The sequence below is a fragment of the Callionymus lyra genome, chromosome 6 (genome assembly GCF_982586985.1).
Source record: "Callionymus lyra chromosome 6, fCalLyr1.hap1.1, whole genome shotgun sequence".
Taxonomy (NCBI): domain Eukaryota; kingdom Metazoa; phylum Chordata; class Actinopteri; order Syngnathiformes; family Callionymidae; genus Callionymus; species Callionymus lyra.
Window position 1 is genome coordinate 10,586,257 of NC_141823.1, and position 260,000 is coordinate 10,846,256.

At 37.4% G+C, this 260,000-nt stretch overlaps 10 protein-coding genes and 1 non-coding gene across 12 annotated transcripts; 5 read left to right on the top strand and 6 right to left on the bottom strand.

The window, feature by feature from the left end:
* Positions 1-64,872: 64,872 nt before the first annotated feature.
* On the top strand, positions 64,873-74,457 carry brd7 (bromodomain containing 7). The gene is made up of 17 exons (XM_087793549.1): positions 64,873-64,967; positions 65,955-66,148; positions 66,224-66,314; positions 66,485-66,545; positions 66,630-66,774; positions 67,967-68,077; positions 68,274-68,422; positions 68,802-68,916; positions 69,076-69,151; positions 70,247-70,354; positions 70,415-70,550; positions 71,606-71,717; positions 71,910-71,969; positions 72,328-72,397; positions 72,505-72,648; positions 72,713-72,844; positions 74,320-74,457. Exons 1-17 carry the CDS (start codon positions 64,919-64,921, stop codon positions 74,385-74,387), a joined length of 1,821 nt encoding a protein of 606 aa, XP_087649675.1. The 5' UTR covers positions 64,873-64,918; the 3' UTR covers positions 74,388-74,457.
* On the bottom strand, positions 74,190-146,869 carry adcy7 (adenylate cyclase 7). The gene is made up of 26 exons (XM_087793548.1): positions 146,723-146,869; positions 116,042-116,672; positions 106,406-106,603; positions 106,176-106,340; positions 103,996-104,145; positions 95,127-95,287; positions 94,261-94,372; positions 94,047-94,174; positions 93,154-93,312; positions 92,179-92,311; positions 91,953-92,123; positions 90,675-90,718; positions 88,122-88,199; positions 86,745-86,814; positions 86,576-86,673; positions 85,680-85,764; positions 84,080-84,217; positions 83,926-84,021; positions 82,184-82,380; positions 82,014-82,125; positions 80,719-80,877; positions 79,041-79,187; positions 77,891-77,998; positions 77,708-77,822; positions 75,721-75,845; positions 74,190-74,940 (listed from the first exon to the last, which is right to left on the bottom strand). The coding sequence occupies exons 2-26, from the start codon at positions 116,204-116,206 to the stop codon at positions 74,794-74,796; spliced, it is 3,261 nt and encodes a 1,086-aa protein (XP_087649674.1). The 5' UTR covers positions 116,207-116,672; positions 146,723-146,869; the 3' UTR covers positions 74,190-74,793.
* A 184-nt stretch (positions 146,870-147,053) lies between these two features.
* On the top strand, positions 147,054-147,127 carry trnai-aau (transfer RNA isoleucine (anticodon AAU)). The gene has a single exon. It is a non-coding gene; the product is annotated as a tRNA-Ile (tRNA).
* Positions 147,128-149,508: 2,381 nt separating this feature from the next.
* Positions 149,509-180,521, bottom strand: tent4b (terminal nucleotidyltransferase 4B). The gene is made up of 12 exons (XM_087793555.1): positions 179,993-180,521; positions 162,483-162,606; positions 156,670-156,716; positions 156,237-156,357; positions 155,442-155,549; positions 154,717-154,845; positions 154,433-154,646; positions 153,304-153,430; positions 153,130-153,233; positions 152,840-153,063; positions 152,627-152,773; positions 149,509-151,253 (listed from the first exon to the last, which is right to left on the bottom strand). The coding sequence occupies exons 1-12, from the start codon at positions 180,487-180,489 to the stop codon at positions 151,095-151,097; spliced, it is 2,001 nt and encodes a 666-aa protein (XP_087649681.1). The 5' UTR covers positions 180,490-180,521; the 3' UTR covers positions 149,509-151,094.
* A 1,491-nt stretch (positions 180,522-182,012) lies between these two features.
* heatr3 (HEAT repeat containing 3) lies at positions 182,013-196,559 on the bottom strand. The gene is made up of 15 exons (XM_087793552.1): positions 196,317-196,559; positions 194,503-194,675; positions 194,015-194,102; positions 192,853-192,947; positions 191,511-191,620; positions 191,304-191,444; positions 189,755-190,041; positions 187,731-187,821; positions 187,426-187,580; positions 186,418-186,500; positions 185,604-185,740; positions 185,440-185,528; positions 184,122-184,265; positions 183,880-184,056; positions 182,013-182,623 (listed from the first exon to the last, which is right to left on the bottom strand). Exons 1-15 carry the CDS (start codon positions 196,455-196,457, stop codon positions 182,510-182,512), a joined length of 2,025 nt encoding a protein of 674 aa, XP_087649678.1. The 5' UTR covers positions 196,458-196,559; the 3' UTR covers positions 182,013-182,509.
* Positions 196,560-196,660: 101 nt separating this feature from the next.
* Positions 196,661-199,647, bottom strand: cnep1r1 (CTD nuclear envelope phosphatase 1 regulatory subunit 1). The gene is made up of 6 exons (XM_087793553.1): positions 199,583-199,647; positions 199,067-199,138; positions 198,108-198,181; positions 197,930-198,039; positions 197,040-197,094; positions 196,661-196,958 (listed from the first exon to the last, which is right to left on the bottom strand). Exons 1-6 carry the CDS (start codon positions 199,605-199,607, stop codon positions 196,917-196,919), a joined length of 378 nt encoding a protein of 125 aa, XP_087649679.1. The 5' UTR covers positions 199,608-199,647; the 3' UTR covers positions 196,661-196,916.
* Positions 199,648-202,386: 2,739 nt separating this feature from the next.
* On the bottom strand, positions 202,387-206,070 carry LOC148076345 (arylamine N-acetyltransferase, pineal gland isozyme NAT-3-like). The gene is made up of 2 exons (XM_087793128.1): positions 205,946-206,070; positions 202,387-204,075 (listed from the first exon to the last, which is right to left on the bottom strand). The coding sequence occupies exon 2, from the start codon at positions 204,068-204,070 to the stop codon at positions 203,183-203,185; it is 888 nt and encodes a 295-aa protein (XP_087649254.1). The 5' UTR covers positions 204,071-204,075; positions 205,946-206,070; the 3' UTR covers positions 202,387-203,182.
* Positions 206,071-208,580: 2,510 nt separating this feature from the next.
* LOC148076346 (arylamine N-acetyltransferase, pineal gland isozyme NAT-3-like) lies at positions 208,581-209,469 on the bottom strand. Its single transcript, XM_087793167.1, has one exon. The coding sequence runs from the start codon at positions 209,454-209,456 to the stop codon at positions 208,581-208,583; it is 876 nt and encodes a 291-aa protein (XP_087649293.1). The 5' UTR covers positions 209,457-209,469.
* Positions 209,470-212,137: 2,668 nt separating this feature from the next.
* Positions 212,138-215,620, top strand: LOC148076347 (uncharacterized). The gene is made up of 9 exons (XM_087793557.1): positions 212,138-212,213; positions 213,303-213,370; positions 213,434-213,481; positions 213,553-213,617; positions 213,722-213,759; positions 213,857-213,924; positions 214,870-214,932; positions 215,026-215,076; positions 215,199-215,620. Exons 1-9 carry the CDS (start codon positions 212,138-212,140, stop codon positions 215,250-215,252), a joined length of 531 nt encoding a protein of 176 aa, XP_087649683.1. The 3' UTR covers positions 215,253-215,620.
* Positions 215,621-216,429: 809 nt separating this feature from the next.
* Positions 216,430-220,148, top strand: sdr42e1 (short chain dehydrogenase/reductase family 42E, member 1). The gene is made up of 3 exons (XM_087793296.1): positions 216,430-216,535; positions 216,754-216,828; positions 218,947-220,148. Exons 2-3 carry the CDS (start codon positions 216,770-216,772, stop codon positions 220,046-220,048), a joined length of 1,161 nt encoding a protein of 386 aa, XP_087649422.1. The 5' UTR covers positions 216,430-216,535; positions 216,754-216,769; the 3' UTR covers positions 220,049-220,148.
* Positions 220,149-221,908: 1,760 nt separating this feature from the next.
* wtip (WT1 interacting protein) lies at positions 221,909-258,604 on the top strand. Of its 2 annotated transcripts, XM_087793559.1 has the most exons (8): positions 221,909-223,796; positions 230,189-230,290; positions 248,765-248,832; positions 249,962-250,024; positions 250,429-250,559; positions 250,633-250,684; positions 251,623-251,691; positions 255,095-258,604. In XM_087793559.1, exons 1-8 carry the CDS (start codon positions 222,470-222,472, stop codon positions 255,251-255,253), a joined length of 1,971 nt encoding a protein of 656 aa, XP_087649685.1. In that variant the 5' UTR covers positions 221,909-222,469; the 3' UTR covers positions 255,254-258,604. The 2 variants fall into 2 exon arrangements, with proteins under 2 accessions (XP_087649685.1, XP_087649686.1); XM_087793560.1 differs by lacking the exon at positions 230,189-230,290.
* The last annotated feature ends 1,396 nt before the right edge of the window (positions 258,605-260,000 follow it).

Genomic DNA, 260,000 nt, shown 5'->3' on the forward strand with positions numbered 1-260,000 from the left:
AGCTTTCAAACCCATGACCTGTTCCCGCTTACTCTGTAATGTCTTAAGTGTTTTTTTTCGGTCACATGCACATATATATAAATATTCATATATTTAAGCACATTTTGTTGTTATTGTGTTCCTGTCAACGCCACATACAAGGTTGGCATGTGTATTACATGTGACAAAAAAAATTGAAGACAATACAGAGTTAGCGGGGACGGGTCATGGGTTCGAAGCTCTTTGAGCAGATCTGGGGTGACATGCTACATGCTACATGCTACATGCTACATGCTACATGCTACATGCTACATGCTACATCAACGCTCTAACAGTCTGAATAATTTTTAAATTATTGTAGGTTTAGATATAAAGAAGAATCCTGCGTTAGATTTTCAAAAACAGCATCAGTTTAACAGTTTAGATCAACCTTGACTCGCACTGACACATAAGAATTTAAAGAATTTGATTTTACAAAAATTGCTCATATCTATCACCTTTAACTGTAAGTATTGGCAGAGTGACATATTTTAAACTGTGCATCTCGTTCAAAAACATATTTTAACATGTCGTCAAACATGTTTTTACATATTTCAAAGATGCTTAAATGTATTTCTAAACACATTTTTAACATGTCGTCAAACATGTTTTTACGTTTTTCAAAGATGTTCAATCGTTTTTCCAGCACTTTTTAATATATTGTAAAACACGTTTTTACGTATTACAAAAACATTTTTACACATTAACGTATTTCCAAACACTTTTGAATATGATCTAAAACAAGTTTTTACGTATTTCAAAGACGTTCAATTGTTTTTCCAAACACTTTTTAATATATTGTAAAACACGTTTTTACATAATACAAACATGTTCTTACGTATTTCAAACATGATTAAAAGTTTTTCAAAACACATTTTTAACATATTGTCAGACCTTTTTTTCATATTTCAAAGATGTTCAATCGTTTGTTTTAACCGTTTTTTTGTGCTATATTTTACTTTTGTGTACAGCACTTCATGCAAACTGCTGTTGTTTTAAACTTCTAAATAAATAAAGAGTTAAATGGAAGAAGTATACTTTTATCATCATCACCTCGGTCATCACCGTGTGGTATTCTGCTGCAACTTGGATTGATGCAGAAGGAACTTTTTTTTAACATCCACGACAAAGTTGGTCATGTCCAAAAAAAGAGTTAGTTTTCTTATGATCCTGTTTAAAGTTGATTGAAGTCTTTAAACAATAACATTTGTCTTTTAACTGTTCAAATTCTCCTAAATTCATGAACTGTGGAGAAAGTTGTAACTCAAAATATTCGGCTTCTCTTTCATTATAATGAGCCGCAAATGTGCGTCGCTAACAACAACAAACATATTTGGGTGTAGCTCAGTTTTATTCAAATCCGACAATTATTTAAAAAATATTCAAACTGTTAGAGCGTTGATGTAGCATGTAGAATGTAGCATGTAGCATGTAGCATGTAGCATGTCTCTTCAGATCTGCTCAAAGAGCTTCAAACCCATGACCTGTTCCCGCTTACTCTGTAATGTCTTAAGTGTTTTTTTTTCGGTCACATGCACATATATATAAATATTCATATATTTAAACACATTTGGTTGTTATTGTGTTCCTGTCAACGCCACATACAAGGTTGGCATGTGTACTTTGTGATTAAGCAGCACTTTTCTTTTCAAAATAACTCTGAAAAAAAAGATGAGATTGTGTTGAAAAGGACTTGAACTATTCTCGGAAACCGGTTTGAAAACACTTTTAACCAAAACCTTCTGTTTCAGAAATAGTTTCCTTTACTCTGCTGTGGAAATCATGAACCCAGAGTTCCGACTACGACTCTCAAACATTCTTTCATTTTGTTTCCTTGGTATTTGTTAATACAATACATTTTTGCATCTTATATATTATGTTTGTATTTGGACCCACATATATTCATTAATGGACATATAAGTGTTTATAGAAATTCTTATGTACATAACCTGCATAAAGACAGTTGATAGTTCATTGTATTTTACACCAGCTTTGCACATACTTCATGTAAATTCCTAAATAAAAAGCTTTGAGAAGATTTACTGTCATAATGAAAGTATTACGTTGTTCTCATGTTTTCTCTCTTCATGATACATGGTTCAAAGACTTGGTAAATAATTAAGTGTCAAACCTAATCATACAATCTTCTCTTTACTTAATCTTTTAGTAATTCTATACATTTTTTAAGTAAAATTGTACTGTTAAAGTCATGCCCCCTTTTTTTTGTTTACATCAATCAGGTACAACTTTTCTAATTGTTATTTAACTATTTTCAACAATAATTTGACTTTTTTCAACTGTAATAAAACAATTTTCAACTATAATCAAACATTTTTCAACTATAATCAAACATTTTTCAACTAAAATCAAACATTGTTCAACTATAATCAAACAATTTTAAACTGTAATCAAACAATTTTCAACTTTAATCAAACGATTTTCAACTATAATCAAACAATTTTCAACTATAATCAAACAATTTTCCACTATAATCAAACAATTTTAAACTTGTTTAAAATTGAGAGGCGGGATTAACTTTACATGCAAATGAAGGGAAATGATCCCACTGTGCTGGCGGTTATGAGCATTTATACACTGTAATGTAGCTGAAAAGACCTGCTAAAAATTGATGGGAAACACAAAGAGAAAAGCAAGAAGTGTTCTCTGTACGTTTAGGGCTTATCTTTGGCGGCACTACTAGACTATCATTGAGTTAATATTCAATTAAGTAAGATATGTAGTTTTAATTGTGTTGTTTGTTACTGCTTTGCAACTTGTTTGGTCTATTGCAACAGTTTATTTTCGTGTCTAAACAAGAAGGATCTGATCGCCTGCAGTTAATAGAAAACTCTGCAGCAAGAATTCTGTCCTGCTCTAGTAGAAGAACTCACATTTCTCCTATCCTTAAAACTCTGCATTGGCTGCCAGTTTCTTTCAGGATAAATTTAAAATAGTAAGTTTCAATCAAACAATTTTCAACAATAATAAAACAAGATATTTTGAAGAGAAAACCAGTGCTTATTATTTCTGTTTCTTATTCAAAGTTTTCTTTCCTTCATTACATACAATGCTCACGTGATCTATCATGTGATCATTTTGTTCATCATGTGAACACGAACGCATCACGACAACATAACTCGACCATCATCACGTGACGTCGAGCGTCTGGTACGTCGGGCTCGAGTCAAAAAGTTGTTATTATTCATACGCGTCACTTACAAATTCCCTTTCATGTCGTCATCGGCTCGTGTTGCTCTCAGAGCCTCACGGATTTGCCGGAAAACATGCCTTTCGATAAACGTGATGCGCGGCGAGTAAACACGTACCGGCCGAACCCGGCGGTAATTGTTCCGATGTCAAAATCTCAGTCGAATATAATCAATACTTTCTGCTTCCGTACTCCTCTTTGCTATCTGCGCTCGGCACCGGCTGCCTTTTTGGAAGCAGCGGGGGTGGAAGGCCCATCCAGAACGAGGACACAATTAGTGTATTCAGCCGAAAACAGTGGGGTGCCCCCTTTGATGTGGGGATCAAATGAAGGAGCTGTGTGTTTTTGTCCAAAATGACAGGCTTGCCAGGTCTGCTAATGGGTAGCTAATAGAAAGAGAGGTTTATGATGCTCATTAATTACACAGTCTGTCATGTGTCGGGTGAAGGAGAAGAGAGGGAAGAGGGGGAAGGAACACAGAATAGAGGAAGGAAAAAAAATAAATTTGGGGGAGTTGTGGGGGGGAAGAAGTGAAAGAGTCGGGAGCAGGGATAAGATCTACAAATAGATCCACCCCGAAAACCTGGTTCGTCGGAAAGAGTTGTGAAAGAAAAGATAAAATAATCCCGAGATAAGAGCCGCCACCATGACAGGAGCTTCAAAGAGCAGGAGGAACTCTCGCGGGAGCGCAGCCGTAAACCTTCTTCCTCATCTTCACAGCACATTTTCTCCGAGTCACCCCCCCCCCCACCAGACCCCCCGAATCCAAGACACGCCCAAGCTCTCGGCGTCAACCCCCCGGCAGGTGTCCGAAGGGGCCCCGGGGCCACTCACTACACCTGGGGGTCCGGTCCTTCGTTTGAACCGGGCTCGTGTCAAGTGTGATCTTCACGTCAGGTTCACATATGAATCGCGGATGAAGAGAGAAGAAGAAGCCACGGCGAGGAGGAGGAGGAGAAGAAGGAGTGATCTCCGGCGAGGGTTGGAGGTGTGACTGGTGGTTGTCACGTTGGGGAGGTTTGAGGCCCCCGAGCACGTCCGGTGACCTGTGAGGGATCTGGATCCCCTCGTCACCAGCGGGGCCGGCAGAACCAGACAAGGTTTACTTAAGCTAAGCCCCCCCAGAGTCTCCCATACATAGACCCTGGAATTCATTACCCCGAGCTGGACACGGGCCAGTGGAGTTTTGAATAGTCCAGTCCGGTCAGTGTCATGTGTCGACTCGTCTTCTACTTTAACAGTGTTTTTAAATGATAGATAATTAATAATGTTTCTCAAGGAGGTTTTATTGTTATCATCTGTTTATTATTATTATTGTTATTTATTATTGTCATCTGCCTTAATATTGGAACGAAGAAAACAACCCAATCATGTGAGTATTTATTTTAGTACTTATTTATTATTTAGACTTAGAACATCTCATTTATATGATAGGATGGATGGATGGATGGATGGATGGATGGATGGATGGATGGATGGATGGATGGATGGATGGATGGATGGATGGATGGATGGATGGATGGATGGATGGATGGATGGATGGATGGATGGATGGATGGATGGATGGATGGATGGATGGATGGATGGATGGATGGATGGATGGATGGATGGATGGATGGATGGATGGATGGATGGATGATTTTTTTTTTTTTTGTAAAAACATTTAAACCCTTGTGTTATCTCTGGGCCAGGGTGAATGACCTTAACACAAGGGATACCTCAAACACATTTGTTTTCCGGCCACCCAGAGATAACAATTGGGTAAAAAGGTAACCTCACAAGCTAGTTGCCAGTCAACGGATGGATGGATGGATGGATGGATGGATGGATGGATGGATGGATGGATGGATGGATGGATGGATGGATGGATGGATGGATGGATGGATGGATGGATGGATGGATGGATGGATGGATGGATGGATGGATGGATGGATGGATACATAGGTACATATATGTTGTTTTCAATAAACATTGTATTTTTGTATAAAATATATAGTAGTATTAGAAAATACAACAATTGAATATGCAAAAAATAAAATAAAAATAGAGCTGTATACAGAACAGAAGTACAGACGGAGTAAAAACACGCTTATTATTTTATTTCACTTCAAGAAAGAGATGTTAGTATTTTTCAATGATTTTTGTGCAGCCTTACAGAGGTCAATGTAAACTAAAATAAATAAATAAAATACAATAAGATGGGTTAGACATAATCGATTGATAGATGGATAAACTGTATTAATCCCTCTGGAGACTTTGGAAAGATGGGTTAAGAGATCTTTAATAAAAAAGGAACCATAAAAGATGGGAAAGTACCTCAAAATCAGAACAAAGAATACAGATACGAGGGTACTTTTGAAATCGAGACTAAAGTAAGATAAGATAAGATAAGATAGTGGGGAAAATTGTGTTGTGGCACCTGAGCAATAAACTCAAAACTAGTAAGTTACAAATTTCAAATGAATTTCGTTGTTGTTCAAATCACAAAACACAGAACATCTTTTTTTCTTAAAGAAAAAAATGTTTTTCTTTCTTTTAACAGAAAAAAAGAAAGATGATTAGATTTTAAATTTATTTTGAGGATTTCCTTGAAAATTGGTTAGAAATATCCAAACTAGAAGTATCTGGTAGTATGGTTGTCTTCTATTGTTCCATCTGGATCCAGGAGGTTTTTGAAGGTTTTCCTCATTCACCCGCTTCCTGTTTCCTGTCATCAAACCAGGATTTGAGGCAGATGTGAATAGAAAGATGAAAATAAAATTGATAAACATAATAGTGTAGCAAGTAAAGCAAAAGTTTGGAGAGAGTTGATATGAAAATTAGAAAATGAAAGATTTCTTCCTTAACTTTTTTCCTCTTTTCTCTCTTTCACATTCGTTGATCTCGAGCCGTTTGAAAAGGTTGAGCCAAAGGATTTTAAGGTATTTTCCACTTTGCTGATTGTCAGCGCCGTCATGACAGAATCCCTGGAAAGAGTTTGAATCGAACGGAAATAACCTGAAATGATCCGAGCGTCTGTTATGTCTTCATTTACGCGACGACGCTCACCGTCTTCATCGAGAGCTCCACGATCTGAGAAGGAAAGCATGAAGTGATGCGAGCAGAACAAACTCCACGACCGCGTTCTGACATCCTTGCCGTGCTTTTACTTTAAATAAAAGAGAAGTCGGCGCTCAAGACAAAAAGGCAGCGAGTGCTGTCATGAGATCCAGATCCGAGAGCTTCTGTGTACAACAAGCAGAACTGGCTCGCAGCCCTGTTGCTGTTTGGCAAGTGATGCATTGTGGGAAGTTTAATCATCCAAACAGTACTTTGTGTTCGACATGTTAGAATCTGTAAACAAAAGCACTTTGAAGCCTTTAGTTACCGTCGATGCTGTTTGAAACAAAATAAAAATGTGTTTTTAAGACTCTACTCGAGTGTTAACCAGGTTAGTCTTAACCAAATACCGATTATTAGTTTTTTCGTTTTAATGGTTGACTAGTGTGAAACTCTCTTGACTCACTTGCATGTTTCAAATGTTGAAGTCTTCCTCGCCAAGTCCAAGACCAATGTTTTGAACTTATTACTTTATAAAGTTTTCCCCCGTCTGAAATCTGAGCGAACGAGAGGTTACGAGAGTCTTTGGGCGGGTTTTTCAAATTTAAAGCAGACATTTAATTATCCCTGTGTTGATGTAAGTCATTTTCATTTGTTCCAAGTTCCAAAAGTCATTCAAAAGGGTCACAAAAAATAAAGGCCAGTTGTCTGTCTTCGTGTCCTACAGTGGACTGTCCAGGGTGTCCCTTCCTCCCGTCCCAACTGTAATAGACTGTATATTGCCCACATTAATAAACACTACCTTAGTAGGTGATACAATTCGTATCCCGATACAAAATATGTCCAAACATCAGTTTTTAAAAGCTGTTGGTGTCGACTGTATCCTCTCGTCCTCAGATTTAACAGGAATGGTTGCGGAGACTGCTGCCATCTAGCGGCTAGAAGTTTAATTGCAACACAGAAATGAACAAATGCAGTGAATGGAGTGAAGTTAATACTTGGTTCTTGGTTGATTCAGGGTCAAAGTGACCCAAAAGGCCTTAAAACAAATAATAACAAACACAATTTGAAAGCCCAAAATAATAAAAAAAATTATAAAAATGTTCTTGAAAAACCCCAAACAAAAACAATACAGAACATATACAGTATTGAGAGTAAAAAAAATTCAACACCAAACAAATTCTTCCAACATCTTCGGACAGAAACCAGTCCCTACATGTACTTCAGCGGCAGCAGCTCTACTCCGAGTCTCTCCCGGATGACTCGCCCTGTCTCCAAGAAAGAGCTCCGCCCTCATAGCTTCTATCTTAGAAGATCATAAAGATAATGGTAATAATAAGTCGACGCGTCATCCTTTTGTGGATCTGTGTTCAGTGAGACACGAAGACGAACCGTCTGAGCACGAGAGATGTTTTATCCTCATGCAGCGAGCGCTCATTACGCTTGTATAGGAGGTGAGTATCCAGGCCACTGTGTATGTGTGTGTGTGTGGGGGGGGGGTTACGTGAGATGCTTCTCAAACACTGGGTGAAGTGACCCCTGAAGCCGGGTCACTGCATGATGCCCCGATGTCCAGCGCCGGCTCCACCCTCTCCTGAGAGTTAAGGAAGAGGAGGAGGGGTCCGTCCAGCTTTGACAAAACCACAATTCTTCCACATAATGAAGTGGTGTTCCCAGAGAGAGGAAGGCTGGACCCCAGGGTCCGGGGACAGGGGGTCTGACGGTGGGGGGCAGGGGTGACAGTGGGCGGGGCAGGAAGAGCAGGGGGCGGGTCAGTCTCAGGACCAGAGGAGGTTTTTATTGTGGTGTTGTTGGGAAAACACAATGTAAAATGAATAAAATGAGAATATATTATTTTACTAACTATACTTAAGGTATAAACTCATTTTAAAACCCTAAAACTATTTGTTTTATTTAATGAAACTGTTATTTCTAAATCTATTTCAAGAAATGGTCATTATTTTCACAGTTTGAAAATGTGTTTCATTAAATAAAAGAAAAGTTTCAGTATTTTATAATTTGTTACAGGAAATAATAATTTTGTTTCTGGGTTTGCACATTCTTTCAGGAAATTATAATTTCTTTCTCTGTTTGTACATTTTTACACCCCCCCGCCCCCCAAAAAAAACGTTTTTAAATTTCCTGGAACACATTTACAAACTCTGAAACAAAACAACAATTTCCTGAAAAGAATGTACCATCAGAGAAACAAATGTGCCATCAGAGAAACAAAATTAATTTCAATTTTCGATTCTATTTCGATTCTATTTAAAGTGTCTTATCTGACAAAGTTATCTCAAGACACTTTACAGTTGAAGTAAGACTATAGTTGATTAAGGAAAAACAGATTCCAGCAATTCAACAACGAGCAATAAGCAAAACACTGTGCAGTGAGCTACGACGAGGAAAAACGTCCTTTTAGAAGGCAGAAACTACGAGCAGAACCAGACTCATTGTTGACGGCCTCCTGCTTTGACCGGCTGGGAGGAAGGATGGGCATTCTGAGCCTATAGCAGCTAAAATAAACAGTTAGGCTAATTATAGGATTTATGGAAAAGTAAGGTTTTAAGATTGTTTTTAAACATAGAGAGGGTGTCTGCCCTCCGGACTTAAGCCGGTAGTTGGTTCAACAGCAGAGGGGCTTGAAAACTGAAGGCCCTGGCTCCAAATCTACATTTAGAGATTTGTGGTATAACTAATAGATCTGAGATTAAGGATCGTAAGGTCCTAGAGGGTTGGTAGGTTTGGATTAGATCTTTAATGTATGTTGGTGCTAGACCATGTAAGGCTTTATAGGTTAGGAGAACGATTTTGTATTCTAAATTCTACAGGAAGCCAATGTAAGGAAGACAGCAAAGGGGAAATGTGTTTGCGCCTCTTAGTCTTAGTCAGGACACGAGCTGCAGAGTTCTGAGAGAAAATGTTACGATAAAAAATGTTACGTTATTTAAATGTTACGAAGGTGGAATTACAATTTACAGAAAAACATTTCAAACCGTGAAAAAAGTACAATTTCTTGAAATAAATTTACAAACTGTGTGGACAAAATTACAATTTCCTGAAACATTTTTACACCCCCTGAAATAAAATAACATTTTTTGAAGCACATTTACAAACTCTGAAACAAAACAACAATTTTCTGAAACAAATATTATCATTTCAACAAATTTACAAACTCTTAAACAAGTTTACAAACTCTGATATTCACTTGTTAATTCCTGCAAGAAATGATACAAACTGTGAAACAAAATCACAATTTCCTGAAACACATTTACAAAATCTGAAATAAAATCACTATTGCATTCAAACACATTTATGAACTCAAAGTACAGTTTACTAAAACAAATGTCCAACAATGAAAAAATAACAAACTCTAAAACGAAGCAACAATTTCCTCAAAAAAAAACGTATTCATTCCTGAAACACATTTTCAAACTCTGGAACAAAATGGTAATATCGTGAAATAAATGTACATTTTTGTATCTGCCTGCAAGTCCTGATATCCTGGTGACGTACAGATGATGCAGTGAAGTAAGAAGGCAGCAGATCACCTTCTTAGCAGCACTAATTATCTGCTGCAGTCTAAACTGTTGCAGCGGAGAACCACACGTTGATGAAAGAAGTGATTATAGACTCACAATGGCAGTATAGACACTAGAGAAGAAGAAAAAAAGGCAGTACTTTGATACTTCTGCAGTACAAGTTAAATTCCGACTTGAGAATCGTGGTGATATAATCCTAAATAAAACAAGCTTTTCCGAGCGCGACTCTGTCGACGTAAATCAAAGCAGACGTGCTTTTAAAAAATTCAAAATATCTCCGGCTAGAAAAAATGTTGACGTCAAACCCGAGAGAGAAAGTGTACGACGAGACCATATATGTAATTTCATCTGGATTCTGTGATTTATCACCTTGTGAAGTCCAAAAGCAGAGTTCAAGTCTAAGTCATGCAGACGGTCCTGTTTTCTCTCAGAGACTTCTGGGAGGAGAAGCTACTCTTGACTTCTCCAGTTGATGTTTATTCAAACCTATTCAGAGAGTCGCGCACCAAAATAAAATCTACCAACTGGCCTAGATAAGAAGAATCACAGACATTTATTCTCGCAACTTCATATTCTAGCAACTTTGATATCCATCATTAGATACATCGGTTTTAAAGTTTAACACCTGCTTATTAGTACGACTGCCTCATAGAACCTCAACCTTTCTGTGCACACAGTGTGTATGTCCTCTTTGCTAGTGTGGGTTTACTCCGGTTTCCTCCCACAGAAACACACAGAGGTGGATTGAGAACCTGGTGTGTGAGTCTGTGCGTGCGAATGGTTGTGTATCTCAAGACAAATTACGACATTTACAAACTGAATTTTCTTTTTACAAATATGAAACAAAACAACAAACTCTGAAACAAATTTATAAACTCTTAAATAAAATGATAATTTCCTGAAAGAAATGTACAAAATCTAAGAAAGAAAAATAACAAAATTTGAAAAGATTCATAAAGAAACAGAGGTACAAATTCCTGAAACAAAATTTACAAACTCTAACAAAATTACGAACTCTTAATCATATGTACACCTTTAAAAACATTTTTCAAATGCTAAAACAAAGTTTCTGAGAAGAATTAAAAATTTCCTCAAATACATTTTTTCTCTAAAACAGATTTACAAACATTGAAACGAAAAACTATTTGAAACAAATGAACTAATGAATAAAACAAAAAACTAAAAATTTCACAAAACAAATTTACAGACTACGAATACAAGTTACAAAATTCAAAATTTCCTGAAATACATTTATGCTCTGAAACAGATTTACGAACATTGAATCGGAAAAACGATTTGAAACAAATGAACAAAATCCAAAACAAAAACAAAAATGTCTTAAAACAAAATTATGAATACAATTTACAAAATTCAAAACAAAATGAAAAATTTCCTGAAAAAATGATAAACTCTGAAACAAATATACCCGTTTCCTGCAAAAATCCAATAACAGGTTGATTGACAAATAGTTGCCGAAGGTCAACAGCAACTACCGTCACACTTTCCACATAACAACTGGATTGTCATGCTAATGACTACATTAAAAACCTTTGCAAAATCCTAACATTTTTACGAATTATTCACAAGTTCATCACAGAAATGATTCCAACACTAGTTCGTCTCAAACACCCTTCAAATCCACTGCTGGTGCGGCGCTGATGTCATCGCTTGGACTGGGTCCGACTCTCACGTTTTTCCTCTCAGTTTCATAACAGTTTGACGTTTTTCAGCTTACGGGGCCGTAATATGGAGCAGATGAGGAGGCCCCTGCATGCCTACAGGGTGATGTCAGCGGGGTAGGAGGTTAGGGGGGGGTGGAGGCTTTGGTGAGCCACAAGGTCTTGGGGGTGAGTCATTACCACAGGAAGATGTTGTTTAGCTGACGGATCACAACAAACCCGACTGTGTGGTTCAGTGGTTCAAGTCATTTAAAGATCGATCAATCACAGGTTAACCCTTGTGTTATCTCAGGGTCAACGTGACCCGAAAAGAAAAATGTGTTTGTTGTATCCCTTTTTGTTGTCTCTGGGTCAAGGTGAACAACCTAGTATATATTTCTGGAAGACAGGCAGGTCGTTTACCTTGTTTTTGGGCTTTTGGGTCACACTGACCCAGATATATCACATGGATTAAGAACATGAAGCATCACAACATACCTTTTTTAATTTAATTCAATTATATATTTTAATATTTTCTGTGATTATTTGTTTATTTTTAATGACTCATGTACTAAAATAATCAAGCTATCATTGTAACAGTTCTCTTCACTACACAACAAATACTTACTGGGTATTATTGCTAACCATGTGATCAAACTGCTTAATGTAAGTGAGTCAGAGACGGCGGTTGCATTCATTTCCATCATTGGCTTCTTCGAAGCTTTCAGGGGTAGACAACGAGATGTTGACTCACACTTTTTGTAAACAAATGCAGATTGTTGTGGCGGTTTTAACAAGATTTTGCACTGTTGCAGTTACACTGGTCTAACATCAGGGGGAGCCAGAAATATTTTCAATCTTTTTTTTATTCTTTAAGAAGCTTTAAATGTGGATTTTGTCGATTCTTATCCCTCCAACATGAAGACAAGTTCAACCTGGACATGTTTTCAGCCCATTACCCTGGTGGTCCCCAACCATCGATCCTGAGGACTAGTACTGGTCCACGAGGCATTTTTTTACCGGGCTACGCAGTAAGAAAAAAGTAAATTGTATGATTTCTCTTCTTTTATTTAATACATACAGGTGTTGTGTTTAGAGAAAATGTTTGAAGTAACATTATCACGTGACTCTTGACGTCAAAATGTTCATTTCAGTCAAGTTTACTAAAAAACAACAACCTTTAAACTAGTATAAATGGATGAAACACCAATTTAATGAGTGATTTTACCATTTTCATTTGAAGTCTGAATATAATGTTGACATTAACCTGATCCAAAAAAGGTTTGTGACCCCAGCATTACAGGACACATGTAGATGGACTGAACTGAAAATAAATAGAACAGTTGTTTAATCTTATGGGTGAGAAAGTTAAATAAAATGATTTAAAATAATTAAGAAATCCCAGTTATAAATTGAAAGAAACATTTCGTTAACCTTTCAGTCAAACTAGTTACTTAATCCAACCTTTAAAAAAGTGTTTTATCAGTAAAACTTTATGTTGAATTAAGCCGATAACAAAAAGATGATTTAATTTGTTGTTTTTGGTCATTTACTAAAAGCATATTATGTTTAAATTGCTTTAATTTCCATCTTTCTAGTTGAAGTTTTCTTAAGTTGCACATTTTAATCTCTTCTATACAAATCATTTTTGATTTAATAAAACATTTCTTCTTGATGTTTTCACCTCAAATACTTTTACTAGCATTTGCTCGACCTAGTGAGTGGCTCAAAATATTGAATCTTTGTGTTTTTTTTCTGTCAACATCAAAAATGAATATCCATCTACTCTGGTTCGGAGCCAAACATCCAACGAAAGCTCGATTTAAGAGACTGTCGTTCGTTCCGTTGTGATCTTCTCATTGAAATGACGGTTACAAAGCAAACGTGTTAAGCACTTTGCTCTCAGCCTGGCACACACTGACGGTGCCCACCTAGTGTCGTCCTGACCCATTTCACTGCATGCGAGACATTTGCATGAAAGGAAACGAAACCCGATGCCAAAATAAACATCAATTAAAGCTGTCAAACAGCACCAAAAACAGCTGCAGCTTTGAACAGCTCGACCAGCAGGCTTCAAACGCCTCCGTCTTTAAAGGGCTGCCGCTCAAATACCAAAGGCCAGGATGGAATTAGCTCGGCCGAGGCTACAACGAAAATTACCAGTCGCTAATGAACTGTAGGACGATGATGGGAGTCATCCTTGAAAATCAAAAGTGCTTCCTTCTGCCACTTTCATCAGCGATGAAGAGGGAAAATACAGAAGTTTAATGGCATGATAGATAGCTGGATGGATGGATGGATGGATGGATGGATGGATGGATGGATGGATGGATGGATGGATGGATGGATGGATGGATGGATGGATGGATGGATGGATGGATGGATGGATGGATGGATGGATGGATGGATGGATGGATGGATGGATGGATGGATGGATGGATGGATGGATGGATGGATGGATGGATGGATGGATGGATGGATGGATGGACGGATGGATGGATGGATGGATGGATGGATGGATGGATGGATGGATGGATGGATGGATGGATGGATGATGGATAGATGGCATGATGGATAGATGGATAGATGGATGGATGGATGGATGGATGGATGGATGGATGGATGGATGGATGGATGGATGGATGGATGGATGGATGGATGGATGGATGGATGGATGGATGGATGGATGGATGGATGGGTACATATATGTTGTTTTCAATCAACATTGTATTTAACATTGTTTTATACAAAGAGATATGAGAAAAATATTCACTTAAAAAGTACAATATAAAATATATAGTAGTTTTAGAAAATACAATCATTAAATATGCTAAAATGTAAACATTTAAATAGAGCTGTACACAGTACAGAAGTACAGAGGGAGTAAAAACACACTTATTATTTTACTTTAAGAAAGAGAGTGAGTACTGGTAAATGTTTTCTGTGCAGCCTTAAAGAGGTAAATGTAAACTAAAATAAATACATAAAATAAATTACAATAACTAGAGTTAGCCATAAACTAAGGTGAGCTAAAGTGTTAAGGTACTAAAGTGGAACATTGAGAAGGAGAACACAAGTATGTTTATAGTTCTATAGAGTAAAAAGGGAAGCGAACAGGTATCTCTTCCCTCCCGGTGTTCTCTCGGAAAGAGCTCCAGCGATTTGTCAATACAAGTTTTTGTCTGATTCTAATCTATTATGGCTGCTCTGCGCTCGTCCATTTGCTCGCACAGAGAGCTCATTGAGTAACTGCCACGGCTCATTACCGACTCAATACCAAACATTTTTCCCCTGGACAGGCTGAATTAGATTTTGCCCGTTTCCTCCTCCACAAAAGCTCCGGACGGACTCGCTAGTCGACGGTTGGAGAGCGAGAGTGAACAGAGCTTTTGATTTGACTTTAAAATGGTGTTTTTTTGTGAACCAAGAGGCTTTATTTCTCCTATTCTTTCTACTCTTGTCTCAGCTGCTGCTTTTATATTTGGAAATGTCATAATATAGACAGTTTTTATAAGGAGGTCAAATATTAAACGTAGAACAAAACGTGTTATAAAAATAAATAAATAAGAGGAATCAAGTACTAAACCATTATTCAGCATTTAAAGTGATAGTTCACCCAAAATTCCAATTTCACTTATTTTCTACTCACCCTCATGTCGACTAAAGTTTGGGATTATTTTCAGAGTAATCTGTTCTTTTTTAAGAGTTATAGGCAAGAAAGTAATCCATTTTAACGTAGCGATTAGTGCTCATATTGCCGTCCAAAAAGACACTTAAAAATATTCAAATACTTCCATACTGCTCGTCTGTAACGTCCTTGTTGTCACACCTCAACTAGAGGAATTGTTCCGGAAAAAAAATTGAGAATATCTATATATTTAGGCTTGTTTGAAACAGAAACATATAGGCTAGCATGCTACAGAAGCTTATAGGCTAACACGCTACAGAAGCTTTCAGGCTAACATGCTACAGAAACTTATAGGCTAACATGCTACAGAAGCTTATAGGCTAACACGCTACAGAAGCTTTCAGGCTAAAATGCTACAGAAACTTATAGGCTAACATGCTACAGAAGCTTATAGGCTAACACGCTACAGAAGCTTATAGGTTAGCATGCTACAGAAGCTTATAGGCTAACATGCTACAGAAGCTTATAGGCTAACATGCTACAGAAGCTTATAGGCTAACATGCTACAGAAGCTTATAGGCTAACATGCTATAGAAGCTTATAGGCTTACATGCTACAATAGCTTATGGGCTAACATGCTATAGAAGCTAATAGGCTAACATGCTATAGAAGCTTATAGGATAACATGCTACAGAAGCATATAGGCTAAATTGCTACAGAAACGTATAAGCTAAAATGCTACAGAATCTTATAGGCTAACATGCTACAGAAGCTTTTAGGCTAACATGCTATACAAGCATATAGGCTAACATGCTACAAACAGGAAGTACTCAATACAATAGTAATAAATATTGCAAGCATTTCCCGTCTACTTACTTTTGTTCAGTTTCAAAATACTAATTTTAACGTGACACACTACAGTAAAAACACAAACGATTTTATGATAAATACCATTGATAAACGCACAGCCATAAATCCAATGGTTATAAACATTTGAGTATGCCAGCGCTTCAGGATGGTTTGAGGATTTAGTTTTAAAATGTTCATTTGACTCTGGATACAATATAAACGATACGTACAACTGTAAGACTTTTGAAAAATTTGTTTTAACACTGACAACTTCGCAGTTGTGTTGTTGACCAGAGGTCTCATATTAGGTTCCAGTGGCAATTTTCGAAGATATTAACCATAAAATTAATGACTTATTTCAAAAAGGCAAATAAATAAACAAGCAAATGTTCCTGGAGAAAACGTAGAGAAAACTAACATGCTACAGAAGCTTATAGGCTAACATGCTACAGAAGCGTGTAGGCTAACATGCTAAAGAAGCTTTTAGGCTAACATGCTATATAAGCATAAAGGCTAACATGCTACAAACCGGAAGTACTCCGGGTAAATATTGCAAGCATTTCCCGTCTACTGACTTTTGTTCAATTTCAAAATAAATCACTTGCCATTTACCAAAAAATAATCTGTCTCTTGTTGAACAAAATAAATTTTGTATTCTGAAAATGGTCCAAACAACATTTTTCATCGTTCTACCAAAACAATATAAAAAAACAACATGGCAAAGTAAGATGTTATGATGGATAGTCTTGCTGCGTAAATGCAAGTCATGTGTCCCCATGTGTACCCCCGAGCTCCTCATAAAGTGACCTGCGGACCTTTATTGAAGACGTAGAAACCGAACCACCCTTTTCTGCTCGTTGAGATGATTTTATTCGCCAACATTCCTGGAGAAAACGTAGAGAAAACATAGAGTAAACGTAGAGAAAACGTAGAGAAAAAGTAGAGAAAACATAGAGAAAACGTAGAGAAAATGTAGAGAAAACATAGAGAAAACGTAGAGCAAACGTAGAGAAAACGTAGAGAAAAAGTAGAGAAAACATAGAGAAAACGTAGAGAAAATGTAGAGAAAACGTAGAGAAAACGTAGAGAAAACGTAGAGAAAACGTAGAGAAAATGTAGAGAAAACGTAGAGAAAACGTAGAGAAAAAGTAGAGAAAACGTAGAGAAAATGTAGAGAAAACGTAGAGAAAACGTAGAGAAAACGTAGAGAAAACGTAGAGAAAATGTAGAGAAAATGTAGAGAAAACGTAGAGAAAACATAGAGAAAAAGTAGAGAAAACATAGAGAAAACGTAGAGAAAATGTAGAGAAAACGTAGAGAAAACGTAGAGAAAATGTAGAGAAAACGTAGAGCAAACGTAGAGAAAACGTAGAGCAAACGTAGAGAAAACGTAGAGCAAACGTAGAGAAAACGTAGAGAAAACGTAGAGAAAACGTAGAGAAAACGTAGAGAAAACGTAGAGAAAACTTAGAGAAAACGTAGAGAAAACGTAGAGAAGCCGGAGCTGGAAAACACATGCACTGAAACAGCAGACGAATTAGCAAATTAACACTAAATCTGTGGAACGTCAATGGAGAGAGAGAGAGAGAGAGAGAGAGAGAGAGAGAGAGAGAGAGAGAGGGAGGAGAAAAATAAAAGCCTCGCTGCTCTTTGATCTGACGACTTTGGGAGGAATCTTCTTGGCAAAATGTTAATCTACCCTCCACACTGCAGATTACCCCCCCCTCCCCCCATGAGCCCCTTTTTAGAAATGTGACTGTTCTCAGATGGTCAAGGTAATTTCGACCCACTTAGGCCGCTTTGATCCGTAACCTCTTTTAACAGATCTTCAAACCGATGCCGTCGCAGGCGAACCACGACCTCTTCGTGGAGTCGACGCCGTCGGAGTTGAAAGGAAGCGTTCGAACGCTGACGATCAGTGACTCGCCGCTAATGGTCGGCGCCGACGCTTCCACGTTCAGCCCCGACCCTCTTGTTTCCTGCCAGGTGAAGTCGGCGCCGTCGCTTCAGTCCTTGTCGCCGCAGACGTGTGATTAAAGAAGCGTGTAACGCGCCAGAGTGTTGAGCGACGGCGTTGCTCGTGGGCTCCTCAGAAGGGGAATCTTCACGGAGCTGTTTCGCTGTCAGCGCGACTCGCTTCTCTAATCCGGGTTTTTTTTAAGAATGTGTGAACATTCCCGAGTTTACAGGAAACAGATTTTGTGTCGGTGAGAAGGTTTTGGCAACACTGGTGACCCCGTGACCCTTCCAGGGCGTCCAAGATGTTACTCGTCCAGAGAGTGATGAGACTCACACGTCGTCGGTTCACTTTATTCTTGTTAAATATAACGTTTTTGTCTGTTGACCTTTGACTTTATTAGTCTGTTAATATAAGTAGATTTACATCTTTATTGAAACCACACAACAACACAACTGTCATGTACCACACAATAAAATGACTAAAATGTACTACACAACAACACACCTGTCATATACTATACACCTGTCATGTACTACACATCAACACAACTATCATGTTCCATAAAACAGCACACCTGCCATTTACTACACAACAACAGGACAACACAACTGTCATGTACTACACAACAACAGAACAGCACAACTGTCATGTACTACACAACAACACAACTATCATGTACTACACAACAACAGAACAACACAACTGTCATATACTGCACAACAACACAACTGTCATGTACTACACAACAACAGAACAGCACAACTGTCATGTACTGCACAACAACACAACTGTCATGTACTGCACAACAACACAACTGTCATGTACTACACAACAACAGAACAGCACAACTGTCATGTACTACACAACAACACAACTATCATGTACTACACAACAACAGAACAACACAACTGTCATATACTGCACAACAACACAACTGTCATGTACTACACAACAACAGAACAGCACAACTGTCATGTACTGCACAACAACACAACTGTCATGTACTGCACAACAACACAACTGTCATGTACTACACAACAACAGAACAGCACAACTGTCATGTACTGCACAACAACACAACTGTCATGTACTACACAACAACACAACAGCACAACTGTCATGTACTGCACAACTGTCATGTACTACACAACAACAGAACAACACAACTGTCATGTACTGCACAACAACACAACTGTCATATACTAAACAACAACTGAACAGCACAACTGTCATGTACTGCACAACAACACAACTGTCATGTACTACACAACAACAGAACAGCACAACTATCATGTACTACATGACAACAGAACAACACAACTGTCATGTACTACACAACAACAGAACAACACAACTGTCATGTACTACACAACTGACATGTACCACACAACAACACAAATGTCACGTACTACACAACTGTCATGTAATATACAAGAACAGAACAGTACAACTGTCATATACCACACAACTACACAAATGTCATGTACTGCACAACAACACAACTGTCATGTACTGCACAACAACACAACTGTCATGTACTACACAACAACAGAACAGCACAACTGTCATGTACTACACAACAACACAACTATCATGTACTACACAACAACAGAACAACACAACTGTCATATACTGCACAACAACACAACTGTCATGTACTACACAACAACAGAACAGCACAACTGTCATGTACTGCACAACAACACAACTGTCATGTACTGCACAACAACACAACTGTCATGTACTACACAACAACAGAACAGCACAACTGTCATGTACTGCACAACAACACAACTGTCATGTACTACACAACAACACAACAGCACAACTGTCATGTACTGCACAACTGTCATGTACTACACAACAACAGAACAACACAACTGTCATGTACTGCACAACAACACAACTGTCATATACTAAACAACAACTGAACAGCACAACTGTCATGTACTGCACAACAACACAACTGTCATGTACTACACAACAACAGAACAGCACAACTATCATGTACTACATGACAACAGAACAACACAACTGTCATGTACTACACAACAACAGAACAACACAACTGTCATGTACTACACAACTGACATGTACCACACAACAACACAAATGTCACGTACTACACAACTGTCATGTAATATACAAGAACAGAACAGTACAACTGTCATATACCACACAACTACACAAATGTCATGTACTGCACAACAACACAACTGTCATGTACTGCACAACAACACAACTGTCATGTACTACACAACAACAGAACAGCACAACTGTCATGTACTACACAACAACACAACTATCATGTACTACACAACAACAGAACAACACAACTGTCATATACTGCACAACAACACAACTGTCATGTACTACACAACAACAGAACAGCACAACTGTCATGTACTGCACAACAACACAACTGTCATGTACTGCACAACAACACAACTGTCATGTACTACACAACAACAGAACAGCACAACTGTCATGTACTGCACAACAACACAACTGTCATGTACTACACAACAACACAACAGCACAACTGTCATGTACTGCACAACTGTCATGTACTACACAACAACAGAACAACACAACTGTCATGTACTGCACAACAACACAACTGTCATATACTAAACAACAACTGAACAGCACAACTGTCATGTACTGCACAACAACACAACTGTCATGTACTACACAACAACAGAACAGCACAACTATCATGTACTACATGACAACAGAACAACACAACTGTCATGTACTACACAACAACAGAACAACACAACTGTCATGTACTACACAACTGACATGTACCACACAACAACACAAATGTCACGTACTACACAACTGTCATGTAATATACAAGAACAGAACAGTACAACTGTCATATACCACACAACTACACAAATGTCATGTACTGAACAACAACACAACATCACAACAACAACTTCATAACGATGCAAACGTTACGAAACACTCGAGTGTTTAACGCGACCGTGTTGTTGAATTGCAGGTAAAGAAAATGCTTCATTTCGAACAATCTGTTAAAAATGATCTTCCAAGACTTTCACCGTCAGTTCCTCGCTGTAAACACGCTGTTCTCGGGTCTTTCACTCAGTTCTAGTGCAGCACGAGATGTGTTTTGATGCCAGTTTGTCAATACTTGCTGGTCAAACTGTCGGCTCGGCTTCAGACGCGAGTCGACTACACACCAGGAGGACGGAACCCTGATGTCGACAAACACAATCGTCTGTAAACACTTTTGACCGAACATTCCTTTAGATGGATGGGGTTTTTTTTATGAAGCAACTGGATCCCATGTTTCTTGAGTGTTGTTACGAACGCTAAACCTTCTCCCAGGTGTGTTCGTCATCTGCCTTAAAAACATGGGGCGCAGTGTTTCCTAACAGCAGCTTTAGCTGCATTACAAGTGTAAGTCGAGAGCAGGGAGTCGACGCCGAGCTCCAGGCGTAATCTCAGTTCTGCTGTGCTGGCTCTGACACACATTAAGCTACATCATCTTCATTTTTACACTTTTCTGTCCACTCACGTGTTCGCAGATTAAAGACTTGTGCGACTTCAAAAAGGTCCTAAATACATCACAAATTAAACTTTTTTATTCCAGTTTTTCTTCATCCAAACCAATAAAATGAATGTTTTAGCCTCAATAAGTCATTTAGTTTCCTTATCGGGTCTGGATCCCAGCTTCCTAGGGCGAGAGGCGGGGGACGCCCTGAAAAGGTGGGCAGAGTTCTCAATCAACCTCTGTTTGTTTTTAGACAGTGGGAGGAAACCGGAGTACCCGGAGTGAACCCACACTAACACGGGGACAACAGACAAACCTCACACACGTTGGAGGTTCTTCCAGTGAGGCGCCACCTAGTGCCCTATTAATAACCGTTACTGTTGTAACCAGAGAAGCACTGACATGGCGCATACCCCTGCCAAGGAGCTTGTTTCACATGACTTGACTATAGAACAATAAAATAGCAGCATACGATTAAACCACTAAGAGGACTTCCATGGCTCAAGAACTTTGTTTGCGTTTCGCAAAAAAAACAACAACAAGCACTTAAGGTCTCAAATTAGGGGCCCCCAAGAGGTGGCCCAGTCCCCCAACTTTTTATGCCATGCCATTATAGATTTGGACCATATTTTTCCATATATTTGAGTTTGTTTTTCCCCCGTTTTGTTTTATTTTTAAAAAAAAGACATATACTGGAGCAGAACTGGGCGACCTGCGGCTCAGGGGCCACATTTGGCCCTTTGACTGTCGTGCTGCACTCATGAGGTCAAAGTCAAATGAAAAAAATGCTTCTGCAAGCTAAAACTTTTATTTTGTATCTATAATTGTTTAACTCTGAATATAACTTCCAAGTTATATATATTATTATAAGTTATAAGTAATATATTATAATAGTAATAGTAATAATATTTGTAAGTTATATAAGTTACTTGGAACTGTTCCCTTTTTTTTTCTTTGTTCTTATTTATGAAGATCGTTTAGGTTTGGGTTGTTTTGTATCATTTAAAAAATATTTTATTGCCATTTTTGGCTTTATTTTAAGTTTACCTTTTTCGCCTTTTTCTGACGGCCCCTTACCCGTCCCGGCATGTAATTTGGCCCCTGAGGAAATTGAACTGGAGGGTTGAAGGGGCCACAAATAGCCAGTGGGCGGCAAGTTTAAGATCATCTTTTCCAGGTCACGTGACCCTTTTTTCCGTTTAGTTTGTCCCTAGTTCTTAGCGCTTGTGTTAGCTCAGGGTCAAAGTGACCCGGAGGCCCCTGGGAAACAAATGTGTTTGTGGTATCCCTTGTGTTGTCTCTGGGTCAAGGTGATAGACCTCCCTGGCTTCAGAAAATACATATGCAGCAGTGGAGGTCGTTTTACGAGATCAAGGTTCGGGTCACCTTGACCCAGAGATTACACACGCATTAACCAAGTAAGTGAAACACTAGTACCCGAAGGAAGGATGAGTGGATCAGAGTGCAGTAGTACATGAGTATCTATAGTAATAGTTGTAGGATAGTGTTGGTATATTATAATAATGTTGTTGTCTTTGTTCCGGTGGTTGATGTTGTCGTGATGTTAGTTGTGATCGTTTCCTTTTGCTGATGTCGTCAAAATAATGAACCGTATCTATAAATGTAACAAATGGAAAACACGAAGTACATGTTGGTATAACTCTCTAAATTCAATCCTCCGTGGTCCAAAAATGTTCCTGTACCATCTCCACAAATACAGTGCGTGAGAGACGAGTGTGAGTCTCGGAGATGAAACTTGTTGTTGGAGTGCAGTGGAAAACAGGAACTGAAATAGGACGCAGCTGAGAATGGAGAGTCTCCCTCAGAGTCCCATTAGCTGCTCCAGCCTCGTCCTGCTTTTCACACGACAACCACTACTTTTAGACCTCCAGACACGGATCCTGAGCCTGGTACACACTCCTCGGATGACACCCCGGCTCCTTCGCTTCTTAACCTACTTGAGCAGTTCATCGAGACTAGAATCACTTTCATGAGCCACACGTGGAATCTTTCTTCAAAAAGACACAAACTGACGCGTCGACAAGTCAATGATGGCGTCGTTTTCATTGAACTTCAAGGTGTTGAAGAAACAATAAATAAAATGGAAAATAAATGGAAATGAGGAATATATAAAGTTAGAAAATAAACCAATGTTTGTTGTATACTGATCAGATCAGCCAGCTGTCAATCAAGACAGTTGGCGTTTGAAAGATGGATTAATAAGAAGAGAAGTGAGAATTCATTCAATCTACATTTTGCATCATTTATAGTTTCCAGCCAATCCCAGACTGCTATTGGTGTGAGTCAGAGGTAATGTTGATCTAGTAGAGTTGTAGTTTTCATATTTTTCCCCCAAATTAAACATCTTTCAGTCAGTAATCATACATTATTATTGCATCTTTCTTTACGTTCCAGTGACTCGTTTGTTCAAAATAAAAACTAGCCAAAATAATCCGAGCCACTGAGGAGCTAATTCCTCAATGAGTCTCAAAACTTCTATAAAAGTATATATTAAAGTCCAAGACGTAATAAATAAACAACACAAAACATTGACCTATTTCGATGTAAATCAACTGTTCAACACAAATCTTTAACACTTTATACTGATGTCACGGACCAGTACGGGGAGCCTGGACCATAGATATAGCAAATGTTCCTCAACTAAAAATAATAAACAAATGTAACACAATTTAACCTAAAGAGAAACTCACATGAAAACTCAACCCTCCTGATTCACTCACATGTTTCAAATGTTTAAGTCTTCCTCTCCAAGATGCAACATGACCATGTTTCGAACTTATAACCTTATAAAGTTCGTCCGAAATCTGGGCGAACGAGAAATTACGAGAGTGGAATCCATTATGACGTAATAATGGCTTCACTCCTCCTCCAGCCAGCTGTAATCACACCCTGCTTTGTTTATACAATGAGTACCTTGGAGGTGGAGACTTCCTGGATTGATGACACGCAGTGACAAACCTTGATGTTTGACCAATCACAGTAGAGTGGTTGTGGTTATTGTAAACAAGATTTAATCTCCTGAAAAACAAGCAGTTTCAGTGGGCGGGGCTTAAGCACATTTTCTAATGTCAATATTTCAATGAAAAGAGAGTTTTGTACAAATAGACGATGAGTCCGACGTCTATTTAAGACACACTTAAATCAACACATTAGTTGAACTTTTAATAGAATTATAGTTAATTTAGTCTTCGTTATCGATGATAAAATAATATAAATAGATACAATTAATTTAGAGAAATAATGTTGGGTTTAAAAAAAAATGGTGACATGAAGAGAAACCACCAAGTGAAATAAAAAATACTATATTTCATTTCATATTAATGAAAGTTTCATATCATTTCAAGCAACAAGAGAAGAAAAAAAAAGGTACAATCACAATGAGCTTGGCAACAGTGGCAACCGGCAGAAACCTCAAGCAGAACCAGACTCAGTTAAAAAGCCCTTCTACTTCTGGGAGTTAGGAGGGAGAAACATGGAGTTGAGGGGGAACAAGGGATTGATTAAACTAAACATGTTCTTAAATGTTAAAACTACTAATTTAACAGAAGAAAAACTGCAGGCACGACTCACAGTTTTAACAATCAACACCATTAAACTGGAGTAATAGCTACACTTGTTTCTGCGAGACTGTAATTGGGGGAAATCAAGGATTCTAAAAAGACATTTTGTTAAGTTCCCCTCGGAGCTTTAAATATGGGACTATTAGGTTTCCCCTGGAAGTGTTCCCTGTCCCGGCTCTGAAGCAGAACAAGGCTTTTTCACTTCTACTCAAAAATGCAAGAACTCTCTGCTAAGAATCTCTTCCTCCTCTGGGTCGAATTTGCACATTTGTGGCTAATGAAAAACAATTTGCTGTATGTTTCTCTGCCTTGGAAAGAAGCCCTAATGGTAATTAATTGATTTCCAGACCTCAGTGGCAATTACTGCAGTTCTTCAGAGAAGCCGGAGCCGCTGCCAGCACGCTGTGCATTAATAGCATAACCTTCATTTGGACACAAAGTTGAATTTCTAATGTGTGCGCTAGAGGGACCGCTAATTTAGAAAAAGGGAGAAAGAAAAAGTAAAAGGTTCTTATTAAGGGATCGGGGTTGCCCTTGCTTTTCCCCCCAGTTGAAAAATATTGAGACAAATGGAACAAAGACTTTCTTTTCTTCTGAAGTTCCTCAATGGCCCAAAACTCTTGGAGTGTAAATAAGTGACCATTGGAAGTCGCTCTTTCTTTCAGAAGACAATCCGACTTTGAAAACAGTTTTTATTCCGATGTAAAGCTTAATTGGCATTGGAAAAATTGCACTGGCATACTGGGGGACTCTTAAGATTAGCCAGAAGAGAAAGAACAAGATAAAGCCTTCAAAGGCCCATTTCAGAGGAATTATAGCATCCTTTGAACGGCATCCAAGTTTTAAATACATTAAAAGCCTGTTGGCATACATGTAAATTAAGCAGTACCAAAGTGTTCCAAAGAATTAATGGTGAATCAAACAAGGGTGTGAAGACGAAATGCAGGAGAGACGTGTCCCACAGGGGGGCGGCCAGGATTCCTGCCATCTCCCACAAACCCCTCTGCTCGTCCTTTCTTTCCCGCGTCCATTCGGTTGCGGGCCAAGTGGCTTAACCCAGATGAAAAGAACAACAGCTTGGAGCTTGCTTGGCAGCAGAATCTGTTCGCCGTCCAAAGTGCCAGCAATGAAGCATTGTGTACCGCCAATACAAAAGCCTGTTTAGCAGCACTAAGTAAGGGGCACCAGGGATTCCTCCTCCTCCCGGTCAGGACCGGCCTCGGGTACTGGAATTTTACCCTCGGTGCCATCTTGTCCATTGATGGATTTGGAGCAACTGAAAGGTTAAGATTCTCCCCAAATATCTGGATGTTTCTTTTACCCATTTATTTCATGAGACTCTACGCTGTACGTAGACTGACCCGTCTTTAAAATCTGAAATGGAACTTGACTTTTCTTTACTTTATTTCCACCCTCTTTGTTACACCAAAGGTGTTACAGAAGTATCTTGGCAGGTCCACGTTCCTGTCCCACCAGGAGCATTTCCAAATGAATTTTCGCAGATACTTTTGGGGGAATCCAAGGGTTAAGGTAGAAGTTGCGAGTATGGATTCTAGCAATGACAACACCCTCCGCCCTAAAGTTTGTTTTCTTGTTCCTGGACACACGTTCCCTCATTTGTTAAGTTACCTGATCACAGAGGATATTGACTATCTCAACCGCAGTGCACAGGAACACCGCCTTGTTTATACAACAAGTCCCTTGGAGGTGGATGAGATTGATGAGACGCAAACCTTGATTTTTGACCAATCACAGCAGAGTGAGCTGGTTATAGTAGACAGGAAATCATCTCCAGAATAGTGTTTTCAGTGGGCGGGGCTTGAGGACATTTTCTAATGTGAATATTTCAATGAACTTGTTTAAACATCTGTAAGGTAACTTTACTTTTTTACTGTCTTTCCTCCACCTCTGTTACATTAAAGGTGTTACAGAAGTATTTTGGTTGCTCCACATTCCTGTCCCACCAGGAGCATTTCCAAATGAATTCTCACAGATACTTCTGCGGGAATCCAAGGGTTGAGGTAAAAGTTGCAAGTATGGATTCTAGCAAAGACAATATCCTCTGCCTTAAAGTTTGTTTTTCCTGTTCCTGGTCACTCGTTACCCAATTTTTTAAGTTACCCAATCACATAGGATATCTCAACTGCAGAAACACAAACTTCACGGAGAAAATACCCAAAATCAGAGATTATTGAGGCTGAATTCTAAGTTACAATTCTTCAAAATGGGGACATGTTTGCTCTCAAACTAGTTTTACTGTACCTGTACTGTTACCTATAAGTACATGTATTTGTCTTTGCACCTGGCAAAAACCTGGTACAATGTAAACAATGGATAACCGAGTGATGGCCCAAAGTACAATCAAGGTCACAAAGATGTTTGGAGAGTCAAAATCTGCTGTAGTCTCGCCAATCTTTAGGCCAAAAATAAAATAAAATGGGTGTCCCCAATTTCCTGGCTTGCGAGACACTTTTTTAAAGTATATGTTATGCAATTGTAATTTGATTCCAAAAACATTGTATGACTATGTTTTTAATCAGTTAAAATACTTCAGTCTTGCAGTGACACAAAGATATGGTAAATAACGTAACTCACCATCATCTTCATTATGAACAAATTCACCAGAAAATGTTTTTCAGTTGTTTTTCTTTGGATTAGCCATTTCATCATCTTTACCGGGCCATTTTTATTTCAGATGAGATATCTTGGACTGATTCACAGCCAGGTTGACCATCATAATTTCTATCTTTCTGTCTCTCCCTTGAGCAACTCAATCATTAGTAAGAACTTTACTGTGATCACATTTAACCGAAGTGACCCCAAGGTTGCCGGCTTTAGCTCCATCAGCTACTCCAGCTTCATGAGCATTTACGTTGCTACTAGCGCTAGCATCAGAGGGTTGAGATGGTACATTTCTGTACAGGGTTGACTCTTTTCTTTACCCCCTGCCTTGCATGGGCTTCAAACGCTTTCCACATCGTCAGCACTTCCCTCTTCAGAATGTCTAGAAAACAGCGAGAATAAGCGATTCTCTTATCAGGAGCTACTGCTCGTCGCGACTTGTCCGTGACTTCCTGTTTGGTTGTGGTTTTATAGTGTCTCGTGACATTTTATCGGAACAATATCTAGTGTAGGCTTCAATACAAGATGGACGTTACAGACTAGAAGTATGGAAGTTTTAAGTGTGTCTTTTTTGGCGAACACTTAGATGAAGACAGATAAGCGATCGCTACTAAAGATTCTACTTCAAAGTCCTGTCTTCAGACGGTTCATGTTTGGTCAGAACTCGCCGTTATATGACGTCTTACTGTATCAAAGCCCTTGCCATGGTCTCACTTTAGAAACGTAGCTAAAAAAAAAAAAACAGTTTTCTTTGTCTTCTGCCCTCTTTCAAGTTTATTTTTAAAACAGCAGAACAAAGACAGCGAACGTCCATACTTAATCTCTGACAGCATTTGATCACTGTGGTCAAATCACCGAGTCATGATGTCCCTTGAGGTTTTTACATCTTCAGATGAAGAGTGACATGAAAGCGGAGAATCTCCAAGAGGCTGAAGCACTTCATTTAAAGTTAAGAAGATTTAGATCAAAAGGTTAGAAAGGGAAAGAAATACACTCAAAGGACGACCCATGAAAAAAAAAAAAAAAAACCCCTGCCCTTCACAGTACTAAGCTGTGCAAGTTCACAGCCATGGCAGGACGCGGTCCGTTCCTTCAGAGCCTCGGAGAGATGAAAGAGAAGACTGTCCGCGTGCTTTGATTCAGACTTGGCCAAACAAAGTCTAAAGAATGCCAGGCCGCAAGTTTGTTTTTTCGAAAGAAAAACCTCAAAGTTCTTCCAATCTCCTCCTTCCTTCTCTGTCTGATAAGTTTCTAATCCTAATCGCTCATTATTTTTGGCTCTTATGTATCTCAGGCGTCGGTTCCTCGCAGCAGACCTTGTCCTCGGATGATTGTGGACTTGGACGTTAGATCCAGTTCAAAGGAACTTCTAATGTGCCTTGAAAGAGCTCTATCAAGGTCGAAGCATTTCATATCTTTAGAAGGAACTTTCATTCATGTTCTACCACCGATTCCATTATTTGGTTTACGGACTGTTTGGACCGAGTTGTCGAACTAAATCAGAGAAAGGGGAGCCATCTTTAGGCACAATTATAGTTTCTGATCTACCTCTGAAACTGGAGTAACTGGAGTAACTGGAGTAAACCTTCGCAAACACAGGAAGAAAATTCCAACTTCCTGCTCAAACCTCTGTTTAAGTGATGGTTCACCCAGAATTCTAATTTTATTTTCTACTCGTGTTGACTAAGAGTTGGGTTTTTTTCCAGAGTAATCTGTTCCGACATTTAGTATTACCGTAAATATAGATGATAACGTCACTTCCTTTGTGGAATAATGCCTCGCATTTCCGTTTTGGCTAAATGTCGAATATATTACGCTTAAATTTGAAGTGTTCTCGCTTCAGTATTTTCAATAGTTGTGAGCTTTGTCTGCCACCGTACTTAGTTGACTTCTTCTTCATCTTCCTCCAAAAAGACAAACTTAAAAACATCGCAAATACCTCCATACTGCTCGTCTGTAACGTCCCTTTTGTATTGAAGTTGACTTTCCTCATTTAAACATACTGAACTGCAAGGTTTAGACTGATAGCTTAGCAGCTAGCCTAGCTGCTACCGCTAAAAACAAGCTTAAAAATATGACTCGTTTGTCGAAGTTTCAACACAAGAAGGACGTTTAAGACGAGCAGTATGGAGGTAGTGAGGATGTGTTTGGACGAAGATGACAACTGAGCTCCAGTTGCTACGTTAGCACGGGCTAATGTAGCTTTATGAAGCAGTATCCGTGACCATTTTCCTTTGTTTTGAACAACTGTTCTAATGAAACATCACATTATTTTCCAACTAATTGCGCCACCTACTGACCTCTAAACAACATGACACTGCTTCATGAAGCTTCATCAGCACATCACTAGCATGAACATACATTTTTTGCATTTTGAATACAGTTGTTGGCCAAATTTTTTTTTTAAACTAAACTGACCTTTTCATGAACCTATCGTGAATTCGAACGATCAAGATGTAGGTCGACGGGAAATCGATCCAGCAGGAGTTCGGAGCCACATTTAAGAATTAATGATGCAAAGTGAAAGATCAGACCGACGTCACACGTCTGGAAGAGGAACTCGGAGCCGTCGACATGTGTTCCACTGAAAAAGTTTGGTCTGGTTTGATGATGGCTCTGGAGGGAATCACACATTTCTGAAATTCCAAGGCTTTAGATCTGGCTGACAAGAGTAAGTGTTTGAAATAAATCTCAAATAACTTTCCATGAGAAAGCCAAAAAAAGAAAGAAAAAAAATGCATTTAATTTCGAGTCTTCTTCCCTCTGATGCACAGCTCAAAGTGCTGCGATGCGAAAGACTTTTTGAATTAACTTCAGAGAGATTTCCAAGAAAACAATAATAGGGAACAATATCTAATCACATGCGTTTGCTTTGTGTCCATGCCTGTACATCAGAGACGCTGCTCCCTCTGTGGCGCCACGCAGACTTCAAATGCAAATCTCTTTAATTGACATCGCTCTTCATCTTCAAACTGATGTTGACAATCTGCAATTTATGAGCATAATAATTACGTAAATAATACATATGAAAGAGCCGACGCGAGCCGGGCCGACCGCCTGCAACAGAATCAGAGTGTACACAGCTCGCTGTGATCAGAGATTCTTCCCCATTTGGAGCGTTTGATGAAGATGCAGGGATGAGATTAAAACACAAATGTTTTCAGATGCTTGAGGCTTTCATATTTTCACAGCCCTCATTAGCTGGCTGGTCACTCTCAGCCCGGCAGCCTGGAGGTATTAGCACTTAACCACACCCAGAGGACCAATGGACCAGACACTGTTCGCGACACACTTCTTTTTAAGAAAGAAATCAGTTTAAATTCCTCTTGAGTTCTTGAAAATATGAATGATGGCAGCTCAGATTTCCTCCCCTAACCTTGAAATCTGCTTTACAAGAGGACTCTTCTTCACGTCAGATGGTCAAACAATATTGAATTATGTATTATACATAACTTAAACAACTTTTGCACTGTATTCACTCATTTTAGTTTTTGAATTAAGAGTTAATTTGTACCATGAAAACTACTTTTTGTTTAGAAAAAAAATGGATTTGAATCTTTAAAAAGAACAAATTTCATGTTACGGTGGACCATATGAACACAAAGATATTGGTATCGTTGGTATTTTCTTTAAATACATTTTATAAAAACCGGACGATGCTGGTCATGTGACTATTCTGGACTAGTTACTACATTGATGAAATTATGTTGACCAAAGAAAGACATTCATGAATCGTGTTAAATAACAAACAACGAATAAAACCATTTCAAAGCATCTCATTATCCAGCTGGTGCATTTAATTCTGTTGGATAAGTTGAAAAAGTTTTACTAGAAGCTACAAACGAACAATAGAAAAACCCTGAGGGCTTTAAAAGAAAACATCAATTCAATAACAGCTTCTATAAGATATTTTCTGTTTATGTATTTGATGTCTAGGAGAACATAAGAACTACACACGAAAGAAGGGCACAGGTTGAAGCAAACCAGTACCTGAGATGTAAATAATCTTATTTAGAAGTGAGTGTAAGGAAGTGCACAATAGATACTACGACCCAAAAGATTAAAGATGTTATTAATGTTCCTTATTTAAAACTCAGGCTTCAACGGAAAGGTGAGTTCAAAACATAAACAAAAACAGCATAGTAGTGTGTGGGACAATATCTAATATCTTAAGGTCACCGGTGCTGTATCTCAAATCGCATACTAGCGTACTAAAAGTTAGTATTTTTAGTGCGTTAGTACGTCTCAATTCTTAGTATGCGAAATTTAGTGCGCCATGCACACTAAATTGGCGTACTAACACGCCCACAAAACTGAGCATGGTTCGATGGACACTAACCACCCTAAACGGCCGCCATCTTAATGACGTTGTAAATGGAAGTTACGTCATATATAAATGCATATATATTCATATACTTACAGGTGCATTTTCCGCAGCAGTAGGAGGATAAACACGTCTTCGCTGCTGATACCAGCTTAAATATCTCGCGATTATTTAGATTCTCATATTTTTTCTTTATTTCTTTTTCCAAAGTTGCAATACGTGCTGCCAGCAGGTGTCGGCGATAGCGTTCAAACAGCTGGTTGAAACATCGTTAAATAAAAGTAGAAGAAGAAGCTGTCATGTGATCTCCGGTTAGTGTGTAGCAGCAGTCTTTGACATACTATCTGTGGAGAATTTGCGTACTAGTTAGTATGTACACTAAACTGATGCATACTAACTTCTAGCATACTAAGAGTAGTATGCGATTTCAGACACAGCACTGTGCTACAGGGGTCCTACAGATCTCTTCTCAAAATGGCCGCCATGAACTGTGTTTACTTTTGGCCTAATTCGTCTACAAAGGCCAACGAGGCTGAAAACAGTTGTGCACTAATTACGCTCTAATTCTTGGCATGTGTGTCTTGGTCTCATTCCAAGGAAGGATTTGAACGAAATCAGAGCTCTGTAGCTCAAATATAAATCAAGTTACAGCCTTTAAAAAGTCGCAAATCCTCCAACAAGTATTGCCTTTTTTGTCGTTGTTGCTCTGAGCAGCTTCAAGCTAACTTTTCAAAATCTGTCACGATATGCCGAAAAATTAGCAGCCTTTTAAGATTAACACATTTAAATGGCCTTTGCGTTTTTAATAAAAAATATTTCTTTGTGTTGTATCTTATTGAAATCCCTGTACAACGCCTGGTACCTCAACTACTAAAGTATAAATGAATTAATTCATTTCCATTCATTTTGTTGTAATTACTTTGTTTCGAGACATGAATGCTTTTAACACACAATTTACACCGTTTTTATCATGAACACAACTTTGTTTCTCTCACATATGCTATTACAAAGTTTCTCCAAACCCTACTTTGATTCCTTCATGCATCCGTGACATTGAAACATGATGTTTGTGCTCACTTGAGCTCTCTTGCCAGAGAAGGTTTATATGACTGAACATCATTTACTAGAAGAAGTGCGATATGTTGTATTTATGATGGCAGAACACACCCCTTAAGACCCGCTGAGGATAAAATCTTGGCAAATGTCAGCTGCTTCTCACACCAAACCAAAAAAGGCAATGAGAGCAAACGTTGGGCTTGAACGACGATCTCACTACGAGTCGTACATCAATTCTCCTCGACGTCTCTCAAACAAAGAACTATTAAAAGTGACTCGTCGAGATGTTTGAGCAGATAAACGTCCAGTTGAAGGAAAACATGAAGGAATTCTCGTCCGTTCCTAAACAGGGAATGTGTTAAACTTTCAACCGAACAAATGGAATTATCCAATAAAAGGCTGTTTCAGGTCCAAGATGAGATTCTTTTTTTTTCTCCAATTTTCACTACAGTTAAAGACTTAAATCATGTAAATGACAGTTTAACACACTTATCACAGGTGGATCGTCAAAAGTCATGAATCAGTCGAACAAAATCGAAATAAAATTGATCCTGAAAGAAACTGGCAGCCAGTGAAGAGTTTTAAGGATAGGGGAAATGTGAGTTCTTCTACTATAGTGGGTCAGAATTCTCGATGGAGACTTTTGTATCAACTGCAGGCGAAACAGATCCTTCTTGTTTAGACACCAAAATAAACTGTTAGAATAGTCCAAAAAGAAACAACAGCTGAGTTTAGAGATTTTTGTCAGTTTTCTGTCATTCGTTTGTAGTGTTGAGACATGTCTTTGTCAAAATACAACACCCAGGTTTCTGAGAGCGTAAAGCTGATGACAGAGTTCACATCACAAATAAAATCCAGCTCGAAGTAAAGTTTAATGTAGATAGGGTGAAAAATCCAACCAAAGAAATAGTACACATTTAAAAAATGACTTTCGAAGCTATAAGAGTGACGACATATGATAAGGTCGCTTAGTTCTCCACATAACGTCAAAATGTGTATTTAAAGACAATATCACCTTTTCCATTGTCTTTTCAAACATTAAGATGACGAGATGAGGAAGAATTTTCATTGACTTACGGATTGATTACAAGTATTTATCCATATCAGTTAGCAGTTAGCAGCCATACAAGTCAGTCAAGAATCCGTAAAACCTTCCTGAATCCGTGATCTAGATCATCGCTTCCAACCAGTCTTAAGAATTCCATGAAAATCCATTGCTGATTATAGATAAACAAACAACAGTAATGCCTCTGCTTGGTGGTGGACTTGACCGGAAACATCTTGCCAGGAAGATTCCTGAGACACTTCATCATTAGTGGCTCGGCTCACCGAGAACATTGGCCAGATTTACTGGGGTTAAACCCACAACTCTCTCCTTCAAAGTCGATGGTTTCACAGGAAAAACCCGAGTACAAACCAGGCCTAAGATCTGGTTCTTTCGTTAGACAATGTTGGAGCACAGGTCGCCTGTTCTTGCTTTATGATCAAGTCCCAGAGTTATCTTGCTCCCGATCACCCTAGCACCAAATGCGGTACATTCCGACTGGGAAATAGCTCAAGTTTTGAGCTGCTAGTCATGACCTTGGCCACTTCACACAAGGTCGTATCTTTATGTAAACGCCTTTATGTATCAGCAGCTGAGAACCCTCAACCTCTGGTGGATTCCATTAAGATCATTGCCTCCAACTATCTTGTTTATTTCATGTACACAGAAGTATCGACTCACCAAACGTACTCCAGGTGCAGGTTAACCTACATGCCAACGAAATCCCTCTGTTGCAGGAAGAGAAAAGAGAGTTTAAAAAGCTAAACTCAAACAGTCGTTCAGCTTTCAACTTTGAGCTGTAATTTATTTATGGGATCATTTATTCAGTTTTATTCCACGCTCCATTTTCACGTCTTCTTATGTTGAACTGTAAAGCTCTCCGTGACTCCTTCTCCACGAGAGGTGCTTTATAAATATACTTTAGTAACTTCTTTAATTTAGCCTCCCTCCAGGGCTTCCTCTCCAGACAAGCAGCGCCGAGTCACTTTTTCATGTTTCATAAGCACAGATGCTTTGTGCTCAAAAGTTGTGTGAAACATTCAAGTCGAGCGAACGTTTACGCAGCTGCACTATTAAACACCTAATTGTTGAAAAGTCGTCCTCAGAGCAGCTGAAATCAGGACACGGAGAAACCCTGGAAGACTCGGGATTCAAACGTGTTCACCACTTGTGTGAAAAGGCTCCACGTTGCATATTCCAGTGTTGTATAATGAATCAAATGTCTCCTCGCCGGTCCCAGTGGGGAGCGTTCGTGTCATATGGCTTTTCATTCCTCACACGACCGACTCCATGTTGAACACATCTGCGGGGAGACGAGCAGCCAAGGCCGAGCATATGGATCATTTATCAGTCTTAACATCTCCGAGTCGCAGCAACAGATATGTATTCAGTCCGCGATGAGAAGACTTGTCAAATAAGAGATGGTATTTCTTGCTATGTTTGGTTTGGCAGAACATTTGTGTCTGAGCTGTGATGGACACGAGGAATGTAAACCATTATGAAGTTGGACCTGATTAATATACATTGAGAGATGAACGCTTGAATGGAATCGGTGGGTTTATGAGAGTATATTATGTGCAGTTTAACAAAACTTACTGTAAATCCCCAACAGATGCGACTGTTGGGTTTTTTTTACTCACACAAAACATGATATATTTATTCAAGTATCTCAGGGTATTGTTCATGAGTGAGGGAAGAATGGAGTGTAAGATAAAAAGAGTCAAGACCCTCATATATGGTCATGAATAGGGTCGTCGGAAACTATCAATTAGATGATATATCGTGATTTATTTTTTTCCTGATTCTATATCGATATTCGATAGTTCAATTATGTGTGTTTAAAATAAACATATTACATTTTTTTTTACATCTAACATGTATATATTCACAGCATTTGTTTATTTTTGTGTTGCAATTGAACTTCCAGCCGCTAGATGGCAGCACTCTCTACGTCCTCCGCAGCTAAAGTAACAATGAAATCCCACAAGATCCCAGTGATAACTAAGGACGAGAGGATACAATCGACTCCAGCAGCTTTTAAAGCTTTGTCAAGAGTCATGTGGTCTGTCAATTCTGCAACACCAGAGTCAAGTACTCGACAATACTACAAATATATCCTTGTTCCTACAGTATTGTAATATCTTGCAATATATTGTACCCATGCACTGATATCTTGATATGTATCTTTCTAATACACACCCCTAGTCACAAGTGGTGGGTAGTGATTATTCTTGAATATGTCAATTGAAGGATGAATCCAGGAATCATTTCAAGATTTCGTCACTCTCTATGGTGAAGAAGGAGCTGCTGGGAATTCCATTTTTTTGTCGTGGCAACCTTCTTTGTTGTGCAAGTGTGTTCCAAGAATAATACTGCTAAGTAGTGCTGCCTTGATCTCATTGGTAAAGCATATTTTAAATGGAAAGAAAATCTTTTAGCACAGAAAAATATAGACATATATTACAATATATTTGAAAAGGTACTCATTAGAAGGACTCTTAACGTTATTCTCTTTCATCTTTCTGGATTTCAAATTGAGGTTTTCCTCTTATCTCTATACTATAGGCCATTTTACAACTAGCCCTACTCTGGACTCCACCTGTTTTTTCTTGCGTTTTCCACCAGCATACTACTTCGAAAGCAGATTCTATTTTTACTACTTGCTCTGCTCTGATTCCAATCGTGACAAGCCTTTATTATAAACGTGATATCGACTGACTTCTGGACATTGATTGGTCAGAAAGTGACCAAAAACAGGAAACATACACTCGGTTAAAAAAACAAAAAAACACCACAAGAACTACAGTATGTCGGCCTAAAAAGTTCTTCCATGGTCTGTGGACGAGGTCCAGACATTCTGACAGGTCAGTAAATCATTGCCTCCAGGTGTCGAGGTGATGTTATGAAGTCTCACGGCGAGTGTGTAGACGTGTCGATGGAAACACAACAGATTAGAGTCGATCTGCAACTGTCCATGACACAAAGAGGCGGTTGATGTTCGGATCATTGATTTAGAAACACTCTCACTTCTATCAATGTCAATGATTGCATGTCTTTTCTGTGGAAACACAAAAAGCTTGGCAGCTTCCGTAGCATCTGTAGCTGGGTTTTAAGCTGCAGCAGGTGCAACAGAGACGCAGCTTTGTAGACAGCACTTCTACAGATGTGAAGCCAGACCAGATGGCGCAAACATCTGAGGCCGAGGCAGACGCTGGAGACGGAGGGATGAAGACGCAGAGTTGGACACGGATGAGGACGATGACTTACTGGGACGCCTGAGTTCAGCATTTTTTGGTAGCGTAAGTACAGAATGCGCATGTTTTTGGCCGAACCGACGGTGGCAGTATTGCGTGTGAGCGACGAAGAACAACATCTGCGTCTTCAAAACAACAAACAACAATGACCTTTGCCATTTCAAGTTAAAACACATCGTCTTGTTAACCAGACACTGGCCAGAAGCAAGAGAGACTGCAGATGAGACTCCCAGGCATCTTTGAAAAGCAAAGAACATCTAAAAACATGAGTTATTTTTGTACTTTAAGTCTGCTTTAAGTCATAATAACTGTCTGAATTAATATAAGTTGAAGGTTCTGTTATTTACTTACACATTTAATAATGATAAATAATTTCTATAAAAGTTGTAGGTTATTTTTTATTTATTTTGTTATTACACTTGGAGGATGCTTAACCCTTTTAAATGTGATAAAATAATTGTAAATTCTTTACGCATTTATATGAAAAATATTAAGATTTGTAAATATACCTCATGGTGGCACAGAACACTAGAATTAATGAATAATAGTTTTTAGTTTCTTTTATTTGTGCATCTATAAGAAGAACATGTTACCATTACCACTCTTTGAATGCAGAATTGTGTTGTTGTTTTTCTTTATTTAATAAAGTTATGTAGTTAAAAGTAAAGGCTTCTTTGAATTTAACCATGGTATTGAAAGGTATTGAAGTATTGAAAAAAAAAAGGTAATGGTATTTGTATCTGAAGTTTTGTTATTGGGACAACCCTATTGCAGACGTAAAATCACTTTAAATTCATAATATTACTTCATAACTGTACTTATACCTACATTAGTTGAATCCTGCCATCTTACAAACACCAAATCAGCTGTTTTGATTGACAGCTGGCTGATCCAATTCAATCTTTTAGTGCTCTGACTCAATGGACGGACCTTATGAACAAATAAATTGTCCCAATAGATTTCATTTCTAACAGCTGGAACTTCCCAAACATTATTTTCTGTGAGTGTATGTTGTCGATAAAGTCGTTGCCATGTGACTCCACCGTCATTCGGTGTCCCTGAAAACATGCCTGAGGGCCACAGAGGACAAAGACCGCCTTCCCTCTTCAACCAGCATCAAAGGCATGAAAACAGCCACACCATTGAGAACCTCTGTCAGAAATGCAAAATCTCTAACGTTATGTAAAAATATACTGGGGAATCGCCTTTAGACAAATTTGCCTTTGTTCAATGACACACAAGCACACCCACCATATACCAATGAATTGATCCTGGAGGGTTCGAGAGATATTTACTAAAGGTCAAGAATCAGAAGAAAATCCTCTCTGTAAACATGTGGTTGTCCAACCATGAAACCAAACTGAATTTGAGATGAAAACGTATTAAGAGTGATTTAAATAACTTTGTCTGGAACTGAGTGAGGGGAACGACTGTCGCCCAATTAAAGGTTGAGCACAGCCTGTGGGAGAAGAAACTATTACCCGGCTGAAGTTACAAAGCCGAGCACTGAGGGCTCTAATCTTTAGAAGTGATTAAACCGAGAGAGGGAGAAAAGATGTGCGCTCCGGCTAATAGTGTCACTCTGTGTTTTGAAGCTTTCAGATGTCACGGAGTGGAATTAAAACTTACTTTTCATGTACGTTTTTTTTCTTTTTTTACACCTTTGAATGATCACAAGGGACACACGTCGAAACTTCAAAGTTTCGGGCCAGCAGGCATGAAAACGACTTTTCAAAGTTTTTTTTATTCCACCAGTTTGGTAGAATTTGCTCTGGAATTAATGATGGTGTTGATGGAAAGTAGCGAGAGCTGAGGGGACTTTTGGCATCGAATGAAGAAAAAAAAGAGAGAGAAATGTTTCAGAGACTCTAATGATGTAATGCGACCTTCTCTCTCTTCAGGATCATCGAGCTAGCAGGTCCATATGGTAAAGATTGACTTTTCTTTTTTGTTTGGCCACTTCCTGTCTCCATCTTCACCTGCTGCACATAATACTACCAAGACATGTGGTTCCATCTCCGAAGAGTGTCTGGACCACGTTGATTATTTTGTGATTGGCTGAAACACTGTGATGCCAGAAGCTTTAAGAAATCTTATATGTACTGAGGATTGCAACATCCTGCAACTGCAGAGAAGCAGATGCAACACTAATAGACTCAGGGACTCATTTGCTCCTCTTGCTATTAGAATGTATAATTCTGAGTATGGGGGCAGGAGTGAAGTGAAAAGATAATTCTATTACATTATAATCTTTGTATCCTTTTCTTCGTGTTACCTTTCTTTTATCTATGTTCTTTATAATTAGAGTAGTGTTCCTGTGTGCTGGGAAAACAATTTCCCGAAGGAGACTTTCAGAGGGATCAATAAAGTCTATCTATCTATCTGGTGTGATGCTGGTTAAAAATGAATCAAGAAGATATTATTACTTTTTTTGTTTTTTGTTTTGTTTATTGTAACAGTTTGTTTATCATGTCTTAACAAGAAGGATCCGCCTTGCCTGCAGTTGATACAAAACTCTGCAGCGAGAATTCTAACCTGCTCTAGTAGACAAACTCACATTTCTCCGATCCTTAAATCTCTTCACTGGCTGCCAGTTTCTTTCAGGATCAACTTTAAAATTCTGGTTCTTACTTTCAGATCTATTCATGGTCAGACGCCTCCTTACATCAGTGATCTGATCCAGCCTTACGTCCCAGCTCGGGCTCTGAGACTTTTCCTTGACTTTCTGTGTTGTTCTTGGTGTAATCTTGATCTTTTAAGTATATATTTTATTGAGTTCTGTTTTGATTGTTTAAGCGCTTTGTGACCCTGGTCTGGAAAAGCGCTCTACAAATATAATTTACTTACTTACTCTCTTTCCATTGCCGCCAGTTATGGTAAGATATAGAAAGAAAAAAAATGTTATGATTTGATTTATCCAGGTGTTTAGATATTGAAATGTTTTGATAAACATTTCTGGCAATGGTATGTAACAGAATTGGCCGCTCACATTTTAGGAAGCACCTACTGAGGAGGCCATGACAGGTAGCATCATTGCATCACACCTTAACCATACCCCGTCCTCCCCTTCAAACTCTCATTAAGGTCAATGGTTATTTTTCTTTCCTCGTCTTATCCATGTGGTCTATTTCCAACATTCATCGTCAACCATACTCCCTGTCTCTCAACAAATCATCCTCACATACTTTGTCTCCAACGATCTTCTCATACTCGTTCACTATCTTGTTCTTACTTTGAAAACCCAATGATAACCATATATTACTCCAAGTACTCATTTTGGCTCTCATTTTTCTGGGTTTCTATTTCTGTGACTTGTCTTTTCTCGGTTAATGTTTGTGACATTGTCAACTTTTCCATTTGGCAAAAGATCACCCTTTGATCCTGGTCCAAAGAAACTGATCATTTGGTAATGAATACCAAAGATCAAAAATAAAGACCTAGTCTGTGTCCTTAGATTGTAGATGTCACCAATAATTTATAAAATTCCCATTCAGCACATTGTAAAGAATATTATTCCCTGGTAAGAGAGCAGAGCTTATCTCTCCACGTAGTGCCCTGATGGCCTATCGATGTCGTATCAATTACGTGGTGACGTAGAGCGAGTATCCAGACGTCCAAATATTTGGCGGATCAGGTGTCCAGATTCAAAACTGCCCTTAATGTTTTGATGTTAAAAGAAGTTATTGAAAGGAAGATCCATTAAATATGGAATTTCAGTCCAATTTGTCTTCAAAAGGAGTAAAAGAGCTCATTATGTGGGCTCTGCTCTCGCTTGACTGTTAGAAAGAGACGTTAGTCACGGCTGCTTATCTCGCAACCTTATGAGCACAGGATTAAAAGATCAAAGCGCTGACTTAGGTTTAATATTATAGAAAATGTAAGCTCCTTTTTTTTCAGATGTGCTTTGGACTCTTGCCTTTTATCCTCTCTTCTTAGATCAAAATGTGGAAATTTCATATTCATTTCATCCACTGTCCAAAGCAAAAATTTCTGTCCACACCTCTCAGATCCAGTGAGCAAGCATGTAAGCGGGCACTGATCTATTTCAAAGTGGACCCATAAAGACTTTCAAGTCGGTTCCCTGTTGATTACACGGACTTCAAGACTGACAGAAATAAACAGAGAGTCTCAAGAAAACTTTGAAGTCCGTGCTGCTGAAATCAGACGCGTTGATTGCCTGGACGAACAGCGTCTTTGGACTCAATGGGAATATTCTGTAAGTGCTTGATTAAACACTTCGAGGGTCAAGAGTCAGACGGTGCAGCAAATAACAATGGCCGCCTAACAAACAACGTTCTTTGATATTTCCCTCGTCACCGAGGACAGATCATTAGACGGATTTCTGGCTACAGACAGTCTTCTGTTCCCGTAACTCTCAAGAAGATTTCTACTGACTCATCTTTGTAAACTGAAATGTAAACAAGGTCCAGCACATACGTTTTGATCTGTACCCCATTAGACTTCAAGGGCACAGTGTGGTACCTTTGTAGCTACATACCGGCTTCTTTAGAAAACCTGTGGCAAAGAGACTCGCATCATGAGCGATAACATCATTTCTCTGATACTCAACGATACCTTCTCTTACAACCCAGATCATGACACAACACAAGATCTAGTTAGGACCTTAGTCATCTTTCAACTAACTCCTGCAGGTACCAACAGAACTCAACAGCACATTCAGAATAAACCTAAACTGCTATTCAAAACTCCCCAAATTCTTCCTCAAGACCCGTCTTCCCTCCCTTAACTGAACCCGAACTTCTTTATTCCTCCAACTGACATCATTGACTTCTCTTGTAGGATTTGTTTCTGAAAGATAAGAGTTTCTTGAACTACTGTTTGGCTCTCTTGAGGCTGAGCACTTGTTTTGGCTCTTGTTTTTTGGGGTTTTACTTAGCAAATACTTATTTAAACAAACTGTATTATCAATAGCTACATCAAATCAACAAATACGGCCCATGCAGACATTGTACCAAGAAAATACATTTCCCTGAATAACTCTATCACCATGTTTTTGTTGTGGTGTCAAGCTTAGTTTTCTTTTTGTGTTCAGTGTGTTGTGTGTTTTCTCTGTTCCAAAACAATTGTTGCTACTCAGAGCTGGAAGAGTTAGTACCAGGAACCGGCTCTTCCCTTTTGTGCTTTTTCAGAAGAAGAAGAAATACATAGGCCTACCTTGGTATTTCTGAACATCGTAGTCTTTTTCATTCATTTAATTCAAAATTACTCATTTAAAAATAGTTACCATGTGATGGTTAAGATCCGTCATGTGAGCTTTCTCTTGTCATTCCTCGACAGCTTTTTTTCTGGCCAAATTTCAGACGGTATTGTGACCATGTATTACTAATACACAGTTTTCATTTGTTCCTTCAGATATTGCATCTTATGGTTCTGAGACTCTTTGAATTGGCCTCCAATGCTTCAGTTGCCTTCTCGAGGTTTTAAGTCTGAAATTGTCTATTGTATTTGTTGTTTGTATCAGCTTTTACCTCGATTGTTTTACACAACGGCTAATATTTACTGTATATAAATAAATATATATACTTTATAGATTATTTGGATTGATGCATTTTTTTCTTGAGTCCATTTCACTCATTCATGTTGAATGAAATGACAAAACTATTATTGACTTGACGCTTCTTTTCTCAGTAGCTCTGCTAGGCTTGATTCCGTTCTTTCCTCTGCATCCTTTTTTAATCTTTTTCTTTCCATCGCACACTATTTACCCAAACTTTCCCACACTATTATCTCTAAAAACCTTAAAAAATAAAGCCATTCCTGATCGATTCTGTTGTGTTTCTCCACATCAAAGTGCAGAAGAAACTTCTCTAACTCTAACAAGCTTCACATATTCCATGACTTTCTGCTGAAAAACAAGAGACTTTGAACACAATGTTTCAATCAACGCGTTCGCAAACATCTTCAGCTCCAGCAGCCTCGCACATCTGTTCTTCTGGCGGCGAGCAGTGATGCCAGTGAATTTGCTCAACAGATGAGAAGAGGGAATACAGCCGAACCAAACAATCTTTTTCTTTATATCGGGGTCGCTTTGAAGAAATGTCCGTCCAGTTGTTGTTAAACCCTCTGCTGTTGGTGGCGCTATGTTCTTCTTCTGAGGGCTTTTTTTTTTTTCTTCTCTTGCTGGACGTGGTGCTGGTGGAGGAAGAGCAGAGTGACAGGCCTGGCTGGAGATCATTAGGCCTTGTTAGTGTCCCCACATGCTCGGGGCCTGGTGAGGGGCCTCCGTTTGGGGAAGTCCTCTGATCCTGCTGACACGGGCGGATAAGGGGGCAGCAGGCGGAGGAAGGAGGTGCTCACTCTTTCTCGCCGCCTACAGAACCACCGAAACCTCCGAGTCGTCTTAGCGGATCCGCGGGTCTGGCTTTCATGTCTGTCATCCCCGAGGCCATTAGGCAGTTTAACGGTGGAAACGGCTTCTAAAATATACATCTGTCTTCGCGTCAGCACATACCAGTACCCCGGTGCCAGGAGTGGATTCAATATTTAAATCGTGTCTGGGTAAGCGTTTGATGTCAGCTCTTAACAAGCTCTGTCTGCAGCACTGACAGGCGCGTGGACGGAGCGGCTGTTTACTGTCAGCCATAGAAAAAGCTGCCTCCTGTTGTTTCGTCATGTGCCGATAAGATCCGGAGAGACAGTTTTGTTTGAGTAAGTGCGCCGAGAGCTCAGAGCGATGTGCACTTCTGCACGTCTGTTTCCTTCCATCAGCACTTCTGATGACACTTGTGCCAATACTGGCGTTCCGTCAGAATCAAAGACTCGCACTTGTTTGTTGATAGAAATAATTGCCTTCCTGAATCCTCAGATTTTTCACCGACTGCTGGAAGATGAACGGCGTTATAGAGAGGAGTGAGAGGAAGATGAAACAATGTTTTGGAAGTCTTTTTATGGAAAGAGACATTTTGTGTTGATGAAATTATACCTGTGGGTCAAATATGGCCTGCAGTTTAATTATATTTGGCCGAGAGCTAATACCAAATGATGACTAGAGCCGGCGTGTACCAATTACCCCAGACTCGGCGCTGCATATTTTATTTTTTCATTTAATTGAACTGATGCAAATCCTTCAGACGAAATCATCGGAAAGCGTAGGCTCAGTTTTCTGCAAGTACTGAGCCGCTAATATGGAATTTATTTATATTGTATCCGTGTCATATCACATGGGTGATGTTTATAGGATCTGGCTTGAACACGGAGTAGATCGTTGTTTAGCAAATTGAGCTACAATTAAAGTTGTTTCATGTTCTTTTCCTTGCAATTCCAATACATTAGCTTGAATGGTTGCATGTTTATTTAAGGATGAAATGTAAATGAAAAATGAAAATTGTAAAGCACCTTTCTCAGACAAGAGTCACAAAGTGCTAAAAAAAATTAAAAACAATACACAGTTAAAATTTATACTTTAAAGGTCAAAACAACATCGAGTCAAGCACAGCAGCCCCAAGAAAAATTGAGAAAAGGCACAAATAAAAATGTCTTAAGATGTTTCTTGAAAGAGTCAGTAGATCCATTAAACACAGAGGGAGAGGAAGATCGTTCCAAAGTTTAAGAGCAACTGAAAGCGTGTTCAGTAGATTCTGGTCCACAGACCTCAGAGCCAGAGCTGGGGGGGAGGCCAGATGAAATCACTGATGTAAGGTGGAGCCTGACCATGAATAGCTCTGAAAGAACCAATGCAGAGTTTTAAGGATCGCGGAAATGTGAGTTCTCCTACAAGAGCAGGTCAGAATTCTCGCTGCAGAGTTTTGTACTAACTGCAGGCGAGACAGCTCCTTCTCCTTCATGAAAGTTTTTGCCAATATTTTGTAGCCTTAGACCAGTTAAGAACAGGTTTACTTGAAACCAAGAAAATCGACCACTGAGACAATATCTACAACCATGTAAAGGTTGTATAGAGACCTTGTCGAGAAGTCTTGTGATGACGCTCTGATGAAACAATACTCAAATGGCCAATCAGTTACACAACGGGAAGTTTCAGTCTGCCAGTGATAATCCAGCTCAAGAAGGTACTAAAATCAGTACCACTGGACTAAGCTGTGTCTTGGAAGGGTTGTGGTAAAAATAAGGAAAAAGGAACAAAAGGGCCAAGAGTTAATTTGAGATGCTTAATATCTTAATGTGTGATCTTCTGTTTTATTTTGTCTGAGCTTTTCTTAAAACCCAACTCATGTGAAAACCCAACTCTCCTGACTCACTCACATGTTTCAAATGTTGAAGTCTTCCTCTCCAAGATGCAGTAAGTCTCTCATCATGACCATGTTTTGAACTTATTACTTTATAAAGTTTGTCTGAAATCTCTGCGAATGAGAAGTTACGAGAGCGGAGTCCATTATGACGTATTAATGGTTTCACTCCTCCTCCAGCGAGTTGTAATCACGCCCTACTTTGTTTATACAATGAGTCCCTTGAAGGTGGAGACTTTCAGGATTGATGATGCGCGGTGACAAACCTTGATGTTTGACCAATCCCAGCAGAGTATTCAGTAGGCAGGGCTTAAGTTTAATTTTCAAATGTAAATATTTCAATGAAAAGAGAGTTTTGTACAAACAGACACTGATGATACAATAGAGTCCAACATCTATTTAAGAGACACTTGCATCAACACATTAGTTGAACTTTAATTGTTCCTTAAACTCTTTTTATGTTTGGTCTTGTTGAGCTCCTGGTCGTCTTCCAGGGTTGACCACTCACGACCCATGATGCACCTCAAACAAAGCTATCAATCAAGTAAGTATTTCCTGATGAGTCCCAGTTTTGTTTTGACAAAATTCCTGTTATGTTCTGACATCACTGGCAATAAAGTTCCTTCTGATTCTGATCATTCTCTGTGATCCTTCAACTGTCCTGAAGTCCAAGACTTTTTTCACTCGTTGCGATTATTATAAAATTCTCTTTGACCACAAACCCGTGAGCCCTTTATTGTCGAAGCTCCACAAAATCACTTCTCGCTCGTCTTCCTCTTTCTGTTTCGCACCATTTTTTCAGGATGTGGAGGGACAAATCATCGTCCCCTGGAGGAAGGTGTCCCCTCTACCCCCTCCGCCCTCCCCATGATCCTCTCTTGTGGCAAAAGATAAATGAAAACAAACAGGACTTTAATCAGCGCGTCCTGCTTCTCTTTGCTCAGCTGCCGACAGAAGGAGGCCTCTCCAGGAAGGCTGCCTCAAATCAAAGCTTCCTGCTCGCCACTTGCTGCTTCGCCGATCCGTATCACAACAACAAAAACAGCAGAAATAATTATTTATTCCTTTTGATGTGGGTTTTGAAGTTACCCCACCTCTTCCACTGTGCCCCCCACCCACGCCTCCTTCCTCTACGCCTCCTCTTCCTCACCCCTCCAGCCCTGCGTATCTCTGACTCCCAAGGAAACAAGGTCATGCCAGATCCTCGGCTACAAGAAAAAGGGGGTCTTCTTTGAAGGAGAACTTTTTTTTTAATATATATATTATTAAATTGTGTCGCTCTGCGAGGAGAGTTCATGGGCCGCTCCTTTGGTTCACCAGCCGCCCGCTGTCAACTGGCAAATGTCACTTTCACACCACGATATGCAGCACATTACAGTTTCCGCTGCCACTTTCATGGCATAATACGATTCCTCTCCGGCTTCTCCGGCAATTATTTGCCCGAAAAACATGTGTTGCACATTACAGAGAGTGTGGTTTGCTTGTGATTAAACTGGAAAGCCTTATTCATCACCCTTCCTTTTGATCTTTTTTTTCCATTGTTATAGATTGAAAGAACTGAATAATACATCTCAAAATGGGTTTAAAAATGAACTTTTTTCACATTCCCTGTGACTCATTGTGCACTTTGTTGTGTTTTAAGAAGTTGTGCACAGCAAAACAAGTTGCTGAGTTTGTTGTAAGAACTCCAAAACAATAACACAGCGTTCCCTCGTTTATTGTGGGGGTTTTATATTCTGAAAACCTCCTGCAATAAATGGAATCTTATTCACTTTTCAAAAACATGTTGATGCCTCATAAACCCTCCTTGCACTCTTTGTAAACCTTTCCTTAACTGAAATTAACAGTTTCCAGGCTCACTCTCAAACGAAACAGCGATACATTGTATCGTATATTGTTAACTCTCATTAATCCGATGTGAAAGTCATGGTTGACTTCCTGCTTTATTTTAATCTTGCACCTTCATTTTTTGTCCTTCATCTCTGTCATCAGTCATGAAACTAGATGTTTGACTCTAAAATATTTTAATATGCGATTTCATTTCATTTTGTAAGAAGGTTCCGGTTTTTAAATGTATGATGTTTTAATGTTCTCGTTTTAAAAAAGAGTTGTGGCAGGACTTGATGTTGTTTCTAAGCAGCACAATGTAACATTTAAGTTTTTTTTATATTAGATAAAAACAGTCGAATAAAACAGTGAGAGTCTAAGATCTTGTTTTTCAATCCCTTTCACTAGTTTACAGGATTATTTTGGGAGTAAACTAGAGTGAAACAAGCGTCTGGGCTTGTCAAGAGTCACACAAATAATCAATATAACAGAAATATATATATATTATATATATATAAATATTGTTTTCTTTTTGTGTGGCCCAGTAAATACCTCAAAGACTAGTTCCGATCCCTGGACCAGGGGAACCACCGCTATACGTGACACAGCTTTGTCTGGAAGTCAATTAAAACTACAGAGAAAAAATTATATAAACTTAAATTTGTCTTAGTAACCGCTACCAAAGAGAGTGTTATGTAATGAGTATAAAACATTAGCAGGATGGTTGAATATTGTAGTAATATGTTCGATAATTAGACTTCTATTAGCATAATGAAACCCAGTTAGGATTAATGAGATGAGATTAATAATGCAGTCGACACCAGATTACACTATTTAGTGCTTTAAGAGATAACAATTCCTATAATTTCCTGCATGTTTAAGGGAAACAGAGTCTAACGGCTGATCAACCATGTCATTATCTATTTTAAGAGATTTTAATCTACCGATGTAACGTACAGTCACGGCTTCACTGCGACCACAAACTGTGAAGCTACAAACGTAAAACTCCGTTTAAAACTGAAGTTTTTTACAAGTCTGTAATTTTCCGTCTATAAATGAGCCTTTAATTCAACTCGGAGTAATTACACAAATCTTGTGGAAGGGTGTGGAGCGCGGAGAGTGTCGCAGCAGCTGACGTCCAGACAGCCACGCTTTCAAATTACAACTTCCAGATCACAACTGTATCTGTGCCGTCGTTGTCAACTTCCTGTTGCGTCAGGCAGCTTTCTATCCGTGTGTTTTACACACCATCCTTAGTAACTTGTATTAAAGTCAAATTTTGGTTCTTCCTACTAAAAAAGTTCACTCGTCCCTTTTCTATGGCCTGTCCCAGCTACACAGGGTGAGAGGCAGGAGATACCAGGACTGGCTAAGAATGCTCAAAGGGGAAAATAGGGGTAGGGTAGAGTTGAGTCAGGGCCTCTCTGCTGAATCTGCTGCCCCCGCGACCTTACCCCAGATGAGCGAATGAAGAATATAACATATATAATATAACATATGTAATAAATTAATATATGTGAAATGTTAGCAGCCTACCCACCACTTTATTGTAACTATAGCATCTGGTTTCTGTCTGAAGATTTGGTCGTAGTCTTTCGCTAAAAGTCCCGCCATTTTGTTTTAACTGAATTTGGTATAACCGGTAAGTAGTGCCTATAAATGGACATATGTCCAGAAAAAACGAGTATCAAAGTGATAAAAATAAAGACACACACTTATACAACTATTCTCTGCATTGTGTTTGGCTGTGGAACGAAGATTCATAAAATATATTTATTTAAAATATCCAGTTGACCATTAGCGTCTTATAAGTCAATTTTTTAAACAAGGCTGTATAATCTATTTAAGAGTACCTTGTCTAGTTCATCTCAAATATTAATTTACTCTCCACAAAATATATTTTTATACACTTTCAGTTTGTTGTGTAGCTTCAAAAACAACTATGTTAGCTCATGTGCTATAAATGCTAATGCATGGACATGGAAGTATTAATGACTTCTATTTTCGTCTGTATTACCGTTCACCCTGCTCATGCTTCCCCTTCACTTGATAATCTTCTCAACTACTTCTCAAATCCATCCTGCCTGCACTCTCCTCTTCACCTCCTTTGATCTCCATTTACGATATCAAAACCCCAAATACCTAAATTATGTTCACCACCTCTACTTCCAGTCTCTTTCTGGTATCTATCACAGTATATATTGCTACATTATAACAGTGAATTAAATTGGGTAGAATGTACATTTAAAAAGGTCAAACAATAGAAACTGAGCTGCATTGACGTTAGCCAAAGCTAATTCTGTAAGACCAAGACAATATACTGTGTTGAGACGAAGTCCTTCAGATAGTCCAGTCAAAATCAAAACCAGGACCAAAAACAGAAACTAATCCGGACAGAGAAAACCCAAGACCATGGATCGAGGAGACCCAGTCAAGACTGTGACAGCGAAAACAAGATAGTTTCTGCACTGAGACTGATTTCAAAGACTTCAAACGTTTAAATGATCATGGTTTATAAATGTTTTAACAACATTTTTCTTAGTCATGAAGATTTTGCTCCAACTACCTTATATTTTTGATCGTAAAGTGAACCAAACTTTAAAAGGCATCAAGCATTTCTAGCTCATAAACGGCATACTGCTTCTTCCTTCCTTTCTTTGGTCTTCCTCTGGTCTGTGTTCCTGTCCTGGACACCAAACACGCATCACTTCTTCATCACCTCCATTCCCTGCACCAACATGCCCATTGAAGTCTGCACCAATTACCACTCTCTCACCTCTGGGGATATCCTGCATCACTTCATCTACCGTCACCCCAGAATATTTCCTTCTCCTCTAATTCACATCCCAAATGTGGGGCATAGCCACTAATAACATTCAACATCACACCTTCGATTTCAAGCTTCAGACTCATCAGTCTATCTGACACTCTTCACTTCCAGGACATTCCTAACAAACTCCTCTTTTAGGATAACCCCTTCTCCATTTCTCTTCCTATCAATACCATAGTAGTAGAACTTAAAACCTGCACCCAAGTTTCTCACCTTGCTACCTTTCCACCTGGTTTCCTGGACATAGTATACCTTTACCTTCCTTCTCTGCATCATGTCAACTCTCAAGCTTTCCTGTTCATCGTCCCGATATTTAAAGTCCCTACTCTAAGTCCCAGACCCTTGCCTTTCATCTTTTCTCCCCGTTACTGAACCCTGTCTTCTTCCTCTCCTCCTTCGCCCCACAGTACAGCACATCTGCCCTCTTTCAAGCCTCAAACGTTTTTCTTCATCCAGTCAAAGTGAGTTTCCACTTTAAATATCACTTCCCTTGAAGGCATGAGGGTCGTGAAGGTCACAGTTAATCTGTATCAACAAAACCTTTCAACGAAAAACAAGGTTAGTCGTCGGCCCACACAGCGTCTCCTCAGCCTTCGAGTCATTACGTCCTCTGACAGGTCCTGCACAGTCCAGTAGCTTGTCGGAAACATCGCGCATTTGTGTCAAGATGAAGAGTGGCCCGGGTTCCGTCGGAGCAGCTTGCGAATCCCACGGCTCCGGAGTTGATAGTCGGGTCTGCCGACTATGACTGATTCGTGCTCGCGCCGCTGAACATGTCTGACCCGGATCCTCGGGGGAACAGTGAGCTGTCCAGACCCGCGAGCACGTTTCAGCAGCTTCACGTTCATCGTTGACGCAATTAAATGTGACTTTTATTGTATGTCGCTTCCATTTTTTTAATTGTCATATTGTGCAGAAATCCATGAAGACAGTATTGAGTACAACATTTGGCCAATTAGTGTCCACACATGTGAAGTATTACATGTAGATACCATTAAAATGACCTGTAAACTGTCTGAAGACGTTGTGAGGAGTAAAGGACAAAAAAAAAAGAAAAAAAGTTGAGACAAAATAGAAAAGAAGATTAAATGTTGTAAGGACATGAAAATAAACTACAAATAACTTGTATTATCGCAACTGTTGACTTCACACACATTTTATTTAAGAATTCCCTCTGAAATTGTACTAAAATACATTTTTAAACACGAAAATGTGTAAGTCTCATATGGCTGTAGTTAATTTCAGTTATTTTTTAATCAATTTTCTGCAGTATTTCTTGGGGAAAGGATTAAAATAAAAATTGACAAAATAAAAAAAACAAGGATATGAAAGTCTAAGTACTATGACATAATAGAAATAAAAATAAAGAGTTTATTTTCCAAAACATTTATTTAAGATTCTCAACAAAAATGAAATGAAATGAAAAATAAACAAAAATCTGCAAGTCTCAGTAATTAATCATAAGAAGGTAAAAAGATAGAAATTAGATTTAAAACCAGAACATTTAACAATAAAACGTTGAATAAGAAAATTTGATTTTAGAAACATTTGTACTCGATTTATAGTTTAATTCTCATAAATGCATCTACATTGAAAAAGTAAGACGGTGATGTTTCTAGCGTTGATGATAGTTTATTATACAATGTCATCAGTAGTGGGCGCTCTTTGTTTAAAAAAGAAATGAGGCTTAATTAAAATAGTTGGTTGGGGATTATACAGCTTGAAGAGACATCTTCGACCACAGAATACTATTTTTTGTTTTCTGTTTACTAGAGTTGTGTATTGGCAAGAATTCTGGCCATTAGATACTTATGATACAGGAGCAACAATACGATAAATGTTGATACTGTAGTAACAAGGATATATTTGTAGTATTGTCGAGTACTTAACTAGGGTGTTGCAGGATTTACAGACCACATGACTCTTGACGAAGTCGTAACTGCTTTCATTTGTTTTGAAACAAAAACATGTCCAAACATCAGCTTTAAAAGATGCTGGAGTCGAATGTATCCTCTCATTCTCAGTCATCACCAGTATCTGGCAGGATTTCCTTGTTCCTTTAGCTGTGGAGGACGTAATGTCTGCTGCCATCATGTGGCTCGAACTTTAATTGCAATCCTTAAATGAACACACGTCGTGAAAATTACTTAAAGTTAGTTAAAATCGTATTTTATTTTACTCAAAATTTCTTGAAATATAAAACATAAAAGAACTATAGTAAAAATAAATTGTGTTTTATAAGCAAAGAAAATAAATAAAACAGTGCTTTAGAATAGTGATACAGTATGGTGAAAAAGATTTTTTTGCAATAATTGGTGTATCGATATTTTCCTCATTTCCCCACTGTTTACGGACTTTGTCGGAATCAAGGGACTAGTTTTTAATGTCACCATTAGCGCAACAGTGTCAGCCGCACACAAAACAACGTCTCCTTGTTTTTATTTTCACTTTTTGGGTTCATACGATCTATTGAAGACGCAATTTATCACGCTGACGTTTATAAATGAAACAAAAACATCTGTCATAGTCCAAAATGTTTCCTGTATGATTAGCATGTTAGCCTTTTAGCTTCTGCTACAAACGAGCTTAAACCATAGGTTTACATTCTTGAAAAGATGATCAGAATTTCTTTTTGGACGAAGAAAAAGTGGTCACAGAAATGAATGACGGTTGCGAGTAGAAACTGAGAGCGAGTAGAAAATGAAATGTCATTTGAACTATAGCTGTAGCTCGTGGCACTATAGGAAGTCACATGTGGTGAACATCGTCTTGTTAAAATCTCAACATTTCCTACTTCCTTAGCCGTTAAAAAAAAGAAAAAAACACGTGTCTTCGTAAACGACTGAAAGTAAAGCGAAACAAAGACGTTGCTCTGATTGATTGCGAGGCTGGCAGCGGGCGCCCGGTCTGACTGGCACTTCAAAGCCGCCGCGAAAACACACAAAACCAGTGGCATTTCCTCCTCAAAGACGTCTCCGTACCTCCTCCGTCATTTCCAGCTTCACCCCATACTCAGCGCTGACCATTTAGCCTGGATTGAGTCACACTCACTCGGGGAAGAGAGCTTTGAAAGGAACTTTTCATCCGCGTGTTGCCGTGGACACAAAGAGAACCGACAAGATCATTTATCTGGGGTTTTTTTTCTTCTTTTTTTTTCTCTCCAAAGGAAGGAGAGAATAAAGCCCAGATACCTGATGTTTTTGCGGCTTCTTTTCTCTCCCCCTCAGGAGTCTGTCTCTACCTTTTCGATCGCTTTATCTGCCTTTCATTAGCGCCTCGCTCATCCTCTTAGTGGGGCGGGCGTCTGCGAGACGAGTCACTTTCTCCCTGCCTGTGATGTTTGTGCAGATTACAGAGGGTCTTTGAAGCCTCGCCGCTTTCCTCGTCGCCGGGGCCTCAGACGGGGCCCATGCCATCTGTCGGATGGATGGCAAAGTAGCGGAATGGGGGCAGGAACTCCCACGGTTCAGCCACACTTTTTATTTATTTTTTCGTCTTTCATGTGCCACACGTTTCGGATGTCGCAGCGACGGCCACACCTTTGTTATCTTCTGCCGGGCGAGTCCCGCCGACCGGATCACGCCTACAGACGGCGAGAGAATAGAAGTCGCCGGTAATGACTCTCACCTTCTGGGCATCAGCCGCTAAATGAGACAATTATCTTCAGTCCCTCACTGAGGGGTCGGTTCCCTCCTACTCCTCCAAGGTCCTGGAAGACGACTGTCATGTGTGTCCTCTGATCCTCAACCAGTGGGACAGTTTCTACAAACCAAACAAAATGATTTACTTTTCGCACAATAGGCAGGAAAACTAGCTGCCAGCAGGTTAGTTTGGCATTCACGAGAATTATGGACCGAGTTTTGGTGGGTTTGACTTTAATTGGGTGTTTGTCAGTGACCGGGAAAGTCACAACTGTTTTGGGAAAACTTTGTAGTTTTTTCAACTATAGTCAACACATTTTCAACCTGAATTGACCAATTTTTCAACTGTATTCAACAAATTTTCAACTATAATCAACCAATTTTCCACTGCAATCAAACAATTTTCAACTATAATCAACCAATTTTCAACTATAGTCAACCAATTTTCAACTATAATCAAACTATTTTCAACTGTAATCAACCAATTTTCAACTATAATCAAACAATTTTCAACTATAATCAAACTATTTTCAACTGTAATCAAACAATTTTCAACTATAATCAAACAATTTTCAACTGTAATCAAACAATTTTCAACTATAATCAAACAATTTTCAACTATAATCAAACTATTTTCAACTGTAATCAAACAATTTTCAACTATAATCAAACAATTTTCAACTATAATCAAACTATTTTCAACTGTAATCAAACAATTTTCAACTATAATCAACCAATTTTCAACTATAATCAAACAATTTTAACTATAATCAAACTATTTTCAACTGTAATCAAACAATTTTCAACTATAATCAACCAATTTTCAACTATAGTCAACCAATTTTCAACTATAATCAAACTATTTTCAACTGTAATCAACCAATTTTCAACTATAATCAAACAATTTTCAACTGTAATCAAACAATTTTCAACTATAATCAAACAATTTTCAACTATAATCAAACTATTTTCAACTGTAATCAAACAATTTTCAACTATAATCAAACAATTTTCAACTATAATCAAACTATTTTCAACTGTAATCAAACAATTTTCAACTATAATCAACCAATTTTCAACTATAATCAAACAATTTTAACTATAATCAAACTATTTTCAACTGTAATCAAACAATTTTCAACTATAATCAACCAATTTTCAACTATAGTCAACCAATTTTCAACTATAATCAAACTATTTTCAACTGTAATCAACCAATTTTCAACTATAATCAAACAATTTTCAACTATAATCAAACTATTTTCAACTGTAATCAAACAATTTTCAACTATAATCAACCAATTTTCAACTATAATCAACCAATTTTTCACTGCAATCAAACAATTTTCAACTATAATCAAACTATTTTCAACTGTAATCGACCAATTTTCAAATATAATCAAACAATTTTCAACTATAATCAAACAATTTTCAACTATAATCAACCAATTTTCAAATATAATCAAACAATTTTCAACTATAATCAAACAATTTTCAACTATAATCAAACAATTTTCAACTATAATCAACCAATTTTCAACTATAATCAAACAATTTTCAACTATAGTCAACCAATTTTCCACTGTAATCGACCAATTTTCAACTATAATCAAACAATTTTCAACTATATTCAAACAATTTTCAACTATAGTCAACCAATTGTAATCGACCAATTTTCAACTATAATCAAACAATTTTCAACTATAATCAAACAATTTTCAACTATAATCAACCAATTTTCAACTATAATCAAACTATTTTCAACTGTAATCAAACTATTTTCAACTATAATCAACCAATTTTCAACTATAATCAAACAATTTTCAACTATAATCAACCAATTTTCAAATATAATCAAACAATTTTCAACTATAATCAAACAATTTTCAACTATAATCAAACAATTTTCAACTATGATCAACCAATTTTCAACTATAATCAAACAATTTTCAACTATAATCAAACTATTTTCAACTGTAATCAAACAATTTTCAACTATAATCAACCAATTTTCAACTATAGTCAACCAATTTTCAACTATAATCAAACTATTTTCAACTGTAATCAACCAATTTTCAACTATAATCAAACAATTTTCAACTATAATCAAACTATTTTCAACTGTAATCAAACAATTTTCAACTATAATCAAACAATTTTCAACTGTAATCAAACAATTTTCAACTATAATCAAACAATTTTCAACTATAATCAAACTATTTTCAACTGTAATCAAACAATTTTCAACTATAATCAAACAATTTTCAACTATAATCAAACTATTTTCAACTGTAATCAAACAATTTTCAACTATAATCAACCAATTTTCAACTATAATCAAACAATTTGAACTATAATCAAACTATTTTCAACTGTAATCAAACAATTTTCAACTATAATCAACCAATTTTCAACTATAGTCAACCAATTTTCAACTATAATCAAACTATTTTCAACTGTAATCAACCAATTTTCAACTATAATCAAACAATTTTCAACTGTAATCAAACAATTTTCAACTATAATCAAACAATTTTCAACTATAATCAAACTATTTTCAACTGTAATCAAACAATTTTCAACTATAATCAAACAATTTTCAACTATAATCAAACTATTTTCAACTGTAATCAAACAATTTTCAACTATAATCAACCAATTTTCAACTATAATCAAACAATTTTAACTATAATCAAACTATTTTCAACTGTAATCAAACAATTTTCAACTATAATCAACCAATTTTCAACTATAGTCAAACTATTTAACTGTAATCAACCAATTTTCAACTATAATCAACCAATTTTTCACTGCAATCAAACAATTTTCAACTATAATCAAACTATTTTCAACTGTAATCGACCAATTTTCAAATATAATCAAACAATTTTCAACTATAATCAAACAATTTTCAACTATAATCAACCAATTTTCAAATATAATCAAACAATTTTCAACTATAATCAAACAATTTTCAACTATAATCAACCAATTTTCAACTATAATCAAACAATTTTCAACTATAGTCAACCAATTTTCCACTGTAATCGACCAATTTTCAACTATAATCAAACAATTTTCAACTATATTCAAACAATTTTCAACTATAGTCAACCAATTGTAATCGACCAATTTTCAACTATAATCGACCAATTTTCAACTATAATCAAACAATTTTCAACTATAATCAACCAATTTTCAACTATAATCAAACTATTTTCAACTGTAATCAAACTATTTTCAACTATAATCAACCAATTTTCAACTATAATCAAACAATTTTCAACTATAATCAACCAATTTTCAAATATAATCAAACAATTTTCAACTATAATCAAACAATTTTCAACTATAATCAAACAATTTTCAACTATAATCAACCAATTTTCAACTATAATCAAACAATTTTCAACTGTAATCAAACAATTTTCAACTATAATCAACCAGTTTTCAACTATAATCAAACAATTTTCAACTATAATCAACCAATTTTCAACTATAATCAAACAATTTTCAACTGTAATCAACCAATTTTCAACTATAATCAAACAATTTTCAACTATAGTCAACCAATTTTCCACTGTAATCGACCAATTTTCAACTATAATCAAACAATTTTCAACTATATTCAAACAATTTTCAACTATAGTCAACCAATTGTAATCGACCAATTTTCAACTATAATCAAACAATTTTCAACTATAATCAACCAATTTTCAACTATAATCAAACTATTTTCAACTATAATCAAACTATTTTCAACTGTAATCAACCAATTTTCAACTATAATCAAACAATTTTCAACTATATTCAAACAATTTTCAACTATAGTCAACCAATTTTCCACTGTAATCGACCAATTTTCAACTATAATCAAACAATTTTCAACTATATTCAAACAATTTTCAACTATAGTCAACCAATTGTAATCGACCAATTTTCAACTATAATCAAACAATTTTCAACTATAATCAACCAATTTTCAACTATAATCAAACTATTTTCAACTATAATCAAACTATTTTCAACTGTAATCAACCAATTTTCAACTATAATCAAACAATTTTCAACTATATTCAAACAATTTTCAACTATAGTCAACCAATTGTAATCGACCAATTTTCAACTATAATCAAACAATTTTCAACTATAATCAAACAATTTTCAACTATAATCAACCAATTTTCAACTATAATCAAACTATTTTCAACTGTAATCAAACTATTTTCAACTATAATCAACCAATTTTCAACTATAATCAAACTATTTTCAACTATAATCAAACTATTTTCAACTGTAATCAACCAATTTTCAACTATAATCAAACAATTTTCAACTATAATCAACCAATTTTCAACTATAATCAAACAATTTTCAACTGTAATCAAACAATTTTCAACTATAATCAACCAGTTTTCAACTATAATCAAACAATTTTCAACTATAATCAACCAATTTTCAACTATAATCAAACAATTTTCAACTGTAATCAACCAATTTTCAACTATAATCAAACAATTTTCAACTATAGTCAACCAATTTTCCACTGTAATCGACCAATTTTCAACTATAATCAAACAATTTTCAACTATATTCAAACAATTTTCAACTATAGTCAACCAATTGTAATCGACCAATTTTCAACTATAATCAAACAATTTTCAACTATAATCAACCAATTTTCAACTATAATCAAACTATTTTCAACTATAATCAAACTATTTTCAACTGTAATCAACCAATTTTCAACTATAATCAAACAATTTTCAACTATATTCAAACAATTTTCAACTATAGTCAACCAATTTTCCACTGTAATCGACCAATTTTCAACTATAATCAAACAATTTTCAACTATATTCAAACAATTTTCAACTATAGTCAACCAATTGTAATCGACCAATTTTCAACTATAATCAAACAATTTTCAACTATAATCAACCAATTTTCAACTATAATCAAACTATTTTCAACTATAATCAAACTATTTTCAACTGTAATCAACCAATTTTCAACTATAATCAAACAATTTTCAACTATATTCAAACAATTTTCAACTATAGTCAACCAATTGTAATCGACCAATTTTCAACTATAATCAAACAATTTTCAACTATAATCAAACAATTTTCAACTATAATCAACCAATTTTCAACTATAATCAAACTATTTTCAACTGTAATCAAACTATTTTCAACTATAATCAACCAATTTTCAACTATAATCAAACTATTTTCAACTATAATCAAACTATTTTCAACTGTAATCAACCAATTTTCAACTATAATCAAACAATTTTCAACTATAATCAAACAATTTTCAACTATAGTAAACCCATATTTTCACTGAGGCTTCTGTTCCCTCCTACTCCTCCAAGGTCCTGGAAGACGACTGTCATGTTTGTCCTCTGATCCTCAACCAGTGGAACAGTTTCTACAAACCAAACAAAATGATTTTCTATTCTCACAATAGGCAGGAAAACTAGCTGCCAGCAGGTTAGTCTGAGAATTATGGACCGAGTTTCGGTGGGTTTGACTTTAATTGGGTGTTTGTCAGTGACCGGGGAAGTCACAACTGTTTTGGGAAAACTTTGTAGTTTTGTGGAAGTCGAGCAAAACGTCTGAAACGTTTCTAGTTAGACTGTTATCTCTGGACATAAGCTAAGTGACCAGTGAAGCAATTAAAGAATCAGAATTGTCTTCCTGGTCTCATCATGGTGCAAACTCATGGCCCGAGGGCAACGTCAGGCCTGCATTTATTTGGCCCATGTGGAATTTAAACCTATATTTGAGCCTCTAGCACAGACCGGGGAGAAGTAATTATATAACTATAATAAACCAATTTTAAACTGTAATGAACCAATTTTCAACTGTTATCCACCAATTTTCAACTATAATCCACCAATTTTCAACTATAATTAACCAATTTTCAACTATAATCAACCAATTTTCAACTATAATCCACCAATTTTCAACTATAATCCACCAATTTTCAACTGTAATCCACCAATTTTCAACTATAATCCACCAATTTTCAACTATAATCCACCAATTTTCAACTATAATCAACCAATTTTCAACTATAATTAACCAATTTTCAACTATAATTAACCAATTTTCAACTATAATCCACCAATTGTCAACTATAATTAACCAATTTTCAACTATAATCAACCAATTGTCAACTATAATTAACCAATTTTCAACTATAATCAACCAATTTTCAACTATAATTAACCAATTTTCAACTATAATCCACCAATTTTCAACTATAATCCACCAATTTTCAACTGTAATCAAACACTTTTCAACTGTAATCAACTGTAGTTGGAAAGATGTGTTTTAAAATAAGTGTGAAGGCTGAGAAGAGGAAATATTTCCCAGCATGCAACAGGACCTGGTAAACCAGAAGGTAAAGTGATGCTAGCGCGACACATCTCAAGCGTGTGTTTCCCTGGGCTGAGATGATAAACTCTCATTGAGCTGCAAAGACCTTCCCCAGCGGGCGTCGCTCACTTTATTGAACTTTTCAAACGACCAAGGATCTGATGCGGGATCGTCGCCGAGCGAAGCCGACTTTGAACGTCTGCCTCCCGTGTATATCCCCCCACACCAGGACCCCGGTCTTCAGAGGCTCGCGGAGAATAAAGGCTTAGATTGATAGAAATCACCGGTCTCACACACACACACACACACACACACACACACACAATGTTCATCAATTATAAACCAAGACTTTCCAGGATGTCGAGGAGACGACGATCAACAACAGAAGCTTCACTATAGAGATGATCATTGAAAGACATTGAAATGTAAGACAGTAGAAGTATCGCAAAAAATAATAATATTCAGTATATAATATTCTCATTTAAATCTACAGTATGTAACATTTAAAAAAATATGTATTTTAAAATATTTGTGTGATGACTCGTTTCAACTATGGCTTCACTACTAGAAACGGACCAGTCGTCAATATAAATGATCAGGAAACCTTTGAGAATAGTTTGATTAGAGCTGATACTGGAGTACAATAAAAAAAAAGTGGATTTTAGTTGAAAATTGTTTGATTTCAGTTCAAAATACATTAATTAAGGCTGAAAATTGTTTAATTATAGTTGAAAATTGTTTGATTTCAGTTGAATTTTTTTTAAATTATAGTTGAAAATGTTTTGATTACAGTTGAAAATGTTTTGATTATAGTTGAAAATGTTTTGATTATAGTTGAAAATTGTTTGATTATAGTTGAAAATTGTTTGATTATAGTTGAAAATTGTTTGATTATAGTTGAAAATTGTTTGATTATAGTTGAAAATTGTTTGATTTCAGTTGAAAATGTTTTGATTATAGTTGAAAATTGTTTGATTATAGTTGAAAATGTTTTGATTATAGTTGAAAATTGTTTGATTATAGTTGAAAATTGTTTGATTATAATTGAAAATTGTTTGATTATAGTTGAAAATTGTTTGATTATAATTGAAAATTGTTTGATTATAGTTGAAAATTGTTTGATTATAATTGAAAATTGTTTGATTATAATTGAAAATTGTTTGATTATAGTTGAAAATTGTTTGATTATAGTTGAAAATTGTTTGATTATAGTTGAAAAATGTTTGGTTATAGTTGAAAAATGTTTGATTATAGTTGGAAATTGTTTGATTATAGTTGAAAAGTGTTTATAGAGAATGATTGTTTAAATAAAGTTAAATCATGATTCATCAGAGTGAATAATTGTTTGATTTGAGACGATAATCGTTTTGTAAAGTATAATATGAGCTTGAAATAGACAATTATTATTAAATTACATCATGACTGAAGGAGAATCCCTTTTGAAGCAATCAAGTAGAGAAAACGACCCAAAAAAGTCGTTTTGTGGACAAATACACATACAATTACACTGTTCCACCAGTGGAGGGAGACAGAAACAAACGTGTTCAATCTTCCCTTTTCCCTCAGTTTAAGAAAAATCATTAGATTATAGTTTAAAAATAGGTCAAAATGATTGGTCATTATTACTCAAAGGTGTCGAAGAGTCATTTCTTGTCTCGCAACACTTAGAGATTTAATGTACTTTGTAAAAATAAAGTTTTCCCAGAAAAGCCAAACCGGCACAAATATTGAAGCAGAAAAGTGGACGTTGTCAGAAGTGATGGATCCTCAGACTGTGACACGAGGCAGTTTTGAATAAAACAGCATCAGCGATGATTGATGCTCAGTGGTGTCGGCGGACGAGAGACAAACACACACAGTGATTGGTTCGTCTCTTTGATGGTTTCAGTCCGACGGGCTGGTGACGGCTGTTACATCTTCAAAAGCATCTCAGGCGCAGACGCTTGTAATGAAGCCAAACATTTCATCTGCCGTGTCTGAGCCTCGACGAGCAGCAGAAACATTCAGTGGCCGAACATCCAATCTCTCCTCATGACTCCTTAATTCATGTCATTACAGCGAGTGGACTTTTCTGACAGGATTCCAAGTCTAGATTATACATTTAAAAATAAACACATCCAGACCATAATGATCCAAGTCTTCTGTTAACATCCTGGTCGTTAATAGATGTTAATATGAGTCAATAAATGATTATAATTGTTAATATACGTGAATAAAAATAATAGTACATTTTAAGAAATGTTAATATAGGTCAATAAATGTAAATAAATGCCAAATAATTAGAATTAAAGTTAATTATTGTCCCAAAAAAAGGCTATGAACGTGAATAAATGTAGATTAATATCAATAACATAAATACATGTTTATAAGTGTCAACAATTGTAAGTAAATGTCAATAAATGTTAATTGATGTCAATTAACGTCAATTAATGTTAATAATTGTCAAAAATTGTTAATGTCCATAAATGTCCATTAATGTAAAGTACATTTTAATATATATCTATAAATGTTAGTGAAGGTTGGAATGGAAGATGGAAATAAAACTATGATAAAAAAAAAAACGAATCAATTCATTTTGTGGGGATTTATTTACTGTAATGGTTTTTGTTTTGTTTTTATTTAGAAATGAATTACTATGAAAAATAAACGTTGTTTTTCATATTAAATGTATTTAAAAACACCTTCATTTGAGACCAGAGAAGTGCTGAAGGTCGTTGAAGGTCACAACAAAAGTCGGAACCCAAAAATTTACGAGCCGAGTCCAAGGTCGGTCCAGAGCCGCTGAAATTGGATTGTTACGGCGCGAGATAGTCTCTGTTTCTGCGGCAGACAAAACACATTCTCGTCCAGCGCGAGCATGTGCGCCGCAGATAACAATGTTCAAAGTGCGGACATGTGGGGAGAAGTCATGGTTCCATCAGGCCTGGGCTTCCCCGTCGGTTCTGCTGGGACGACCCTGCTGCTGCTGCTGCTGCTGCTGCTGATTTCATGTGGAAACAATCTTCGGGTCCCTTCGGCCTCTGGTGTGACAGGAGGATCCAGAAGTTTCTCAACATCTGTGGTTTGTTAGTGAGAAGATGCTTTTAATCTGTGCGGGCCTGACGCAGCTGGACCGAGGCTCAGGGATCCCACGGCCTTTCTGGGGCAACAGTGGATCGGACCGGACTTCATGAGGTCTTTCTCAGGCACAACAACACAACCGGACTTTGACAGAGAGTTGATGAAGATGCTCTCATGATACACATGTGTACAGCATCCATCATGATACACATGTGTGCAGCATCCATCAATTAGTGTTGGTCCCTAAATTGACTTTAGCATGCGTAGTACTTTGGCAATGGCGACATCCAGTGGTTAGGAAATGTCACTGCAACGGAAGCATTTAGGAGAAAATCAATAAAAGCTTTTATAGCCAGTGTTGTGTTTTGTTGTGGCAACATAAAATGATATATGGAAAAAATTATCAAAAAATTAAAAGAATAATAATAATAATATTTTTTATTTAATTGAACAATATTAAATCCGGACAGCAGACGAGTAGAAAGAGTTATTGATCCGTGATGTTCTGGTCCGTATTGATCCCAGTCTTATCAATGAGTGATAATGTGAATGAATAATAAAAATGTATTTATTTATTTTTTAATTGTTTATTTTGTACGTAGTTGATTGTTTATGAGAACAGTTTGTTCCGCCAAGAAAACTGTAAATGAAATCGTTTTTATTTTACTATCCTGAACGTTTCTAAAGAGTTACATTTTTTAAAAGCAATACATTAATGATCATTAAATAAATATATATATATATTTTATAATAAAACATATACATAAATATATATATATACTCGAAATTTGTTTTCTTTGGGCAAATATTACAGAGCCGGTGAGGGCAGATAAAAGGTGAATTTCAAATATTATGTTAAAATACTTTAGAATAAATCTATACTTTATAAGGAAGAATGAGTATGGCTACATTTATATAAATATAAACGTAGCCACACTATATATATATATATATATATATATATATATATATATATATATGTCAAAGTGCCAATATTCGATCTAGTCTGTTGTTTCGACAGACTCAGGAATACAACTCTAAAAATACTAATGTAACATAATATAATGTATCAAATTATATATATATATATATATATATATATAGCATTCAATGTCACTGTTTAAGGAAATAATACACATTTAATATGAAGATGATTATGTGAATATGAATATGTACATCCTAGTGTAAGTGCACACAATTATTATTGCACCGAAGGAATAATAAATAATGACTATGATATCCAAATATTTATTCCTTTTTTTATACTAGATGTTGAGTGAGTTTTAAATTGGCAGGGGACAATAAAAAAATCCTGTGAATAATCTAATAAAGAGATATTTGTATCTTAATTTCGTTTGTAACAAATACTATTTTTATTTATAAAGCATTTAAAACAAAGCCCGTTGGCCACACAGTGCTAAACAGAAAAATAAAGCACAGAGAGCAATAATAAAATACAAGTAGATAACTATTAATAAATAAATACGCATAAGAAAAGTTATAAACGCGAATTCATGTAATATATTCCACCATATTTTTAACCTGGTACCGAGCAAATCTACTGTTATGCACTGCGGCCTCCCGCCTGAGGGGGCAGTGTGGGCCACAGGTCATCAAGCTACAAGCGACGCTGCGCCGCGGTCGTCGATTCAAAACACAAACAATGGGCAAGAAGCACAAAAAGCACAGGTCCGACAAACAGGAGCCTGAAGGTGAATCTTTTGTTCTTTCGTTATGGATTATAAAGAAGGATATTTAAATGGAACGAGTGTTGCTAACGAAGCGATTGTTCCTTTGTGCTCGTTTTTATATGCATGTAGCGATTAGCTTAGCATCGAGGCTAGCAACCTTATTCATTCATATTTTTGGGATGTTTTTAATATTCCATTAATAATTCCAACAGGAGAATACAGCATAAATATACTCGCGATTGTGAGACGTGAGCTTGATGTCGACTTCAATTTAACGTAAAGTGACTACATTCTAAAACAACACAAAACGCAATACTATGTGGAGTTTCAGTTAAAAACATATTCTGAAATCATAAAAAGAACAGTCAGTCCTCTTGTTAAACAAAATTATGTTTGTAAAACATACATTCATTTATATGAAGCATTTCATGACAAAATTGTCAACAAAGAATGTATCTTTACAAAAATGATCGTCTCTAATAGTTCTCTGTAAATAATAGATTTTCAACAAAATACATTCTAACATCTCTTTCCTAGTCTTACAAATCTTATAAATACTAAGGCGTTACATTTTTAGAATAACCTCTATAGTGTATGTTTAGTTATTTCTTAAAATAATGTCTCTTATGTCTAATGAAAAATATAAATGATACAAAATGCGTCAACACTGAATAATAAAAAGAAAGTTGAAAAAAATATGTAGAGTAAATGCCTGTATTTAATAAAGAAAGAAGCCTGGAGCGCTAGTCTGCAAATGCAGCTGCAACACAATAATAACCACAACAAATGACAATTGAGTGTGGGGTTAGAACATGCAACCTGAAGGCCAGGCACTTGCTTAAATGGTGCATGTCTAGGTAAAAGAGTGCGTATGGTCACCCTTATTATTATTATTTGGTTGTTCTAAATATTTGAATATTCACTCCCAACTGAGGGATAGAGCTTGAAAATATGTTTGTGATACATGTCAGCTTGATGCTTACCGTTGTGCCACATCGATGTCCACAGAGTTTAGTGAACGGCCTCTGAAGTTGGTGTTAAAAGTGTCCGGGAACGAAGTGACGACGGGAAGTTCAAGCCGGGACACTTTCTACGATGAACAGTCGCAGGATTATGATAAACCGAAGGACAAGAAGAAGAAAAAGAAGAAGGATAAAGACAAGAGTTTCGGCTCTCCTGAGAGCGACAAAGGAAAAAAGAAGGTAAAGGTGATGCTTCACGATGAGATGCTCTGATTTCTTTGATTGACTGAATCTATGGTGTTTCTTTCATTCAAGATGACCAAGAAGAGGAAGGTGCAGGACACTGAGGACGAGGACAGAGAGCAGTGCAGAACTCCAATTCGTACAGAACTGGATAAACTAGAAGGTATCTTTGTGAAGGGTTTTCTATGTTTGTTGCTCAGACTTGTGAATAGTTTAAGTGAAGTTGTCATCAACGTATAGTCAAAAACTCCAGAATTAAGTCTTGATTTACATTTTAAAACAGTATCTTTTATCTACTACTTTCCTTCATCTACCTCATGTTTCTTCCCTCAGCCGAGAAAGAGCAGACTCCTCTGCAGGAGGCTTTAAATCAACTCATCAGACAACTGCAGAGGTGCCGAGACCTTCTTTTATATGATTAATTCCAACATATATTTATTTCTGAGCCGCCTGTACTCTTTGTGTTGTTTTTGTGTAGGAAAGATCCGAGTGCATTCTTCACGTTTCCGGTCACAGACCTGATCGCTCCGGGTTATTCCTTAATCATCAAGCGGCCGATGGACTTCAGTGCCATAAAGGACAAGGTGAAGAAAGAGATCTATCGCTCTTTGGATGAGCTCAAGGTAAAGGACAATTTTATTCAATGATTTTACTTGTCTTGAGGAGGAGAGTAGATGTTGACCCAACAGTTGCCACTTCTTAAAACTAAACCATTGAAACTTCACTGTAAACTATTGGTCTTTTGATCTTTGTTCATGTCAAATAAACTTTGATTTTAATTTAAATACATTTTCCTTTGCATTTGGATCATGGCTTGTCGTCCTGCGCGTTTGTGTGCGTGTGTTTTCAATGAAGCTTAAAGTTTTCTTTAGTAAACATAGTGCAGCTGTTAGAATGAGTAAAATATTTTGGTGTCAACTGTCTTAAAGAAGCAACGTGTCGAAAGTTGATGAAAGGAAAAACACTTAACTTTGTCGCCTTGGTTTGTGTTTGATCCGATCTTGAGCCGCACGGTCCGGTTCCCCCTCCTTCTTCTCACAAACTCTAAATATATTTGTGATCCGATGGCTTTCTTTTGACTCCTTTTTTTCCTTAAGATGTTTAATAGATTTTATTCCCCTTGGAACTAATCGTTGTAGCGTCTTTTTCTTCAACTCGTCTCAGTCAATCAATCACACATGTGCATGAACTCTACTTATCTGTCTCCATGTACGTCTCCTCTCTCTCTTTTTATCTGCTGCTTTTATGTTTCCATGTCGTTATCACAGAGATATGACAGTTCATCAGTTATTTACTTAAGAATTCCTTAATTAAATGAATAATAATACATTATATTTAACTGGATTTAATTGGCATTTACAGCAGAAAATCTTGGTCTATCAGCTGTTTTTTTTCTTCAGGTTTTTGATCCAAATTCTGTTTTTTTTAATGGATTTATTGTGTTAAACTGTGAATTTGGATCATTCTTGTCTAGTTGTGTTTTTTATTTTTATATGTCCGTTCCATTTGAACTATATAAATGAGAGCATTCGATATGATCTTTGTTTCTAAAGCGTCTGACATTGTACAAAGACGGAGTCAGTTTCTCGGCTGCACTCGTAAAAGCGTTGACATCAAAAAGAGTGTAGCGGACGCACAGGTTGAAAACCCTGATTTAAAAGAACGTGGCAAGCAGCCTTGTTTACTCCTGGTGTCTTATCTGTTGTGTTCTCTGTTGTTGATGTTCATTGAAGGCTATTGAACACTAATTCTTCACAAACTTGTTTTTAAAATATTTGCTCCTGCCTTACACGTGTGCATTTTCTGTCTTCACAGGCCGATTTCAGGCTCATGTGTGAAAATGCGATGACGTACAACAAACCCGAGACAATTTACCACCGAGCCGCACGGAACCTGTTGCACTCTGGGATGAAGATCTTGAGTCAGGTGATACTTGCATACCAACAGACCTTACATTTCTTTTGTAATCTAGATGTGTTGTCATCATCGCATTTATAATCCTCTTGATGTTCCAACATCTGAACACAAGAGGGCAGCAGATCTCTAGAATAGTTTTCCTCAGTTCAATGAGTCTTTGAAACCTGAAATAAAAGCAAATGTTGTGATGTTTCTTGTATCGCAGGAGAGACTACAGAGCCTGAAGCAGAGCATCCAGTTCATGTCGGGCCTCGACCCCTCTGCCAAGGACCTGGGAGGCTCCAGTCACGGCCTGAAAAGAGAGAGAATGACGACCACAGACGGCGGCGAGAGCTCGCAGGCAGGCACTCCCAGGTCCGTTGACCCCTCACCACATACAAGTTGATGAGACGAGTGCAGCATTCCTCACAGATCATGACCCAGCTTCAGATCCTGAAGTTTTTTTTCCGATAAATCTGACGATTTAATGAGTTTTCGGAGAATGAGAGGAACGTCCTCCAACAGTCTCGTCTTCTACGTTAGCCTCCACACACCTGCTGCCGTGTGAAATGGGATCATAAAAAAAAGCCTCATAAATAAAGGTTCAGCAGCTCCTCAGCTGGCGCTCGCCGCTCGCTCAATACTCACATTTTGCTGACGAATCTAAGCGACAAGGACGGCTCCACAGAAGTTGTGCTCTTGTGCCGTTTTAATTTCCCGTTGCTGATGTTCACATCTGCTGCTCTCCGCGCAGGCAGGACAAAGACTCCAAGGACGAGGCGGCGAAGGCGGAGAAAGAGCTCCAGGAAATCCGCAAGGTCATCGAGGAGTCTGGAGGAAAGCTGTCCAACAGAGTTTTGCACTGTGACGTGAGTTTTTTTTAGGGCGAACCCGGTGATGGTCAACTTGAAATGTTTTTCAAAAGAAAAATGCAACAAAGAACTCAAATACTTTAGAATCTCAAGAGGGTTTGTTTGTCTTTTTGTTTAGTATGAATGTTAATTTTTTTTAATGACTCTTGTCGTCAGTTGGAGTTCATGAGGCAGAAGAACGATGGTTCCACCACCTTGGCGGTTCTCAACCCTGCAGATCCCACGTCTGGAGGTAAACAACCACAGAGTTCAGGCCAGGATGAATTCTGATTGGTTAAGGCTACGCCGGCAATTACGTGTTCACATGTCAGTCAAGTCACCGCGACAGTTGTCTAATTACATAACTCATTTCTGAACCATTTAAAACACAAAAACAACACGTTTTTAAATCAACAGAAATGAATCACTGTGTTTAGATCTGTCTCTTGAGGATTTTAATTTTTTTTCCAGTGAACAAACCATCACAATTATTTTTGAAACTCTCGGTATTTGGCAAATTTTTACTTAAAAATTACAGAGCAAATAACCCTGAGATTGATTCATGAAGGAACGTGTGTGTAGGCGGCAGTTAAACGTCACCACCACCTTTGTAACGCAACCTGTTTTCAGTTAAAGCCTAAAAAACAACCAAACTATTGTCGTTCTACTCCCACATATTGTAAACAAAGAAAAAAAAATGGTTGAGCATCTTTTGTTTATTGAACATATTATTTGTTTTGCATTTCATCAAGTAATCTTGTTTTAATTAAGATCAATCTTTCCCGTCAATACTTCTGTCTTTTTTATTTTATTTTACATCTATTTAATCTATTTTTAACTGTAAATTTACCTTTATGTGGCAAGTTTCATGAACAAGATGAAAGACATTTTAAAAAATCAGTTTATCGTCATCCAACAACAAGATGTTGTGTATTTGTCGTCTATTGTCGCGTAATAATCGCGGTCCAGCCAAAAACAATCTTCCTCGGGCATTAAAAAAAATTCTTTCTATAGATCTCAGTGTAAAACATGAAACTATATCTACAGTATATAATGAAAACTAAACTTGATAATGTCAGAGAAGAAACATCACACGTAAATATAGGATCAAGTCTGTTTTCACTGGAGAATATTGGACGACTTCTCGTGAAGATAAGAGGACAGAAGGTCCATTAAGATTATTTTCTAACGTGATTCCAGGGTTATCTGGTCATCTTTGTTTTTCCTGGTATGTTTCAAGAATCCCCTTCCTTGCCAGCTGGCTTCAGTTAAAGCCTAAACTCTCGACCCCCACAACTGTCCTTAAGTGACACCAGGGATGCAGGTAAAGAAGCGTCTTGTGTTGCAGACGTGGGCTACTGTCCCGTGAAGCTGGGGATGATGAACAACCGGCTGCAGAACGGCATCAACGCTCTCCAGGGGTTCCGAGAGGACAAGAGGAACAGAGTCACTCCAGGTAGACACGAGTCTTATACGAGTCGATGATGATGATGATGATGAAAACATGTCTCTCCAGTGACGTACATGAACTACGGGCCCTACACCTCCTACGCCCCGGCCTACGACTCCAGCTTCTCCAACGTCAGCAAGGACGACTCCGACCTCATCTACTCCCTCTACGGCGAGGAGTCCAGCCTGCAGGGCTCAGACAGGTATGTGTTCGCGTCGCCGCAGGAATCCCTCAGTCGTTCTCCAGATGTTCACGCAGCTGGATCTCATCTCAAGCCTGGTTAGCGACCCGAGACGCCGCCGCTCGGCACCGGGTCCTGAACGTGTCGTAGCAACGACAGCTTCTGTCAATCAATCATTTTGTTCGACTCAAACGTCGCAGCGACGGCTCGAGTTGTTTGGCTGCTCCTGCCAGCAGGTGCATCAAGATGTTCTTTAGGAGTCGACGCTTTAATGACTGTCTCCGTCTGAGAGTTGTTGTTAGTGCAGGGGAATTGATGGTTGCCACGGCAACTGCTGGATCGTAGGTCTGGAGTCCACCTTGAACGGGAATTGGGTTTGATTTTCTTAACTGAAATCAATATGCGTTCATGTTTGAAATGATGAACAATAGGAGGAACTAATTAGAACTATTCGTCTAATTTTTTATTACTTTTCATTACTAAAATATCTTTGATTAAAGTTGAAAATGGTTTGATTACAGTTAAATTGTTGGATTATAGATGAAAATGGTTTGATTTTAATTGAAAACAGTTCGATTACAGTAGAAAATTGTTGGATTTTAGCTAAAAAATGGTTTGATTATAGTTGAAAATTGTTTGATTGAAGGTGTATGTATATATATATATATAAAAAAAAACTGTTTATGATTTAAAGTGTATGATTAGATCTTTTATCAAACAAATATCCTGTAGGAAAAGAAAAAAACAAACGAGAAAAAAAAAAAAAAAACGAATAACTATTGTAGTAAGTATCAGGATAAAAACCTGTCTTATGTAAACATTGTATTCTGGGTTTAGACCCAAAGAAAATACAGGATTCGGAACAAATACTAGTGAAAAGTCCACAAAGTTTTTGATGTAGCCATTAGCACAGCAATCCATGATCACGGTCTGATTACAGAAAAGGACTGAAATATTGATTTAAACGTCACCAATAAACTGAATGCAACAGGAAAAGACAGAAAAGACCTTTTCCCGGTTTCAACGACCAGCTTTGAAGGTCGGATCAGAGTTTTGAACTTGTTTCTCTTTCACAGCTTATCAGAGTTTCTGGCCAAGTCGGACGAGTACGTGTACAAAATGGCCGACAATTTTCTGGACGCAATGACCAACGGCGAACATCTGAAGAGCCTGAAGGGGGCGGAGCCTGTGAGTAGTCGTTAAACCTGTAAAAATGTTTGCATCATCATGCGATCGCTGGAGCCATAACATTATGACCACTTTACTCTAGAGCCTCAGTTGTGCTTTCAGAAGGTGGTCATAATGTTCTGGCTTGTGTACAGTTCGTCTGTGACCTCATAGCTTTTTAAGTCTTCATCAACTTCCTCTTTAAACTTCCAGACGCCTGTCGCTGAGCCCGAGCCAGTTCCCGAGCCCCCGGAGGACAAGGACGAGCCGGAGGTGAGGAAACAGGGCAGTAATGGTTTTAACGGTCCGTGCAAACACGTCTGGCAGAAGGTCACGTGTTCCAGGAGTCAAGTTCTTCCATTGATCCTGGAGCTCGAGCGGTTCTGAGGCAGCTGTGTCAATAACCCCGGCCGGTCCACGTGGAAACAACATTTCCTTCTCGGACCTCACAGAGGCTTGTGTCGGTCCCCGTGTCCTCCTCAGTGGGGCGCTGTGGCCTCGGGCCCCCGACTCTTTACAGTGGCCCCTCTGTTCTGCTGATGTTGGCGTCGCTCCAGTGGACTTTTTCCTCCCGCCGAAGAGTGTCGCCCCTTGTTCGCCCTTTCACTCATCCCTCACTCTCGTCTCACAGGCAACCGAAGCCGAGAAGTCTGACAGCGAGCAGGCGGAGGAGCAGAAGAGTCCGGAGGAGGAGGACGAAGGTAGGACTGAACCTCCTTTGTGTCCCCGATGTTCAGGCACAGAGAGAGGATTGTGAAGGTAACCAGAGAAGCCTCCGCCACCTGTGAGTGACTCCCGTGTGTCTCAGGGGTCGTGGACATCCAGCAGAAACTGGACGAGACCACCAAGCTGCTGAGCGACCTGCAGGAGGTCCAGAGGGAGCGTCTGAGCGCCAAGCAGCCCCCCAACATGATCTGCCTGCTGGCCCCGACCACCAAGGAGATGAACCTCGGTAATGACAAGATCACGATACATCAGCCCGGTCCGAGTTCTCTGACCTCCTGACTCGTCCGCAGCTGAGAAGGTGACCAAGAACCTGACCAGGCTGACGGGACAAGTGGCTCCGTGTGACGTCAGCAGCGTCCAGGCCATCAGGAGGGCCATGGGCATCTCCGTCCCTGCAGAGCCGCTACTGGACCTGACCACAGGTGTGTGTCAGAGTGTGTTCGTACAGACAGTCAATACACAATATAAGTGTAGTAAGTAAGTAAGTAATATTTATTTATATAGCGCTTTTCTAGACCAGGGTCACAAAGCGCTTAAACAATCAAAACAATACTCAAAAAAGTACATACTTTAAAGATCAAGATAATACTGAGAACAACACCGGAGTTCCAGAAAATCAAGGAAAAGCCTGAACAAATAGAAACGTCTTAAGATGTTTCTTAAAGGAGTCAGTAGATCCATCAAGCGCAAAGAGAGAGGAAGATCGTTCCAAAGCTTAGGAGCAACAGTCTGGAAGGATTTCTCTCCTCTGGTCCTGAACCGTGTTCAGGAACCATCAGTAGATTCTGATCCACAGACCTCAGAGCCCGAGCTGGGGTGTAAGGCTGGATCAGATCAGTGATGGAAGGAGGAGCCTGACCATGAATAGATCTGAAAGTAAGAACCAGAATTAAAAAATTGATCCTGAAAGAAACTGGCAGCCAGTGAAGAGTTTTAAGGATCAGAGAAATGTGAGTTCTTCTACTAGAGCGGGTCAGAATTCTTGCTGCAGAGTTCTGTATCAACTGCAGGCGAGACAGATCCTTCTTGTTAAGACATAGTATTGTCGAGTACTTGACTCTTGACGAAGTCGTAACTGCTTCACCAAAATATGTCCAAACATTAGCTTTAAAAGCGGCTGTATCCTCTGATCCTCAGTCATTGCCAGGAGATTGTTTCTCGACGTCATGACTGCTGACCTCTAGCGGCCAGAAGTTTAATTGCAACACAAAAATGAACAAACGCCATGAATATTCGCATGTTAATTGTAATAAAAATAAATAATTTTTAGTTTATAAACACTTTATTAAAATAAAAATAACTATGATCAAAAAATTAAATATTATTTAAAAGCCAAAACATATTTTTGAAAGAAAAAAAAGCTCTTGAATACGGATACAGTAATCGTGGAAATACGATTTATTGGTGCATCCATATTTTCTCAAACCCCTAGTAACAACCCTTCTTTAGTTCCCAGTTCACTGAGAGGGAGTGAGATTCAGACAGCAGTGTTTGTCGAGCATTTTTGAGTTAAAAAATGAGTCGGAAAGTAATTTTTATTTTAGTCGTTTTACATTTTTTAACTCTCAGTTATGAAGAATCATAGTCCAGGTCCTACAGACGGATAAAAACAGGCTGATGTTGACTTCAAATCCAGGATTAAAAGTTATCTCACGTAAATATGTTTAGTAATATTGTATAATTTAAGAATTCTTAGAAAGTTAAATAATTTAAGCCGTTGATACCGTAAAACACTCAAAAGTTGATTCACCGTCATTGAACACGTCATGCATTTTGAAAAAAGGGAGATTTATTAGAACCGGACGAGAAAAAAGAACCTGTACAGCTGCAGCAGTGAAAGGGTTCGAGTCTCATTCACAGGAAAAAACATTGATTGACGGTTGTTGTCGTTCTCCAGTGCTGGACAACACTGACCACATGGACACGTCGTCGCTCGGCCCGGACGCTCCGGTCGTCGTCATGTGACCTCCAGCATCTTTATTTAATTTTTCTTTTTTTTTTCTGACATTTCAACCAATAAAAATCAAATATTTTACTTCCTGTCCAACATTTATTCACTGGTCATGAGTGGTCGTTACCATGGCAACAGGTGGTGTCGAGAGTCCAGAGGCAGTCCGATTTACATTCCGACCCGAGTCGGGCGTCGGCGTCGTACACAGAAGCGTCTAAATGAAAACGTACAGACGGGCGCACTAAAGAAGAAGCGATACTGACCATCACAGACTCACTGACGCCAGAGGCTCCGCCCCCTTTAGAGTCGCGTCCCACCACAGGACCCGGTTCCGGTCCGCGGCGGACCCGTGTCCCTGTCAGTTTTTTTACAGGAAGTCCCGCTGCGCCACAGCGCCATCTGCAGGGCTGACCAGCGGCCTCAGCTCAGACCCATCCCCTGCTGCTTGCTCATGTCCGTGCACACGAAGAAGGTCTTGAGTTCACCTTTGCCCTTCACGTTGATGAAGCCGCGGCACTCGCACGAGTACCCCAGGTTCCTGAGCACGTCCGACGTCTCCTTCGTCACCTGCGGGGTCAGGAGAGTGAGTCACGGCCAGGGTGTGGTTTAGAATTGTGTGTGTTAATAACCAGGCGATACAAGAGCAACAATATCGTGATACTGTAGTAACAAGTATATATGTGTAGTATTGTCCAGTACTTGACTCTGGTGTTGCAGAATTTACAGACCACATGACTCTTGACGAAGTCGTAACTGCTTTCATTTGTTTTGAAACCAAAATATGTTCCGACATCAGCTTAAAAAGCTGCTGGAGTCCACTGTATCCTCTCGTCCTCAGTCATCATCTTTAGAAGATGTAATGACTGCTGCCATCTAGTGGCCAGAGATTTAATTCCAACACAAAAAATAAACAAACACTGTGAATATTTGCATGTTAATTGTAAATGTACGGCTTTCATTTGTTTTGAAACCAAAATATGTCCAAACATCAGCTTTAAAAGAGTCGACTGTATCCTCTCATCCTCAGTCATCACTGGGATATATAATACATCAAATTATTTTATTGTATACAAGCTATCCAGATGAAACAAAAATAGAATATGTTTTTTTAATTTATAAATATTAATATACTGTATACAGTGCATACATTACTGTATCCTCTCATCCTCAGTCAAAGCTGGGATTTAATTATTGCTTTAGCTGCGGAGGATGTAATGACTGCTGCCATCTAGTGGCCGGATGGTTTAATGACAACAGAAACATGACCAGCATGTTAATTGTAAATATCGATAGAATATTTGGATAAAAGTATTGCGATATTGAAGTATTATTTATTTCCAAGAGTACCTGGATCTTGCCGAGCTCCCCCGTGCTCTCCATCCTGCTGGCCACGTTGACCGTGTTCCCCCAGATGTCGTACTGTGGCTTCCTGGCCCCGATGACTCCGGCGATGACCGGCCCGTGGTTGATTCCTGCTCAGACGACACACCAGTCAGAGGCAGGAGTCAGAAACGTACGAGAAAACAACCTCCAGTCATCAGAAGAAGATGTTTTCTTCACTCCAGCGAGACATTTAAAGTGGATGTTGTGACGAACATGAAGTAACCGCAGGAATCTTCTCCTCAGAGTTTACACTAAAGGCTGATTAGAGTCCGGTGGTCGGTGTCAGGCTTCTGTGTTTACGCCTGGTGTCGCTTCTTATCTCCGCTGACATGTAAATGTTTTCCCGCCGCATGGATCTGCTTCCCGGGAGTCGCTCCAGACTCGGAGCCATCGGACGCGTCAGATGAATGAGCTTCAGGTCAGTTGTGAAGGTCAGTTTACTCGCTGACCATCTTTGAAAATGATTCTCATTTTGGACTAAGGGTTTGTATTTGCAAGAATATTTCGGTACGATATGTATCACGACACAGTGTCAACGATACGATATATTGCCATACTGTAGTAACAAGTATATATGTGTAGTATTGTCGAGTACTTGACTCTGGTGTTGCAGAATTTACAGACCACATGACTCTTGACGAAGTCGTAACTGATTGCATTTGTTTTCAAACCAAAATATGTCCAAACATCAGCTTTAAAAGCTGCTGGAGTCACTGTATCCTCTTGTCCTCAGCCAGGATCTCTTAGGATATATTTGACCATAATGATTGCTGTCATCTATTGGCCAGAAGGCAACACAAGTGGTGGGCAAATACATTTTCGGGGCCAAATTTTATACAGTGAGGGTTGTAAGGGGCCCTAAGTCAAAAATAAAAGGAAAAAAAACCCTAAATATAATAGAACGACTTTAAGAGGAAACGGCATAAAATCGAGGTAATTATTTTACTGTATTTTAGATAAAACTTTAATAACAATATAGCACTTTTTTCCCAAGTGTTTTTTATATATATTTATGCCCAAAACGGAGGACAAAAGTCATTTAAGTCAAACAAGTAATAAATAATACAATTAAATACAAAGCAAAATTGCTACACAGTTTTTGGCAATGTGGCCCATTTATGTGGCCCTCGTGACGACCAAGTAAAACTATTAAAAACTGTCATGTCTAAATTCTTTTCATTGTATTATTTATTACCATTTCAACTGGTAAAGTTCCTTGTTTTGGACTTGAAAAAAATAAATTCTCACCAAAAAGAAAATGAAATGCATCTTAAAATATTTTTGATTGCATATTAGATTAGATAAACTTTTAAAAGAAAATCGTATAAACTTATAAATATAAATGTGTTTTAGGGTCACATTTGAATAAAATCTAAAGTATACAATAGATAATTATATAAATATATTAATAAAAAGTTCAAATAAAATAATATAATATAATTCTTTACTCTCTTTTCGCCCCGTTTTTCTTTCTTTTGGCCGAGGGCCACCAAAAAGAAAATTAAATTCATCTTAAAATAAGTTTGATTGTAAATGCGTTTTTATCTTATTAACTTATTAATATTAACGCTTTTTAGGGTCAATGTATAAATTAAATGAAGTTAAAATAAAATAACATCATTTTTTCTCCTTTCATTCCAGTCTGAAAAGTGCTTCCTCACAGCAGTCACATTATGCCATTTGTCCTCCTGGGAAATTTAATTTTCCTCCAAACTTCTACATGACCTTTGACCTCATGAGGGCCCCATAACCTTTGACCTCACGAGGGCCACATTAATACAGTCAAACTTTGCCCAAGTTTGAGTTACTACGACCCACAACATTAATGGAGTCGTTTCAATTCAACACAAACTTGTTTCTGTAAAAAGACAGAACCTAAGGAACCTCCCAGAATGCAACAGTCGGTGAACAAAGCTCCTCTTCAGAACCGTCAGTCAGGACCAGGACTCACCGACTCGCAGCCTGAAGCTGTTGAAGGAGTGTCTGTTGATGCCGTCCAGCTTCCCGATCAGAGCGATGGCGAACTCCACCATGTTGCCGATCTGGGCCTGCTGACGCTCCCGGTCCTGAGAAACCAAACCGGATCAAAACCACATCGAGGGAGATGGATCAGGGGGGAGGAAAGATACCGGACCTGGTTGTTCCCCTGGCCCGGAGTGCCGCTGAGCCCGGCCGCCGCCATGTAGGTGCTGCCGATGGTCTTGATCTTCTCCACGCCGCTGAACTTGGGTTTGGACAGAAGCTGCAGACGACACATGACTTTGATGTGACTCATGACTTTGATCCTTTGATATGAAGATGATTCAGAGTTTGATTCCAACAGAAACGTCTTTGTCTCCATAAGCGAAGAAGAATGTTTGACTTTAATTCCCGCCTGAAGGAGACGAAGACGGATCGACAAACAGTCCCGGATCTTTTTAATCAAGCGAAATAAAATGTTTCGGCGATTATGAGGTTGAATCAGGACGAGAAGACAAACGTCTCTATCAAGGACGTCAGAATATTTATATTATATCTATTTAAGTGTTTAATTGAACGTGTCAAATGTTGACTTTTATAGCCGAATATTATGGGTTTTTTAAGCATCGAATTATATTTAGGAGAATTACTAAATCCAATCTAATGTCTATATTGAAAAGTTGAGTTAGTTTTTTCCAAATAGAGTTTGACATTTTAATTCCAAAATTGAAAAAATATATATTTTAAATTCAATATTTCTTTATTTGTAGCAATTCAATATAAACAATGTTATATTGTATAAATGTAAATTGAATTGAAAATGCTATCAAAGAATATTTTTGAAATTTTTGATGTAGAATATCAAACTTTATGTGTAAATATTGTTTTATTAATTTAGGTCACAACTTGGCCCGGGGGCCACTTGCAGCCCCTTTGACTGTATTTGTGTGGCCCTTAGTGTTCCTGACATTTTTAATTTGTACTTTATTTAGTGCATTTTTAACTTAATAATACATACAGGATAGTGGTCTAAATATGTTTATTAAAAATGATATTTAAATAAAAAAATGTAATCTTTCAACTTACGCTAATGCTTTTTTTAACATGTGTAAAAGTAAGTGTTAATTTTATAATAAGCTTCTTTTGCTTTGTCCCTCACAACTATACAGTATAAAGATACATACACAATGTTTTATTAAATTATTAAAAAAAAAAAAATCAACCTTGAGAATTCAGAAATAAAACAAAAAACACATACAGTACAAATAAAAAATTCAATGTTTCATTTTTAAATTTGAAATTCAAACATTCCGATGGTTCCTGACCTCGTCGAAGTCGGCGATGATCTCGTTGAGGAGCCGCAGACACTCCAGGCCCTCCTTGTTGATGTCGCACTCGGTGTAGAACTCTTTGAAGTCCGGCACCGAGGCGAACATCACGCACACGCAGTCGTAGGATTTGTAGTAGAGATCCTGGTGGAAGTAAGCAAGTAAAAAAACTCAATAAATGTAAACTTTAAAGGTCAAGATAACACCGAGACAAACACAGGAGTCTCAGAAAATCAGGGAAAAGCACAATTAAAAATGTCTTAAGATGTTTCTTGAAGGAGTCAGTAGATCATCAAACACAGAGGAAGATCGTTCCAAAGCTTAGAATCAACAGTCTGGAAGGATTTCTCTCCTCTGGTCCTGAACCGTGTTCAGGAACCATCAGTAGATTCTGATCCACAGACCTCAGAGCCCGAGCTGGGGTGTAAGGCTGGATCAGATCACTGATGTAAGGAGGAGCCTGACCATGAATAGCTTTGAACCAGAATTTTAAAGTTGATCCTGAAAGAAACTGGAAGCCAGTGAAGAGTTTTAAGGATCAGAGAAATGTGAGTTCTTCTACTAGAGCGGGTTAGAATTCTCACCGAGTTTTGTATCAACTGCAGGCGAGACAGATCCTTCTTGTTAAGACATGTAAACAAACTGTTACAATAGTCCAGACGAGAAGAAACAAATGCATGGATTACAAGCTCCAGATCATGTTCCGACAACATTTCCCTAAGTTTAGAGATTTTTCTCTGTTGAAGGAAACAGTTTCTGGTCAGTTTTCTGTACAACACTGTACTAGAGACATGTCTTTGTCAAATACAACACCCAGGTTTCTCAGGCTCAGTTTGACAGACTGACCTAAGTCACCCAAGAACATGCTCAACCCTGGAATCTTATCATCAGGAGCAATAACCAGAGTGTGGAGAAACATTATCATCTTGTCAGGCATTTTTTATGACGAATGAACTGGAAAATCCATTTATCTTCCACTTCTGCAGGGAATAAAAAAATACTCTTTGACGTCAATACGTATTTATTTATAAAGATTATTGGAGGGGGGGGTGTGGGGGGGTGGAGAGGAAGTTAACAAAATGTAGAATGTTTAAACCGAACAATTTCAACAATCGAGAATAAAATTTTGTGCGTATTTTCAAAATCAATAAAAAACATTTTTTAAACATAGGGCTTGATATTCTAATTTGAATAATTCAAAACTTATTTCAGGGTTTAATTTGACATTTCAGATTTTTTTTTCATTGTATTTTAATTTTTTTAATATTAATTAAATTTTAAAATACAAGAGCAGCTCCTTGATCTACTTTCAACCAATCATATTCCACCAATATTAAAATGTTTTTTTTAAAAGCCTAAGAAGAAAAAAGATATTAAATTTAGAAAATGAATATTTTAATAATTAGAAACTAAATGATATATATATATTAAAAAAAATGGAAATATTCAAAGGTTTAAAGTTGATTATTATGAAAAAATGAAAGATTATCTAATTTAATTGCTCAAAATAGTAAATGATTGCAAAATAAATTTCAATAAAAACTAAAAGATTCAACATTTAAAGTTCAACCATTCAAAAGACCCAGCATATAGACTTCAGCCCCTGATGGTCTACAGCAGCATGACTGGTGCGTAGAGAGTCACGTCTGGACCGCGAGTAAAAACCTCGCCTCACCTCGTTCTTCTTGTTCTCGCCCACGAAAAGCGCCGCCACGTGAGCCGGCAGCACGTTCTCCAGCAGCAGACGGTTCAGGTTCTCGCGAGTCTCGATCTCGTCCTGTTCCGTACGGTTCTTGTACTTCAGCAGGAAGTCCTGGCGGAAGCAAGACTCGTTCTGAGGGCGCAGAGAAGAAACCATGGATGAGAACTAGGGGCGTGTTTTGGTCAAGAAACCTGTCAATCAATCAATATGACAGGCATCACAGGATCAACGACACCATACATTGAGGTACTTTAAGAACAAGGATATATTTGTAAAAAGTCGTAACTGTTTTAATTAGTTTTTTTAACCAAAAAATGTCAAAACATCAGCTTTAAAATCTGGTGGAGTCGACTGTATCCTCTTGTCCTCAGTCATCAGCAGGACTTTATTGTTCCTAGAGTCGTAAGGATGTAATGACTGCTGCCATCTAGTGGCCGGAAAGTAATTGCAACACGTAAATAAACAATCACTGTGAATATTTGGATGTTAATGCAAAAACACTTTTTATTCACACTTTATTTAAAATATAAACAATAAAATAACTATGACTAAACGAAATATAGGATTTAAAAGCCAAAAGTATTGTGAAAACATTTTTTGCGATATTTAAGTGTTTTGATCATTTCTCACAACTTTAAACTTTAAACATGTATAGTTTACTACGGTGGTCGACTGTATCCTCCCGTCCTCAGTCTGGCGGGGTTTCATTGTTCCTTTTGCTGTGGAGGACTTAATAACTACTACATCTAGTGGGCAAAGGTGTAATTGCAACCTAAATATGAACAATTGATGTGAATATTTGCATGTTAATTGAAAATAAACCGACATTTTATTGACACTTTAAATTAACTTACTTAAATATAAAACATAAAATAACTATGCAAAAATGAAATACATGATTTAAAAGCCAAAAAATAATTAAAATACAGTGCTGTTAAAAATAAACAAAGTATTGTGACAACATTTTATGAGATATTAAAGTGTATCGATATTTTCTTACACCAAAATTTTACCGTATTAAAGTCATTAAAAAAAGCTGAAGTCAAATTCATGGTCCGGGGGCGAAATTCCTAGTCATTTTATGAGGTCAGGAATAACTTTAAACATGTATAGTTCACTAGTGCGGTCGACTGTATCCTCTTGTCCTCAGTCGTCACCAGGATCTAGCGGTGTTTCATAGTTCCTGTAGCTGCGGTGGACGTAATAACTGCTGCCATCTAGTGGGCAGAGGTGTAACTGCAAGCTAAGAGGCCGGACTGAGGTCGCACCTGCTTGGAGATGATGAGCATGGTGACCAGGAACAGGGTGATGTAGATGCAGCTCATCACCTGCGGGTGTTTGACCAGACCGATGTGTTTGAGGAGGACGTCGTCGTCCACGCTGAGGGAAACAAGAACCTTTGAGTCTCAAGCGTCGCCGACGATGGTTCCGGACTCACCTGCTGCAGTTCTGCAGGTCGTGGATCCGACAGAAGAGGACGTTTCCATAGGAGACAAAGAGCTCCTTGTTGCTGCTCAGGATGATGATGTAATACGCCGTGGAGGCCACCGTGAGGAACAGAACCTTCAGCTCGAAGCTCAGCCGCAGGAACACTCCACAGGCCACCAGTGACAAGATGCAGCAGTACACAGAGTACTGCAACACAAAAGTATATTTATACACATATATATATACCAGTGACAAGATGCAGCAGTACACAGAGTACTGCAACACAAACGTATATTTATACACATATATATATACCAGTGACAAGATGCAGCAGTACACAGAGTACTGCAACACAAACGTATATTTATACACATATATATATACCAGTGACAAGATGCAGCAGTACACAGAGTACTGCAACACAAACGTATATTTATACACATATATATATACCAGTGACAAGATGCAGCAGTACACAGAGTACTGCAACACAAACGTATATTTATACACATATATATATACCAGTGACAAGATGCAGCAGTACACAGAGTACTGCAACACAAACGTATATTTATACACATATATATATACCAGTGACAAGATGCAGCAGTACACAGAGTACTGCAACACAAACGTATATTTATAGTATACACATATATATATACCAGTGACAAGATGCAGCAGTACACAGAGTACTGCAACACAAACGTATATTTATACACATATATATATACCAGTGACAAGATGCAGCAGTACACAGAGTACTGCAACACAAACGTATATGTATACACATATATATATACCAGTGACAAGATGCAGCAGTACACAGAGTACTGCAACACAAACGTATATTTATACACATATATATATATATACCAGTGACAAGATGCAGCAGTACACAGAGTACTGCAACACAAATGTATATTTATACACATATATATATACCAGTGACAAGATGCAGCAGTACACAGAGTACTGCAACACAAACGTATATTTATACACATATACTGTATATATACTGTATACCAGTGACAAGATGCAGCAGTACACAGAGTACTGCAACACAAACGTATATTTATACACATATATATATACACCAGTGACAAGATGCAGCAGTACACAGAGTACTGCAACACATACGTATATTTATACACATATATATACCAGTGACAAGATGCAGCAGTACACAGAGTACTGCAACACAAACGTATATTTATACACATCTATATATACCAGTGACAAGATGCAGCAGTACACAAAGTACTGCAACACAAACATGAAGATATAGATATATATATATATATACCTATATATAGTTATATACCAGCGACAAGATGAAGCAGTACACAGTACTGAAACACAAACATGAACATATATATATATATATATATACACCAGTGACAAGGTGCAGCAGTACACAGAGTACTGCAACAGAAGCATCAAGATATTTATATATATATAAATTTGTGGAAAAGTCTAGACAAGAATCTCCTCAAATCTGGGCGAACAAGAGGTTACGAGAGTGTTATGATGTAAAACGGTTTATACAACGAGTCCCTTGGAGGTGGAAACTTCTGGGATTGATGACACGCAGTGAAAAACCTTGATGTTAGACCAATCACAGCAGAGTGGGTGTGGTTATGGTAAACAAGCTTTAATCTCCAGAAAAACTGTGTTTTTTAGTGGGCGGAGCTAAAGATAATTTTCTAATGTAAATATTTAAATGAAAAGAGATTGGATCACATCACTCACAGGAAGGTAGGACAGGTCCGGCTCTGGTCCCGGCACCAGCGAGTCGTTGGAAAGACGCGGGTCCAGACCGGACCGATGTGGGGTCTGGTCGAAGCACTGTGGGGGGTCAAGGGTTAACCACGGGAGGAGTGACCACCTCAGGGTTTCTTCTCACCAGGTTGAAGACGGCCAGGACCACGATGACCGCAGTGGCGATGGTGGCCAGAGGGAGGCGCACACACGGCTTCTTCACCACCGCCTCCGACACGGCCGGCAGCCACTGGCAGCTGGACAGCTTCTCCGGAAACACTCGCTGCAGACACGACAATCAGTTTCACGCTCGCACCCCCGTCCGGGGGTCACGGCTGCTATAGAAGGATCGAGGCTACATTCTTTCACGTCTCATTCTAATTTATAATTTCACGTTCTAATTCTCTACGGAAGTACATCAGCAACTTCAGAATATTTAAATGGTACTTCTTTTTTTTTTTTTTTTTTTTTTTACATTTTTTATTGAAAATGTCTTTTTAATTTTCATTTTTGTAGCCTTTTAAAATCAATTTACAAATGAGGCAAAGCTTCCCTAAATAAAAGTTTATAGAGTGAAATAAGGACTTAAATTGAAAATTTTTGTACGAGGACGTCTTTATTTACGCCCTTATAAGGTCAGAGACAAACTATACAACTGTTGGTAGTTAAAGTACAAAAATAATCTTTAAATATTTACGTGCTAATTCTGTTTTCTTTACATTTGTAAGTATATACTGTATTTCAATTAAAAAAATGTTTTTATTTATACCATTTTTGTAAAATAATTGACAGTAAATATATTTAAAAACAATTAAAATAATGCAAAATGAAATTAATACTACTTTAGCTTCTAGTTACTTAAGGTACCAACAAAAAACAACATAAGCTCCCATCATGCCTTTCTACAAACTGCTCTATTTGGATAGAAAAAATAAGATAAGCTAAGATGGATGGATGGATAGATGAGTAACGGCTGATTGGTCGCTACAACACTATTTAATTCTACACCTATGTTGCTATGGCAAAAGTGAACTAGAGCCATGATTGGTTGGCTGGGCGGCAAAGCATTATGGGAGCTTCTCAGGTCAACTTTACTAAGAGGGTTGTTGAGTGTGATGACACCTCATGTGGATTATTGTGATTCTAAGATCAAATAAATGTTGATTTTACAAGTGAAAAATGAAATTATCATTATTTTCAGATTTCGTTCATTGACAAAAAACAAACAAAATGAAAAACAACATGCCTTTCTACAAACTGCTCTATTTAGATACGATAAGATAAGATAAGATAAGATAAGATAAGGATGGATGGATGGATGGATGGATAAGTAACGGCTGATTGGTCGCTACAATACTGTATTCAATTCTACACCTATGTTGCCATGGCAAAAGTGAACTAGAGCCATGATTGGTCAGCTGGGCGGCAAAGCACTATGGGAGCTTCTCAGGTCAACGTTACTGAGAGGGTTGTTGAGTGGGATTCAGATAAAGGTTGATTTTACAAGGGAAAAATGAAATTATTATCATTATTTTGTGGATTTTGTTTATTGATAAATAAACCAAAATGGAAAATGTACTTTGAGAGAGAATTGAGAGTAAATGAAATAATGCAACTTTTAAATGCAATTTTCAAGCTTCTGCTAACAACGCAGGAAGTCTTCCCGACACTCGCGGCGTCATCCAGAGGAAGCCGTGATGGGAAAGTTGGAATTGAATTACGTGGCAACACATCCACACACTGACCTGCAGGTGACCCGCCCAGCAGATGACCAGGGTCAGCAGCAGCACGCAGGCCAGCACCGCAAATGAGATTCCCAACATCTGCCGACTGAGACACGGAGATGTTAAGATGGTTCCATGACTCAAGCTCTCCAGAACAAGAACCCCCCAAAATAAACAGACTCATCATATTTCATATTTTCATTGAATCATGCTGTTAACGGGACACCCTGGACAGCAAGCCAGCTGAGACTGATCGTGAACGTGGGATGGATACAGGAAGGGAAGAACTAACCGGAGGAGATATGAAGAAAGAAAACACATCCATTTCAACTCAATAGACTAGAAAAATACTGAGAGCGCAGACCTCAGCCAAGCAGCTCTTCCAGACCCAACATTTCAGTTGCATTTTTTATTTTAATCTTTTTATTTTTATACTTTTTCAGCATTTTAAATATCGTTGATTACCATTAAGGGGCTCCTTTTTTCTACTTAGTGATGAATCCTTCAAATGATTAATGGATCCAGATGGTATTCCTGGATCTAAACAAGGTTCCTATATCTTAAAGCAAGTAACAATCAATAAATTTTAAATATTTTTGAATGCCAACATTTTTGATTAAATTTAAGACCAATTCGACAATTATCCAAAATTACAAATGAAAAAATAAGACAAGGATAACACATCTTTTATTTTAACATTTTTAACAATTTCGGTTCAGTGTAAAAGTTCCATTACGACAAAAACAACTTTGCAAAAATCAGAATATTTTTAGATAAAAAAGTGTCATTTTGAAATTAACATAAAATCAGATTTATCGTGCGTTTTCTTTTTTAAACTAATTTAGATTTTACACATTTTAATTTTAAGAGTCTTTGTTGATCCGGCATAATTCTGCTAAAAAGCAGCTGATACTCACTATTTAGTGACAAACATCTGGACCAAGAAGATGCAGAAGAAGATGAAGGTCGCACAGCCCACGTAGTGCTTGAACATGGGCAGGTCCAGAGCTCGGTACTGAACACAAGAAAAAGACAATAATATACAAAGAAATATGACAAGAAAACTATTTATTTTTTCTCACTTACCTGTTTTTCAAGGTCTTTTTTTGGAAACCACAACGACAGACTCCCACTCTCCTCGAACTTGGACCACTGCCTGAGGAAACAAGAGACGATGAGTTCAAACATCTGAGATGTCGAAGAAGGAAAATCAAGATTTTTAAAAATATAATCAAAAAACTAAAATAATCAACAATTATTTACTCAAATATCAAGGATTTATGAATATAGAATTATCAACAATTTGGAATCATAGACGGAGACAATTTATTTTTTCAGATTTTACATAAAATACTTTTTTTTGTAATGCTATAATGTGACAATAACTTTCATTTAGGTCTTAACAATGAATATAATTTTCCTCCTTCATGAAGAAACTGCTGAATAATTGTAAGTTAGTAAGTAAGTAGTAGTTATTTGTAAAGCGCCTTCCTGATTTTACCCAGACGAATCAAGTCGAGCAAAAATAATAGAGGACCCAAAACAGAACCTTGAGGGACTCCACACAACAGTTCTGCTGAATCAGGCCTTGTTTGATTGGCTGATTAACTGAAACTTCACCAAGGAAGGTTAATAAGTTATTAGTAATCTCATTAGTATTAATAGTAATAATAATAATAATAATAATAATAATAATAATAATAATAATAATAATAATGGAATAACATAAGTGTCATCAAAATATTGAATGATGGAATTTTACATGTTACAAGTAATAAATAATTTCTGCATTAAAGGGTAAATTGAATTCAATAATTTCTATATTGAAAGTTTGATTTTTGGGCTGTTTTTTTAGTGATGGTCTGATGAAGCTTCATGAAACAGTGTCATGTTGTGTAGCTATCAGTAGGTGGCGCCATCCGTTTTAAAAATGAAGTTTCATTAGAACAGTTGGTCAAAACAAAGGAAAATTGTCCAGAGACGCCAGTGAAGCTTCATCAGACAGTCACTAGTTTAAAAAAATTAAAATAATAAAATAATAATAATTTAAATTTTAAAAAAATTGTATTAAATATATTTAAAAAAAAATAAAAAAACATTTTTTAATAATATTTAATTTATTGAAGGATTACGATTTTTTTTTTTTAAATTGAAATGTAAGGTTGTTGTTTTTTGGTTTATTTTACAAATAGTTTTGACATTTTATTTCCAACAATTAAAAAATACATGTTCTACCTTCAGTACTTATTTAAATCCAATAGGAAGATGTTGTTATGTTGAGATTGAAATGAATAAATAAATAAATGAATGAATGAATGAATGAATAAATAAATAAATACATATATTTCAAGGTTTATTTATACGAGCCTGTTGTACAGACTATAAACTCCTCCATCACCGTGTGGTTTCCTGCTGCAACCGTCAGCATCTCATGACTCTACAGCTGCATCAATCCTCACTCACTTGCTGCTGAGCTCGTCGATGGTCGTGGTCATCTCGTTGTGCAGCTCCTCGTCGAACCTGCTCTTCTGGGACTTGTTCCTGCGCAGACGCACATGCACAAGTTACACACGTCACACGTGCACGCGTCACACGTGCACACGTCACACGCCAAGAACACGGAGCCGACACGTCATCCGTGTGATTCCGGGAATTCTCTTCTAGTCGGGATGCGTTTAGAGAAAGTTGGTTAATGACATGAGGACTGTAGGGATGCAGCGTCTGTCGATGGAGGTCTCTCTGGGGGTCTCTAGGGGGGACGCAGCCATGCCGGGAAAGCCCCGAAAGCAGGAAGGAAAGACTCGCCCAGATACACTGGATTAGCCGTCAGTAGACGTGCGGCTCTCAGAGCAGCCAGAGTGACAGGTTCTAGACTCACTCAGATTCTAGACTCACTCAGATTCTAGACTCACTCAGATTCTAGACTCACTCAGATTCTAGACTCACTTAGATTCTAGACTCACTCAGATTCTAGACTCACTCAGATTCTAGACTCACTCAGATTCTAGACTCACTCAGATTCTAGACTCACTCAGATTCTAGACTCACTTAGATTCTAGACTCACTCAGATTCTAGACTCACTCAGATTCTAGACTCACTCAGATTCTAGACTCACTCAGATTCTAGACTCACTCAGATTCTAGACTCACTCAGATTCTAGACTCACTCAGATTCTAGACTCACTCAGATTCTAGACTCACTCAGATTCTAGACTCACTCAGATTCTAGACTCACTTAGATTCTAGACTCACTCAGATTCTTTAATTACAGTTTTATTTCAGTTGAAAATTGTTTGATTACAGTTGAAAATTGATTTCAGTTGAAAATTGTTCGATTAAAATCAGAATAAACAATCTGCTATAAATGTTTTTCAATTGTTTATATTTTGAAATATTGTTTAATACTGATCAAAAAATAAATGATGACATAAAAATGAATCACAAACTAAGACAAAAGAAAAAGGGAGAGAATTAAGAAACTAAAAGTTATATTTAGATTTGAACTACAGATGAATACTGTAAATAAATAAATATATGAAAAACATAATTATATAGTAGATATATATATATATAGAGAGAGAGAGATATAGATATTAATTTTAACACCACAAGGGCCAAAAACAGTCAACATGTGGCCCCCGGTTCACTTCTCTACTTCCAATATCCAGAACGTTTCCAGTGACATCAACAGAAGAAAATAAAGATACGTCATGAAACTAAAAGTGTTTATCTTCAGTTCACTCTCCTCACACAGACTGATCAGAAACACAACAAACTCTCACACCTGATCATGTTTTCTACTAACAAGACGACGCCCACAGTGTTTGTGCTGCTGCTCTCAGAGAAGTAGCTGCACTCTGGCGCAGGAGTCACAGGGAGAGAAGCCATTAGGAATCAATGGGTGAAATGCTAATGGAGGCTCTGGTGACACTGCAGGGCACTCACACTATTGTGCGTCTGCTTAGAGGCGACAAATCATCCGCTCGTGAAAACACACTTGGAATCTCTTCAACTCTGCCAGTAAAGCCGAGTTTTTACATTTCAAATGTTAAAACTTTCATTATTAAACCGTTGTCTGTTTATTTAAGTAATTCAGTTTATTTTCAATTGAATTCTAATTTGAAAGGTAGACTTTTTTTTAAATAATTCCATTCATTTTTTTTCACATAGAGTTTGATATTCTAATTCCAATAATTAAAATATATTTTTTCTAAATTCATTATTATTGAATGTGTAGTCTTTTAAATTCAATATAGAAATGTTTGATTAAAGTTTAAAGATTGTTTGATTACAGTTGATTTTTTTTTATTTCAGTTGAAAGTTGTTCGATTACAATTGAAAATAATTTGATTAAAGTTGAAAATGATTTGATTAAAGTTGAAAATAGTTTGATTAAAGTGGAAAATTGTTTGATTATAGTTGAAAATTATTTGATTAAAGTGGAAAATTGTTTGAATGAAGTGGAAAATGGTTCGATTACAGTTAAAATTGTTCGATTATAGTTGAAAATGTCGTATTATAGTTGAAAATATTGGATTTAAGTTAAAAACTGTTTGATTATAGTTGGTTAATTCTATTAAAAAAATAATCAAATTAAAAATGTTACACATAGATTTGATATTCTAATTCCAATAATTAAAATATATTTAATACATAAATTTAAGCAGCTCACTTCCACCTACTATTGTGATTTCTTTTTTTAACTTAACATTAAATTTGACTTTTTCTTTTAGGATTTGAGTAATCATTGATAAAAATTATCTCCATTCTAAAATCTGAAATTTCTTAAACTCGCTGGCACAACATACGCACTAAGCAGAAACAAAAGGGGGTTTAAGCCATTGTTGTGGCTCCTTCTCCACACACTGACCCATCCTTCAAAATATGTCAGTATCCAGATGATTCAGAGGCGAATCATCTGTTTCCTGTGCAAAGTTTTCGATATATTTTACAGTTGATGATCACATGCTTTTCTTGGCGGAGGTAAAAAAGAAGAAATAGGAAAAACATAAATACCTTTCAGTGAGGTTGGTGCCCAGCGTCGGTCGCAGAGGGATGTCCTGATAAGAAGAAAGATTTTCTTTTAATCTACCTCAAGCAAAATATACAGGGTTTTGTTCAGACCGGTTTAAAAAAGGTTGTCAAGATGAACCAAGATTTATTCATCTACGCTTTAGACAAAAGTACAGATTCAAATTTCAAACCCGTCATCAGTGTTTGAAGTCAAATTATATTTGAAATGATCTCGTCCCGGCAGATGACGCCGACTCAGCATAAATTAGTTTTTGCGCGAATTTCATTGAATTATTGAATTCAATAATTACTATATTGAAAGGTTGAATTTGAACCTTGAATTGGATAAAAAGAAATTGAATATTTTCAATATGAATAATTTTTATACATAAAGTTTGCTATTCTAATTCCAATATTTCCAATATATATTTTCCAGAAGTAATATTCTTCAATTCGTAGACTTTTAAATTCAATATATAATTGTTGGTAAACAGTGCCATCCTTCCTATATATATATGTATATAAATAATATATATAAATAATCCAATGGAGATAGTAGCAAGTAACTGAAATTATTACCGTCTTGACGAACAAACACATAAGTGCCGCTACATCACGTGATCGTCAGAGCGTCGCGTGATTGGCTGAAGGTAGCTCGGCACTCTGTTGGTAATGTCTGGCGGCACTTTTATATTGAATTCAAAAGACTACGAATCCAAACGTTTTGAATTTAGAAAACACATTTTTGAATTCTTTGGAATAAGAATATCAAACTGTATGTGTAAAATAATTCATATACATTTTAAAAAATATTAAAATTTTCAATTGAATTATTAAAAGAAAACCTTGATATATATTGTACTTACATTAGTCGTTTGAACTTGAACGTATGACTTCACTTAAAATATGTTTCTTTAATTTCGTAGCGACAGCCAACATTAAAAAGTTGAACCTTAGAATAGTGTAATTACCACCTAAGATAATTATAATTAACACTGGACGACCAGAGGATTCATTACTAAATCACTGCGTAGATGTTTTGTCAGTGGAAGCCTCTCTCAGCAGCTCCTGCTTTGTTTGACTCCACTAATGACGGCACCTGCAGAGCCTTTTTTTCTTTCCATGAAACCGAACCCAAGTCCAGCCGTTAACCTTTCCACGACGCCAACGTTCCGTTCCCACGTGATCAACTCTCCGCTCGCTGTTCCCGCTGCACCCGAACCTCTGGAAACCTGGAGTGGATCGACCTCCTCTGCACGCGACAGTGGTCTCTGGACTCACCCTGCAGTGCGACTTGGGGTCCTGCGGGAACCCTTCCCGGACCTGCAGGTGGGCGAAAGGTTTGACGGCGCCCCAGGACTCCAGGTAGCGGGTCATCCGGACGGAGGCCCTCATCTTGAGGCCGTCGCGGGGTCTGGGGGCGGCCCGGTTCCTCAGGGACGGATCCTTGGACTGAACAGAAGACGCCGTGATAGAAGCCAAAAGATAATGACCGCCGTGAACTCACGCGAGGGTCCACCACCAGGTAGGTGGTGACCTGGAGCTCCTTCAGGTAGAGGTCCCTGAGGTGACCGTTGCCCTCCTCCACCTCGTACGCCTTGTTCAGGTGCTTCAGGGTCGCCTCAGTGATGTGGACACGCCTGCACAACACACACATCACACGTCGTATTTGACCGGAACTGTTGAAACATCTGCTATTAGCCAGGAGTGTGTATTAGCAAGAATCTAGTGATTATGATTCAGGCGCAACAATATATCGTGATACTGTAGTAACAAGAATATATATTTGTAGTATTGTCGAGTACTGGACTCTGGTGAATTTACAGACCACATGACTCTTGACGAAGTCGTAACTTCTTTCAGTCGTTTTGAAACCAAAATATGTCCAAATATCAGCTTTAAAAGCTGCTGGAGTCACTGTATCCTCTCGTCCTCAGTCAACACCGGATTCCCATGTGATTTTATTGTTCCTTTAACGATAAAGGACGTACTGACTGCTGCCATCTAGTGGCCATAAGTTTAGTTGCAACACAAAAATGACAGAAACACAGTGAACATTTGCACGTTAATTGTGAATAAAATATCTTATCATTGTATGATATACAGTATTGAAATATAAACCATAAAAAAACTATGACATTTTTGAACACTGTGTATTCTTTAAAATTGATAAAGCGCTTTTAAATCTTGTCGTTTTAATCTTTTAAGTCAAGTGTATCCATATTTTACTACACCGCTACTTTCAACCGACAAAGTTTTTTTATACTTGCATTTGAAAGTAATGTTTGCAGACAACAGTAACGGCTCTACTTCAAGTCTCTGGGAAGTTGAGTTTGATTGACATGAATAGGTGTCTTAAGTGTTTCATGGTTTTTTTTAAATAAAGTTTTAAGAAATTGGTTTTTAATAATAAGTTTGACTTACACATGAATTAACTTTTACATTCACAAAGTCATTCAAGTCGTTTGGATTTAAACCTCACCCTGGAAGTCCTCCCGACTCCATGTGATTGGCCAGAGTGACGTCATGTGACCAGACGTCAAACTGCCACTTACGGAGGCCGATCACACCGCAGAGCACGTTTCCAGAATGGACCCCGACCCTCATGTTGATGTCCACCCCGGTGGCGTCTCGCACTTGTCTGCAGAGAAAGTTTTCTTGAGTCACTCTTGAGTCTATGGAAGTGAATCAGTGTCGACACAATATTGACGGTTGAATTAAATCTTTCAAATGTTGAAACTTTGAGTTTTTGTATTAAAATGCTGTTTATTTTAAGCATTGAATTATTGTATTTAACCCCTTGTGTTGTCTCTGGGTCACTTTGACCCAGAGACAACACAAGGGATAATCATTTATTTGAAATTTCTATATTGAAAGGTTTAATTTGTATTTCAATATATTGAAAAAATTTTATATTTGAATTTAAAAGACTACAAATGTTGAATTATTAAAAAAAATAAAAACTCTTTTTTGAATCACAGTTATTTAGAATATCAAAAAAATATATACAGTATATATTTTGAAAAATGACCTTATTAAAATAATAATTTGAAAAAAATTCAGCGAGATAAGTCTTGCATTATCTCAGGGTCAGGGTGACCCAAAGGGCTAGAAAAAAAAAGTTTTTCGACCCTGGGATGACACAAGGGCTAATCATTTTTTATAATTAACCTTTAATATTTGAAATTTTAAATTCAACCATTCAATATTCTGACGATAGACATAGTATTCTATAAAAGTTAAGTTGTTTCACAAAAACGAATTTGTTCCAACAAGTTTTTCATGACATTTTCCACCTGATTCTTTCAGATCCAATAAATCGTATAAATTCATGCCCACATTTAAAAAAAAGTATCGACCGAGTTAAGAACTCACTTGATGGCTTCACACATGTCCAGACCCATCTTGACACAGTTCTTGGCGTGTTTGGGCAAAGACACCGGCAGACCCGACACGCAGTAGTAACAGTCTCCCAGGATCTTGATCCGCATGCACTCGTTTTCCTTCCGGGAGCAAAAACAATATCAAAGTCTGTATATTAAAAACTAATTCTATGTGTGATTTAAGAAAAAAAATGACAGAAGCTCACTTTGGCGATCTGATCGAACTTCCCGAACAACTCGTTCAACATGATCACCAGCTCTTTCGGGGAACACTCGCTGGCCAACTGGGTGAACCCCACGATGTCGGCGTACAGAATACTGCGGGGAAGACACACTTTTTTACTCTTTTCATTTAAAACTACATTTGCAGACGTTAAACCACTTTTAATCCAAGATATTACTCCATAACCAACACCAGCGAGAATTCTGAGCCGCTCTAGTAGAAGAACTCACAATTCTCCAATCCTTAAATCTCTTCTTTCAGGTTCAATTTTTAAATTCTGGATCTTACTTTCAGATCTATTCATGGTCAGACTCCTCCTTACATAAGTGATCTGATCCAGACTTACACCCCAGCTCGGGCTCTGAGGTCTGTGGATCAGAATCTACTGATGGTTCCGGAACACGGTTCAGGACCAGAGGAGAGAAATCCTTCCAGGCTGTTGCTCCTAAGCTTTGGAACCATCTCTGTGTTTGATGATCTTCTGACTCCTTCAAGAAGCATCTTAAGACATTCTTCTTGATTTTCTGAGACTCCTGAGGTTGTCTAGGTGTTATCTTGACCTTTAAGTATATATTTTGTTGAGTATTGTTTTGATTGTTTAGGCGCTTTGTGACCCTGGTCTGGAAAAGCGCTATACAAGTATTACTTAATTACTTACATCCCTAAACTGATCCAATTAAATCTTTAGTGGGCGGAGCTTATGATAAAAAAAAAAAGCAAACCATTGCTTCATTTTCTAACTTGTGGGACCTTCACAAATATTGTTTTCTGCGACCGTGTAGTGTGAATAAAGTACTTGTATCAGCAGAAAAAAAACATCAAAGTCAACAGAAGATGGAGGAGGTCTACCTGACGTTCTCGTGCCTCTTGACGTAGAGACTGTGGAAGTTGTTGTCCTTGACCAGACGCTGCTGCTCCTCCTTGTCCTTGCAGTCCTGCAGACGCTCCATGATGGTCAGCTTCATCTTCATGGAGATGTAGACGGGCAGCACCGACTGAAGGAGGTTCTCCTGAAGACACACGGCATCACACAAGGTCACGCCCGAGTCCAAGACAACCGCGGGTGGATCTACGGTCACAGAACATTTTCTGGAGAGTCCTGGTCGCGATTGTGTGTCGTTCAGATGCCGAACCAGAAATGTTATAAAAGTGCAAAAAACTTTTTTATCTGTAATTCTTTTTGTTTGCAAAATAAGTGAGAAGATTTTTACAATTTTATATAAAAATCCATTTATTATCTGATTTTATTCATAACAGACGTTGTTGTTGCTACTGTATGTTCTATCAGTGCTTTTTTCCCTACCATTGTAAATCCATTTAGTTCTTTCAGTATTCATTTGGGGCTAAATTTTGTTAGATAGATATTTACTTTTTTAATCTATTAGATAAAATAGAAGTAAAAGAAAATATGATACAAAAACACAATGTGCAAATTTTAAATTGGATAAGAATCTAAAATAAAGAATATTAATAGAAAAATGGTAACAGTAAGAATAAGAATAATAAAAAAAAAAAGAATGTTCCTTTTATGAGACTTTATTATGTTCTGTAATTACACATTTCTGAGCCAATCCTGTGACCATTGAAACATTTTTGAGCCCAAAAATAACAGCGGAATAACATTTACAGTCGCCCAAAATTACACATGAAGACTAGAACACAAAGTTTGGTTTGAGGAGAAAAAGTTTATCCCACAAAATGACAACAGAATAGAGAGTTTATGCCAAAAATAATTTGGTTTAAGCTGTTTACATTGAGACATTATGTAATGTTTTTAATTTGTTTACGAAACATTTTTTTAACAGTATTTTATTTTGACTTTTTGCAAAGTGAGAGACTGTTAGTTTTATATAAATACTTTTTAAATGTTTTTATTTATAACAGACTCTGTTGTTGCTATATTCTTAGGGGTTTTTTTTGTTTTGTTTTATTGAATTGTTCTGATCTAATTTGTGTCTGTTTTATATATATATATATATATATATATATATATATATATATATATGTATATTTACTTTATTAATCTTCAGAGAAATGTACCTTTTTAGAAGCAACTAGTTAGAAAAAGACATGGTAAGAAAATACTTGATACAAAAATACAATTTTGTGCCAATTTAAAATAAAAAAATAAAATTGAGATAACAAAACAAGAATCTTAGATATAGAAGATTAACGGTAAAAAAGTAAATAAAAATCTTCCATTGTATCGGACTTTAATATTGCCTGCAAGTAAAACATTTTGAGCCAATTTGATTTACTCTATAACAGACTGTTATGTCTTTGATTTGTTTTGAAACCAAAATATGTCCAAACATCTGCTTTAAAAGCTGTTTAACGTTTAAAGTTTAATTGCAACACAAAAATGAACAAACACCAAGAATATTTGAATGTTAATAGTCAATAAAATATCCAATCATTTTATGATATACAGTATTTACATTTTTTGAACAATGTCTGAAACTGTACAAAAACATTTACTTTAAAATACTTTTTGACAGTTTTTCTTTTTTGCACTATGAGTGATATAATCTTCAATTATAAATAAATAAATGTGTTTTTGGTTATTTCAGTACTCATTTCTTTAATTTTGTTTGAGCGAATTTGTCTTTGAAAATTGAATATTTTGTTATGCTTTAAATGAACTGAAAGAACAAAACAGCAGCTCAAGTTCAGTTTGATGGAAAAATATTTTTGAAATAAAAAACTGATATTTTATTTGGGAAAAAAAGTTTAGGCCAATATCTTGGTTTAATAGTTTCCATCATAACTATGTTTTTAACAGTTTTTTTTTAAACATAACCTGGAACAAAATTTGTGGTGTAAAATTGTTGCATCAACAGTAACAAACATTTGTCTTTTCTCCTCCGACCTAATACTCCACATGAAAGAAGGTCAGCAGCTCAAGCGAGCGACTGCACCGTCAGCCAGCGGTTCGGTCGTAAAACGACTATATAGGTCAGAGGCTATAAAAGTGTAACGATCATATTAAACTCTGAAGAAAACAGCTTTAGGAATGATTAATCCCGCTTTATATCACCGCAGATTATGTGATTGCACTCGTGGAATTCTGACTCCTGCAGCACAAACTCACCACTAACTGCTCCGCGGAGCAGAAGAGCGTAAACGGAGAAAAAAAAGACGCTGGAACCGAAGTGAAATAACTGCTGTGTAAAGTTGTGGGAAGAATATTTTCCACCATGACGACGTTTGCTGAAGGTCAGATGGATGTCGTCGTCGCTGACGCTCGTGAGACGAGATCCTGTTGACGGAGTCAAGTTTAACTTATGGTTGTAACAGAGACATCGATTCACTGATATGTAGTACGATATATTTATTTTCACGATACTGTATCGATTTCAAAGATCACTAAACAATACAATAAAGTTCCTCTCATCCCGTCAATGACTGAGGATGAGAGGATACAGTCGAGCTTTTTAAAGCTGATGTTTGGACATATTTTGGTTTGAAAACAAATAAAGGTACATACGACTTCGTCAAGAGTCATGTGGTCTGTAAATTCTGCAACACCAGAGTCAAGTACTCGACAATACTACAAATGTATCCTTGTTACTACAGTATCAAAGTATATATCGTATGGTTGCCCCTGTATCATGATACGTATTTATGTGTACATATTATGTGTAGAGAATATATGTACTCTGAGAATACTACAAATATATCATTGTTCCTACAGTATCACAATACATTGCAATACAGTATATCGTATTGTTGCCCCTGTATCATGATACGTATTGTAAAGCCACATCTAGTATGTGTAGAGAATCTGTGTACTCTGAAAATACTACAAATTTATGCTGGTTCCTATAGTATCACAATATACATCGTATTATTGGCCCTGTATCATGATATGTATTTTAAAGCCACATCTAGTATATGTACAGAATATATATACTCTGAGAATACTACAAATATATGCTGGTTCCTATAGTATCACAATATACATCGTATTATTGCCCCTGTATCATGATATGTATTGTAAAGCCACAACTAGTATGTGTACAGAATATATGTACTCTGAGAATACTACAAATATATCCTTGTTCCTACAGTATCACAGTATATTGCAATATATCATATTGTTGCCCCTGTATCATGATATGTATTTTAAAGCCGCATCTAGTATGTGTAGAGAATATATGTACTCTGAGAATACTACAAATATATGCTTGTTCCTATGGTATCACAGTATATATGGTATTGTTGCCCCTGTATCATGATATTTATTTTAAAGCCACATCTAGTATGTGTACAGAATATATGTACTCTGAGAATACTACAAATATATCCTTGTTCCTACAGTATCACAATACATTGCAATATTTAACGCCATTCTTGCCTCTACAGACTCTTACGCGCCTCTACAGAAGTAGGTGAATCTGCTGTGGGGTCTAAAATTAGCAGAAGGTCAAAATGGTGGATCAGAGAGCCAGGACTGTAGTCGTTTTTTTTTTCTCCATTTCTTCTTGTTGTTTGTATGAGAGACAACATCGTGCTAATGGCTTCATTATTTCACCGATTTTTTGGTGGACAACGACTCGCGACGATTATATCGTGGAGTTCATTCACGAACATTTGAAGACGTGTCAGATTTCAGGTGAAACTCGAAGAGACGCTCAGACTCACATATTCACACCTCGCGGCTATATTTAGAGTCGCTACATAGTCGCTAGAGTCTTAAACACGCTTTTATCGTTTTACTCGAGCCAATAAAGCAGCAGGCGTGTGTTGTTCTGCAAAGATAATGAATAAACGATAACTAATCAACTTATTACAACTTGTTTGTTCCGAACACTCACCGTCACAGGTGTGACTAACCTTCTACATTTAACTCTTAACTTAACATCCTACTTTACATTTGTTAGTCATCTTCCAGGACAGCAGTCTTTCCCAGCTAGCTAGGGACACAGGTGAGGGGGGGAAAAACCTGAACAGGAGGAATATATTTAAAAACTATTTCTCTAGAAACTAAACATTTTTATTTATTAAAAAATAGTGATGTTCAAGTTATTTGTTTGGGACTTTCTCTTTTTTAATTATTATTTCTTATTGTTATTATTTATTATTGTTCTAATGCTCTTATCGGGGTAACGGAAATATAAAAAAAAAGTTTTTTTCATAAAAAACAAGAACAAAGTACAAAGAACAAAGTGCAAATAAAAGGACAAAGTGCAAATCCAAAGAACATACATCAAAGGAAATAACACAAAGAAAGGGATACAAAGACGACGATGACAATATATAATTTGTTTAAATGTTTCATTTTTTTATTAAGTTATGTGATTAATTATTAGTTTAAATATTAGTTTCAACTCATTTCTGTATTTATAGGTTAAATTAGTTTCAATAATTATTTATTTTATTTTATTTTATTTTATTCACATTTACAAATAGTATGATATTGAAATTCCAATAATTCAGAAATAAATATTTCGAATGCTCAGTGCTCGGTTGGATTAGTCTGCTACGATTACACTATTATACAAAACAGTTTTATAATAAATTGAAATTAAGAAATTAAAAAATACATTAAAAATATTGAATTTATAAAATGTATTTTGTGTAATGTGTCTGTAATTGTTTGAATTTTGAATTTTATAATTTGTTGAATTATAATACCAAACGTTATAAGTAAAAATTCTAAAAAGTATTTGAAAGATTCAATTATTTGTAAAAAAAAAAACAAAAAACAAATCAGACTTTTAATATAATTATTGAATTTAATATATTAAATTCTTTAAAAAAATATATTAAAAAAAATAGAAACAAAGAATATGTGAAATGTTAAATGCAGCCGTTCAATATTCTGATGATATACTTTGGTAATAAACGCCCATGAACACAGAGAGTATTTCAATCCTTCCTGTGTCGTCAACAAAGGGTTAAGAGAGAGAAAATAACTTGATGAAGGTCTTTGGTTCTATTTCTGTCCTAAGAATATGTGGCGTGTTGCTCAAACATCTCAGGGGGTTGAAGGAGTGTTTTATTTTTAATTCACTCTTCAACACTAGAAGTCAAACATTTCTCACAGATGTTGACGTTTATTTGTGATAATAAACCCATGAATGGCGTCTGTGTTGGAGCTTTAATCCAGTTGATGGAAGTTCAGTGGCCTGAGGACACGCGTGGAACGTTCCTCTGCTGACCTTCTCAACACTCAGGTCCTAACATCCGTGAGAAGCTCCACGACGAAGGGTCGACCAGAGTCTCGTAAATCATGGCGTGACTTGAGATGATTTCTCTAAATCCATCATTGAATGATCGAGTTTATTAGGATTTGAAATAGACAGTCATGTGAAAACAAGTCGTAATTCATCGAATGATTCCAATCATGGAAGAACTCGCCTGCACAACAGACGCGGTTTCTATCCTGAAATGTGGGATTTGGTGAACGACGGAGGGTTTAAGGTTCCTTCTGACACGCGAGAACATCTTCAGAACATCTTTTGGTTTTGATCTGAACAGAACTTTAGGTTTAGTGCAAACTGGCTTTAGCTCAGATGAAGGCAGTGAGAACATGTGTGTCTGTGTGTGTACCTAAATAAGAACTATGTGTGTGTATGTGTGTGTACCTAAATAAGAACTATATGCGTGTCTGTGTGTGTGTACCTAAATAAGAACTATGTGTGTGTATGTGTGTGTACCTAAATAAGAACTATATGCGTGTCTGTGTGTGTGTACCTAAATAAGAACTATGTGTGTCTGTGTGTGTACCTACATAAGAACTATATGTGTGTATGTGTGTGTACCTAAATAAGAACTATGTGTGTGTATGTGTGTGTACCTAAATAAGAACTATATGCGTGTCTGTGTGTGTGTACCTAAATAAGAACTATGTGTGTCTGTGTGTGTACCTACATAAGAACTATATGTGTGTCTGTGTGTGTACCTAAATAAGAACTATATGCGTTTGTGTGTGTGTACCTAAATAAGAATTATGTGTGTGTCTGTGTGTGTACCTACATAAGAACTATATGTGTGTCTGTGTGTGTACCTAAATAATAACTATATGCGTTTCTGTGTGTGTACCTAAATAAGAATTGTGTGTGTGTGTGCACCTTAATAAGAACTATATATGTGTGTACCTAAATAAGAACTATATGCGTGTCTGTGTGTGTAACTACATAAGAACTATATGTGTGTGTGTGTGTACCTAAATAAGAACTATATGTGTGTGTGTGTACCTAAATAAGAACTATATGCGTGTCTGTGTGTGTAACTACATAAGAACTATATGTGTGTGTGTGTGTGTGTACCTAAATAAGAACTATATGCGTGTCTGTGTGTGTAACTACATAATAACTATATATGTGTGTGTGTGTACCTAAATAAGAACTATATGTGTGTGTGTGTGTACCTAAATAAGAACTATATGTGTGTGTGTGTGTACCTAAATAAGAACTATATGTGTGTGTGTACCTAAATAAGAACTATATATATGTGTGTGTGTACCTACATAAGAACTATATGTGTGTGTGCGTACCTAAATAAGAACTACATCTGTGTGTGTACCTAAATAAGAACTATATATATGTGTGTGTGTACCTACATAAGAACTATATGTGTGTGTGTGTACCTAAATAAGAACTACATGTTTGTGTGTACCTAAATAAGAACTATATATGGGTGTGTGTGTACCTACATAAGAACTATATGTGTGTGTGGGTGTGTACCTAAATAAGACCTACATGTGTGTGTGTACCTAAATAAGAACTATATATACGTGTGTGTGTACCTACATAAGAACTACATGTGTGTGTGTACCTAAATAAGAACTATATGTGTGTGTGTGTGTGTGTGTGTGTGTGTGTGTGTGTGTGTGTGTGTGTGTGTGTGTGTGTGTGTGTGTGTGTGTGTGTGTGTACCTACATAAGAACTATATGTGTGTGTGTGTGTGTACCTAAATAAAAAGGTGTCAGAAAACAGTTTGGACACAAAGAATGACTTCATCTCTCGTAACCACGTTCTTTGTGTAACCGTGGTCATTTTCCCGTGACCTCAACTGTTACCTTGGCTTGATTTATGGGATGGCAGTAAGTGAGGAGTGGTCAACACAGTGCCGGAGAATGTCATTAGTGCGGCTTCACACAAGCACTGACGTCACACTCGGGGTCCTCACGTTGTTGAGATAAATGGTGAGGGGGGGAAACAAGGGTCTCCTGGTGAGAAGACAATGTCATTCCCTCAGTCGCAGCCATTTCTCAGCCCAACACAAACACGACACCAGGTCCAAATGTTAATGATTACATCATTCCTGCTCGTCCTGCTAGGCAACCAATCGCTGTCAGAGCAACAGGTGACACACGAAAAACAAGGAAACCTTTTAAAATGTGCTACAAGCAGAAGAAGAGATGAAAGAATATGTCAAAGGAGAATTTGTCTTTTCAGATCATTTTCAACCATGATTTGTTTAAGTCAAATATCACAGTAAGTAGCATCCGTTGACTTATTTCTATTTATAACAACAAATAATAATAATAACACTAATGTTGGAATCAAACCTTCAACCTCCTAATGTCTTTAAGAAGACTTGATCTTATTTTTATTATTATTATTTAATTTGTTACTAGGGGGGAATAGGACTATTGTTCAGTGCCATATCTGCTCTAAAAAAAAGAAAATGCAATTAAATGTTATAAAAAAAAATAGAGAAAATTTAAAGTAGAAAAATCAATCAATTACCAAGAACGTAATTTCTTCACTTTTAGTCAGAAAAACTATTTTCTTTTGTTCGACTTTTGCACTAGATATACTGTTCAGTATCCTGAAAAATTATGGGTTTAGAAATGTGGCATTAGTGTGCGCAGCCCCCTGCCAAACAGCTAATTTACACTAATATTGTGTGTGTATGTGTGTGTGTGTGTGGTGGGGGGGGGGGCCTTATAATATTGTGATTCATTTGTTTTATCTACATCATATGGTGACTGTAGTAGCATTCTGGAATTTACTAGCTTAAGACCCTACAGCAGTTTGATAGAAAGATACTTCGTAAGAAAACTTCGTAAATCCAGATGGAACTGCAGAACAACACTAACATGAAATCATTGGTTTCTTATCTTGTTATCAACGTTTTCTTAATCTTTTAATGAACTAAGTTAAGAATTTTATCTTTATTGTGTGCGTCTTATCGGAAGACACTTTACAGTTAAAAAAAAAACAACGATATCTGAGAAGAGAAAAACAGGTTACAGACAATCACAATGAGGCACAGTGGCGAGGAAAAACTTTAAGGCAGAAAACTCGAGCAAAACCAGACTCGGAATGGAAGTGTGTCAGTGCCATCAGAATATGGAATAGTCAAATTTAACAATTTAAATTTTGATTTATTTTGCTGTGTGTTTTTTTTAAATATATATATATTTTAGTAAAATGTTTTTAATAATATATACATATTTTCTAATGAATTCAATAATTGAAATATTGAAAGGTTTAATTTTTTGTTTTTGTTTTATAATTCAATTAAAATATATATATTTCAATTATTCCATTAAAAACCGATTAAAAAAATGTAATTAAAAAATATTTCAATGGTTAAAAAACAAAATGACCATTTTAATAAAAACGTTTCAACATTTTAAATGATTTATATTCAACCATTTAATATTTTATACAGTCAATACATCTGGGACAGCAGAAGTCCTGGAGCCGTGGATGAGTTTCAGTGATAAACGAGTGCAAAGAAGTCGTGGAACGCACTGACCTGCTGTCTTTTCTCGATCTCCAGCTTCATCCTCATGCTCAGGCACCTCAGCGTGTCTTGGAAAGTCTGTCTCAGGGTTTTCTCCATCAGGACCTTGTGAAAAGCTCCGACAACACTCCCGCACAGGAACACCACGGTGTTGGACAGCAGCTGTCGACGACACACAGACCACAGTTAGGTGTGAGTCCGTGGTTACACACTTTCTTTTGCTCCATAACCAAACGTTCTCCAGACACTATCACCACATGATTTGTGTTGGTTTGGTTTGGTTTGTAATCGTATCTTCTGAAGGACCAAGAAAATAAATAGTATTTCAACACATGACGTCTACACTGCTGGTCATGCATCTCATTGATTCAATTACACAAAAATTTTCAACTGAATTTTTATAATTAACCCCGTCTTTCTTTTTTGAAAATGTGTGCCTAATTTAACATTTTATTATTATTTTTTTTTAAATAATTTAATTCATCACTTTCTATATTGAAAGTTTGAGTTTGTATTTGTTTCGAATTTTATTTAATTGAATAAAAAATATTATTAGTAATAATAATATTATTAATATTTTCGTATTTATAACCTTTCAAATTCAACGTAAAATATTGCTATCATAGTGTCACCAGAAAATACCAGAAGAGCCCCGAGCTACCTGGTCGAACTTTCAGCCAATCATGGGACGCACAGATGATCATGTGACGACCTAGCGTTTCAATTCAAATGAATCTCAATTAAAGATTTCCGCTATTTTTAACGAATTTAAAATTTAAAAGGAAGAAGGAGTTGATCGGTGCTTCGTTGGATTAGTCTGGTAAGAAGACACTATTATACAAACCTTTTTATATTGAATTTTAAAGTCCATGACTTAGAAAATACTAAATAAAAAAAATGTTTTTTTTAGAATTATTGGAATTAGAATAACCACATCTATGTGTAAAGGAATATTAATTCATTTAAAAATTATAAAGATTTGTTTTTTTTTAATTCGATTGAATTCTTGTATTTTCTTCAAACTATTTAATTAGTATTTAATATCAAACTTAATATGTAATAATAAATGTATTACATACATTTAAATCAATTCAACCAATTCTTAATACATACATTTCAATAAAAACATTTGAATCCATTCAATGCAGCATAAAACAGGATAAACATTTCACCCAAATATTACTAATGTACTTGTATTTTGAATGGCCCAGAAACCTATTAAAATATAGTTCATCTCTCTCTGATCTGATGTATTTACTATCAGCGTTTATTACTTTTTTTGCAGCCACTTCAGACTCAAGCCGGAGAAAGCAGAGGTTTCAGGTCAGAGCGAGGATTTGAGAAGATGCTATTAAACGTCTCACACACACACACACACACACACACACACACACACACACACACACACACACACACACACACACACACACACACACACACACACACACACACACACACACACACACACACACACACACACACACACACACACACACACACACACACACACACACACACACACACACACACACACACACACACACACACACACACACACACACACACACTCTCTTTTTATTAAAACACTCCTGTCAGGATACCTCGTCCTTGTTGACCCGCAGGCTAATGATCGTAGGCGGACGGAGGAGAAGACGAAGACGAAGACAAATAAAAAAGGCTTCAGGCGTCAAAAGAACGAGTCCAGCTGTTTCTCTGCTTCGATACATCAGAGGAAGAAGAAGAACATTCTTGACACGACATCCTTTGGACTAGAAATCATCTTGTCTTATCCCTTGTGTTGTCTCTGGGTCAAGGTGACCCGAAGGCCTAAAAACAAGTGTGATTGTGGTATCCCTTGTGTTGTCTCTGGGTCAAGGTGACCCAAAGGCCTAAAAACAAATGTTTTTGTGGTATCCCTTGTGTTGTCTCTGGGTCAAGGTGACCCGAAGGCCTAAAAACAAATGTCTTTGTGGTATCCCTTGTGTTGTCGCTGGGTCAAGGTGACCCAAAGGCCTAAAATCAAGTGCGTTTGTGGTATCCCTTGTGTTGTCGCTGGGTCAAGGTGACCCAAAGGCCTAAAAACAAGGAATTTTTTCTTCAGGTTTTTTCCATTCAAGCTTCAACACAACACGCTCAGCTCGAGTTGATCTTAATACAACTTTGAAACGTCTGATCAAGAACACGGGGTTCACCTGGCGGGCCAGATGAGGATCGGGTTGCTGTTCGTACAGCGTGAGGCGCAGCGTGAGGACCAGGATGTGGGACAGCGAGGAGATGACGCCGAGCACCACGGCGTACCACAGCTGGAACGGCAGCATGGTGTAGACCGTGAAGATGATGAAGAGGAAGAACGGCACCTGCGGGGCGTGGTCAGGGGTCAGGTGATGAAGAACTTAAGAAGAAGGTTTTGGCAGATGGTTACCTGGTCCCAGGGCAGGATGATGGGCCCGCTGAAGATGAAGGTGTAGCCCATGGTGAGGTGCGTGGTCCAGACGATGAGGCCCAGAAGACGCCTCCAGCGCTGGGACAGCATCTCCGTGTAGACCAGCACGAAGACGGCCAGGAACACGCAGAGGCTTCCGCTCACCACGCTCACGAAGGCACAGTGCTCGTCCGCCCTCTGAAACCACCACCAGACCGGGTCAAACACAGTCCTAGCACCGAGGTTATGTCATATTTCATTAAGGATCAAATAACCGTATTTGATTTAATTTAATCATTTTTTAAAAAGTCTCATTATTGGAAAACATGTACCGCAAATACATTAATAGTTTATTTTAAACTTTTTACTTATCCTGCCCTTGGTTGTTTGTTTTTTTTTAATGAAAAATCACTCTAGAATATTTGTCTCTTGGAAGTGAAAAGCTCATTCCTGGAAAAATGCAAAGCCATGTGGAGTCTCGTAGGGGATTAAGTGTTATGTCAGGGTCAAGGTGACCCCAGGGCCCGATAGTAAAAAAAAATTGTATGTAATCTGAGTTTGACATATTTTAATCAAGTGGTTCTGCTAAGTAAACGTCATCGATGATGGTAAAAACATTTCCCCGCAGTAATGTGAACTTGACACATCAACTTGAAAATAGTTGATTACAGTCAGGGCCGGGTCTAGACAGGCATGTATGAGGGGGCAGCCACAAATCTTGAGGGGGCATTGTGCCAGGCCCCCTCTTGCCCTGCCTAGACCCGGCCCTGATTACAGTTGAAAATTGTTTAATTATAGTTGAAAATTGTTTGATTATAGTTGAAAATTGTTTAATTACATTTGAAAATTGTTTGATTATAGTTGAAAATTGTTTGATTATAGTTGAAAATGTTTGATTACAGTGGAAAATTGTTTGATTATAGTTGAAAATTGTTTGATTATAGTTGAAAATTGTTTAATTACATTTGAAAATTGTTTGATTATAGTTGAAAATTGTTTGATTATAGTTGAAAATGTTTGATTACAGTGGAAAATTGTTTGATTATAGTTGAAAATTGTTTGATTATAGTTGAAAATTGTTTGATTATAGTTGAAAATGGTTGGTTATAGTTGAAAATTGTTTGATTATAGTTGAAAAGTGTTTGATTATAGTTGAAAATGGTTGGTTATAGTTGAAAATTGTTTGATTATAGTTGAAAAGTGTTTGATTATAGTTGAAAAGTGTTTGATTATAGTTGAAAATGGTTTCATTACAGTTGAAAATTGTTTAATTACAGTTGAAAAATGTTTGATTAAAGTTGAAAATTGTTTGATTACAGTTGAAAAGTGTTGCATCACAGTTGAAAATTGTTTGAATACAGTTGATGGGCAGTTGATCACCAACAGTCAATATTGAAATTGATTCACATGATCAATCAAGAGAAACTTCTAACAAGAATCAGGTCCAGAGTGAACATTTCTTCAACCATCAGAATGCGACCAAACGAAGGAGGAAGAAGAAAACTTTAAGATCCATGATTCTGTCCAAGAAATCAGCATCGACTCTGCTGACCATCATTGACGAATCGAGGAGTTGCGTGTTGAGAACCGTGAGTGCTGAAGGTATTCGTTTGCCGAGAGGCAGGAGAGAGTGAATCAGGAACATTCAAGAAGGCGACGCCTTCTTGCTTTAGGATCTTTGAAATGTGAATCAGTGGATAAAAAAAACTCTATAATCAATAACTGTCACAAACATACACTAGTGTAGCTCATTTCGCCTAAAAACACCAGAGCACTCAGACGAGAAGCCGACGAAAACAGGAATAATTTATAAGTTTTTTTCTCTGTCACGCCGTGAAGCTGCAGTTTGATCCAGGCAGGAAACGAGAGCTCATAGCATGGTGGGAGGAAACCTGGAGTACCCGGTGCACGTCTTGAAGGGGTGAGTTGTCACCTTGACGCCGGTGTGGGTTAACCAGCGGTAATTACCGGAGAACAAAGGGTTAACGGAGCACTCAGGACCCGAGTATAGCGTCGGTCTTGATAGATCTTTGCTCGGCGAAGGCCGTCCCCGCATTGTGTGCCGAGTCTCCTGGTTGCCATGGCGACGCTCTAAAAGGGCAGATCTCAACGAGAGCACTTAGAGAGTGAAGCTGAAAGTCTTTTTTTTTTGTTGTCAGCAGAAAGAAAAACAGTGATTAAAATATGAGGGAAAACATGTTGACGGCACTAATGTGTCTCTAATGAGCTGGAGATACGTCTCCGTATATTGATGACGTCCAATCAATAACCGTAAATAAATGTGAGCACATCCTAATCGTCTGGAGTCATGTGACATCGACACCGTGGATTTATATGTAATAAACTCAATTCAAAAACCTCCAACATAATCCCATTACAGCAAAGCCCTTCTAGTAGTTGACAAGAAAATTTGTATTTTTGTTGATCGTACTAAATTACATCCAACAATAACGGATACAGTAAATCCTATAATTTAATCTACCAAATAACTCCATGCTTCTTGTAATATTGCCATAGTATAGTACTGCCATTCAGGGTAGTATTTCTCCATGATTCTCATAGAAGTACCCCAGCAGTCATCTTAGCAGTACTCTGCGATTCTCCATAGTATTACTCCACGAGTCACTGTCGTATTACTCCGCGAGTAATCTTAGTATTACTCTGCGATTCACCATAGTATTACTCCGCGAGTCACCGTCGTATTACTCCGCGAGTCACCGTAGTAATACTCCATGAGTCATCTTAGTATTACTTTGCTAGTCACCGTAGTACTCTGTGCTTCTCTTAGTATAACTACGCAAGTTAGTGTAGTATTTCTCCGTCCTTCTCGTAGTTTTACTATGCGAGTCACGATAGCATTTCTCTACGAGTCACAGTAGTATTTCTCTGTGATTCCTGTAGTATTACTCCGCAAGTCACGGTAGTGTGTCTCCACGAGTAACAGTAAAGTATTACTCTGTGCTTTACATAGTATTATTCAGCCAGTCACAGTGGTATTGCTCGATGATTCTCGTGGTATTACTCCATGAGTCATCTCAGTATTCCTCTGCAAGTCACTGTAGTATTTCTCCGTCCTTCTCGTAGTTCTACTCTGCGAGTCACGATAGCTTTTCTCTACGAGTCGTAGTAGTATTTCTCTGTGCTTCTCGTAGTTTTACTCTGCAAGTCAGGACAGTATTGCTCTACGAGACAGGGTGGTATTTCTCATAGTATTACTATAATTCCATGATTCTTGTACTTACATTTTTTGAGTTTTCTTAGTATTACTATTTAAGTCCCCGTTGAATTGCTCTGTGCTTCGCAGTAGTATTGCTCTGCAAGTCACGGTTGTGTTACTCCGTGAGTAACCGTAGTATTACTCTGTGCTTCTCGTAGTATAACCTCGCGAGTCACGGTAATAGAGAAAAATAAACAGAGAGTAAATTAAACATGTAAACACTTGGATTTTTCTAAATGGTCATGAAATACGTGTAACAATTTACACGCGGTTGGCGTCGACAATACTACTTCATTTAAAACCTATGTTTCCCAACAAAGCAAACGTTTCTCTGGTCAACGTGACTTCGACAGATCTTGTAACTATGACAACATTGTGTAAAAAAATGTTTTAAAGCCACTTATGATAGAAAAAATTATGCTCAAATCAAATTTAAAAATCGATTGCTTATTAAATTTCGGTGCATCTATGATGTGGCGACAAAAGACGTTTTCTTTTATTACTCAAAAACGTGTTAGTGTCACATGAGTGTAGCAGAATTTATTGCTTTATAGTTCAGTCAAGTTCTAAATCTATAAATCTTTTTCCCCAGTTTTCCTGAATCATACTCTCCAGAACAAAAGTTACCAAAGTCACGACAAAAAAAATCCTGGAAAGAAAATTGACTTGCATTTAAAGTCACTATAGAAGATTGATCATGTTTGTTTCTGGCTCCCCCTGTTGTTAAATGATTGTAATTGCAATCGCATAGACTGTCATGAAAACTGAAGCGTGTCCAGCCCTGCCGTGACGTGCTAACAACACGCTATTTTTTAGTTCAAAATAACTTTTATAAAAATGTCCCTAAACTTTTCCACTTGTGGAAGTTTTACCCACATTTCTGATCCTGTGTAGCAGCATTTTTGTGTTCATCACATGGTTTTATTTATAACACAATTTGAAAATCGACCATTTTGACGACTTAATGAATAATTACGGGTTCAACTCTAATGTGTTCGTTTTATCCGTTTGTACGCGTTTGTATCGGTTTGTGCTTTTTTTTCAGTGTGTATATGTGTTTGTTTATATCTGTGCTTGTATGTCTGTGTGTCTTCTTTTGTGTACTATGTGTGTATCTGTGTGCACGCGTTTGTATCTGTGCGTGTATATCTGTGTGTATATGTATGTTTGTATCTGTGTGTGCATTTTATCCGTGTGTACATGTTTGTATCTGTGTGTATACTTCTCTGTATGCATGTGTGCGTTTGTATCCGTGTGTGTGTTTGTATCGGTGTATGCGTTTTATCTGTCTGTACCTTTTTGTATCTGTGTATACGCGTTTGTATCGGTGTTTGTGTGTGTATCTGTGTCTGTGTTTGTATCTGTGTATACGTGTTTGTATCGGTGTTTGTGTTTGTGTGTGTATCTGTGTCTGTGTTTGTATCTGTGTATACGCGTTTGTATCGGTGTTTGTGTTTGTGTGTGTATCTGTGTCTGTGTTTGTATCTGTGTATACGTGTTTGTATCGGTGTTTGTGTTTGTGTGTGTATCTGTGTCTGTGTTTGTATCTGTGTATACGTGTTTGTATCGGTGTGTGTGTTTATGTGTGTGTGTATCTGTGTCTGTATCCGTGTGTGCGTTTTATCCGTCTGTACCTTTTTGTATCTGTGTATATGTGTTTTTATCTGTGTGTGCGTTTTATCTGTGTGTACATGTTTGTATCCGTGTGTGTATTTGTATCTGTGTGTGTATATCTCCGTGTGTACATGTCTGTTGATATCTGTGTGTGTATATCTCTGTGTGTATATGTGTGTTGATATCCGTGCGTGCACGTCTGTATGGTGAGCAAGTGTGTGTCTTTATTTGTGTATTAAGTGTGTATCTGTGCTATTGGATCATTACACTTGCATTAACATCAGTCACACAATAATGTGGCCCCTGAGAACCTCACTTTAATGTTGGTATTTCTGCTTAAATTGATCTTAAATGATTTATTTAATTAAATAATTAAACTAAGAAATAATTCATAACGAAAAGAACAAAACGTTTATTAACTACAAAGACATTTAATCACGAGAATAAAAATAAAGCAACGATCAAAGTGTCAATCAAACTCTCTAGAACAAAAGACCCAATAGTTCCACCAAGTGTTCTGCTTTGATCCAGCGTGACAAGCTGTCACTCAACACAAGCAGCTTGTAGTCTTTCTCTTGTTCTGCTGACATCAGCATTGTTTCTGCTGCCACTTCAAATAATCTTTTCACGAGGAAGTTGACGTGGCAGCAATTATCACATCAAACCCCGTGTTGTGTAGTTCGCTCTCAGTGCGTTAGAGGAAGCAGCTCAACCACTTCCTGTTCTCCACAAAATAAAAGTCATATTTTCTCTCATGTAGCTCCAGAACTTCAGTGACTCACAGCATAGTTTCAATGATGATCATGTTTTTACAACAGAAAACTAATGCTAGAATCTGAGCAGCTGGACACTGTGTGTGTTTGTGTATCTACTACTGTATGTGTTTGTGTGTCTACTTCTGTGTGGGTTTGTGTGTTTGTCTGTGTACTACTGTAATTGTTTGTGTGTACTACTGTGTGTGTTTGTGTGTGTACTACTGTGTGTGTTTGTGTGTCTACTACTGTATGTGTTTGTGTGTCTACTTCTGTGTGGGTTTGTGTGTTTGTCTGTGTACTACTGTAATTGTTTGTGTGTACTACTGTGTGTGTTTGTGTGTGTACTACTGTGTGTGTTTGTGTGTCTACTACTGTATGTGTTTGTGTGTCTACTTCTGTGTGTGTTTGTCTGTGTACTACTGTAATTGTTTGTGTGTGTACTACTGTGTGTGTTTGTGTGTGTACTACTGTGTGTGTTTGTGTGTCTACTACTGTATGTGTTTGTGTGTCTACTTCTGTGTGGGTTTGTGTGTTTGTCTGTGTACTACTGTAATTGTTTGTGTGTGTACTACTGTGTGCGTTTGTGTGTGTACTACTGTATGTGTTTGTGTGTCTACTTCTGTGTGTGTTTGTGTTTGTCTGTGTACTACTGTTATTGTTTGTGTGTATACTACTGTGTGTGTTTGTGTGTGTACTACTGTGTGTGTTTGTGTGTCTACTTCTGTGTGTGTTTGTACGTTTGTCTGTGTACTACTGTAATTGTCTGTGTGTTTGTTTGTGTTTTACTGTGTGTGTTTGTGGTTTTGTGTGTATACTACTGTCTGTGTTTGTGTGTCTATTACTGTGTGTGTTTGTGTGTGTACTACTGTGTGTGTTTGTGTGTGTTTTACTGTGTGTGTTTGTGCGTTTGTGTGTGAACTACTGTGTGTTTGCATATGAGAGCGTGTTAGAGTACCAGTTTAAGTAGTTAGTGTGCCTCCGTTTGTGTGCATGTGTGTGTACCTCTGGGTGTGTGTTTGCATGTGTGTACTTCTGTATTTATGTATACGTCTCTCTGTGTGTGTATCTTTCTGTGCAAGTTTACATGTGTCTGCATGTGTGTGTACCTCTGTATCTGTGTGTGTATCTCTGTGAGTGCGTGTGTGTTTACCTTTGTATGTGTGTGTTTTTGTGTGTCTACTACTGTGCGAGAGAGCGTGTTAGAGTACCTGTTTAAATGAGTGTTCCTCTGTTTGTGTGCATCTGTGTGCAGGTGTGTGTACCTCTGGGTGTGAGTTTGCATGTGTGTACATCTGTATTTATGTGTGAGTCTCTCTGTGTGGGTGTGTATCTCTTTGCACGTGTGCAAGTTTGTGTACATGTGTATGTGTGTGTGTCTCTATGCGTTTACCTCTGCATGTGTGCGTGCGTATATGTTACTCTGTATCTTTGTGTTTATCTGTGTGCGTGAGAATCTGCGAGTGTGTGTGTGTACGTGTGTGTGTACGCGAGTCTGCAATTTCCTTTAACTGTGTATCTTTGTTTGTGTTTATCTTTGCATGTGTGAATTTGTGTTTATATTTGTGTGTGTGTCTGTACATATGTCTTCGTGCAAGTGTACCTCTGTATGAGCATGCGTTAGTACATGTGTGAGCATGTGTGCATTTGTATGTGCGTTTGTGTGTGTGTATCTGTGTGTAAGTACCCGTTTGTGTGTGGGCATCTGTGTGTGTCTGTGTATGTGTGTGTGTGTGAGGGGGTGTGTGTGTTTGTGTGTCTATGTATCTATTCGTGTGTGTATAAGTTTATATATAAATGTGAGCATGTGTGTGTGTGTGTGTGTGTGTGTGTGTACAGGTTTATTAGAGTTGAACACGCCTCCATCAGATGTCAAGAGTTGTGTTACTGTTAAGTTGTGTTGTTGTCATGTCTGTGTCACTTGATATAAAGAAGTAACACTCTGTCTCAAAAACGTCTTCTTGTCACGATGACGTCACACAACGATGGTACACACGATTAAACATTAAAGTGTAATATTAACCTTGAATAATTCATGTTGTTATCGTGACATTAGGAGGTTCATGGCTGAGTGCAGGTGTGTGTGTGTGCGTGCGTGCGTGTGCGTGTGTGCGTGTGTGTGTGCGGTTGCTTAGCATCTAGTTCTGAGGACAGAAGAAGAACAATCGATGGAATGAATCAGTGGCTAATGTCCTTAAATTGACTTTTGTATCACAGTCTTGACACTGCAGGACTTCGTCTCCTTCAAAGCTGTTGATCAAACTCTAAAGTGAAGGTTTTTCTACCAGACATGAGAGATTTCAATGTGACCATTTGTAAATACCCTCAATATTTAAATGACCGGGCCTACTTTCGGCCAATCAGGAAGCGCTTATTGTGTAAAATCTGTCTTCAAATCTTTTGTTTAGAGTTTCTTAATTTATGTAATAAAACTTTTTTTTAAATCCAATTCCAACAGCAGGTTTCGTATGTTCAACACTTTTTTCAGGAGCGCTATAGAGAACAATGTAAAGTCGGCAATAATTGGGCAGTTGATGATGTCACCACAGTGTTTTGAAGCAGCAGCTAGAATTTTGTTTTAGGTTTTCGTTTTAGACTGAATTAAAATCAAAAAAGTAGCAACATTGCACGTCCGACTTGTATGAAGGTAGGTCTGTTTCTTTACCATTCAATCAAATAAAAGTTGCTTCAATTTAAAAAAAAGTTGCTTCAATTGAGGAAAAGTTTCTTCTTCTTCAATCAAAAGAAAATGCTCAAATCAAAGCAAAAAAATGCCTCAATCAAAAAAAAGTTACTTCCCTCAAAAGAAAAGTTGCTACAATCCAAATAAGTTGCTTCAATAGAAAAAAAAAGTGGCTTCCAACAAAAAAAGAAAAATTGTTTCAATAAAAAAATGCTAATATCAAAAGAACATTTGATTCAATAAAAAAAGTGTTTTTCTATAAAACAAAAGTTGTTAGAATAGAATAGAATAGAAAATCTTTATTCATCCCCAGAGGGGAAACACACTTTAAGCAGTTATGGTCAAATTAATATTTTAAATGAAAAAAAAACAACTTTTTTGTAAGTGAAAAAAAGTTCTAGATTCACTTTTTCTTCTCAATGTATTAAATAATAAAGAAACAATTCTACCTTCACACACCTGTAGCATTGAAGCGTTATTCTTTGCTACAACCCTGAGTGACCTTTTAGTGGATGTCGTCACACCCGACTCATGTCATTGTCCTCGTGACGAGAACATCTTTTACGTCACAAGAACATCCTTCACGTCACAAGAACATCCTTCACGTCACAAGAACATCCTTCACGTCACAAGAACATCCTTCACGTCACAAGAACATCCTTCACGTCACGAGAACATCCTTCACGTCACAAGAACATCCTTCACGTCACAAGAACATCCTTCACGTCACGAGAACATCCTTCACGTCACGAGAACATCCTTCACGTCACGAGAACATCCTTCACGTCACAAGAACATCCTTCACGTCACAAGAACATCCTTCACGTCACAAGAACATCCTTCACGTCACGAGAACATCCTTCACGTCACGAGAACATCCTTCACGTCACAAGAACATCCTTCACGTCACAAGAACATCCTTCACGTCACGAGAACATCCTTCACGTCACGAGAACATCCTTCACGTCACAAGAACATCCTTCACGTCACAAGAACATCCTTCACGTCACAAGAACATCCTTCACGTCACAAGAACATCCTTCACGTCACAAGAACATCCTTCACGTCACGAGAACATCCTTCACGTCACGAGAACATCCTTCACGTCACGAGAACATCCTTCACGTCACAAGAACATCCTTCACGTCACGAGAACATCCTTCACGTCACAAGAACATCCTTCACGTCACAAGAACATCCTTCACGTCACGAGAACATCCTTCACGTCACGAGAACATCCTTCACGTCACAAGAACATCCTTCACGTCACAAGAACATCCTTCACGTCACAAGAACATCCTTCACGTCACGAGAACATCCTTCACGTCACGAGAACATCCTTCACGCCACAGTAGAACCCAAAAACTCACCAGCTGCAGGGCGAAGAAGAGGATGAGCAGGACGCCACAGGTGAGCATGGACAGGCCCAGCAACAGGACCAGCGGCTGGTACTGGCTGATGCAGGAGAACTTCCGGTACAGCGCTTCATTCTTCAGCTCCTGGTCGTTCAGCAGATACTTCCCCTTGGTTGGCATGACTCAGCGTTCTTACGCAGACATAGCAAGTGTCAACTTGTGCCCCCCCCCCCCCAACAGTGAAGGAAGTGTTTGTCTTGACACCTCTTTTGAGTCACTGTTCACAAGCCACCAGGAGGGTTGATGACACACATGTGCTTCACTGTGGCATCTCGAGTGGTGCCTCCCTTCTCGCCCTTCTCGCCCTTCTCGCCCTGCTCGCCCCCGTCTGGAACCACTACCCTCTGTCTGGAGCCAGCAGAGAGGTCGGCTTCATCCTCTGCCAACTGTTTTGTTCCCTTCCTCGGGTTCCAGTAGCAAACATGAGAGGTGTTGTTGGGGGGGGGGTGAGGTCAGGGTCGCGGAGGGGGGAGGCAGCCAGAGCCAAATTTAAACCGGAGCTGATGAGGCATCGAGCAGCTTCTTCAACGATCCCACCAGGATGTCAGGCAGGAGTGTCGGCTCCGGCGCCGCAGAAATGTTGCACCTGAACGGGAGACAGAGAAGGAGGCGCGAGGTCAGGCGTGTACAGAAGCTGCACTGTGTCCTCGGAGAACACCAGGATACTTAAGACCCGTGTTTGAAGATTACATCAATCACAAGGACGATTTTTATTTACAATTTAACATGCAAATATCCACAGTGTATGTTCATTTTATTGTTGCAATTAAACTTCTAACTGAGAACTGAGAACGAGAGGATACAGTGGACACCAGCAGCTTTTAAAGCTGATGCTTGGTCATATTTTGGTTTCAAAACAAATGAAAGCAGTTACAACTGAGGACGAGAGGATACAGTGGACACCAGCAGCTTTTAAAGCTGATGCTTGGTCATATTTTGGTTTCAAAACAAATGAAAGCAGTTACAACTGAGGACGAGAGGATACAGTGGACACCAGCAGCTTTTAAAGCTGATGCTTGGTCATATTTTGGTTTCAAAACAAATGAAAGCAGTTACAACTGAGGACGAGAGGATACAGTGGACTCTACCAGTTTTTAAAGCTGATGTTTGGACATATTTTGGTTTCAAAACAAATGAAAGCAGTTACAACTGAGGACGAGAGGATACAGTGGACTAAAGCAGCTTTTAAGGCTGATGTTTAGACATATTTTGGTCTGAATTTCCCCTCACGGGACTAATAAAGGTTTTCTGATTCTGATGTTTGGTCATATTTTGGTTTCAAAACAAATGAAAGCAGTTACAACTGAGGACGAGAGGATACAGAGGACTAAAGCAGCTTTTAAGGCTGATGTTTAGACGTATTTTGGTTTCAAAACAAATGAAAGCAGTTACAACTGAGGACGAGAGGATACAGTGGACTCCCAGCAGCTTTTAAAGCTGATGTTTGGACATATTTTGGTTTCAAAACAAATGAAAGCAGTTACAATGAGGACGAGAGGATACAGTGGACTCAAGCAGTATTTAAAGCTGATTTTAGGAAATATTTTGGTTTCAAAACAAATGAAAGCAGTGACAACTGAGGACGAGAGGATACAGTGGACTCTACCAGCTTTTAAAGCTGATGTTTGGACATATTTTGGTTTCAAAACAAATGAAAGCAGTTACAACTGAGGACGAGAGGATACAGTGGACTAAAGCAGCTTTTAAAGCTGATGTTTGGTCATATTTTGGTTTCAAAACAAATTCAAGCAGTTACAACTGAGGACGAGAGGATACAGTGGACTAAAGCAGCTTTTTAAGCTGATGTTTGGTCATATTTTGGTTTTAAAACAAATGAAAACAGTGACAACTGAGGACGAGAGGATACAGTGGACTCCAGCAGCATTTAAAGCTAATGTTTGGAAATATTTTGGTTTCAAAACAAATGAAAGCAGTTACAACTTCTACAACTCCAGTGTCAAGTACACGACAATACTACAAATATATCCTTGTTACTACAGTATCACATTATATCATATTGTTGCCTGTGTATCGTGATCATTATTTCATTAGATTCTTGTTACCCTAAAGACCTCTTTAGTGACTCTTCCCTTCGTTATTTTAAATCGCAACATTACATTTCTGACCTTTACGAAGGTAGATTTGTTTATTTAATATTTAATTACAAAAAGGTTGCTTAAATAACATATATTTTCGATCAAAAAAAAAATGTTTCAATCAAAAAACGTTTTAAATAAAAAATAAAAATCAAATTCTATCAAATAAAACATATTTTTAAATTTAAAAAAAGTTGCTTCAGTTGAAAGAAGACAGTTTCAATGTTTCAAAAAGGTGTTCGAACAATTTATTTTTTACCATCTGGACGCCAGTGTGCAAGCGGTGGGTTCTTTATAGGAAGCAATAATTATGGGTCATACAGAGTTTCTATACCAACAGGCCAGAAAAATAACTTAAATTTGTGTCTGAAACCATCATGACATACCGTAGCTTTCCGACTTTGGTGCCAAACCAGTACTTTAAAAATGATGCTGTAGCCTTAAACTGTACTTGAAGAAATGTGTGACAATCCTAAATTAAATTAAATAAATTAAGTTCTGCCAGTATTATTTTGGGGCTAAATATTTAGTGTTTTTTTTTTTTTAATATATATATTATATATATATATATATATATATATATATATATTTAGTTTTTATTTCACGAGTTGCTATCCTGTTTTTTTCCAGGTCTATTATGGTGCAGAGTATTGATAACCACCAACTGTATTTCTCAATAAAATAACTTGTTTTCTCAACCACTCTTTGTCTCACTCCCTCTCAGTAAACACAGCGCTCATCATGCAGGCACATGCCAAACACATTTGATATGTTCCCTGCTTTCAGAAACATTTTAGAATGTAACAAAAATCACATAAACCTTTAGGAGAAGCTCATATAACTCCTGACCCTTGTGCGGGTGAATTCAGTCTATGTTTGCAGAAGTATATCGTGTACAGAAGCATCTTTCTGCCGCTGTCAGAGTCATCCAGGATAAACCTTTGAGGCGCCAGGATGGTCGATTGAGGGTAAATTAACCTTTCATAAGAGCCGCTGTGTCGCCCAGGAAGGGAACTAAACTCATGGCGGGGATGCAAACCATTATTTTCTCAAACAAAAGCTGCCATTTGGCCGGACTCGGACAATTATGTCGGACAAAATACACACAAAACCTGAGCAGTGAAGCAGAGAAACTGTCAAGAGTTGGGCAATAGAGCCACAGTTTAGCTATTGTTTAAGATTTATTATCATAATACACACCAGAATGTACACGTGTTCTAATGTGTATGTTTTGGAAATAATCAAGGATATAAACGGAGTGTTTAGCTTTAAACAGACGTTATTTTATCCCCCTAAAATATATAAACATCCTCAAACCTCTGCTTATAACATACTCTCTATTATACGACCATTGAAATTATTCCTCAACGCTTTTGCGGATAAAATAATATTGGTCAATACTATTTGTCCCTCCATTTACATTTGAATGAAAAAAACTGCTTGCTCATAACATTCTGAGGAACATCTACCCCTCCTTTTAGTGTATATAGTCACTATCTGTCACTCCTTAAAGAGCAAATGACCATTGAAAAGTGAAAACGAAAGTCATCTTTACTAGGAGTTTGTCCATATTTGAATAACATGTTTTCAAACTTATGGACCGGGGACCATATCTAACTTGCCAAGTATTTTTTTGTGGCCCTAGAGATGTTTTTTTGTCAAAATAAAAGTAGATGAATGTTCGTGTTGATAAGAGAACCAATAGAGATGCCAGTGTAATAAGATTAGGTAAAGAACACAGAGACTTATAATAATTAGGGCTCAGTGTCGATAAAAACTTAATTTAATACTGTAACTGATACTGATAACTATACTTCGACACCCTTAGCGAATCTAAAGAGAAAATTACATTACACTACAAACTACAAACATTGAGTTATATTTTTCCGCCTTGGGTACAAATCCACTCTGAGGCTGTTTTCTTACAGAAAAAAAATGGATCAAAAATATATTCCCCTGAACAAAACAAGTGGAAACTTAAACTGATGTTCACTGTGTTAGTCACTTGTCAATTTTTCTTAAGAAACTTTTACAAGTTTAGATCAAGCTTTGTACCAAAACTTGGCAACTAAAGGCAAAGTATGTTTGATACTCTTCTCGGTACTCCTTGTTAAATACATTTTCGGATCATTTTAAAAGTGGTTCAGGACCAGCGACCAAGAGTGTTAAAAGATTCAGGCTTCATATGTGATTGAGTTGATCATCCCTGACTTCTAATGGCAGAAAATATAATCTGTTCGTATTCCTCAACTCACTGTAGATCAAAATACACACATTTAAATCCCAAATATCTGTCGAAAAATATCATATTTGAGTTATTTTCTCCCTGATAGTTTAGTTTAAAACCACGACAGATCTGCCATCAACCAACAACAAACAGAAGTGGAACAAAAAGAAGAAGAAAAAAAACACTTATAACTCCAGTGGTCGTAAAACGTGGCGTCAGTTCTGCCGTCACCCAAAACAGCGGTGGTTTACAATCGCCGTTAACTTTCCCTTTCACTGCCTCTGCTCGACAAAGCCGACAAACGTCCGGCGCTCCGCCGTCACTGATAACACAGCGTCAACAATCGGGTAGTAAAAGTCGCACAGAAAACAAGGAGCTGGAACAAATCACCGAGCAACGTCGGGAGATGGTGGGTTTTTTTTCGGCCCCGGCGAGAGGGAAGATGGAGAGAAGGATGTGCGAGATACAAACTCTGGCGGCAAATCTACTGTATATCTAGTATACAGAAGATTACATAATTACATATATTTAACTGCATCTATAGAACACATACATTAGGCATAAGCAAACTGACTTTGCAAACAATTCACTTCTCAACAAGTAAAACATGAACTTGTTTTAATTGTATGCATCTAGGACAGAAGACTCCTGTGAAAGAAAGAATATCCGAGGAATCTTACAACTAGTTTTTAAAAGTAAATATAATCGATAAAACACTTTTGAGCGTTCTCAAACAAGATTTAATTGGTGACATTTTGACTTGTTTGATCTATTGTGCACATTGTCATTTATCTCAGTGTTAACTCCACTTTGATAACAGCTGGTTCATCCAGTTCCATCTAGACTACTTTACCAGCTAGAATTAAAAAAGATTAAGATATTAAACCTTAAAAGGAGAGACCCTCTCAGAAATACGTTTCTATAAATCAATTGACAAAGTCTTCTTCATTTTTATAATTTTTTAAAAATTAAACCAAACATTTTAACCGATGATGAAAGTTAATTCAACTACCGTCATGAGAAAGGTTAGTTTTACCCTACTGATAATGGGTTGTCGTAATAGTAATCTCACTTAAATATTTATTAACTTATTAAATAACTTAATTTTAAGGGTGAAATCAATTTTTATAAAAGTTTGTATATTTTCTTGAATGTCAAAATAAACTGCTTTACATACTGCTTAAAAGTTTAATTATCGGAGGACTAGCTGAAATGTCCAGGGGTTACGTTCCGAAAACTTTAAGCGAAATCCTCAAGTTTAGTAACTTTACATTTTTTTTAACTTATTTAAATTTACAATTAACACAACAACTAAGTAACAGTGACCCGAACAACTCCTACAACGCTTTACCGCCCAGGCAATCAATCATGGCTGTCAATAACTTTTCACACAAAAAGCGACACCTTGTGTACTATATGTGCGATATGGTCAGAGACAACTGTAAAAAAAAAACTTAAGAGAAAGGGGAGGAGAGAAGAGAGTAAATTCAGGTGAATTATGGGTGTAATAGTTGCTGAAAGAAGCTGGAAATCAAAGCACAATTTAATATATGTATGAAATGGATTTCATTGAATCATGAAGGGGGTCTTTTGGCCCTAGTTTCAAGAAGTTGAAATTCTAAAAATCTTTATGTGGGAACTTGTGACCTTCTTGTTCCCCCCGAGTAAGTGAGTCTATAAGGAATTAGGATCCGACACACACACAGATAAATTAAGTGTTACGGTACAAGAACATGAATTTAAGGAACTTCCTTAAAGGGGGTTAATAAAGTACAGTATCCAACTTTACAGCCTCAGTGAGTTCCAGAACAAGAGTCTTCTACAGGTGTTGCCATAGAGAACGGCAGCTCCAGCGGAGCCGACCAGTGGGAGGAGGAAGTTTGCTTCAATAAAGTCTCGCAGCAAGAGAGGACCAACACGGCGCTGCTTTGACGGTCAGGTTCTTTCAGCGAGGAAAAAAAGCTTGGCAACTCAATGAAACCGAGAGCTTGTAAACCGTTGAATACCGAAGCCGCCGACACACAAAACCAAACCGACGTCATCGTGGCCTCACTATTGAGACGCATTTGAAAGGAGCTGAGAAACTAAATATACGTTCCTCTAATATGCAGCCCCGGAAAACAGTTACCAATCTGATGTCATGTTTCTAAAAAACCTCTGGAGTCAGTGGGGGGGTGAGGAGGAAGAGGAGCCGACGATTTAATTTCATAGCAGAAAGAACGGTTTTGTAACTGGAACCCCGGTGCAATTTTCTCGTCTGCCCGGTGCCTGGGAAATGGTCAAGCCATGTCTTTGTGGCGGGCAATCACCTCATTGATAATAAACCAGATCTGGTCAGATATTCACCGAGCTCACGCCCAGAGTCTTTTCAGACAAAGTTCCTCAGCAAATCACTCCTGCTTTATGGCCCTTCTTTTTTGTGTGGGCTTTCACTGCGCTCGGACAAAAGGGACACAAAGAATGACCCCTCGGACAGAGACTGGATTCACACACACTTTGCACACTGTAAGTTTCTCTTCTGAAAGTTTTTTTTCCAACAAGGATCTTTGTAGAGGAGACGAGAGATAAAACAACTGGTCAGTCTTTCGGTCTGTGCTGAAACAACAGGAGGAACTTGAATGATAAACACACTCTACTGGTGATTAATCCAATGGTATTCGTTCCATCTTGGTACTTTTAGTTGCAGTGGACAGAATATTTTCCTTAGCGTCAAAATCTTGGGCCTTGTTTAAGATCTGAACATCAAACCCAGTACTTCCTGAGTTACACTGGTGTTACGCAACAGACTCAGTGTAAACAGTAAACTGGAAGCTTTCGTGATAAATATTCCCCGAAGTGTTTCCCATGTGTTTAGCATTTTAGCCTTTTAACTTGTGTTAAAAACAAGCTTAAAATATCAACTTGTCTGATGAATTTACATCCAATTTCTCTTGTCGAGAATTCGATACAAGAGGGACGTTACAGACGAGCAGTGTGGAAGTATTTGGATGTTTTCAAGTTTGTCTTCTTGGACGAAGAAAACTATGTTAATCTTTGCCTCCTTTCTTTATATTTGCACTTTGTCATCCCTTGCACTGTGTTCTTTTATTTGCTTTGTTCTTGTTCTATCGTCTGCTGTGAACAGGAAACCCAATTTTTCGGAATGAGATCTCCATTAAATGTTAAATCACTTTAACCAACGAGTCGACCGAGCCTATCCCGAGAACTACCACCGACTGTCTAAATGGGACGGGTCCCGGTGTCTTCCTATACCCATTACCCCCGGACTCTTACCAAAAGGTTGTGCACACCATAACTCGTATAACTTCGTTGACACTACGTTGTCGCAATGATTGCGATGGTCCAAAATTGGCCCAAAAGTTAGATAAAAATAAATGACCATTGACTCCATTGTCAGAACAAAAATCGGGGACTCTGGACCACTGATGAATCCTGGATACCTATAGAGATCAGGTAAAGAGCTCAGTCATTCAGAAGAGACTCAAAGTAGAACCAGTTGTGGTGGCTCCTGAATGCTTTCTTCTGAATAAAATGTTTTCTTTTTTGAAGTATAATTTCAGGACATATTAGCCAGAGAGCACCTCCACCAGAAGAGATGGAAGATAAACTGTTGCAGATGAAGACGACAGTTGCAGGTAAGTTGAAGTTTATACATTTCTTAGTTACCTATAAAAGTCTCCAATTTGTACCACAGCTGCCTGGTCCCAAAACAACTGTGACATTTAATCCTGTGAGTTGATTTGTTTTGGCTGTTTTAACAACATTTTACCAGGAGTTTTTTTCCACGTCTGGCCGGACGGTCGTTCTCACAGTGCAATCCAGGTTCAAACCTCTTTTCCCACACAGTACCTTTAGAAAAGCAGTCGACTGATCTAAATGTAACAAAGGACTGACCAGATTAGATTACGCATCTCCTTACCCATCATCCCCCTCTGCACCCCCCCCCCCGCAGGCCTGGCCACTGGTATTGAATTAGCCACTTTCACCCGAAGGAGCTGCTGAAACCATAACAACATTAACCGGATGCTATCTCAACACACATTTGAGCTTCAAATGCCATTACTGATAATAAATAAAGGAAGTGCAAGCGAGAGCTACGTGGTTTTTTTTTTTTTTCTTTTTTCGCTCACATTTACTTCCACATTCTTCAGCTCTTGTTGCACAACCACAGGTCCGCTGGTCAAGTTGAGCGCCGACAACAAATGTGGGCTGGAAGTCGTCGTTATTGATTTAAAGAATTATGGAACGTAGATTCAAAATATATCAGTCACGGGACAAATTGAATAAAGACAGATGTATGATGGAATTAGTCTGGGTTATTTCCGTCTCCAGTTCAGGTCAAGCAAAACAAAAATGACCCTTTTTATTTTTTCGTTGCCATTAAAAAATAATAAGTATTTTTACTTATGCCGATTCTAAAGTGGGAGGCGGCAGAAACGTAAGTAGAAAGAGCGAAGCGGCAAAAATTATGTTTATATATTCCATTGGTGCAGCCAATTTTATTTAGATTATTTTACTCCAATTTGTTTTATTGATTTATCATTGTTTGTTATATTGTACATTCCAGGCGTGTTTTGCAGAAAACTTTACTATGTTCCTAAAACCAAACCTCAAATCGCTGTTAGCTTAAATGCTATTTCATGAACTAATCACATCCAACTTCCTGTTTGAAATTTTAACAATGTTTTTACAGCACTGGACGTTTTTTCCCTTCCTTTTTTATCCTTTGTTCTGTTCTTTGGTTTTTGTTGTCTCTATAAATGAATGAAAGGAAAATAGAATGTTTAATTATATTTAGGTAACAAGTGCTTTCAAATTGTCTTTTATATCAAATTAATTCATTAAAAATACAACAATTATTTCAGCTTGTCCTGTAAATATCCGACTACACTTAGAGCCCCTCATTGTATACGTAACAGACATCGCTTAGAGAACCATAACCAAGAAGTTTTGAACACGAAATTATTTGGTTTCATTCAAAAACGGCTAATCTTGTTGGTTGTTTTTATGTGTCAAGCGGCCAGTACAAGAGGTGAAAGAAAATATCGATATACTTAATATCACTTTTATTTTTTTTTCCACGATACTGTATCGATCTTCAACGGCACTGTATATATATATATTATTTTTTTATTTAAAATTAACATTGGAATACTCATGGCAATTGTTTTTAATTGTGTTGCAATTGAACCTTAAACCTCTATCAGTCATTATTGTCTTCCGCAGTTAGTGGAACAATGCGATCCTGGCTATGACTGAGGATGAGAGGATACAGTCAACTCCAGCAGACATATTTTGCATCTTATTTTCAAAGCTAATGAAAGCAGTTATGACTTCGTCAAGAAAATTCTGCAGAACCAGAGTCAAGTACTCGACAATACTACAAATATATTCTTGCTACTACAGTATCACAATACATCGTGTCGTTGGATGATTTTGGGGATGAAGACAGTCGGAGATACCAGAAGACGAAGAGGACAAATAATGAGCATCGGCTGATAGTCATCGACTCGCAGATGAAATCCACTTTAAGCTACAATGAAATATATATTTAAAACAGACACACAACTTTAACTCTGGCTCACAATTGTAAAACCACATTGCGGGTCACCACAAGTACACCCTCCCTCCGCCACCCCCTGTACTTCCCCAAGTTCTCCAGCCATCTTATTACTGTCACTCGTCCATTAAAGTTAAGCCTCATCCAGAGACTTGTTTACACAGCGATACTAAAGCAAGGGCGCAACAGAACCAGCCCACAACTCTTCATTAGCCTGATGATAGTCATTTTCCATCGCAGCATAAAAGCCTGACTGCTGACAGACCATCTGCTGCACATTTTCTGCTGCTATAGGTGCTGGCCTGACTCACGGTGCGCCCCAACAATAGCACCGCTACATATCTAGCATTCGTCTACCGGGGCACGTCTGGTTCAAGACTGTTATTTCTGTGCACGGCCAGAGGTTTGACATATTCCACGACGGTGACACCCGGAAGCACAGACAATGGAGGTCGAGTCAAGGATGGCCTAGATTGCCCGAGCGGTAGGAAACCCCCCACAATGCATCAGGAGTTCAACCAGTGAGCTCATTCTTTTTTTTTGCGGTCGAGCGCTACCTGAACATCGCAACCTTTTCAAAGCTCAGCAGCTTCCTGTGTTTCAGCTGAAAGCGTAGTGAGAAAACACTGATCTTTACTGGAGTGACCCTCGTGATAACGGAGTCAAAACAAAGTTTTCAATAGGAGTACGTACATATTTATAAAGCCATGAGGGACACAGTTCTTACATTGACCCTTTTTTCATCTCTCAGTTGCTGCTCTGTGAGAGAAAACTACGGTGGCCCTGAAGTGTCAAACACAAAAATAGCTGAAAACAAGTATTGTAAACACAATTTAATAACACATTTCCATCACTTGAAAACATTAGTTGCGGAATTGTAAAGGATAAGAGTTTAGATCCTTGAATCTAAAATAATTAGTTCATTAAATTCTGAAAACTCTAGGGGTGAAGAAAATGTTGATTCAATTAAATATTGTGATATTTTTTCGTGTTCCAAATTCAACTTGATTAACCTTTTCTTTTTCGGAAGGTGAAGGTGTAAAACATATTTTTAATCATATTTAATGTATGGTTTGTATTCCAATAGAGTATTTATTAAATAACACATAATGGTGGTTGTTCTTTTTTTTGTTGCCATTAAACGTCTGGCCACTAGATGGCAGCAGTAATTACATATTTTGAAGTTAACATGAAAATAGAAGACTGAGGACGAGAGGATACAGTCGACACCAGCAAAATCGCTAGATTCTTGCCAATACAGCAGACTTTCTATACGTGTGGGGGGTTGGAGTCAATCCCAGCTACTTCTAGCAAGAGGCGAGGGACACTCTGAACAGGAGGCCAGTTTGTTGCATGTCACACAAAGACACACAACCATTCATACACACACACCAACGGACAGTTGACCAAGAGACGAGAGATTTGCCAGTTTTAACATTTTTATAAACATAATTCAACAAGATAAATTGTCCGTCATCTTACCATCACAAATCTTTGTTTTCAAGTCAACAGAGAAAAGCCTGTTTAGATCAACACAGTTTTTAACACGCTTAAAAAATAGGTTTGACATTTGTTTTACGTAGAACTATGTGTTAGAGGAGAAACACTTCTGGATGGTTGTTTTGTTGATTATGACTTTGCTTAATACACTCCCCTAGCATCCTCAATGAATCCGACATCTTAATTTAAAAGTGTAGTTTTCCATCCAAGATGTTGGAAATGACCTCCAACAGAAAACATAACCTTGGTGCCAAAAATGAAGCCATATTGGTGCAACAACGACCATCATATTTATATTTATTTAATATATTATTGTTCATACCAGGTCTGTTCGGCAGTGCTTTGTTTCTTTGTCTGATTTATTCAAGGTCAGTTAAGGTCAACAATCTACTGTGATTGAAGGTTTTTCTTTGTGCAGTTTAACAGTTAAATAAAGTTTTTTTTATTTTATATCAATGTGTCTCATTTCATCATCAAATGCAGGCCTGTTCTAAAGAATAGAAGAATGTATACAGTGTATGTTGATGTATTAAAGGTTGTGTTGCTCGTACTATAAAATGATGTGTTGTTTGGTAAATAATGTAGACGACGATAAACTTCCCGCCAAAAACAATTGTAATGTTAGTTAAAAACCTTTTTTTTTCTCCAAATGATTTAATTAAGTATTTATACAACTTAAAGACTAGTAATAAACTGTATTATTCACTATAATAGGACAATAGCATAGATGTCAATTCATGAGTAGATGTTTCTCCGACTCTTAAGGTGGGACAAACAAAACAGTGGAGGATTCATTCATTTTCTACCACTAGTTTGAGTGTGTGTGTCTATGAATGGTTGTGTGTGTCTGTGTGTCTGGTAACAAACTGCTGACCTGTCAAGGGGGTCCCCTGCCTCTCGCCCACACTAGCTGGGATAGAGTTAATGACTGAATAAAAAAGTACTGATCAATAAAAGCTACTGCAGCCTGACTTTGGGCGTCTGCACAGCTGGTGTTCTTTATGCGACAAACGGAAGTCAAGGTGATTATTGTTATCGTTAGACATCTTCCACTTGAAGAAGGTGGCGAAGAACAAGAGCTGTGTGATAGAATTCCATTTCGACAGTTTCTATGAAAGCTGTGAAAGGATCTTCTATGTCTAGCCCATTCAAGGCCGCGTGTCCTCCACGGTCGAGACAGTCTGTACCTCAGAAAACATTAGTCAAAATCACAAGTTTTCATCTCAACATGATCCAAAAAGCCTCCTAAAGAGAAGGCTTTGAATGTTTTCATGTTTGCAATGTCACTGTAGTGACCTTTTGTGATCCAGAGTCGGAATGATCTGGAGAAGACGGGGCGACACCTTCACAAGAAGATAGAATGGAGTATGTGGAAGAAATTCATGACTGTGCAGGTGAATAACAATTTGAATCTACAGGTAATGAAGACCCAAGACTGGACCACAAACAACATGAAAAACAAGAATGAACCAGATGACAGATAAATGACAGAGTCAAATGATAAACAAGAAAATTAATTACAAACAAGATGATGAACTACGTTACAAACAGGATGATAAACTTCATTATAAACTACATGATAAACAAATGACAAACTTTAAAATAAACAAGATGATAAACAAGAAGATAAACAAGATGATAAACTACATAACAAACAAGAAGATAAAGTACATGAAAACAAGATGATAAACTACGTAATAAACATGATAAGTTACATATTAAACAAGATGATAAACTACATAATAAACAAGATGAAAAACTACATGAAAAATAAGAAGATAAATAACAAAATAAACAAGAAGATAAACTACATGAAAACAAGATGATAAACTACATAATAAACAAGATGATAAACTATATAATAAACAAGATTATAAACTACATGAAAAATAAGAAGATAAATAACAAAATAAACAAGAAGATAAACTACATAAAAAAAGATGATAAACTACATAATTAACCAGATGATAAACTACATAATAAACAAGATGATAAACTTAATGAAAACAAGATGTTAAACTACATAATAAATGAGAAGATAAACTACACAACGAAAGAGAAGATAAACAAGAAGAAAGACCAGATGCTACATTGGATAACAAACAAAGAGGGAGAACAAGAGAATAATTGACGTCCATCTACATCAAAGCTTCAGTGGTCGTCTGATAATAACCTGGTGAAACTACACATTGTTACAGTGAACTGTAGGTTCTGTACAGCAGCATCTTCCAGCTAAGCCTTCAATTATATCTTTGCAGCAACAGACGTGTCAGTGACGCAGAAGAAGAAGATCTTTTTTCTCAAGAGTTTGCAGGAAGCTGCAGAATGAATCCAGATCAGAGCGAATCATTCCAATACTTTTTTTTCTGCCTCGAGTCTTGATTGACCTGATTTTTTAGTTACAGACGTCAATATATCGTTCTTTTTTTTCTTAATTTGTAATTTCTCTTTCACCAACTTTTCTGAATCTCCGGCTTTCTCTGACTCGTTACAGTCTTGGAAAACTTCAGGTTCTTCGCAGACAGATTTTAATGAGAAGTCCAGAGTCACCATATGTTGTGCTTCGCTCTCTTCCAAAACTCTTACGGTTGCTGCTGTTGTTCAACGCTGTGGAATGTCTGAGTGTGGCTGAGTGGGATGAAGAATTTTCTTTTTAAGGTTAAAGATAGGTCACACCCACAGAACATCTGCTCAGTATGCATCTCCTCAGTCGCCCGCATGAAATCACCTACTTTCATTTCCCAAATCTGACTCACACTTCTCCATCATCTAGAAGGTGTCGGGCGTGATGAGGGACTTTCCCTTCTGAGGATTCCATACGAAAGACTGCCAGGAGTTGATCAGTACAACTACACAACCTTGTTGAGTCACTTTTTCATGATATTGTCGACGTGAATCACGTATAAAAACAAGTGGTCGTATGCAAGTATTTGGTGTATCATGCAATGTTCTTTAATGTAGCCATTAGCACAGCAATCCTTTCTATAACCACTAGCATGTTCTGTTTGAAGTTAGCTACATTTATTTTTGGTATGCCACAGTGGTTACTATTCTTACACTCTGAAGACAACTGGGAAAGTCTTTGGAAATCTTTGGACCCTGGGTTCCAGTAAAGTTGACTTCTTTTTTTTTCAGCCGCCATCTCAAGGGAAAAAGCAGCGATAATAAATGAAACCACATTCTAAATACAACGATATTAAACAATACACGATGTTCTAGTTATTTCTATTCCTAGTTTGTGAACCCTCACCAACAATGGCTATAAAAGGTGTTGTTACCATTTGTATTGTCAAAGTACAAAGTTGGGAAAACTTTATTAAAGGTCAACTAATGTGAAAACTCAACTCTCCTGACTAACTGACATGTTTCAAATGTTGGAATCTTCATCTCCAAGATGCAGTGAGTCCCTCATCATGACCATTTGAACTTATTACTTTGTAAAGTTCTCCCACGTATGAAATTTGGGCGAACAAGAGGTTACGAGAGTCCATTATGACGGCTGTAATCACGCCCGCTTTGTTTATACAACGAGTCCCTTGGAGGTGGAGACTTCCGGGATTGACGACACGCGGTGACAAACCATGATGCTTGACCAACCACAGATGAGTAGGCATGGTTATGGTAAACAAGATTTAATCTCCATGAAAACAAATTTTTTTAGTGGGCGGGGCTTAAGATAATTTTGTAATGTCAATATTTCAATTAAAATAGAGTTTTGTACTTTTTGATATTAGAAACAATTGTTTTGGATTCTGATCTTCAAAATATACGACAACGACACAAAGAGTAACATTTAAATTTGACCTTCTGCTAGCAGGATGATCTAAATAAATAACTACAGGGTGGGGTCAAGGTCAAGTCTTAAGGGTCACCATCGATCCACTAAAAAGTAAAAAAAAATCTGTCATATGTTAAAGAAAACAGTGTATTTGTTACAACCAGATGATGAGGTTTTACAAGTGCCACATAACATTTTCAGATACGAAAAATAATGAATTATAAATGATGACTATAAAAAAAAAAGAGTGGCGCCTCGTTTGTTGCGGGGGTTACGTTCTGAAATCATCCCTCATTAAACTAAATCTACAGTAGTAGTAACAAGTACTTTAAATTACAAACTTAACGTTACATATGAGCTGCCATCCCTTTTAACAAGCCTCTCATTAACGGTGACCTAAACAGCACCCATAATGCTTTGCCGCCCAGCAAACCAACCAAAGCCATCACTTTTTGACTTAGCAACATAGAATGTAAGTACAGTATTGTAGCGACCAATCAGCCATTACTTGATGTTTGTACTAAGGCATCATGGGAGTTCACCGTTTCGTTATCATAAGTAGGTGAGTAGGTGGGTGTGGTTATTAGTGCCTCTCACTGTGGTTGTGTTTATCTGCCGCTCAAATATATCATCAAGGATCTTCTAGACTGCAGTTTACTAGAAAATATTATTACAAAAACAATATCACTCTGTTTAAATAACAAAGTTTTTGATTGTATATAAATGTGTCAAGTACTAAGTGGAACTTTCCAGACATGAGGAAATACCACAGGGTTGTGGTCGAAATGACTAAAATAAACAACATTTATATTCATAATTATGTTGAAACCTTTGATGCCATTTATTTTTTCCCAGTTTGTTTCCTTCATTCAAAGGTTTATTGATGACCTCGGGGGAGAAGGCGGAACATCAGTGGCTCAGTTAAAAAAACCTGAAACTAAATAACATTTTCTTTTCTACGGCCAACAGCAGTGGATTTATGTGAAGACCAGGCTGCGACAGTTGGTCCAGATCTACTCAGTGGAGCACCTTGTAGTCGGACCAGCACTTGTCTCCAACACACAGGCTTCATTCGGAGAGAGAGACAAACGGCTTTTTGTTCTCCGTCATCTGGTAGCAATAACGTCCTCACCAGCACCGAGCGGCAGAATCCCAGGTGCGTGGAAAAAAAAAAAAGAAAAAAAAAAGCACATTCTGGAGGGATATTTTGACTTTTTCCAAAATACTCAGTCTGAGGATTTCAATCCAACGGCAGCAGACGAGAAACTCTCCGGTTTCATTCATAAAAGTCGATATAAAGAGATTTTATTCTCCACAGAGATGCTTCATCATATTGTGTTGGAATAAAAGTTCTGACATCTGTGACTCACTTCCGCTGAAACGCTGCAAGGACGGTTTCATAAGAAAAAAAAAGGAACCAAAAGCCACAAGTTATAAACCTCTGGGTTTTTAAGACAAACAATGAGCAGCAGATTTCATAAGAAAAAGGCTCATATTTGCTGAGCACGAGGTCGTCGCTTTTATTCCTCGTGACGCCGTCTCTGAACTTGGTCCGTCCTTCGCTTTTGAAGGCACCAGAACATTTTGGGGGTCACTCTGCAACAATGTGCATCACAGGAAGCGAAAACTTGATGAAAGTTCGAAAAGATTAAGGAGATCCAAGTCATAGGGAAAGTAACACTTCTGTAAAAAACAATTCAGCTCAATCTTTTAGCTCCTTATGCTGATTTTAATGGGGCGTAAAGGTGGGTCAGAAGAAGAGACATTTAATACGTACAATACTTTATTCAACACACACTAAGTCAATTAGATTTCCAGAGTTTCAGTTTCTTTTGTCAATAATAAGAGGGTGAGTCAGAGAACCCAGTGAAATTTCAAGTATTTCCCATTTAAATGGATTTTTTTAGCCTATTTAATATGTAGGAAATTACATAATTTGTCAGTCATATGTTAGTCATTTCTTTTAAGAAAGAAAAAAGTAAGAAATTGAAAATATATATAATATGAAGTTCATCTAAACACTAACACTTAAAAATGAAAAAAGCAACAATATTAAAAATTGATTATTTACTATTATTTATTGACTATTGAGCGAATCTACATGCGCGTGTCGACAACACGTCTCTGACATTTGACTGAGAAGGTGTTAGGAAGGAGGTCAACTATCAGGTCAAGTGAAAAGGGGGGAGGGAATGGGGACAGAAGACCAGTGTTCTAATTATAAAATGTCTAAAGTGTATTTAATGCATATTTAATAAGAATAAGTTTCATCATTTCAGCTACTTTCCAACATTTTAAGGCCCGTAATCCAACTGAATTTACTCTATTTTCTTAGTTACTTCTTTATTTATATGATAATTATATATTTTTCTTAATGTATTTTTTTAAACACATAATTAAACATAAAATATAAGGAAAAAAACTGAAAACATATAGTATAGAAAATGCATCTCTGCTAAAAATAGGGATGTGTATGGAACTTAATGTAACCGATATGAAATATTGAAACATGCGTTCAGTTACAGGTTGAATGTACCCACTCGTGAACAAAGATTGATAATGAGTGGATTTTTCTGTGGAAAAAGTGTGACAAAAAATGAACTTTTCATTGATTAGCCACTTGTTGGCAAGTGAACTGAAAATGATTTGTTTTTTTCTGTAAGAAAACATATTGGGAGTAGAAAGTTACCAATTTAGTATTGCAAAAAAGTATCTTTAAAGATCAACTAACATGAAAACCCAACTCTCCTGACTCACTCACATGTTTCAAATGTTGAATCTTCCTCTCCAAGATGCAGTCTCTCATCATGACCATGTTTTCAACTTATTACTTTATAAAGTTTGTCTGAAATCTGGGCGAACGAAAGGTTACGAGAGCGGAGTCCATCGTGACGTAATAAAGTTCTGCTTCACTCCTCCGTGTGCCCCGCTTTGTTTATACAACGAGTCCATTGGAGGTGGAGATTTCCTGGATTCATGACACTGAGAGACAAACATGTGTTTGATCAATCACAGCAGAGTGGGTGTGGTTATGATAAACAAGTGGTTTCAGTGGGCGGGGCTTAAGATCATTTTCTAATGTCAATATTTCAATGAAAAGAGAGTTTTGTACAAACAGACACTGATGATACAATAGAGTCCAACATCTTTTTAAGAGACACTTACATCAACACATTAGTTGAGCTCTAAGAAGCCGCAGCTCTAAAAGATGTATACATTTTTATATATTAATTCATTTTTATACATCGCCCTTTGATATTCATATACTTATCGTTTTTACTTTAGTCATTTCTATTTAAAAAAAAGATGAATTCTGCAAAAATAACTTTCTAATGAAATTCACCTTTTCCCACTCAAGTACCACAACTAAACAAAAAAAAATAATTAATTAATTAAAGAAATCTGTTGTGTTTCACAATCTTTTTGTCGAGTCGGAAGAAATAACAATCGCTGTCCTTGTTCCTGCTTGAATAAAAATCCATCTCAGGGCCACACATTCATCTTTTCATTCATTTCCGCTCATTTAAAAAAAAGGTTTCATCGACAGGGATGATGGGTTTTTTTTGGTTATTTTTTTAAGCGTTAAACTTGCGTAAACTTTGTATCTCGATGGCACTCTTCCAGATGGGGTGCTCTCATCAGCGTTGCATAATGTCCTTGAAGCTCCGAGCGACACCCACACATGGAGCTGGAGCTCACAGGAGCTCAGCTCCAGGGTGTTACAACAACTCTAGCACAAGGTTGATGTTCCTCTGCAGGAACCGAACCTTCTGATCCACCGCGTCATCCTCAGGTTCCGTTCTTTTTCATTTTCAAACGCAAGTGTTTTCCCCTCAAGTAGATCTCGAAGGACGTAAACAACATATTTTCTAATCAAATTTCACCTCGACTTATCCTCGACAAGTTGGAAATAGACTTTTAATGTGTCCATTAGGCGACAAGCTGAAGGTCCATCCATCAAAGTTTGAGAGAAGAAGAAGCTCTTTTACGAAATGCCAGCAGAACAATCGTACTTCAACATGATCCTGTGATAGACGTGAAGAAGAAGAATGAATGGACGCCAAAAGTCAAGACAGATGCTGTGTCTCAAATCGCATACTTCTCTTAGTATACTAGAAGTTAGTATGCATCAGTTTAGTGTACATACTAACTAGTACGCAAATCCTCCACAGATAGTATGTCTCAAATCAAACACTGAAGCTACACACTAACCGGAAATCACATGACAGCTTCTTCTTCTACTTCTATTTAACGATGTTTCAACCAGCTGTCTGAACGCTATCGCCTCCTGCTGGCAGCACGTTTTGCAGCTTTGGAAAAAGAAATAAAGAAAAAATATGAGAATCTAAATAATCGAGAGATATTTAAGCTGGTATCAGCAGCGAAGACGTGTTTATCCTCGTACTGCTGCTGAAAATGCACCTGTAAGTATATGAATATATATGCATTTATATATGATGTAACTTCCATTTAAAACATCACTAAAATGGCGGCTGTTTAGTGTGGTTAGTGTCCATCGAACCATGCTCAGTTTTGTGGGCGTGTTAGTACGCCAATTTAGTGTGCATGGCGCACTAAATTTCGCATACTAAGAATTGAGACGCACTAACGCACTAAAAATACTAACTTTTAGTACGCTAGTATGCGATTTGAGACACAGCCAGAGATTATCTTTCATTACAAAGTTCATTTTGGGACACAAGTCCTGCTTTCTACAACCTACCAGAGTTAAGAATAACATGTTCACTAACTAGTGTAACTTATAGAGCTGTACGATGGCAAGAATACGATCAATATGATACGTATCACGATACCATATATTGTATCTTTTGGAAAATTAAAATTGTGGATGCACATGAGTTACAGTCAGATGTAGAGAAAAATCTTTAACTGAAGATGGTGGTGGAGGAAGACGAACTGGTCCACGTGGCCGATATCATTTTGCAGATCACATGACCATTATTGTCGCCGCTGTCCTTCTTCTTCTTCTACTACTATTTAACGATGATTTCAACCAGCTGTAGGAACACTATCACCGACACCTGCTGGCAGCACGTTTTGTTTGGATCAAGAAATATGAGAAACAAAATATCCGTGAGATATTTAAGCCGGTATCAGAACCAAAGACTTGTTATCCTCCTACTGCTGGCTGAAAATACACCTGTAAGTACATGCATGTATAAATAAATGACATAATTTCCGTTTACGACGTCAACGTCACTAAGATGGTGGCCATTAAGTGTAGAAAGTGTCCATCGATCCATATTCAGTTTTGTGGGTGTTGTAGTACGCCAATTTAGTGTGAATGGATCACTACATTTCTCATACTAAAAATTGAGACGCACTTATGCACTAAAAATACTAAGTTTAAGTACGCTAGTATGCAATTTTGAGACACATGGTTTATCATTTATTTTACACTCATTGCTGCCATTTTGCCGATTTTGTCATTACTTTGGCACAGAAGGAAATTAAGAATGTGGCCAACTAGTGGCCGGAGGTTAAGTTGCAGCACACAAATAAATAAACACTGTAAAAATAATTGAGTGTTAATTGAAAATAGAAAAAAATCTCATGATTGTCTTTTTATGAAGAAATTATTAAAATCGAAAACCATTAAATAACTGTGAATTAAAATTTCAAATTAAAAAATATTGCTATATCGTTATTATCTTACACCCCTAGTAACTAATTACTCTCCCAAGATTCTTAACGGTTTATCATTACTGCAGTATCAACATGCTGGTTACTGCACATGCATTGATCACAGTGATCTTGCTCGTCCAACTGCGTGTTATAATTCCTGATACCCACGTCATTCAGTTCCATCAGATCTCTTCATGTAGCACCTGACTGCAAATCATGTAAGGTAAGGTAAGGTAAGGTAAAGTGGCTCCAACCCTGCATTTGCCAAAAACACCTTTTGATAATCAACGATTTTGTTTGAATCTATTGTCGTCATTTTATATTGTTGTTTAACTTGCATACAAACACTCTTTTTTCAAAAATCATTTTACTTTATATTTTCTTTTACAGGGCCTGTTCCCTGATATTTATGAACTTCCTCATAAATATCTTCCATTATTATGGTCTGGATTTGCATTATTAGATTGTTATCTGTAACGCACCAGCCTCTTCTTAAGATTTACTTTATTTGTTTATTTCAGTCATTGTTATAACCTTTTTTATGATTTTCTAGTACATTCTTAGCACTTTTGTCTCCCACTCTTACAAAAAGCTGCTTTGCCAAGTAACGAAAGTTGAAAGTTAAGAGTAACTTAAAGTAACTAAAGTTACTTTTAAAAGAAGGAACTAGTCATTGCCACTAATAAACCAAATCAATCAAGTAACCAAACTTGTACAACACGTTGAATTTGTAAATACAAATGAGTATTAAAACATGACAACGGCTCTGAAACTGTTGTAAGCAGACAGAAAAAGGTAATATGTCTAAGAGTAATTTCGCTTTGTTTTGGTTACTAAAGCAGTGGATCCTTGTTTTGTTTTTCTAGTGCCTTCTTTAGCACATTTTCTCATACGCTACCTGGATCTGACTCCATCAGTCATATCTTTAGTATTTAAAGAAAGTCAAAAGCTCATTACTATTTCACAATAGCAGCAACAAAACATGCGCGAAGAAACAGGTTTAAACTGTCCTGGAGAAGTCGGCTTGTTTGCATTTAGTGGTATAATTGTGTGTACACGTGAGGTACACAAACCATTAGGGGAGACGTTGTTAAAGTTAAACTAATGTGTTGATTTAAGTGTGTTTTAAATAGATCCTGGACTCTATTGTATAATCAGTGTCACTCTTTTCATTGAAATATTGACATTAGAAAATGATCTTAAGCCCACTGACAACATGTTTTTCTGGAGATTAAATCTTGTTTACCATAACCACGCCCACTCTACTGTGATTGGTCAAACGTCAAGGTCCGTCAGTACAGGGTCGTCAATCCAGGAAGTCTAAACCTCTAACTCGTTGTATATAACATTTATATTCGTCATGTTTTTTTATGTTATAGACTCTAATGCTGGTTAGTAGTATTTAAGAATTATTATATTCTGATAAGGTCTTCAAAATTTCCCTTAATCTGATAAGTATCAATACTCAAATGCTGTATCTAAGTGCAAAACTAACTATGGTCTTTCATTCATCCCTAAACTAATTGGATATAAACGATATATTATCGTTATCGAGTTTGTACTTTCAGTTTTGTGATGAACCTATTTCACGAACCTAGAATCATTTGTTGTAAAAACGCTTCCATATTCTTTTACCAATGAAACACAATGTAATAATTGACAGGCCTGCGTCTACACAAGTGTGTGTTTCTGTTTGTGGTTGTGAAGCAGTAGCACAACTGTTCAGTGGGTGTTTGGACTGTTTGTTTTCTCTTCTTCCCCATTTGTTTCTGAATGTCACATCAGTTTACAGTATTCTTAAACAATAAACAACTATGCAGTGAATGGTCTTCATGTTGGATTTCTATCGCCCTCAGAAAAAACAAACGTTGTTGCTCCTCTCGTCATTGTGCTGCAGCCTCAGACGGATGCGTGAGCCACGACTCTCCAGTAGATCGACTATAAAAACATCAAACCAGATTCTGCAGGAGCCCGAGAGACACAAACCAAACATCAACTTCAAGTCTAACTACGGTAAGAAAATGAAACTTTATCCAGAACTTATATCGTTGATTCTCCTTTTTTCCAAACATCAGTCTGAACAGACAATAAAGTTTATATTAACCAAAACCAAAGAAGGTTTATTCACACCTACCAGCAGTACTGAGTACACACAACAGTCACACTAACTACACACACATTAACACACACACCTGCTCAAACTGTCTCAGGGAGAAAAAACTGCTTCTTCATCCACTAAAGACAAACTACAAATTCAGTTTAACAGTCACCAACGTATAAGATGTATAAATCGAGGGTCTAGTATTACTAAGCCAGGGTGTGTAGTATCACTCAGCATTGGTGCGAAGTATTACTCAGTGAGGGTGCTTAGTATTACTCAGCATTGGTGCATAGTATTACTCAGTGAGGGTGCTAAGTATTACTAACATTGGTGCGTAGTATTACTCAGAGACGGTGCATAGTATTACTCAGCGATGTTGCAAAGTATTACTCAGCGATGGTACATAGTATTACTCAGAGACGGTGCATAGTATTACTCAGCGATGTTGCAAAGTATTACTCAGCGATGGTACATAGTATTACTCAGCGAGGGTGCTTAGTATTACTCAGCAATGGTACGTAGTATAACTCAGTAAGGGGGCATAGTATTACTCAGCGAGGGTGCGTAGTACTACTGAGCGAGGGTGCGTGGTACTACTGAGCGAGGGTGCGTAATATTACTCAGCGAGGGTGCATAGTATTACTTAGCAATGGTGAGTAGTACTACAGAGCGAGGGTGCGTAATATTACTCAGCGAGGGTGCATAGTATTACTTAGCAATGGTGAGTAGTACTACCGAGCGAGGGTGCGTAATATTTCTCACCAAGGGTGTGTATTATTATCTTGCAAGGGTTTGTAGCATTACTCTGTACTTTTCAGCAAGGGTGTGTATTATTTTCAGCAAGGGTAGGAAGTATTACTCAGCGAGGGTGTGTAGTATTGCTCAGTCGGGGTCTGTAGTATTAATCAGCGAGGCTGCCTAGTACAACTATGCGAAGGTCCATAGTAATACCATGCGAGGGTGCATAGTATTACTCAGAGATGGTGCTTAGCTTAACTGAGCGAGGATGTGTAGTATTACTCCGCTAGGGTCTGTGGTACTATTCTGCAAGGCTCCCGACTACGAGGTATTCTATGACGCTACACCAAGATTGTTGCACTTTATTATCTGGTGCAAGTAATGGTTAGAAAGATTTGGTTTAATCACAGTTTAGCCATCCATCCATCCATCCATCTATACATCCATCCATCCATCCATCTATACATCCATCCATCCATCCACCCATGAATCCATCTATCCATCCATCCATCCATCCATCCATCCATCTATACATCCATCCATCCATCCATCTATACATCCATCCATCCATCCATCTATACATCCATCCATCCATCCATCCATCCATCCACCCATGAATCCATCTATCCATCCATCCATCCATCCATCCATCCATCCATCCATGTCGTTGTCTACAATATGCTTAAAACTCTGAGCCAGACATTAATTTCAACCCAACATGATAAACACAACCTTTGAGATCCAAATGCTTGAGAAACTTAATTGAAAAATCACATTTCATTCAAAAGAAAGATTCTTTGAACAAAAAAAAATGATTTAAACCATCACAAATCTCACGAGCTTCAAGCAACAGCCTTGAAATCTCTTCAATAGGCTGTAACCAATGGATCATAACAACTCAATAACCAGATATATTCAGTGGAACATCGCGAGTCGGAGATAAAGTCTCCTGCAGACTCGGTGACGTCAATGGCAAAAACCTTTGAACCAGCCGAGAGTTTTTTGTTACAGAACTGGAGCCTTTTAACTTCCTGCTTTGGTCCGTCACTCTTCGGCGGGGAAGCTTCCTTCGCTTGCACAACACACACAAAAGTCGGGGGAAATCCTGGGAGTGAGGAGAGAGACATCACCCGTGGAAAGGTCATCTTCACCCACGCAGGCTCTCACCAGCGGGTCCAGGAGCTTCGAGCGACCAGAGTATGTGAGGGTCGTCCAGACTCGTGTTCCTCCGACAACGTTGTCACATATTTGTCTGTGTTTACAGTTGGTGATAAAACACGTGGAACGTTGACCAGAGGTTCATATTTCGAGGAACGATTTACATTCCAGGATCAGACCAGGGGCCACACGTGGGCCGTAGATAAAACTTGAATTCTTGCTAGAAGATAAAAAAAAAAGATTTTGGGGTCAGATTTTGTAATGAAAAACATGCATGTAAAGGTCCAGCTGATTGGACGGACAGTGAAGGAAATAACCAATGGGCCGCTTGGTCATATGAAGTGTATCAGTGGCCTCAGAATATTGTTTACAGTTGAATCTAACATCCAAATGTTACAATTTTGAGTTCGTTTTAAGCATTTAATTTAAAAAAATAATAAATAAATAAATAAAAATAAAAATAAATAAATAATTTTGACATTTAAATGTTGAATTTGGTTGTTTTTTTATAATTTGATAAAATAAATACAATATTTCCTAAATCTAAATCTCTTTTATTACATATAAGGTTTGATATTCTTATTCCAATTATTCAAAAATATTGTCATTTAATTCGATATTATTTCATTTGTAGCCTTTTCAATTCAATTTAAAATGGTGGCACTGATATACCATTATTATAGATTGAATTTGAAAGGCTTTAAAATATATAAATATAATATAATATAATAATTACTGGAAATTTAATATCAAACTATGTGTAAAAAAACAACATAAAACTTAAAAAATAGAATAGAAAAATAAAAAAACATAATAAAATCAGGGAATTTGTCTTTTTGTTAATTCATTAATTGTCTACCCCTTTATCCCTTATAGGGGTCGCAGGGAGACTGGAGCCTATCCCAGTATCATAGGGCGAGAGGCAGGGGACACCCTGGACAGGACGCCTGTCTGTCCCAAGACACACAAAGACAGACAACCATTCACACACACACTCATACCCATGGAGAATTTCCCCAAGTTCTCAATCAAGCTCTGGATGTTTTTGGACTGTGGGAGGAAACCGGAGTGCCCGGAGTAAACCTAATTCACTTATCAATAAAAGCAAATTCGACCATTCAACAAAAAAAATTTAATTCAATTGTTTAAGAAATAATAAGATGCTTAAAAAAACATTTCAACATTCAAAAATGTTCATAAATTCAATAATACAATTTTTCAAACAGGTCCAAGAGTATTTAAGGACAATAATAAAAGGTAAAATAATAAGAACAAAACTGAGAACACACTAAAAAATAAAACTATATCAGAAAAGAAACTGGTCACGATAACTTTATACTCAATGTGATGAACATCTAATGAAGAAATAAAGAAAGATTCTATGGTTTATCGATGTATTTTCAAGTTTATATGACAGTAATAATACCACTGTTGGCTTCGAAGTGAAGTGCAAATACCATAATAAAACTGATGAAACTGACTGGGTGTTCGTGTGTGTGCGACTAAGGGTTGTCAGAACCTGCGTGAGGTGTCACTTCCTGTGGAGGTTTAGATTTCCTGTCGAGATCATCTAGACTCAGAGTAAAAAAAAAGATTGGGTGAGGTAAAATAAAGCAAGAATACTGTAGTTCTAGTAAAAACAAGCGCACAGAGAGGATAAAGACACTTTGCTCAAAGGCCACCGACCGCGTTGATCCACACAAAAGTAGAACAAAAGTAGAGTTCAGAAGTGACATCACGAGGCATTATTAGGACGTGAAAGTCTTCTTCTGTGCTTCTATTGTTCAGGGCTGTGAGTTCACCCCACAAAGAGCAGCTGTCCGGCTCCATCACACTGTAAAATCAATCTAATTACACGCACGGTCACAACATGCTTCCCATCAAGCGAGCGGAAGTCGGTGTCGGCACCGCGGCTGGTAATTGCAGCCGCCGCGAAATGCCGATGTATGCGCGGCGCGATTTATAGGCTTGTTTATGAAAGGGCCATTACGAGCGTTTATCGAGCCGCTGATCTGTGACCAGGTATTCATCCCCCCCCGCCCCGGCTTCGGAAGTTTTATGAAGCCATTATACTCCCCGACCAAACAAAACGGCGTAACTCAGGATCAACGCTAATGGCTTCTTTGTCCGCCATTGATTTTCATTCTGTTTATCGTAAAAAACCCACTTGTTTTGCTCGAGCGTATTTGATATTCGTCTTGACGCAGGCGTAACTAGTCGAGCTCGCGGCTGAAGGACGGCCCTGTGTGAGGGTTCGATTACAATGACTCAGTTAAATCATGTCCATTAAAATACCTGAGTTTAGAAATAAAACACAGCTGACTATTGAATATCTAGACTCAATTTTCACGAAACAAATGTTGACAATTGTGTTTAAAAAGTAAAGAAATAACTAAGTAAGTAATTTATATTTATATAGCGCTTTTCCAGACAAGGGTCACAAAGCACTTAAACAATCAAAACAATACTTAATAAAATAAATACTAAAAAGGTCAAGATAACACCGAGAACGACACAGGAGTTGCGAGGAACCATCAGTAGATTCTGATCCACAGACCTCAGAGCCCGAGCTGGGGTGTAAGTCTGGATCAGATCACTGATGGAAGGAGGATCCTGACCAAGAATAGATCTGAAAGTAAGAACCAGAATTTTAAAGTTGATCCTGAAAGAAACTGGAAGCCAGTGAAGAGTTTTAAGGATCGTAGAAATGTGAGTTCTTCTACTAGAGCTGGTCGGAATTCTCACTGCAGAGTTATGTATCAACTGCAGGCGAGACAGCTTCTTCTTGGTAATACATGAAAGCAAAGTAATGTCGGCATTACCTGAGAGTACACCTGAATATTGTGATATTGTTTTCACGATACTGTACTGGTATTCAACACACTGTATCGATTCTTACTGACATTTAAAGGGATAGTTCATATCGACTAAGGGTTGAAATTATTTTCAGAGTAATCTGTTCTTTTTTTTAGAGTTATAGACAAAAAAGTGTGTTTATTTTAATGTAGCGACTGGAGCTCAGTTGTCTACATCAACCTTAAAAAACAATCTTAAATAAAAACTGGTTTAAGTTTTTCTGCAACAAATTGCTGAATTTTTAAGTTTATCTTTTGGAATGAAGACGAAGACAACTGAGCTCCGGTCGCTACATTAAAATGAACAAACGTATTTGACAATAACTCTAAAGAATCAGATTTCTCTGAAAATAATCCCAACCTTTAGTCGACATGAGGGTGAGTAGAAAAATGACTTAACCATCACTTTAACGTGCAAATATTCACGTTGTTTGTTCATTTTTGTGTAGCAATTAAACATCGGTCGCCTGATGGCAGCAGTCGTTGCCTCCTGGCGGTTAAAGGAACAATGAAATCCAACGTTGATGACGATGATGACTGGGGACGAGAGGATGCAGTCGACTCCATCACCTCGATTAAGATGAAAGCAGTTACGACTTCGTCAAGAGTCATGTGGTCTGTAAATTATGCAACACCAGAGTCAAGTAATCGACAATACTACACATATATCCTTGTTACTACAGTATCAAAATATATCGTATTGTTGTCCCTGTATCCTGATGCGTATTTATGTTGTCTTAACTTATCAGTTTATTGATCTACTTTCTGCATCCCTGAGTAGCTTCTCTTGAACAGTGAGGTGTCGAGTCCGAGGTCTGAAGTCTAGAAGTCTGGATCTGTGATCAAGTTTGTTTGAAGGATTCTTGTGTAACTGACAAACAAAACATCTTCCTCACGTTTCCTTATAACCCTCCATCAACGGACTCCGTTTATTCCATACACTCTGACTTTCACACCCTTCAAGTAGTCGTTTCACGCAACAATGGGCCGTAAAAAAAAGAATAAGTACGATATGGCCTTGGTACGGTCCGTTCTCGGAGGATGTTTATGAGGTCAGACCGGTAATAAAGGATTCAGTGTTGCTCAATAGGAAGTTTGATGAGAGATAAAAGCTTTGACTAGACACTGACCTTAGCAACGTTCTAGTCCAGCGTAGAGCAGTCGCCCGATAGAGTGACTGGACGATCAGTCATTTTGAGAGAGAGAACTTGAGCCAATCCGTCAGCAAAACTATTGATACTAAAATGATGTATTTATACTCGTTTTAAAACCTCAAAACATCGTTGCAATTGTTATCGTTTATTTTTAGCACTACTACAGACCCGAGTCTTGTTATCATAGTAACTGTGTTTTGATTATAAACATTTGGTTGAGTCAATTAGGTAGGTAATTTATTTTTATTTTTGTAAAAATAATAAATATCTATTTTAGATTTGGGTTTTTAAATCAATAAAGTATAAAAAAAATGGTTCTGAACATTCAGTATTGATGTTGAGTTGAGAATTTTAGTATCGTGTCAATGCTATGCGATATATTGCGATACTGTAGTAACAAGTATATATGTGTAGTACTGTCGAGTACTTGACTCTGGTATTGCAGAATTTACAGACCACGTGACTCTTGACGAAGTCGTAACTGCTTTAATTTGTTTTGAAAACAAAATATGTCCATAGATCAGCTTTAAAAGCTGCTGGAGTCCACTGTATCCTCTCGTCCTCAGTCCTCGCAGGATTTCATCACGCTTTAGCTGAGGTGGACTTAATAATTGTTGCCATCTAGCGGCCGGAGGTTGAATTTCAACGGAAAAATGAACAAATGCCATCAATGCTTGAATGTTAAATGTAAATTCAAACAAATGTATAGAGTGCATAAGGTTTTGTGAGAAGAACTATGGATATATGAGTGTATAAGTATTTTCTTAAACCCCTAATAATAGGATTGATCAATAAAATATTTTTATCAATGAAAATTGCTGGAAATACAACTTTGTATTTCATTGTTTTCCATGTCCATCATTCTTTCGCTACATGAACATTTCAATGAAGTACATTTCTCTTGACGGTATTCAGACATTACTACAAGGTCAGACCTGGTCCTGGTCCCGGGACAGTAGGTGATGAAAGTAGTGCCTCCTGAGTAGTCTACGGAGGCCTGTCGGTGGAAAATACCTGGAGCGGGTTCAGACATGCAGGGGCCGGATCTAGTGTGTCGGGCACTCTGGCGTTAAAGGGACTAGACCAGAAACATCTACGAAGACCAGAATCATAGGATGACTTTAAACGCTGCTCTTGTGTTTACATCTAAAGAGGAGCACCATGGACTCAGACATACAAAAGGACAAAAACAATCCTAAACAATCTATAACTCTTTCGTTTAAAGAAGAAACTGATACAAAACTATTCCTGGAATAAGATAAAAGGAAGTTTCTTTAGGGGTTAGTAAAGTTATATATTAAATTTAATCAAATTATTTAGGAGACAAAGATATAAAGGAAACAAAGTCCTAAACAATCAATGAAACCCGAGTTGTATTAGAATAAGATCAAAGTAATGTTCTTAAAGGAGTATTAAAGTTATATCTCATGTCATATTTACTCAAACTGCAGCAGAGCACCATGGGCTCAGACATACAGGTCCTGTCAAAAGTTGACAGAAACGGTTAATACTCAAAACAAAAGAACTAAAAGGAGAAGAAAAAAACATTTTTAGCTTCAGAAAAATCGTCACTTCAATCCAACATTTGAGAATAATATCAACGTAGTTTAAGAACATTTTTGCGGATCATTTTAGACTCAACTCGTCTCGAAACAAAGACGTAAAGACGCAGAAATAAACGAGATCAAAGTGACAGAATTAAAGTCAAACTGAGGCAAAGACACTCCAGGTGTCGACGCGTCTCTCACCAGCTTCCGTCCTTTAACCTCGCGCTGTCAGAGCAACGTTCGACCCGCGAGCCTCCTGGTCCAAAAGTGTCTCACCTGGACGTGTTCGGAACCGGTCCCGGCGCGTGTTCGTGGACTGGCTCCCAGACGCTGATGCCAGGAGCGCGGAGACACTTTCTTTTCGCGGGTTCTCTCGCTCGCTCTCCGGCGGACTTGACTGTGCGCGCCCCCGCCGACAGTCGGGAACGAGCTTCTCTTTTTAAGGTCGTTGTCTCGCGACGCGCGCGCTCGTGCACGTCGTCCATCTTTTCGTTGTTTGAGTGTTTCATGTTCTCGCTTCACGTCATAAAAGAAACATTTCTGTGAAATGATTACTTAAATTCAGTGACGGTTTAAATATATACATTCTATCATCTGTACCTCGACTGGCCGGTTAGCTCAGTTGGTTAGAGCGTGGTGCTAATAACGCCAAGGTCGCGGGTTCGATCCCCGTACTGGCCAGAAATACTTTTATTTTTTATACCAGTGAAAATTAACTTTTAGTCGTTAAAATATATTTATTCCATATTAAATAAATGGCGTTAAATCTTTGATTATATGTAACAATAGTATATTCAATACATATATTTCCATAAAATACATTTTCTTTATTATTGAGCTTGTTTTATTCATTTTATTTTATTAAAGTGATATATTGACGTGTTTGTGATTGAGATTGAGATGCTAACAGTTACGAAGCTAACTGCTAAATAAAGATCTTGGAGTCGTGGTTTAGAGTAGAGAGCGCCATCTAGTGGTCATCTTTAATGATGGTGTTTTTAATTTTCAATTTGTATTAGTTAGCGATGAAGTTTCTTCAGCCACATTTTATACTAAAACATAATATAATAATACGTCATTGATTTGAGAGGCAAAAATTAAATAATCCTAAATATGCTGATAATATATTTATAACTCTTTCGTTAAAATAAACTGAAACTTCTTTTTCTTAAAAAGATCAAAGGCAAATTCTTAAGACATGAATTAATGAATTTATATCGAATCTAATATGTATTAAGAGACAAGAAATATTCAGATATACACGGAAAAAAAAGTCTTAAACAATCTATAAACGCTTGTGAAATAACTTTAATGTAAAAAATAATATCAAATTCATTTTCATGATGCATTAATGAAGTTATATCTAATATAATCTCATATTTATTTCAACTATTTTCAAAACAAATATTTTCAAATAGAACAAAGGAAATTAAAAGAAAAAAAAGGTCAAAACCCATCTATAAACCTTTTGTTAAAAAAATATATATAAAAGCAGATATAAATAATTTTGGATGAGTTCAAAGGAGTTTTCTTGATGGATTAATGTGTAATAAAATGTTATTTTGAGCAGCAAGATTATTCACAAAAGGAACAAAGACGTAAAGGAAACATAGGAAATATATTAAAGATATAAAATAACATTTTTTTCTAAATAAGATCAAAGGATTTTTTTTTTCTTAAGGGATTCATGAAGTTATATGTAATCAAATACTTGTTGTTCAAGGGGCAAGAATACTCACAAAAAAGACAGAAACCAAGTCATAAACAACATATAATTATTTCATAAAAGAAAAACTGATCTAAAATAACTTTTTGAAAACTAAGAATACAATTTTATTTTTAAGGGATTAACGGAGTTATAGCTAATTTAATCTAATATTTATTCAAACTACTTTGCAGTGCAAGAAATATTTTTAAAAAATGACAAAAAAAAATAAAGTAAAATACTTTATAAAACTTTTATAAAAAAAAAGATATTGAAGAAATAAAAAAAATTAAAAATTCTAAATAAGATCAAATTATTTTTTCTTAAGGTTTAATAAAGTTATATCTAATCTGCTCTAATCTCTGCTGCAGGACAAAATGACAGATGCATGTGGACCCTGGTCTGGTCTCCTGGATTTCGGACTATCTTACTGATCGACCACAGTATGTCAGGCTGAAGGACATACTGTGTGCATTTGACATAAAGCTGGACTCACTGGTGACAGTTGCTGAGAGGAGATCACTGGACAAACTACCGTCCATCATTGATGATTGCTCCTCCCATGATGCAACACTAATAGACTCAGGGACTCATTCATTCCTCGTGTTATTAAATTGTACAATTCTGAGTTTGGAGGCAGGAGTGAAGCGAAAAGTATCTTGACATTCTGTTCTATGTTAGTCTTTGTATCCTTTGTCTTTGATCTATGTTCTTTATCTTTAGACTTAGATTGTATCATCTTGTTCTTTCTCTTTATTTTTCATTGTTCTTATTTTTATTTTCCCGAATTATCGTCTGTATTGCTGTGTCTAATTGGAAAAACTATTTTCAATAAAGTTCAATGTTTCTATCTATCTAATCTAATATGTATTTAAAGGGCAAGAATACTCACAAAAAGGACAAAGTTACAAAGGAAACAAACTCTTAGACAATCTGTAAAACCTTCGTTAAAAAAAACTGATGTGAAATTTCAAATAAGATCAAAGGAACAACAGATAATGATAATAAAGGGATTGATTAAGTTAAATCTAATCTAATTTTTAGTCAAATTATTTTGAAGGGGCAAGAAACGTAGATAAAAAGCAAAGAAATAAAGGGTAAAACAAGGAAGTTATACATAAAGTTAATGGAATAATTATTCTGTTAATCTTTTTGTTATTTCCTTTGATCTATGTTCTTCATATTTGCACTTTGTTCTTGCTGTGAACTGGGAAACTAATTTCCCTAAGTAGATCTCCAGAGGGATTTTAAAATCTATCTTAAATAAAGGGGTTAGCGTCAGACAAACATTGTCCTCACTAGGGCAACACTAGGTACTGACCACTGCCAAACATGTCATTGATGCGCAGACGCTTCGTTTGGTTTGACGGTAGATTTTATTGCATGGATTGTAGCTGCAGACATGGTACAGTTGTGTTCGAAGGCGTCTCGTAGGAGGGACGATGGTTTTGGTGGACACCGTGTTGACCTCCAGGTCAGGGGCCACAAAGTGAGCGAGACACTGCGGGAGGCTCTTCAATAGAAACCGGCCAATCAGAGGGCGTCGCTCGACATGCAAGGGGCGGGAACTTAACCACGAGTAACGTGGGAACCAAATGTAGAATTTATTGCTTCTCATCTGTTGATCTGACGCAGGATTGAACTCAAAAACGCAGCGTCGCTCAAACTCGCCCCTGACACAACGGCGCCACCTACAGGCGAGTCGCGGCAAAAAGACATGGGTTTTTTGTGGTAACATTTAAAGCGGGTGTTTTTTCACAAAATAAAAATAGAAAAAAAAAAATCATCTCCCTTTTCAGTAGACCAGCCACGTATCAAATCTAGATCCTCATCCTATGACTGTAAAATGGTCTCAAGCATTTTTTTTTCTCCATAGCAACTTGGTCACATGATCGTCACTAAAAACACAACTCAGTAAAAATAGCAGTGGTGTCACTCTGTGCCCCCCGAAGACGGGGAATTTTTAAGATATGGGCTCTGATGTTAATTTGTATATATCTTCATATAATCAATAAAAAAATAAATACATTTAACAAATACAAATGATCTGATAGCAGGTCGATTTTCCTTTTTCCTGTAAATCAACCACCGTTTCTTTCAAGTTTAGGATTTTTTTCGGTAAAACTAAAATCAAGTTTTGAATCGACCGTAAAGTGTGGAAGTCGGTGAGGCTGTGCCAGAGGTCCCCGCTCCGACCTCGATATAGGGATGCGTGTGTCGACATGGTTACACTCACACAAACAGAAAGTTGCTGATGATTTGTGTTGGCAATGGGAACCCCTGCCCCTCCCCCCCTGAAAAAAAAACAAAAAAAAACAGTGGGCCCAAGATCGACCCCTGTATAAAAAAAAGACCATATGAAAAAATCTTGCAAATTTTTTTTTTTGTTCGTTTTGTCCGTTTTTTTGTGTGTTTTTTTTGGCCAATGAATTTTGTACAAATTGTTGTGTAACCTGTTCAAACATATCAAAACAGATTCAACAAAGAAAACAACCGACGGAGAAAAAAAAAAAAAAAATGCCATGCATAAGTTATATTCCACACCTACTGATTGCATTCTTAAGTCACAATCATTTAAAAAAAATCTGTTTACATGTTTGTTCAACATTATTTTTGTACATTTCAAGACATTTTTTTTTTTTTTGAATAAAACTTTTTTTCTTTTTTTAATCCTATTTGCAGGTGAGCAGCGAGCAGTCCGGCGTATTGCTGTGGAGACTTTCCTGACCTCTCCACCAGAGGAGCCGTGTTTCCCAAGAAGCATCTATCAGTTCCTTAACGCTCTCAGTTCAGGTCCAAAAACCGCGTCGAACTACAGCGCTTTTTTTTTCTTCTTTTTTCTTCTTTTCGTTTTCTGCTAGAAAGGGGGTCGTCTGGCCAGAAAAGCTGGACTGAGACACAGCAGGAGTCACTAGCAGCCTCTCCAGGCTGGAGTCCGTGGTCCTATCTGCACAGGTCCTCCTGTGTGGAGTCTCGCAGGTTTTTCCTCTTCTTGCTGCGGCTCTGATGGTGCGGCTTGTTGCTCTGTTGGCTTTTGCTGTTGGACGTGGAGCCCTGCGGCCTGTGGGGGGCGCTGTTGTGGTGGGGGCGAGAGATCCGCGCCTGAGGAGAGAGTTCATGTTGTCAATGGATTTTCTTATTATTACATGGTAAAGCATTGTGTAATAACTGAAGATGAAGAACGACTACTTTAAAAAGGGATTTGGATGGAGTAACACATACTATCTTTATTAATTGTTTAGCGATACATTTTTACAGTCTGGTGATGTTTTTTTTTAATGTTTTGCTAACCTAGATTTATGGGTAGATTATCACATAACGTTACACTGCTGGTTGTCGCAAGCTCTGACACAAACAAAAAATGTAGAATTTAACATTAATAGAGCCTTGTGAACACTGCGACTGAATTCAAGACTTTTAAAGACTATTTAAAATACGGTTTGTAATGAAATTCAAGACAAAATAAACAATAAACAAACAATTAAAAAATGATCAGTTACATGGATTAAAGGACCATGTGACCTAAATGTCTATTATAACATTAAATGACTTAAATCTTCTTTAAACTTTCCCCAATGTCGCCTCAAGGAAAACGTAGAACGAGACTGCGAGGGTCAATGTTGCGACCAATTAGTTAGTTTGGCTATTTTTTTTTACTATTAAACAATTCCTGCGTGAATAAATGTCAACTTCTATCTTTAGATATGTATTCACTTTCTTTTTTAAAATTTCACTAAATACATTTTAATGCCAATTAACCCTTGTCTCATCTCTGGGTCAAGGTGACCCAAAGAAACAAACGTGTTTGTGGTATCCCTTGTGTTGTCTCTGGGTCAAGGTGCACGACCTCCACCACTGCACATGTATTTATGGAAGCCAGGGAGGTCTTTAACCCAGAGACGTCGCAAGGGATACCACAAACACATTTGTTTTTAAGGATCTGCTTTCTAAGAATCCAAGTGAACCCGGTAAAGGTACCTACAGTTTTTTAAGGTGCACAGGTTGTTGGTGTGACAAGAAAAACAATTCACTATTTTATTCTTCCTCACGGCTACAGAAGCGTAAACTTAAGAAATAATACAACATTTCTCTTCTCAGTATATATATATATATATAGCTCAGTCCTGATCATCATCACAGCTTTTACCCACATGTTCTTATTTCTTCTAATTCTGCTGACACTATTGTGGGTCAATAAATGTTTACTGTAAGTTTCGTACTGTAAGTATCTCTGTGTAAATCGCCGTCATTCTTTTAATTTCCTTATTGTGACGACATTCATTAGAAAAGACACATCAACTCTATTCTGTCGACTTAATCTTGTGTTATTTTCGTCAAAACAATACCAACTCAACTCTAACAAGTACGTTAAATTAATGACTAAAACTAAATTACATTTTTTAGTCTCACTCAGAAGAAACTTTGCTGTCAAAAGTAACTTTGATTCCGTAAAGCGTTTAAATCGAATCACGCACCTTCCCCCCTTTGTTGCCACCAGAGGGCGTGCTGGTTGCGTGGCTCTGTGCTCTGTGGTGACCGACGGCCGACGACTTCTCCCTGTGGTTGCTGGAGCTCCGACCCGACTGCTGCTTGGCCGTCTTGCACGGCGTTCCGTCGGAGTCCTGCGGAGAACCTGGACATGAGGGCGAGCCTTCTAACGGGCTTTTCGTTTCAGGCCGGAGACTGACCGCGTCGCTGGAGCTGGAAGACGAGGAGGACGGCGACAGCGGCGAGGAGGAGGTGGAGGAGGAGGAGGGCGAGGATCGTAGCGAGGGGGACGGGGACGAGGACGTCGAGGAGGTTTTGCTGTCCGGTGCCGACGGTACGATCACCACGTCGTCGTCGTCGTCCACCCGGACGTTGTTGTTGCATTCGTCCAGCTGCTGGGACTCGTACAGAGTCACGTCGTTTCCTGCAGGAGGACCAACGCGTCAGAGAAACATCTTAAAAAAAAAAAAGTGTCTTTAAAAAAACGTACTGTTCAGTGACACGTCGTTCTGGGACGGACTCCCCCAGTTCTTCCTGATCCAGTCCCGGTACTCGTCCACCTCCTTCGTCACTCGGATTATTCGGCCCAGGATGCTGGACGAGGACGAGACGAGGGATTCGTTAAAAGCAGGAGTTCAAGCGGATTAATTCCACGATCTTGTACCTTTCGGCGTCGTTGTTGGGGTAGTACTTGGCGATGGGCGACACGGCGTGGTTGAGGACCACGTAGGCGTAGTCGAAGGCCTGCTTCACCTGCATGGCTCCGTAAGAACTCCGGCCCACGTCGTTGTCTGAGCGACAGCAGAGGGAAGATATTCTCAATGAGTTTTGACTCATTTTACAACAAAAATGACACATAACTCACAAATGTATTCATCGAAGATGTAAGTTTTGACAGTTTTTTTTTTCCATATAACCTTTATTTCATCTTTTTTTTCTTTTTGTCCATCAGCTAAAAAATAACGACATTAACAAGCAAACAGACATAATACATTTAATCTTTTTTTTAAATTTTCTTCACTCTTGGGACTTTTATTCTTCAGTTTGCATGTTTTTTGACATTTAACTGTGCTGATGTTACATCTGAGGATTTTAATTAGCATTTGATTCCATTTAAATCCTATTTATTTATTTACCCCTTTTAATTTGCCAATTTTCATTTCTTATTTTAGGTCCAATTTTAAATAAATATATTAATAATAAAAAAATGTTTATATAAAATAAATTAATTTTAATAACATAACGTTATAATGTTTTTGTTTTCTGTATTAAACCTTTTTTTTATTTTCATTTCCATCATTTATGGATTTGATGGATGTGTCTCAGTCTGTCACAGGACAGACTGAGACACACAAGTCTTCAAACACGAACTCACACCTATACACAGTTTTGTGTTCTCTGTATGTTTTTGTACTGTGATGAGGAAACTGGAGTATCCGGAGGAAACACCAGGAGAGAATACAAACTTCACACACAAACAAGAAGTGTGTGTGTATATATATATATATATATATATATATATATATTAAGTATGAGCTTCAACACACTGTGTCTCACCCCCTCTCAGTGAAATCATCACTTAAGGCAGCCTGTATTTTAGTTTTAATCATATAAAAATTCAATTTAAAGACTCTCAGATTCAATTTAAAGACTCTCAGATTTTTTTATTTTTTCATTTCTTAGACGGGATTAAACTTCTCGAATTCGCAATAATTTGTCCAGGATTCCATCTTCAACTTGATGGTTGATAAACTGTTAAAGTGACCTGGAGGGTTCAAGAGGTCGTGGCTCACCAGGCTGCAGAGGGTCCTCGATGTAGAGCATGGAAGGTCTGTAACCGTCCATCATGTTCTTCTGCACGTCGTCCTTGGCGACGTAGCAGCCGCCGTCTTTGATCCTGATGCCCGTCTTCAGGTAGTTGAAGTGTCGCCCGTACAGCTCGAAGAACTCGATGAGCAGGACGCCGATGTTGATGTTGGGGCTGCAGACGTCCTCCCTGTAGTGGAGCTGCTTCCACGGGAGACCAGCGTCACAAGATGGATCGAGGACCAGAGACGAGACGGGCGTCGACGCTCACCTGCAGGAAGCTGACGGCCATGAGGAAGAGGCTGTAGGAGCCGATCCCTCCGGTGAAAACCTCGTTGAGGTCCCTCTGCAGGAGGAACTGCTTGAGGACCAGGACCAGGTAAGGCAGTACGGGGTATTTCTGCAGGAGGGATGAAAGAAAAGTGTAAAAAAAACCAAGAAATTTAGATGTTGTTGATCATTTTACTGGGGATTTTCTTTTTTAAAACCAATGAAAGTACAGAAGTAGAACAATCTAGGTTTTAAAAAACTGGATCCTAAGGTGTGATATATGACGAGAGGATTTAGGTTATAGCTATTAAAACATTTAACAACAAAAAAAACTCCATGATTCAAGAAAGCTAAAGCAACTTAGAGGTCGTAATTCTGTGTCAAATCCGCCCACTAGGTGGCGCATTAGTTGGACTTGACTTTTGCACTTGTCATATGTCATATGATGACTGGATTTCCAGTCACACAACAGAAATATTGAGAATTATTACAAATAAAAAGTCATTGATAAATGTGTCACTAAACTACGATTGGTTTATATTTTATCATTTTGTGGGGTTCAAAACATTCAAAAACATTGTTTTTCTGTGACAGTGTCGTGTAAATAAAGTTGTAAATGTACTTGTATTAACAGACAAAAATGTAATATTTGACTAGAATAACGCGAGTGAACTGATGTCGTGCGAGATCAACATCTTCTAGTGAGAGTCACATGACGCTTCTGACCTCTTTGAATTCCTTGATGAGTCGAGCGGCTTTGACTCCGTTCTTCACGTTGAAGCTGATGTCAACTTTGACCTCCGTGAAGGAGTCGGTCAGTTTGATGATGGGAACCTGCGGAGCATCGAATTCACAAGTAAGTAAAACGTGAAAAATTATCCACTTGTGATCGATCCTAAATCTGTGAAGCAAAGTACAACTAGAAAGACCTTTAGAAATGTTGTGATGGTCATCGAGCCAAAATACAAATGAAGTAGTAAGAAAGTAAAAGAAAGAGACAAAATATTGCATTTTATCACTTTTTCATTTATGACACTAAAATAAAGCTTAATAAATTCATTTTATATTATTTATTTATTTATTTATTTACATATATATATATATATTTAAATACACTTGTCTTTCTTTATTTGGACAAAACCATTAAAAAAAAGGACAAATGAAAACGGAAAGAAATGGAAAAAGGGGTAAAAATACAAATATAACTTTAATTAAGCCTTCAGAAAAGCTAAATATTGGGTTCGCACAAATAAAAATGTGTGATTTATCAACGACAAAAATGTATTTCTAAATGAATCCTTGTCATTTTTATTTACAACATCAATTTGTCAGAATGAAGCTCAATGAAATCAGTCATAAATGTCTGCATACAAACAAAAAAAAAGAAGGATTATGGGATGAAAGAAAACTCCTCAGGGAGACACAAGTCAGTCCAGAGACTGTGTTGCGGTTACCAGAGCTGATGTCATGGAAATATTCCTCATAATTAAAAAGTTGTGTGTAAAACTCCTCGAGTCTCACCGTTGCTTTGTCCAGAACCTTTATGGAGTTCTCATCGGCGATGTTCCTCTTCCGGAGAGCTTCTTCTAGCGTCCACAGAGGGAGAGTCTCCCACTTCCCGAAGACCACCAAGTCGATGTCGCTGCAAGAAGAAAAAACACATGTCATGAGTGACAACTTCAAGGTCATTTGACAACATAAGAGAAAGTTCTTCCGTACAGCAAGTTTGGACAAAAATGTCAAATCAACTTTCTCTATGTGTAATATTCATTTAACAATTGTGTGAATGAGTGTATGTTGTCGTGTCTATATTCTGTGTTTAATAAATAAAAATTAGGGCGAAGATTTTATCCTGAACGCCCTCTTAGCAAAGTTCAAGTTCTACAAACGTCAGAAGACACATTTTTAAGAGTAAGCAAGCAAAGACGACTGTGTGAGTGTTTTGAACATCTACCTTGTTGGCAGGTAGAGGCCGGTACTGAAGCTTCCAAACACCTGGACCTGCAGAGCGAGAGACCGTTAGACTCGTCATTGACACCTACGGGAGGAGGTGTGACTCGTGGTCAGGATGAGACACTGGTACGAGCTCCGGGCATTAAGAACTTTAACAACCCATCACACCCATTTATGTCATGAACACATTTAATCAAGTTGTATTTTGTTGATCCTTTGCCATTTCGCCCGTAACGGATTTAAAGTCATTCTGGGCCAACAAAGGTGCAACATTTTCTTGACTTGACAGGCACATGTCTCTCACACGTTCAAATCTGCATGACTCACTGTGATCGTTATTCCAGAGAAGCACTAGGAGCAGTCGGAGCCAGAAAATGCAACTAATGAAATAAACACTTTCTGGGGTCGAAGTCATGATCAACAACAACTCGGGCCACGTTCTCGTTTGAGGAAATTTTAAGCAACACATCTGCACCAGATCATGTCAATGTGTCGAGAGCTGGATGAAAACACAGAGTTTCAAAGTTAAAATCCTGCAAACTTTGTCAAACTCTGCCACACCAGGGGACAGTCTAGTCAAAGTCAGGGGCCAAACTTCATTTCAATGATTCTTGAACCTCTTACAAGTGGAGCCTCATTGCTAAATGGAGTTTTAGGTTTAAATCTAGGACAACTTTCTCAGTGTATGTTTTGTTATGAAATAGCTTTTTGCTAAAAACAAAAACAGTAAAACACAAACAAGGAGTGTAAGAAAATATTGATACACTTAAATGCTGCAATTTGTTTTTCATGATACTGTATCGATATCAAAAAAGCACTCTATTCATATACTTCTTTTTGCTTTCTTATGTTTGTTTTTTTTATAAATCATATTTAGTTATTATGGTTTATATTTAGATCGTGTCTGTACATAATGAAACAATTTTTTATTTTATACAATTTGCAAGCATTATTATTCACAGCGTTTGTTAATTTATGTGTATAAATGAAACTTCCGCAGGCAATTTTGCAGGTAAAAGATCAATGCAATCCCAGCAGTGACTGAGGATGAGAGGATACATTGGACTCCAGCAGCTTTTAAAGCTGATGTTTGGACATGTTTTGGTTTCAAAACAAATGAAAGCAGTTACGACTTCGTCACGAGTGATGTGGTCTGTAAATACTACAACACCAGAGTCAAGTACTCAACAATACTACAAATATATCCTTGTTACTACATTATCACAATACGTAGTATTGTACCGTGATAAGTAACGTAGCGCTAGATTATAGCAAATACACATTCTTTGTAGCTGATCTTAAACATACTCATTTGTCTTGTCAACTTTTTTTTTGACTTTCAGAGTGTTTCTGCTGCAGCAATTTTCTTATCTCTCTCGTTCATTTTTTTTATTGTCAATCAAGTGTTGTGTCTTTAAATGAGGGCGATAAAAAGTTGATGATTTCATATGATTTATCATCAATGATAAATGATAATTACATTAATATATTAGGTGTACTTTGACAGGTTTGCATTGAAATCTGGTTGTGAAGAACATGTCTTATTGTGTCCAATTATAATCTGTGATAATTGAAATATTTATTTAAATTATTTTTAAAAAAAACAGCTGTAAACACTGAAAAAACAATATATATTTTTACAGACATCATCTGATCAGTGACTTTCTTAAACACATCCATAAATCAAAACAACAACATGGTAGCTGACCAACATGATTTAGACTTTGGACTCTTGTATTTGATCGAGGATATTTCTTCACAGGTCGGCGCTACAAGGTTGTTTCCTCGTTTTATTTTAGAAACGCCGCCGCAAGTCTCTGACCTCTTGACACGTACGTGACGGACATAAACAACCTCTCCGGCCTTGTAAACCGCCGACCGAGAAGCAGAAATAGATTTAAACCGGGACGCCGTGACACACACCGTTAAACCTCGGCACTAAATCCCACGTCATGCTGTCGTAGTACAAACTCTGGTTAGGTCACATGTGCGCCGCTAAGAAGATTGTAGCGTGTGCATGAACGACACTTTGCTGACATAACTGGGATTTTTATTTTTTATTTAATCCTGAAACCATCAATACAGAGGAAACAATGGTTTCTGCTCCATAAGTCAACGCAGTTCTGAACATCCAGTGCACGGAAGGAGAGGATTGGGACACGACCCGACTCTTGAGCAGATAAAGTGTACGAGAACACTCTTTTATCACAGGAATCACAGTCAGTGGGTCCAAGAGCTATTTCTGATAACGCATGCAAACAGGGGGCTGTGCCGGCGAGATAAGGAAAGATGTTCTACGAGTCGACGGCACCTGAATGGCTCAAAGATAGTTTTCCAAGATGGCGGCGCACAGAAGCGCAAATAACAGCATGATATGAATCCCTCTGAAGAGCGCATACCAATAGATATTTATATAGATATGTATAGATATATCTATATATACATAGATTGGAATCCAGTAGGATCTGGAATCCTACTAGTTCAGGTTGGGATCCTGCTACTGAACTGGGATCTTAATATTGATATGGGTTATGTTTAGATTAGATCAAAATGTTATTTTGGATGTTGTTACGTGAATTGGAGATAGAATTCCCATTTGCCCTAAAACAGAATGTAATTCCAATATTCAGATCGCAGTTCAGTTGTAGGATTCCAATCTTCACTGGTAGGATTCCAGCTCCTACTGGATTCAAATCTGTACTTTGAGAGAGAGAAATATATATATAGCCATCAGTGCCATCAGGACAGTTTAATGGGTTAATTTAACATTTAAAAATGTATATTTTTGTTTTATTGGAAACGTTTTTAATTCATTGATTTTTTTTTAAAATAAATTGTATAATGGAAGGTTGAATTTTTTGTTTAAAAAGATTGAGTATTTTAAAAAAAAGGGCTTCAATAAAAAAAACAACAACTCTACATTGACATACTTCAACACAGAGACAATACATAGGCAACCGAAGCTGTGTCTCAAATCGCATACTTGCGTACTCAACTTAGTATTTTTAGTGCATAAGTGCGTCTCAATTCTTAGTCTGTGAAATGCACACTATATTGGCGTACTTAAACTACCACAAAACTGAGTATGGATCGATGGACACTTTCTTCTATAAACGGCTCCATCTAGGTGACGTTGACGTTGTAAACGGAAGTTACATCATATATACATTTATATATATATATTTTTATATATGCATATACTTACAGGTGTTCCTACAGCTGGTTGAAATAATCGTTTAATAGTAGTAGAAGAAGAAGAAGTCGCGTCATTTCCTGTAAGTGCGTAGCAGCAGTGTTTGATTTGAGACGTACCATCTGTGGAGAATCTGCGTACTAGTTAGTACGTACACTAAACTGATGCATACTAACCACCAGTGCACAACAGAAGTATGTGATTTGAGACACAGCACAGGTCTGACTTGCTAGTAAAGCTAAATGCTAGCAGAGCAGCGAACAATCTTCCTGGAAAACATCAGTTCTTTCAACGACAAGAAGCTTTAGCAACAACATGGTTGACTCTAGTCTTCCAGATCAATGGTCCTACATTCACTCTTCTGTGTGGACTGATGCTCCTTCAGGACGTCTTCCTTCCTGATCACAACGTTTGCTCATGATGCGTCTCTCACTCTCCCCCAGACCTCACAAACTCATTTCACTCATAAATATAGAGTTAAATTACAAATCTTTTAATCCTACCTCTTAGTTTACCAAACGTTAACATGCCATAGACCTACTAATCTTTGTGTTGGAACTATTGAGAGTTCTAAAAGAAGATTTGGGTCGAGCCAGTTGTGCACATCTGGTATTATTCAGGGAGATATTTAATCCTTTGGAATGGAGGGACGGAAATAAAGGACACGTTTTCGCAGCCGTCCCCCGTTCGCACGCATCACCAGGAAGCATCGCAGGTTTTTATCCTTTTTTAAAGTCTTTCACATGACGGTTCTCTGAGGTCCTGCTCGGGGAACCAGCCCAGGACGTGGGTGGTTACAATTTAAACACCAGAGATCATTCAAGTCCTGCTCGAGACCAACTCTGCATTATGTTGAGGCACTTGATTCTTGAAATAAGTTTTTAAAAAACACTTGTTTAATGCACAAACTGACTTGCGACAACATTTCAAATAAAGCCTCAACAGGAAGTCGTTAAATCTGTTACAGAAAAACGAAACTTCTGGTTCATTCTATTGACAGTTTTTCAGCAAAAGTTACAACAAACTTGTTTCCAGCAGAGAAAAAAATAAATGAATGACTGTATCTGATGATTAAATGCATCTTGCTGGTGCACGTTGTTGACATGAGCAGGTCTACACCGAGTGACTCAGATCAGAACCACTCCACCCTGACTAGTCCCTACTCACAGTGGGCTAGTCATCCAAGTTATAGTCTGTATATAAAAAAGGATCTATAAAAAAAAAGAATCACAGCATGAATGTTGCCTGACTGAACAGTGAAAATGAGCTAGTTGACCATTTTAAATGACAAAGAGATCAAAGTAGAGTTTGAGCTTCACGCACCATTTACTAATCAAACTCTCCTATATTTAAACCTGAACTCATCACTAGTTAACGAGTCATAAATTCCAGTGTGGGGTGTGTTCTGTGTGACTTTTTTTTCCAGCTCTCTGCTATAAAAACAACTGTAGGAATAAATTAAATTGCAGAAGATTTGAAGCAGAGTCACGTTTTTTGGATTATTTGGTTTATTACGATTAGATGATAAAGTCGGATTCAAAGCATGTTCTCGACGTGACACAAGTAATGTTGGCATGACATGCATAAAAAAAAAGTCAACAATCCCTAACATCAATGATCAATAAAAAAAAGTTTGGATACAATGAAGAAATAATAAGAACCGCTGTTCTCTCTGCTCCTTTTCAATCTCCAAAAATATTTGAATGATAAATTGTTTGATCACAGTTGAAAAGTGTTAGATTAAAGTTGAAAATTGTTGGATATCAGTTGAAAATGGTTTAATTACAGTTGAAAATTGTTTAATTACAGATGAAAATGGTTTAATTACAGTTGAAAATTGTTTAATTACAGATGAAAATGTTTGATTTCAGTTGAAAATTGTTGTATTTCAGTTAAAAATTGTTGGATCACAGTCTTAAATTGTTCAATCACAGTCTTAAATTGTTGGATCACAGTCTTAAATTGTTCAATCACAGTCTTAAATTGTTCGGTTTCTGTTGAAAATTGTTCGGTTTCAGTCTTAAATTGTTTAATTACAGTTGAAAATAGTTGAAACATGGTTAGAAATTGTTTGATTTCAGTTGAAAATTGTTCGATTACAGTTGAATATTTGTGAGACCAATGAAAATACCTTTGAAATGAAATTAATAAATAAAATCAAAAGTTATTTATTTATTAAAAGTACCTTTCGCAATAGAAAATGACTCAAAGTGTTCCCGAGGTTCCACTGTGTTCTCTTGAAGATGATTTTCAAATCAATAGCATCATTCATATTTAATAGAGGTGCTCCGTTTGTTGCTTTCATCTGTGGCTCGCAGAGAGAGTGAGCAAGACTTAAGAGGATGAGAGGATCTAACAACACCCCACCACGTAGAGAGATTATTATGTATTCAGCACAAACAGGGCCTGACCCTCCTAGTCAAGGAGAAGTGTAGTGGCACAACTATAAGATCTAAAAATGAGCGTTCACTATGAAAATACTGATTTGAACCATGCGTTTAATATTGTAATATTGTAAACACTTGCTACCGAGTTCCTTAGGTGGCCAAGGGCAGGTCAATGGTGCAGTACATCAGAACGTTCAGCAGGGTTCATGAGGAGATTGAAAACACCAAACTTACTTCAGCGCTCGGCCACAGGTTGTTGATGACGCCCTTGATCCGATCCACCACCTCCAGCCTCATCTTCTCCTCCTCCGGCTGAGGAGAGATGTAGGCGTAGTAGTCGCTGATCTCTTCGTGTAGCCTGAGGAGCAAAGGAGAACCTGGTTAGACGGAGCTACAGTAGATGATGGTGAAGCCATCACACTTGTAAAAGTCAAAAATAAATTGTTTAATATCAGGCGTTTTGACGTGAAGGACTCAACTCAGATTATGAAGTATCGCCCACTTCATTGGAGTAATTTGCAGTATATACAGTCTACTACGTTTGAATGAAATCGACTTCCTCAGGAAAAATCTAGACACTACAACTCATGTATCTTGGGATCTTGTTCACGCATGAGGGAAGAATGGAGTGTGAGATCAACAGATGGATTGGTGTCAGCAGTTATGCAGACGATACACCGATCTGTGCCCGTAAAAAGTGAGTAAAGCCAGAAGGCAAATCTCTCTGTAAATGAGTAGACCTATGTCTCTACCTTCACCCATGACCATGAACGGTTGGGGTAGTAACCCTGAAGAACAGGATTGTGGGTAAAAGCGGTCGAAATTAAGTTTCTCTGCAGGGTGGCTGGACTTCCTCTTAGAGAGGGTGATAAGAGGAGGTCATTGGGTAGAGACTTGGAGTAGAGTATAAGCGTGTAACTGGCAAGTATCTGGCAATACGATACATATGATACAAAGAAAACGGTGAAATATATTGTGATACTGAAGTAACAAGGATACATTTGTAACATTGTCAAGTAGTCGACTCTGGTGTTGCAGAATTTACAGACCACTGCTTTAATTTGCAATCTGGCGATACGAGGGCAATGATAGGATATATTACGATGGTGTAGGTACGAGGAAATATTTGTAGTATTGCCCCAGTAAGTACTTGATCCAGAACACATTACTCTTGGCAGAGTCGTAACTGCTTTCATTTGTTTTGAAACCAAAATATGTCCAAACATCAGCTTTAAAAGCTGCTGAAGTCAACTGTATCCTCTCATTCTCAGTCATCCCCGGGATTTAATAGCTTACTTTAGCTTCACAGGACCTAATGACTGCTGCCATCTAGAGGCCTGAACACAAAAAGTGAACAAACTTGTCAACATTTGCATGTGAATGAAAAACTAAAACGACATCTTTTAATACACACTTGAGTAAAAATATAAACCACAAAAGAATTATGATAAAAAATAAAATGGTATTTAATAGCAAATAAACCATAGCGATATTTAGTCCCGACTCAAGGGTGTATATCTTTGAACAATCTTCCAACAGAATCTGCAACGCATCATAAATCCATCCCGATAAAGTCACGTGTTCAGTCGAGTCCAAACACGCACATGTTGGCTGCAGCCATTGTTTTGAGTGATAAGATATGCGAGGTAATGCCAGACAGATGTGAGGTGACGAGGCATGAGCAGACAAGCTGAGCCGACCGTTTTCTGTGGCAGTTCAGATTCATTTTTTTAAATAATCCATTCCCGCAAACGGCTGGCAGGAGATAAACAACACTTTGTTGACATCAGTCTCGTGGCCCAGAAGGCGAGTGTGTCCCCAGAAGTACAGCAGGTTCACTGAGTATACTTTACTGCACATGTCACACATCGCACTGAAGTGGAGATAGAAACCGTTTTATGCTGGCAAGATTATGTACAAGGGAAAGTATCCAGAGAAAACATTTATTAAAAACATGTTATTATTATGACAGTATATCAGTGTCATCAGAATATTGAACGTTGTTTGTTTTTTTAGCTTTACGTTAAAAAAAATAAAAATCAGGTTGAATTCGTATTTATTGAATAATTCAATTAAATAATCAGCGTTTTTAAGAATAAGAATAAGAATTTAATTCTTTTCTTTCTTTTTTTAAAAAATCATTTAATTTAAACATTTGAATATTTAAAAAAAAACAAACTTTTTTTTCTGTTTTTTTTTTCACAATTAGAACTTTATTTATTTTTATTTACAATTAGAACTTTATATTTTAGAACTGATATTTTAATTCCAATAATAAAAAAATAAAAATACATTTTCTAAAATCATTTTTCATTTATTTTTTAAATGTGTAGCCTTTTTAAATTAAATATAAAAATGTCAAAAGATAATACCATAAGAGTACAGAGCCACTTGAACTTTAAGCCAATCAATATATTGAATTTAAAAGGCTACACTTTTTAAAACAAGATTGAATTTAGAACATTTATGTTTAAATGATTGAAAATATCAACATTTTTAAATTCAATTATACTGTATATCAAAATTAATTCAATCTTTCAATGTTCAAATTAATAGTCAATCAATTAATTAATTCAATTATAAAAGACATTAAACTGACCTATATAGAAATTGAATTTAATCTAATTAAATTCTGGTTAATCAATTGAATAAATGTTTAAAAAACAAAAGGTTTTAACATTAGGAAAATGTTAAAACCTTTTGTTTTTTAAACAAACACAAATTCAGCCATTCAATATCTGATGGCATTGATTTACTTCTACAGATTATGACCATTGAAAACAGATTAAAATAAACCTGATACACGTTCAAAAACTTTAAAAATGTTATATTATTTTCTCTATGAAAACAGTTTATGCAGATAAAAACCCAGACAAGTGGACACAATAAAAACTCTGCTCAAGTATCATTACAGAGACGGCGACCTCCAAAAAACGATCCAAAACCAAGGGTTCTATTTGGACAGAGCCAGAGGGCGACAGGAGGAGCAGGAACCCCCACTGAGCTGCACTGTAATGTCAGCCTACAGCTCGGCGCACCAGGATCTTTGGACCAGGTCGTGCTGCCCACATGCTGTGACCTTTTTCCACGCGCACAGAGATTTCAGAGCGGCCGGGTCTCCGTGGGCGGACAAATAACAAGTCAAACACATAAGAACGCTCCACCACATGAAACCCGAGGCAGGTTTAATAACAAGCTTGTCTTGTGGTAGAACGCAGAAAAAGGAAGTCGCTCGCGTATCTGCAGCCAAAAGAAATATTCTAATTATACTCGTACAGTTTGTAAACAAGGGAAAGGGACTCGGTATTTGACAAAGTTAGTTTGTCATCGTTTGTTGCAGAAACAACTTTATATTTCTCACACTTAGCTGTTGTTTTAAATGTTTTTCCTAAATTAGAGCAGCATGTATGGCACCCCCTACGGTAGAGAAGTGATATTACAGCAGCCCAGACTGCAGTGAAAACTGAAGCGTCTCCAGCTCATCAACCGACAGAACCATTCTTCTCGGAGGCTTTAAAAAGGACTTGCAGTACTTAAAAAAAAAAAGAAGAAACTGAATATATAATGAAAAAAATATGAAGTGTTTTCTAGCGTTGCTTAAAAACAAACGACAAGAAAAAAGACAAGCAGACGATGATTCCGATTCCAGAAGCTGGTGTAGATCTACAGGTGAGAATCCATCACTTTGTTCTGACAAGTCGATTTCTTGTCATAAGTCAGTTTGAAAAGTGGGCGATTTGTTTTGCTCCGTTAGGTCCAAGACGAACACATTTGTCTTACTTATAAAAACATTTCTACACTATTGAGCAGCGTCTAAAACCCACTCTGCTCTACCAACCGGTTTAATGTCAGCCTTCTTTTCCACTGACAAACCAAACCTTTAGATAAACACACAAAAAATAACCTTTAAGTGCAAGGAAAATACGTCGCACTGCAATTCTGAATCAGTGGGAGCTCTGGACTGGTTTCTCTGTAACAATTTACTGCCAAATACCGTTTGATTTTACAATTTTTTGCAACTTTACAGGCTTATTTATTGAGAAAAAAAGCATCCTAATGTTCCAAGAGTCTCAGGCAATGTGAGGTGGTTTCCTAAAGTGATTCGATTCATAAGGTTCTAAATCAATACTAAGGGATTAATAAAATATTGATACACTCAAATATAACTTTTGATTTCATTGACTTATGTGCGTTAACTATGCTATTCTTATTTGTGCTTTTCCCCGATTTTATGGAACTCCTGTGTTTGTCTTATGCGTCTTAATCTTTTATAGTATATAGTTTAACTGTGTATTTGATTGTTAAAGCTCTTTGTCACCCTGGTCTAGAAAGGCGCTTAAGAAATAACCATAACTTACTTTTTTTTTTTAAAGAATATATACGCCTTTTGACAGCATCACAATATTTCGTATGATAGTCCCTGTATCGTGATACATATCGTATGATATTGTTTTAAATACACACCCCTAACCAGTACATTTGATCCGATTCAGAATCTGCTTTTGAAAGCGTAAAATTGCTTAACTGTGTTATAAAAAAACACAGACTAAAGATTAGTTTCTGTCCGGCCAAGTATCAAGAACTAAGATGTACCTTTATAACATTTTATTTATTTGTGTTTTTTCTCCCTTTTTTACTGGTGAAGATATATATTTTTTAAATACTGTAGCTATTATTAGACATTTCCAAATAAAAAACAAACTTACTAAATGAAACAACTATCTTTCTTGTAGCAGCGGAGAAACCTGAGGTTCAATGATTAAAACGAGACAACGATCATGTCACGGTTCGTGAATTTCCTTTTTCCACACTTTCACTGCTTCCGTGGAACTTGTTCGACACCAGTGTAACAACGCAACATGACGACAACAGCCGTTTACACAACAGAGCTTACATTAGTCGTTCCCCTTTTTTCTGTCACAATATGCAAGTTATTTTAAAAAGCTCTTTGGCCGCACCATGTTTATTATTCTGAGGACACGAGATGCACGTAAAAGCATCGACTTCTGCAAACTTAAGTTTCATTTCACAGCAAAGGGGCGTCTGCTGCCGTTCCCACATGACAGAGGCAGGAGGAAAGAAAAACAAACCTCGCACCACACCTCCGAGAATGAATTACATATCTGTGCGGCCGCTGCCGCCGGCAGTACATGAACCCTGAACGCAGCTTATCGGATAATCCCTCTCGCCTGTAACATAAGGGGCGTTACGCAATCTTGTGAAACAGGTTTCCTAAGAGTTCTTTGGAAAAGTGCTCCGAGGATGGATAGTTAAGATCTTTTTTAAAAAAGACTGGGCTTTTAAAGAACGGGCCTTTTTCTTCGCAAACGACTCAAATGCATCATAAAGTTTATTTTTAAAGACATAAATGCAAGTTATGGATTTGTATGGATAGGTTTTGTGTTTATTCAGACCCACATTGTCTCACACCGAGTGTATGTGGGAGGTGTGAAGGCTCTGGTAGCGATATTTTGTTTTCAAAGTTATTGTGTTTTTAGTTTCTTATTACAAATTATTAATAAAATAAAATAAAAAAAACTCAGATTTTAAACACACTTAATCCAGTCTCTATAATGTTATATGGTTTAATAATAACGGTTACAAATGTTTCACTCCTATTATTTATAAATATTACATTAGTTTTCATATAAAATGCTTTGTATTTTAAAATATTTATTAGCAGACTTTGTCTTTCATTTATATCTCTCTACTCTATTTAAATGTAAAAAAATTTTAATGTACCGTATATTTGTGATGAAGTCTAATGTTTTTGTAAATATTATTTAACCTTCTCACCATTAATCTGTACAATTTAATTGTTCTTGTTCATTATTTTTTAAATAGTATTTTAAGATGAACCAACAGATTCATCTCATGAGATACAGGCAATAAAAACATTTAAAAAAAACTTGTTTTCCACTCATGAAGTGTCACTCTCGCCCACAGGAGGATCGGCGGCTCTTGGAAAATGTTAAGATAAGAGAATACAAAATATCCTGCAACATCACTCTGCAAATAAAAAAGATTTAAAGTGATAAAAACTTGGAAACAAAATAAAAAGGTAGAGAAAAATGCAGAAAATCCTGTAACAGTAAGAGAAAAAAAAAATGGAGAGAAAAAAAGAAGAGAGAATTGGGGTGTGGTGCTGAAATGCCTTCATGTGAACGAGAGCCATCTGTTAAGTTGGATAGGAAATAGGAAAGGGAGAACCATTGTTGCATCACAATGAGCACTACACAGTGAATTATCCCGTGTAGTGGCAGGACGCTCCACAACAGGTCCACCCAGATAGAACTTCGGAGCATTCAACGAAATGATAATGAACATAACTGCGCTCGATGTCATTTGCTAGCTAGTGTTACTTAAATACAGTCAATGCTGCGCCTAAAAATAATTTCAATATTTAACGGCGTTTACTTGATGCGTTTCATTGGATGAATGGTTTTGTCCGACAATTTAAAAGGGAAACAAGTGCAACATTTTAAACACCTTAACACAGTGACGTTGATGAGACTTGAGTCCCTCAACTGACAAGATGCTAACCAAGCAAGATCTAGTCAGAACTAACCACAAGCAAAAAAAACTGCTAAACAAAACGTTGACTACTCTAAAGTAATGTTTTCTGTTTCCATGTGCTAGTTAGTACTTACAACAAGAACCTTTTCGTATCACAATACAGAGACAACGGTACGATATACCGTGATGCTGTAGTAAAGAGGATATATTCGTAGTATTGTCGAGTACTTGACTCTGGTGTTGCCGGATTAACAGACCAAGCAACTCTTGAAGTCGTAACTGCTTTCATTTGTTTTGGAACCAAAATATGTCCAAACTACAGCTTTAAAAGCTGGAGTTGACTGTATCCTCTCGTCCTCAGTCATCCCAGCGATCTAATCGATTGTTTCTGAAGCGGCCAAAAGTTAATTTCCAACACCAACATTAATTATTATTTATTTTACAATAAAAAAAATTAAGTCAAAAATTATAAAAATGTAATAGTTAGTATCGTAGAAAAAGTTTAGCTTTACGTCACCACCTTGATATTTTAAAACACCCCTCATATTATTGATTTTATTCAATAGGTTTAGCATGATGTAAGTAAGTAAATAAGTAATTTTTATTTGTATTTGTACAATATTCAATAAAGAATATATTTTAAAGATCAAGATAAAACTGATAACACAACAGGAGTTCCAGAAAATCAAGGAAAAGCCTGATAAATAATGATAATTAAAAAATAACTTATTATTTTCCAAAACAATAAGCCAATGGCCAATAAAATAAACATCAGTGCATCAATTATTGATGCTACCTACTGGTTCAAATATAACTTTATTGACAGACTGTGACAGACATGAATTCAAGCAGCTCCTCCAACAGAAGATGCTGCTCGTCTCAGGAATAGACATTCAAACTATGACCTCTTCTACTATGGCCTGAAATTGTTGCCCTGACCACTGGCTGTAACAAAAGCCGGCAGGTGTGTGTGTGTGTGAGTGTGTTACGCGACACTGCTGTGTCTATACAACACTAATCAAGAGTCGGGTTGACAAAGCTGCTCCGGGGCAGGTACAAGGATTCACCCACACCGACGGCTGGTGTCCGTGTCCCGCGTATGGCAGCTTCATCAAACTTTCATCAATGAACTGATCCGGGTGAGCCAAGATTTTGGCCACTGGGACAAATCGTCTCCGGTTACAGCGAGACTGCCACAACAAGAGGGCGGTGCTATAAATACAGATCTTCTGTCCTTGGTAAGACACACGTGGTAAAAAATCTTCTCTTTCTCTTAACTCTGGATCATCTAGAAAAGTGCTTTCTCCTCCCATTTGAATGATAACTTAAAAAACAGTCCAATACAACCAGCAAAATACATCTTTGTTGATAGAGATATTTCAAGGTATAGAGCAGACACTATGGAAGTAGATCAGTGCCATCAGTAAATGTAATGGAAAAATTAATTAAAATGTTGAAACTAAAAAAACATTTTAATATATATTTTTAAACATTAAATTATATGTTTTTTTTTTTAGAGATTAATTCAATTATTTCAACATTAAAAGGGCACATTTCTATTTAAAGTAGTTGAATTCAAAAATATGTTTATTGACCTTTTTTTTATTGAATATTTAAATTCAATCATTTGTATATTGAAAGGTTAAATAATTTAATTAAAAAAAGATAAAAATAGGTTCAAAATGAAAGCTTTATTTAAACACAGTTTGTTTTTCTAATTCCAAAATCTCAGGGAAAACATTTTAAGACATTTTTTTAAAATCCTACCCTAGAAATCTTAGTATAAAAGTGTCATGATTATTAGCTGAAATTAGCTCAGTACTTGGAATTATACCACATTTTTTATATTGAATTTAAAACGCTACAATAAAAAAATAATTAATTTAGAAAACTTATTTTTGTCATTAACGATTTTGAAACTCTCTCTCACTCTACAAATATTTTTGAAAACATTCCAATCAATTTCATTACAAAAACCAATTCCGTTCTTGTAACATTTGAAATATTAAATTCCACCTTCACTGATACACTTCAGTACGACTCTGGCGTGGATGTGATCAACAAGTGGAAATCATTAAAAGCCAGAGTGCGGTGTGTTTAACAAAGTGATGTCAGGCTCAAAAGGTCACAGTCTAAACACGGGCCTTGAAACAAATGTCAAAGCCGTGTGCGTCGCATGCTGACTGCATCAGTCTGCTGCATGTGAAGTGTTTCCATTGGACGGGAAAAGAGGGGAGAAAAAAAAAAAGAAAAAAAAAGGAAAAACACATTCCACGCTACACATGGGACGGTGGAGTTATGGAGCGATGCCCACACGTGCTGTTCAGAAGGGGCCAGCTTCACCTCCAGTAGAAAGCACCAGCACACGGACCTTCACTTGCTCCGCCTCTCACTCGCTCGCACTGCAGAGTTTGACACAAGACATGAAAGTCAGCAAATGCTGGACAGGCCTTAATAATGGACGCCAGAGTCAGAGGAGTGCTGCGTGGACGTTTCACGCGGACATTTAGGGGGAAAAAAACGTAGATAAACGTTGTCTTCTTTTGCTGCTGCTTATCTGGGGGTCAAGTCACGGGGGCAGCAGTTTTAGACGGGAAGCCCAGACTTCACTCTACTAAGCTACACCGTCTAGCTGGTCCCGGGGGCCCCAAGGAGGAAATCTAGTTTTACTACCTACCCCTCTTTTCTATGGTGTATGAAAATATCAATACACTTTTATTATACTGTATCAGATACTGTATTAGTGTAATATACACCACTTTAGGGCTTGTTATTAATCGAAAATGTTTGATGCTGCTAATGATACCAATACCTTCAGTTCCAGAATGGTACTTTTTTCAATAGCAATTTATATATAAACCATTTCTTACATAAAAAAAATGACATTACACATCATGCAAATCTTGTGTTACATTTTTCAGCTTGGTTAAATTTCCACTCGAAGCAGTTTTCTTGCAGAAAAATAATTTCCAGTGTAAAACAAACACTTGCAAGTGATAGATTAATGTAATAGTGGCCATCTTTGTCACTCATGAGTTGTTCAATAAAAAAAAAGCCACATATTTATCAAGATTTGATCACATGCAAGTCTCGAAACTTGGCACCGAAAGCAAGTTTCGATAGTCAGGGCCCGTACATATTTACAGAGTTAGCTCATTTTTGTGTCGAAATTAAACTTCCGCCCACTAGTCGGAAGCAGTCATACGCGAGAAATCCTGCAAGAGGTTGGTGATGACTGAGGATGAGAGGATACAGTCAACTTTTAAAGCCGATTTTTGGACAAATGGATGAAAGCAGTTACAACATCGTCAAGAGTCATGTGGTCTGAAAATTCTGCAACACCAGAGTCAAGTACTCGACAATACTACAAATATATCCTATTTACTACACTCATTGCCACTGTATCATGATACGTACTGTATCGCAGGATCTTTTCCAATACATACACCAACCCATGAGGGTAAAGACGCCCAGTCCACCGAGAGTTTTGCCTTCTGGCTTAACTCTCATTTCACCGGGACAGATTGTTGCGTCGGCGGCGCTAACTGCTGACGCCGCAACAATCCGAGGTTCGCCACAGAACCAGTCGATGAGCGAGTGATTAAGAACATGTTCATCATCCCCGACCGGGACCGTTCTGGTCAATTAGCCGTCAGCACTGGGCGTCTCCGAGGTAAATCAAGCGCTAGTAGATCTCTCACATCTTCACCAGATTCATAAACAAACTAGACACGAAATGAGCGCATTTCTAATCAAGATGATGAGGTTTTGAAGTTGTGTTCCGTGTCATGGCTAAACATCTTTTAACAGCCAGATGTTGAAGTGAAATGTTGCTCTTCTGGTCGACCCACAGTTCACACAGGTTCATATTACTTAAGAAAGTGCTTTCAGCATCACCGAGGTTAGAAACTAAGCTATTGACCTGAAGTAAGCCATCAATAGATGGAGAAAAGTGAGCAAAATGAGCCTAATGGATCTTCAGACGGATGGTTAAAAATTATGGTTGACAAGATGAGCTTGATGCGAAGCAAAAAGGAAGTTTTGGAATAAAATATAAAACAAAATCCACAGTTGGCAGTAGGTGGAATAAAAATGAGAATCTAAATGTGGTTTTCTTTTTTTTGGGGGGGGCGGGGGGGGGAAGACTTTATCTTCATCTCTTTCCAGGGTCTGGCCAAAAGTGAGGGTAGAGACGAGTAGTTTTGCATTTGGTCCAACTTACTTTTTACCATCACCGATTGGTGCATTTGCTTTCACACTCCATTCTTCCCTCACTCGTGAACAAGGCCTTGAGATACTTGATGATCCTCCCCATTAAGTTACCACATTGGTGAACCTAATTAAAGGTTTTTTACTCTTCTGGTTTCATCATCTAATGTACATTATATCAGGATGTTACCAACTGAAATTAATAGAATTACTAAACTTTCTGCCCATAAAACACGTTTGTCTACAAATAAAACTAATTACCAAGCATTTAAGGTAGACACTCACTGACCAAACGCTTTATTTGGACTTTTTATTTACTTCGGTAAAAGGGGGGGGGGTGACCTTTACAGCCAAGACTAGATTGCGTTAAACCTTTAAGCAACAGTGTTCCTTCTCAGAAATGCCATTAAGCATGCACACTAATCCACGACGGCAGTAAACTAGCGAGAATGCTGAGCTGAAGATTTTATCCTTCTCTAGGCTTCGGAAAGGAAATATACTTTAAAGTTAAACTTGGGTGAAACAGATGAGTCATCAACCATGAGAGCTCTTCTTACTCTTATATAGATAATCGCACTTTAATTCTGCCGCACACACATTTGATGACTTTTAAGAGTTGGATGCTTTCCTCGCTCCGTCACCTCAAACGATTTGGCCGGTGATCACAACACGAGTCCTGGTTCTCGCCACCAGTCCTGGTTGACAAGACAAGGTTGCTTCGCAGATACAGTACTTCTTGACAAGAGACAGTAAAAGTACAATATTGCAGGGACCAGACTGTGTTGTTTAAGACGTGCCCAGAAACACGATCGTGTTGAATCCATTTTTCTCTAAACACAAATGCAATGGGTGGAAATTAGGAGTGTATTTGCAATCTGGCGATACGAGGGCAATGATGGGATATAATACGATAGTGTATGTATGAGGAAATATTTGTAGTATTGCCCCCGAACACATGACTCTTGGCAAAGTTATAACTGCCTTTATCCGTTTTGAAACCACAATATGTCCAAGCATCAGCTATAAAAGCAGCTGGAGTCAACTGTATCCTCTCATCCTCAGTTATGCCAGTGATCCCGCTGGATTTCAATGGTTCTTTAGTTGCGGAGGACTTTTAGGAATGCAGTTTAATTGCAACCAACGTGAACAAAGGGCTGTGAATATTTGGAAGGCAATTGTAAATAGAAATATTTGTACAGTATCGTCAAGAAAGGTATCACAACATTTAAGTGTGTCGGTATTTTCTTACACCCCTAGTCATAATGGATTTTCTACCCTTGGCTTTTATTCTACACGACTTCAGTAGGTCAACAAAACCACGTCTGAACCCGAGGTCAAAAACAATCCGGCTGCTTCTAAAAATGACTGCGGTCAAGTTCATCTTGCCAACACACCAGCGAGCAGCTCCGATGTACCACGCCGGGGTCGGCGGCGAAGAAATGGGTCAGCGCTCTCCCAGGCTCCAGCCACTTCCTGTGCCCATAAAAGAAAAAGGGACTCAAAAGAGTCGCAGCAGAACCGCAGGATGAAGTGAAAAAAAAAACACTCCCTCAAAAGTGCTGATCTGATTGGGCGGACATTGAAGTATGTCTCCTTCTCGGAGGGCGGGCTTTGTTTTGAAGGACAGAAGCCGTTGTAGTGCATGTACACACGGTTTTGTATTCATCACAGGTCGCCGTCCAGAACTTACTCGGTTCTAGAACTACTGAGGGGGAGTTTAAATGCAAATAACATGGTCGGTGGCCAGACTCCATGCCCGAAGACGGGATGATTCAAGCACAACTTTTTCTTAAATCCAGCTTCTAACTTGTATTATTAGTAGCAACAGAACAGCAGAGAGATCTTGTCGACGCACATGAAACACCAACTGACCCCCTTTTTAAAGCCAACTCTTGAGATTCTGTTGAATTCCAAACTCTTCCGAGAGAGGAGACGAGTGAACGCTTCGGAGAAAATCTGGGAATGTGGAAGATGATGAAAAATGATTTTTAGAGCCAGAGTCAGCGTATGGGAGCCACATGTGGCAGCACACATTCTAAGAAGAGTCCTATTATTTTTGGAGTCTTTAAGACAAATTATAAATACATTTAATGGGAATCTGGGACGAACTACAATCGACTCTGAAGTAGTAACCAGTCGGAAAATCAATACAGATTTTGTCAATTTATCCCGAACTATTCTTTTGCCTAAATTAAAAACATTTAACATATTTTTTATATATACAGTCACGATGGTGATTCTGCACCAGAACCCGTCAGGTAAGTCATTACGCCATTTCAATAACCAACATTATTTAAGTTGCCAAAAAGTATCTGCCTCAAGTGTAATTTACACAGATTTTAATTATTTCTTAAGGAAAAGCTGTCAGTCAAAATTGGATTAAACTTTTGCCAATGAGCCAAAAGACTATAAAAGTTTAGGAGTGCCATCCGAATATTAAATTGTTGAACATTTTAATTATAACTTAAATCTTTAATTTAATTAAGTTGATATATATATTTTGTATTGAATAATTTAATTCAATAATTGCTTTATTGAAAGGTTTAATTTATATGTTGAATAATTTAATACATTTTTTGCCCACAATTTGCCGACACATTTTGATTTGTAATTCCCATAATTCAAGAATATATTTTTTATTCGTATCCTCCTATTATAAGGATTTTAGTATAAAAGTGCCAGCAGAGAATATTCAATTTAAACAGCTTCAAAAGAAAAATATATATTATAATTATGGGAAATTTGAATATGAAACTCATTGTGTCACTTTGAAAATGTATTTAAAAAAATGGAATTCAATTATTAAAAGTTTAACTTTTCAATATAAAAAGTATTGCAATCCATTGTTCAAACACTATATTTAATGAAAAAAATAAATTTTTTAAAATTATTATTTCATTAAAAATACTGGGAAAAAATAAGTTTCCACATTTTTCATTTCATGAGCAGTAGATATAAAAACTGGAAACTGTCATGTTGGGCTGGTATCGTCCAAAATATACAATAATTCTTGAAAACACACGAAACCAATCCCTGAATACATGATCAGAAATCCCAACAAATTGAGGAGAAAGAAAACACCCGGCCTAAGGAAGACGGTGACTTCATTTTCAACAACGTACAAAGAGGCTTGTGTGTTTGGAAACATAGTTCAGGAGCTGTGATCGTGAACTAAAGAGCAGTTTCAACAAGAGCTCACAGGGTGTGAGATTGTGATCACAGCTCTAAAGTTCAGGTTCTGGCATTAGCAGAGCTAATCACCGAGGAATGTTCAACGCAAACACAGAGCTACCATCCTACTATAAATGAGGACGAGACGGAGCGTGAGCTGCTGGTGTTCTGCTCGTCCACACATGTCAGCTGGAGCAGTGGGAGGGTCTCGCCGACTGAAGGGCCTTTTAAACGGAGGCGACGCCCACTCTTTGAAACACATCACCGAGGAAACTGCTGACGATATTGTTGCAAACTTTAACATGCGCTTTATACGCTTGGACCATTTTCAGGATCCTTCTCACGGAGCATGTTTGGTCGATAACATCAATATTTAATGTTTTAAGACATACTTTTACTATTTTAAACTGGAAAGAGTTTGGTGTTACGTTTACAAACTTAAAACATGTTTTTACATGGTGCGTTTATTAGCTCAGCAAATTAAATGCAAGAGTTTGGCGTTACATTTACAAACTTTCAGATTCAGAATAGGTTAGAAATGGACTAAATTACAATCGATTACATGTTGGTGGTGTTCTGTAGTGCTATGAGGATTTAGTCGGATTTTTACTTGTATAACCATTTTTCTTAATCTGACTTTTATCCTGCAAATTGGATCATAAGATCAAAATAATCAACTCAGCGGTATTAAGAAAAAAAACAAAAGCGTTCACCAGGAACTTTAACTAACCCATGAAAATCAGGGTAAACCATTTCCCATGAGCCTCTGCGCCGCTAAAATAGAACCGATTACTTTTTTTCCCCATCTACCTCAAATCACGGCGCCAAAGTGTTTGTAGGATCTTTAGAGCAGGAAATGAGTGATAAAAGTAAAGTTTTTCGAGTGAATTATGGTTGTCGTTTCTAGATTTATATATAGTCATTGAGACAGTTTTCAGGGAAACACTGCAGACGTGACATTTTGTGTTCACTTTTTTTGTCTTTGTGTCATGTGAAAACTTGTCATGGCTTAAAAGGCAACAGGAACGAGTTCCAGCTGACTGGAGCAGATGTTCCTCATGAAGGAGTCAAGAGTAAATGTGAGTTTTCTAGTGTGGTTTGGTACGTCAAGTATGTTTTTTTTTCCTTCTGACCATAGAAAACATTTTTACAATTACTCACAAAACTGGTTCCTCGTAAAATAAAAATAAAAAGGAGTACAGCAGGAATTTACAGTGCAAGAGGTTCCTTTTGTCTAATGCTGGTGTTTATTACCCTCCAATAAACACTATCATGTTAACAAGTCCCAACTCCAGGTGTAAGCGGATAGTTTTTATGCTCCAACAACCAGAACATTCAGTTTAGCACCTGCAACAGGACATTTTGGACTGACATGCTCATAAACTTGATTTAAAAAAATACTTTTCAGACAAGGTTTTGGACATTATTACAGCATAAGAATGTGTTTAGTTTTGCAACAGTAAGTAAGTAATAAGTATTTATAGAGCGCTTTTCAAGACCAGGGTCACAAAGCGCTTAGACAATCAAAAAATACCCAAAAGATTAGTGGTAATATAGCATTGATATAGTATAGCAGTAATACAGTAGTAATATAGCATTACTATAGTAGTTATGGAGCAGTTATATAGCATTAATATAGTAGTAACATAGCATTAATATAGTAGAAATATAGTGTTGATTTGGTAGTAATATAGCAGTATTAAAGTAATAATATAGCATTAATAAAGTAGTAATATAGTCGTTATGTAGCAGTTATATAGCATTAATATAGTATTAGTATAGGAGTAACATAGTAGAAATATAGTATTGATATCGTAGTAATATAGCAGTAATAAAGTAGTAATAAAGTACTAATATAACAGTAATATAGTAGTTCTGTAGCAGTTATATAGCATTAATATATTATTAGTATAGGAGTAACATAGCATTAATATAGTAGAAATATAGCATTAATATAGCAATTATATAGTATTCATATAGCATTAATATAGTATTAGTATAGGAGTAACATAGCATTAATATAGTAGAAATATAGCAGTAATATAGCAGTTATATAGTAGTCATATAGCATTAATATAGTATTAGTATAGGAGTAGCATAATGAGTTAGTAAGTAAAACCGTAACAATCATTAATCATTAATCCAACTTGGCTACCAGCTAAATTGCTTCAAGAGTTAGAATAATGTCTGAAGTACTTTTCTTCCAAGTCCATTCATACATCTTTTGTTTAAGCTTTTTTAAAGAAGAAAAATGATTTCCAAACAGAGAACAAACCTCACACACTTAACAGGAGGAGCCTGAACGAAGAATCGAAACTTGTTGCAAAAGTTTCAGTTACAGGAAATAAATCCCGTTGTTTCAGAAGAAAGGATTTAAGATGGAATTAAAAAATAATCTTTAAACTGAAGTCTACCACAAAACTATTATTTTCATTTTGTGTACAAAAGTTCAACTATTTGATAGGAAATTGCATCAGAGGAAGGTATTTCTTTCTGCCCAGTATGTTTTTTTTTAAACTTTTTATAAATGTCTGACCTGAAGGAATTTAATAATTTTTATTTCCAGTAAAGGAATAGTTTTGTGGCCTAACCTTCAATAAAATGTAAACATTAATTTACCAACAACCTTTAAATGTCAAGTCTCCACTTTCACTTCATACTTCAGACACTTATCCAATAAAGTACAAGTACACCTTTAACTTCCTCACCGTTATACGTTAATGTTATGAAAATAATACTCTTCTCAATCACGGCTTTAGTGTTTGTTTTGTCTGTTTGCAAATAAGATCATTTCACAAGTAATTAACTAATGTTATATACGTTTGCAGATTTGAAATAGGCTCACTTTAGTTATGTTTAAATAACTTAACATAATAACTAAACCAGTTCTGTTCAGAACTAGTGCAAGAGCATCTAGAACTTTTCCTGTCAGTCTTACAAATGTTCTTGTTTATTTGAGAATACATTGGTAAAGTGTCACAGTGACATCGCTGTAGCTTTGGAAACTTGGTAATACTAGGAAAGTAACATCACTGGTGGAATCAAAGAATCTAAAGTACCTTTAACTATAAGCTATACAAGTGATTCTAGTAGTTCAGTTAAATTGGAAAAACGCTTTTTAACTTTTAAATGAAGGAAAAACTTCTGAGAGGGATAATATGACACTAAATACTCTACTTGGAAAATTTGTAATTTGTCGATTTTAAGTCAAATGTAAAAGTTAAGAATGTTTTTGAAGTACATTTTATCTTAGGATTCTTGGATGCAATACTTTATTCAAAAGAGTACTTGTATTGTTAATTATTTAGATATTATTGACAGGCAGCATTTTTCAAATACATTATTACTGAGAAAGATTTGGAAAAATAATACTTCTAAATAACTTAAATAGTTTCAGTTGGAGGCAAGTAAGTAAGTAATGTATATTTATAAAGCGCTTAGACAATAAAAAAAGATACTCAAAAAATATAAACTAAAAAGATCAAGAAAACACCAAGAAAAACACAGGTGTCCCAGAAAAAGGTGACAGGAAATTGTAAAGATCCTTATAAAGTTTTTAATTCATACTTTGCGACAATGTTTTGGATGAAAAACGATCAAATTAACTTTGTATATATTGATATTAACTATTATGGTCTGCCAGGGATGGAGAGGAGATTCCGAATCGTTGCTAGAAGCCCAGCAGTGTGTAGTCAAGTGTGACTCACACTCTGAATGTGTTGCAAATAGTTTGTGAGATCAGCTGACAGCAGGTCCACCCGTCAACACCTCACCCTCTGAAGGTGGGGTCAGCAAGTTTGAGGAACCCCTACACGTGTTTAAAAAAAAAAAAAAAAAAACTTTCTTACCCCACAATTCCTTCAGAGTAGTTCCTGACTTTCCAGGGTGTCCCGGCGTAACCATCGTCCGTGTTCAGGCCGTTGCCACTGTTCAACAGGCTGGAATTGAACCCGAAAGTGCTGGCTTTGTTGTCCCTTTTCCTTTTGTTGGGGTGTCCATCTGTCAGGCCCCTCCACTGGACGGCCACCCCGCTGTCCTGCCCGCCTCTGCCGGGCGCTGCTCCCCGGGTGTTGTTATGGTTGCTGTTCGCCTCCAGAGGTATGAAGTCCCGCTGCTCCGCGATCTCACACGCCGGGCTCGACATCCCCTGCGTCCAGGTGGTGTCGGTACCGTTGTTGGAGGAGTCCTGGGCTCCCGGTCTGTTCGGGGTGTTATTCTGGGATGTCCCGGAGCTGCTGTTGACATGCAAACACCCGAATCCTCGCGTCGTCTCCCAGATCTGCATCCACAGGTTGTTCGCGGGTCCGCGCTGTTCTGGTTGGAACCAGGCGATTCTTGGATCCATCAAGCGCCCCTCGGCCCGAACACCGAGCGAAAAACGCTCGCCCCCCCCACACCCCACCACCAGAACCGCCGCCCCCCCCCGGCCCACCAATAGCCCAGCCCGTGTGCAGCAGCAGCAGCTAGCTTAGCGTTAGCATAAATGGCTCCACACCGTAACTTTCCAGAACCCCGCTTTAAAAATGACGTCTTTTAAACGCGTCCGTGTCCCCCGCACTTGATTTAGAATGAGCGACCCCCCCGGTGGAAGGTGTTAGGGTCGCGGGGAAGCGGCCGAAAAAAAGTGTCGCTGACGGACGGAGAAAAAAAACGTGCAGATGCTGTCGGTCTCTCTGACCCTCCTCGTTGTGAGGCAGGCTTCAATGGCGGAGGGCTGGCGGGGAGCGCGCATGCGCGTAATAGGTTAGTAGGGGGCGGGGGGAGGGGGGCGGCGTGACTATTGTTACGCAATAAGACAAGTGACGCTCGGTTACGTAAGAGATTTATTATTCTTGTGAAGAAAGTTGCGCAACACGAGTCTACTTACAGTTATTCGTTAAACTTTTTTTTTTTTAAGTCACGTTACTGGAACATACTTTGGTGTTTTGTTTTGTTTGTTATTATCAAAGCAAAACTATTCGCTTTTACGACAACGTGATGAGTGATTTACGAAGATATTTTTAATAAATAAAACACACCCGTTTTTGCTTCTGTTCCGTTTAAAGTTTAATTCCGAGTTCTCTCCTTTATTATTCTTTGGAATCGTGTGTGTTCCATATGGAAGTGTATCAAAGTATTTATTAAAATCTCGTTTTAAAGGATTCAATTGTTGTCGTGAATAATAATAAGAAGGTTCTGGTTCAAGGTTTTTGTGTTTGTTGAAGAATTAATTCAACAAAAATATTAGTTTAAACATTGATTACCAACATTTTGTAATTTGATTTAAAAGGATATGACTTTTTTTTATTAATATTTTCATGCTATATAAATAGAGATTATTATTATTATTATTATTATTATTAAATTATTCAAGAATTTGAATAAACCAAAACCTTTATTGAATTATTTAAATGATATAATTAATTATTTAAAACATATATAAAATATTTCTGATGGCTATGATGTACTTTCATAGTTCAGTCCATTGCGTTATCTTTGTATGTAAAAGTATCAAAACTGTTGATTGACGTGTTGTGAATTACATGCATGTGACAATGTCAAAGTGAATCCTATATTTAAGTTATATTTACCAAACACACAATAACATCCTATATTACAAATTAATATGACATAAAATGTAACTTTAAACCCAATATAATTAATTTCATTTTTAAACATAGCTATTATATATTATTAATAGAAGAAAATGATGACTTATGATTGTCCTTTTTCTTTGGAACAAACACAGAATTTCTCATTTTCTTCAACTCTTGTATCAGAAAATAAATACTTAATTTGGTTTATTTATTTCAGGACTGATGTTTAAGGATCACCAATGTTTAAATATTTCACTCTTAATAAGACATCATTAAAAAGTGTGAGACTCAATAAGATTTTAAAATAAATCTTTATTTAAAAGCAAAATAAAAAATGATTTGTAATTGTTGTAAATTAAATAGTCCAGTTGCAAATGATACACGTTTGTTTTATTATTGTGTCGTTGATGGTCACACCTGTCGTTCTGAGCAGTTGTTGGTGAGAGAAGCAGTTTCAACTCAAATGTGATTGAAAGTACAGCAAAATGATCTTCAATACTGTGGAAAACATCAACTTTATAAACCAGGATCCACCATCACAGTGTCTCACAGTAAAATATTTATTTTTCCATGATATAAACAAGGCGTTGAAAAAGGCCCGGTATAAATCTACTGCCTCCTCACAACCATCAAAAGTAATCGTCGCAAACTTTTTCATTCATAAACGAAAAAGTGGTTTTCAGTCCGAAGAGTTCTCTGAAGAGAAATCCAAATGAAGTAAACCAAGCATCTTGAAATAAATACTTCGTGCTTTTAAGACCCGCTCCTCAAATTCACATCCTGTGAGCCTCATTTCTTGATCACTTTCTCCAGGTATCCGATGAACCTCCTCAAGTTGACCTTGACGTTGTCCAGGACGCAGAGCTGCTGTGGGCTGTACTTGCCTCGACCTTCCTTGCGGATCTGAAAGTGGAAAAGATTTGTTAAAACTTTAGAGAAACAAACAACCAACCATTTGTTTTGATAAATAAATACATAAATATCTCATAAAGGTTTAACTAAGAATTGATATCTAGAGTGCTGGAGTGGACTGTATCCCCTTGTCCTCAGTCATCGCGAGATTTAATTGTTTCTTTATATCAAGGGCGTAATGATTGCTGCCGTCTAGTGGTTGGATGTTTAATTGCAACAAAAAAATTAATAAATAAAGAAGTGATTCTTTGCATTAATAAGAAAATCATACGTTTTATTTTATACACACTGTATTGAAATATAAAGCATAAAAGAACCCTGACAAAAAAGTTCTATACAGGATTGTGAATTAATATATTGTAATATATAAGTTTGTTGTAGTTTTTTTTACACCCAAGTATCGTATAATACTCTTTTCCATGACTGTAAAGGACACCAACTTTCTCTCCTGGAATGGAATCCACAACCTTTCTTGACAAACCCTCCTTCAGCTGGTTCATAAGTTTATGATAAAATTGAATTTTCCTGACTGATGGAAGATAACAAGTACAAATACCAGGTTACTGGTGACTATTATTTTGTATGCAATAAAAATTTGAAAAAAAAAAAAAAAAAAATCGACTAAATAATACTAGTCCATTACGCCCTCCATATCTAAAGGAACAATGACTGAGGATGAGAGGATACAGTCGATGTTTGGACACATTTCTGGTTTCAAAACAAATCGTCAAGAGTCATGTGTTCTGTAAATTCTGCAACAAGAATGAAGACGAAGACAACTGAGCTCCAGTCGCTACATTAAAATGAACAAACATTTTTTAATACAACTCTAAAATAGAACAGATTACTCTGAAAATAATCAGAACTGTAATTTGAAATGAGGTTAAGCAGAAAATGAGATAAGCCTGAATTCTGGACTAAACTAATCCTTTAAAAAGGGCTAAGACTGAAAAAATATTAATTATAGAAATGTTTTTTTCTTTTATTATTGTTGGAAAGAGAAGAACAATCGATTTAAAAAAAACAAGTCATTTGGAAAATATCCTATTTTTCTAAATTAAATTATTTAAAAAGAAAAAAACAAAAACAAATCCAACCTTTTTATATAAAAATTATAAAATTCATCCGTTCAATATAGATATAACTCAATTGAACAACAATAATTCAAGCCTCTGATGAAGTGTCATGGAAATGACGACGTCAGCAGAAACTGTCAAATCAATCTGGAGGAGGAACATCTCCGTTACCTTGGCCTTGAACACCGGCTGAAAGGCCTTCAGCGCTGACAGCAGCTGGATGTTTCGAGCCGCCGTCTCCGCCTCCACGCCGTCTGCGAAAACGTCGAACAAGGCGTCCAGGGCTTCCCCGTTGACCACCAGGTCAGCATCTCTGGTGGCCACTTGGATCAGGGCGGTTCCGACCATCTGTGGGAGGACAGTTTTTCAAGACGCAGCACTTACGGAGAAGACGGCGGCGAGGAGATACGGACCTGCAGCGTCTCCGCCGTGCCCTTCTCTCGGGCTAAAGTGCTGCCGGTGATGCCCAGGATGGCGACGGCGTTGACCCTCACGCTGATGACGCTGCTGTGACTGGCGGCTTCGCTCAGGCTCATCAGCTGCTGGACGCTGATGGACTAACAACGACAAAGCAACGCCGGCTGTCAAGACCAGGGGAAGGGACTTGAGAAAATGTTCTCAAACACAAAAGATAATGAGCCTGGATCAATTAAAACTCGTCTGGGGCCACATTTTATACAATGGCGGTTGTCTTAGGGGCCGTCAAGCAAAAGTATAGGAGAAAAAAATAAATAAATTTAGTTGTAGAAACAAGATAAATAAGCTAAAATAATGTTTTTTATTGCATTATATACAGTTACAAATAACCTATTATTATTATATGCACTTCAATATTTTTGATTGGCAATAAATACTTAAAGAAATGACAGTCTAGTTAAAAGCAAACTTGATGGATATTTATCTAAAATCTAAAGTTCAAAATGATGCATAAGAATTCAACAACTGGGACAAAGACTGAGATAATTACAAATTTAAAAACGGTCCCTCTTCGTTATTCCCCTCACCATCGGTCAAAAGTGACAACAGGTGTGATTGGTTTGCTGGGCGGCAAAGCATTGTGCACGATGTTCTGGTAACCGTCACTGAGAAGGTTGTTAAGGGAGAAAGGGGAACCACGTATGCACAGTTTACAAGTTCAAATACTTGTTGTTAAATAAAACATGTAAGAAAAATAATTTTGTTTAACGAGGGACCACTATTTATATTAAAGATGTCAAAGACAATTTGTTAAAGACCAAGGGGGAAAAAAAACAACAATCTCAAATAAATGCATCCAGCTGTAGTGATGAGTTCATTGAGAGGGAGTGATAGTGTAATAATGTGCTTATCCGTGTCATTTAAGAGTCGTTTTATAAACTTAAAAGATGTTTTATGGTATGATAGTATTTTTTAACATATCTACAAGCACAACAACGGATTAATCCTGTCGATCTATGAAGACAATCAACAACTTCTCCCACAAAACAATTGAAATTTAACCTATAAGAAAGTGTGAATCACTCAACGTCTCGTCTTCTAAATCAATTGAAATTCCAGTATTAGACACATTTTCCTAAATAAAAATTCAAAACATCCTTTTCAAGTCTACTCATACCCTCTCAGTGAACTCATCACTGGAGTTGTAGGGATGTCATTCAAAAACATCTTGTTTAATGCTTCCATAGCTGCTTGAATTGTTTTTACGTAATAATTCTTGTACTGAGAATCTCGCCCTCACTTTTCTTCCCGTACCTGTGGTATATTCTTTGAAGACGTCATCTGTAGAAGGGCCCGCAAGGCGCTGATGACGGCCTCGAGGAACTCGTCGTCGTTGGGAAACTCTGAAAAATACCGAAGATGGACGAGCAGGAGAGTAAAAATCTATCCATCTGGGAGAACGAATGCAACAGACTCACCTGCTCCACCGAACAACAGCGTGGACAAGTGCTGAGCTGCCTCCTGCAGAGCTTCAGCGCCCCCTAGAGACTCGGCGTCCATGCAGGACAGGATGCTGTGCAGGCAGGTCAAGGCTCGACACTGAACCCGTCTCATCCTGAACGAGAGACGGCATCGTGAGAAAAGAGTTTGATCTGGAAAACAATTGTGAACTAGAGCCGCACGACGTGAAGAAAACGTGTGATTTATGTGGACAATATTGTTTATAGATCAGTATTAAAACATAGAAAGAAATCATAAAAACATGACGTTCACAATAAAGTTTCTTTCAAAATAACATAAATACATACATAAATTAATTTGGGATTTAATTAAGAAGGTATTTAAAATATCAACTAAGTATTGCATGAAAACATTTCTTTAAAATGTTCAAGAAGCAAATTTGAAAAATGTTTTACTGATCATAGAACTTTAGTTCGCAGGCAACAGCAGAATTTATTTTGCAGTATATTTGGAGTAATTAATAAATATACTCATTAAAAGTAAATATTGGTGAAAAAAAAGATTGAATTTCATGGACATTTTTTTTAAGTTACGTTAATGTGTGTCCATCAAAGTTGTGAATAAAGAGGTAGTAAAAATATCAATGAAATTTTAAAAATATACCAAATATTGCATGAAAACATCCTTGAAATGTAAGAATAAATTAATTTATTGTAGTAAGATCACGGACATGTGGTGTCATTCACTGTTGTGGTTAAGAAGTTATAAGTACAAATATAACATTGGATTCACGATCGTGCAGCCCAAGCATGAAAGAAGTTGAATTTTTACTTTTTGATCAAGCATTTCCAGGAGAGAGTCTGCTGGCAAACGTCCACTGCTTCCTGTTTAGGGAACTGAGTCTTTTTCAGCACCTTCAACAAATCAAGAGAAGGTTAATGTTGATAGCTAATATTGACAGCCATTGCTCATTTTTGTGTTAATAAACCAGATGGCAGCAGTCATTAGGTCCTACGTAGCTAAAGGAACAGGTCCTGAACGTGTCGCAATAACGACTGAGGACCAGAGGATGAACGAAAGAGAAAGAAACTCAATATAAATATGCTGTCACAACACGATCTGGAGCTTGTAATCCATGCGTTTGTGTTTTCTCATTTGGACTATTGTAACAGTTATTTTTGTCTAAACAAGAAGGATCTGTCTCGCCTGCAGTGAATACAAAACTGTAGAGATAATTCCGACCTGCTCTAGTAGAAGAACTCACATTTCCCCCCTTAAAACTCTTCACTGGCTTCCAGTTTCTTTCAGGATCAATTTTGAAATTCTGGTTCTTACTTTCAGATCTATTCATGGTCAGACCTTCGATCAGTGATCTGATCCAGACTTACATCCCAGCTCGGGCTCTAAGGTCTGTGGATCAGAATCTACTGATGGTTCCTGAACAGTTTCAGGACCAGAGGAGAGAAATCCTTCCAGACTGTTGCTCCTAAGCTTTGGAACGATCGTCACTGTCACTCTGTGTTTGATGATCTACTGACTCCTTCAAGAAACATCTAAAAACATTTTTATTTGTGCAGACTTTTCCCTGATTTTCTGGAACTCCTGTGTTTTTCTTATGTCTTGGCCTTTTTTAAAGTTTTTAAATGTATAGATATATTTTTAAACATGAATTGTTTTTGATTGTTTAAGGGCTTTGTGACCCTGCTTTATAAATAACTATAACTTACTTATTTACTCTCTAATGTATTGTTATTCCTACAGTACAGTAGTGTATCTTCGGAAACTCCTCCAGTAAGAAGGTAGCTCAGAACTCTGGACAGGGACTGTGGAGATCTTCACCTTCTTTGGGATGCTGTGACTCATCAAGGACCCGTGAACCTCGGCCGACAAACACAGCGGCGACATCAGACCGGACAGTCCTTCGCAGAGGCCCTCGGCCCCCATCTCACTCTCGTCGCTGCTGGACGACTCCTCCCACTCGTCGTCGGACGGATCTGCAGATGATGTCACAGATGACGACGAGGCTTGAGTCACACCTGGTTACTTTGGTTCCCAGCCAGGACTCGCTCAAACTGGTCCGTCACTGGTAATTACGGTTAAAAAGCGCCCAAATCCAGCCGTCTGTCCACGCCCGAGACACTCACCGTCAGAGCAGCACATGTTGACGATGATCTCCAAGGACGTCTGCTGGGCCGTGAGCAAGGCCACCGCCTCCTTCAGCTCCTCCTTCCCCCTCTGGACACCGACAGTGGGAGAGAATATGATCGTTCAAACAGTTGCCAACGACGCCGTCATAACAAACAAGCTTCCATCAAACACAGCTCTTATCAGGCTCGACCGCACGTTCACACCCGCGATGCTGAACGCAGCTGGATCCTGACGGATGATGTGTGCAGATGTGGCCCCGCTGGCAGGGAGTCCGGGGCCGGACCCGTGAACTCGACAGTTTGTCTGCTCTGTCAGTCTGGGTTAGTCTCCCGCGCTGACTCACTGGGGCTGGTTTTCAAATATTTTTAACTTTCACCTTCGAGGTTCATGACTAGACGGTTTTCTCTTCCCACAAATACACATGTAGTGTATGACTTTTATAAACGTAATTTCCAGACACACAAGCAAGAATAAAAAAAAAATCGATTCGTACAAAAAGTATGAAATGTATAATATATAAAATGTATTTTTAAATGTATTTTCTTATTTATTTTTGGCTTTCAAATTCAATTTATCTCAATAGTTCGAGACTAGTTTACTTTTAAAATAGTCGTTAATTGAAGCCCTAATTCCCAGCGTTTGTTGTTTTTTTTTGCTATCAAATACCATATTTATATTTTACTAAAGTGTGTATAAAATGATATAGTTTACGTTTTTTAATTCACAATTCGCATGCAAATGTTGACGGCATCCGTTCATTTTTGTGTTGCAATTACACTTCCAGCCTCTAGATGGCAGCAGTAATTACGTCCTCGGCAGGTAAAGGAACAACAAAAAATCCCGGGAATGACTGAGGACGAGAGGATACAGTGACTCCAGACAATTTTAAAGCTGATGTTTGGACATATTTTGGTTTCAAAACTAATAAAAGCAGTTATGACTTCGTCAAGAGTCATGTGGTCTGTAAATTCTGCAACACCAGAGTCAAGTACTCGACAATACTACAAATATATCCTTGTCACTACAGTATCACAGTATATCGTATTGCTGCCCCTTTAGTGTGATTCATAACGTCAGGTTGTGTCAATACACACCCCCGGGATAAAGGGACACAGAGGAAAAGATCACGATAAAAACAGATTTTCTCCACAGAGAAAGACTGGACACTTAAAATATCCAGTGAGAAGCGTCTCTGCGTTGAGGAGTCTGTTGGACATCTGAACAGGAAGTCTCCTAGACGCCTCACTGGTGAGTTGAGGTTTTATTGAATCAGCCTTCTGTCACAATGTGGCGAGAACCGCGATAACGACCAATTTGGTTTTGCTATGAATGTCTGGTCTTCTCTGTGGCGGTGCTACTACAGAGTGGAACTGACTGTTACTGACATAACTGCGGTTCCTTGTTTAGTTTTTTAATCAATGTTACAAACTATTTTGGTTTGCACTTCACTACTGCTTATTGTTGCATTTGTATTGTTGTGTTTTGCAATACTACTACTACTATTATTATTATGTTACAATTAATATTATGAGAATAGTCCTTTTTTTTGCACTGTACAGTTATTTTAATTAGTATTTATGTCCAAGCTTCTTCTGTTTCTGTTTCTTCTGTGAGATGAATACAGGAATATATTATGGTATCTTAGTAGAATACACAAAACTTTCTTTTGAAGTTGTGTTTTTTTGGTTACAAGAGTGCGCAGCAGTTCAGCGCCACAATAAACTAACTTTGTATAATGTTTATTCTGGAAACTAGTGAGAATTGTATTATTTATCTGTGACGATACTTTGTACGAGTCATTTTACTTGATAAAAGAAAACAAAACCAGTCCAACCATGCGAGTATTTGGTGGGTGCCTGAGGTGTAAATCCATAATTAAAGTTAATACAAGCAAAAAAAGATTCTGCCGTACGCTAGACTGACAGTGTTTGATTGTTTTACCAGGTGTTTTAGTCCAGAGGGGGGAGGGGCTTAAAAAAAACAGTTTTTGGGAAACGAAAAATTAATTCTGGTCACTCACAGGAAGGAGGTCGGAGAGGTCAGCGTTGACAGCTTTTCCATTCTTGGTGTGTTTTAGTGGTTCCTCGTCGTCCTGCATCTCCTCCACACAGAGCTCTGCTGCAGCTCCGTCCTCGGGGTCTCCTTCAGTGGTCTCGCTCCTGTAGCGTTCCTCCTCTGCACACCTCAGCTCCGGGATCAGGAGCCCGGCATCCACGTCCAAGCACTGAGACAGCGTGGCCAGGATGGCGTTGAAGGTCTGGGCCTGTCGAGCGGCAGGAAGAGCTCCCTTGAGGTTCCACAGAGTTCCTGTGAGATTCAGCAACAACACAAACATTTGTATTTAGTCAGAAAAACTACAGCACTTGTAGGTCACAGAGTTCATGTATTTAGTATAGTTTTATATTCTTGTTCAGGCCTCAGCAAGAAGACAAAGAATCTCACCCCGACTCATTTTTTTTATTTCAATTGAGACTGATTAATCATCTTTGTCTCTTTCCATCTATCAACCTCTAACATGTCACTTAAGCCAGTATTGAAGAAAGCTCCCCCTACTGTAATAACAGTGTAATTACAGGGGCAACCTTTGTGAAAACTGAAGCGTTTTGAGCACTTTGTCCACAGTAAGCGTTGGTTTTCTTATTCCTGGAAGCTTCATAAAAGGTACTACATAGTACTTCAGCTAAGAAGGAAATAAATGCAAGTGTCGTCTCTGCCCACAACAGTATGACAGTATATCAGTACCAGGACGGAAATAAATGCAAGTGTCGTCTCTGCCCACAACAGTATGACAGTACATCAGTACCTTCACAACATGGGAAAGTTGAATTTAACATTTCAAATGTTGAAACTTTTCTTGTATTGAAATGTTTTTGATCATTGAGTTTCCTTTTTTAATTAATTACAATTATGTGTTTAATCAAAGGTTGAATTCGTTTGTTGTTTTATAAGGAAAAATAGAATATTTTCAAATTTAAATAAATTTCAAAATATTCAAAAATAATTTTGTGAATGCAATATATTATAATCTGTATAATTATTAGCGTCAATTAAAAATAGAAATGTTAGTATTGGCACGAGACAATAGAGTACCGCACTTCTTGATGGCTCTTCCATTCAATTATGGTTAATTATTCATGTTTTTTTTTTTTTATTAAACTGTTGGGTTTTTTTTAAAGGTTAATTTGAACAATATTCGAATTTTGTAATTCCATTTTTAAAGAAAAAAGATCATATCCTTAAATATACAAATGATTAAAAAATAAAAAAAATAAAAACAAATCTTTTATTCGAAAATTATTGAGTTTGATTATTAAAAAAAAAAAAAAAAAAAATCAGTGCTTACTTAAAACAAAAAAATAAAAAAGCTCCCAATTTTTGATATATAAAAATTTAACCATGCATTATTCAGATCAATGAGATTTTAAATGCTAAAATATATATATAAAGTAAATGTGGGCCCATAATATTGAGTAAAGAACTACGACACAATGAGTGTTGAGGAGCTGCTTGGCAGAGGTGTGCGTCGTCTCCTGGCTGATCTGGTTCTAACAGCACGAGGACGGTTCTACCTGCAGAAAGAGTCCTGAGTAGAGTGTGTGACATGCTGGACTCTGTCGACAGAAGCGTCTTCTCCAGAGCCCCGAGGACGGCCGTGTTCATGCTGCACAGCAGCTCCTGGTTGTCCTCGGTCACAGTGTGCAGGCAGTGAGCTGGAAGACGGAGGTGAGATAGATATCATCCCTGGAGATCAACGATCACGTGACGAGAGAACCTACCGGCAGATATGGCCAGTTCCACGTTGAGCGAGTGTCTCTCCAGACACTGGACCACCACGTCCAGCAGAGCCGACTTGTTGAAGACCGACAGAGCCTGGTTGCTGCTCTCGCTGATCACATGACGGACGAGAACACATGATTGAAAAAGTCATTTTTTTTACACAACATGTACAGATATTTACTATTTTCCATTTCATCACATGACAAACTGGTTCTTTTCAAACAGTAGTGTTGGCGAAACGATGCGCAAATAATGGAAAAATAATTAAAAGTAAAGTTTTTAAATGTCAACAGAGTTTGAATAACACTGATGTCGTTTCTACACAATAATACCATCAATCAAATCAACAACGTAGTGACCTGAACAGCTTCCGTAATGCTTTGCCGCCCAGCAAACCAATTATAGTTGTCGATCACTTTTGACACTAGACTTGTGCCGTGTCTCAAATCGCATACTAGCGTACTTAGTATTTTTAGTGAGTAAGTGCGTCTCAATTCTTGCACACTAAAACGCCCACAAAACTGAGTATGGTTCGATGAACACTATCTACCCTAAACAGCTGCCATCTTAATGACGTTGTAAACAGAAGTTCCGTCATATATATATATATATATATATATATATATATTCATATACTTACAGGTGTATTTTCAGCAGCAGTAGAAGGATGACCTGTCTTCGGTGCTGATACCAGCTTAAATATCTCGTGAATATTTCGATTCTCATATTTTTTCTTTATTTCTTTTTCCAAACTTGCAAAACATGCTGCCAGCAGATTTCGGCGATAGCGTTCAAACAGCTGCTTGAAACATCGTTAAATAGTAGTAGAAGAAGAAGCTGTCGCGTCATTTCCTGTTAGTGCGTAGCAGCAGTTTGATTTGAGACATACTATCTGTGGAGAATTAGTTACTAGTTAGTATGTACACTATCCTGATGCATACTAACTTCTAGTATACTAAGGGAAGTACGCGATTTGAGACACAGCATTGGTATTTAAATATGAAATGGTAGCGACCAATCGGCCGTCACTAAATAGAGCGGCGTGTAGAAAGGCATCATGGGAGATCACAGTTTTATTGGCACCATAAGTAAGACGGATAAGGGAATTAGTTTGTTCAACTAAGTTCTTATGTGCTTTTTAGATACAATAAGAAACCTATTTTTTTAGCAGCACAAACTTAATACTTTGTATTTTATTCTGTTGACTTAAGTTCTTTCACAACTTTATTGACGCCACATGTTTTTTTTACTCAAAACCTCTACGATCAGATAAATGCATTGTTTCACTTGATGTATCACCAGTTCACACACAGCAGCTCCTGGGAAAGAACCGGTTCTCACCAGAGGTTCCAAAGTAAATTCACAGCCTCGTTCGCCACGTCCTCCACGGCGTTCTTGCCGTCTTTCAGCGCCGCCGCGTCGAAGCCGGAGCAGCACTGGAATGACATCATCGGTGCTGAACAGTTGACAGTGTTGTCGCTTTGACTCGGACTGTTGTTTACGACCCTTTGGTCAAAGCTTAGAACTAAAAACATGGGTTTTGCCTAAAAATTATTGCCTAAAAATTGGAACTTATTTAAGTAGTCGACTGTTTAAATGTTTTTTGTTGTTCTTTTTTTAAACATTGCACGGTTGCTTTTTTGATAATTTCTATATTTTAAATGTGGAATTATATTATATATATATATTTCTCACAATTAAATTAAATAATTTGAATATCAAAAAGTTGAATTTGTTTATAATAATTTACTATAAAGACTCAAAATGAATGGTGGTTTTAAACAGTTTGACATTCAGATTCCAATATTAACAAAATAATTATATAGCATTAAATATTTTCTTAATTTGCTATTTTTTTTATTACTAGGCTTTTATATTAACAAATGTTGATATAATTAAGACACCAGACAATAATTATAGCAATGTTTTAAGTTTGAATTTAAAATGCTACAAATAAAAAATGTATATTGTTTTTTTTTATGTTTTAGCTTTTTTAAATAAAATTATTCAAAACAAATTTCAGTCAACCAAATATTGAATTAGACTTCTCAAAATAAAAAGCGATTAATTCAATGTTAAAAATAATAATTAAATGCTTAAAATAAAAACAAATATCAATAAAATATGTCAAAGTTTCAACATATAAATATTCTAATATACTTGCATATACTCTACATTCAAAAAGAAACCATTTAAAGTAGCTGTAAGTAAGTAAGTAAATAAGGGTTATTTGTAAAACGCCTTTCTGGACCTGGGTCATAGTATCATTCCCATTTTAAATATGTTCTTTGCTCTTTGAACATCTCCAGAATTATTCAGTTATTTCATCATTTTAAAATATATTCTTTTGTTAGTTTGTTTTGAATAATAGTTTAAAAACAAATATGGATCCTATTCTTCAACGGTCAACTTGATAAATACAATAATTCCTGCTAGAACATTAGTTTTGGCGAGAGATGTTCTGCTCAGATGGTACTGAAGTGATGCAGGAGTTAAAACTCACTTCTCTAAGCAGAGCCGTCAGTGGCGTCATGACGTCGTGCTTCACCATGTCCTCACACACCTCCTGACCTCCACATGCACTCAGGTTCCTGCCGGGGAGGTGGAAGAGTTAATAAATAAAAAAAAGGATGGTTCTTCTTCTTCATTCAACATAATAATCCATCAACATTACCACAAAAAAACCCTGACGAGTGAAGGATCAACTCCTGCTTTCACATATGTGGAAGAATGGCGCCCCCTTGTGCCCGTTTCCTATTCATTTAAAAATAAATATTATCTACCACTGAATATAAAGAGGAATGTTGTTAATGTATCCATTGTAAATTAATCACCATCTTTATACTATATTACATAAACATCATACACACTTTTGTCAGTCATGATATAATGATCTTCATGTAACTACTTCACTACATCTTCTTTAAATATAAAATCAAGCAAAGTCGAATAAGTGAATTTGAAAAATAGTTTTGATCGGCAGGAACTGACCTGAGAGCCCCGGTCGCCGTCTCCCTGACGGCCAGGCTGCTGTCCAGCAGCATCGGACCGAGTCGCCTCACGGCGTCCCTCTGCAGGAACCCTGGGATGGTTTGGCTCTGCTGGACCACACGAGAGATGCTGGCACATGCAAACTCCCGGACATCCGCACTGGGACTCTGCAGCTGCAGGACCGAGAGAAGACGTTTGTGTCAGTATCAGTGTTTTTGATGAAGTTTAATACTTTAACTGGCGGTTGATATGCTTTGATCAGAAATAATAATAACAATAGTGAAAAACCAACAAATCCACAATCAAAGTGATTTCAATTTTTCAAATATTTGTCTTTTGGAAAATGAGACAAGCAATGAAAGATAATAACATACAATAATGACAATAATATTAATAATTAGGTAGAGAGAAAAAAAAACAAACATTTAAATCCGCTGACAAAAAAAAGTTGTCCAACAACAAAGCAACTGAACAGATCAACAAACACCTCAACGAAAATACTGTAAAAAAGTGGCTGTATTTGCCCAAGTAAATCAAAATGATTTCCTTTTTTACTTTCAATCAATGTAATCGCCATGATATACTTTGATTCACAGTTACAAAATATTAGAAAAACTTTTATTTTTTTAATTATTTGTAAATGTGATGTGAGCTAAAGATTAAAAAAAATGATCTATAAGATGCTCATTTTGTTTATTATGGCGTTGATAATACAAAAATATGTTGCATTCAAATTTAGATCAAGTAAGTAAGTCATTTATACTTGTATATTTTCCAGACCAGGGTCACAAAGCGGTTAAACATCAAAACAGTACTAAATAAAATATATGCTAAAAGATCAAGACACATAAGACAAACACAGGAGTCTCAGAGAATCAAGGAAAAGCACTAATAAAAGTGTCTTCAGATGTTTCTTAAAGGAGTCAGTAGATCCATCAAGCGCAAAGAGAGATGAAGATCGTTCCAAAGCTTAGGAGCAACAGCCTGGAAGGATTTCTCTCCTCTGGTCCTGAACCGTGTTCAGGAACCATCAGTAGATTCTGATCCACAGACCTCAGAGCCCAAGCTGGGGTGTAAGGCTGGATCAGATCACTGATGGAAGGAGGAGTCTGACCATGAATAGCTTTGAACCAGAATTTTAAAGTTGATCCTGAAAGAAACTGGCAGCCAGTGAAGAGATTTAAGGATCTGAGAAATGTGAGTTCTTCTACTTGAGCAGGTCAGAATTCTCGCTGCAGAGTTTTGTATCAACTGCAGGCGAGACAGATCCTTCTTATTTAGACACGAAAAGAAACAAACGCATGGATTATAAGATCCAGATCATGTTGTGACAACATTTTCCTAAGTTTAGTTGATTTTTCTCAGTTGAAGGAAATAGTTTCTAGTCAACTAATGTGAGCTAAAGATAACAAAAATAATTTATAAAATGCTCATTTTGTTTATGTTGGCGTTGATAATACAACGATACGTTGCATTCAAATTTAGAGCAACATTAATATTTATCTTAATAATAACATCTAAATCCTCCCAGAATTTGTATTTATTTTAGGGCAATCAAAAAACTTATAAAAATAATGACAATTGATTTTTTTCCCTATTTAAATATTTTAGTATAGTATTACACAATTATTTACTCTTGGGTGTAATTTTCCTTTCTATATATCGATTTCAATATATCTCAAGACATTTAAAAATACAGATCACGTGTGACGCTGACGTCACAGCTGTCTCAACCTGTACTAAATGAACCGTTGAAAGTTGCCAGAAACAAACCTGTCAAGCACAATATAATCTTATTTCAGTGACATGTTTACCTTCTCCAGCAGCTCGGCGGCTGGACACCCGTCCTCCCCGAGCTCCTCTTCCTCTCCGCCCGCCTCCTTCACCGCATTCACCGGCAGACCCAGCGAGTTGAACTGCGGACGTTTGAACTTAGTGTTGCGGCTTTTGCCCATTTCTTCCCCTTTTTTGCCCTTTTCTTTGCGCTATTACTGCGTTTACTTTCAGATCCTCGCGCTGACACTTTGTTTTCTATATGGCCGCTCGGGTGGCCATGTGGAAGACTGCCGTAAAGTAAACTGCCACAAAGCAGGAAAAACTGTCGTAAAATGGTAAACGGCGCCGTAAAAAAAAAAAAAAAAATCACTTACAGACACAATTAATAACTCAAGTTTTTATTAGGTAAATATTTCTTTAAAATACAAATATTAGGATAAAATGCACAAACAGAAATAATCGCACCTGAATTCACAGTCGAAAACATCCACCTGCGAGAGCCAATCGGCAGCTTCACAACAGTTCTGTTAAAAAGACTTCAGTTCTTTAATTCCTTCCTACAGATTTCACCGCCGCGTCACGGGGAGCTCACTGCCTCAGCCATTATTCTGGTACGTGGAGTGATCACGAGCTTATGGTCATTGGATATTGGGTCTGGGTTTTAGGATGAGCTTTCCAGTCTGTCGGGAGGATGAAACAGTATTTTAGTGAGGAAGAAGAAGATCTAGGTTATTATAAAAAAAGGAAAAGTATGAACTTACATCGTCACAGGACATGTTGTATTCTGCTAAAACCGTCCGACAGCGGGCAGCGATACTAAGGGATGCTGGTAAAGGACGTTAACTAGCAAACCGAGGGAACATAAACATAAACAAGAGCAGACAAAAATGTTAATTTAGCCTCTGTTGGAGAAAACGAGATGAGAATATATATTCTTGTGAGACTGCAGCACTAATAATATACGTCTAAAATATGTCACTATGCTATGGAAGTATACAAGTGCCATCAGATATGCTGAAATTGTTTTGTTTTTTACATGTTTTAATTTTTTAAGCATTTTTTTGAATAATTGAATTCAATCATTTCTATATTGACTTTTTTTTGTTGTCGTTTAGATTACACAACTTTTATAAAGTATAAAAAGTCACCTTATAATCCTCTGCTTGAGAGAGAAATCGAACGAAAAATACATGAAAACATTGCAGCTGGATCGGACTCGCACTGCTATTATTTTTATCACCAGAATATAAACATATATTTCCCATAAGGAATGAATGGAACGAGTTAAAAAAATGTGTAAATCGGCAACGTTTCCTATTACAATAATTGATCAATGTTTTTTCTAAATTTAAAAATGTTTAATGCATAATATAAAAATGCTGGCCAAGTTTGATGGAGTAGCTTAGTATTATTTTGGTATTGTCTGGCGTCACTATTATAACAACTATACTTAAAAACTACGTCGAATGTAATGCAAAATAAAAACCAAACAGGCGTTTCACAATTGTAGTGACAAATCTCAGCAAAGGAGATTTACCTTAAAGCTCTACACACTAACCACATTTTGTTAAACATGTTTGTAGTAGGTCCAATTCTCAAGACATAATAAGTGAAACAATAGTTATTACGTATATTTTGTTTGCAAGGATACATTGAAGGAGCAACGACCCGTTTGTGTATTCCAGCAAAAAACAGGGCTATGAGAGTGATGCAGCTGATGGTGAAGAAAGGATGGTTCCATAGCGAAGAAAAGAAAGACACCTGCAGAGTGCGACAGAAACAAGAAAGATTAATTAACTATATTCATAAAAAGATGCACCGATATGAACCTTCTGTGTATCCGGGTCGATCAACCACTTCCAGGCTCCTGTCGCCGTACAAACCGACACCACTATCAAAATCACTGAAAGAAAAGAACGAAAAAAGTTACTTTGACTCGCACAATTAAATGTTTTAAATTGTGGATTTGGGGTTTATTTCAGTAATTACTACACCAAAACACAAACAGATCTAATCTTTTACATAAAGATACTATACTTTTATAAATCTCAAAGCTCAAATCTGTTCTCTTCAAATGTCATGTGGTAAAAACACAGTTCCATTAAATTGAAATTTTAATCGTAACATAATTGTATCATGCATGGACTTACATAGTAAGTAAGTCATTTTTATTTATATAGCGCTTTTTCCAGACCAGGGTCACAAAGCGCTTAAACAATCAAAACAATATTCAATAAAGTATATACTTTAAAGGTCAAGATAAAAATGATAAAACAACAGGAGTTCCAGAAAAATCAAGGAAAAACCTGAACAAATAAAAACGTCTTAAGATGTTTCTTGAAGATAGTTACTTGTCACTTAAACCAGACGTGATAATAAAGAAGATCATAGCCATCGAAAATGCACTTTCAGTATCAGAGATTTGGTTGTGACAACAACAGTCTTCTCACAAAGCAAGGAACACAATTAAATGTAAAAATGGTTTTCACACCTTTAAAGTCACTTCTAGCAACCGATAGAAAAGAAGGCAACAGCCCAGAGACTATAATAACACTTTGCTCAATTTTATTAATATTTATATACAAATGGTGTATTGGTATTTGAGTCTGCTTTTGTACTATATATTTGACATTTTAGATTAACACAGAATTACACAATAAAGGTTTCTGACCCTGGCATAACAAACTCGATCATCATGTGCCTCTGACATCTACACTAGTCAGGTTTACACACAAACATGTATTTGTAAATACATGCATGTCAATGATGAGGTTTGAGAAAGACTTACTTCTCCATCTGCCAGTGGCAGGTTGCAAACACGACACATACTCAGTCAGACGTCTCTCGAACGCCTTTAGGTCTGGAAGGAGAGACACGAGTTCACAAACACAAGTTCACAAACACAAGTTCACCAACAGAGAGTGAAACCAATCTTGTTTACATCCAGTCGACGCTGTAGTCATTCAATAAACACATGTTTTTAACACGTTGACACACTTCCAACACGTCTCGCTACACACCGACAGTGTCAAACAGAATCTAAAATGAAGTCTCGACTGATAAAAAATGTAAAATATTGTGAAAGCTAACTGAGCAGGTGAATAACATCTGGTCACTTTGATGCTACCAGACATGTTAGCAAACAAGCTAAATGTCGCCGGTCTATTAGTCCAACAGACTTCCGCTTAGGTTACGACATTGTCCTCAAACTTCCGTTTATTCACTCGTATGACTTGGTCAACACACCCACGGTAAAAACGGGTACTTTAATCAGAAATGTGGGTTTTCAGTGAGTGGTTCTTACCCTCGGCCTGTTCCAGCGAGTTCATGATGCGAATCCGGCAGCACTGCTGTAGGAGGCGGTACCACTGCTTCCGCTCAGGCAGACGGACGGAAGCGAGAGCCAATGGGAATAAAGAAAAGATTTTTGCCGCTGGTGATTGGTCAATATAGCCTGTGGATGCCCCGCCTTCTTTACTGGAGTAGCTCGTCAGTCAAATATTGGAATTTCATTCTGAAATATCAGGAATGTCATGTTGAAGAATTACTATGTTAAATGAAGGTATACATGGAAATTAATATATTTCCTTTTTTAACTTGACTTTATCTCCCAGTCCCAGCAATCATTTGGAAATAAAAATAAAAAAATAAATGCAGAAAGATGATTAATATTCATTTATTCTCCAATTCCACTGCTGATATTTCAAATAACCACGTTCAAGGTTTATCTGCCGGTGTGATGTGAACGTATTTAAAATTAATATTCATTAAATGTTGCTAGCAAGATAAAGAATTGATGATTACACTGTTTGTGTTATAAGGATTTCTAGGAAACACTTACAGATTTATAGCCATAGCAGAGCTAACAACACATTATTTTTGTTGGATTGAATGTTGTGTTTTGCTGTCTCATTGCTTTATAGTTGAGTAATACATCAAAGGATAAATGGAAAAAATATCTGTATCTGAAATATTGATTGGCCTTGTTTTAAACATTTCACTTGAATTATATTCAGCTTGAAAGAAATAAAATGAAAAAAATATCACTCAAGGATTATTAAACAAGATATTTTAGAGATTTAAAAAGAGCGACAACAAAAGCTCTTATTCATACTTTTCTATTTCACTGACGAGACCTTTATAATATATAATATATGATTTTTTTCTTGTGTTACTCTACTGAGGTAAAAGGTTAACTTTGTGTCAAGCGGAGTTAATATTAAATCTCTGTTACAACATAATGGACAACATAGGATTGTTGCTGTTTGTTAAAACTGTTAACTTAACCAACCTTCAATCCAGAAATACTCTCTCTAAGGTTAGGTCTGACATCTTTTCATGCTGTTGCTCCTAAGCTTTGGAACGATCTTCCTCTCTCTTTGCGCTTGATGGATCTACTGACTCCTTTAAGAAACATCTTAAGATGTTTCTATTTGTTCAGGCTTTTCCTTGATTTTCTGGAACTCCTGTGTTGTTCTCAGTATTATCTTCATTTTTAAAGTGTATATACTTTTTTGAGTATTGTTTTGATTGTTTAAGCGCTTTGTGACCCTGGTCTGGAAAAGCGCTATATAAATAAAAATTACTTACTTACTTACTTACTTGGTGAATATGATATCTAAGTATTGGTAAGTATAGCCACAGTGAACCAAGAGTTCTGAAAAAACATCCCAAGCCTCAAACTCAAGATGCTAAAATTAAAGTCAAACGGGAAGTACCTGGCTTTAATGTGGATGGTAAATATTACAATGATTAAATTTGGTGACCCTACCTATTTAGATGTGACTGGCCAACCTAGAGGTGTGCCAGATGAGTATAAAGGTAGAAACCCTGTGGCAGCTGGTTTCTTTATTTGGCTCACTCCTAACAAGAAATTGGACATAATAAACTTTCACCGTTGTCAAATCCAGAGACTTGTCAACTTTACCACTCTGTTGACTAAAGGAGTCCATGAACAATTGAGTGCCACCTCTATGATGACTTATTGAAATAGACTTGTTTTGGATGAAAGGTTAGCTGAGAAACAAACAATACAGCTCCTGGTGGTAAGATTACTAGAGCAATGCAGGGACTCCAAGCCATGTATGTTCAACTTAAAGCCATGTCAGGAGTGCATTGTAACTTTCTCACTAGCTGGATGGAGAAGTGGGTCGGCAGCTGGAAAGGTGTGGTCGTCCGGATCACAACGGTCCTGCTGGTGGTCCTGATGGTCATAGGGTTCCTGGGCTGCTGCTGCATTCCTCTGCTCCGTGGCCTTTGTGCAAAATGAATCGACGCAGCAGTAAATAAAAAACTCTGAGCCCAACCTCCCTGACCACTTGCCCAGCAACCGAAGAGGAACATTGCTTGCGTCTCTATGCCCTGCTGGAAGAAGACGTCCATGAGTGGCTGACAATAGAAAGATTCCTATACTCACTGATGATGCAACAAACGACACACTTTGTATTCAGGTTTTATTATTTGAAGTTCCATCGAGGGGACTCCTGTTTTATCCACCCGTTGAGATGTTGGGGCATCTCGAGGCATGAAGCCTATTTAATGATTTTAAGGATGGTGCCAGGAGTAATGTTCTTCGGAACCTGGTTTAATTTGCTTGCTTGGCCAGTGTTTTACAAACTCAATTAGATTTTACTTCATATTTTCTCTTGTTTTAACTCAGCTAAAAGATTAAGGATAACTTTGTGGCGAGTCGAAGGCTCATGGGGAGTCAATTCTGTAATCACAAGAACATTCTGTAAGAACCCATAGATATTAAGGACCTTGAAGAAGTGATGAGCCTCCAAACACAAAGCATTTCTCTGGCCCTTCTCTGTTCTCGTCTTGCTTTCCATATTTGGGTGTAAACACAGTTTTGATGTACGTGACACTCTTTGAACTTGTTATTCTTCAATACATTATTACCAGTGATTCCAGTCTCCGGTCTCGTCCTTACTTCATCATGTAAACTATTTAGAGTCATTATACTTTTTTCAAGTTTAAGTATAAAAAGACACATCTTTGAAGACCTTCACACTGGTTAGGGTTTTCATTTGAGAAGGTAGTTTTTCCTCATCTGTCTTGTAGTAGTTCCAACATATGACTGATGGAAATTCCCTTCCTTGAATAACATTTTAGATTAGATTAGAAAGACTTTATTAATCCATCTGGAGATCTCAGGAAAATTGGGTTTCCAGTTCACAGCAGATGATAGTTTCATAAAAACAAGAACAAAGTGCAAGGGATGACAAAGTGCAAATATAAAGAACATAGATCAAAGTAAATAATGCAAAGAAAAGGACACAACGATTTTATATATAGAGATTTAGCTTAAAAAAATAGTATATATATATATATATATATATATATATATATATATATATATATATATGTGTGTGTTTATACACAGCATAAAATAAGCAGTTTAGCAACAAAATCATTGTAAATTCCAGAAAAGATTGCAGACCATAATCAGTTAATACAAAATAGACCTTTGTTTCAATTTATTCTGAGATATAAGACTCTCCTCATCAGTATCTTCTCATTAAAGACTTGGTTTTGATCCCTCCTTTAAAAACATAAAAAGTAAATGCAATAACAAGTGCAACAAGAAAAAATAGGCTTAAGTGATAATAATACTAAGGAATGTAAATCAGTGAATCATAAATAGAATAGATTACCAACAAAGATCTTCACATTCATATAGAGAAACTCAAATCGACCATCATCAAATTTGAAATCATCAAATAGATTTTTTTTTAGCTAATATTAATATTGTTTTTATAATTATTGTTTTTTTTGCCTTTATTGATCTATGTGCTCTTCTATTCCTCTGTCAGCTGCTGTCTATGTGTGGTCCGAGTACACAATTTAATAGAGAAGACACTTGAGTTTGTTGTGACTTCCATCAAGTTAAGAATATGTTCCGTTATCCCGGATAGAAACCTTTTTGTTCAGATGGGCTGCGACCTTTAACCTGCAACTTGTTCTTCAACACCACATTGAACTTTTCCTTCAATATTTTCTCCATATCGTCATCGACAACCAAACGTACGTCCAAAACATTGACGCCCTCCTCCGGCAGGGAGGTGACCTCGCTGTAGGTCCAGCCGATGAGAGCCCTGAACCCCGTCTCCGTCTGCAGCGAACACAGGGACATCTTCATGAACATGGAGTTGGGATTGGTCTGAATGCTTTCATTAGACGGTAAGAAATGGTCCAAGTCTCTCGGTGTCAGCGTGAAGCGATACATCGTCACGATATCGTTCTTATCCACGAGATATGACGTTCCGACGTCCGGGTTGAGAAACTTCGCCGTATGTTTGTTTCTCTCCAGAACCCAGAAGTCCCCCTTGTCCATCATGCGAAAGACACCCGCATTCTGTGGTTGGTCCTTCCCAGAAATGAGTTCCAGGGGGTACCACATCTGAGAGGCCATCCCAAAGGCCACATCACAGATAAACTCCTTCTCGTCAATAACCACCTTGGTGATGAGATGAGAATCCAGAAGTCCAAATTCATTTTTGTTGCTGTTGAAAATCTTGGAGCCAAGAATCGTGAAATCGTAGCCCAGCTCTCTCATGGCCCAGGAAAAGAGTAGGTTGTTTTCCATGCACACCCCTCCACGCTTGCTCCTGACCAGCTTGTTGAAGGCCATCTCGATGTCCAAGAAGGTCCTCTCACCGCTGTGGATGCTGAGGTTTTCAAACGGAATTGACATAACGTGACGTTTCTGCATTTGCCTGAGCGTGGCCAGGTCCGGTTTGTCATGTGGGCCCTGGAATCCGATTCTTTGGAGGTACTCCTGCACGTCCATCTTACCTGCAAACAAAATATATTAAATATTCAAGTCATACAAATACTATTCAACCTACCTTTAATTATATTTTATATCTATACATAACATCAAAATTTTGGATGGAAAATTGAATTAAACATTTAAAATGTGGACATTTTTTATTGATCGATTGTTTTTAATTAAAGCATTATGTTTTGCAATATTATAGCAACAATTTCAGATTAAAAATGAAAAGGCTATGAATTAAAAAAAAAAAAAAAGTTTTCATTATATTATTGGAGTTAGAATATAAAATGTAAAAAAAAAAAATTGTTTTTTGAAAATGTTCGAATTTATTCAATTTTGCCAAATACTAATAATATTTTGACCTTGAAATATACTAATTATTTAATTCAATTACTCAATTAAAAACAAAGTCAACCTTTAAATATTGAAATAACTGAATTCATTTTTCAAAAAAAGACAGTGGTGAAGCAGGGAGGCTTAAGAATTAAAGGTAAACGTTTTAAAATGGAAATACAGTTCAAGATTATGTTGAACTACAAAATATTATACGTTATATTTGTGCACAAACACCAATATACAAGACAATTAAAACCAGAACAAACTTACTGTTGCTGTTGATGATTATCTGTTTGAAACCTGTACTTGTTGCATTGACAATAAAGGCATGAACTGAACAATTTTTTTTGTTGTTGATATATTTAAGGTAAGGTAAGGTAAGGTAAAACTTTATTGATCGCTCAGGAGGTCTCCTTCAGGAATTCATCATTATTTTATTTATTAATGTGCTGATTTCATTCTTTATATTATATCTTTATTTTTTCATTTGTATTCTTTCATTATTACCATTATTCATTATGGTTGTTATTTCTATATTATGTGTGATTCATTATTTGTTGTGTGTCACAAAATGTTTTCTTTTTTACATTAAGCTATGATTGTTCATGTCATTGTCATGGATGAACATCGTATTAAAATGTTATTGTTGACAAGGCTTTGTAAAAAAAACAAAAAACATTGAGGTTAAAGTTCACATAAATATATAATAAAATTATTGTGCATAAATGAACTACACACTCAAAACAGGTTAAACATTAAACCCAAGGTAAAAATTAACCTTTCAAAGTATAATATTTTTTATAATTTACACAAACTGTTAATCACTTTTGTGAAAAGCAATAGGGAATGATTGTAGTCATGATCTATAATATGTTGCAAATAATAAAAGGAAGAATAATAAATCGCCGTAATGTTTGGTCTAATCGCTCACATCAAATTTAGCCGCAACTCGATCAACTGAAATCGCGTCCATGTCGCTTTAAGGAGCTTTTAGCATCTTAGCATTTAGCATGAAGTTAGCTCCCTGTGCGACGACGACAAGGCCACTTCCTTTACTTTCAGTTCGTCGTTTGGCCTCGTAGTTGTCTGTCAGAACCGCTAAAACGTTTCTATGGAGTCTAACAAACCCTCCAACTAGTTTACTCTTTTAAAACGTCTTTTAACGAGTTCACCAACTCACCAACTTTTGACTTTTCACACAGTTTAGCAATACATGCTAACCAGTGCTAGCGGCTCTGAGATGACTCGATGGCGTCCCCAAGTGGCTACATTTCTTTTGGTCGATTTAAAAAAAGTGGTTCAGTAGTTTACGCACAGATTTCGATGTTTATATTACTAAAGTATTGTAGATTGTCAACGGGTAAATAGAATGATCGGTACGACATTTTTAACAGCGTTTACTTCGTCATTTTTTGCAGGGGAGACGTTATGTAACACCCCTGAAAAGGGGGGAAGTAAAAAAATGTAAACGATAAATAAACATGCGGCATCACAATACAAAATATATATATATACAAAACGCATCGATACAAACACTTTAAAAGAACTTACGTTGGATGTTTTGTCTCGTTGTAAAAAGATCTGAAGTCGTGTTAGAGCTGAAGTCCAGAGCGTGACTTTTACTTTTAACGATGGTATTTGGCAAGTGACCAACAAGTCCGCCTGTTACTCACAAACTCACTTTTAATACGTTATACAGTAATTCTTCTTAAAGAGATAATCCACCAAAAGGAAAAAGGAGAACTATTACAAATTTGCAAAATCTCACTTAAAACAAACGTAATCGAAATTTTAAAGACTATTTTTTAAAAGCGTAATAATCGTCATTTAATTAAATGATGCATTTACTAAATTTAGTTTCAGTTCAACAGATAAACAAATGGAGAACTATTGCTAAATCTCTGACTTGACAAAACTATTAGACAATTCATAAAGTGTCAAAGCCTGAGCAAGAGTCTAGTAAATGTTTTTTTTTCAAGTGTTTTTGAAATACGTAAAGTGAGAACTAATGTTAAATATAGATGTTTCATTGATGGCAGTTCAATTATGGAATGGACTTAGTGTCCGACTGAAGTTGTGTAGAACACTGTTGAGTTTAAAAAAACATTGAAAGTTAAATATTTTAAGGCTTACAATGTAGAATGACTAGTTTTTTGTTTTCTTCGAGTTTTTCTTCTGCATTCTTTACTTTGATGCTGGAACATGGATCAGCGTGCCTAGGTTAGGATGCATAGGCAAAAACAAGCTCTGGCTTCAGCCTATTCTTTTTTTTCGTTATAGAGTTTGTTTAAAGTTTCGTGGTGAGAAAATGTAATTGAAGTGTTTTTGTATTGTAACCGAAATAAAACTATTTAATTCATTCATTCATTCTTTCAAGGGAACTAAGTACTTATTGTTATAGTTATAGGGTCGACGACGAACAAATATTTGTGTACCGTTTAGTGTAGTATACATGTTTTAACAAGGATGAGAACTAAGACGTTCCTGTGTTCTATTGGCTGATTCTACAGAGACTTTTAGTGTCTGGTCCAGTTCATGAGTGAATCTAGTTAATAGTTGTTGTTTTTTTAATGTATTTATGTTTATTTTTCCAAGTATAACGTTGCACAATTGTACCCAAGCAAACTACTAATTGATGGAACCCTTCAATGATAATGGTAATACAAATAATTGGAATTCTGATCTAAAATGTAAGTTTTCAGAAGTGAGTTGAGTTGTTATTAATTACATAAAACATGTTTACTTGTCATTGTAATTATAAATCTACACTTTAATTATTTTAGGGAGAAATTTTTCTTCCACAATTCTTGTTTTAACCAAGTATTTATTGCCACTGTATTCAAACAATACTATAAATACAATTTCTACCTCTTACTCCCTTAAGAGCCTTGCTTGGGGGCTGGGGTTCATCCCAGTTTCTTTAAGCGTGAGGCAGGGGACACCCTGGACAGGACAACAGTCTGTCACAGTACACACAAAGACACACAACAACTCACACACTCATACGGGCAATTTCCCCAACTAACCTGTGTGTTAGACTGTGGGAGGAAACTGGAGTGACCACAGTAAACACGCAAACGCCACACAGAATGGTGTTGCAGAAAGTTGCCTCCTGCCCAACCGGGAAGTGAACCTGCAACCTTCTTGCTGTGAGGCGATCACTAAAAAAAAAAAAAAAAAATCAAATTCACAAATGTATAAACAAACAACTCATTTCTAATATTGAATTAAGGACAATTATATGCCAGGAAGACTTTGAAGACATTGACACGGTAAATCAGGGAAAATAACTCCACATACAGTATATAACGCACACAACTATGGTACATTATGGTACCGGCCTGTGCTATGTAATAAAAGTAAAATGAGTTTATTGTTGTAACAGGAGCGGCAACAACCACCATTGATGCATCTGAAATATGTTCTAAAACACTTTTTTAATGATGACCATTTTTCTGTTAGGCTGTGAATCCACGAGAAAACACGACACATAGGTTAGGTTAGGTAGAACTTTATTGATGCTTCAGGAGGTCTCCTTCGGGAAATTGTTTTTTTCCAATTAGACACAGCAATACAGCAATTATTCATAAAGAAAATAAAAAAATAAAATTAGAACAAGAACAAAGAGAAATAAAGAGAAAGAACAAGATGATACAATCTAAGTCTAAAGATAAAGAACATAGATAGAAAAATAACAAAGACAAAGGATACAAGATTGACATACAATATAACATCATGATACTTTTACTCCACTCCTGCCCCCAAACTCATAATTGTACAATTTAATCACACGAGGAATAAATTAGTCTTTGAGTCTATTAGTGTTGCATCATGGGAGGAGCATTCGTGCACTCATTCTGCTTCTCTGCTCACTGATGAAAGTGTTCAGAGGATGACTGTCATCATCCATGATGGACAGTAGTTTGTCCAGTGATCTCCTCTCAGCAACTGTCACCAGTGAGTCCAGCTTCAATCCAACCACAGAGCTCCTGATCAACCTGTTGACACTCCTCTTGGACACATTCCCACCCAACACACTGGCCACCACAGACTGGTAGAACATGCAGAGGAGCTTCCTGCAGATGTTAAATGATCAAAGCCTCCTCAGAAAGTACTCTGAACTTTCTTATATACATGGTCTGTGTTGCAGGACCAGTCCAGTTATATTATCGTCACAGTCCAAGTTCTAGAAGTATTTCTTTAAAGCGTTGCCACCTTTCGGCTGGAATTTTCCCGTCAATCGTATATTGAACTTCTCGCTCAGTATTTGCTCCACCTCATGGTCCAGGAGGACTCTTGAGTCCAGAAGGTTGACGCCCTCGTCCGGTAGAAAGGTGACCTCACTGTAGGTCAGGCCCAGGAGAGCTCGGAACCCTGTCTGCGTCTGCAGTGAACACATGGACATTTTCCTGTACAAAGACTGGGCTTCATCCTGATGTTTGTCATTGAACTCTAAAAAGTGGTCTCGGCGTCGCGGCGTCAGCGTGAAGCAGTATATCGGCACGACCTCCCTCTTGTCAACAAGTGACGGAGTCTTGAAGTCCGGATTGAGAAACATTGCTTTTCGTTTATCCCTTTCCAGGACCCAGAAGTCCCCTTTGTCCATCAGACGGAAGACGCCCGCCGGTTGTGTTTGGTTTATCCCGGACGTGAGCTCCAGAGGGTACCACAGCTGGGACGTCATCCCGAAGCTGACGTCGCAGACCAACTCCTTCCCGTCGATGACCACCTTGAGGATGAGATGAGTGTCCCGCGGCGCGAAGACGTCTTTGCTTTCGTTGAAAACTCTCGAGCTCAGCATGGTGTAGTCGTAGCCCAGTTCCCTCAGCACCCAGGAGAACAGGAAGTTGTTTTCGTAGCACCACCCGCCTCGCCTGCACCTCACCAGCTTGTCGAACGCCGCCTCTAGATCCACGTAGCTTCTTTCTCCACAGTGCATGCTCAAGTTCTCGAACGGAAGCGACAGAATATGATGTTTATGTATTTGCCTGAGCGTGGCCAGGTCGGGTTGGTCGTACGAGCCGTGAAACCCGATTCTTTGGAAGTACTCCTGCAGGTTCATCTTACCTGCAAACACACAACAAATGAATGGGCAAGAGATTCAAATATTCACCTAAAATAGTTATTTTTACCATTTTTTTTAAATAATGTGTTTGAAGCATGTTTTCAATAGAGCAGCAGCTGGATTTGACTGACAAGTGCCTCGTCAAATGTCACTGAGCTAACATGCTAACATGCTAACATGACGCTTCCTGTCTGTGGTCACGAACTTTTATACGTTTTCTCTTGACTGGACCGTCTCTTACAGAAGTGCAGAAGTCCAGAAATAAATTCAAGTTCCACTTTGTGTACTGGGACTGTTGAGGGGCTTTCAAATAAAACATTTAAAATTTTAAAAAAGGGAAAAAACTGCAATATGATGATAGAAACAGATGAAATTCTGGAAGGATATCAACAAAAATTATTCTGCTTTTATAGAGTAACATATTTTTATCATAGAAAAAAAAGACTTAATTTTATTATACATTGTTTAAATCAATATATTGTTTTTTTTTCTGATTATATTTTCTTTAATTTGTGACAAATCATACCTTGGATGTCTCACTTTGAAGCTAAAATAATACTATTTAAGAGAAAAACATGTCCTATACAATCATGACCGACAGTTTCAACTTTTCGAAAACCTTTTAAAATGCAGAAATCTTCACCAGAACCAGACTCAGTGGCTGGTCACACCAGAAGGCTATTCTTTTTTTGTATCAGTCAAAATTAGACTACATTTTTTGAAAGTGCAGTAAGTAAATGTGCTACGAGACATATTTGTTGATGAACCACAAGGATATAACGTGTGCAAATTTTTGTTGAAAACCAACTGTATATGTTATGTATATACAATCGTCGTTTTAGCAGCATTGGGGTATCTTTATATGTGTGTATTTATTTAAACAGAAAGAAGAAAAGCTCTTAAAGGTGTTGCTTGTACGAAGCAAATGAATTAAATTTCACTCACCCTGATGTGCACTAAGGGTCGGGATTATTTTCAGAGAAATAGGTTCCTTTTTAGAGTAAATTTTTATGCAGCAAATCATGATCGTCAACCAAAAAGAAAAACTTCCAAATACCTCTGTACTGCTCGTCAGTAACATCCATCTTGTATTGAAGCCTCGACATGAGGAATTGTTCTTGAATAATTGAGCAACGGATTACTCTCAGAATAATCCCAACCGTTGTATTGTCGCTATAACACAGGAACCATCAGATGAAACGAGAATTTGATAATTCAGCTGTTGACTGTGAGGTTTCTAGAGGCAGCTGGGTGTACACTATCTCCCAGCGAAAAGAAAGGGAGGAGACACATTTTCGACGAGACAGCTGAGGCTGGACTCTGCATTATTTCTTGGAACCCTGGGGATAGGGTTCGTCGGAAGTCCATGGTGGAGTTGGATATCCAACCGATGTTTGCTCTGGGATGAGCCCAGCATATGGTTTATGTTTCAGCTCCAGCCCTGCGTGATTAGAAACATATTGAATCTTATCTATTTAAAATAGTCACTCATTTCAAGACCAAGCAGAAACAATCATTATATTTTACCACTGTTTTTATCACACAAAGTTATCAATCATTTTTTTGTCCAACATAACTCTAACGTTACTCTCCAGCTCGGCTCCAGGCTTTCCTTAAACTTTCAGTTCTACTTCTTTTGGTGCTCCGCCGTCTAACCGCTTCGCTACTGGTTTATCCTCGAGGCCCGGGCAGCAGTGTGGATCTGCTTCTAGTGGACTGGGGGAACACTCCACCCACGGTGTGGCAGCCTCAGTGGTTTTGGCTGCAGAAGTCGTCTGCTCAGACGCTTCTTGCGCATCTACCTGAACCTTCACCAGAGCCCATCTCCTCGACATGACGACAGGATCAGTAGCTCACACTGTTTTGAGCGCTGCCATGCGTGGCTCCAGTGGATTTGGATCCTGGGCCGACGGGGCCCCAGTGATACTGCTGTCAGGAGCGGCGTCCAGCTGGGGGTACATTGATCTGGTCCAACTTAGCCTTGGTTTAAAACAATAGCGAAGCTGCTAGAGGGCGGAGCACCAAAAGAAGTAGAAACCCTGAGTTATTGCTTTCATACCTTCAGGTTCTACGATTGGTACCACCACCTTTCTCAGCTGAGTTTTCTGTAGGGGGAAATGCGGTGGGTTTCTCAGAGAAGAGGCAGAGCCTCGAGGATAAACCAATAGCGAAGCGGTTATAAGGCTTCGCACCAATCGTAGAACCTGAAGTTATGAAAGCAATAACTCATACATTTTTTATTTGAATGATTTAATAAGGTAATTTATATATCGAAACATTATTTTTCAATAGTAAAAATGTTTAAAATCAAATATTATATAAAGTGGTTGATTTTTTTTTCGTCAACCAAGAGTCACATAATACCAATTCCAATGATCCGGAAATATATTTTACAAAATTCAACATTTTATTTAATTCGTAGCCTTTCACAATCCACTATAAGATTTCAGCTTTTTGCAACTGATGTTAGGTTTTACAGCTTGGTCTGAATTTTTAAGTGAACGTTCAACGGACACTAGTGGTGTTTAAAAAATGGATATACATCGTGTCCGAGTGAATAACCATCGATGTCATATTTTTAATGACCCTCGTCCACGCGAGTGAACAGCTTTATTTTGAAAGTCTCGAGATGGCGCGGACGAGGCGCCAGTTTCCGGTTCGAATCACGGCTCATCATAATGTCTCACACCGGTTCGGACAAATCGCCAAACGTCTCAAAGGTGTGGATTGCGCTCAAGCACCTCGACAAAGACGGTACGTTTTTATTTTTTATTTTTTATTGACGCCAATAATTTTGTTTTGTTTCACTTTTTAATCCGATTTGTGTTTGTGGTCCACGTTTCCATGGTAACCGAACTCTTAAATTGAGAGAATGAACGACATTTATCGACCATTTCTCACACAAGGAATATATATGGCATTTTTTAATGGATATATTTACCTTTTTTTTATTTTTTTTTTATTTAAATAATGTGTTTGAAGCATGTTTTCAATAGAGCAGCAGCTGGATTTGACTGACAAGTGCCTCGTCAAATGTCACTGAGCTAACATGCTAACACGATGCTTCCTGTCTGTGGTCACGAACTTTTATACATTTTCTCTTGACTGGACCGTCTCTTACAGAAGTGCAGAAGTCCAGAAATAAATTCAACTTCGACTTTGTTTTCAAATAAAACATTTAAAAATAAAAAAAGGAAAAAAAGGAATATGATCATAATAAAAGATGAAATTCTGGAAGGATCAACATAAATCATTCTACTTTTATAGAGGAACATAGTTTTATCATAGAAAAAAAACCCTTAATTTTATTATAAATTGTTTAAATCAATATATAGCTTTTTTCTGATTATATTTTCTTTAATTTGTGTCAAATCATAACTTGGATATCTCACTTTGAAGCTTAAATAATACTGTTTAAGAGAAAAACATGTTCCAGACAATAATGACCGACAGTTGCGAGGGAAAACTTTTTAAAAACCTTTTTAAAAGGCAGAAATCTTGATCAGAACCAGACTCAGTGGCTGGTCACACCAGAAGGCTATTCTTTTTTTGATGAGGAAATCCTGAAATCACTTTGAGGAAAGCAAAACAGACATTTATGAAAGAAAAAAAAGTCAAAAAGTTTTAATTAAAGTTAAGTAATTAAGTAAGTAATTGTAAAGCGCAGATCAGCTTGAATTTCATTAAAAACGGGTAAAACACCTTCTGAATATTTGCAACTCCACAGCTCACGTACATTTTCTTGATCTCTCAGAAGCTCAAAAGATTCTGATCAAATGTCTTCTACAAACACTGTCGTGTAAGAAACTTTGTTAAAGTTCACGGCGCTCGTGGTGTTTGCAGATGACAGGGTGGTGGCTCTTCGAGAAGTCGTTCTCCCCGCAGACGCTCGCTTCACTCAGGTGTCTCAGGTACAGTAAAGTCAACAAAAATACCATTTTCTTTTGGATCCAAACTTCAACGTCTGATTTCAGATAATTGCCTCGACCTTCGCGCTGAATTCCCTCAACACGGTCTTGAAGGTGAAAACACACCGGTGTAAAAAAAAATAAAATGTAACGTCACCTTTTTAACTCTTTTATTTTTGTTGTAGTTAAGAAATCATCGCGGCTGCCTCATCCCTCTGAACGGCTCCATCCGTGCCAACAGCAAGCACAAGTGAAAACACATGTTTTAATACTGTTTATCGACAATAGAAGGATTCATTTTGATTGAACTCTTTCAATGTTATGTCATCTGTTGATACGTGTTTCTTGCCACAGGCCTTATCTGCTGGAGGTGGTCCGGATCTTCCAGCACGGTGAGAAGATGCTGAACTTTTGTGATATTTGAAGAGCAGATTGTTTGCAGATGTGTGTGGCAGTCGAGAGCTTCAGCTGTTGTTCTCATCACAACAGTGCAGCCAAATCCTAAAACCACTCCTGTGACCAACAAGAAGGCCAGACTGCAGGGCATCGACAGGAGGGTGAGACGTAGAACCATCAGACTATTAAATCATTTAATCTTAGATTTTTACATTATTTTAAATGAAATTCCTTTTCTTTTTTTTTTCAAAAATTGTATTATCTGTTTACATAATTTAATTCAATAATATATATTGGTTTTATTCTTTTAAAAATATTATTTAATTTAAAAAACTTGAAAAAATAATATTACACTGGAGTTGGATATTCTGTTTCCAATAATTAAAAATATATTTTATTAAACCATTTTTGTAAATTCGTACTCTTTTAAATTCAATATAAAGATGTTGGTTATAATAGTGCCAAGATCTTTTACTTGTTATTGTTTTTTTCAATTCATAAGTAATAAAAAATATTTATTAATTAAAGACAAATCATTTCAATATAAAAATAATTTTATAACAATACTTTTTTTTTTATATATAATTCTATTATTAAAAAAGGTGAAAAAAAACAGGAACATTTATTTAAAAAAAAATTAAATAAAAGACCTCATTAATGTAGTTTCAGAATCAGAAAACTTGGAACACTGGAATTTTACATTAAAGTAAATATAAATAATGAATAAAAATAAAAGAAAACAAAATACATACAATTTAATTAAACAATATTCATGATCCCGACAGCAGGCGAGTATAGAAAATGTTCTGGTTTGATTGATCTCGGGAGCAGTTAGAACAGGGGGGTCCCGGGTGAGAGGGGTCACGCCTCGATGTCCTGGGGACGTACAGTTTTGCACATTATGCAGCTCTGCAAGTATGAGCGTGAAATAATTGAAGAGAAAATCCTAAATATGTGAGGAAAGTGGTTGGAAAAACGAAGGAGAAATTGTACTTTATAAGATTAACTCTTTATATTTACAGTTTTATAGTACAAAGTATATTTAAAAAAACGTCTGTTTATATAAATGTCGTACAAATTCGAGTTGTCTTCTTCTCACCTCACAGCTCCAGAGACTGGAAGATCTTCTGCCTCAGATTAAGCTGAGAAACGATGAAAAGCTCAGTCAGGTAAATGTAACGTGAAGATATCACTTGCCGTTTGAAACGCATCACGTCAGTGAAGGTGTTTAACACGGACGGGAATTGTTTTTTTTATTTCAGGAGATCGAGTGCTTGAACCAGAAGTTGATGTTTCTTCACAAGAGAATGCAAGTGAGTCGAGGACCAGTTCTGCTGAAGATAGAATATAGATTTAAAAATGTAGACTCAAGGTTTTAGGGAAGAAATATGAGTGAAAGGTCTTCATCTAAAATGTGTATTTGGTTCCGTCGTAGGTGGTGGACTCTCACAGCTGGAAAGGAGTGTTGACCAGAGCTCCGCTGTGGTAGAGTCAAGTCCACTTGTTAACAAGTGCGCTGACCTCGAGCCCATCATCATGTTTATCACACAAAAGACAATCATATTCCCAGACCTTAAGGTTTTACCTTCACGTTTGCATTCAACCACAAAAAGCTTGTGTCAAGTTTGTAACACTCGGTTTTTATCCCGACACCAAACACACCATTTTGCACAATGAACTTGCTTTTTTATGTGTTATTATCTGCTGAGAAACTCTCGTACGAGTTAAAAATGGATCAGATCTGTGAAACAAAAATATATTGTGTTTGTGAAGATTTTTTATTTCCTGTTTTATTCACATGACAGTGACGTTTACAAGGGTTTGTTGACACGTAAAATAAATCAAATATTAAATCTATGTCAACTTTCTTTTAAAGGCCTACACATGAATAGTAGATAGATAGATAGATAGATAGATAGATAGATAGATAGATAGATAGATAGATAGATAGATAGATAGATAGATAGATAGATAGATAGATAGATAGATAGATAGATGGACAGATAAATAAAACTTTATTGATCCTATGGAGGTCTCCTTCTCCAGCACACAGCAACACACACATGATTCATAAAAAAAAAAAAACAAGAACAAAGTGCAATATAATATTTTCATGGACAAAAAAATAAACCAATTCAAAGGACCATAATAACATGACTGATATTTAATTCATAAAACTAGCCTCAAGCATACTGAGAGATGTCATTTAAAGGCAACAATTCAAGTTGTGTTCTGTTTGTTTTATTCATTTAGAAAATAAAAGTTGTTTTATTTTGTTAATCATAAATTACTTTACTCTGGACTTTAAAGTGTCATTCGTCTTACTTTGTTTGCATTCAAACTAAATATTTGCTAACATTGTCTATTTTATTCAATAATATTGCGAAAATAATAGATTTTGGTGGGTTTTCATTTTACGCGATCTTGTCCATAATGGTATTTTGTCCTTTTAGGGTTGCCATACTAACCCGCGCATGCGTATAGAAGCGAGCGATTTACAAAGTAAGCAATTATAATTTTCTATATTATTTAAATATGCCATAAATATATGATATTTTAAAACAAATACAAGCAGTACCAAACAGTTCAGAAATATAAATGTAAACAACAATACTACGTAACCAGGACGCTACGTGACAACAAAGCTACGTCAGAATCTACGTATCCTTGTGCAACAGGAACTGTTCTCGCGAGCAGACCCTCATCCTAAAGTCCACAAAAACAATCTTGGACCCGCATCGAAGACTGATCCTGCCTCGTGTTTGTATCCAGGTATGTATCGAGAGCAGATTTTCAAATAAATGCAAGATTAATAAAGAACGTAGACTGACTTTGTTTTGCACGAGTTTGACGTTGAATGGTGAATAACACACTCGCGAGTCTGCAATACTTTTATATATCGTCCACTAGAAACTTTAATTATTTACGATAACAATACATGATTTATTGTGGGATGGAGGTGATTTAAAACTCATGGTTTTTCGTCATAGATTCTCCCTTCTAAAGATGGGAACCTCTCCTGAAACGTTCTTGATCACAGGAGGTTGTGGATATATGGGATTTCGGTAAGTTTCATATGCAAAAACAATCTTTTTTTGTTCATTTAAATAATTTGTCCAGATTAACCTTTTTACATCCTCATGCTGTAGCTACTCTTGTGACCGCATGATGGCGCCCTTAGGGTGACAAGTTGACATAAGCTAGCTCTGTTTGACACTGTCTTTTTAAAAACAGTTATTGTTTTGTAGATAAAGTTAAAAAAAACAAACATATTTCAAGCCAGTGTTACCTCCATGTTTGGCTATGATGAAGACATCAGAGATTAGATGAGATGTTCCTTTATTCGCACCTCAGTGGGGAAATTTAAGTTGTCACAGCAGAAACATAAATAGTAAAAGCTTAAACATACAATGCATCTCTTTAGGAAGCACCAGTGAATTGTTTGCCTCTACTTTCTTCTGTGAAATCTGTCATTCATTTTTTTTCCAACCTGTCCTGTTATATTCACGCCTTTAAGTCCTCACTGTCGGACATTTATTATTTCACTACTAGACAAAACGTTTGACTGCACATGTCTATAGTTAAACTTTATGTCTTTATTTTCTACAAATGAATTAAAACAAATGTTTGGTGACTTTCCCGTATTACCTTCCTGGTAACTCGGAGTTCTTAGTATCTAAACAACAGTGTTTAATATGAAACAAGTCATTAAATAAATAAATAAAACATTGAATTATCTTGCCTATGCAATTCTTGCTTACACCACTTTTTGAATTTGCTAAAAAATGTATAATAGTAAAATAAATAGAAATGTTATTAATAATATTATTTCCTTACGTTTTATATACTCAATAAATTGTCAAACCATTTAAAGAATACAAAATATAATTGATGAGCAATCCTGCAAATCTTTATGGATCCAGATGGATCAGCGACTCCTTGGCAGAGGTTAGTAATAGGGGTGTGTATTAGCAAATATCTGGCGATACTATACAGGGGCAATAATACGATATAATGTCATACTGTAGGAACAAAGATATATTTGTAGTATTGTCGAGTACCACATGACTCTTGACGAAGTTGTAAGTACTTTCATTTGTTTTGAAACCGAAATATGTCCAAACATTCGTTTTAAAAAAATGTATAATAGTAAAATAAATATAAATGTTATTAATAATATGATTTCCTTGCGTTTAATATACTCAATAAATTGTCAAACCATTTAAAGAATACAAAATATAATTGATGAGCAATCCTGCAAATCTTTATGGATCCAGATGGATCAGCGACTCCTTGGCAGAGGTTAGTAATAGGGGTGTGTATTAGCAAATATCTGGCGATACTTTACAGGGGCAATAATACGATTTATTGTCATACTGTAGGAACAAAGATATATTTGTAGTATTGTCGAGTACCACATGACTCTTGACGAAGTTGTAAGTACTTTCATTTGTTTTGAAACCGAAATATGTCCAAACATTCGTTTTAAAAAAATGTATAATAGTAAAATAAATATAAATGTTATTAATAATATGATTTCCTTGCGTTTAATATACTCAATAAATTGTCAAACCATTTAAAGAATACAAAATATAATTGATGAGCAATCCTGCAAATCTTTATGGATCCAGATGGATCAGCGACTCCTTGGCAGAGGTTAGTAATAGGGGTGTGTATTAGCAAATATCTGGCGATACTTTACAGGGGCAATAATACGATTTATTGTCATACTGTAGGAACAAAGATATATTTGTAGTATTGTCGAGTACCACATGACTCTTGACGAAGTTGTAACTACTTTCATTTGTTTTGAAACCGAAATATGTCCAAACATTCGGTTTAAAAGGTGCTGGAATTGACTGTATCCTCTTGTCCTCAGTCATCGCAGGATTTAACTGTTTAACGCGGAAGACGTAATGACGGCTGCCATCTAGTGGCCGGAGGTTTAATTACAATCCAAAATTTAAAATAAAAATATATTTTTCTTTTTATTGTATACACTTTTTATTGAAATAAGAACCATAAAAGAACTATGATAGAAATAAAATAATAAAGTCCAGAAATATCGATAACTCTTTGTCCAATAGAAAATCATGTTATCTAAGGTAAAACTTTATTGATCTAAGTGTATCAATACTTTCTTACACCCCTAGTATGTAACACAGTTTTGATTCCACCCCCAGACTTGCGTCTTCCCTGCACAGCAAAGGATCCAAGGTGGTTCTCTTCGACACGGTGCCGCCGAGCCAACAGGTTCCAAGGGACATCGTGGTGGTGAAGGGCGACATCCGTGACTACGCCCAGGTGGAGAAGGTGTGCCGCGGCGTGGACTGTGTGTTCCACATCGCCTCCTACGGCATGTCGGGCAGAGAGCAGCTGAACCGGGACCTGATCGAGGCGGTGAACGTCACGGGCACCAAGAACGTCCTCAGAGCCTGCGTGGAGCAGGGGGTCCCCCGGCTGGTCTACACAAGCACCTTCAACGTGGTCTTCGGGGGCCAGGTGATCGAGAACGGGGACGAAAGCCTCCCCTATCTCCCTCTGCACCTCCACCCGGACCACTACTCCAGGACCAAGTCCATCGCCGAGGTGGCCGTGCTGGAGGCAAACGGCTCTCCTCTCAGGGGGGGCGGCGGCGGCGTGTTGAGGACCTGCGCCCTCCGTCCGGCTGGCATCTACGGCCCCGGCGAGCAGAGACACCTGCCCAGGGTGGTCAGCTACATCGAGAGGGGGATCTTTCGCTTCGTCTACGGGGACCCGGGGAGCCTGGTGGAGTTCGTCCACGTGGACAACCTGGTCTCGGCTCACCGGCGCGCCGCCGACACTCTGACGGACGAGAGGAGGAACCTGTCGTCGGGCCAGGCCTACTTCATCTCGGACGGGCGACCCGTCAACAACTTCGAGTTCTTCCGACCTCTGGTGGAAGGTTTGGGGTATCCCTTCCCGAGCCTCCGGCTCCCCCTGTCGCTCATCTACCTCTTCGCGTTCCTCACGGAGATGGTCCACCACGTGGTCGGGCGGGTCTATGACTTCCAGCCTCTGCTGACCCGCACCGAGGTCTACAAGACCGGCGTGACGCATTACTTCAGCATGGCCAAAGCCAGAGCGGAGCTGGGGTACGAGCCCGAGAAGTACGACCTGGACGAGGTGGTCCAGTGGTTCAGGGCCAGAGGGCACGGCAGGAAACGGCAACAGTCGGTCGTCTGGGACTTTATTCTTCGAGCGCTGGTGGTCGCCGCCTCGGTGGCTGTAGCTCTTTCTTTCCTCCCAGTTGTCGGCAGCTGACGAGAGACGACGTCACGAACGTCACGACAGTGATGAGCTGCTCATGGACGGATTTTAAACTGTAAAATGGTTTTATTATTAAAAGTCTTCGTCGTCTTGACGGTTTTTCTGATGTTTTGTTCGCAGCCTGGTGTCGTAAAGAAACTTTATTTTATTGTTCTCGCTGCATGAAAACTATGGAAGTACGTCAGCGCCGTCAGAATATTGACTAATTGAATTTTAAATTTAAAAGCATTGAATTTTTTCAAAAAAAACAAAAACAACTTCTATATTAAAAGGTTAATTTAATTTTTGTTTAAATTCATTTATTTAAAAAAAAAAGTTTAATTAATACTTGTTTCCACATTGTTCGATATTATGATTTCAATCATTCTAAAATACATTTTTTTCCAATTCAATTTCTATTAAATAAAATATTTAAATGTTCGTTTAATATTCCCAAATCAATTAAACCCATATAGAAACTATTGAATGCATGCATTGAACTATTATCTGAAATAAATCGTTTCTATATATGAAGATTATATTTTCACTATCATACACACTTTTGTGTTGAATTTAAAAGGCTACAAAAAATAATAAAATAATAAAACATTTTAAATGTTTTTTTCAGTTTTGTAAAAACAACATTTAAATAAAAAGAAAGTTAAAAAAAAGTATAAATTCAACCTGATGAAACTGATATACTTCGATTAAAAACTGAGAAAGTCATCATGTTTTTTTAGATTAACAAAGATAATTATTTAAAGATTAACTAAGTAAAATTTAGATTGAAACGTAAAACCATGCGAAAGGCAATAGTGTCCACTAGATGGCGCTCCGTACTATATAAACAAAGCGTCACTTCATCAACTGATGAATCATTCCATCTCGACCAATCAAACGTCATTCTTATCTTCACGGTGAATAGATTTTATACTTTTTTTTATCACAATAAAATTCACAGTTTTTTGTCAGTGCGGCTGAAACCCCTGAAGTGACCTTCAACCCATTAGAGTCTGACCTTGATCCTCCTTTTAACTGGAAATGTTTTGATTTCTTTAAATAGCCTGTGAGTTCTAGAGCACTACTGCCTCCTACTGTACCTGAGTGTATTGCTATCAATCATATTTCAAATGCTAAAAAAGTTTGAATTTATTTTTTGGGATAAATAAACTAGGGACAAATATATTGTGTGTTTGGATTTATGGTGTTTCTTTGTCATAATTAAACTTATTTTTAATCTATAGATTGTCTTCTCTTTTCAACATTTTTAACTGAAATATATAATTCAATAGTTTCTAAATTAATATTATATATTATTATATTTATTATTATAACGTTTTTTATTGAATTTGGATTATTGTACCAACATTTTTATAAAATTGTAAGAGCTAGAAATGAAAAGATGTTGAATTGATAATGTATTTTTTAAATATTGGGAAAATCAGGTTTAAAAAAAAAAGAAAGATTTGAACCCATTTACCGAATTCTATTTTGTGAATTTGGAGAAAAACTAACTGGTCATCAGAAGGTGAGACTTTGCTGTAGATAAAAAATAAAAAAAAGTTTTGAGTTACATTTTATAAGGAAGGATAAGTATAGCTACATCTGTAATGCTTTTAAAAAATACTAATTTAGATCTGAATGGTTTAAAATATATATATAATAATTATAATAATAATCAACCGTCAAATCACATGGATGTGTCGCATATTAAAGATGAAATAACGACATTAAACTCGAGGACCAGCTCAAGACTCTCCAAGCTCCAGATGCACCCGCATGCCGTATCCATCCGCGGGTGAAGCGTCTGTCCAGGTGAGGCGTGCTTTTTTTTCTCCCTGGGTAAGCGGTGGTGGTTGTTTGAGTCTGGCCGCATGAATGCAGACATCCCCTTCTCTCTCAACTCTTTCAGAGCCGGGCAGCCCCTCGCTGAGTTGGTCTCGATCATTGTTTCTCTGCAGCTTTAACCACATTCCACTGAGGCGCAGCGCATCCCCGTCCACATCCTCGCATTCCTCTGGCGCGAACGAGTCCGCCGTTTTTAAAGCAGATTCGCGCTCATACCTCGAGATTAATTCGTTGTTTTTGTTAAATTCGGGTGGGATTTGGGTCGCGTGTGAGGAGCAGTGAGTCCGGTTCGAGGGATGGCGTCTAGGTGAGTTTTTTTTTTTAAAAGAAAGATCCAACGAAAAGGGGAAATTCCTCCGCGCAGCAGCGCGCCATTGACTGTAAAAGAACCTTTTCAAGTTAACAAAAAAAACTCAAGTTGACAAACTGTCGGAACAAACTGTGTGAAAGAGTTTCTCTTTCCGCGGAGGAAGAAGAAGATGCGGCTCTGGGCGGTGGATGGTTCTCAGTAACAGAGGAAGAAAAAAGGAGGAGAAGAAGAAGAAGAAGAAGAAGGAGGTTTTGTTTTGATTTCCATGTGAAACAAACATGGACTACCAGGAGGATCTGGGACTCCGAGCGAGCACTTTGATGGAGGATCTGTCCCTGTACGACGGGATGTACAAGACCAGGAGGGATCTGGTCATCAACCCGGATTTGGACTTCTCGGAACCGAAGTCCATGAACGGCGGCTCCTCCGCGCCGCACCGGCAGCATCACACGGTGCAGAACTTCACGCCCGGGAACAAGGTCTACACGGCGGCTCCGGTGCGACCCGTCCACTGCACCCGGAACATCCCGGTGGACTACTGCGCCCCCCAGAGAGACGCGTCCTTCTCGGAGGACCCTTGTGGCACCAAGTCCGAGGTGGCTCTGCCCTGTTACACCGGCGCGTCCGAGCGGCACCGCAGGTTCTCCCTGGAGGGTCACCGGTACAGCACCGGGTCCACCTTCGAGGGAGTCCCCTTGAACAAGCCCGGGTCGGTGCCGGGCAACAGGTGCAACAGCGTGTGCATCACCGGCAGCACCACCAGCCCCAGGTCCAGTCTGGCGTCCTCCCTGGAGCAGAGCAAGCACGCCAGCCCCAGGTCCAGCGTCAGCAGCCCCAGGAGCAGCCTGGTGGTGGTCCCGGGTCTGGACCGCTTCGCCAGCCCCAGGTCCAGCTATGCGAGCACCGCCAGCGACACCAGCAAGCACTCCAGTCCCAGGACCAGCCTCAACAGCTGCGACTGCTGCAGCAAGCCCAGCAGCAGCAACCGGACCAGCGGGATCAGCATGGGGTACGACCAGAGGCACGCCAGTCCCAGGTCCAGCACCGCCAGCCAGTACTCCTTCACCACCAGCCCCAGGTCCAGCTACTCGGACTCCCGCTACGGGCCCATGGTCAGCCACGATTTCGAGGGGGGTCCCATGGCGAGCCCGCGCTCCAGCATCTGCAGCCAGGACGGGAACACCAGACAGGGGACCGGGGTGGTGGTCAGTCCCAGGTCCAGCATCTCCAGCCACAGTTCTAGAAGTTCCCGGAGCTCCAGGGGTTCCATGAGCACCTACCCGGACCTCCAGCTGCCCTCGCCGCGCTCGTCCATGCTGGGGACCGGCGTGCACGAAGACACGCTCCTGCAGGACTTCGGGGACTCCAACGGGATCCCGACCCGGCTCCATCTCCAGGAGCCCCAGACGGCACAGATGGTGGAGGTGCCCACCTTGAACTACGGCGTGGCCACCAAAGCCACGTCCTCGGCCCAGAGGTTCAAGCTGCCTTACCAGGTGACCCCGAGCCGGGAGAGCGGACCCAGCCAGGCCGAGAGGCGACTGGAGGCTCTGACTCTGGAGCTGGAGAAGGAGTTGGAGATGCACATGAAGAAGGAGTACTTTGGTAGGTACCTCGTTACGGAACTATAGTGGCAGTGAAACTGAAGTGTGTCCTGGGTTCGCATCCCATAATATCCTTCAACCTTTTGTCATCACCTTACTAGATCTTGTTGAGTGTTCCTGTATCATGATACAGGGGCTTCAATACCATATATTGTGATACTGTAGTAACAAGGATATATGTGTAGTATTGTCGAGTACTTGACTCTGGTGTTGCAGAATTTACAGACCACACACTGATTTAATTTATTTTGAAAACCAAAATATGTCCAAGCATCAGCTCTAAAAGCTGCTGGACTCACTGTATCCTCTCGTCCTCAGTCACCACCGGGGTCTTGCATTATTGAATTGTTCCTTTAGCTATGAAGGACGTAATGACTGCTGTCATCTACTGGCCGGAAGTTTAATTGCAACACAAAAATGAACAAACACAGTGAATATTTGGATGTTAAGTGTAGATTCAAAAATATATACTTTATACACACTTTAATCAAATCAATACAGTATCATAAAATAAACCTTATTGAAGTTTTTACTACCACGATAAGACGTTAGCGTCAAATAAAGAAACACAAATCAAAGCTCTGTAAATGATATGATATCATACATTGAAAAATACTTGAAAAAATCTTGCAAAAATGCAGACACTGTTTTGTCACGTTATGAGTGGAACACGGATGTAAAAATTATTTTTGGAGAAGAATCTAGATGGAGTGATTGAATAGAGCCGGTGGAGTCCGATCAGTTGCCTCTGAAAAACAAAACTGTAACGATAAATATTAACTTTATTAAAGCACAGTCCAAGTACTATTTTGGTACGGGTTACTACCTACTTGATGATGTCACATTAAGCAATCAAATTTACTTCAAAGAACTTTTGGAACTAATCAGTGCCATCAGAATATTTAATTTAACATTTGAAATGTTGATGTTTTTTGTTAAAACATGTATTTTTTAAAAGCTTTGAATATTTTTTTTATTTTTTTGGGATATAAATTGTTTGTTTATTTTAATTATTGAATCAAAAGATTTGGATATTTTCGAAATGAATTAACTTGATTGAGTTTGATATTGTAATTCAGATCATTCAAAACGTAATTTTTAAATTGAATACCTTTTTTTAAATTCAATACATATATGTTGGTATAAAAAAAGTAACATCTTAACCAGACCAATCCAATCGAGCACAGAGCCTTTCGCTCTAACTTTAAAAATTCACACAAAGCTGTAAAACTACCACAAGTTTCAAACTACCAAACTATCCGGTCGCTGCGGAATCAGCCATGTTGAATTTGATTGGTTGAACGTTGGATCGAGTAACTCGGTGCTCGTTTGGTCTTGTCTGGGGAAACGTTAAACCAACCTTTTATATATTGAATTTAAAAAGGCTAAGAATGAAAAAAAATATGGAACATTTTGAAGAACATTCCCGTAGACGCGATCGTGGACATCCTGCCGAGGAAGTCGTCGTCCACCTCGAGCCTGACAAACGTTGGTCTGTTCGACGCCGGAGCACTTGCTCATGGGCAGCTGAGGCGGCGGCAGGTGAGAGCAGGACGGATGGAGGGACGAGGACGGAGGGAGGGACGAGGACGGAGGGAGGGACGAGGATGGAGGGAGGGACGAGGACGGCAGGAGACGGTGAAGAGAAAAAAAAAAAAAGGGGAGAAAGGAAAGTGAAGAATGCGGTCGAGCTGAACAGAGACTTCTCTTGTTTCCGTAGCGACTGTGGAGAAATTGATCGCCAGGGCGAGGGGGGGGGGGGGGGTTTGGGGGGTGTCAGGTGGGGGGGTCGATGGGGGGGGCGGCAGTGGCTGCCAGTGGCCCCACGCCGGACTCTCCGCCGGCCCTTGTGTGGCCCTCTGTTTGTTGTGGTGGCATAGTAGCTGTAAATCAACAGCTGGCCCAATTGAAACAGACCCCAGACCCCCCCCCCACTACCACCACACCCCCCCCCCCCCCCCGCCAAGCCCTTCATTAACCAGCCGGTGGGGGGCCCCGGCAGCACCAGACACTTGGCACACGGTCTCGGCTGGCGGGGGCCAGACGGAGTAGGTGGGGGTCAAGTCTGATCACCTGCCCAGAATCATAATGGCAGCAGTCATGACTCACCAGCGCTCGTGGGCGACAACTGTGTGAGCCTGGATCTCCCTCCGTCCACGAGACGTGGAAGTGAATCAGTGCCATCGTCGTTGAGGGGCTTGAAGCTAGTGTTTAGAATGTTGGGAATTTTAACCCTTTTAACCATAAATTTAACCGAAGGCCTGAAAACAAATGTGTTTTTGGTATCCCTTGTGTTATCTCAGGGTCAAGGTGACCTGAAGGCCTGAAAACAAATGTGTTTGTGGTTTCCCTTGTGTTACCTCAGGGTCAAGGTGACCGGAAGGCCGTAAAACAAATATGTTTGTGGTATCCATTATGTTGTCTCTGGGTCAAGGTGACCGGAAGGCCGGAAAACAAATATGCTTGTGGTATCCATTGTGTTGTCTCATGGTCAAGGTGACCCGAAGGCGAAAAAACACATTTGTTAGTGGTATACCCTGTGTTACCTCAGGGTCAAGGTGACCCGAAGGCCCGAAAAAAATATGTTTGTGGTATCCCTTGTTTTATATCAGGGTCAAGGTGACCCGAAGGCCCGAAAACAAATGTGTTTGTGGTATCCCTTGTGTTGTCTCAGGGTCAAGGTGAACGTCCTCCCTCATCTTGACCCTGAGACAACACAAGAGTTGAATCATTATAATCCTTTTTTTGATTATAGATTTAAATTATTTCTATATTGAAATTTTTAAATGACTGAATTAAAAGATTTTAATATTTGTTATATACTTGTTTAATACACAAAGAGCTAACTATTCTCATTCCAATAATTAAACAAACTTTGTTTTTAATTAAACATTTCTTTTTAATTTGTAGACTTTTTAATTCCTTTAAATTTATTTTGTCATTTGATAGAATTTTAAATCAAATGAATGAATAAGAACTTTTCGTATAAAATGAATTAAATAACATTTTCCAAACAATTAATGAAACCTTTTTAATACATAAATTATTGAATCAAATAAGACAACAAAGACAGGAAATTCAACAATATTCTGATAGCATTTGTTTACTTTCATTGATCTGAGTTTATCTATGCAACTGTAAGACATTAGTTAAGAGAAGCTAAACTAATATAATTAAACTCACAAAACATACATAGACAATGTTTTTAGGACAAAAAAGCGCTGACTCGGTTCTGTCTTCTTCACGTCTGGACTGAACAAAGTCTAAATATTTTTCTCTCTTAGCTTCTCCTTTCATCGCATCCACAACATTTCATTGAAATCTTCTCTTTCATCTCATCCAGTGTGTTATGTGTGTGTCAGTGGTTATAAAAAGAAGTTATAAAAGTCTAGGGAAGTGGATCCAGACAGAAGACAGATTAAATATAACTAGTGTTGTTGTCGACTGAAGATACTGTCTTTCTTTCATGATGGTGAGATTCTTTTATCCACACAATCCTGCAACAACCTATTATTATCATGTAGCTTTTGGCACATTTGGTTACAGCGAAGCATCTGCAGAGTGTGCCCTTGATTCATATGATTGACAGCTTCAACATTCCTGACATACTGGATCCTGCGTTAAGTGGTCGGACGCGCACATGAAAGGACGAGGATTAAAATGTTTATGGAATGTTATCCTTCTTTCAACTCCTCGTCGTGTTTGCTCAGAGTCAAGATAGAGATGCAGATGTTTTTGGTTTCGCTCTCGTTTTGCACTTGTTCCAGGAAAACTATGTTATATAAAACGGTATAAACGGTTTTCATCTATAATCAAACAATTGACAACTATAATTAAAAAATTATGAACTGTAATATAACTAGTTTGAACTATAATTAAACAATTTTCAATTATATTTAACAATTTTCAACTTTAATCAAACCATTTTCAACAATTTTCAACTATAATCCAACAATTTTCAAATATAATCAAACAATTTTCAACTGTAATCAAACAATTTTCAACTATAATCAAACTGTTTTCAACTATAATCAAACAATTTTCAACTATAATCAAACAATTTTCAACTACAATCAAACTGTTTTCAACTATAATCAAACAATTGTCAACTATAATCAAACAATTGTCAACTATAATCAAACAATTTTCAACTGTAATCCAACAATTTTCCACTATAATCAAACCATTTTCAATTATATTTAACAATTTTCAACTATAATCAAACAATTTTTTAACTATAAACAATCAAATTAAAGGAACAATTTACAACTTTAGTGAACTATAATCCAACAATCTTCTTTATAATAAAAATTAAAAATGTAATCAAACAATTTCCAGCTTTTATCAAACTATTTCCGACTGAAATCTAACCATTTTTTAAATATAATAAAAACAAATTCAACTAAAATAATAAAAAATAATAAAATTTTTCACTGAAATCAAATTAGTTTGATCAAAGATTCTTGAAACTGATCATTGTTTCTGCCTCTCATACATCATTTGATCATATATGTCATACGATCCTTCAACGAAGACAAACCAAGAGTTTCTCCGTCTGCGTCTGGATTATTGAAGTGTGCAGGAATGCATGTGTATGAAGAAATATTGTCATTTCAACCACAGAGAGTCACAACATCCTGTCCTCGCCCTCTGTTGGCTCACATCAGGGATTCAACATCCTGTTTTTAACAAACATCACATCCATATTCACAACAGACACTAATGTTGACCAGAGACCTTCCTCAGTCCGCCTGGACAGAAGTCACATCTCCCTCTGGATTGAAGAGAAACTATTTTAGATAACAAAAAATATTTTGAAAAATACTTAAATTTAGTTATGTGTATCCGATACCAATTTTCAACTATAATCAAACACTTTTCAACTTCAATCAAACAATTTTCAAAAGTAATCAATCAATTTTCAACTATAATCAAACAATTTTAAGCTATAATCAATCAATTTTCAACTATAATCAAACAATTTTCAACTTTAATCAATCAATTTTCAACTATAATCAAACAATTTTAAACTATAATCAAACTATTTTCATCTATAATCAAACAATTTTCAACTATAATCAAACTATTTTCAACTATAATCAAACTATTTTCAATTATATTTAACAATTTTTCAACTATAATCCAACAATTTTCAACTATAATCAATCAATTTTCAGCTATAATCAAACAAATTATAATTATAATCAAACAATTTTAAACTATAATCAAACAATTTTCAACTATAATCAAACAATTTTCGACTGTAATCAAACGATTTTCAATTATATTTAACAATTTTTCAACTATAATCCAACAATTTTCAACTGTAATCATACGATTTTCTACTATAATCAAACAATTTTAAACTATAATCAATCAATTTTCAACTATAATCAAACAATTTTCAACTTTAATCAATCAATTTTCAACTATAATCAAACAATTTTCAACTATAATCAAACAATTTTCAACTATAATCAAACAATTTTCAATTATATTTAACAATTTTTCAACTATAATCCAACAATTTTCAACTGTAATCATACGATTTTCTACTATAATCAAACAATTTTCAACTGTAATCAAACAATTTTCAACTATAATCCAACAATTTTCAACTGTAATCAAACAATTTTCAACTTCAATCCAACAATTTTCAACTGTAATCAAACAATTTTAAACTATAATCAAACAATTTTCAACTGTAATCAAACAATTTTCTACTATAATCAAACAATTTTCAACTATAATCAAACAATTTTCAACTATAATCCAACAATTTTCAACTGTAATCAAACAATTTTCAACTATAATCCAACAATTTTCAACTATAATCCAACAATTTTCAACTTTAATCCAACAATTTTCAACTATAATCAAACAATTTTCAACTATAATCCAACAATTTTCAACTATAATCCAACAATTTTCAACTGTTATCAAACAGTTTTCAACTAGAGTTACTGTAAACTCTTCTTCTTAGTTTGCGTTGTCGTCTTCTCTGTTGGGATCTCGTAAGATCTCGTGTCCTGTAGGCGTCGTGACCCTGGACTCACCCCGTCCAGGCTTCGACCCAACACTCCCAGTGGAATGTGACCCCGGTGGAGGTCTTGTGCTTGACCTCGACCCCGCGTGTCATTCACCTTCTCAGACTCAAACAATCTTTACATTTACATTCTGTGTGAGGACACATTACCTCTGCCAAGGAGGTCACGTGATCACCTGCATGTATCTTATACTTCAGTAACTGATGCCTTGAGTTGTTTCTGTGCTGGATTACCATCTGGATCCACAAACCTTTTGAAGGATGCGTCACTCTGTTATTACCGTTTGTCTTGTGCTATAGTTGTTGTTTTTAAATAAACTGACTAACCAGAGCTGTGTGTGCGACAGGGATCTGCGTCAAGTGCGGTAAAGGAGTCTACGGCGCCAGTCAAGCCTGCCAGGCCATGGGGAACCTGTACCACACCAACTGCTTCACCTGCTGCTCCTGTGGTGAGTCTGTCCACCTGTTGTTGGGTTCACTGGATGAACCAGGTGTTCTCTGAGGGCCACATGTAGTCTTTGTGTCGAACTACAAAAGACATCAAGTGAATTCCTGCAGTTTAATTTACACTTTTTCGCATTCATTGCCCTTTAAAAATGTTTTTCTAAAGTTGGTCCAGATTTTTACTGAAAATTAATTAATTATTTAAAATGTTTTTTTCTGAAGTTCTGCAGTTTTCATTTTAATTTTGTTAATTTTATTTGGATTTTATTTATTTATTCTATTTATTCGTCCTTTCAAAGCATTGGTTGCCCTTAAAATAAATGAATTTATTACATCTTTAATACTACAAATAATATTTATAGTTTAGTTTATATTTTTGGAATGTTTTTTACATTTAAAATAACATTTAACCTTTGTGTTGGCTCAGGGTCAGGATGACCCGGTGGCACGAAAACAAATGGGTTTGTGGTATCCCTTGTGTTTTCTCCAGGTCAAGGTGACCCAGAGGTCGTTTACCTTGACCCGGAGAAAACACAAGGTTTACAATAATCATATTTACATATTTTATTTAAAGTTAGTTTCTTACTAATACTCGTAATAAATTAATTATAAAAGTAATCAAGTGTTTCTTCAGTTTTATTTTGTTAACATTTTTTGGATTCGATATTATTTCTTCTATTAATATGTACTTTTTTTTAAACATTTATTTCCCTCTTAAGTGGTTTAAATGAATCACTTTCATTATTTTATTACTTATACTGATACCTAATGAATGATATATGAAGTAATAGTTTAAAAAAAATGTTTTGGTTTTAATATTATTTATTCTATTAATTTGTTGCTTCTGAAGTTTCATTTTGTTAATATTTGTTTTACTATACATTTTTTTTCTATTTCTTTTCACCAGCGTTTATTTGCCTTTAAAATTAAAAAATATTTGACAATTGCATATTTTATCTATAGTTAATTATTTATAGTTTATTATACTTCGTTTATTATTTATTATAAATGCAGTAATAATTAAAGTGATCATGTGGAGTCATAAAGTTGTATTTTGTCAATTTTAATTTTAGACTTAATTACATTTTTGTTTGTTTCTTTTTCTTTATTTTTTTATAAAAATGTATGCTCTGTAAAATTATTTTAAATACATCTATATTATGTGTATATTTGATAGATGGATGGACGGATAAACTTATATAACTTATAGTTAATCATGATTTAAGATAGAAATTATTGTAATAACATCAATACATTTTATATATTTAAGTGAATTACCCAGAGTTCCACATGAGAAGCTGCAGTTATAAAACATATTTTTATTCATTAGTTAATTAGGATTTGAGATGAAGAGTTGAAACCTTCTCTGAGAAGTCACTGGTCGAGAGGTTTTTTTCGAGCAGTTTGAGAGACATTAAGACACAAAAATGTTCTTTTGCCTCAAACATGTTTCGTCCCGTAATGTTCTGGCAACACTTGCGTGTGTGTGTGTGTGTGTGTGTGTGTGTGTGTGTGTGTGTGTGTGTGTGTGTGTGTGTGTGTGTGTGTGTGTGTGTGTGTGTGTGTGTGTGTGTGTGTGTGTGTGTGTGTGTGTGTGTGTGTGTGTGTGTGGTGGTTCTGCCCGTCATACAACTCCCTCGCTCCTCTCCTGTTTCCCGGGAAAACAAGAGGAAGATGTCGGGAAAAGCTTTTCTCTCCAGGTTTGCTTCCATTGAGCGGCGAACACTGATCCTGCGCCTCCAGCTCTGAAGCTGCGTATAATTGACATGTAACCAGAGACGCTCACTTCCCCGTTGATTGTGTCGCTGGAGAAAGAGACGCTCATGCTCGTGTCCTGTTGCCAAAGATGTGCTGAGAGAAAAATATCTACTGACCTGGTTCTGACAAGTTGATCTGAGAGTAGATAGAAGACATTTGCATGAATAGCAACTTTTTCTGGTTATTGTTAGAAAACTTAAAAAGTGTTTTGATGAACAAAAACTTTGAATATATATAAATATAAATCCTTTTATATGTATTTTAGATAAACACTTTTTTTCACAAGTTTTTGTTGATGAATTTAAACTTTTACAACTTCTTTAAGGACATACATCAATAATTATTTCATGCATATAAACTTTGATATAGATTTTTATTAATAGAAATGTTAATTATTTAAATATATTTTTGATTTTTAAATGATTTTTTCTCAACATTTCTTATATGAAAAGAACATTTTATAAGTATTCTTATCACAAAAAGAAACATTTTATGAACCAAACATTTTTAATTACAGTGGTATGAAAAAGTTTGGGCACCCCTGTACATTTTCATGATTTTCGTTTATAAATCACTGGTTGTTTGGATAAAAAAAATCCAGTTAAATATATCTTATAGGAAACAAACACAGTGATATTTGAGAAGTGAAATAAAGTTTATATGATTTAAAGAAAGTGTGCAAGAATTGTTTAAACAAAATTAGGCATGTGCAAAAATGTAGGCATCACAAAAGAAAAATTATTCAATATTTTGTGCATCCTCCTTCTTCAGAAATAACAGCCTCTAAATGCTTCCTATAGCTTCCAATTAGGCTCTGGATTCTGGTGGAAGGTATTTTGGACCATTCTTCTTTACAGATCCTCTCCAGTTCAGTCAAGTTTGATGGTTTCCGAGCATGGACCGCCAGCTTTAAATCACACCATAAATTTTCAATAATATTCAGGTCTGGGGACTGAGATCATTCCAGAACGTTATACTTGTTCCTCTGCATGAACGCCTTAGTCGATTTTGAGCAGTGTTTAGGATCATTGTCTTGTTGAAAGATCCAGCCCCGGCGCAACTTCAACTTTGTTACTGATTCCTGGACATTGTTCTCCAGAATCTGCTGATATTGAGAGGAATCCATGCGCCCCTCAACTTTAACAAGATTCCCCGTCCCTGCACTGGCCACACAGCCCCACAGCATGATGGAACCACCACCAATTTTTACTTTAGGCAGCAAGTTATTTTCTTGGAATGCTGTGTTCTTTTTCTGCCATGCATAACGCCTCTGGTTATGCCCAAATAACTCTATTTTAGTTTCATCAGTCCACAGCACCTTATTCCAAAATGAAGCTGGCTTATCCAAATGTGCTTTAGCGTACCTCAAGCGACCCTGTTTGTGGCGTGTGCAGAGAAAAGGCTTTTTCCGCATTACTCTTCCATAAAGCATTTCCTTGTGTAAAGTGTGCTGAATAGCTGAACGATGCAAAGTGACACCATCTGCAGCAAGTTGATGTTGCAGGTTTTTAGAGCTGGTCTGTGGGTCGACTGTGACTGTTCTCACCATCCTGCGCCTCTGTTTATCTGAGATTTTCCTTGGTCTGCCACTCCGGGCCTTAACTAGAATTGTGCCTGTGGTCTTCCATTTCCTCACAATGTTCCTCACAGTTGAAACTGAGATCTTAAATCTCTGAGATAGCTTTCTATATCCTTCCCCTAAATCATTGTTTTCAGGTCATTTGAGAGTTGTTTTGAGGCTCCCATGTTGCCACTCTTCATAGAAGAAGCAAAGAGGAGAAACACTTACAATTGTCCTCCTTAAATACCCTTTCTCATGATTGGACTCACCTATGTATGGAGGTCAAAGGGCACTGAGGTTACCAAACCAATTTTGAGTTCCAATAATTAGTGCTAAAGGTATTAAAATCAATAAGATATAAGGATGCCTACATTTATGCACATGCCTTATTTTGTTTGTATAATTCTTGCACACTTTCTATAAATCATATAAACTTTATTTCACTTCTCAAATATCCCTGTGTTTTTCTCTCCTATAAGATATATTTAACTGGAATTTTTTATCCAAACAACCAATGATTTATAAAGGAAAATCATGAAAATGTACAGGGGTGCCCAAACTTTTTCATACCACTGTAGTTTATATAAAATAGTATGAATCTTTGGACTTCATTCATTTATACATCAAGACTTACACGTGTTTACCAAAACAAACATGCTCTGAAGTTAATCTAAGTCTCTGTCTGACAGCAGTTGCTCTAATCCTGATAATATTTGCTGGGATTATGTGTAAACCGGACCTGATTCTCTGCTCATTCCCTTAATCTGATTTGGTTTTAATGCTGCGGTAAAAGCAGCAGATTATTTACAACAGAGTATAAAAATAGACTCAAGGATCAGCGGTCAGTAACGGTGTGAGACTCTCTGAGGAGTTTATTGTTTATGGCAGAAATCATGTCCGCGATGAGTCCACAAGTCATTCTTAACTCCCCGAGTACTTGAGATGGTTTAGTGCTCATGTAAACGCTGCGCTGCATCGTTTGACCTCGTGTGAATGTTTTCTCTGAGAAGTTTGGTTTGAAAGTGGCTGCACTTGTCATAACACGGGCGTCTGATTTATCGCGAGTCGCTATTTTGTCGAGCGATTCCTCAGCGTTGGTCCTGGTGCTGGTCTGGAGCTCTTGAGCAAGCCAGAGTTTGCCCTGGGCTTTGTTTAAGCGTGCATAATTGAACCCTCCTCTTGGCTCACTCCCATGGTTGCACCCTTTTTACTGAAATGGCCAAGAATGCAAACTACCCTCCTCCACTTCAGCAGGCCTTTCCTGGAGGACCTTATTCAGACCTCAGTCAGACCTCTTTCAGTCCTTAGTCAGACCTCAGTCAGACCTCAGTCAGTCAGACCTCAGTCAGTCTTCAGTTAGACCTCAGTCAGTAATGAGTCAGACCTAAGTCAGTCCTCAGTCAGACATCAGTCAATCCTCAGTCAGTCTTCAGTTAGACCTCAGTCAGACCTTATTCAGACCTCAGTCAGACCTCAGTCAGTCAGACCTCAGTCAGTCAGACCTCAGTCAGTCTTCAGTTAGACCTCAGTCAGTAATGAGTCAGACCTACGTCAGTCCTCAGTCAGTCCTCAGTCAGACCTAAGTCAGACCTCAGTCAGTCCTCAGTCAGACCTCAGTCAGACCTCAGTCAGTCCTCAGTCATTCCTCAGTCAGTCCTCAGTCAGACCTTAGTCAGTCTTCAGTTAGACCTCAGTCAGTAACGAGTCAGACCTAAGTCAGTCCTCAGTCAGTCCTCAGTCAGACCTCAGTCAGTCTTCAGTTAGACCTCAGTCAGACCTTATTCAGACCTCAGTCAGTCCTCATTCATTCCTCAGTCAGTCCTCAGTCAGACCTTAGTCAGTCTTCAGTTAGACCTCAGTCAGTAATGAGTCAGACCTAAGTCAGTCCTCAGTCAGTCCTAAGTCAGACCTCAGTCAGTCCTCAGTCAGACCTCAGTCAGACCTCAGTCAGTCTTCAGTTAGACCTCAGTCAGACCTTATTCAGACCTCAGTCAGTCCTCTGTCATTCCTCAGTCAGTCCTCAGTCAGACCTTAGTCAGTCTTCAGTTAGACCTCAGTCAGTCCTTAGTCAATCCTCAGTCAGACCTCAGTCAGTCCCCAGTCAGTCATCAGTCAGTCCTCAGTCAGACCTCAGGCAGACCTTAGTCAGACCTAAGTCAGTCTTCAGACAGTCTTCAGACAGACCTCAGTCAGACCTAAGTCAGACCTTAGTCAGACCTTAGTCAGTCTTCAGTTAGACCTCAGTCAGTCCCAAGTCAGTCCTCAGTTAGTCCTCAGTCAGACCTCAGTCAGTCTTCAGTCAGACCTAAGTCAGACCTAAGTCGGTCTTCAGTCAGACCTCAGTCAGACCTCAGTCAGTCTTCAGTTAGACCTCAGTCAGACCTTATTCAGACCTCAGTCAGTCCTCAGTCAGACCTCAGTCAGTCTTCAGTTAGACCTCAGTCAGACCTCAGTCAGTCTTCAGTCAGTCCTCAGTCAGTCTTCAGTCAGTCCTCAGTCAGTCTTCAGTTAGACCTCAGTCAGACCTTAGTCAGTCTTCAGTCAGTCCTCAGTCAGTCTTCAGTCAGTCCTCAGTCAGACCTCTCAGTCAGACCTCAGTCAGTCCTCAGTCAGACGTCAGTCAGTCCTCAGTCAGTCCTCAGTCAGTCCTAAGTCAGACCTAAGTCAGTCTTCAGTCAGACCTCAGTCAGACCTCAGTCAGACCTCAGTCAGTCTTCAGTCAGTCTTCAGACAGACCTCAGTCAGACCTAAGTCAGACCTTAGTCAGACCTCAGTCAGTCTTCAGTTAGACCTCAGTCAGTAATGAGTCAGACCTAAGTCAGTCCTCAGTCAGTCCTCAGTCAGACCTAAGTCAGACCTCAGTCAGTCCTCAGTCAGACCTCAGTCAGACCTCAGTCAGTCATCAGTTAGACCTCAGTCAGACATTATTCAGACCTCAGTCAGTCCTCAGTCATCCCTCACTCAGTCCTCAGTCAGACCTTAGTCAGTCTTCAGTTAGACCTCAGTCAGACCTCAGTCAGACCTCAGTCAGTCTTCAGTTAGACCTCAGTCAGTAATGAGTCAGACCTAAGTCAGTCCTCAGTCAGTCCTCAGTCAGTCTTCAGTTAGACCTCAGTCAGACCTTATTCAGACCTCAGTCAGTCCTCAGTCATTCCTCAGTCAGACCTTAGCCAGTCTTCAGTTAGACCTCAGTCAGTCCTTAGTCAATCCTCAGTCAGACCTCAGTCAGTTCTGAGTCAGTCATCAGTCAGTCCTCAGTCAGACCTCAGTCAGTCTTCAGTTAGACCTCAGTCAGACCTCAGTCAGTCTTCAGTCAGTCCTCAGTCAGTCTTCAGTCAGTCCTCAGTCAGTCTTCAGTTAGACCTCAGTCAGACCTTAGTCAGTCCTCAGTCAGTCTTCAGTCAGTCCTCAGTCAGTCCTCAGTCAGTCATCAGTCAGACCTCTCAGTCAGACCTCAGTCAGTCCTCAGTCAGACCTCAGTCAGACTTCAGTCAGACCTCAGTCAGACCTCAGTCAGACCTCAGTCAGACCTCAGTCAGACCTCAGTCAGTCTTCAGTCAGTCTTCAGTCAGTCCTCAGTCAGTCTTCAGTCAGTCCTCAGTCAGTCTTCAGTTAGACCTCAGTCAGACCTTAGTCGGTCTTCAGTCAGTCCTCAGTCAGACCTCAGTCAGACCTCAGTCAGACCTCAGTCAGACCTCAGTCAGTCTTCAGTCAGTCTTCAGTCAGACCTCAGTCAGACCTCAGTCAGACCTCAGTCAGACCTCAGTCAGTCTTCAGTCAGTCTTCAGACAGACCTCAGTCAGACCTAAGTCAGACCTTAGTCAGACCTCAGTCAGTCTTCAGTTAGACCTCAGTCAGTCCTCAGACAGACCTCAGTCAGACCTCAGTCAGACCTCAGTCAGTCTTCGGTCAGTCTTCAGACAGACCTCAGTCAGACCTAAGTCAGACCTTAGTCAGACCTCAGTCAGTCTTCAGTTAGTCCTCAGTCAGTCCTCAGACAGTCGTCAGTCAGACCTCAGTCAGACCTCAGTCAGACCTCAGTCAGTCGTCAGTCAGTCTTCAGTCAGTCTTCAGTCGGTCTTCAGTCAGACCTCAGTCAGTCTTCAGTCAGTCCTTTTAGTCAGTCCTCAGTCAGGCCAAAGTGTACCAGGACCGGCTGTTTAGACTTAATCTGACTGAGGTCCAAAAACCTGCTTCAGCAACACATGGATTTCAAACATTCACACATTCCTGTTTTTGTCACCCCAACACAAAACACTGTGTGGGGGTTGTGGGTTGAGATGCTGCGTATGTGTTTGAGTTCATGTGTGTGTTTGTGGTGTATGAGTGTTTTTCAGTTCCTGTGTTGGGGTGGGATTTCTTAGTTGTTTGTTTTGTGTTTATCTTTGTGTGTTTAGGTAGTTTTTTTTGTATGCCAGTTTTTGAGTCAGGTTGTTTCTGTTTCTATGTGTCGGGGGTGTGTATTTGCGTTTCTGTGTGTTGGGGTGGTTTTTATGTATTTGTGTTTCTGTGTTTTGGGGTGACTTGTATGTGTTTGTGTTTATCTGTGTTGGGGTGGTGTGTCTATATATTCGTGTTTCTGTGTCTCGGGGTGGTTTGTATCTATTTGTGCTTCTGTGTGTTGAGGTGGTTTGTATGTGTTTGTGTCTGTTGGGATGGTGTGTATATATTTATGTTTCTGTCTGTTGGGATGGTGTGTATATATTTGTGTTTCTGTCTGTTGGGATGGTGTGTATATATTTATGTTTCTGTCTGTTGGGATGGTGTGTATATATTTATGTTTCTGTCTGTTGGGATGGTGTGTATATATTTGTGTTTCTGTCTGTTGGGATGGTGTGTATATATTTATGTTTCTGTCTGTTGGGATGGTGTGTATATATTTGTGTTTCTGTCTGTTGGGATGGTGTGTATATATTTGTGTTTGTGTCTGTTGGGATGATGTGTATATATATTTTTTATGTTTCTGTCTGTTGGGATGGTGTGTATATATTTGTGTTTCTGTCTGTTGGGATGGTGTGTATATATTTATGTTTCTGTCTGTTGGGATGGTGTGTATATATTTATGTTTCTGTCTGTTGGGATGGTGTGTATATATGTGGGTGTTTGGGTGGTGTGTATAATTTCTGTTTCTGTATGCTGGGATGGTGTGTATATATTTATGTTTCTGTCTGTTGGGATGGTGTGTATATATGTGGGTGTTTGGGTGGTGTGTATAATTTCTGTTTCTGTCTGTTGGGATGGTGTGTATATATTTATGTTTCTGTCTGTTGGGATGGTGTGTATATATGTGGGTGTTTGGGTGGTGTGTATAATTTCTGTTTCTGTATGCTGGGATGGTGTGTATATATTTATGTTTCTGTCTGTTGGGATGGTGTGTATATATGTGGGTGTTTGGGTGGTGTGTATAATTTCTGTTTCTGTATGCTGGGATGGTGTGTATATATTTATGTTTCTGTCTGTTGGGATGGTGTGTATATATTTATGTTTCTGTCTGTTGGGATGGTGTGTATATATTTGTGTTTCTGTCTGTTGGGATGGTGTGTATATATTTATGTTTCTGTCTGTTGGGATGGTGTGTATATATTTATGTTTCTGTCTGTTGGGATGGTGTGTATATATTTGTGTTTCTGTCTGTTGGGATGGTGTGTATATATTTGGGTGTTTGGGTGGTGTGTATAATTTCTGTTTCTGTATGCTGGGATGGTGTGTATATATTTGTGTTTATGTGTCTTGAAGTGGTGTATATGTATTTTATGCTTCTGTGTCTGGGGGTGGTGTTTACTTATTAATGTTTCTGTGTTTTAGGGTGGTGTGTATGTATTTGGGTTTCTGTGTTCTAGGGTGGTGTGAATATATTTGTGTTTCTGTCTGTTGGGGTGGTGTGTATATATTTGTGTTTCTCTCTGTTGGGGTGGTGTGTATATATTTGTGTTACTGTGTGTTTGGATGGTGTGTATATATTTGTGTTTCTCTCTGTTGGGGTGGTGTGTATATATTTGTGTTTCTCTCTGTTGGGGTGGTGTGTATATATTTGTGTTTCTCTCTGTTGGGGTGGTGTGTATATATTTGTGTTACTGTGTGTTTGGATGGTGTGTATATATTTGTGTTACTGTGTGTTAGGGTGGTGTGTACAGTATATATATGTGTTACTGTGTGTTGGGGTGATGTGTATATATTTGTGTTACTGTGTGTTGGAGTGGTGTGTATGTATTTGTGTTACTGTGTGTTGGGATGGTGTGTATATATTTGTGTTTCTCTCTGTTGGGGTGATGTGTATATATTTGTGTTTCTCTCTGTTGGGATGGTGTATATATATTTGTGTTACTGTGTGTTTGGATGGTGTGTATATATTTGTGTTTCTCTCTGTTGGTGTGGTGTGTATATATTTGTGTTACTGTGTGTTAGGGTGGTGTGTATATATTTGTGTTTCTCTCTGTTGGGGTATATATTTGTGTTCATTGTAAATTTAACCACCATTTTTTATCTTCCACCTACACAAACTCACAGGAGTGAACTCGCCTGAACTTAAAACTAGAAGATACAAAAAATACAATTTTGCAACTGTTAAATACATATTACCCAGAATCCAACTGTGTGTTGGACCAGAGTAAACAAGTTCTGATACGTGGACCAGACCTATGGAGGGTTGTTGTGGAGGTTTATCTTGTGTCGCCGTGACTCACACTCTTGACCCACACAGAGGTCCGGTCTCTGGTCATGTTGAGCATCTGTGGCTCTTGGAGAGACGCTCGTTCATCTGCTGAGAATGTTGCGTCTCCTCCTGCAGAAGTTCCAGAAAACCACATCAAAGTCGATGATCTGGTGAGATTACGCTTCCGTTCCCGGAACAAACCTCTAAGAGAACATTTGCATTCAGTTACGTTTCGTTATCAGGCATCAAAGGTCGTCCGGTTCAATCAGCAGGACCTTCACAAATATAGTTTGTACGTTTGACGTTGTAAATATACTTTTATATTTATTTAACAGAATAAAAGGTCAACAGAAAAATATATTTAAAACATATATTATAAAAGCTAATGTTAAAAAAGGACATTTAAAAAAATATCAGCTGAAAGAAAAAACAATATATAATTTTCATTTATTTTTTTACACCAGTAATTTAAATTCAACTAAATTAAATAAGTATTAAAAGTATATTGTGTCATCAAAAATAATATGGTTATTAAAACAATTTCAATAAAAAAAATTAAAACAAAAATAAATCTATTTAAATTAAAGAAAGGGGAAGTTAAGTTTTTTTCTACAAGGTAAATAAAAATGTTTATTTAACCAAGAATAAATGTACAACAATGCTAATGCTAATGCTAAGAGCCAATATAAAAAAACAATCTTTTAATTCTATCGAAACTAGTGTCTAGTGTCGGCAAGAATCTGACGATACGATACGTATCACGATACAGCGATTGCGATACTGTAGGAACAAGTATATATTTGTAGTACCTTGAGTACTTGACTCTGGTGTTGCAGAATTTACAGACCACATGACTCTTGACGAAGTCGTAACTGATTTCATTTGTTTTAAAATATGTCCAGCTTTAAAAGCTGCTGGAGTCGACTGTATCCTCTCATCCCCAGTCATTGCTGGGATTTTGCGGGATGTTCCTTAATCTGGAGCATGTGTTGACTCCTGCCATCTAGAGGCTGGATGTTTAATTTCAACACAAAACACTGGTCTGATGTGTGTTTGTATCATAAGTATCTGTACTACCTTCATGTGTTCTTGTTAAACGTGTGATAGTCATGAGATCAGATCAGGCCTGACAGGACGACTGCGCAACTAGTGATGAAACTTGTCCCTCTTGAGAGATACTGAAGTTGATTAGATAAGACACTTCTTGTTTTCTACCCTCCGACTTCTACTGCGACCATCGGACCAGAAACTCTCCTCCAGTTTTAAAAATACATTCGGACATTCCTTGTGGCGAGCGCATTCACCGCATCTGTGCAGAGTTCAAAAGTCTGAGCTCGGAGGAGGGGGAACGACAACACAGAGACCCACTAATGGCTTCCGATAAAACGTAGAAATAAAGCTCGTCACGACACGCAGAAGCTGAAAGACTAAATGGAGACGAAAACCACGTTTTGTTCAGAGCGACTTGCATGTGGTGGACGGTTGGTTTGTTCTGCTGCGTGAAGACGTGATGGTGAGTGACATGATGAAATAATTGCAGACATCGCTGAGTATTTACTGCCGCAATCAACTTTGAAGTTCTTGTTTTTTTTAAACTTCTCTTTTTTTCTGTGTCGTAACTCGAGGGTAAAGAGGAAGTTGGTTTTGGGAAAAGTGAAGTCAATGATGGGTACATGCGTTAAAACCGTTTGAATCAGGAAGTTGAGATCAGAACATTTCAACTGTTGACCCTTTGTGTATTTTTGTTGAAATGTTTTAAGCATTTTGGATTATTTTTTCAATAATTAAATTCAATAATTTCTATATTTAAAGGTAGCATTCATTTTTGAATAGTAGTTGATTGTAAAAATGTGAACATTTTCTAAATGAATGCATTTTTTTTTTACACATCAAGTTTTATTCTCTTATTCCAATAATTCAAAAATAAACGATTAGAATACAACAATTTTCAAATCATAGCTATTTGAATTCAACATACAAATGTTGGTATAGTTGAGCCAACAGACAGTACCAGACGAGCACCGAGCTACTTGATCAAACTTTCAGCCAATCACGCGACGCATAGGCGATCACATGATAACATAGAAGCATCAAGTAGCTCAGTGTGTGACACATTTATGAATTGATTATGCAAGTGAGTGAATTGTTTTTTTGTTTTTTTTTTTTAATAAAAAATCTCAACATTTGAAATTTTTAAGTACGACTATTCAATGTTTCTGATGATTAATTTATTTATTTAACACTTATTTTGAAAAATCAAAATCCAGGGAAAACAATATATGTGCTTCATAACATTTCTTTATAACCTTTAACTTTATTTCTTCACAACATTTCATGAGTTTGATGAAGCAATCTTCACCGAATCAGCTGTTTTGATTGACAGCCGGCTGATCCAATGAAACATCTTAGTGCTCAGACTCTTATGACAGAGAAAGCTGCCCATTGGTTCATTTTCTTACCTGTGGAAATTGTTTTCTGTGACTGTGTAGTGTCGATAAAGTTGTGAATTGACTTAAATTAGATATCCTCGGTTTAGAGGACGACATCAAATGTGTTTGTGAGGCTGCAGGAGAGTTGATAGATGAGTCAGCAGATTAATACTGTGAGTGTGCGTGTGTGTGTGTGTCTGGTGTGTGTGTCGATGTTTTTGTCTAACACAACTGAAAGATGAAACGCTTCATCGTGATGTACAGACAGAAGCACCGTCCACGGGTTCAGATGTTATTTCAATGTTTTCCAGTCAAAAATCTGTGTTTTCCAGCATCTGTGTTGCTCCGGCGAGCCATATTTCCATGGCAACAGCAACATTTAAAACGAGAGCATCGATACAAAAAAAAAAGGCTGTATCTAACAAATGTACCAAAAATAACGGCTGCGATCAGAACGCCAGCAGGAGAGAGAAGAGAACATCGGCGTCTCGTCTCTGACGTTCAAAGACTGTTTTCGCTCGATTGTTACTCACGTCAGGAAGACGATTTTTTTGTACCATGAGACGTGTTAACCAAACATGCTTCGTTTTGTTTCATCACACACACGTGTTCAAAACTTAAACTTTGACATGTTTCTGAAGAAAAACTCACTCGCGACAAATCCATTGACCATCAGATAAAGGTGTCGCTCGTCAATCAAGTCGCCCCAGAGAGTGTTGAGACTCAGTCACATAATCATTTTTGTTAAATATAACTTTTTTATCTGTTGACCATTGACTTTAGCATTTTATTCTATTAACATAAGTAGATATTTACAACTTTATAGACACTACACGGTCAAAGAAAACATGTTTTAGAGTTAGAAAATGAACCAATGGGTCGTTTTCCTTGTCATAAGCTCCGCCCATCGAGTCGGAGCACTAACATATTTCAGTGGATCAGCCAGCTGTCAATCAAAACAGCTGATTTAGTGTTTGGAAGATGCTTGGATTAAATTGTTGTGTCGTGACTAAATGTAGTGAGAACATCATAAAGGAAGGTTTGTGTTTGTTATGAAGTCATATTTTTGAATGAAAAGTGATCTAATGTCTGCAAGAAATAGTTTTATTTTGTTCGATCATTCATTTCCTGCCTGAACCATCCTGTCAACATAAAACACAGAACCACGACATGATGCAAATGAAATCGAAAACATTAAAAAAAAATGTAATCTAAGGGTATATCTCTACTTCTACTTCTAATTCTATGACTTCTTGTACTACAAATTATTATTCTACTTCTACCACTTCTACTTCTACTACTTATTCTTATACTACTTCTACTTCTTATTCTACTACTACTAGCACTTCTACATCTACTACTTCTTATTCTACTACTTCTACTTCTTATTCTACTACTACTACCACGTCTACATCTACTACTTATTATTATACTACTTCTTATTCTACTTCTGCTACTAATTCTTCTACTACTTCTACTACGTATTTTACTACTACTATCACTTCTACATCTACTACTTATTATTATACTACTTCTACTTCTTATTCTACAGCTACTACCACGTCTACATCTACTACTTATTATTATACTACTCCTACTTCTTATTCTACTTCTGCTACTAATTATTGTACTACTTCTACTACGTATTTTACTACTACTACCACTTCTACATCTACTACTTATTATTATACTACTTCTACTTCTGCTACTAATTCTTGTACTACTTCTACTACTTATTCTACTACTACTATCACTTCTACTTCTACTTCTACTTCTTATTCTACTTCTACTTCTAAATCTACTACTACTTCTACTACAAACTCTACTACATCTTCTAATCTCACTACTACTACTTATTCTACTACTACTTATTCTACTACTACTTATTCTATCTACATATATATACACACATCTTTATACTTGAATAATTTGATTATATCCTAAAGATATTTAAGTCACATCGTGTTAGTAACTCAAAGCAACAGAACTCGTAACCAAAAAAGGAAACAGAATTCACGATAAGAACGTGAGTTTCAGAGTAAAACAGGTTGTTTTGTCACAAGAGTTCTGGACTTCTGCTGACAAAAGGCCACAGCCGAGATGAAGGCCCTCCCCCTTCTGAATTGGGCGAGGGAAGCGGGTGTCGGTGAGGTGCAGAGGGTCTGATGGGGGGGTGTGGGGGGTTGAATGGGACCAGCGAGTGACCTCAGGCAGAAAGAATGTCCCCGTTTGCTCAGTGGACCTGCTCCCCTGGCAGCACAGTCATCAACGCTGAGGCCTTTTGTGTGTCCACCTCCCCGAGCACACAACACCTCACCCCCCCAACACACTGACGCACACTCTGCTGCGTGATCTCAAGTCCGGTCCGAGCCGAGACGTTTTTCTGCGTGTCCCGCCAACGGTGCCAGTTTTTTTGCAAATTCTTTTTTTTTTTTTTTTGCAGCTTCGAATGCTAATTCGTGTCTGAGGGTCTCAAAAGTCCGAAGCCATTGTGTCGACGGCATTCCTGGAGCGCCGCGGCCGTTTGTGTGGGCGTGAGCGTCGCAACAAAGAGTGTGTGTGCTTGAATATTTACTGCCATCGCTTCATATTAATAAAAACACTCGTGGGAAAGTCTCAAAAAACATATAAAGTTCTTTATATTAAGTACATTAGAATAAAAACACATTTGAAGAGCAGATTTATTTTGTGAAAATTATAGAAATACAGATTTTTTTTAAAGAACAGAACAACCAAAACAAAGTTTTTGGTCAAAATGTGTTTGTTTTACAGAAGAAAAAAACGTCAAATAAAAAACCTTTAATTAAAATGACATTTTTTTTGGACAAAAATAGTGTTTTTTTTACAATTGAAAAACATCAATTGTAAAATCAATTTGTCATGATTTCAAGGTCCATATCAGCAACGGTTCAAAAGTAACAGTTTTTAGGTATATGGCTTAGCAAAGGTAAAATTCAAATATTGTCCAAAAAGTGTGCTGAGAAAATAACTTTTATATATTCGTTCTGTGGAGCTCCAAAAAACACGTCTAGTCCATGCTATGTTCAGCAGCGCAGTTTTTAACCGTTTTTTACCTTTTTGAACTGTAGTGGGCATCCAATAAAAACGTTGCCCATCAGCCCTTTAATCTATAGATCTATATTTATATATATAAGGTAAGGTAAAAAAAACTTTATTGATCCTTCAGGAGGTCTCCTTCGGGGAATTGTTTTTTTCCAATAGCCACAGCAAATACAGCAATTTTTCATAAAAAATTAATCAAAATAAAATAAGAACAAAGAGAAATAAAGAGAGAGAACAAGATGATACAATCTAATACCCAGGATGTATGTTTATTACAAGTCGTCCATTTTGCGTTACATCTTCATCGTCTCATGACGTCTTGTCCTGGTTTCGTTAAATTATAAAAAAAGTTTGTAATTGTAACCTGAACGGCTCCCGTAATGCTTTGCCGCCCAGCCAGCCAATCAGAGCTATTGATCACGTTTAAAATGACAACATAGAGGTGTAGTTTTGAATACAGTATTGAAGCGACCGATCATATAGCAGTGTGTAGAAGTGCTTCTGTGAGTGTTGTTGGCACCGTCAGTGCGATGGGTGCGGTAATGAGTTCCTCCCACTGAGTTGATGATCAATCATCTTTCGTAACAGTGAAGACTGACAAGTGACTTAATCATTCCTGTCTGCAGCTTGTTGAGGCAAATCTGATCGTTAAACAACAAAGACAGCAGAATGTGATACATTACATATCAAATACACTTTAAATAAACCAACGTAACCAGACGGAAATTAAATGAAACTTTATTTATCCTTCGTTTTGATTTCATTTTTTTTCGTTTGAACTATTGAAAATTTGACCCAAAAATATTACTGACAGTTGTTTGATTATAGTTGAAAATTGTTTGATTATAGTTGAAAATGTTCACCTTGAAGAGTATTTTAACTATTACTTAGAATTTACCCCCAAAATATTACTGTCAGAAATGTAATCATAAGAATAAAAAATGTAGGCGTTGTGTTTGAGTGCACTTGTATGTTGGGTTGTGTTTGAGTGCACTTGTGTGTTGGGTTGTGTGTGAGTGCACTTGTGTGTTGGGTTGTGTGTGAGTGCACTTGTGTGTTGGGTTGTGTGTGAGTGCACTTGTGTGTTGGGTTGTGTTTGAGTGCACTTGTGTGTTGGGTTGTGTGTGAGTGCACTTGTGTGTTGGGTTGTGTTTGAGTGCACTTGTGTGTTGGGTTGTGTGTGAGTGCACTTGTGTGATGGGTTGTGTGTGAGTGCACTTGTGTGATGGGTTGTGTAGCGTCAGACCAGATTGGTCAAAAACACAAGATACTAATGATATGCCTTCAGAAAAATGAGTTACATTTTCCTACAAAGTCTCTGAGAAGCATCTCTTTGGTGTTTCATTGATCCTGGTGTGTTTGAAGAAGTTCTATTTTAAGATCTTCTCTCTGGTGATGATACGACGAACAGACGAGTCGTGAAAGAAGCTTTTTTTTATTCCATCAATACAAGAAGATAATGTTCAGTTTAGAACTCAGGCAAAGGTATGATGACAATATGTGTTTTATCTAGATACTCATGAGACGTCTACTCTTTTCTTAACATGTTGCCATGACAACCTGAGAGTTCTTTTCTTCAACTGAATGTGTGATGAGGAATCAGTCCAACTGGTCACTGATTGAATCAGAGACGGAAGATTAGTCAGAGACATATTAAGAATCATCATTTGATCTGCCGGCTCTACTTCTTCTACAACCTTGTTATGTGTCTGTTATATGAATACATGTTGGAAATGAAGCTGAAAACTGGATAAATACACATCAAATATTCATATTTTCAAGGAGACAACAACGTCTGGTCCAAATCATTGCTGAGATATTTTAAGCTTTGCTTGTGAAACTGTATCTGAAATAAAAAGTTTCTATGAAGATCTCATGCATAGTATATTAGGAGACGTTATAATGAATTAATGAGACGATATTGAAGAAGTTGTGATTGTTTGTCATCATTTGTGTTCAAGATTTATGATGTAATATAAGAGTAAGATAGTTGATTAAAGTTTAATATAGTTTAATTTTTGTTAAAATTGTTTAATTATAGTTAAATCGTTTGATTACAGTTGAAAAGTTTTTGATTATAGTAGCAGTAGTAGTAGTGCGAGTAGAAAAAGTAGTAAAAATAGTAGTAGAATTAGGAGAAGTAGAATAAAAAGTAGAAGTAGTATAAGAATTAATAGTAGAAGTAGTGAGTGAAGAAGAATTAGTAGTAGTTTAAGTAGCAGAAGTAGAATAAGAAGTAGAAGTAGTATAAGAATTAGTAGTAGAACTAGTGGAAGAAGAAGAATTAGTAGAAATAGAAGTAGAATCAGTAGTAAAAGTATCAGTAAGAGTAGAATAAGTAGTAACAGAATTAGTAGTTGTTGAAGTAGAATAAGAAGTAGTAGTATGAGAATTAGAAGAAGAAGTAGTGGGAGAACAATAAGTAGTAGAAGTCGTGGAAGTGTGAGTAAAATAAGTAGTAGAATAAGTAGTTGTAGTAGTAGTGGGAGTAGAAGAAGTAGTATAATTAGTAGTAGAAGTAGTAGAAGTAGAAGTAGAATTATTGGTAGAAGTAGTAGAATAATTAGTAGTAGAAGTAAAATTAGTAATAGAATAATTAGTAGTAGAAGTAATAGTAGAAGTTGTAGTGGGAGTAGAAGTAGTATAAGTAGTAGTATAAGTATAAGTATAGGTAGTAGTATTAGTAGTAGTAAGTAGACAAAAGTGTTATTAAAGTTAAATACATTTTCTAGGTGTGAGTAGATGAAAGTACCTGAAGGTCAAAGTGGAAAGAGTTGATGAAGATTTTTCCCATTCAAGTGAATGGGGAAAAAGGCCTGAAAAAGAGGAATAGAATAAAGAGTGGAAGAGATAAAAGAGAGATAGAACATAGCCTGCATTTCGGGAACGAGCTGAATTAAAAAACAACAACTGGAGGTCATTATAGCAGATTCAGCAAAAAGTTGTGTTGGACTCGATAAAGGACCTGGTCCCTGACGCAGCAGTGTTTCTGAAACCTCTCCTGTGTTCCTCTCAGGACGGCGACTCCGAGGGAAGGCCTTCTACAACGTCAACGGCAAAGTCTACTGCGAGGAAGACTTCCTGGTAAGTACCTCCTGACGGCGTGACTCACGCCACAGTCACGCTCACAACAGACAAACCACAATTAGCCTCCGATTTGTACTGACCCCCCCAACATGTCGACGACTGTGTCCTGCAATGAAGATCCGTCTGCCTGTCATTAATATCTCGGAATGATTGACAGCGTCTTGATTTCTTTCAAACAGTGTGAAGAAGATCCGTCTTTGTCCGGACGTACATTATTCTCCATCAGCGTCTCAGTAATTGGACTAATGATAAGAGGTCAGACGGGGGGGCCGACACTAATCTGGCCCCTCCTGGCTCAAGTCGATCCGACTGGCCTGTCACCCCTCGGGTGATGTTGGGTTGGGGGGGTTGACAGATGGCAGATCTGTGAGTGGGGGGGGGGCAGACTGGACATCACAGCACCTCCACCTGCCGGCCTCAGTGTGTCATCAGGTCGTGACCCCAGAGAGCGTCAGACGGTTCGGCTCATAATTCCTCTTTACTGGAGCTTCTAAGAGCCTGTAGATGTTCTTTGAGTTACCTCAGAGGACACACCTTTGGTGAAGCCCCGCCCCTTTTTACAAGATGAAGAAAAAATAAATCTTGTGAAAAATGGGCCAAAGTAAGGAAGTGACTTTCATCATCTTTGACTGACAGTTGAGGACCCTAGGAAACGATGTTGTGAGAGGAAGATTCAATGGATCAATAACTTGGTGTTTTGGCGTCTTTTTGTTTGTGAATCTATTAATAATATGACATATTCTGCTGAAGGTTTATCTTTGAAACTATCTGTAGTCAAAGTTTGGATTGTTTGTAATCATTTATGTCAAGTTTGTTCAAGATTTATGACGTATTATAAGAGGATGATTGTTGAAAATTGACTACAGTATAAAATAATTTCATTTTACTTGAAAATTGTTTGATTATAGTTGAAAATTGTTTGATTATAGTTGAAAATTGATTTTATTATAATTGAAAATTGTTTGATTAGTCTTCTGGCTCAGCTCATATCCTTTAAAAACCTGAGTTCTTGGACACACACTAGCTCCCCCTATAGGTCATTCATTCTGAGTAAAACACATTTTCTTCTTCGCACACATTGAATGACAAATCACTGGGTGTTTGACTGTGTTTTTGTCGTCCTCAGTACTCGGGGTTCCAGCAGACGGCAGAGAAGTGTTTCGTGTGTGGACACCTCATCATGGAGATGGTACGACAGCTCAAAGATTCATCTTATCAATTTATATTTACCTTTAATATTATTATCTTGGATGGTTGTTTCATTTGAATATTTTCTTTAAAAATCTACAAAACAAATATTTAAAAAATCAAACGTTAACTATTAATATAAATCATATGTTATACATTTAAATTGATGTTGTGTCTAAACAAGAAGGATCTGTCTCGCCTGAAGTTAATACAAAACTCTGCAGCGAGAATTCTGACCCGCTCTAGTAGAAGAACTCACATTTATCCGATCTTTAAAACTCTTCACTCAACCCTTCCTAGTCCTCATTTACTTTTTACCGTCAACGAAGCAGATGTTTTTTACTTTAAATATCAACATAGTTGAATCATCTTCCATCAACTCTTCAACCCTGATGTGGTCCTCAGATCCTCCAGGCTCTGGGGAAGTCCTACCATCCGGGCTGCTTCCGCTGCGTGGTTTGTAAAGAAGGCCTGGACGGCGTCCCCTTCACCGTGGACGTGGAGAACAACATCTACTGTGTCAAAGATTATCACACGTGAGCAGATCTGGGTCGACGTGGAGTCGTCGTTCAAGTCCGGGTTTTCATTTTGTTCTTTGGTCTTTGACAGTGTCTTTGCGCCCAAATGTGCCTCCTGCAACCAGCCGATCCTTCCTGCCCAGGTGAGGAGATACCTACTCCTTTTTTCACACAATGTACTGATTCTGTTGCTAGAGACCGTCAAACCAAAAGACAGTATCTGAATAATAAGAAGATTTAAAGCAGCACTATGTAGGGTTTATTACATTGTTTCTGGCTCCCCCCAGTGTCACAGCAGTGTAACTGCAATGTTGTGGCTGATCCTTTGCGCCTTTGCCACAAACTACATGTGCAATTGTTTACAAATGAAAGAAAAGGTCCTTGTTTTTTCATTTTATTGTTTCAAAATATAATTTAATTGCATATTTACAAGTTCTATGGTAATATCTGGCTATAAAAAAATATAAAAATGGGAAAGTAAGTAATAAAAACCATAAGATAATTGAATTTGGTAATACAATTTGTTTAGATATATTCTGATAGCAAAACAGTTGTTACTTTTATTATTGCTGCGTTTTCTTTAATGTACATTACACAGCATTATTTCCCTAATTTCATGAAATATGTTATTATTACGCAATATATTAATACTACATAGACATACATTTAAGTATAACGTAAATATAATTAAGTTCAGTGAAGTAGAAAGGAGTGAAGAAGAGGCAGAAATATCCAGAACTTTTCTTCTCTCTGCTTCTTTTTAATCTCTTTGATAAGTTTAACTAAATTTGAAAATGGTTGGATTACATACAAATTCACTGAAACCGATGTAAAGATTAAGATTAAAATAATCAAATAAAATATAAATAAAACCTTTCATACCGTTGTTAATGAATCGTCTTAAACAAAAAGAAACGAGGGAAGTTTCTTGATTCACTAATTTAGTCCAGTGCAGAGTTTTCGGAGGATTTGGGGGGTTTAGGCTCAGAACACATGACAGCTGTGGGGATCAGACCTGTGACCTGTTGCTCATCAGACCATCACTTTAATGGTTAACGTCCAGCTCTGCTCGTGTCTTCAGGGCTCGGAGGAAACGATACGGGTTGTTTCCATGGACAAAGATTACCATGTGGAGTGTTACCACTGTGAGGTGAGTCTCCATCGATGACTCCAGACCATCATGTTCTGTCGTCGGATATTGATATTTATAATAGTAGATCAGCTGCAGGTTTTGGAGGAAAAGTTCACATGTTAGATCATTTCTTTTGACAAATCGAACATGGAGAAACACAGGTTTAACTTAGAATTTACCTTAAAGATCTTTGTTTTGAAACTATGATCAGAAACTTCAACTATAGTGCAAAATATTAAGTTTTATATATATACTGTATATATATATATATATATATATATATATATTCATATGTAATCCATGCAAAACTCAACTGTAATATAACAATTCAACTTTAATAAAACAATTTTCAACTGTAATCAAACTATTTTCAACTATTTTCAACTATTTTCAACTATAATCAAACTATTTTCAACTGTAATCAAACTATTTTCAACTGTAATCAAACTATTTTCAACTATTTTCAACTATAATCAAACTATTTTCAACTGTAATCAAACAATTTTCAACTAAAATCAAACTATTTTTTAACTTTAATCAAACTATTTTCAACTATAATCAAATTATTTTCAACTATAATCAAACTATTTTCAACTATTTTCAACTATAATCAAACTATATTCAACTTTAATCAAACTATTTTCAACAATTTTCAACTATAATCAAACAATTTTCAACTTTAATCAAACTATTTTCAACTTTAATCAAACTATTTTCAACTATAATCAAATTATTTTCAACTATAATCAAACAATTTTCAACTTTAATCAAACAATTTTCAACTATAATCAAACTATTTTCAACTATAATCAAATTATTTTCAACTATAATCAAACAATTTTCAACAATTTTCAACTATAATCAAATTATTTTCAACTATAATCAAACAATTTTCAACTATTTTCAACTATAATCAAACTATTTTCAACTGTAATCAAACAATTTTCAACTATAATCAAACAATTTCCAACCATAATCAAACTATTTTCAAATAAAATCAAACCATTTTCAACTATAATCAAACAATTTTTAACTTTAATCAAGCAATTTCCAACTATAATCCAACAATTTTCAACTGTAATGAAACAATTTTTTAGCTTTAATCAAACTATTTTCAAATAAAATCAAACTATTTTCAACTATAATCAAACTATTTTCAATGATAATAAAACAATTTTTCAACTTTAATCAAACAATATTCAGTTGATCGAAAAAAAACAAAACATTTTTAGAGATGGAAAAAGATCGTTATTATCCCCGGCCTGTATTCACCCTTTAATTCCCCCTGAACATAATATCTACTTCGTTGTTATAATTAACTTTTCTATCATTTCTGCGACGTTCAGTCGGATCATGAGGTTCTTTCGTTGGTTTTAATCTCGTGTCTCTCACCTCCAGTGACTTATTAAATATCTGACATGACTGGAAGCTTTTCTTCCGTGAGTCAACGTGAATCATCCTCGAGTCTCTTGTGAAATAACAAGTTAAAAGTGCATCGAGGTCAAAACCAACACCAGGTTACAGATCAACGAGTGACTCAGCACATTCCAGCTTTGAAAAAATCAAACGTAAGGAGAAAAAAAAAATCTCCGCCCCGACAGGTAATTCATCGACAAACAATGTTTCCTCTCGACACGGAAATCTTTGACAGTATTTCTGTAGCCACGAGCGCTGGGACAACAGAGCGGTTATATAAGCCGGCGGGTCAGCAGAGGTCCTGCTGGAGGTGGGCGGACCAGGGTGAAGTCCAGAGTGAAGTCACCCTCAAGGTGGTAAATGCACCACTTGTTCGAAGAAGACTTTGTTTTCTCTCCGAAGATTCCTCCGAGGTTGAGTCACCGTGAAGCGAGTTGTGGCTAGGCTAACTACTGAGACCTGTGCCTTTTGTGAAGCAAAAGTTTTCTCATTGAGTATCAAAAAATATACAACAAATTCGTAGTATTGTCCAGTACTTGACTCTGGTGTTGCAGAATCTACAGACCACATGACTCTTGACGAAGTCGTAATTGATTTAATTTGTTTTGAACCAAAATATGTCCAAACATGAGCTTTAAAAGCTGCTGGAGTCGACTGTATCCTCTCGTCCTCAGTCATCGCTTGGATCTCGCGGGATTTCATTGTTACTTTAACTGCGAGGCACGTTATGAAAGCTTTAATTGCAACACAAAGATGAAAAAAAACGTGTGAATATTTGCAAGTTAATTACAACTTTTAAAACAAAAAATTAATTATTTTGTTGTATACACGTTTTTGAAATATAAACCATATTAAAAAGTTGGTAAATGAAGTTGATTTAAAGGCAAAACTTTTTTTTTTTGAACATCATGAAAAAAACGTCACGATAATTAAGTGTATAATTATTTTCTCATACCGTTAGACAACAGATGATAAAATTCTTGGTTAAAAATTACCATCTGGATCCCTGTAGAATCCTCAGTGTTGACCAAAGTCCTTCGTCGCTCTGAAGACTGTTGTGCAAGTGACTTCTAAAAACCACCTGAGACATTTTTTATTTTGACTAATTATGACACTTTAACTACTAAAAAAGTTTATAATTCCACATATAATAAATTTGGTCAGAAATCACAACAAGCTGCTTGGCAGAGGTCTCGGAGCGCTCAACGATTGAGCTCTCATCTCGTCACCTTGAGATACACAATCCAGGATTTTGACAGAAATGTCAAGACATTAAACCAGGATTCATGACGCGCCTCGAACATCCACTTTCTTCTCATGATTCTGATGTGGCTCAGTGTTAGAGAAGGTACAGGTCGTCCTTTTTTTTTTAAAGGTTTTCTTTAGAAAGAGAAAATGATTTGAATTTTACCATTTTCTATGTTGAAACTTTTGTATTATTTTTTTTAATGTTTTTTAATAGTAGCGGATTATAATCATTTCTTTATTGATGGTGGAATTAGTTTTTATTGAATAATTGAATTCAAAAATGTGCTTTTTTTTATTTTTTGAACGATTGAGTAAAAATATTGAATGTTCTATTTTTGCCTTTAGTTTGATATTTTAATTCAAATTAATCTTCAAACTCAATTTATTTTTTAATTCTTAGTCTTTTAAATTCAATTAAAAAATGCTGGTATAGTTGTGCCACCAGACGTTACCAAATGAGTACCGAGCTACTTGATCAAACTTTCAGCCAATCACGCGACACACAGATGATCATGTGATGACGTCATTCAATTTTGATAAAACAAACAGCATTCGTTATTATGGCATTGATATAACTCGATACACGAGGCTCACTTTTTAAAATTTTGAAAGATTTATAACAAGAAAAAATATCAAATCAAGAAAAAAACGATGTCCCTTGCCTTAAGGGGCGCCCTCTGGTGGTATCCGGTGGTATCTAAAGTATAAAAAGTTTTTCGTGTTGAGTGACAACCTGACCAAAGCCTTGATGTTCCAGGACTGCTGCCTGCAGCTGAACGACGAGGAGGGTCACCGCTGTTACCCCCTGGAGGGCCACCTCCTCTGCCACGGCTGCCACATCCACCGGCTCCAGACCCAGGGCTCGCCCGCTCACCCGCCGCCGCCCAGCTACCCTCTCCACGTGACCGAGCTGTGAGCAGGACCAGGACCTGGTGATCACCAGCAGAGGCGGCGGCTCGCAGGGGAACGACATGACGGGTGCTGGGAACCAGGGTTACCCTCATCCTCCATCTGTGACCCCGCCCCCCCCTCAACACCCAACCCCCACCCATTCCTTGTGTGCCTGAAAGCCAACACGCCGGCTCGCCCACAGGCCCCCGATGACGTCAGAGCCCCCCGGCCCCCCGGCTCATTCACGAGGGGGAGATCTTCCCATTTCCACATTCCTGGTGCTGGCTGGACCCAGTGTGGGCCTGCGGGGCCCTCAGAGCGAGCTCTCCGCGCAGACCCTACATCGCAGCTATGCAAAGAACCACCACCACGACCACGTAAGGAAAGTTCGGACCCTTCGCCAGAACAAGACATTCCACGTAGAAGTCTTAGACGCCGAGAGAGAGTCTTGATGTGACGACTTTTTTAGATGATTTTGTATCTTGCAGACGATTTCCACGCGTTGATAGAACTAGTTTTATTTCAACCATTTCCATGTCATATCAGCGAGACACGACTTTATTGACACGAAATGTTGAAGTTTTCAAAAACACTCTTTGACCACCAGGTGAGCCCAAGGTTAGGTTGCGAGGTCAGCAGTTTTACCTTTGAATTTTGATTCAATAATCAGACTAAAACCCAAGTTAAAACCATGCGCTACATCTATTATCCTTTTAATTCGACGCCTTGCCTCGATTGTACAGCAGGTGGCAGCAGAGAGCGCTCTCGCATAACGCACAGTAGAAGCGAGCAAGAGCTGGACTTTGTACGGAAACTTAAACAGTTGAGTGACGAGTCTGAAAATGATTGGTGGATTCAGATAATCAACCAAAATACAATCGTCCGTTCAACGGCCAATATGAAAATACATTTTTGAGTCATTTTTCTAAAAGACAGATCCGTGTCGTCCTTTGCTCTTCGACCATTTCGTCATCTAACTTGACTTTAAAGCATCAAGACCACGTTGTTTTGTTCAGAAAATGTCAGGTGTTTATAAAGATCTCTATATGAAAATAACAAGTCAATATAGAAAATGTAAAAAGAAAAGCTTTTTAGATTGACTTGAAAAAGTTGGATGAAAACAAATTCCGGAAAAGATCTGGCGAAACCGTTTATTTTTGTGCTTTTTAATAAATTTTAAAGACAATTTTTTACTATTTTAAGCATAAAAAACTACAATTTCACCCCAAGGTTGCATAAAAATGCATGTTTGGTGAATACATTTGTACAGTTTAAGCCACATTTCGAGACACTCACCACTGTTTTCTAGTTCTATGTCAACTGCGTCAATGTCCACAAAAAACTAAAAAGTCGAAATATTCTGTCCAGTCTAAGGATGTGAAGAATCAAGTCTAACGTTTGATCTGAAATACAAATCTCACACAAAAGAAGAAGAATCAGGATATTAGAAAAAATAAGTTTTACTACTAGTTTTATCCAAAATATCCTGAGTAAAAAGAAAATCTGTTAATTTGACTGAAATGAATTGACTTTTAAGGGGTTCTCCCAATTCTTAGTGGGATATTTCTTGACCTTGACCTTGACACGAGGGCTAGAATTGGGTCTTGATCTCATCTGGTGGTCAGACAGTGAAGACCATGACAAGCTTCATCTAAGAGTCGATTATCTTTTAAACTCAAACACTGGTCGTTGTTGTCGTCTTCATAAAGTCACTCGCCTCAACATTTTATTTTATTTTCCTGCTGTTTTCGGGGACGTCCGTGAAAAACCCGGAGCTGCCGGTTCGCATCCGGGTTTCTGAGAAGTTCCCGATCTTTTCCGTTGTTGTGTCGCGAGACACTTGAAGATCCTACTTACCGCGAATATGTGTCATTTTTAACTTCCCGATGGACAAGAAGTGTGAAAATGTGTGTGTTCCAAGTGTGTAGCTGTGGCGGGACCATGGCGAACACGAGTGTTTTTGTGTTGTTGGTGTTTGTTTCAACACAAAAATGCTCAAGATAAAGTTCAAATTCAGTGTCAAAACACAACAAATCAGACTATATTCAACTTAATCTCAAGTCAAATAGTTACTCTCTAGAGCTAATGGCTACAGTTGAGGGTCAACTATGGCAGTATGTCAGCGCCATCAGAATATTGAATTGTTAAATTTTATACATTAAATGTTGAAACTTTGTATTATTTTATTGTTGTTTTAAGCATTTAATTATTATTTTTAAATAATTGAATTCATGGACTTCTATATTGAAAGGATTGTTTTTCAAAGATTTTACATTTTCAAAAAACTAAATTTTAGAATTTGATATTCTAATTTCAATAAGTCAATACATATTTTTCTAAATTCAACATTTAATGATAAACAGCCTTTTAAATTTAATATAAAAATGTAAAATAGAGCCACCAGACAATACCAAATGAGTACCGAGCTACCAACCGACTTTCAGCCAATCACGGTGCAGCTAATATACAAGCATTTTTATATTGAATTCGAAAAGTTACGACTGAATAAATATTGAATTTACAACATTTCTTTTTCACTTATTGGAAATAGGATATCAAACTCTATATGTAAAAATGTTTTTGTTTGATTTTTTACAAATAAAATTGCCCAAAAAAACTAAACGAAAATCTAGCAAAATTGGAAAATGTTTTATTTAATTATTCAATAAATGAATGAAATGCTTAAAAAAACAGTTCAATAAAAAAAAGTTTCAACATTTGAAAATTAAATAAAATTCAAGAATTCAATATTATGATGTCACTGATGTAGTTTCTAATGTCTCATCTGGAGAGGAAATATCCAAAAATATACTTTAAAAATATATACTTTTAGATGGTTTTCCTTTACTATCAATGGGAGCTTGTAAACAATGGATTCAGATTCCTGTGGATCTGGATTTGCAGTCACAGTGAGCGAAGCAAACACACAAAACTCTGAGGGTTTTAGACAAAAACTACTGAGAGGACGAGCGAAGCCACCGGACGACCCTCGATATGAATGTAACGGAAATGAAACGTCGGCCTCGTTCGACACTCGACGACGTATCAGCGAATGTTGTCTGTACATAAAGAAAATAGTATTTTATTTTCTGACAGAAAATCACTTTTTTTGCTCGTAGTTCTGAAGAAAGAAAAAAAAAGCACATCTCGACAACTTTCACACACATTTTTTGTATTTTTGTGTTTCTTGATTTTACTAGATGGTTCCTTCTAAAGAAAAGAGACTAGATTTATTTATCTAAACATGAAAAGTCTAAAGCTATTTAATGTATTCAAATCGGGATGTATCGTTTAACTGTAGATGATCTGCTTTTTCAATAAAGTGGTTTTTGTAGCTAAAAGTCGTGATGAGAATTATTATTTTGTTTGTTTTTTGTGCTTAGAAGTCATGGGCACCGACATTCAGAAGTGTGTTTGAATTTATTTGTGTTTAAATTAATTAAAAACGTTGTTTTTGTTTATGTAAAATAGCTCAAAAGGATAATAAATGTATACATTTTAACGTGAATAAATTATACATTTGTATAAATAAAGTATACATTTACATGAAGATATGTTTTTCGTATCTTAAAAATAATCTGGTCACACCCAAATATAATGAAAATTAATAAATAAAATGAAAATAAAAATCGTTTTTTTTTCATGTTAGCATTTTTGACAGTGTTTGAAAAACTTTTTTTTTTAAATGAATCAAAATAGTGAAAGTGTTGAAAGGGTAAAAGTAATTAAGTAAGTTAAGTGTGTAAAAGTTAATTATATGATGGAGTAAATTAATAAAATCTAACTGTAATTCACACTGACAGGAACTAGCATTTGTTGCTAATCTAAAGCTAATGCTAAGCTACATCCAACTGTGGATGTTTTTACTCATCAACGCAAAATAGGTTCAAATTATCTTCTCGTTCTTCTACTTCAAGTACATCCTGACATATAAAAGCAAAAATAATACATATATTTTCTAAATGTTTGAATATATAAAATACCTATTTGACTCAGCATGTTAGCTTAGCATTCAGATTTGACTCATCCTGGAAAAAATGAACTGAAGATTGAACATTTCTGTCGATCAAAAACTTTATTTTCATCACATCACTGGTGTTGCTGATCAACTCCATGGTGTGCGACACAAAGTTGTCTTCACGTGTGCGACTCTGTGTGTGTGTTGAAGTGCCTCTGGGCAGGACGGCTACGTTACGCCTGACAAAAGGTGAACTTCCTCCAGGATGTTCGGAGAATATCTGCAGGAGCTTCGGTTACCAGCACTTACCAGAAGAAGAGATTCCATTTCCTTTCATGAAGGAACGCTGAGAAGAATGGAGAGCAAAGTTAAAAGAAGAAGATCTGATGAGGACGTGGAGAAGGAGGACATGATGAAGACGGATGAGAACGAGGAGGCGGACGAGTGAAGGAGAAGAACGAGAAGGAAACGGATGAAATAAAAGGAGATGAATAGGAGCTGGAAAAAGATTCAACGAGAAACGGAGAGAAAAAAGGTAAACAGGAAGTTGCTGTAGAAAAAGGAGATGAAGAGTAAAAGAATGAGAAAGAGAAAGAAAGGGCGGATGAAGGAGAAAGGTAAAAAATATGAAATGGGAAAAAAATAAATGCAGGAGTGATGAAGAAGGAAAGGAAAATCAGATGAATTCCATCTTTCCATTCATCCAACTATCCATCTTTTTTTCCTTACAACTATCCATCCATCTATCTTTCCATCCATTTATCCATCCATCCATCTATCTTTCCATCCATTTATCCATCCATCCATCTATCCA

Excerpts from the sequence above, each read along its gene's own strand:
- brd7 (XM_087793549.1), top strand. The coding sequence starts at position 64,919 with ATGGGCAAGAAGCACAAAAAGCACAGGTCCGACAAACAGGAGCCTGAA. Across the intron at positions 68,423-68,801 it reads TCGCAGGCAGGCACTCCCAG|GCAGGACAAAGACTCCAAGG; the intron begins GTCCGTTGACCC and ends CTCTCCGCGCAG. Across the intron at positions 72,398-72,504 it reads TCCGGAGGAGGAGGACGAAG|GGGTCGTGGACATCCAGCAG; the intron begins GTAGGACTGAAC and ends CGTGTGTCTCAG.
- adcy7 (XM_087793548.1), bottom strand. The coding sequence starts at position 116,206 with ATGCCAACCAAGGGGAAGTATCTGCTGAACGACCAGGAGCTGAAGAAT. Across the intron at positions 104,146-106,175 it reads ATCCTCATCTGGCCCGCCAG|CTGCTGTCCAACACCGTGGT; the intron begins GTGAACCCCGTG and ends TGTCGTCGACAG. Across the intron at positions 82,126-82,183 it reads GACCTGCAGAACTGCAGCAG|CGTGGACGACGACGTCCTCC; the intron begins GTGAGTCCGGAA and ends TGTTTCCCTCAG.
- tent4b (XM_087793555.1), bottom strand. The coding sequence starts at position 180,489 with ATGGATCCAAGAATCGCCTGGTTCCAACCAGAACAGCGCGGACCCGCG. Across the intron at positions 156,717-162,482 it reads ACCTGTGGCCGAGCGCTGAA|GTCCAGGTGTTTGGAAGCTT; the intron begins GTAAGTTTGGTG and ends CTCGCTCTGCAG. Across the intron at positions 152,774-152,839 it reads CTTCCAGCTCCAGCGACGCG|GACTCCGACGGAACGCCGTG; the intron begins GTCAGTCTCCGG and ends GGTTCTCCGCAG.
- heatr3 (XM_087793552.1), bottom strand. The coding sequence starts at position 196,457 with ATGGGCAAAAGCCGCAACACTAAGTTCAAACGTCCGCAGTTCAACTCG. Across the intron at positions 187,581-187,730 it reads CAACATGTGCTGCTCTGACG|ATCCGTCCGACGACGAGTGG; the intron begins GTGAGTGTCTCG and ends CATCATCTGCAG. Across the intron at positions 186,501-187,425 it reads GTCACAGCATCCCAAAGAAG|GTGCTGAAAAAGACTCAGTT; the intron begins GTGAAGATCTCC and ends GATTTGTTGAAG.
- cnep1r1 (XM_087793553.1), bottom strand. The coding sequence starts at position 199,607 with ATGAACTCGCTGGAACAGGCCGAGG. Across the intron at positions 197,095-197,929 it reads CGGGTCGTTGCTCCTTCAAT|TATCGCTGCCCGCTGTCGGA; the intron begins GTATCCTTGCAA and ends AGCATCCCTTAG. Across the intron at positions 196,959-197,039 it reads ACAACATGTCCTGTGACGAT|ACTGGAAAGCTCATCCTAAA; the intron begins GTAAGTTCATAC and ends TCCTCCCGACAG.
- LOC148076345 (XM_087793128.1), bottom strand. The coding sequence starts at position 204,070 with ATGGACGTGCAGGAGTACCTCCAAAGAATCGGATTCCAGGGCCCACAT.
- LOC148076346 (XM_087793167.1), bottom strand. The coding sequence starts at position 209,456 with ATGAACCTGCAGGAGTACTTCCAAAGAATCGGGTTTCACGGCTCGTAC.
- LOC148076347 (XM_087793557.1), top strand. The coding sequence starts at position 212,138 with ATGTCTCACACCGGTTCGGACAAATCGCCAAACGTCTCAAAGGTGTGG. Across the intron at positions 213,482-213,552 it reads CCCTCAACACGGTCTTGAAG|TTAAGAAATCATCGCGGCTG; the intron begins GTGAAAACACAC and ends TTTTTGTTGTAG. Across the intron at positions 213,925-214,869 it reads TGCAGGGCATCGACAGGAGG|CTCCAGAGACTGGAAGATCT; the intron begins GTGAGACGTAGA and ends CTCACCTCACAG.
- sdr42e1 (XM_087793296.1), top strand. The coding sequence starts at position 216,770 with ATGGGAACCTCTCCTGAAACGTTCTTGATCACAGGAGGTTGTGGATAT. Across the intron at positions 216,829-218,946 it reads TGTGGATATATGGGATTTCG|ACTTGCGTCTTCCCTGCACA; the intron begins GTAAGTTTCATA and ends TTCCACCCCCAG.
- wtip (XM_087793559.1), top strand. The coding sequence starts at position 222,470 with ATGGACTACCAGGAGGATCTGGGACTCCGAGCGAGCACTTTGATGGAG. Across the intron at positions 223,797-230,188 it reads CATGAAGAAGGAGTACTTTG|GGATCTGCGTCAAGTGCGGT; the intron begins GTAGGTACCTCG and ends TGTGTGCGACAG. Across the intron at positions 250,560-250,632 it reads TGTGTCAAAGATTATCACAC|TGTCTTTGCGCCCAAATGTG; the intron begins GTGAGCAGATCT and ends GGTCTTTGACAG.